General features: G+C 45.6%; 1 protein-coding gene across 1 annotated transcript; it reads left to right on the top strand.

The window, feature by feature from the left end:
• Positions 1–86954: 86954 nt before the first annotated feature.
• On the top strand, positions 86955–216114 carry LOC137529044 (interleukin-13 receptor subunit alpha-1-like). Its single transcript, XM_068250934.1, has 11 exons — positions 86955–87375; positions 178247–178398; positions 180096–180240; positions 183546–183666; positions 190124–190165; positions 193669–193850; positions 194413–194567; positions 195138–195285; positions 195396–195492; positions 201182–201245; positions 211533–216114. Exons 1-11 carry the CDS (start codon positions 87294–87296, stop codon positions 211635–211637), a joined length of 1293 nt encoding a protein of 430 aa, XP_068107035.1. The 5' UTR covers positions 86955–87293; the 3' UTR covers positions 211638–216114.
• The last annotated feature ends 72244 nt before the right edge of the window (positions 216115–288358 follow it).

Genomic DNA, 288358 nt, shown 5'->3' with positions numbered 1-288358 from the left:
TGATGCGCCTCCTTGCAAGGCCCACAAGCGCATCCTCCTCCTCCTCAGAGCTGCTGATGACGACATCCCCTGGAGCTGGTGGCACCCAGTCTTTGTCTGTCACCGTGTCATCATCATCCTCCCCCTCCTGAAACATGTCCTGCTGGGATGATGACCCCCCAAACTCCTCTCCTGATGCATGGATGGGCTGCTTGACTGTCGCCACAGTCTTGCTGTCCAATCCCTCCTCCCCCAAAGTGCCCATCAGCATCTCCTCCTCAAGATCGCCAACAACAGCAGACAATTTACTCATGATGCCTGGGGTCAAAAGACTGCTGAATGACAGGTCGGCGAGCGACGGTGAACTGGCCTCCTCCCCAGGCCCTGCTGGGCGGCTGCTGCGAACAGGGGTGTTGGTGGTGGTGGTGGTGAGGGTGGAGGCCTCGGATGCAGAGCTGATGGCGGGCTGCTCATCCTCCGTCATCAGTTGCACCACAGTGTCTGCATCCTTTTCCTCAATGGGACGTTTCTGACCCGGCTGGAGGAAAATCGGAGCAGGTGCTACACGCTGCTGCTGCTGTGTCTCTGCAGCGTGAGTTGCAGATGCTCCTGCTGGGCGGCGCCCAAGGCATCCACGGCCAGTGGCTATAGGAGGAATGTTAGCCACTGACGCTGCTGCTGCTGCGGAACTGTGCATGGTGGCGCGGCCGCGGCTTGCCACAATGCTGCTCCCTCTCCTCCTGATTCCCTTGCTGCCCTTCCCCTTGCCCAAACCGCGCTGGCTGCCACTTCCAGACATCTTAGATGTTTTGGGCGTAAACACAAAAGTTTTTTAAAAGGGCGGGTGAAAAGTGGGGTACTTTAATGGAGTGGGTTGGTGGGTGAGGTGACACTAATCCCTAAGTGATTAGATCGCTAACTGATTAGTACAGTACAAATACAAAATACAATAATCGGTAATCAGTAAGTGTGAACAGTGAACAGTGAGTGTGTCCCCTAGTACACTAACTAGAAATTACAATAATCAGTAGTAATCACAAGGAAATAGAGTGTGTGTACACTACAGACAGTGAGTGCACGCACGCGCACACACGCGGAGGAGCTAGCCTATGAACAGTGACTGAGTGAGTGTCCCTAGTACAGTAAGTAAGTAGTAACAGTCAGGAAGTAGAACTAGAAATTACAACTTAATCAGATTCAGTAATCAGTAGTAATCACAAGGAAATAGAGTGTGTGTACACTACAGACAGTGCACGCGCACACACACGCAGGAGCTAGCCTATGAACAGTGACTGAGTGAGTGTCCCTAGTACAGTAAGTAAGTAGTAACAGTCAGGAAGTACAACTAGAAATTACAATAATCAGTAGTAATCACAAGGAAATAGAGTGTGTGTACACTACAGACAGTGAGTGCACGCACACGCACACACGCGCAGGAGCTAGCCTATGAACAGTGACTGAGTGAGTGTCCCTAGTACAGTAAGTAAGTAGTAACAGTCAGGAAGTACAACTAGAAATTACAATAATTAATCAGTAATCAGAAGGAAATAGAGTGTGCGTACACTACAGACAGTGCACGCACACACACACGGTCACACGCAGGAGCTATGAACAAACAGTGACAGTGAGTGTCCTAGTTAGTCCTAGTACAGTTATATAACTACAATACAAAATACAATCACTCAGTAGTACTAGTAAAGGACAGCAGAAATACTGGTATAGATGAAAAATAAACTAACAGAGGACAGGAGAGAACAGCTGAGCTGCTCACACAGGCAGGCCCTGAGGCCTAAAGTTGTGTAAGCTTGCCTGCAGCAGCTGGCTCTCTAGTAACACACAAGCTACTAACTAAAATACAATGTCTATCTAACTAACAACAATATAGGTGTATATAGGAGGTGTATGTGAGCAAAAACGCTTAGTGAATGACCACAATAAAGCTCTTGCTAAGCCAAAGCACAAAGGAGCAGATCTCTCTCTGTACAAAGTCAGGCAAGGACGGAAAAACCGAACATGGCGGCCGCTATTTATAGGGTAGGGGCTGGCCAGGGTCCCCCTCAGTGATTGGCTGCCGTCAGAGGGCCTGGGAGCCCTCTGATTGGCTCTGAGGACATCAATCTGGGCTATGACGCTATTCGAGCTCGGTATTCGAGCTCGAATAGCGCTGTTAGCTCGAATAGCGCGAATAGTGAATGTGCTATTCGAGCTCACTCGAATAGCCCATTCGAATATCTCCAGCTATTCGGAGCTCGAATACCGAGCTCGAATAGCTGAAAAAGAGCTCGAATATTCGAGCTCTGTTGAGCACCACTGGCGATTACTAGACCAGAACCTGATTCATATTTACAAGTCTTGTGATCAACCATAGACTGGACAGCACGCATGCATGCAAATATATATGAATCACCTTTTTCTAGATAGAACTCAAGAAATCGATCCCAGTCACTCTTAAGGTAACCAAACATCTGATCAATCTGTTCAGGATGGAATACTGGATCAAAGCTGACAAACTTATTGCTGGAACTGACAGGGTTAACATTGGCTGCTGAATGCTGCACAAACGGACTACCAGAAAACTCAGAAGGATCTTTTTTATGCAAAATCTTTTTCCATTCATCAATCAAGGGAAGTACACAGTCAGACTTGCAAACATTCAGGTTCATCAGAGAAGTTGCAGATTGTATACATGCATCCAAAAATGTCTTATCTTTAGTGGAATAGAATTCATTAAATGACTCCCAATCATACTTTAATTCATCATTCAGTGCATTAATTTCCCATCTACTGAATGGGGGATCCCAATCACTCTTAATGGGAGCTTGCAGATTACCCTGAGCATAATTGCAGGACTGAGACTCCTAGAGAGCGGAATAGGAGGGAAAACATATGATGTCATAAAGAGCTCATACACTGGGAACAAGTGCAGTGTGAAAGTAAATGGGAAAAGAACACCTTTTTTCCTCCAGGGTCGGGGGGTAAGACAGGGTTGCAGCCTGAGTCCAACACTTTTCAACATATACATCAACAAATTAGCCTCAGCCCTAGAGGCTTCATCAGCACCAGGACTCACCCTGCATGACACAACAGTGAAATTCTTACTGTATGCAGATGACCTCTTACTGCTATCACCAACTAAAGAAGGCCTACAAGACAGCCTAGAAACCCTGGAGAAATTTAGCACAACATGGGCACTCCCCATTAATCTAAAGAAAACCAAAACCATTGTGTTCCAGAGGAAAAACAGGTCAGCCCAGAGCCCATCCTTTATACTCAATGACTGTGAAATCAGCAGAACCGATAAATATACCTACCTTGGTCTGGAAATCAACCAATCAGGAAGCCTTAAGTCAGCCATGGAGGCCCTAAAAGCCAAAGCATGCCGAACGTTCTATGCCATCAGGAAAGAACTGTACCACCTCAAACCACCAGTAAAGGTCTGGCTGAAGGTTTTTGACAGTGTCATCACCCCAATCCTACTGTATGGAAGTGAAGTATGGGGCCCCACCACCTACCCAGACCAATCAAAATGGGAATCCAGCCCAACAGAAATATTCCACCTCGAGTTCTGCAAACACCTTCTCCATGTCCATCGGAGTACCTCAAACAATGCCTGCCGAGCTGAGCTGGGGAGATTCCCATTACTGCTTGAGGTACAGAAAAGAGTGTTGTCCTTCTGGGCCCACCTACAGAGCAGCAGCCCCGACTCACCCCACTACAAAGCCATGCTGCACAATGAAGACAAAGAAAAGCTGTGTGCACTGAAAGTCGTGGTCAGCTCTATACTCCCTCCAACCCCCGACCCACAGGTCATAACAAAAGTCCAGATAAAACACACCACAGCTAAGAGCAAAGAAAACTACCGTATTTTTCGGACTATAAGACGCTCCGGACTATAAGACGCACCCAGGTTTAGAGGACAAAAATCGGGGGAAAAAAAAAATCTACTAAACCTGTTGCCTCCATGGTCCAGGGGTGTCTTATGTTAGTCCTGGGAAACGTGCATAGTGTGTGGAAGCAGGGGGAGAGGGGAGCTCAGTGACAGGGGAGCCAGTTATTACTCCACGGTTTGAGCTGACTGGGATGGAAATGGGAAAGTAGGAAAGAGAGATCCACAGCACACATGGATTAGTTGAAAAGCTAGTGCACACACAGAGTCAGTGCAGCATATAGTGTGTCTGAGTACCGTAATCAAATACTTACATATTGCAAAGCCCTACAAATCATGTTCAAAGTTGCTGCAGTATAAAAAATGAAAATACAGTGCACATTTTAATAGAGCCATGTACAGAAAGTGAAAGTATGCAGTAGAAGTGGTAGGGTGTAATGTGCAGTGTGAGAGCCACTCTGCCAGTCCTAATTACATGTATCAGTAAGTGTAGCAAGGGTGAAGTTGGGAAAGAGGACAGGATCCTTTTTTACTTACAGCTTTTTTGATTATTGTGGCGGTGGAGTGCGCTGCGGATCACGTGGGTCCATGAAATAACGAGCGTGATCATCAGCTTACGATACTTCATCCCCCTGTGTCCTCCCGGTGTCTCTGGGTCCCCCTTCCTCTGCCGCGCTGCTCTCTGTCCCCATGTCCGCGTGTATGCGGCTTACGGTACTTCTTTCCTCCCCGTGTCCTCCTCCCGGTGTCTCTGGGTCCCCCTTCCTCTGCCGCGCTGCTCTCGGTCCCCATGTCCGCGTGTATACAGTATACGAGTTGCAGCCACGCCGCCATCAATAGCAATAAGCCACGCAGATTTGGGTGCCATCTTCCAATCAGGCGAGGGGGCGCTGCCCCAGATGGCCAATCACACCGCTCATTGCTGCCTTCTTCCGGGCCCGCTGGTCTTGAAGGCGGGACCACAGGTCTCATTGGGGCCAATCACTATGCAGTGAAGGCAGCAATGAGCGGTGTGATTGGCCGTCTGGGGCAGCGCCCCCTCGCCTGATTGGAAGATGGCACCCAAACCTGCGTGGCTTATTGCTATTGATGGCGGCGTGGCTGCAACTCGTATACTGTATACACGCGGACATGGGGACCGAGAGCAGCGCGGCAGAGGAAGGGGGACCCAGAGACACCGGGAGGAGGACACGGGGATGAAGGAAGTACCGTAAGCCGCATACACGCGGACATGGGGACAGAGAGCAGCGCGGCAGAGGAAGGGGGACCCAGAGACACCAGGAGGAGGACACGGCGATTAAGGAAGTACCGTAAGCTGCATACACGCGGACATGGGGATGACATCAGCGCGGCAGAGAAAGGGGGACCCAGAGACACTGGAAGGAATGGAGGGGAGACGGGGACAACATTTTTAAAATACATGGCGCAGGTCCAAATATTGCATTCGGACTATAAGACGCACTGACTTTTTCTCCCCACTTTTGGGGGAGAAAAAGTGCGTCTTATAGTCCGAAAAATACGGTATGTGGAAAAATGGAGGAGTGAAATAAAACAGTCACAAAAGCTAGCCATATACCAGTCTCTACAAAGAGAATATAAAATGGCCCCATACCTGGAAAAGCTGCAAAACTCTCAAGAGAGGAAAATCCTGAGTGTATACAGATTGAGTGCTCACAACCTCGAAATAGAGTCTGGGAGACACAGGCAGACGTACAAACCCAGGGAAGAGAGACTATGCAAACACTGTGAGCAGAAGACCCTTGAGGATGAAAGCCACTTCCTGCTGCACTGCCCCAAATATACTGCAACCAGGGACACTTACTTTAAGAAATTGTCGGAACTATTCCCAGACTTTCTCACACTAGAAGATGAGAGAAAAACATATATCCTACTAGGAGAAGAGGAATCCACAGTGACAATCGCTGCACACTATGTCACAGCATGCCACAGACTGAGAGGAGCATAACAGAACTGTAAACCTAAAAATGTCCACTGACTGCTTAGCCATTGTCCCCCTACCCCACCCCCTCCCATGTCCCCTATTTCCCCTTGCTTTGGCAATACCTGTAATGAATCTTGGTCATGCCAATAAAGCTATCTTTGATTTGATTTGATTTGATTTGACTGACCTGTCTGGAAGTGGCAGGAATATGATTAGTTTTAATTGGCTTGGTTTGGTTTATTACTGAGGAGGAGTTATTGCAATAAACAAGCAGGGATCTAACTTGAGTCCAGGAGGTAGAAGGATCTCTTACTGCAATTAGGGTTTGTAGAATCTGCAATAATGCTTGCATCTCGGATTCTGCAGAGTTGCCCTGCTGCATAAAAGATCTAACATGCACAACAATTTGCATTAACTCTTCACGGGAATATGCTGACAATTCCTTATAACACTCATATGGGTCTTCCTCTGCTAGCAAGGAGTAGAAGTTATTGTGCTGAATAGTCCAATCAACTTCCATAGCTGAAACAAATGAGATTCCAGTGTTAATGGAAGTAGCAGGATCATGAGTGGACTTAATTGATTGAACCTGGTTAATTACTGGCCAGGATTTGGCTTGATTCAAAGGGGCAGCAGGACTTTTAACAGGGCCTGATAAATTACCCAGAACATGTATTGTGGAATAAGCAACTGAATTTTGTTGGGCTTCAGAACAACATTCATGCAAAACTGACAAAAAGTCTTTTAAATCATAAGGAAAGGTTCTTTCATTACTCACGGACTGAACCCATGAAATCAGCTGCTGCAGATCCTCATAGGAATCGTCTGCAAACACATGGTAGCAAAGTTTCCTTTTGTTTTTTTGCTAGAATAGCATATTCAGACAGGTGCATTAAATCCATGTCAATCATGGCTGGAGAAACAGGATCTCAGACCTTTTCCTAGTGACAAGTTTTTCTGGCTAGCTCTTCTGCTAGGATTTGCATGGAGTTTGTGCGCTGCACCTGGAGCAAACAGAAGCCAACGCACAAACCCACAACCAGGCAGAGATGTCACTGTTTAGGAAAAGACTGACAAGCCAGGAGTAAATGAATAATAAGGATTTATTATTAAATGAAAATAAAGTAATACTGTGCATTAACCTCATGCACGGGAACAATCAGTATCAACTTGCAGGCAACGTATTCTACACACATACAATACACTGCATCAAATAATACAGGCAGATATATTCATTAAGAATACAAGGTATGAAAATCAGGGTTTATACAAGGACCGCTCTGCATAAAGGGAGTTATGCAGAGTAGATCCAGTGTATAGAATTGTGTGCACACAGACCCTGGATCCAGAATAGTAACACAACATAAACCAAGAAATACAGGATCTTCTCAAAAAATTAGCATATTGTGATGAAGTTCATTATTTTCTGTAATGTACTGATAAACATTAGACTTTCATATATTTTAGATTCATTACACACAACTGAAGTAGTTCAAGCCTTTTATTGTTTTTCTTATTAATGATTTTGGCATACAGCTCATGAAAAACCAAATTTCCTATCTCAAAAAATTAGCATATTTCATCCGACCAATAAAAGAGAAGTGTTTTTAAAACAAAAAAAGTCAACCTTCAAATAATTATGTTCAGTTATGCACTCAATACTTGGTCGGGAATCCTTTTGCAGAAATTACTGCTTCAATGCGGCGTGGCATGGAGGCAATCAGCCTGTGGCACTGCTCAGGTGTTATGGAGGCCCAGGATGCTTCGATAGTGGCCTTAAGCTCATCCAGAGTGTTGGGTCTTGCGTCTCTCAACTTTCTCTTCACAATATCCCACAGATTCTCTATGGGGTTCAGGTCAGGTGAGTTGGCAGGTCATGTGAGCACAGTAATACCATGGTCAGTAAACCATTTACCAGTGGTTTTGGCACTGTGAGCAGGTGCCAGGTCGTGCTGAAAAATGAAATCTTCATCTCCATAAAGCTTTTCAGCAGATGGAAGCATGAACCCACTTTTGAACCAGAAACAGCGGCAGAAGCGCCTGACCTGGGCTACAGAGAAGCAGCACTGGACTGTTGCTCAGTGGTCCAAAGTACTTTTTTTGGATGAAAGAAACTTTTACATGTCATTCGGAAATCAAGGTGCCAGAGTCTGGAGGAAGACTGGGGAGAGGGAAATGCCAAAATGCCTGAAGTCCAGTGTCAAGTACCCACAGTCAGTGATGGTCTGGGGTGCCATGTCAGCTGCTGGTGTTGGTCCACTGTGTTTTATCAAGGGCAGGGTCAATGCAGCTAACTATCAGGAGATTTTGGAGCACTTCATGCTTCCATCTGCTGAAAAGCTTTATGGAGATGAAGATTTCATTTTTCAGCACAACCTAGCACCTGCTCACAGTGCCAAAACCACTGGTAAATGGTTTACTGACCATGGTATTACTGTGCTCATTTGGCCTGCACACTCTCCTGACCTGAACCCCATAGAGAATCTGTGGTATATTGCGAAGAGAAAGTTGAGAGACGCAAGACCCAACACTCTGGATGAGCTTAAGGCCGCTATCGAAGCATCCTGGGCCTCCATAACACCTGAGCAGTGCCACAGGCTGATTGCCTCCATGCCACGCCGCATTGAAGCAGTCATTTCTGCAAAAGAATTCCCGACCAAGTATTCAGTGCATAACTGAACATAATTATTTGAAGGTTGACTTTTTTTGTTTTAAAAACACTTTTCTTTTATTGGTCGGATGAAATATGCAAATTTTTTGAGATAGGAAATTTGTTTTTTCATGAGCTGTATGCCAAAATCATCAATAAGAAAAACAATAAAAGGCTTGAACTACTTCAGTTGTGTGTAATGAATCTAAAATATATGAAAGTCTAATGTTTATCAGTACATTACAGAAAATAATGAACTTTATCACAATATGCTAATTTTTTGAGAAGATCCTGTATATATGTTACGGCCAGAACCCGAAGTTTCGCCACTTCTAGTTCTGGCCGGCCACTTCGGGTTCTGGCCGGCCAATGCGCGAAGTGGCCGCTGCGCTGCGGCCAATGTTAGAAATGGATTGATTCCTCTGAGGTTAATGTATCTTCTGGCCGCAGCGCAGCGGCCAAACGTATAACAACTTCGTTAATTTATTGCAATTCAGCCGGCGGCAATGTAACAATTCAAGCCGCCGGCTTTTTCTCTGCCTCTCTCTCCTTCTCCCCCCCGCCTCTCTCTCCTCCTTCCCCCCGCCTCTCTCGCTCTTCTATGGGCAGCCGGCGGGGACACGCGTGTCCCCCCTCCGGAGTCGTTCGTCGCGGCAGGGTTATCCTGCCGTTCTTGCAGAGCGGGTGCTGGCAGAAGCGATGTCTGCAGCCTCCCCACTCTGCTGCCCTGGCGCCATGAACGACTCTCGGGGACACGCATGTCCCCGCCGGCTGCCCATAAGGGGAGAGAGAGAGGCAGAAAAAAAAAGCCGGCGGCTTGAATTGTTACATTGCCGCAGCGGCCACTTCGCGCATTGGCCGGCCAGAACCCGAAGTGGCCGGCCAGAACTAGAAGTGGCCAAACTTCGGGTTCTGGCCGTAACATATATACAAAATACAGATTCACAATCGAGGGGGAGACACACGGATAGTCAGCAAGCATAGGTCATACACAGGAGATCAAACAGTACAGTAATCGCTAAGCAAAGAGTAGTCGGTATACAAAGCACAAGGTCAAAACACGGGAGATCAATACAGCAGGGAATTAAGGAACTAACACCAGGAACAGGGCACTCAGGGCAGGATGGCTAGAATCAGGAACAAAGAGCTAGCAACTAGTTAGTTTACAGGTGTGGCTTAAATGGCATGCTGAGAGACCATGTGACAGTCCAGGCCTCCTCCCTGTCTGTGGAGAGATCTCTAGACAGTCTGCCCTCTGCTGGTGGGCAGAGGAAAGTTCAGGTTGTAAATTCATGGAGGAGGCTGGTGACATCTGCTGGTGAAGCAAAGTTAGTTCATGCAGGAATTTACCAGCAGATGCAGATCGTAACAGATACTCTGTTATTATTGAACAAGTGGACATTCAATCTGAAAACACTAAAACCCAGAGGACTAAGCATAGATTTCAACTCAACTTAAATTGCTTTATAGATAATTCCTGAAATCATATGTTTTATGATGGCTGGATAGTGTAATGGTTTTAGTGGCTGGATAGTGTAATGGTTAAGGGCTCTGCCTCTGACATGGGAGACCAGGGTTTGAATCTTGACTCTGCCTGTTCAGTAAGCCAGCACCTATTCAGTAGGAGACCTTAGGCAAGTCTCCCTAACACTGCTACTGCCTATAGAGCGTGCCCTAGTGGCTGGAGCTCTGGCGCTTTGAGTCCGCCAGGAGCAAAGTGCGATATAAATGTTATTTGTCTTGTCTTTTATTGTGTACTCTTTCTATGTGTTTTGTGGTAAGAGTGCAATATATATTTGCACCGCTAGATGGTGTTTTAGTACATCCATAATTGTGACTATGCAGAGCAGGGGTCCCCAAACGTTTTGGGTCGAGGGCCGGGTCAACATACTTCAGACTGCTGGGGGGGCGAAGTATACATAAAATTATGTCTTTGCTGGCCAGACAGTGAAGCATACTTAGATGACAACCAGAAGTCCAATAGGACAGCCGTGTCGCCTGATGTGGAATTTGATTGTAAACCAGCAAATTACTGCTTTCTGGCATCCATGTGGATGGGTAGTGCCAGCACTACGATTCTATATGCAGAAAACCAATATTTAAAGATGTAGCTGACTGCATCTATAAGAGATACAATTTGTATGTGGGGGGCTGGTAAAAAAGCCTCAGGGGGTCACATTCAGCCCACGGGCTTTAGTTTGAGGACCACTGATGCAGAGTGTTTTAGAGTACAAATTTACCCACCTGGTACATTATAGCCTATCACTGCTGCTTATATCACTGTGACATCTGGCGGATTCCCTGCCTTTGTATAAGTCCTTGTGCCTCAATCTCCTCCGCAGTCTTCACCTTGTGTAGCGTGTCAACCAAGGAATTACAAAGTACATCGTCCCAGCACCTGGTTAAACCCAGGCCTTGATATGCGCAAGGTATAAGGACTGATAAGGTCCTTTTAGGAGCACCTACTTTGAATCTGGCTAAAATCTTTCTGTTATTACTTCTGTTATTACTACTATTAGTCAAATTTATTTTACTGATATGATTTCTATGTAAAATGAAAAGTGCAGAATTGTCATAGTTTATTTCTACTATTATACTTCTGTGTTTGTACATGTTATTTATTTTATACCGCAAAGCACATAGGACCCATTTTTAGAATCAACATCAAATATGTAGGCTGCTCAGTAGAGCCTCATGTCCCCAGAGGTGGGCCCTAGATTTTACCGCTGCCACGCAAACCATAACTGGAATGAAGGGGTTCATGTACAGAGTTCAGCCTACAGCCATTTGTCTTCTAACTAACCCCGCTAATGGGGAAATGTGTGTCCTATTCGCTTTTGAAGATGTGTTGTCATTTTTCTTAATCAGATTGTGTTTGTACAGTTTCCAACTATTTCTGAAGAAGAAATTCTTTAGATATTACTCACACATTAACTGGTTCAATTTTTAATACAGTTTCCAATGGGTTTGTTGATTTGGATTAATTTATCTATCATGTGATTTCTATGTAGTTTGTTATTTTTATTCATGTCCAACTTGCAATGTGGTTGATAATTTTTTTTAAACTGTAGTATAATAAATAGATCAATATGTTTTAATCACTATAAAGTAGGTAGGGAACCTATGGCTCGGGAGCCAGATGTGGCTCTTCTGGCTCACATACAATTCAGTAGCATTTGATTCACTAAGCTACACTGATCAAACAGCGCAGCTTAGTGTGGCAGCACACATGCAATTTTCAAAGTAGGCACACTCCTGCTGTAGCATGCACTACTAACTTACTCGCGCTACCCCAAAATGAACGGCTACTCAAATTGCTCCACTCTGGGCCCTGTCAGTTCCAGTGACTTTGTAGGTTGAAATCCCTGCACTTTGATTGGCCCAAGAGGCTGCCTGTCACTTGACCGGCAGCCTATTGGGCCAAAGTGCAAAGATCTCTCCTACGAACTGAATCAACCCCCAAGTCAGCTAGCTAATTGTACAAGCTGTTAGTCTGTATTTCTTCTGTCTGGCTCTTGGGGAAATTGCTGATGTTGCTGAAACCTAAGAGAAGCTGAAGACGTGTCTGACACTTCCGCTGCCCAGAATATCAACTGTATACACATCACCATGGCAACGGGGCAACTTGGCCCTCTGCTGTTCATGCACTGTCCCAGTTTGAAACATATTGCATGGCTCTCACAGAATTACATTTTAAATATATGTGGCGTTTATGGCTCTCTCAGCCAAAAAAGGTTTCTAATCCCTGCTCTACAGAAAGGTTAGCCCATCTCTTTTTTTTGCCCCTTCTTTATTCATTAGTTGGGCAATACTTTTAAACAAATGACTGTTATTTAAGGGCCTGCTCACATGGGCTTTGGGGGGTGGCACATTGAGGCCCTTTCACACTACGCCACCATCTTTGCATTGCGTTACTCTTTTTGCACGCAGGGTAATGCAACAGCAATGAAATTCTATGAGGCCTAGAACACTAACAGCGTTGCGTCGCATTGCGCTGGAAGTTTCCTAATTGCCACCAACCCGCAGCAAAGTCCACAGCACAGTACCATCGGACTTAGACAGTGACAGAATTTATGGAAGTCTATGGGTGATGCAGAAATTTGAAATACATTGGCAGCGACAGTGTGGCATGCATGCGCAGAACAATGAAAGGCGACGGGGAACCCGTGAATCCCAGTCATGTACTTCCTGTCCAGCAGGGAGTATGTCACTGGGTTGGGGGCATCTACGGCTGTGCAGGGGAGGCACTATGCATATGACACTTTCGGCACACTCTCCCGCAGGGTCATTTTAACCTATTTTTTGCTTTGGGCCTTAGCCGATGCTAAATGCCTTTCTGCAACCAAGTAGAAAAGCATTTGGTATCATTCCCCATCAGTTCCCATTGTCAAAACACACTGAGTCCCATGGTGGCACGGAACCGACATATGCAACCACCACAGAACATTAAATGCAGCATCCCAGGAATTTCAATTGACTGTGATGTTTGCACAATCGCCATCAAACAATGGTAAACACCCTCACATATCCTGGATTACCTGGATTAACAGGGACATGTGAGGGAGCGGGCTGTTGTGGTACCATATTTTCTGGTTGAACTTGATGGGCATATGTCTTTTTCAAATCAAAATAACAATGTAACCATGAATCTTCCCATTTATATCAATGAGGGAGCCCAAGTGAACAAAGCCTTAGGTGTGACCACTGTAAATGACATTTAAAAGCCCTGTTATTAAAGTGATGTGTTTTACTGATCACCACTAAAAATATACACACTCTGTTTCACTACAGTTCATTATGCACTGAAAAAATATTGAGAGTCTGAGGCCAGTATTCTCCCAATGTAAAGACCTGATCAATTTGTTGGCATCCCTCCATAAAATATAAAAATACCTTGAAAATGGCAAAAGTAATTGCCATCCATCATTGTATATTCTGCATTTCACAAACAACAAACTTTGCTTTACAGTTTTAAAGCAGATTTTTTATATAATCATTAGAATAAGTCACTTAGGTGACTTCTCTTCTCAGTGACAATGCCTCCAGCTGCGCTGAAGGTCCTTTCTGATAGGACGCTTGAGGCAGGGCAAGACAGAAGTTGGATGGCAAATTGGGACAGCTCTGGCCACAGGTCAAGCCTGTGCATCCATTAGTGCAAGGGTTCATCGCTGCTCACAGTGTCTACATACACACTTAAGGCCAGGTAGTCGGCTTCCTGTCGATCCAGGGGTTGGTGGAGTGTGAATCCGGAAGCGCTAAAGTGAGGCGTTGGACTAAAGAATGTCCGCATGTCCGACATCACCATGAGATCGCTGGAGCGTCCTGTCCTTGCCAGCGTGGACATGAGAGAAGGATTACTGGCAGTGGTACCTTTATTGCGTTGTGCTGTGACATCACCCTTTAACGCATTGTAAAGCATAGTTGCCAGCTTGTTCTGCAAGTGCTGCATCCTTTCTGCCTTCTGGTGAGTTGGTAACATGTCCCCCACTTTGTGCCTATACCGAGGGTATAGTAGCGTGGCCACCCAGTACAGCTCATTCCCCTTGAGTTTTTTTATACGGGGGTCCCTCAACAGGCTGGACAGCATGAAAGACGCCATCTGCACAAAGTTGGATGCAGACGTACTATCCATTTCCTCTTTCTATTCCTCAGTGATGTCAGGTTAGTCCTCCTCCTCCCCCAGCCACGAACAATACCATGGGAACCTTGAACAGCACAAGCCCCCTGCGACGCCTGCTGCGGTTTTTCTTCTGCCGCCGCCTCCTCCTCCTCCAAAGAAACACATTCCTCATCATCCGAGTCTGACTCCTCTTCCCCCTCTGTGCTGCCGCAGGTGATGGGGAAACACCTGGTTCTGCTGAAAATTGCTCCCACAACTGTTCCTCCCATAACTGTTCCTCTTCATGCTCCTCCACAGCTTGATCCACCTCTCTACGCACGGCACGCTCCAGGAAGTAAGTGTACGGGATTAAGTCGCTGATGGTGCCTTCACTGCAACTCACCAGGTTGGTCACCTCCTCAAACGGCCGCATGAGCCTGCATGCATTTCGCATGAGTGTCCAGTTGTTGGGCCAGAACATCCCCATCTCCCCAGAGTGTGTCCTTCTACTGAAATTGTAGAGGTACTGGGTGACAGCTTTCTCCTGTTCTAGCAGGCGAGAGAACATAAGGAGGGTTGAATTCCAGCGAGTTGGGCTATCGCAAATGAGGCGTCTCACCGGCAACTTGTTTCTCTGCTTAATCTCGGCAAAGTGTGTCATGGCCGTGTAAGACCGCCTGAAATGCCCACACAACTTCCTGGCCTGCTTCAGGACGTCCTCTAAGCCTAGGTACTTTAACACAAATCTTTGAATGACTAGATTCAGCACATGTGCAATGCAGGGTACATGTGTCAGCTTTCCCAAATTCAAAGCGGAAATTATATTGCTGCCATTGTCACACACCACGTTGCCAATCTCCAGCTGGTGCGGGGTCAGCCACTGATCCACCTGTTTGTTAAGAGCAGCCAGGAGAGCTGGTCCAGTGTGACTCTCCACTTTGAGGCAAGACACGTCTAAGATGGCGTGACACCGTCGTACCTGGCATGCAGCATAGGCCCTGGGGAGCTGAGGCTGTGTAGCTGGAGAGAAGATCGCAGCACCAGTAGAGGTGAACTGGCACTCAGCCAAGGAGGAGGAGGAGGATGACAGCGAAGAAGATGTAGCAGGAGGAGAGGAGGTGGCAGCAGGCTTGCCTGCAAGCCGTGGAGGTGTCACAAGTTGGTCCGCTGCACAGCCACGTACGCCCTGCTTGCCATCAGGCACCAGGTTGACCCAATGGGCTGTGTAAGTAATGTACCTGCCCTGACCGTGCTTGGCAGACCAGGCATCCGTGGTCAGGTGGACCCTTGACCCAACGCTGTGTGTCAGAGATGACACCACTTGCCTCTCAACTTCACGGTACAGTTTGGGTATCACCTTTTTAGAGAGATAATTGTGGCCTGGCATCTTCCACTGTGGTGTCCCAATGGCCACAAATTTACGGAAGGCCTCAGAGTCCACCAGCTGGTATGGTAACGAGCTAACAGTTCCGCCAAGCCAGCTGTCAGATGCCGTGCAAGTGGGTGACTGGCCGAAATTGGCTTCTTCCGCTCAAAGATTTCCTTTACAGACACCTGGCTGCTGTGGACAGAGGAGCAGGAACCTCTCAAGGTCAGAGGTGGAGTGGAGGAGGGTGGCTGTGAAGGTGCAAGGGGAAAAGCGGCTGAAGATGATGCACCTGAAGGAGGAATAGTAAAAGGAGGGTGGATTTTCTTTTGTTTGCTGCTTTTGCTCAGGTGCTCTTGGTGGCGATACATGGCGCCGGACACTGCCACCAGCTGTTTATGATGACGAGCTCCCCCTGCTTCTTTCAGGAACTCGTCTCCTCCTACTACTCTCTGACTCCCTCTCTGAACTGTGCCCTTGTTCATCCCCTCTATTGGGAACATATGTGGGATCCGTATCATCGTCATCATCATAATCATCCTGCCCAGCTTCGCTTGCCTCAGACACCTCCAAAACTGCACCAACAGCAGGTACTTCATCATCCCCCTCCGCACACGTTACGTCCATAGTGTCGCCTAACTCAGACATATGAGGTGGTGTAACTTGCTTAGCGCTTTCATCTGGTTGTAACAATAATGGCTGTGCATCAGTGATTCCTCCACCAAATAACTCCTGCGAACTGTCAAATGTAGCAGATGTGGTAGTTGGAGTAGCGCTGGTGGCTGCAGAAGATGAGGTGTTCTGTGTTAAATAGTCAACCACGTCCTGACAATCCTGGGAGTTGATGGGACCTGCCTTCTTCTGAGCACTGTACTTTGGTCCAGGGCCGCACGAAATCACATAACCACGACCTCGCACAGACCTGCCGAGTGGCCTTCCTCTGGGTCTGCCTCTACCTCTGCCTCTACCTGTTTTGTCCATATCGGGGGGGATGAAGTGAAAGGTATGCACTGACTTGAGTAATACAATGTGCAGCCACACAGGTGCAGTTAACAGGTATGCACGGAGTGGTATATCACACTGCGCGCACTCACATAGGTGGGTGGTGTCAGGGAAGAGCCATGAGAAAAGAGAACGCAATCGGTTTACTGCACCGATTGTCATTGCATTGCCAGATCTGGATTGTCTGTCTGTGGATACCAGGCAGACAAACCTGGGGTCACTCCTTCTCTCAGCAGAGAAATAGCATTAACTTCAGTGCAGGATGACTGTTGATTTGCTAATGAACTAGGAACAAACTCTTATGTCCAAGAGGCTAGTGTTTATTTTTAATTAACTGAGAACAAAGGTTCTGCACTCTGGCAGAACCTCAGATAGGTGTCAATTGCTTCCACCATTTGGTGAGCCCAGCAAAGGGAGCTTCCCTCACACCATGAGGCCTGACGGCCTGACTCCGTCAGCAGCAGAGAGAAGATGAATGCTGTATATGATTTTTTGCCTATTTACGGAATACCGTAAATAGGATAGTTATGAGAGTGGTATCATTGGGTTTGTAGTGTCTTGCTGAACTTTTTTGATACCAGTCTTGAAGGGCAGGGGGTATGCTACAACCAAGTTATTAAACTTCTCAGGAACTGGACCCTCTACCCTAATCAAGTCTAATGTCATAGGAATTATCATAATCTGAGGAATATTAATCTGTTATCAGCGCAACTGTGGCATTTATCGGTTTTGAATTACAGCGTTTTGTAAGTTTAAACCTAAATCTCTCTCCGAGGGACTTGAATTTTGATTGGTTTGTAATTTCTGGGGGCAGGCATTGCCACACCCCCGAACCAGCTTCATCAAAAGCACATTGCCAGCAGGCGGACCTCATTCCTCCAAATTCCATCTTCTTGGGAGCATGCTGCTGCTTTGAGGAACAGTGGCGGCCATCTTGTCTGAACTTTGGTCCTGAACTGAAACAAAGGAATTTTACGAGTTTTCCCAGAAAGGACATATTTCCACGAACTTTAACCTGCTGGGCGGTCTGGACGAGCTCAGCTCGTCCAGTACCGCCGGAGCCTGCCGCTCAGGCCCTGCTGGGCCGATTTGGCTCAAATAAAGTGCAGCACACGCAGCCGGCACTTTGCCAGCCGCGTGTGCTGCCTGATCGCCGCCGCTCTGCGGCGATCCGCCGCGAGCAGCGGCGAAAGAGGGTCCCCCCAGCCGCCTGAGCCCAGCGTAGCCGGAACAAAAAGTTCCGGCCAGCGCTAAGGGCTGGATCGGAGGCGGCTGACGTCAGGACGTCGGCTGACGTCGATGACGTCACTCCGCTCGTCGCTATGGCGACGATATAAGCAAAACAAGGAAGGCCGCTCATTGCGGCCTTCCTTGTTTATTCTGGGCGCCGGAGGCGATCGGAAGAACGCCTCCGGAGCGCCCTCTAGTGGGCTTTCATGCAGCCAACTTTCAGTTGGCTGCATGAAATAGTTTTTTTTTTATTCAAAAAAAACCCTCCCGCAGCCTGCCTGGCGATCTTAATAGAACGCCAGGCAGGTTAAGTATCCATATTTTTTTCCCTTTTATTTTTTTATACTGTGCTATTATTTGTCTCTATAATTGTTGATTTTAATGATTTTCTGTATATATTAATTATTTATATTGCATATTTAATAAACAACGCTAATGTCCTTTATTTGTTCAGCTACCCTATTATTCAGCCGCACAAACTGAACCCTGGTTTCTGAAGAGTCGCTACTATTGTTGATAGCTAGATAAAATAGAGTGTGTTTAACCGTTTTCTATTTGCAGGTCTAGAGTCAGTCAGTCAGTGGGTTCCTCTGTCCCATGGTAACAGAGGTGGTGGCAGTTATACCCTGAAATAGTGTGTAATTTGTATTACAGTAACTTACAGGCTCCCTTAGTCGGTCTGCTGCCAAAATCCCAGCAGTTTCTGCGCACCGATTGCGACCACAGATTGCATTGTCTGTGTGCTGAAATCGATTAGGAGGCATTGTGCGGTCCGGCTACTAGGGGCCCTGTGACAGGTGGGTGCACTGAAGTGAACAACAGGTAGTAGTAGGTATATGCAGTGATGGGTATTACAATGTGCACCTGTCACACACAGACAGGTACCGGACAGGCACAGTGACACTGCGTGCACTCACGTAGGTGGGTGGGTGCACAGTGAACAACAGGTAGGTATATGCAGTGGGTATTACAATGCGCACCTGTCACACACAGACAGGTAGCGGACAAGCACAGTGACACTGCGTGCGCTCAACTCACATAGGTAGGTGGGTGCACTGTGAACAAAAGGTAGATATATGCAGTAATGGGTATTACAATGTGCACCTGTCACACACAGACAGGTGGCGGACAAGCACAGTGACACTGCATGCGCTCAGCTCACGTAGGTAGGTGGGTGCACTGTGAACAACTGGTAGGTATATGCAGTAATGGGTATTACAATGTGCACCTGTCACACACAGACAGGTAGTGGACAGGCACAGTGACACTGCGTGCGCTCAACTCACATAGGTAGGTGGGTGCACTGGGAACAACTGGTAGGTATATGCAGTAATGGGTATTACAATGTGCACCTGTCACACACAGACAGGTAGTGGACAGGCACAGTGACACTGCGTGCGCTCAACTCACATAGGTAGGTGGGTGCACTGGGAACAACTGGTAGGTATATGCAGTAATGGGTATTACAATGTGCACCTGTCACACACAGACAGGTAGTGGGCAGGCACAGTGACACTGCGTGCTCTTAGCTCATGTAGGTAGGTGGGTGCACTGTGAACAGCAGGTAGGTATATGCAGTGATGGGTATTACAATGTGCCCCTGTCACACACACAGGTAGTCACTGAATGTGCTAAGCCTGGCAGTGGCACAGACAGTATGAATTATCAAGCCTGTCTATGCAACACAAGTGTCAGTGGGACACACAGAAAAAAAATAGATCACAAGACCAAGATTAGCTCTCAAAAGAGCTGTTCTGGGGTGCTATTTTAGCAATAAGAATCAGCAAGGAGCAAGCTAAGAAGCCTACAAAAGCCTAACTAATCTTTCCCTATGAGTGTCTGCAGCAGCTGTCCCTTCTCTATTTACTGCAGGCACACGAGTGAGTAAAATGGCCGGCGCTGCCTGCCTTTTATAAGGGGGGGGGGAGTGGCTCCAGGAGGGAGTGTAGCCTGATTGGCTACAATGTGCCTGCTGACTGTGATGTAAAGGGTCAAAGTTGACCCTAATGATGCACTATGCGAATCGAACTTCCGGTAAAGTTTGCGGTTCTCCGCGATCGCGAACCCCCGGAAGTTCGCCTGGATCCGTTCGCCAGCGAACCGTTCGGGCCATCTCTACTCCTAGGTGATATTTTAACAACTTGTCGTAAAATGCATTCTAAGCCACCAGCAAGCAAGAAAATAATCAAAATAAATTTGCTAGTACATTTTCACCAACTCATTTTCACCAACTTGTGAGTATTTTTCAATTGTAAAATGCAGAAGAGCAAAGCATTTAAAGAGAAGAGGAAAATTATCACCTAAGAGATAACTCAGGTTAAAAAGTAAATTGCATATGGCTCTGTGTGAGAGAATGTTAGAAATATCAATTTGTCTCAATCTCCAATAGGTGTAGAAGTAATTAAACTCACAGGTCCTGCCCACTTTTCCTCTGTGAGTGGATCATCCTCAGCGCTGGAAATCTGGGCACTGCAAAGGCCGTAATCTATATTACAGCTATAGCGGCACTCAGACATTAATTTGGGGCGCCGTCAAAAGACTGAGCCCAACTTACTTTAAAAATTGTGCAATTTAAGGCAGTAGAAAATAATTTGTGCATCTTGAAAAGACAGTTGTCTGGATGCACATGACAAATATAAGAACCAATTTTTAGATCTTTTTATTAGTATCTCCTCCTAGATAGTTTTTTCCTCCTTTTCTTGCGTATATATATATATATATATATATATATATATATATATATATATATGCTTGATTCACAAACAGTTAGCACCCTGGTGAAAAGCCCCTTATCACACCTAAACTCAGTTTAGGCGTGATAAGTTTAGGCATGATGAGATTAGGCGTGATAAGTTTAAGCACCAACTGGGTTAGCACAGCTGGGTTAGCACAGCTGATCAAAAGTTTTGCGCTAGCAAAGTCTGGTGCACTTCGCATAGAGTGTAATGGTGCTGCGTTGCACGCGGGACTTTGCGCGCGATCTAAACTTATCTAAACTTATCACGCCTAAACTTATCACGCCTAAACTTATCACGCCTAAACTGGCTTTTCAGCAGCGTGATGCAATGGTTATCACACCTAAAGTCTTCTACTGGGTTAGCACCGCTTTGTGAATCGAGCCCTATATGTTTTATCTATGTTTTATCTATCTATATTATAATTTAGGGCTACTTATCTTTAATTTGAGCTGTTTAATAGTACTGATCTTGCCCTGTTCCTTGAATATTTCAGTTTTGCTTTGTTACTTTTTATTACACATTGTTTTTCATACATGAAAATATGTAATGTGAGTTCAATTACAAAGAGACAGGTTTGGTAACATTTCCCACTAAAGTTTAAGTTGATGCTTAAAGGGACACTGTAGGGGGGTCAGGGGAAAATGAGTTGAAGTTACCCAGGGCTTCTAATGGTCCCCCACAGACATTCTGTGCCCACGCAGCCACTCCCCAATGCTCCGGGCCCGCCTCCGGTTCACTTCTGGAATTTCAGACTCTAAAGTCTGAAAACCACTGCGCCTGCGTTGCCGTGTCCTTACTCCCGCTGATGGCACCAGGAGTGTACTGTGCAGGCCCAGTATGGTCTGTGCCTGCGCAGTGCGTTCCTGGTGACATCAGGGGAAGCGAGAACACGGCAACGCAGTCAGAAGTGAAACGGAGGCCGGGCCGGAGCATCGGTGAGTGGCTGCGCGGGCACAGGATGTCAGTGGGGGGCCATTAGAAGCCCCGGGTAACTTCAATTCATTTTCCCCCGACCCCGCTACAGTATCCCCTTAAGACGCGTTATCTCTCTGTATATTTTTATGTAAGAGACACAAATAAATCAAAAATTATCCTTCTGCAGTCTTTGTGATGCTTCTAAATTCAAAATGTATTTATAAAGGGCTTACTGTTAATGATGAAATACTCTGGAAGTTCTTCTTCTATCTGTGTAAGTGTAATCACTTCTTGGGTAATAATTAAATGTGGCTTTTGTCTCTAAGAGCATTAAACCTCATTTTAAAGGGAACTCTTGGTCCTGCTGACCTCTCTTTGGCTGCAGTAGTTTTTGGATCATAAACCCAGGGCCGGCCTTTGCCCTGACTCTGAGCGACCAGAACAATCACTCAGGGTGCAGCAATATTCTCCAGGGAACCGTCACTAAGCCTCGCTTCAAAATTAGCAAAAAACTCCAGCCCCAAATTGCCATGAAGCTCTCTGTCCAGCATGGGAAGTGATTATTTCCCAGCTGTGGCTTCTGGAGGAGGTGAGTTAAATCACCCCTCCACTGCCCTCACTCTCACCAGGTAAACTGGAGGGCTCTCTGGCTACCTACAAAGGGGAGGGCTCCTTGTCTACTTATATTAGGGGACTCTTTGGCTACCTATACTGGGCTGGGGGACTCGCTGGCTACCTATGCTGGAGGGCTCTCTGGCTACCTATAGGGTGGACTTTCTGGCTACTTATATGGGGGGGGGGTCTCTCTGACTACCTATACTAGAGGGCTTCAGGGCTACCTATGCTGGGAAGGATGGGGCTCTGGTACCTATACTGGGGGGGGGGGTGTTCTCTGACTACCTATACAGGGGCTCATTAGCTACCTATAATGGAGGAGGCTCTCTGGTTACCAAAACTGGTAAGCTCTCAGCATCCCTCTTTGTTCTCGCTCATTCAACAGCACCCTCAAACCAGCCCTCACTCTTTCCCCTCAGATCCTCAATAAAGTGCCCACACATGCATAGTAACTGTTGCCCTTAAAGATCATGCATCAATTGTTAGGACAACAGTTTGTGACACGAGTGCTTTACAGAAATTCTACCAGAGAAGCTTGTGCTGAGGGGAGGAGGGACAACATAGTATTAGCGCAGCTCTCATTATCAATGTAATGTGCCTGTTGCTATTGAAACACATGCTACTAGAATAAGTACCTGCAAAACTGCCTTTCCTTTGCAGGGGTGTATCTGGGTCATATAGCTCATATGGCAAACACTGAAATTGCGCTCCCTAAGACCCCCCAGATCACCCTTCCCCTCTAAAAATAGCATCCTTTATAGCATACTTGTGTTATGGTTGCTTGTGTGTTTTGACTCAGAATATTGCTGAGGTTACTTTTTTGGAGATGTCCTGTTTTCTAACACTAAGCAAAGTGTGCCATACATGCATATGTTAAGTAGCCATGTTCCCCAGATAACAGCATTAATCTGATCTGAGGTCTGAGTGACAGGGAGGCTTGGGGGCAGGCATGGCTGCACAGCACAGGGGCAAGCATAGCGCCCATGGGGCTGTGGCGCCTGTGGCACAAGCCATGCCTGCACCCCTCTAGATACGCCTCTGTTCCTTTGCAATGTTGATCCACGGGGGATTTAATAGCTTCCTTCCAGTTCTCTACAGTATGCTGAAGCAACAGCTGGGCAGTTGTTGGGTGGGGTAAGTACCAGTTGTTTTCACAAGGAAATTATTTGTTTTGTTAAGCTCGATACACACGCTCAACCAGCGTTGTAGAAGAACGAGTGATCAAAGACGGTATGTTGATTGGATTATTAGCAGAATCGAAAATAAGGACCCGAAAGTGCATAACTAGCCACATGTATGTAGTTTCAATTGAGCAATCATTTGTTATAGTTCAATATGAACAACTAACAGCACTTATCATCTACATGGATGAAGGACCATTGTCTTTTTTGTCTTTTACCATCTTTGGGACACCTTTCTTAGTGGACTTGTCGTTTCTTGTTTGTTTTGAGCAATGGCTGTTGAGTGTGCAGTCTTGTTTGACAAGGATTATCTCAGTGGGGAAAGCTATGTCTATAGCCTATTGGGAGATCTGATCACTTCTGCAATTTTCCTTTGGAGCACTGTTGTTGCAGCAGAAATATCTGTGAAAAATGATCAGTGGGTTTATCATGCACAGATGATAGTTGTTTGTGGAGTATGCTGAAGGAGGACACTCACTGTAATGAGTTTCTAATGTTGCTAATGTTCTACTTCTGCTGACCGAGGTCAGCTTTTTTCTCCCCCTTTTCTCCCCTTAGTGTTTGAAGAGAGAGGAGTTTGCAGAGATTAGTATGCTTCTTTTAGTTGCTTCATCATGCAGTGACTCACTGGCTGCCAGCTGTTTTTACTCTGCTTTATGCTGCAGTAGAAGTGGCGCTACTGACTGGCTGACTTGTTGGTGCTGGAAGTGCTGGAGGCGGGGGAGACTGCTGTTTTGGCTCAGTTGACGCCTTGGCTGTTCTTTCCCAATCTCTAGCTGGGGAAGAAGTCCATCACTTTCTATGGGCCTTCCTGGAGAAGTTTTCTCGCTACCAGCTCTTTTCCCGAAGTTGCACACAACTGGCTGCAATGCAAATTTGCAGTGTATTCAGGGAACAAGACACTACATGTTACGGATAAACTCCTTCATCAGGTGTCAAACAGCGACTGAATGCAATTACACAGATATATATACCTCCCCAGGTGCTCCACCCGAGTAACCACAAACTCCACCCACATACCAATTTAACCCTACACGTTCATAGTGTGCATACTATACAGTCCATAAAACCCCAACGGTCCTTTGGCACTCGTAATAGGCTACCACAAATATTATCAAACTGACCATTATTATTGGCACTTCCATCACAGACTACCGCAGAGTCACCTGTAGAACAAACATGTTGTTAAAATACAGTACAGATAAAATTCATTACAAAAAATATTTGGGAGGTAACCTCTCATTGACTCATTCATTCCTCTAGGAGATACCACATCTAATAGATGTATCCACTTTGCTTCTTTTTGTTTTAACAACTTCTCAAAATCACCTCCACCTTTTGGAAGACTGACAGCTTCCAGCACGCACCATCTTAACCCTCCTGGCGGTATGAAACATTCCGCCAGGAGGCAGCACAGCAGTTTTTTGTTTTTTTTTAAAATCATGTAGCGAGCCCAGGGCTCGCTACATGATAGCCGCTGCTCAGCGGCATCCCCCCGCCCGCTTCGATCAGGAAATCCCGTTCAAAGAATGGGATTTCCTGGAGGGCTTCCCCCGTCGCCATGGCGACGGGGCGGGATGACGTCACCGACGTCACCGACGTCAGCGACGTCGTGACGTCATTGGGAGTCCCGATCCACCCCTCGGCGCTGCCTGGCACTGATTGGCCAGGCAGCGCACGGGGTCTGGGGGGGGGGGGGCGCGCGCCGCAACGGATAGCGGCGATCGGGCGCGGGGCGGCGGCGATCAGTGTGCTGCCGCAGCTAGCAAACTGCTAGCTGCGTCCAGCAAAAAAAATTATGTAAATCGGCCCAGCAGGGCCTGAGCGGCACCCTCCGGCGGCTTACCCCGTGTCACACACGGGGTTACCGCTAAGGAGGTTAATTGAGCAGCATTGTGCCCTGCATCCTTGAAATGCCTAGCCACTGGCGTATCATGGTTCTTTTCCCTCTCTGCATGTTTAGAAATCGCCCTTTTGTGTTCTTGTATCCGGGTACGAACCTGTCTCATAGTTTCCCCTACATACATTGAGCCACATGGGCATTTTAACCCATACACCCATACAATAATGTCTTCCCTTTAGTTTATTCTAATCCTTTGTCCTGTATGTAGATGGCATATGGTGTCACCTTTAATTATACCATTGCACACATTGCAGTTGAGGCATGTTGCAGTTCCTGCTTTGCCCGTACTGGTCACGCTTTCTCCAGGAGTTGTATCTATATGTCTCACCTTATCCTGTATTGTTCTGCCTCTTCTGACAGAGAAAATGGGCTCATCCTGAAACAATGGCCCAAGTTCCCTGTCAGCACTCAGCAAGAGCCAAAACTTCCGCACCATCCTCTTGATCATGTGGGTGTTTTTACCTAAACCGATTACTAGAGGTGTGCCCTTGGACTTGACAACATTCTCCCTCCTAGCTAGCAAAGTGGACCTGTCTATGGAGCCCTGCCCACTTCCTCTTTGATCGTCTCAATTCTACGGGCACTATACCCCTTTTGTACAAGCTTGGTTTTAAGCTGTCTGCTGGCGTTTTCATATGTGTGAGAAAACGCGGAAAAGCCGCCGCGAGTACTCAGAGCAAGGCGGCTGATTCCACGTCCAACGCGGCAGGTTGCGCACATGGGTCTGCATCCACTGGCATGACGGAGCGCGATGAAACCGCCGCATGCCTTATGAACAAGGCGGCGGATTCCGCATCAGACGCGGATGTTTGCACGCATAGGCATAATTCTGACAGTACTGCTGAACGCGGAGGAACCGCCGCATGCTTGGACAGCGGTGCGGCTGGTTCCGCATCCAACACAGCAGAAACATTACACCACATGTCTGGTGTGGCTGGGACTGATAGTCCACACAGGTTCAGGAGGACGCACGCGCGGAGAGGCAGAGCCTTTATGACAGTCAGAAGGGCGTCAGCTGACCAAGCCGGTCAGCTGACAATTCCAGCAGTTTTCATTGGTCCAGCACTTAGGGGTGGCGCTGGAGAGCGCTGGGGTATATATACTGGGTGCTGGTCATTTCTCTGGTGTCTGGCGTTGCGATCACTACGTGGTAGCACTCAGACCTTCTGTCAGTATCTGTGGTATTATCTAGACCAGTTTCCAAGGTGTTGATGACCAAGGAGCTCACACCTTAGTCTAGGAATCCTGTTATTATCGGTGTTATTATCTAGATCAGTTTCCAAGGTGTTGATGACCAAGGAGCTCACACCTTAGTCTAGGAATCCTGTTACCATCTGTATTATTATCTAGACCAGTTCAGGGGTGTTGATGATCTAGGAGCTCACACCCAAGTCTAGGCATTGTTGATTATTTGTTATGACCTTCTGCTTTCCTGACCACTCTTCTGATCTCTGATTAGGTACTTCTCTATATCTGATACTCTGTTGCCAAACTCTGCTGGTCTTAGGATTCTGCATCTGTCTCCTGTCTCTGTACTTTATCTGTGTGTGTGAACGACCTGGCCTGTCCGACCTCGAGAACTATCTTCCCTGTTGGGAGATAGTTCACAGACCTGTCAGTGACACTTCACCATTGGTGTCACTCACTCTCTGGTCCTTCCTACTCTCAGCCTGGCTCCACCCCTTGGGGAACATCAGACCAGTGGAAGGAACCTGATCTCTAAGCAGTATCTCGTACTGCCTAGCGGTGCTCTCCTCAAAGTATTACGGTTGCACCAAACACTCATATTACTCAGGTGTCCAGAGGTTAGAGATATATCTGATTATCGGTGATACTGCAGATCATCAATAATCGGGTATATATCTGCATTCTCGGTGATACTGCAGATCACCGGTAATCAGATCCTCTCTGTGTTACACCGATCGTTACAATATGCCTGATCCTCAGTACAAATTCGTCTGGCCCTGAGGAACTGCCCCCTTGGAATGGCTTTAACTACATGGCTGGTGTGATAACTGTCAGAACGCAATAAAGATCAGTGAGTTTACGAAACAACTGGGTAACAAACCGATGCTCACTGCGCTTGATAGTGACATCGAGAAAATTCACTTTTTCTTTGGACAGCTCACATCAAAATTTGATGGTAGAATGGGCCTTATTTGCCTGTTCAACCATTTTCAAGAGCAATTCCTCAGGGCCATCCCACAACAACAGCACATCATCAACAAATCGGAGATAGTGAAATTAATGTCCTCTGTATCTCGGGTTGTTCAAAAACAGAGTCCTCTCTAGCGACTCAACAAACATATTAGCAATAGATGGAGCAGCAGGTGACCGCATACTGGCTCCTTGCCGCTGGATATAAATATCCTTGTGGAACCTAAAATAGTTTGATTTAAGTATCAGTTCTAGGCTGTCCAGCAGAAAATACACCAGGCCGTTCGATAAACTTGTTTCCAATAATTGGTCCTCAATGACCGTAATGGCCTCATCTTGCGATATTGCTGTGAACAGGCTCTGTATATCCAGACTACAGAAAATGATGTCCTCAGGTATATCCTGCACTGCCTCAAGTCTATTCAATAGATCTGTTGCATCTTTGAGACAGTGCTGAAAAGTTGCCACAATGTCCTGAAGATACCTGTCCAAGAAACCGTCCAGTGAATACAAGGCTAAACCCCTTGTATCCTGCCATTATCCTGCCAGGAACTGCCATTATTACGCTATTCAGGCAGCCTTTGTTATGTTAATCAGTAGTACCCATTTAGGTGTTAAAATTACTATTCACCCAGGGGTCGAGTGGGGCGTAGTCGCGGGTGGAGGACGTCCACTTACTATTTCCAGAGAGTGGACGCCGTCCACCCTGCCATGTTCGGAGGGGAGCAGCGCAGTGGAAGGAGAGCTGTGAGCAGCGGTGGAGAAGGGGGGCCTTCCCCCCCCCCCCTTCCCTCACCTTGGGGCTCTCCATCCCTCGCTCTCCCCTCCAGAAAGTAACGTGCGGGCAGCCGGCAGCGGGCGGGACTTACCTCTCCTCGTTCCGGCGCCGGATCTGCGTGCCGCTGCTCTGGTCTGGACCAGACCAGACTTGTGGCAGTGGAATGCTCGCGCCGGAACGAGGAGAGGTAAGTCCCGCCCGCTGCCGGCTGCCTGCACATTACTTCTGGAGGGGAGAGCGAGGGATGGAGAGCCTTAAGGTGAGGGAAGGGGGGGAGATGGCCCCCTTCTCCACCGCTGCTTACAGCTGTCTTTCCACTGCGCTGCTCCTCTCATGCTGGGGGGGACACCTGACTACCTATTCTGGGCACATATACCTCTGGCTACATATATACTGGCCACATATACCCCCTGACTACATATACTGGGCACATAAACCCCCTGACTACATATACTGGGCACATTTACCCCCTGACTACATATACTGGGCACATATACCCCTGGCTAGATATACTGGCACATATACCCCTGGCTACATATACTGGGCATATATACCCCTGGCTAAATATACTGGGCACATATACTCCTGGATACATATACTGGGCACATATACCCCTGGCTACATATACTGGGCACGTATACCCCTGGCTACATATACTGGGCACGTATACCCCTGGCTACATATACTGGGGACATATACCCCTGGCTACATATACTAGGCACATATACCTCTGGCTACATATACTGGGGACTACTATACTCATGGCTACTTATACTGGGGACACCTATAGACCTGGCTACCTATGCTGGGGGTACCTATTTTGAGGGAACTGCTGTCAGATTATCTGCATTTTTGTGGAACCGCTGTTATGTATTTTGGGGAACAGCTGCCAGATTATGTGTATGTTAGGGGAACGTCTGCTGCCAGATTACGCATATTTTGGGGAACTGCTGCCAGATTGTGTATGTTTGGGGGACCACTGCTGCCAGATTATATGTATTTTGGGTTTTACGTGTATTTTGATCCGCTGCCAGGTTTCGCGTATTTTGGGGAACTGCTTCCAAATTATGTGTATGTTGGGGGAACAATCCACAGTAGAGTCGGCACCACCAATATGTATTAAAGCTCTTTTATTTCTACTTTATGAAGAAATAAAAGAGCTTTAATACATATTGGTGGTGCCGACTCTACTGTGGATTGCTAATTGGAGTACTGGAGTGCGGAGTACTGAGAGTCTGGGCACACCAAGTTTTCAATTCCTGAGTGCTTGCTTCACACTGGAAACATATGTTGGGGGAACTGCTGCTGCCACATTATCTATTTTAGGGGAACCACTGCCATATTATCTATATTTTGGAGGAACTTCTATCAGATTATGTGTCTTTTTGGTGAAATGCTGTCAGATTACATCTATTTTGGGGGGATACACTACGGCAGAGCTCAAACTTCCCCGGCAGACCTTTTACATCACTGCTAAGGTCATGTACATTTGGCCCCACCCATGACCACGCCCACATTATGCTTGACCACGCCCATTTTGGGGGTTTTCCAGGTGAGTCCACTCACCTCTTTTCCCAGGACTAGACCCCTGCATTCACCCATGTCTTAATGGAGATAACAGTTGTGTATAAGAATTGCAGTCTGCTAAGAATAGCTCCTTTGTATCCCCTCCAGCAGCTGACACCCCAAGCCTCTGCCTGGGCTGTCTATGTCTAAAAACTGCACTGGATACATATATACGTATAGTGCACTTTGAAAATATGACTAGATGGTGGATTCACTGTATCCTGCATAAGTGGGAGACACAATTAATTTACCTGACTGTCATTGCCCCCAGGACGGATCAGATAGTAGTTGATCCAAGGGATCAAACAAACTCGATTATAAGCTAGGATTCATACATACCAGATCAGATCGCAGATCGACCAAGGGCAGAGGCATAGCTATCGGTGGGCAAGGAGGGACACATGTCCCCGGGCGCAGCTCTGTAAGGGGGCACAGAGCATGGCCACCGCACCTTTAAGTGAGTGAGAGGTGGCTCGCTGCAGCCTGAAGTGCCCTTGCCTCTCTCCCTCCCTCTGCAAAAGAGTGCAGAAAAGTTAACAGCAGCAGAACCAGGGGGCACACCTGGCTAACCATAGGGGGTACATCTGGCTATCTAAACATGGGAAGGAAGGCACGTCTGGCTATACAAAAGGGGGCATATTTGGCTATCTAAATGAGGGAAGGAGGGAACACCTGGCTATCTAAACAGCATTTGTACATTTGGCTCCACCCATGACCACACCCATATTCTGTTCATGCCATGCCCAATTTGTCCAGAGGAGGGTGCAAAAACTGTTTTTGTCTCTGGGCGCCGAAAACAACAAATTTGGTGTTTATAGCATGTAAGAGGGCTTTGCTATTAACCGATAAATTCGGCGGGTCTTCAGGTAATAATCACAGCCGTGATCACGGCTAAATCTGTGATCATGAGCCGGATTTGGATCACGATCACAAGTGCATTTGGAACTGAATCCGTGATCGAGAAGTGATCACGAATTCGGAATTTCGACCTCATGATCAGGAAAAACAGCTCGTGATCAGGGGTTACCCATAATCACAAGGCCATGGAGAGCAACACTGTTTTACAGTTGGAATTTCCTATCAGTGAGGGTCACACTGTAGTCACTTCCTGTCTAAGTCAGGACTGAGTCAGCCACTTACATACCTGATATTTAACTCTTTCAAGCAGAGAAAGAAAAAAAGGAATAACATCGTTATGTGCTAGGCACTGTACATACCCATGTCTATCTCATCATGTCACATGTCACCTCGGGTATCCTTTAACATATGTAGCAATAGCATGTATGGGGGCTTTACTATTCACAGCCAAAGTTGGCACAAAAATATGCGTAAATTATGTGGAAATTCATGAATAATTAGGAATGTTTACAATAGCATACAAAATTAATTACACTTTTCCCTGAAATTTTTCATTACGATGTGTAATTGTGAATTACGATGCGTAATTACGCATAGGCATAATATCTGCTCATTCACTGATAGGTATCTCAGACTGGAGTACTGTGAAGTCACAACTAGATTGGGACAACTTGCCTCCTGCCTCGGTACCCAACACAGAACCTCAATGGCAAGTAGCCAGCATATGGGCATACGTAGACCAGGGCAACAGGGGTGGCTGTCTGTAGTCCAGGAAACCACAACCTCTGTGGGGGTAAGCAATGGTGCAGGGTTGTGGTAAGTACCAATTACTGACACTACAGTTTTCAAGCCCTGCATGTTGGGGCACTGCATGTTGATCGATACCCTGCTACATTATTATTATTATTATTATTATTTTGCTAAACAAATTATATAAAAAAACATCCAAAAAGACCATGGCCTTGTTTTGTCCCCTAGTAATACTATTCCCATGCATATGTAGATAGGTCCTGAGGATGGAAAATATGGGGGAATCTCGAAGTTCACTTTATCAATATAGGCCAACAGGAATGTTTGGAGAATTATTCATTTATTTGAACTTTTCCAATATATTCTCATATGAGTAAAATATGAAACTGGCAGGAAATTCAAATGAGCCCCCAAAGGGGGAAAAATATATGGTACACAGCAGGCTGCAATCTTAAAGAAAATACAAAAACAGAAGAAGAAATAAGACTAGATATACAGAAGTAGGCAGAAAAAAATCTTAACATGTACAAGAGATTTAGAGAAAAAAAATTGGTGTACAGAAGAAAATAACAAGAAGAAATAGACAAAAGAGAAAAGGACACAGTTCAGAAGTATAAAGTAAAGTACAGAGGAAAGGCTATTTATTTAAAGGACCACTAATGTTAACATTTAAAATACAGGTAAACACATACAAATGAGAAGTACGTTTCTTCCTGAGTAAAATAAACCATAAATTACTTTCTTCCTATGCTGCCTTCACTTACAGTAGGTAGTAGAAATCTGACAGTACTGACAGGCTTTGGACTAGTCCATCTCCTAATGGGGTATTCTCAGCATGGCCTTTATTATTTATAAAGACACTCTCTGCAATAGATTTATACAAATATGCTGCCCAGCCTCCCTGATCACTGTACACTTTTTTTGGCTGTTGGACGGAGCAACTGCCATTTACTAAGTGCTTTTGAAAATAAAGAAAACCCTGAGAAACCCCCATGAGGGCATGGGCTAGTCCAAAACCCGTAGGTTCTGTCAGATTTCTAGTACCTGCTGTAAGCAACAGCAGCATAGGAAAAAGTAATTTATGGCTCATTTTACTATGGACGAAACGTACTTCTCATTTGTATGTGTTTACATGTAGTTTAAATTTTAGCATTTTTGCGATAGTGGTCTTTTAATTTCTTTTAATAACTGAAACAAAATGTAAGGAAACGCGGAAAGGCCGCTGTCTCTCGAGGTGAGGCGGCCGTTTCCGCGTCCAGCATGGCGTCACAACGCGGAAAAAACGCCGCATGCCGCATAGGCAGTGCGGCGGAATCCGCATCAGAGGCGGCCCCCGCACTAGATACATTGCATGACAGTACTGGTGTGGCTGGGACTGATAGTCCACCAAGATTCAGACTTACACGCGCGCGAGCACAGAGGCAGAGTTTAAATAGCAGTTAGAAGGGAGTCGGCTGACCAGCTGGGTCAGCTGACAAATTCCACTGCTCTCATTGGACCAGCAATTAGGGAGGTCCTGGAAAGGTCCTAGAGTATATATACTGCTGGTTGTTCACTTGCTCTTTGTCTGGCGTGCGATCACATATGTGGGAGCACCCAGATCCGTAGTTAGATCCGTTAGTGTGCCGGGACCAGCTGGAGCTGTAATCCTACACTAAGCTAGATTCTGTTGATAACTAAAGTACTAGTTTGATTGTGATTATCTGTTATGACTTTTGCCTGCCTTGACTATCCTCCTGAACTCTGATCTTGTACTTCGATATTTCTGATACTCTGTTGCCGAACCCCGGCTCGGTCCTTGACTCTGCTTCTGCCTCCTGACTTTGTATCCCCGATATATCTGATACCCCGTTGCTGAACCCTGCCTGTACTTTGACTCCGTCTTTGCCTCCTGATCTTGTACTTTATCTGTCCGTGTGTGTACGACCTGGCTTGTCCGACCTCGAGAACCGACCTTACCGTTAGAGGCGGTTCCTCGCTCTGTTAGCGACCCTTCCTCCTGAGGGTTACTTTCAGACTATCCTTCCTACTGTCAGTCTGACTCCTCCCGTCTTGGAGAGCTCAGGTCTGCGGAAGGAATCTGTGCAGTACTCCTTGCTGCACTGAGGCCTAGTCCTCAAAGTGTTACTGTTACACCAAACACTACACTCTACTCAGGTGAACAGAGGTTAGCTAGTATATCGGATTATCAGTGATACTGCAGATCACGTATAATCTGGTATACATCTGTATTCCCAGTGATTCTGCAGATCACTGGTAATCAGATCCTCTCTGTGCTTCACCGATCGTTACAGAACGCCAGACCAAAAAATGCAAATGGACGCACACACTGACCGTCTGGGCGCACTTGCCACTTCGGTGGAAAACATCAACCAAGTGCTGGGTAGCCACAAGACTATGATTGATGTCTTATCAGGCTCTGTGCGAACTCTCCAGACGTCAGTTGATTCAGTGCGATCCCCTCCTAGTGCTGACATACGTATGCCCGTACCAGATAAATTTTCCGGCCACAAGTCTGACTTCCGGAATTTTAAGAGTAGAGTGTTATCGTACTTCGAGTTGAGACCCCGATCCTCGGGGACTGAGACCCAACGGGTCACCTTTATTAAAACTTTGCTGACTGGTGACTCCCAGTCATGGGCATACAACCTGCCTCCTACCGATACTGCTCTGACCTCGGTAGAGGAATTCTTTAAGTCCATGGCCGTAATTTACGACAACCCTGACCTTGTGGCAACCTCTGAGCGGAAGCTCAAACTTTTGCGGCAAGACGGGGGTTCAGTCGAGGATTACGCGGCAGAATTTCGCAGATGGTCAGTCACGGCTAGATTTGATAATTTTGCCCTCATGGATTACTTCTTGTCTGGGTTATCGGAGGAGGTCTCCGATTTAATGCTAACCTTGCCCGAGCCCAGGACAGTCGATAAGGCCATCACATCGGCCATTCGAGTCGACCGTCGATTACGCCATCAGAGGCAGATTCGGGGCAGTCACCGTGCCAGGGTAACATCATATGCGGCACCCTCCGCTGCACCCTTAGTAACACCATCTCCATCTGTCTCATCTCCTCCGGCCTTGCCTCCACCCGAACCAATGCAGATTGGTTGTTCGAAATTGACCCAGGTGGAGCGAAGGCGGAGAATGGCGGATCAACTGCCCGAACAAGTCGGGAAACGAATTTGCCTAGGAGTAGTGGGGGGTGACACCCTAGGCACGCCACTTGCACCCCTTAAAGAAAAGAAATTGCTTCTCCCTTGTACAGTTACATGGGAGAAGAAATCTGTGGCTACTGAGGCTTTCATTGACTCAGGCTCAGTGGCCAATTTTATGAACTTTGAGTTTGCTCAGGAGTTGGGTATTCCGCTCACTCCTGTGACACCCCCCATTCAGGTCACGGCAGTAGACGATTCCCCTCTGCAACGGGATCGTCCCCTGTCACAGACTCCACAGTTGAAGGTCACGATAGGGGTACTGCATGGGGAACAATTACAGTTTTTCGTTTTACATATGTCAACCTCCACTATTATCCTAGGCATGCCTTGGTTACAAGCCCACTCTCCACAAATCGACTGGGCTACGGGCCAGGTAACCAGATGGTCCGATCATTGTCATCAGCAGTGTCTGGGGAAGGTGACATTGGGTCAGACCAAGGTTTACGTGGAGGTTGTTCCCGAGGTATATTCCGATTTTTCTGATGTTTTCTGTCCCAAGTCTGCTGATCAATTACCTCCTCATCGCCCGTTCGATTGCCCCATTGATCTCCGTGCTGGTTGTATGCCCCCTAGGGGTCACCTGTATAACTTGTCCGGTCCCGAGAAGTTGGCTATGCAGGAATACATTCGTGACAACTTGGCCAAGGGGTTTATTCGGCCCTCTCGGTCACCTGCTGGGGCCGGCTTCTTTTTCGTTAAGAAGAAAGACGGGGGTCTTCGACCTTGTATCGATTACCGAGGTCTCAATAAAATCACGGTGAAGAATCGCTATCCGTTACCATTGATAGACGACTTATTCACGCAGGTCACTACTGCTAAGATCTTTTCTAAGTTAGATCTGAGGGGGGCATACAACCTAATCCGCATTAGAAGGGGCGATGAATGGAAGACGGCCTTTAACACACCCGACGGGCATTACGAGTACTTAGTGATGCCCTTCGGGTTGTGCAATGCGCCAGCCGTCTTCCAGGAACTAATCAATGAGGTATTCCGGGAGGTATTGGGTAAATTCGTACTGGTATACCTCGATGATATACTAATTTACTCCAATAACCTCTCCGAACACAGGGTCCACGTGAAATTTGTCCTACACAAATTAAGACAGAATAGGCTCTACGCTAAGGTGGAAAAGTGTATATTTGAAGTGACCACGGTCACGTTTCTGGGATACGTAATTTCCACCTCGGGCCTCTCAATGGATCCTGCCAAGGTCACAGCCGTGTTGGAGTGGCCACAGCCAGTGGGGTTGAAGGCCCTGCAGAGATTTTTAGGGTTCGCAAACTATTACAGGAGGTTCATTAAGGGATACTCCACGTTAGTCGCCCCCCTTACCAGTCTCACGAAAAAAGGGGCGGATACCAACCACTGGTCTCCTGAAGCCGTGGCGGCATTTGCTCTATTGAAAAAATTATTTTGCTCAGCACCAATTTTGAGGCATGTTGACACGTCCTTTCCCTTCATTGTGGAGGTTGATGCCTCAGAAGTTGGGGTGGGGGCGGTGCTGTCTCAACGGTCTGGGTTTGCAGGGCAGATTACACCCATGTGCTTATTTTTCCCGCAGGTTTTCACCTGCAGAAAAAAATTATGATATAGGCAACCGGGAACTTCTGGCTATTAAGTTGGCATTTGAGGAGTGGCACCACTGGTTTGGGGTCGGGCAGAGCACACGATCACTGTTTACACTGACCACAAGAACTTGGAATACATCGAGGGGGCTAAGAGGCTGAGTCCCCGTCAGGCCCGGTGGTCCTTATTTTTTACGAGATTCAGGTTCATAATCACGTACACTCCAGGCAGCAAAAACGTCAAGGCAGATGCCCTCTCCAGGTGTTTTGAACCAGAGACAGCACAGCCCTCCGCTCCTGAGTCCATCATCCCGCAGAAACTAGTGTTAGCCGCCACGGAGACTTGGGAGGATTGGACAGAGATTTTAGGTCCCTTTCAGCGGGATGTTCCTGAGGGGAAACCCAAAGGGGTCTTGTTTATCCCACTGCCATTCCGGTTACAAGTTCTGCAACTCTTTCACACCCACAAGAATGCTGGTCATCCTGGAGTGGCCAGAACGCAGGATCTGATTGCCAGGTGTGCTTGGTGGCCTTCCTTGGCAACAGATTGCAAGGAGTTTGTTAAGGAGTGTGCGGTATGTGCCAGGAGTAAACCCTCCCGGCTGGCACCTGTAGGAAGGTTGCAGCCTTTGCCCACCCCGAGTGAGCCATGGACCCACCTGTCCATGGACTTTGTGGGGGAATTGCCCAGGTCTGAAGGCATGTCTGTTATTTGGGTGGTAGTCGACCGGTTTAGCAAGATGGCCCATTTTGTGCCCCTGAAAGGACTCCCCTCGGCTCAAGAATTAGCCGAATTGTTTATCATTCACGTCTTCCGGCTGCATGGCATTCCGGAAGACATTGTGTCTGATAGGGGAGTCCAGTTTGTGTCTGGATTCTGGAGAGCATTTTGTCACCAAATGGGCATGAAATTGTCGTTCTCGTCAGGCTACCACCCACAGACGAATGGGCAGACAGAACGCATTAACCAATCTCTGGAGCAATTCCTGAGATGTTATGTTGCAGAGGCACAAAGTGACTGGGTGAAATTTTTGCCCTTCGCGGAATTCGCCCAAAATAATTTAAAGAATTCCTCGTCTGGGTTTTCCCCATTCCAGATTGTAACAGGGAGGTCACCCAAATTCTCCCCTTTTCCAGTTGTCTCGTCCCCATTTCCTGCACTGGAGGATTGGCAGAGGTCACTCAGGGACAATTGGGGAATTGTTAAGGGGAATTTGCAGAAGGCGTTCCAGAGTCAGAAGGGTCAAGCAGATAAGAGACGGTCCGTGGAATGGAAGTTTCAGCCAGGAGATCTAGTCTGGGTGTCCACACGTCACTTGACCCTGAAGCAGCCATCTGCCAAACTGGGTCCCAGGTTTGTGGGCCCATTTTCCGTGACTAAAAAGATTAACAATGTTACGTATACCATTGACCTTCCCACCAGCATGCGGGGGGTGAAGTCCTTCCACGTGTCCCTTCTTAAACCTGCAGTCCAGGTGGGTCCTATTCCTCCTCCTCCCGTGTTGGTAGATACCCAACCCGAATATGAAGTGGAAAAAATATTAGATGCTCGCAAGGTACAAAACTCGGTACAGTACCTCGTACATTGGAAAGGGTATGGCATCGAGGAGAGGCAATGGGTACCTGGGAACCGTATGCATGCAGATGAGTTGGTGAGGGAGTTTCATGCCTTACACCCCGAGAAACCTGGTGGGAGTTGTCCGGAGTCCACTCCTCGGGGGGGGGTTACTGTAAGGAAACACGGAAAGGCCGCTGTCTCTCGAGGTGAGGCGGCCGTTTCCGCGTCCAGCATGGCGTCACAACGCGGAAAAAACGCCGCATGCCGCATAGGCAGTGCGGCGGAATCCGCATCAGAGGCGGCCCCCGCACTAGATACATTGCATGACAGTACTGGTGTGGCTGGGACTGATAGTCCACCAAGATTCAGACTTACACGCGCGCGAGCACAGAGGCAGAGTTTAAATAGCAGTTAGAAGGGAGTCGGCTGACCAGCTGGGTCAGCTGACAAATTCCACTGCTCTCATTGGACCAGCAATTAGGGAGGTCCTGGAAAGGTCCTAGAGTATATATACTGCTGGTTGTTCACTTGCTCTTTGTCTGGCGTGCGATCACATATGTGGGAGCACCCAGATCCGTAGTCAGATCCGCAAGTGTGCCGGGACCAGCTGGAGCTGTAATCCTACACTTAGCTAGATTCTGTTGATAACTAAAGTACTAGTTTGATTGTGATTATCTGTTATGACTTTTGCCTGCCTTGACTATCCTCCTGAACTCTGATCTTGTACTTCGATATTTCTGATACTCTGTTGCCGAACCCCGGCTCGGTCCTTGACTCTGCTTCTGCCTCCTGACTTTGTACCCCGATATATCTGATACCCCGTTGCTGAACCCTGCCTGTACTTTGACTCCGTCTTTGCCTCCTGATCTTGTACTTTATCTGTCCGTGTGTGTACGACCTGGCTTGTCCGACCTCGAGAACCGACCTTACCGTTAGAGGCGGTTCTTCGCTCTGTTAGCGACCCTTCCTCCTGAGGGTCACTTTCAGACTATCCTTCCTACTGTCAGTCTGACTCCTCCCGTCTTGGAGAGCTCAGGTCTGCGGAAGGAATCTGTGCAGTACTCCTTGCTGCACTGAGGCCTAGTCCTCAAAGTGTTACTGTTACACCAAACACTACACTCTACTCAGGTGAACAGAGGTTAGCTAGTATATCGGATTATCAGTGATACTGCAGATCACGTATAATCTGGTATACATCTGTATTCCCAGTGATTCTGCAGATCACTGGTAATCAGATCCTCTCTGTGCTTCACCGATCGTTACACAAAAATATTTTTTTACTTTAATGAATATCTGGAAATATGCCTGCAGTAGGGGACTAGTTCCCTGAAAGCTTGCATACTTTAACAGTGTCTGTTAGCCATTAAAAGGTATTACTTTTACAAAATGTGTTTTTTTCTATCAAATAAATGAAACAATAATCTGCTATTACCGGGGGGAAGGGGGGAATGGTACTTTTCAGAGGGCACTGTTATACAGAATCCAACCAAGAAAAAGTAAATACATTCAACGCACTTTTTAACCAATATATACAGATATATATATCTATATATATTGTCAATAGGAGACCGCAGGTACATATTTGGCAGGTTACATGCACTGTACACTGTTAATGACAAGGAAAGTGAACGTCTTAATCTATGCATGAAGATTTTACTGGCAATGTGTACATAAAACCAATTTCTGACACAAGGACCTATCTACTGGTGGTTGGTTTCTCACAATAACCAGACAACAGAATCCCATTAGGTGAACCACAGAAGGACTAGACGTGTTTGCACACAGAGTTCATATTAACAGTCACCAGAAAATAATTTATCAGTTTCAGTCACATAAACATAGCCACATGTTCATAGTGTAGTACTAAAATGCACAAGAAAGAGAGACCATCTTGTATGTAAAGGGGATAAACAATGGCTCCTTGTGATAATGCCAGCATCCTGCCCAATGAGAATAAGCTTGGGATGTGGGGTTTTGATTTATGAGATGACTGACAGCTGGATAGTGTACTGGTAAGGCTGTTGCCTTTGAAGTTGGATTTGAGCCTTTGACCAGGGTTTGAATCCTGACTCAAGCAAGTACATAAACAAGCAAGGAGTCTTTGTACTCTGCAGATGGTGGAGTAGCGAGCAGCACCCTGACCATTACTATAGTTACACCACTTACTTTCAGACTGTGACATATATGTTAAATCCTAATAAAACATTTGGCCCGCGACTAAAACCATATTTTAGATTTTGGCCCCTTACGTGGTTGACACCCCTGATCTTGAGGACAGTGGATGGGGACATCAGGGGAGGAAACATAAGATGTCAGAACCTGTTTTTTTTCCATTATTTTGTCACAGCCGGATATGTATAGCTACTCTTGTTTGTGTTCACTGGTGGGTTAGCTCCTGTGTACAGGCCCTTGTCTGGAAGTCATCATAGCATGGTGGGTTCTACACGGAGGTGTGGTCATCAAGCATAGACGCTTCAGGACTGAGGACATCTGCTCTCTAGAGATGGCTCGAACCTCAGATTTTGGGTTCGCGACCTCGGCGAACCGCAATAGACTTCAATGGGCAGGCGAACTTGAATAACTACGAACACTGTTCCTGGCCACAAAGTGATGGAAAATATGCTTCAAGGGGTCTAACACCTGGAGGGGGGCATGGCGGAGTGGAATACACGCCAAATGTTCCGGGTAAAATTACGGATTTGACGCAGAGCAGGATTATAATCCCTAAAGGGCAGAAATCACATTGTGTTGCTAAATTGGAGGCATAAAGTGCTTGAAAACATCTTGCGTGTGTAGACATGGATCAGCAGGTAGTGCAAGTAGTGTACTGTTTCACACTGACAGACAGACCAAACTCACTGTGTAACACACCGCAAACAGCTGTTTGTGTAGTGATGGCCATGCTGGACTGGTGCACACGCTGGATAGAGTGCAGGCGATGGCGGTTTTCAAGCCCATCTGGTCGGGCTGAGGTAGCTCAATGACAGAACAGCAGTGACTGTCCAGCTGATTGAATTTGGTCTGTCCACAATGAGGCAGCTTATTATCTTGGGTGTGCCCCCCAAAACACTCATATAGCCGGTCATTGCTTCATTGTGATACGCAAGCCCCTTCACCACGGCAAGGTAATGATCACAAAGCGGAATTGACACTTGTACATGCCTTTTGTTTTGTTCTTGCAGCCTCAGTCCAGCCAGAAAAATTAGGCAGGCATGTACACGCACCAGAAAAATTATTATTCTTTTTGTTAGCAAAATTCAGGAATCCACCTGGAGTCCTGGACCCTGTTGGTGGTGGCGGAGAAGGCAGTCAAGCGGCCTGCAGGCAGAGATGCTGTGTGGGGACTGACTTAGGCCTCAATTCACGGAGCATTATCAAACGTTTATCAAACACTTTGTCAAACGTTTGATAATTTACCTCATGGGTAAAATCTCATTTTAAATTCACTAAGGTGTTATATATTTATCGAATGTTTTACCGATAAAACGTTCAACAAATATATAACACCTTAGTGAGATTTTTACCCATGAGGTAAATTATCAAACGTTTGATAAAGTGTTTGATAAACGTTTGATAATGCTCCATGAATTGAGGCCTTAGTCTTCGGGCAGGCAGTCACACAGCGTGCAGGCAGAGATGCTGTGTGTGGGGACTGACTTAGTCTTGGGGCAGGCAGCAGCGGCCAGCAGGCAGGCAGGCAGAGATGCTGTGTGGGGACTGACTTAGTCTTGGGGCAGGCAGCAGCGGCCGGCAGGCAGGCAGAGATGCTGTGTGGGGACTGACTTAGTCTTCGGGCAGGCAGTCACACAGCGTGCAGGCAGAGATTCTGTGTGTGGAGACTGACTTAGTCTTCGGGCAGGCAGTAGCCCTCCGGGATTCATGCCTCATTCATTTTAATAAAGGTGAGGTACTGAACACTTTTTTTGACCTAGGTGACTTCTCTTCTCACTGACAATGCCTCCTGCTGTGCTAAAGGTCCTTTCTAGGATACGTGAGGCAGGGCAAGCCAGAAGTTGGATGGCAAATTGTGACAGCTCTGGCCACAGGTCAAGCCTGCGCACCCAGTAGTCCAGTGGTTCATTGCTGCTCAGACTTTCGATGGTTCTTTCTCTACCATTGTTAAAACGTACATACATTTTTTAAAATTACTTTTATGCTGTCTGTGCAGTTCCTTCAACGAGAATCTGTTATGTAGGCAGTTTCGTTGCTAGCCCCAAAGATCAGTGGCACGTGCCCCGGATCTATTCTGGGGTGCCCTGGATGTTCCCCATGCAGTCAGCTGTGGTGTTCCAATGGTGGGCATGCTGGGAGCTGTGGTGCATCAATCAGGGTTATGCTGGGTGCTGTGGTGCCTCTATGTGGGAATACTAGGTGCTGTGGCGCCATTCTGGGTGCCGTGATACCTTTACGAGGACATGCAGGGAGCTGTGGTTCCTCAATGGGAGCCCCGTGGGAGCATGAGAGGAGGTCCACTAGTAGTGTTGGGCGAACATCTGGATGTTCGGGTTCGGTGTGGTTCGGCCGAACATGCCCCTGATGTTCGGCATGTTCGAGGCGAACCCCAAACCCAACCCGAACATGTCCCTTTGAGGCCCCTATAGGGTCCCAGCATAAAGGGAGAGCATGCCCCGAGCGCGGGGGGTTGGAAATGCCCCCCACCCCTCCCCGCTAAGCTCTTCCTTTTGCCGGTTCCCTATAATGTTAAATTTAAGCCCCCCAAAAGTACCTGAGGAGGAGGGCAGGAAGCGGGCAGCCAGAGATGCTAGGCGCTAGTACCATCTGGTACTTCCGCCCTCTCTTGACGCACTTCCTGTTTACATTTGAAGTCGCGTCAAGAGAGCGCAGAAGTACCGCGATGACGCGAACGAGGGTACGCGTCATCTACATGATGACACGTACCCTCGTACGCGTCATCGCGGTACTGTCCTTGCTGAAGAGATGCACCCCCGAACGTTTTGCATTTTGGCCAAAAAGTTCCATTTTGGTCTCATCTGACCAGAGCACCTTCTTCCACATGATTGCTGTGTCCCCCACATGGCTTGTGTCAAACTGCAAACGGGATTTCTTATGCTTTCTGTTAACAATGTCTTTCTTCTTGCCACTCTTCCATAAAGGTCAACTTTGTACAGTGCATGACTAATAGTTGTCCTATGGACAGAGTCTCCCACCTGAGCTGTAGATCTCTGCAGCTCGTCCTAAGTCACCATGGGCCTCTTGACTGCATTTCTGATCAGCGCTCTCCTTGTTCAGCCTGTGAGTTTAGGTGGATGGCCTTGTCTTGGTAGGTTTACAGTTGTGCCATACTCCTTTCATTTCTGAATGATCACTTGAACAGTGCTCCTTGTTATGTTCAAGGCTTTGGAAATCTTTTTGTAGCCTAAGCCTGCTTTAAATTTCTCAATAACTTGATCCCTGACCTGTCTTGTGTGTTCTTTGGACTTCACAGTGTTGTTGCTCCCAATATTCTCTTAGACAACCTCTGAGGCCCTCACAGAGCAGCTGTATTTGTACTGACATTAGATTACACACAGGTGCACTCTATTTAGTCATTAGCACTCATCAGGCAATGTCTATAGGCAACTGACTGCACTCAGATCAAAGGGGGCCGAATAATTATGCACACACCACTTTGCAGTTATTTATTTGTAAAAAAATGTTTGGAATCATATATGATTTTCGTTCCACTTCTCATGTGTACACCACTTTGGCCTCGATTCATAAAGCATTCCCGCATTCGGAAATGCAAAAAAACGCTCACTTTACCGACCACACACCAAAATATGCATTCATAAAGGCTTTTTCCGCATGAAAAGCCGACATTTGCGAGCAGAGTGATCAATCACCGCCTTGCGCGGTGATTATCACAGCAACAGTAACAAATGTCAATTCATAAAGATTAGAGGTAGCGGTATGCGGACGGGTATTACCGCTACCTCTGATGTGGCGAGAAGCGTGCGGAATCCGTTGCAGTGAATGGGACAGACCTCCCAAGCAGCTGCAGAGAGAACACCGCACGGAGGGATTCCGCCTGCTTCCCCTGTTTCCGCACGTCTCCCGACAGCCTAACGCCTGCCTACAGCGGAGTATCTCCGCACGTATATCACAAGTAGCTAAATTTTTATGAATTACCACCCTGAAGGCGGAAATACCGACAGCGGTGTTTCCCCGCTCGACTTTCCCCGCTCGCAGGCAGTTTTATGAATCGAGGCCTTTGTGTTGGTCTTTCATGTGGAATTCCAATACAATTGATTCATGTTTGTGGCAGTAATATGACAAAATGTGGAAAACTTCAAGGGGGCCGAATACTTTTGCAACCCACTGTAAATACTTAATAATAATTGGAAATGAAAGATAAACTTTGGAATAGTTATCTATCAACACATGTTTATCTTAATAATCATTGTCATCATTATCTTTAATTATGAGTTTTATTTAAATTATAATCATGAGCTTGTGAACTAGATGGGACTTGTTCAGTAACCAGGTGCTAAACTTAAAGCTTGAAATAAGATTAATATCTCCTTGAATTCATTTGGTATGCCTGGTTTATTTGAGAGTTGTCGGAGCATTGGGATAGAGTGATGAGTGCAACATATTGAAGAAGTCAATTTTAAACAATGAAAATGATTTACACACTATGGGTCTCAATATATATGACAAAGGTGCTTCCTTAGAGTCTGAGACTTATTAAACTATAAACTACTCACTTGTGAAAAAGGAAGAGAACAGATTACCATGTACTAAATTGTAAATATCAATAAAATCCCATTATTTATCACATTCTTAAAACATATCAACTTTCATTTAAAAGTCCAGAGCAATGGTTCTACACCCCATGAGGGCTCAGTAAATAAGTGGGGATCACAAGCAGTTTGTATTCCTAAAAGGAGTTCCTGGATTGCAGCAAGAGAGGAATCACAAATCCTGTATAAAGGAGCAACTAGATGCAGATGCAATACAGTAGAAATAGAGTTCCACATTGTATTCAAGGTTCCAAACGGATAGGATATCCATCAGCTTAGTGGCTTACAGTCATTGTGACAGATAGACCGTTAATGTGCACTGTCTTCTACTCTGCTGTCTTTCACTCCGTGCTGATTGTCATTAACCACTTAATGACATGATGACTTATAAAAATGTCCTGCTAGAGCCTCTTAATGGCTCCAGGACGTTTTTATAAGTCAGACAGTGCTGCTGCCGCTGTGCGCGTGCGCGCTCCGGCGGGTGCACGTGCATCCCCGTGCACGTACATGTGAAAATTGTGGGGAAAAAAAACACCAAAAAAAAAATACACCTTTATTTCCAAACAATATATTGTCACCATACTTTGTACTAGGGACATAATTCAAATGTTGTGACAGCCAGGACAAATGGGCAGATAAAATGTGTGGGTTTTATGTACAGTAAGGCCTGGGGCACACCAAAACCCACTAGCAGATCCGCAAAATGCTAGCAGATTTTGAAACGCTTTTTTTAATTTTTATGAGGCGTTTTGCTAGCGTTTTGCGGATTGCTGCTGCGGATTTCACTGTAGCATATTTAATATATTGTTACAGTAAAGCTGTTACTGAACAGCTTCTGTAACAAAACCGCCTGGCAAACCGCTCTAATCTGCCGTTTTTAAGAGCGGTTTGCGTTTTTCCTATACTTAACATTGGAGGCAGAAACGCCTCCATAATCCAAAAAATGCCTCACCCCGGGAGGATTCGTTACTGCAAGATGCCTGCCGCTCTGGTGTGCACACCCCCATTGAAATACATTACCCTAGTGTATCCGCAGTCGCAAGCGGCTGCAAAAAACGGCCAAAAAGCTGCTCGGTGTGCACCAGCCCTAACAGTGTTATATTAAAACCATAGGGGATGAAATTGGAGAAATAGTGCACATATACCCCTGACTACATATACTGGGCACATATACCCCTGGCTACATATACTGGGCACATATACCCCTTGCTACATATACTGGAACCAAATACCCCTGGTTACTGCGAGAAAACGCGGAAAAGCTGCCGCGTGTGCTGACAGCAAGGTGGCTAATTCCGCGTCCAGCGTGGCGGTTTGCACGCAGCAGCATGTGGCTGGTGTGGCTGGGTCTGTTAGTTCACACAGATTCAGGAATACGCGCGCGCGCGCGCTGAGAGGCAGAACTTTTATGCTGGCCAAGGGGGGGTCAGCTGACCAGGCTGGTCAGCTGACCTCAGAGCTAGTGGCTATTGGTCTATCACTTAGGGGTGGCGCCAGAGAGCGCTACTCTATATATAGTTATGGCTGGACACTCACAAGTTGTCTGCCGTTGCGAACACTACGTGGAAGCACTCAGACCTTAGTCAGATCCAACAGTGTGTTTGAACCAAGAGGACCTGGGAATTCACACTGAGCCAGATTACTACTGTATTAATTATTGTGTAGAGACCACAGACCTCACACCCAAGATTAAGGAACTTGTGTTATTATTCTGTTATACATCAGACTAGTTCCAGGGTGTAGAGACCACGGACCTCACACCCAAGATTAGGGAACCTGTGTTATCATTCTGTTTTACATCAGACTAGTTCCAGGGTGTAGAGACCACGGACCTCACACCTAAGACTAGGCATTGTTTGATATCTGTTATGACCTATTGCTTTCCTGACTATCCCTCCGCTCGCTGATTCGGTACCACGCATATCTGAATATCTGTTGCCAACCCTGCCTGTCTTGGATACCGAATCAGCCTTCTGTCTTTGTACTTTATTTGTCCGTGTGTTGCCGACCCGGCTTGCCCGACCTCGAGAGCTATCTCTCCTCTTTAGGAAATAGTCTTCAGATCAGTTAGTGACATCCACCTTCAGGTGTCACTCACTCTCTGGCCCTTCCTACGTCAGCTTGAGACTCCACCCCTTGGAAGATCTCAGGCTGCTGGAGGGTTCTCGTGCTTCTCTAAAGAGCAGTATTGTCCATACTGTCAAGGACCACCTGCTCATCAGGTGGATTACTCAAAGTAAATACAGTTGCACCAAACACTCACGTTATATACAGGTGTCCAGAGGTTAGTACTATATCTGTATTATTGGTGATTCTGCAGATCATCAATAATCGGGTATATATCTGTATTCTTGGTGATACTGCAGATCACCAATAATCAGATTCTCTCTGTGTGCTGACACCGATCGTTACAGAACGGCAGACCAAAATCAAATGGACGCACTCAGCAGTCGTCTTGATGCACTCACCACTTCGGTGGAGAATTACAACCGAGTGCTGGACAGTCATCAGACCCAGATCAACGCTTTGTCTGGGACTGTACATGTCATTTAGACGGCTATGAATACAGTGCGATCTCCTCCTAGCACAGACATACGTATGCCTGTACCCGAAAGGTTTTCTGGTCACAGATCTGACTTTCAGAATTTTAGAAATAGAGTGTTGTCATACTTTGAGTTAAGACCTAATTAATCAGGAACCGTGGTGCAGAGAATCACATTCATTAAAACTCTGTTGCCAGGGGATTCCCAGACCTGGGCATATAGTCTTCAGACAGGGCATAAGGCCCTAACCTCGGTGGAGGAATTTTTTAAAACTATGGCTATAATCTATGATGATCCGGACATTGCCTCTACCGCTGAGCGGAAGCTCAAGACACTACGGCAGGGCAAGGGTCAGGTGGAGAATTATGCTGCAGAGTTCAGGAAATGGTGTTGTTATACTTTGAGTTAAGGCCTAATTCATCAGGAACCATGGCACAAAGAGTAACTTTCATTAAGACTTTGTTATCAGGCGATTCCCAGACTTGGGCATATAGCCTTCCAACTGAGCATAAGGCCCTAACCTCGGTGGAAGAGTTTTTTAAGCAATGGCTATAATTTATGATGACCCGGACATTGCCTCTACCGCTGAGCGGAAGCTCAAGATGCTACGGCAAGGCAAAGGTCCAGTAGAAAATTAAGCTGCAGAGTTCAGGAAATGGGCAGTTTCAGCTAGATGGGACTCATTCGCACTTCTAGACTGTTTTTTGTCAGGGTTGTCAGACGCGGTCTCTGACCTAATGTTGGGTCATCCTAAGCCGAAGTCTATTGATGAGGCCATTTCGTTAGCCGTCAGAGTTGATCGTCGCCTATGTTATCAAAGACAGACTCGGAGTGGGAACAATGTGAGATATGTTTATTACGCCGCACCTTCATCTGTTGCATCCCCACCCGTTTCGCCTCCACCAGAACCAATGCAGATTGGTCGGTCGAGATTGTCCCGGGTGGAGCGCAGGCGCAGAGAGACAGAGCAACTCTGTCTATACTGTGCAGAGGAGGGTCATAGAGTACAGAATTGTCCCAAGAAGTCGGGAAACGCTGCCGCCTAGGTGTAGTCGGAGGTAATACCCTAGGCGCGCAGTTGTTACCTCTAGATGATAAATGTTTGCTTCTCCCTTGTACTATATCTTGGAAGGATAAGACAGAGACTACTGAGGCCTTCATTGACTCTGGCTCAGCAGCCAATTTTATGGATTACGAATTTGCTAAGAAACTGGGAATTCCCATTTCCCCGTTGAAACAACGGATTCTGGTCACTGCAGTGGATGACTCTCCTCTGCAGAGTAAACACCCTCTATCTCAGACCCCAGAGTTAAGGGTTACGGTGGGGGTGTTACATAGAGAGAATCTACAGTTTCTGGTGTTGCGGATGACAACCTCCACGATCATTCTTGGTATGCCATGGTTACAACTTCACTCTCCTCAGATCAATTGGGCTTCAGGTCAGCTAACGAGCTGGTCTACCCATTCTTATCATCATTGTCTAGCGAGGGTAACATTGGGTAAAACCAAGATTCACATGGAGGGGTTGCCAGACCAGTATTCAAAATTTGAGGACGTGTTTTGTCCCAAGTCAGCAGATAAACTTCCTCCGCATCGTCCTTTTGATTGTCCCATTGATCTCAGGTCTGGTTGTATGCCCCCTAGAGGTCATCTCTATAATTTATCTGGGCCAGAGAAATTAGCCATGCAAGAATACATCCGAGAAAATTTAGCGAAAGGCTTTATTCGTCCCTCTTGGTCACCAGCAGGGGCAGGATTCTTTTTTGTGAAAAAGAAGGATAGAGGCCTCCGTCCATGCAATGATTATCGGGGCTTAAATAAAATTACAGTAAAAAATCGTTATCCTCTGCCCTTAATAGACGATTTGTTTACCCAAGAAGCTGGATTTAAGGGGTGCATACAACCTTGTGCGTATCAGGGACGGTGATGAATGGAAGACGGCCTTTAACACACCCGACAGGCATTACGAGTACCTGGTGATGCCCTTCGGGTTGTGTAATGCTCCGGCCGTCTTCCAAGAGCTGATCAACGAGGTCTTCAGAGAGGTTTTGGGCAAATTCGTCTTAGTGTACTTAGACGACATACTAATTTTCTCATCCAACCTCTCAGAACACAGGAAACATGTGGGGTTTGTGTTACGGAAGTTAAGACAGAATATGCTGTATGCTTAGTTGGAAAAATCGAGAAGAAGTGACCTCTGCCGCCTTTCTGGGGTACATAATCTCGACCTCTGGCCTCGCAATGGACCCTGGAAAGGTTTCAGCTGTCTTGGAGTGGCCTCAACCTGTGGGACTGAAAGCTCTCCAGAGATTCCTGTGGTTTGCCAACTACTACAAGATGTTCATAAAGGGGTACTCTACGGTGATTACACCTCTCACCAGTCTCACCAAGAAAGGGGCAGATACTCATCACTGGTCCCCAGAGGCCCATGCTGCGTTCTCCACTCTGAAGAAATTGTTCTGTTCTGCACCCATACTGAGACATGTTGACGTCACCTTGCCCTTTATTGTGGAGATAGATGCCTCAGAGGTAGGGGTAGGGGCTGTGCTGTCTCAGAGTTCCGGTTTGCAGGGAAAACTGCATCCTTGTGCCTATTTCTCCCATAGGTTTTCACCCGCAGAGAAAAACTACGATATAGGCAATAGGGAACTTCTAGCCATCAAATTGGCCTTTGAGGAATGGCGACATTGGCTAGAAGGGGCAGAACATACCATTACTGTTTACACTGACCACCAGAATTTAGAGTACATTGAGGGCGCTAAGAGACTTAGCCCCTGACAGGCCCGGAGGTCGTTATTTTTCTCAAGATTCAGATTCGTAATCACGTACACCCCTGGTAGTAAGAACATCAAGGCTGATACCTTATCCAGGTGTTTTAAGCCCGAGACAGCACAGCCCTCAGACCCAGAGACCATTATCCCTCAGAAAGTGGTCCTGGCAGCAGGGCCGGTTTAAGCAATAATGGGGCCCCAGGGCAAAATAAACCTGGGGGGCCCCCCAACAGATACCCCGGAGCAAAAATTGGCATTAAGGGACCTTTTTTTTGCAGCTGGTATAGTCAGGGTGTGGAGCCCCAATCGGTCGGAGCTCCACATTCTGGCTACACCAGCCTGCATGGTGGACAAGGGGTTAAAAAGTTTCAGGAGGGGGGACCCCACATGATTTAAAAAAAAAAAAATTCCACACTCTGCGGCTGCGTATAGACCCCCTGAAAACCCTGTCAGGAAATGTATTGCTCTTTCTTTTGATACATGTAAAATTACACTACCGTTAGGTACTAAAAGTGACATTTACCGCATTTAAAAGTATACTTTTTTCCTTCGAAATTTTAAAATCGATTTTCTCAAAAACTATAAAGTCTTTTTGAAAAATTTGTTTTTTCCACTTATTCCCAATTATCTCCTTAACATATCCTGCAAATTTAGGGTTTCTAGAATTTAAGGTGAATTTGCTATTAACCATTAAAGTCGGCTGGTTTTTAAATTTGTATTTTTTTTCCTTTGAAACTTTAAAATCGATTTTCTCAGGAACTATAAGGTCGATTTGAAAATGTTTTTTTCCTCTTGTAGCCACTGGGGGCCCCTACAAGCTCTTTGCCTCTATGGTAGCGCCGGCCCTGCCTGGCAGCCACTAAGACCTGGAAAGACTGGGCTGTCACTTTAAGTCCATTCCAACAAGATGTTCCAGAAGGGAAGCCTGAGGGGGTCATGTCTGTACCATTGCCTTTTCACCTACAACTGTTGCAGCTGTTCCATTCCCACAAGAATGCTGGGCATCCTGGGGCCACCAGAACTCAGGATCTCATTGCTAGATGTGCTTGGTGGCCGTCATTGGCAACAGATTGTAAGGAGTATGTAAGAGAGTGTGCAGTGTGTGCTAGGAGCAAACCCTCCCGTCAGGCACCTGTGGGAACATTGCAGCCTTTACCAGTTCCGAGTGAACCATGGACCCATTTGTCCATGGATTTTGTGGGCGAACTCCCCAGGTCTGAGGGCATGTCAGTAATTTGGGTGGTAGTCGATCAATTCAGTAAGATGGCCCATTTTGTCCCCCTGAAGGGACTCCCCTCGGCTCAGGAATTGGCTGATCTCTTCATCCAACATATTTTTCGGCTACATGGCATTCCAGAAAATATAGTGTCAGATCAGGGGGGGCCAATTTGTATCCAAGTTTGGGAGAGCATTCTGCCATAAGTTAGACATGGAGCTTTCTTTTTCATCAGGCTACCACCCACAGACCAATGGTCAGACCGAAAGAGTCAATCAGTCCTTGGAACAGTTTCTGAGATGTTATGTTGCAGATGCACAAACCGACTGGGTCAAATTTTTGCCGTTTGCAGAATTTGCACACAACAACCTGAAAAGTTCCTCTTCAGGATTTTCCCCATTTCAGGCGGTGACGGGAAAATCACCTAAGTTCACCCCATTGCCAGTGGCTTCTACTCCGTTTCCAGCCCTGGAGAGTTGGCAGAGATCTTTGAAACAGATTTGGGGAATGGTTAAAAGAAATCTGGGGAAGGCTTTTCAGAACCAGAAGAAACAGGCTGACAAGAGACGTTCCATAGAATAGGAATTTCTTCCTGGAGACTTGGTCTGGGTGTCCACACGACATTTGGCTCTAATGCAACTGTCACCCAAGTTGGGTCCCAGATTTGTGGGTCCCTTTCCAGTAACCAGAAAAATCAATAATGTCACTTATGCCATTGATCTCCCCACCAGCATGAGAGGTGTGAGATCATTTCATGTGTCCTTGCTCAAGCCGGCAGTCCACGTGGATTCCGCTCCCACCCCCCTACCCCCCTGTGTTGATTGATGACCATTGATTGAGTATGAAATTGAAAAGATTCTGGACTCACGGCTTGTGCAGAACTCCGTACAGTATTTGGTTCACTGGAAGGGGTATGGCATAGAGGAAAGAACTTGGGTGCCAGACTGTCATATGCACGCAGAGGAATTAAAGAATGAATTCCATAACTTGCATAAAAGGAAAGCCTGGTGAGAAGTGTCCAGAGTCCACTCCTCGGGGGGGGGGGTTACTGTGAGGAAAAGCGGAAAAGGCGGTTTGCACGCAGCAGCATGCGGCTGGTGTGGCTGGGTCTGTTAGTTCACACAGATTCAGGAATACGCGCGCAACTCAGAGCTAGTGGCTATTAGAGCGCTACTCTATATATAGTTACGGCTGGACACTCACAAGTTGTCTGCCGTTGCGAACACTACGTGGAAGCACTCAGACCTTAGTCAGATCCAACAGTGTGTTTGAACCAGGAGGACCTGGGAATTCACACTGGGCCAGATTACTACTGTATTAATTATTGTGTTATACTTCAGACTAGTTCCATGGTGTAGAGTAGTGTTGGGCGAACACCTAGATGTTCGGGTTCGTGAACGTTCGCCGAACATCGCCGCGATGTTCGGGTGTTCGCGCCGAACTCCGAACATAATGGAAGTCAATGGGGACCCGAACTTTCGTGCTTTGTAAAGCTTCCTTACATGCTACATACCCCAAATTTGCAGGGTATGTGCACCTTGGGAGTGGGTACAAGAGGAAAAAAAATATTTGAAAAAGAGCTTATAGTTTTTGAGAAAATTGGTTGTAAAGTTTCAAAGGAAAAACTGTCTTTTAAAAGTGGAAAATGCCATGTTTCTTTGCACAGGTAACATGCTTTTTGTCGCCATGCAGTCATAAATGTAATACAGAGAAGAGGTTCCAGGAAAAGGGACCGGAAACGCTAACCCAGCAGCAGCAGCAGCACACGTGAGGGAACAGGAGGAGCCGCAGGAGGAGAAGGCCACGCTTTTTGAGACACAACATCCCAGGCCTTGCATGAGGACAAATAGCGTGCGGATATAGCAATGCTTTTTGCCGCCATGCAGTCATAAATGTAATAAAGATGAGAGGTTCAATAAACAGGGACCGGAAACGCTAACCCAGCAGCAGCAGCAGCAGCAGCACACGTGAGGGAACAGGAGGAGCCGCAGGAGGAGAAGGCCACGCTTTTTGAGACACAACATCCCAGGCCTTGCATGAGGACAAATAGCGTGCGGATATAGCAATGCTTTTTGCCGCCATGCAGTCATAAATGTAATAAAGATGAGAGGTTCAATAAACAGGGACCGGAAACGCTAACCCATCACAGATGGTCATTGTTCATGTTACTTGGTTGGGGTCCAGGAGTGTTGCGTAGTCGTTTCCAATCCAGGATTGATTCATTTTAATTTGAGTCAGACGGTCTGCATTTTCTGTGGAGAGGCGGATACGCCGATCTGTGACGATGCCTCCGGCAGCACTGAAACAGCGTTCCGACATAACGCTGGCTGCCGGGCAAGCCAGCACCTCTATTGCGTACATTGCCAGTTCGTGCCAGGTGTCTAGCTTCGATACCCAATAATTGAAGGGTGCAGATGGATTGTTCAACACAGCTATGCCATCTGACATGTAGTCCTTGACCATCTTCTCCAGGCGATCGGTGTTGGAGGTGGATCTGCACGCTTGCTGTTCTGTGGGCTGCTGCTGCATGGGTGTCATAAAATTTTCCCACTCCAAGGACACTGCCGATACCATTCCCTTTTGGGCACTAGCTGCGGCTTGTGTTGTTTGCTGCCCTCCTGGTCGTCCTGGGTTTGCGGAAGTCAGTCTGTCGGAGTACAACTGGCTAGAGGAGGGGGAGGATGTCAATCTCCTCTCTAAAGTCTCCACAAGGGCCTGCTGGTATTCTTCCATTTTGACCTGTCTGACTCTTTCTTCAAGCAGTTTTGGAACATTGTGTTTGTACCGTGGATCCAGAAGGGTATAAACCCAGTAATTGGTGTTGTCCAGAATGCGCACAATGCGTGGGTCACGTTCAATGCAGTCTAGCATGAATTGAGCCATGTGTGCCAGAGTCCTGCCAGAATCCTCATCATCCTCTTGTGAGTAGCAGAAAGAGGGGGTCCGCTCGTGTCCTTAAATGAATCCTTTATTGTAACATATCCAAGATCAACACCAAATCACGCATCAGCAGCTGACATGTTTCAGACCTACTGGTCCTTAATCATAGCTAAAGTGAAGGTGACACAAAGTACCCATATATACCCACCCCCTGTGAGGGGGGCGGCCCTGAATATCAGGGATACGCCCTCAAACTCCACAGATAGGAGGGGATATTTACAAAAACCCATGGGTATGGGGTTGCAAGAGTAAAAATATAATCGGAGGGTCAAAACAATTTGTTTGTATCGCAAGACCCCTCAAATAACAGCCCCAATCAAATATTATATAAAAAATATTGAATAAAATCAACTATGCATACAGGTACAGATTTTAAGAGAAAGAAAAAGGAGCGGGCTCATGAGCAATGTTATGTAATCAGAGCTAAATCCCATCGGGAATTCAGACCTTGAGGGAGCCTCGTACCCAACCTAAAAATCCACAAGGCCTCACGGCTTTTCAACCGTTTGGATGCATCACCACCCCTCACATTCCACGAAATCCTTTCCAGGCCATGAAAAGAGAAAGAGGACATGTCGCCCTGGTGTACTTGGCGAAAATGCTTCGCCACATGCGACACATTTGAACTCAACCACCCAGGGCCGCAGTAATGTTCTCCAATCCTGGCACGCAGAGGTCTGGTGGTGCACCCCACATATTGCAGGGCACAAGCGCTGCAAGTCACCAGATATATAACGTAACGGGTGCCACAGTTGATAAACTGTTTTATGGGAAATCTGCGACCATTAGAGGCAGAGATAGCCTCCTGGGTCCGGGTATGGACATTGCAGTAATGACAGGTCCTAACACCACAGCGGTAAGAACCTATGGTGTTAAGCCAGGTGGGGACCCTCGACCTAGAGTTGTAGAGACTTGGAGATAAGGATTGGGCCAGGGTGGGGGCACGCCTACTAGCAAATCTTACCCCCTGCTGCAGGACACCACGTAGATCCTCATCACCCTCTAGAATAGGGAGATATTTTTTCAGAATCGAAACAATATTGTTGTACTCAACACTATATGTTGTCACGAATGTGGGTTTAGGATTGTTTCTGGTGTCACTCCGACCAACACCCTCCAAAAGTAGGTCTCTATCCCTAGAGCTGGCCCGCATTTTGCCCCTCCTAATCATCCATTCTGGGTACCCCCTTTCCCGCAGTCTCCCCTCCACCTTCTCAAACTCATCCCCGAGCCAAGCTGCCTCCGAGCAGTTGCGGCGGGCTCTAATAAATTCCCCGACGGGGACCCCGCGAATAGTATGCATTGGATGACAGCTAGTGGCTCGGAGGGTGGTATTCCCGCTACAGGATTTCCGGTATGTTTTAGTCTGTACTGTCCCTCTAATAGGGTCACCCACCAAGGTAATGTCTAAATAGTCAATGGAAGTAGCATGCCAACTGGAGGTAAACTGTAGATTGAGAGCATTGGAGTTGAGATAACTCAAGAAAGCGGGGATGTCACTAGGTGCCCCCCTCCACACCAGGAGAAGGTCATCGATGTACCTCCCGTACCACGCAACACCCCCCAGAAGGCGGCTCCCACCCCCAAAGATGTAGCGCTCCTCCCACCACCCCATATAGAGGTTGGCCAGGGACGGGGAAAACTTGGCCCCCATGGAAGCGCCACACCTCTGGAGGTAGAAGCCGCCATCGAACATGAAGTAATTGCGGGCCAGGAGGTACTCGACAGCCAAACAAATGAAGGTCCGAAGATCTTCGGAGTAGGCAGAGTATCTATTTAGATGGTATCTAATAGCTTCTATGGCGGGACCATGAGGTATACATGAGTAAAGGGCCCTGACATCAATAGTGATCCAAGTATAATACTCATTCCAGGTGAAACCCCCCAAACTAGAAAGGAGATGTTTGGTATCCCTGATAAAACCCGGGAGACGTCTCACCAGTGGTTGGAGCAAAGAATCAACCCACTCGCTCAGGCGCTCCCCCAGGGACCCAATGCCGGCCACAATGGGCCTGCCCTCTGGGGGAACGCCCGGTTTGTGGATCTTCGGAAGATGGTGGAAAATCGGGGTGACCGGATGAGCCACACCCAAATAGTCCACCACCCTCTGATCCAAAACACCCAGACTACGACCAAAAGATAGTAAGTCCATAAGCTCCTTCTGAAAGGGCACCCTGGGATCCCCTCCCAGTCTCTGGTAAACAGTGGGGTCACCTAATTGTCTCAGTGCCTCGGTCCTATAACTATCACTATCGAGTACGACAACAGCCCCCCCCTTATCAGCATTCTGAATAACAATATTCGAGTTATTTTTAAGTTCAAAGAGGGCCTGCCGCTCCCGATGTGACAGATTGGACCTACCAGGTGAACGACTACTCTCTAGTTCCACTAGGTCCCTTTCCACCAACTCCTGGAAGGTCTCCACATGGTGGGTTCTGCTGGTTAAAGGATAGAAATCTGGATTGCGGGTCTGGATTGGCTTAACATCATCAAGGGAGATTATTCCAGTGCTTTCAGATGCCAGATGATCCAAAGCCCATCTAGCACTAGTCTCATCAAAATCCCCAATATCAGTAATGCCACTCACAGTCCCCTGTTCACCAGCTCTATCCATGTTCCGATCTGAAAAGTGTTTCCGTAATAAAAGGCTCCGTACGAACCTATTCACATCTATGATAGTGTCAAATACATCCATGTGATTAGTCGGTGCAAACGAAAGACCCTTACCCAAAACTCGCTCCTCCACCTCAGAAAGCACATGGCGGGAGAGATTAACCACACTGCACACCTCATCTCCCCCCAATATAGACCTATGGGTTCTGTGTTTCAAACCTGCTCGTCTGGTCTTCCTTCTCCTCCCCTCCTGCCCTTCCTGCGGCCCTTCCTCTGTCTCCTGTAATAAGTGGCCCGGCCTAAAGCGTTTTTTGAGGGCCCAGATGTAATGGCAGCTTGTGTGGAGGTACTGTCTCCAACTGACTCAGGAGTGTCCGAAAACTCCGAGGCCTCAGGTGAGCTAAAGCTTACTCGTCTGTTCTGCTGTCTATAGGGTCTACGTAAGATGGGTCTTGGTGATTTAGGGGATCTAGCCATAGACTCCCACCTTCCCCACTCATAAACAACATTCGATTTGTAATCTCCCACATCTCTTAAATATTTAGATCTTTTTGTTTCAGTAATGATGGATTCTAACTTGGTGATGTTATCCTGCAACCTCTTATTCAAGATATCAAACTGTTCAAGATTTCTAAATTTCACAATATTACTTTTCAGATCTGTGATTTTGACATTTAAATCAACAAGTTTTTCTTCCTCATAGGCAATAATTAGTCTCATCAGGGCCAAGGAACAGTCCGTTAAGATGACATTCCACTCCATAGTAAATTGATCAGAATAGACTGTGGTCGGCACTTTCCTAATGCGAAGTCCCCTAGGTATGATTTTCTCGGCCACATACTGCTTCAGTGTGGTTAGATCCCACCACACCTTCGTTTCCTTCTCAACAAGAGATTCCAGCTGTGAGAAAGAGGTCCTCAGGCCAATCTCTGGCTCAACCTCCCCCACATAAGGCTTCCTTGAGAAGACCGCAGCAAATTTCTGACATCTGTTGGAATCATATGCTAGATCCCCCAAACCTATAAGGTGTCCATCAACAGGCCCCTCCACCGGCCGCTGGGAAGTGTCAATACTCGGTTGTGACATGTGAGTGGAGTCAGTGGCCATTTGTATACGTTCCATAATTTCTTCATTGGTGGGCCACTGCCAAGCGGGGTCTGGCTCAGAGGACCCCTCCTGCAGATAGGATGCCCGATTATTGGCAGCCTGGGAACCGGGCAACTGAACCTGCGTGTTTAAGCCCTGTAGTGCATGGTTAGTGGCATGTATAGGTGGATTGATAGCAGATACACTAGGAGCGACCGTTTTGGCAGGAGAAGAGGAGCAATTAACAGCGGTATTAGTAGATGTGTTCGTTACCTGCTGGCCGCCGGCTTTCTCGTGGTCCCAGTCTCTCAATAAACCTTCCATCAGGCGTTTGCAGTGTGGACGGGACTGCAAGCAGACCTCCTCTGTAGCGAAGCTCCCACTCGGCTTTCCCGTCGATTGCTTCGGTCTGGCTGCCAGTGATGACATCACCAGGGTTGCGTCCAGTGGTAACACTCCAGGTCCGAGTGAGTGACGTCTGCCCCGCTCAGTGAGACCCTGGATACGGATCCCCGCCCGCTCCAAAGCAACAACATGCGGAGCGACAACGGAATCCCCAAGGAGCTGCAGGCGCACGCCATCTCCGGCCAGACCAGCCCCAGGATACCGAGGGTGACCCGGACCAGCAGTGTCAGCACTCCCCAAGGTAGGAGCCGACTCGGAAAGGCAATCCGTGTCAGGTAGTGGAGCATTACAGAGCGGGGGGTTGGATGCAGATGATGCAGCACCAGGCTGAATATTCATGGCAGCCGTTGGTTTACTTCTAGATGACTGTGGGGGTTTAGAGGCTCTAAAGTAAAGGTCCAATTTCGACTTGGGAACATTGCTGGCGCTGTCCTGCGCACCTGTGTTGCTCCTCAGAGCCCGCTGTTCCCTCTGTGCCATAAAAACACGAAGATGCGTGAGGTGTGAGGCAAATAAAACTTGACTCGTAGGTGGAGACTCACGTCTGGGAGCTGGTGTAAAAAGCCAAAGCAATACAACAGAAAGAGCACCAAACACCGCTCACTCAGACTAGGACAGTGCTGGAACCAGGAAGGCCAAATCCAGAGATCAGTAGCAGAAAGAGGGGGTCCGCTCGTGTCCTTAAATGAATCCTTTATTGTAACATATCCAAGATCAACACCAAATCACGCATCAGCAGCTGACATGTTTCAGACCTACTGGTCCTTAATCATAGCTAAAGTGAAGGTGACACAAAGTACCCATATATACCCACCCCCTGTGAGGGGGGCGGCCCTGAATATCAGGGATACGCCCTCAAACTCCACAGATAGGAGGGGATATTTACAAAAACCCATGGGTATGGGCTTGCAAGAGTAAAAATATAATCGGAGGGTCAAAACAATTTGTTTGTATCGCAAGACCCCTCAAATAACAGCCCCAATCAAATATTATATAAAAAATATTGAATAAAATCAACTATGCATACAGGTACAGATTTTAAGAGAAAGAAAAAGGAGCGGGCTCATGAGCAATGTTATGTAATCAGAGCTAAATCCCATCGGGAATTCAGACCTTGAGGGAGCCTCGTACCCAACCTAAAAATCCACAAGGCCTCACGGCTTTTCAACCGTTTGGATGCATCACCACCCCTCACATTCCACGAAATCCTTTCCAGGCCATGAAAAGAGAAAGAGGACATATCGCCCTGGTGTACTTGGCGAAAATGCTTCGCCACATGCGACACATTTGAACTCAACCACCCAGGGCCGCAGTAATGTTCTCCAATCCTGGCACGCAGAGGTCTGGTGGTGCACCCCACATATTGCAGGGCACAAGCGCTGCAAGTCACCAGATATATAACGTAACGGGTGCCACAGTTGATAAACTGTTTTATGGGAAATCTGCGACCATTAGAGGCAGAGATAGCCTCCTGGGTCCGGGTATGGACATTGCAGTAATGACAGGTCCTAACACCACAGCGGTAAGAACCTATGGTGTTAAGCCAGGTGGGGACCCTCGACCTAGAGTTGTAGAGACTTGGAGATAAGGATTGGGCCAGGGTGGGGGCACGCCTACTAGCAAATCTTACCCCCTGCTGCAGGACACCACGTAGATCCTCATCACCCTCTAGAATAGGGAGATATTTTTTCAGAATCGAAACAATATTGTTGTACTCAACACTATATGTTGTCACGAATGTGGGTTTAGGATTGTTTCTGGTGTCACTCCGACCAACACCCTCCAAAAGTAGGTCTCTATCCCTAGAGCTGGCCCGCATTTTGCCCCTCCTAATCATCCATTCTGGGTACCCCCTTTCCCGCAGTCTCCCCTCCACCTTCTCAAACTCATCCCCGAGCCAAGCTGCCTCCGAGCAGTTGCGGCGGGCTCTCATAAATTCCCCGACGGGGGTCTCACTGAGCGGGGCAGACGTCACTCACTCGGACCTGGAGTGTTACCACTGGACGCAACCCTGGTGATGTCATCACTGGCAGCCAGACCGAAGCAATCGACGGGAAAGCCGAGTGGGAGCTTCGCTACAGAGGAGGTCTGCTTGCAGTCCCGTCCACACTGCAAACGCCTGATGGAAGGTTTATTGAGAGACTGGGACCACGAGAAAGCCGGCGGCCAGCAGGTAACGAACACATCTACTAATACCGCTGTTAATTGCTCCTCTTCTCCTGCCAAAACGGTCGCTCCTAGTGTATCTGCTATCAATCCACCTATACATGCCACTAACCATGCACTACAGGGCTTAAACACGCAGGTTCAGTTGCCCGGTTCCCAGGCTGCCAATAATCGGGCATCCTATCTGCAGGAGGGGTCCTCTGAGCCAGACCCCGCTTGGCAGTGGCCCACCAATGAAGAAATTATGGAACGTATACAAATGGCCACTGACTCCACTCACATGTCACAACCGAGTATTGACACTTCCCAGCGGCCGGTGGAGGGGCCTGTTGATGGACACCTTATAGGTTTGGGGGATCTAGCATATGATTCCAACAGATGTCAGAAATTTGCTGCGGTCTTCTCAAGGAAGCCTTATGTGGGGGAGGTTGAGCCAGAGATTGGCCTGAGGACCTCTTTCTCACAGCTGGAATCTCTTGTTGAGAAGGAAACGAAGGTGTGGTGGGATCTAACCACACTGAAGCAGTATGTGGCCGAGAAAATCATACCTAGGGGACTTCGCATTAGGAAAGTGCCGACCACAGTCTATTCTGATCAATTTACTATGGAGTGGAATGTCATCTTAACGGACTGTTCCTTGGCCCTGATGAGACTAATTATTGCCTATGAGGAAGAAAAACTTGTTGATTTAAATGTCAAAATCACAGATCTGAAAAGTAATATTGTGAAATTTAGAAATCTTGAACAGTTTGATATCTTGAATAAGAGGTTGCAGGATAACATCACCAAGTTAGAATCCATCATTACTGAAACAAAAAGATCTAAATATTTAAGAGATGTGGGAGATTACAAATCGAATGTTGTTTATGAGTGGGGAAGGTGGGAGTCTATGGCTAGATCCCCTAAATCACCAAGACCCATCTTACGTAGACCCTATAGACAGCAGAACAGACGAGTAAGCTTTAGCTCACCTGAGGCCTCGGAGTTTTCGGACACTCCTGAATCAGTTGGAGACAGTACCTCCACACAAGCTGCCATTACATCTGGGCCCTCAAAAAACGCTTTAGGCCGGGCCACTTATTACAGGAGACAGAGGAAGGGCCGCAGGAAGGGCAGGAGGGGAGGAGAAGGAAGACCAGACGAGCAGGTTTGAAACACAGAACCCATAGGTCTATATTGGGGGGAGATGAGGTGTGCAGTGTGGTTAATCTCTCCCGCCATGTGCTTTCTGAGGTGGAGGAGCGAGTTTTGGGTAAGGGTCTTTCGTTTGCACCGACTAATCACATGGATGTATTTGACACTATCATAGATGTGAATAGGTTCGTACGGAGCCTTTTATTACGGAAACACTTTTCAGATCGGAACATGGATAGAGCTGGTGAACAGGGGACTGTGAGTGGCATTACTGATATTGGGGATTTTGATGAGACTAGTGCTAGATGGGCTTTGGATCATCTGGCATCTGAAAGCACTGGAATAATCTCCCTTGATGATGTTAAGCCAATCCAGACCCGCAATCCAGATTTCTATCCTTTAACCAGCAGAACCCACCATGTGGAGACCTTCCAGGAGTTGGTGGAAAGGGACCTAGTGGAACTAGAGAGTAGTCGTTCACCTGGTAGGTCCAATCTGTCACATCGGGAGCGGCAGGCCCTCTTTGAACTTAAAAATAACTCGAATATTGTTATTCGGAATGCTGATAAGGGGGGGGCTGTTGTCGTACTCGATAGTGATAGTTATAGGACCGAGGCACTGAGACAATTAGGTGACCCCACTGTTTACCAGAGACTGGGAGGGGATCCCAGGGTGCCCTTTCAGAAGGAGCTTATGGACTTACTATCTTTTGGTCGTAGTCTGGGTGTTTTGGATCAGAGGGTGGTGGACTATTTGGGTGTGGCTCATCCGGTCACCCCGATTTTCCACCATCTTCCGAAGATCCACAAACCGGGCGTTCCCCCAGAGGGCAGGCCCATTGTGGCCGGCATTGGGTCCCTGGGGGAGCGCCTGAGCGAGTGGGTTGATTCTTTGCTCCAACCACTGGTGAGACGTCTCCCGGGTTTTATCAGGGATACCAAACATCTCCTTTCTAGTTTGGGGGGTTTCACCTGGAATGAGTATTATACTTGGATCACTATTGATGTCAGGGCCCTTTACTCATGTATACCTCATGGTCCCGCCATAGAAGCTATTAGATACCATCTAAATAGATACTCTGCCTACTCCGAAGATCTTCGGACCTTCATTTGTTTGGCTGTCGAGTACCTCCTGGCCCGCAATTACTTCATGTTCGATGGCGGCTTCTACCTCCAGAGGTGTGGCGCTTCCATGGGGGCCAAGTTTTCCCCGTCCCTGGCCAACCTCTATATGGGGTGGTGGGAGGAGCGCTACATCTTTGGGGGTGGGAGCCGCCTTCTGGGGGGTGTTGCGTGGTACGGGAGGTACATCGATGACCTTCTCCTGGTGTGGAGGGGGGCACCTAGTGACATCCCCGCTTTCTTGAGTTATCTCAACTCCAATGCTCTCAATCTACAGTTTACCTCCAGTTGGCATGCTACTTCCATTGACTATTTAGACATTACCTTGGTGGGTGACCCTATTAGAGGGACAGTACAGACTAAAACATACCGGAAATCCTGTAGCGGGAATACCACCCTCCGAGCCACTAGCTGTCATCCAATGCATACTATTCGCGGGGTCCCCGTCGGGGAATTTATTAGAGCCCGCCGCAACTGCTCGGAGGCAGCTTGGCTCGGGGATGAGTTTGAGAAGGTGGAGGGGAGACTGCGGGAAAGGGGGTACCCAGAATGGATGATTAGGAGGGGCAAAATGCGGACCAGCTCTAGGGATAGAGACCTACTTTTGGAGGGTGTTGGTCGGAGTGACACCAGAAACAATCCTAAACCCACATTCGTGACAACATATAGTGTTGAGTACAACAATATTGTTTCGATTCTGAAAAAATATCTCCCTATTCTAGAGGGTGATGAGGATCTACGTGGTGTCCTGCAGCAGGGGGTAAGATTTGCTAGTAGGCGTGCCCCCACCCTGGCCCAATCCTTATCTCCAAGTCTCTACAACTCTAGGTCGAGGGTCCCCACCTGGCTTAACACCATAGGTTCTTACCGCTGTGGTGTTAGGACCTGTCATTACTGCAATGTCCATACCCGGACCCAGGAGGCTATCTCTGCCTCTAATGGTCGCAGATTTCCCATAAAACAGTTTATCAACTGTGGCACCCGTTACGTTATATATCTGGTGACTTGCAGCGCTTGTGCCCTATATGTGGGGTGCACCACCAGACCTCTGCGTGCCAGGATTGGAGAACATTACTGCGGCCCTGGGTGGTTGAGTTCAAATGTGTCGCATGTGGCGAAGCATTTTCGCCAAGTACACCAGGGCGACATGTCCTCTTTCTCTTTTCATGGCCTGGAAAGGATTTCGTGGAATGTGAGGGGTGGTGATGCATCCAAACGGTTGAAAAGCCGTGAGGCCTTGTGGATTTTTAGGTTGGGTACGAGGCTCCCTCAAGGTCTGAATTCCCGATGGGATTTAGCTCTGATTACATAACATTGCTCATGAGCCCGCTCCTTTTTCTTTCTCTTAAAATCTGTACCTGTATGCATAGTTGATTTTATTCAATATTTTTTATATAATATTTGATTGGGGCTGTTATTTGAGGGGTCTTGCGATACAAACAAATTGTTTTGACCCTCCGATTATATTTTTACTCTTGCAACCCCATACCCATGGGTTTTTGTAAATATCCCCTCCTATCTGTGGAGTTTGAGGGCGTATCCCTGATATTCAGGGCCGCCCCCCTCACAGGGGGTGGGTATATATGGGTACTTTGTGTCACCTTCACTTTAGCTATGATTAAGGACCAGTAGGTCTGAAACATGTCAGCTGCTGATGCGTGATTTGGTGTTGATCTTGGATATGTTACAATAAAGGATTCATTTAAGGACACGAGCGGACCCCCTCTTTCTGCTACTGATCTCTGGATTTGGCCTTCCTGGTTCCAGCACTGTCCTAGTCTGAGTGAGCGGTGTTTGGTGCTCTTTCTGTTGTATCCTCTTGTGAGCGTTGTGATAGTTGTTGTGATGCATCATAGTCGTCACCTTCCTCCTGGTCTGCTTCTGCTGACCATTCGCGCTGAATTGTGGAAGTCCAATGTGCACCGCTCTGGCCCTCGTCAGTGGTGGCAGGAAATTCCTGCTCCAACTCCAGCTGTTCCTCCTCCTCTTCTTCGTCATAGCTGCTGGGGCCAGCGTTTCCTGAGGCGGATGGCCTGATGTTGGTACCATCACGCTGATCGTTTTCTCCCTCAGATTCCCCCAGTTGCATCATGACAGCTGTTTCCTTGATTTTCAACATCGACCTCTTCAGTAAACACAGCAGTGGTATGGTAATGCTGACTGAAGAGTTGTCACTGCTCACAAGCAACGTGGATTGCTCAAAATTTTGGAGGACTTGGCAGAGGTCCAACATGTTGGCCCAATCGGATCCACAGAAGCTTGGCAGCTGTCCGGATGCGCCTCGGTACTGCACCGTCATGTACTGGACCACTGCACTCTTCTGCTCGCAAAAGCGGGCTAGCATGTGCAGCGTAGAATTCCAGCGCGTAGGGACATCACACAGCAAGCGATGGTGGGGGAGATTGAAGCGCTCCTGCATCTTGGCGAGTGCCCCCGAAGCAGTACTGGAATTTCTGCAATGTTTGGCCACTCGTCGCACCTTCAACAGAAGATCGGCCACGCCTGGGTATGTCCTCAGGAACCGCTGAACTACTAGGTTCATCACGTGCGCCAGGCAAGGGATGTGTGTCAGCTTAGCCAACCTTAAAGCGCGAATGAGATTACTCCCATTATCACACACAACCATGCCCGGTTTCAGGTCCAGCGGTGCCAGCCACAAATCCGTCTGTTCCTTTATTCCCCTCCAAATTTCCTCCCCTGTGTGCTGCTTATCCCCAAGGCAGATCAGCTTCAGCAACGCTTGCTGACGCATGCCAACAGCTGTGCTGCACTGCTTCCACGATCCTACTGCTGTTGGGTTAGCGTTTCCGGATGAGGTACAGCTTTGAGATGCGTTGGAGGAGAAGGAGTCAGAGAGGTAGGTGCTGCTGTTGTTATCCAGTGGGAGGGACGGCGGTGCAGCTGTTTGCGGCGTGGGCAACACCCGCGCCGTAGCAGGTGAGGAATCGCTGCCAGGCTCCACAAGGTTCACCCAGTGCGCGGTAAGGGAGATGTATCGACCCTGGCCGAACGCACTCGTCCAGGTGTCAGTGGTGAGGTGAACCTTGCAGGCAACGGCATTCTTCAAGCTTCGGGTTATTTTGCTGACCACGTGCTCATGCAACTCAGGCACTGCAGAGCGCGCAAAGTGGTAGCGGCTGGGAACCACGTAACGTGGGATTGCCACTGACATCATGCCCTTGAAGCTGTTTGTCTCCACCACTCGATATGGCAGCATTTCGCAGGCCAGAAGCTTGGCTATGCTGGCTGTTACTGCCACGGCCCGGGGGTCATTTGCTGGCAATTTCCTCTTGCGCTCAAACATCTCCGACACAGACAACTGAACCGTAGCGCTGCACACGGAAGGGCTGTTGGTTGTTGTGTTTGATGAACACTGGGAGACCTCAAGAGCACTACTCCGGAAAGTGACAGTGTCAGCGTCGTCTGATGTTTGTGAATGTTGTGAACCACGCAATGGCTGGGCTACTGCTGCTGCTGAGGCGGGTCTGGTGGTGAGTCTGGTGAACCCAAGGGAGGCAGTGTTGCTGGTACCCTGTCCTGCCGCATTTGCCCACAGAGTGGGATGTTTGGATAGCATGTGGCGGCTCATGCTGGTGGTGGAGAGGTTGTTAATACTTTTTCCCCTGCTCAGGCGGGTCTTGCACACCTTGCAAATCGCCATGGTAACATCCTCAGTGCAGTCTTCAAAGAAAGCCCAGACTTTGGAGCACCTGCCTTGCTGGCGATTTCTGTTTGCTCCTCTTTTGCCTCTCACTTGAACTTCCACGCTTGTGGTGCCTGAAATTGCGCGCCGCCTACCTTGTGGCACAAGGCGAACTCGTGCAGCAGTGGGTTCTTCAACAGACTCATCTGTGCTGCTGCTACGACGGCGATGTTCTCGTTCACAAACAAAATCTGGGTCTCTGTCCACATTGTCCATACCCTCCTCTTCCATCTCCTGAAACTCGTCCTATGTCATTGTGGGGGGCCGCCGCCGTGGAGTAGAGCTCCCCAGAACAACCTCTGCGCAGCTCACTCCAACGTCGTCTTCCAGATCTTGTCGGCCGACCTCCTGCAATTGCAACCCCTCCTGCCCAACTTGCTCTGGGATTTGGGTTTCCGAGTCCTCCTCGGACTCGCCTTGTATTTCAGTGCGCGGTGCATTTCCCACAGTTAATGGTTGTGAATCCGGGCACAACATTTCTGGCTGTTCCTCCATTGACCTTTGAAAGGTGGAAGTTTGTTGGGCTGGGAATAGCTCCTGCGAATACCCCATTGTGTCCTGAGGTAATTCATCGGACTGGTTATCTGGCAGTTGTGTGCGTGGTGTCGCTGCCGGTTGTGTCAGCTTTGTGCCCACTGGCTCCTTGTAACTGGCTGAGGACTCGGTATTTATTTACCCGAACCACGTGACAGTTCGGCCAATCAGAGCGCGTTCGGGTCCGAACCACGTGACCCGTTCGGCCAATCACAGCCATGCGCTCTTAGTTCAGCCATGTGGCCGAACGGTTTGGCCGAACACCATCAGGTGTTCGGCCGAACTCGAACATCACCCGAACAGGGTGATGTTCTGCAGAACCCGAACAGTGGCGAACACTGTTCGCCCAACACTAGTGTAGAGACCACGGACCTCACACAAGATTAGGGAACTTGTGTTATCATTCTGTTATACATCAGACTAGTTCCAGGGTGTAGAAACCACGGACCTCACACCCAAGACTAGGGAACTTGTGTTATCATTCTGTCATACTTCAGACTAGTTCCAGGGTGTAGAGACGACGGACCTCACACCTAAGACTAGGCATTGTTTGATATCTGTTATGACTAGGGATGTTCGGAAAATTCCGCGGAATTGTAAATTCCGTGATTCCGGCCGGAATTAAGTTAATTCCGATTCCGGTAGTCAAATCAGAATTCCTATAACTCTCAAACGGAATTCCGCGGAAATGTTATAATTCCGACGGAATTTTCCGCAATAGCATAAAAAAATCTCTCTCCCTCTCTCCCTCCCATCCATCCAATGCAGTAGGGAATTGCAGATTTTCAAAACAGCTTATATACCATAGCTGGGATTTGAACCCAGAACCTAGTGTGTAGTAGGTATCTGTCTTACCCTCTAGACCATGACCCACACTGCATGCTAAAGCTGCCGGTAGCATAAACCATACTTCCATTATGATCAATTCGATAGAAAAAGTAGCATGATTAAGGATTTGTACTTTTTGAAAAGCATGCTTATTTATATACCATAGCTGGGATTTGAACCCAGAACCTAGTGTGTAGTAGGTATCTGTCCTACCCTCTAGACCATGACCCACACTGCATGCTAAAGCTGCCGGTAGCATAAACCATACTTCCATTATGATCAATTCGATAGAAAAAGTAGCATGATTAAGGATTTGTACTTTTTGAAAAGCATGCTTATTTATATACCATAGCTGGGATTTGAACCCAGAACCTAGTGTGTAGTAGGTATCTGTCTTACCCTCTAGACCATGACCCACACTGCATGCTAAAGCTGCCGGTAGCATAAACCATACTTCCATTATGATCAATTCGATAGAAAAAGTAGCATGATTAAGGATTTGTACTTTTTGAAAAGCATGCTTATTTATATACCATAGCTGGGATTTGAACCCAGAACCTAGTGTGTAGTAGGTATCTGTCTTACCCTCTAGACCATGACCCACACTGCATGCTAAAGCTGCCGGTAGCATAAACCATACTTCCATTATGATCAATTCGATAGAAAAAGTAGCATGATTAAGGATTTGTACTTTTTGAAAAGCATGCTTATTTATATACCATAGCTGGGATTTGAACCCAGAACCTAGTGTGTAGTAGGTATCTGTCTTACCCTCTAGACCATGACCCACACTGCATGCTAAAGCTGCCGGTAGCATAAACCATACTTCCATTATGATCAATTCGATAGAAAAAGTAGCATGATTAAGGATTTGTACTTTTTGAAAAGCATGCTTATTTATATACCATAGCTGGGATTTGAACCCAGAACCTAGTGTGTAGTAGGTATCTGTCTTACCCTCTAGACCATGACCCACACTGCATGCTAAAGCTGCCGGTAGCATAAACCATACTTCCATTATGATCAATTCGATAGAAAAAGTAGCATGATTAAGGATTTGTACTTTTTGAAAAGCATGCTTATTTATATACCATAGCTGGGATTTGAACCCAGAACCTAGTGTGTAGTAGGTATCTGTCTTACCCTCTAGACCATGACCCACACTGCATGCTAAAGCTGCCGGTAGCATAAACCATACTTCCATTATGATCAATTCGATAGAAAAAGTAGCATGATTAAGGATTTGTACTTTTTGAAAAGCATGCTTATTTATATACCATAGCTGGGATTTGAACCCAGAACCTAGTGTGTAGTAGGTATCTGTCTTACCCTCTAGACCATGACCCACACTGCATGCTAAAGCTGCCGGTAGCATAAACCATACTTCCATTATGATCAATTCGATAGAAAAAGTAGCATGATTAAGGATTTGTACTTTTTGAAAAGCATGCTTATTTATATACCATAGCTGGGATTTGAACCCAGAACCTAGTGTGTAGTAGGTATCTGTCTTACCCTCTAGACCATGACCCACACTGCATGCTAAAGCTGCCGGTAGCATAAACCATACTTCCATTATGATCAATTCGATAGAAAAAGTAGCATGATTAAGGATTTGTACTTTTTGAAAAGCATGCTTATTTATATACCATAGCTGGGATTTGAACCCAGAACCTAGTGTGTAGTAGGTATCTGTCTTACCCTCTAGACCATGACCCACACTGCATGCTAAAGCTGCCGGTAGCATAAACCATACTTCCATTATGATCAATTCGATAGAAAAAGTAGCATGATTAAGGATTTGTACTTTTTGAAAAGCATGCTTATTTATATACCATAGCTGGGATTTGAACCCAGAACCTAGTGTGTAGTAGGTATCTGTCTTACCCTCTAGACCATGACCCACACTGTATGCTAAAGCTGCCGGTAGCATAAACCATACTTCCATTATGATCAATTCGATAGAAAAAGTAGCATGATTAAGGATTTGTACTTTTTGAAAAGCATGCTTATTTATATACCATAGCTGGGATTTGAACCCAGGACCTAGGGTGTAGTAGGTATCTGTCTTACCCTCTAGACCATGACCCACACTGCATGCTAAAGCTGCCGGTAGCATAAACCATACTTCCATTATGATCAATTCGATAGAAAAAGTAGCATGATTAAGGATTTGTACTTTTTGAAAAGCATGCTTATTTATATACCATAGCTGGGATTTGAACCCAGGACCTAGTGTGTAGTAGGTATCTGTCTTACCCTCTAGACCAGGGGTCCCCAAATATTTTGGCTTGAGGGCCGGGTCAACATACTTCAGACCGCTGGTGGGCCGGAGTAAACATAAAATGATGTAGAAGTCTTTGCGGACCAGACAGTGAAGCATACCCAGGTGACAATCTGCAAGCCAATTGGACAGCAGTGTCACCTGATGTGGAATTTGATTGGAAACCAGCAAAATTTCTGCTTTCTGGCTTCCATGTGGATGGGGGGTGCTGCACTGCTATTCCATATGTGGACCACCAATATTTAAAGATGTAGCTGACTGCATTTATAAGCAATACATTTTCTGTGTGGGGGGCCGGTAAGAAAGCCTTAGGGGGCCACATTCGGCCCGCGGGCCTTAGTTTGAGGACCACTGCTCTAGACCATCAACCACACTCAGGGCCAGGCTTTAGCATGTAGTGTGGTCAGAGGTGGGACAAGGTCCTTCAGCACCCAAGGCTGAGACAGCAAAGTGCGCCCCCCCATCCCTCCCACCCCAGCTGTCACACACTGATTGCTATTACACTAAGAGGTGCCCCAGGGCCCCCCCCCACCCCCAACACCTTAATCTCTACTTATCTGGCTTGCTGTCGCTGCCATGTATCACCTTTTCTTATTTCTTTCTGCTTCAAACACAATTGGGAATGACAGCTGAATGAATTGTGCACCCCCTCCTACACTGCGCCCTGAGGCTGCAGCCTCTCCAGCCTCAGCCTTACTAGTGGGTAAGACAGATACCTACCTCCATGCAGTGTGGTTCATGGTCTAGAGGGTAAGACAGATACCTACTACACACTAAGTCCTGGGTTCAAATCCCAGCTATGGTATATAAATAAGCATGCTTTTCAAAAAGTACAAATCCTTAATCATGCTACTTTTTCTATCGAATTGATCATAATGGAAGTATGGTTTATGCTACCGGCAGCTTTAGCATGCAGTGTGGGTCATGGTCTAGAGGGTAAGACACATACCTACTACACACTAGGTTCTGGGTTCAAATCCCAGCTATGGTATATAAGCTGTTTTGAAAATCTGCAATTCCCTACTGCATGGGATGGATGGATGGAGGAGGAGGAGGAGGAGGAGGAGAGAGAGAAATTTTTCCGACGGAATTCCGTGTAAATCGGAATTCCGCGGAATTGACCCGGTATACCGTCGGAATGGAACGGCAACGGAATTTCTATATGTCGGAATGCGGAATTGTGCCGGAAACGGAAATCGGCTATTCCGACCATGCCTGGTTATGACCTATTGCTTTCCTGACTATCCCTCTGCTCGCTGATTCGGTACCACGCATATCTGAATATCTGTTGCCAACTCTGCCTGTCTTGGATACCGAATCAGCCTTCTGTTTTTGTACTTTATTTGTCCGTGTGTTGCCGACCCGGCTTGCCTGACCTCGAGAGCTATCTCTCCTCTTTAGGAAATAGTCTCCAGATCAGTTAGTGACATCCACCTTCAGGTGTCACTCACTCTCTGGCCCTTCCTACTTTAGCCTGAGACTCCACCCTTTGGAAGATCTCAGGCTGCTGGAAGGTTCTCGTGCTTCTCTAAAGAGCAGTATTGTCCATACTGTCAAGGACCACCTACTCATCAGGTGGATTGCTCAAAGTAAATACAGTTGCAGCAATGCTGCTCCCTCTCCTCTTGGCCTTGCTGCTCCTCCTATTCACTAAATATGATGCTTCATGCATCATTTATTATAAAAAGTATATCTATATATAAAATCGTATGTATGTATGTATGTGTGTGTGTATGTCTGTGTTACCCACCGCCAGGGTCCACACAGAACTATATCTTCAGCTGCCACTACTAGCTATTACGCCACTACAATAGCGGCATCTACCTACTCCTCCTGCTGCTCCTATCTGTGTTACCCACCACCGCCAGGGTCCACACAGAACTATATCTTCTGCTGCTAGTCTTCCACTGCCACCAGCTATTACGCCACTGCAATAGCCTGCCACTGCCACCAGCTATTACGCCACTACAATAGCTGTATTTTATTGAAAACATTTTTTTGCATTTTTTTGAGATGTCTGAGCTGAAAACTGTGATGTCCCAGTTGTGCGTTGCACTTTGTACACAATGTGGGCTGCACAACCGCTGTCTGGAGCCAGTCCTGATGTTAATTTACAGCCCCCCTTTTTTTTGTAGTATACCTCCCCACATAAACAATTACTGTTTTTATTAAAAAAAAAATATGATGCTTCATGCATTATATTATTCTATATCACATTTACTATAAAAAGTATATCTATATATAAAATCGGATGTATGTATGTATGTATGTGTGTGTGTGTGTGTGTGTGCATGTGTGTATGCGCCACGATCATTCGAAAACGGCTTGACCGATTTGAACAAAACTTGTTATACAGATCCCTTACTACCTGGGATGATATATTCTGGGGGTCTCGCGTCCCCCCTGCACATCTGGTCGGAGCTACAAACATCAAATCAGATTTCACCCATTCATGTCAATGGAAAAAATGTGAAAGGCTGCCATTCTCACAGTAATTAAGCCAGAGTCCCCAAACTTGAAACAGTTAGTCACTTGGTGACCGCGGTTGCAAATCCAGGAAAAGTGGGCGGAGCATAAAACAGCCAATCAAATTTCAGCCATTCATTTTAAATTGGAAAATGTAAACTGTAGCCATTCTTACACTGTTAATGGCAGGGTTCTCAAACTTTCCACAGTTGGTCACTGGGTGACTGGAATTAATATTCAGGAAAATGGGTGGAGCCTACAACAGCCAATACAAAATTCACCTGTTGATTTTCAAGGGGAATATTTACAATGCTACCATTCTTACACTACTAATGGCAGAGGTGTCAAAACCAGGGCTGTGGAGTCAAACTGAAGAGTCAGAGTCGGGAGTCGGATGATTTTTGTACAAAATCCACAGATTAGACTAAGGAATCGGAGTCGAGGAGTCGGATGCCATTTTAGGTACCAGAGTTGGAGTCGGAATCGGTGGTTTCATAAACTGAGGAGTCGGAGTTGGAGTTTTTGTACTGACTCCACAGCCCTGCTCAAAACTGATACAGTCAGACATTGGGTGACTGGGGGTCAAATTCACTAAAGGGGGTATAGCCACAAACAACAATTAAGATTTGTTAGATTAATTTAGGCCATTCTGTTATTGGCAGGGTTCTCAAACTTGACACAGTTGGTCACTGGATGACTGGGATTAATATTCAGGAAAGTGGGTGGAGGCTACAACAGCCAATCAAAATTCCCTTATTGATTTTCAAAGGGAATATTTACATTGTTGCCCTTTTTACATTCGTAATGGCAGAGGCCTCAAATCTGGTACAGTCTGTCACTGGGAGACTGGGGTTTAAATTCTAAAAAGGGGGCAGGCCACAAACAGCCAATCAGATTAGTTTAATTTCAGTGGGAAAATGCAACGTATTGATGCCAAGGACCCCAAAGCTCTTACACTTGGTCATTGAGTGACTGTATGTCACGGTTAGGAATAGTGGTCGGAGCCAAAAGCAACAAACTTTTTACATGGGAAAATATAAACTGCAGCCATTCTTACTGTTAATGGCAGGGTTCTCAAACTTGACACAGTTAGTCACTGGGTGACTGGGATTAGAATTCAGAAAAGTGGGTGAAGCCTACAACAGCCAATCAAAATTCACCTATTGATTTTCAAGGAGAATATGGAAACAGCTGCCTTTCTTACACTGTTAATGGTAGAGGCCTCAAACCTGGTACAGTCGGTCACTAAGTGACTGGGCTTCAAATTCACTAAACATCCAATCAGATTTCTTTGCTGGATAAACTGCTTCCATTCACACAATTTTGATGCCAGGAACCCAAAAGCTCAAAATCCGGTCATTGAGTGACTGTGTGTCAAGATTACAAAGAGTGGTTGGAGTCAAAAACAGATTTCCCTGGAAAATGGAAACTGCAGCCCTTCTTCACTGTTAATGGAAGGGTTCTCAAACTTTGCACAGTTGGTTACTGGGTGACTGGGATTAATATTCAGAAAAGTGGAGCCTAAAACAGCCAATTCAAATGTACCTGTTTTCAAGGGGAATATTAAAATTGCTGCCATTTTTGCATTGTTAATGGCACAAGCCTCAAACCTGGTACAGTTGGTCATTGGGTCACTGGGATTCAAAGTCAGAGAAAAAGGGGGCGGAACCACAAACAGCCAATCAGATTTGTTTCATTTCACTGGGAAAATACAAATTATTGATGCCAAGGACCCCAAAGCTCACAAACTTGGTCATTGAATTGCTGTGTGTCAAGGTTACAAAAAGTGGGCAGAGCCAAAAACAAATTTCACTGGGAAAATATAAACTGCAGCCATTCTTACACTGTTAATGGCAGGGTTCTCAAATTTTGCCCAGATGGTCACTGGGCGACTGAGATTAATATTCAAGGAAGTGGGTAGAGGCTATAATAGCCATACAAAACTTACCTGTTGATTTTCAAGGGGAATATTTAAATTGCTGCCATTTTTACACTGTTAATAGCAGATACCTCAAACCTGCTACAGTTGGTCATTGGTTGACTGGGGTTCAAATTCTGGAGAGGGGCGAAGCCACAAACAGCCAATCTGATTTAATTTCTATGGTAATATACAAATGATTGATGCCAAAGACCCCAAAGCTCACCATCTTGGTCATTGAGTTTTTGTGTGTAGGGTTAGAAAAAGTGGGTGGAGCCAGCCAAATACATACCCTGGCAATGCAGGGTCATCAGCTAGTAACATTCCATAAATTGTGTTTCCATGCTCTTTAATTGCCCATACAGTCATCATAATTGATGAAAAGAATGCCACCCGTGTAAAAATCACAAGTTTCCCTGGCATAGAATATAGCAGGGCTGGGATCTGCCATTGCAATGAATAGATTACATCAAATGTATTCAGAAAGTGACTTTCTCCTCCCTGATTGTAAGTTGGTAAAAACAGGCCTAACTACATTTCTCCCTGTAGCATAAACATTTCTCCCTGCCAAGAGGATTTTCATGCATTTTTGGCAGCGGCATCGCTAGCCCTATTTTAGGGGGGCCTGTGCCCCCAACATGTCCGCGGGTGCCCCCAATCTATTTACAGGGGTGCCCGCTGCTCCCCCGCTGGCCGCCGCTGCGACCCCCCCCCCCCCCCCGCTGGCCGCCGCTGCCAGCATCAGACCTCGATCAGCCGGGGCGACCACTAGTGTGGGTGCTAGGACCTAGCGAACACCACACTGATTTGCGGAAGTGACATCACTTCCGCATATACAGCGTGGTGTGTCCGTGCGCACCCGCACTAACTGGTCGGGTTGCCGGCTGCTACTGAGGTCTGCTGCTGGGCTGCTGCTGCTGGGGGGTGAGGGGCACCTGTCACTACCTAACTTGGGCTCCCTGTCACTACCTAACCTTGGGGGCGCCAGTCACTCACTACCTAAACTGGGGGTCCCTTTCACTCACTACCTAACCTGGGAGGTGCCTGTCACTCACTACCCAACCTGGGGGTCCCCTGTCACTCACTACCTAACCTGGGGGGTCCCTGTCACTCACTACCTAACCTGGGGGGCGCCTGTCACTCACTACCTAACCTGGGGGGCGCCTGTCACTCACTACCTAACCTGGGGGTCCCTGTCACTCACTACCTAACCTGGGGGTCCCTGTCACTCACTACCTAAACTGGGGGACTCCTGGCACTACCTTAACCAGGGGGCACCTGTCACTACCTAAACTATCCAGGCCAGCCAGCCCAGCATCACCACCAGCCAAACAGCCCAGAATCACTGTCAAAAAGGCCACAGCATTACCACCAATCAGGCCAGCATTTACTTCAACCAGCCAAGCACAGCCCAGCATTACCGCCAGCCAGGATACAGCATCACCGCCAGCCAACCCAGCCACAGCATTGGCCACAGCATCACCGCCAGCCAACCCGGCCACAGCATCACCGCCAGCCAGGCCACAGCATCACTGCCAGGCCTTTCAGCTCACACATCATCCTCAATCCAGCCAATTACAGTATTGCCAGGCACAGCAGCCAGTAGAGGAGAATTCAGAAGCCAGGTGAGAGGTGTCTACCATATTAAGTGGCATTCTGCCTAGTTATGTGAAATGCTGTCTATTTATGTGCCTCATGACTGCTGAATTTGTCTTGTTGGGGGCCTCATGATTGCTGAATTTGTCTTGTTGGGGGCCTCATGATTTGTCGGGAGCCTCAAGATTGCTGAGTCAAAATATAAGGGAAGATGCCGAGAGCCCAGTATAGTGTAGTATCATGTACTGTAAATTGGGTATGGAAGGTAAGCATAGGTAGGTTATACTCACAAACAAGGGTTACCGTCCAGGTAACCACTTTGAAGGCAGGTGAGGAGATTAGACCTGTCCCCACTCAGGATTAAGAAGGCGCTCTCTGTAGATCGTGAAAATTGAAGAATTCCTCTCCACCAGGGGTGGAAACAACTGCAATAGTAGTACAGAGGCGCCAACAGGGTAAAAACAATATTTCTTTAAAATGGATAAAATGAAGTAGGTAGCGGTGGACTTACCCCTCCAAAACAGACACAAAAAATTGCTGTTTTAAGCAAAAATCTGTTTATTTACATACGCCGAACAAGGTGCAACACGTTTCGGGGGTATATCAGCGATGCATAATATGTTGGCGCTTTATAAATACAAAAAATAAATAAATAAATATCCCACTTCCTCGGGCAATAAATAGAAGCATATCACCAATGCAGTCTGGTACGTAGCCTGGTACGTAGTTTAGACACAGAGGTGCCAGGCTACGTACCACACCGCATTGGTGATATACTCCTATTTATTGCCTGAGGAAGTGGGATGTACTCGCGAATGTGTTGCACCTTGTTGAGAGTATGTAAATAAACTGATTTTTGATTAAAACAGCAATTTTTTGTGTCTGTTTTGGAGTAGTAAGTCCACCGCTACCTACTTCATTTTATCCATTTTAGCTCACTGTTTATCCATCTCTAAGTTAGCCAATAAATGGTATCATCCTGATTCAAAACTCCATCCATTTTAAAGAAATATTGATTTTACCCTGTTGGCGCCTCTGTACTACTATTTCAAGATTGCTGAATTTGTCTTGTTGGGGGCCTCATGATTTGTTGGGGGCCTCATGATTTATTGGGGGTCTTATGATTTCTGAATTTGTCTTGTTGGGGGCCTTACGATTGCTGAATTTGTCTTGTTGGGGGCCTCATGATTTGTTGGGGGCCTCATGATTGCTGAATTTGTCATGTTGGGGGCCTCACGATTGCTGAATTTGTCTTGTTGGGGGCCTCATGATTGCTGAATTTTTTTTGGTGGGGGGCTTTATGATTACTGAATTTGTCTTGATAGGGGCCTCACGATTGCTGAATTTGTCTTGATGGGGGACCTCATGATTGCTGAATTTGTCTTGTTGGGAGTCACATGATTGCTAACTGCGAGACTATGGGAAAAGCTGAATCATCATCATATGAGACAATAGCATTAAACCTACTTTTTTAGCTTTTTAAAACAGAAAATAAAACTGGTAGGTTCTAAAAAAAAATGAATACATGTTTCAGGAGTAGGATGGATGAAATTGTTTATCTTCACAGTTTATTTTCAACTTAGATTTTCCATAATGTTCATGTATGAGTTAAAACGTTTGTACAGTATTTAGTTTAAATTGCTGTTGCCCCGATAGATAAGTGACTATTGGGTTGCAGTTTGAGCACTCTGCCTCCAAAAGGTTCGCCACTACTGTCCTAACTTAATGTCCCACCATTGCTTAGTTCATGTAAATTTGTCTCCACCCATGCCCACACCCACATTCTGGTCCATGGCCGCACAACGTAACCCTCATATTTTTCGGCGCACTAGCTGCAGTGTGCTGATCTCTGCTGCCTACAGTATGTACAGTATACGCTGTTCTCTAGTGTCTGCACTGTGTGCTGATCTACCTTCAGTGTGTACTGTGCCTTTACTGATTGTAAACCAGCTGTATTGTATGTTAATCCCTGCTACTTTCAGTATGTACAGTATTAGCTGTAAAGCCTGGTACACACATACAATTTTGATTAGCCAATTTTAGCTTTGTTCATCAAATTCCTTGTCTGTTGGCCCACTTACTGCATGGGGGTGGTAAAATTGGTCAGTAATTGACCAATCAAAATTGTATGTGCGTATACATCTTTGATCTATGCCTATACTGATTGTATCTAAATAAAGGACAGGGGGCTCCATCCAATATTTCTATGGGCAGGCCCGTTATCTGTAGCTTACAATGCTGCTAAGTTCATGTACATTTGACCCCACCCAAGGCCACGCCCACTCACTGCATGGCCACGCTGTGCGTGACGCATATACCCCCCACCTAGTGCCCACAAGTGCCCCCGATCTCCAAGGACCCTAGGAATGCAACTGACTTTTGGAGATAGTCAAATATTTCTAGCTTGCATCCAAGTGTGTGCAGCTTTGAATTGGGCCAGTCAAAACCACTTCCTGGTAATTCTGACTGGCTCATATCCAAGAAGCATACAATGTCCACTAAGTATTCATGCAAGCCAGAATTATTTGCATCTATTCTCAGTGACTCATTTTCAGGTTCAACACCTGATAAGAGGGTACAAGTCTCAGCGCAATTATATAGACACAGTGGGCATTGATGAAAGGTTACTGAATAAACAGTTTCCTGGTTTCTGTTTCATGCAAGCACCTACAGCGAGCACTTTAACATTCAGGCTGTCCTGGATTCATTAAAACAGCAATTACCAAACACAGTTTAAGATCAGTGGCTTTACCCAGAGTATGTTAATGGCAATTTGCAGCAATGCCCTGGATTACTTCATCTTCATTTTCCTGCAGTTTCTCCTGGTATTAAATACCTGTAGGATCTGCCATGTTAGTGGAGGCAGGGGGATGTTTATTAGAACCTAAGACAAATTAAAGCCAAATATTTATACTTACTTTGGGCTTCCTCCAGCCCACTTTAGGCCATGGGCTCCCTCACCATCTCCCAGAGCCACTCTGATCTTCCACTGGCAGTCCGAGTCGCTGGCTCCCTATCACGCTCCCGTGGCTGGGAGCATTCTGTGCCTGGACAAATGTGCTTTATCATTATGGTTGCTTGAGACTCATTTTTAAAAATAGGCCTACCTAATACAGTACTATACCCCACTCTATATTCATATCATGAACTCTGTATTTACTAGTTAACTCAAACTGGATGTTTATATGCGTCCAGTTTGAGTCTCACTAACACAATCAGGATATATTTTAAATGTTAAAATACAGTAACTGAAAGCAGAGCCAGGACAAGGTCCTCCAGCCCCCAGGGCTGAGACACGAAAGTGCGTCCCTCCATCCCTCCCACCCCAGTCGTCACACACTGATTGCTATTAGACTAAGAGGCGCCCCAATGCCCCTAACACCTTAAAGCGGATCCGAGATGAAAAACTAAATATAACAAGTGACTTGTCTATACATCTTATCTAAAGTTTAGATAGTTTACACAGCAAATCTATCTTCAAACAGCTTCAACAGTATATTAATATTTTTTACTGTGATACAATGGGAGCAGACATGTTTTCTGCTTGTCACTATTACACAATCACACACACAGGCAAGCTTATCTGTATCTAGGCATGCTAATCTGTATATTCTGTGAAAACTCCACTCTTCTCTCCTCCATTACACAGGCAACTGATCTGTATCTGCACTGCAGCTCTCAGATTGTGAAAACTCTGCCTCTGAAATCTATAGCTAGTAACACCTTTTTCACCTGCCCAGACTGAAATCCCACAATCCCTTGCAAGCGCCAAGGCACTCTGGAGAAGTTGTGGGTGTGGTTTGTTTAGTTTATAGGAAATTAGGGTATTAAAACAAAACAAAAAAAGTATTTGGCTTGAGGAATGCCCTATAAACTATATGTAAGGAACACAATTATGCAATGAGTAAAAGTTCATCTCGGATCCACTTTAATCTCTAGTTATTTGGCTTGCAGTTACTGCCATGTATCCCCTTTTTTATTTCTTTCTGCTTCAAACACAATAGGGGAATGGTAGCTGAGTGAGTTGTGCGCCCCTCCTACACTGCGCCCTGAGGCTGGAGCATCTCTCTCTGCCTCGGTCCGGCCCTGACTGAAAGTATATTAACTTTGGGGGAGCTGTAAAACCCAGTCTTCAAGCACAGGAGAGGAGAGCCCACAAACAGTCTAATAAGTTGTCCTTCATCACTGTGAGTACTCACTCATCACTGCGGTAATTTGTGCTGGTTGGTTAAGACTGCTGTCCTGGATAACCAGCACTCTACTGTACATAACTGAGCTGCGCTCCCCAACAGTTCCTATAAAACAAAAATCGTATTGCACATAGCGTAATTCTGTGATAACAATCTACAAAACACCCTGGTGATAGTGAATTAGTGCACCACTCGTGAATCCTCTCCCCGATTTAGATTGCGCTCACCAGATTATTACCACCTCAGACATCAGGTGGATCTAGCACATGTGTTTAAACAACCACTGTCACTTGTAGACTATTCACTCCTTCTTTAATATTCACACGTAAACACTTCATAGCATAAAACACATAAAACATAAAGGAATCATAGCGTAATATTGTTTAAGCAGAGAAACTCGCCTGCGCACAGATTGCGCACTCACGTATGTTGTCTTGTTACAGTGCACATCAATTGCATCCTAGCAGCGGGGTCTGTCCTGGCTCCGGATCGAGGAATGACGGTGTCCCGTGTCCCCCTAATTGCCTCTGGCCGCCTGGGTCTCTCTCCCACGCTCCCTTTGCTTGCAAACAGTAACCGATTGCTCTCTCAGCAGACGCGCCAGCCGTAGCTCCGCCCTACGCGTTTCGTCCAATAAGAGTCTATCACCAGGGTGTTTTGTGAATTGTTATCACAGAATGACGCTATGTGCAATACGATTTTTGTTTTATAGGAACTGTTGGGGAGTGCAGCTGAGTGCTATATATTGTTGTTCATTTCTGGAAAAGTGAAGCAGCAATCCCACATGTAATGGTGTTGAAGCTTGGACTTTGGATACATTGCTTTGAGAGGACTTGACTGTAGTAAGATCTGAAAAGGGATAAAGTACTACTTTGCTGCTGGCTGCAGTAAGGTCTGATAAGGCTGTTTTTAATATAAAAAAGTGTGCATAAGTGGCTATTATTATCCCCGGACATAGGGGTGCAAAGGCAGGGCAGCCCTGACAGTAAAATGTATACTGTACATAACTGGGGCTTCCTTCAGCCCCCTGTAGTCTGTGGGCTCCATTGGTGTCCATCTGATCCTGTCCCTTCTCCGGCAGTCAGGGACCACTGCACACGCTCTGTGCCTGTGCAGTTTCAAGCCTTAACTAACTGTGCAGGTAAAAAATACTCCCAGCCATGGGAGCATGACCAAGGTGGCGCTTGCGTATTATTCCTGGACTACCAGAGCTGACTACGGGAGAATGAATGGAACCGGATGGCAAAATAATATTCAGCATTGCATTTTAGGAAGAGGGCTTTTGGGTCTCTTTTAGCCCTTATACTTTCCTAGTGGTTCTGGGTCCCCATGAGCTATCTGGAGTTTCTGTCAATTTTACTGGTAAAGCTAGGTTCACAGTGAGCAGTTGCATAATGCACATACCGTAAGTGTGAACTGAATGGAGACTGGACACAGAGTTTAACACAAAGCCTGCATGCAGCGAGTTAGAATAACACGACCATTTACAACACAGTACTGTGAACAGGCCCACAGAACTGTATGGGCAGTGGGTTGACCTGCAGGATTATTCTGCAACACATCTGAGCACTGTGAACTAGCACTTACAATAGATCATTCATCCATGACATAATAAAAGTAGATGACAGTTGCCAGCAGAGACCAGTTGAGTCTTTCCATCTGTCTGATCCTTCTTTCTCCCTCCTCCACAGGCTGTGAGTAAGCTGCTTCTCAGACCAGACAACATCCTCAGCAAGACAACAGACAGTGATGACATGTTGTACACTCGGCCAATACAAGACAGAACATTTATATTGCGCTTTTATCCTGGCAGACTCAACGCGCCAGCGCTGTAGCCACTAGAGCAGTAGGCCACCCTGCAGTGTTAGGAAGTCTTGCCCAAGTTATCCTTACTGAATTGATTCTGTTTACTGAACAGGAAGAGCCGTGATTCAAACCGTGATCTCCTGTGTCATAGGCAGAGGCCTAGTACACTATGCAGTAGGCAATGACTCTGCTGTAGCTGCAGTCAATGCAGTGCTGGCTCCCCCGAAGTCTCCTGCGCCTGCATAGTAGAACGGACCCAACAGAGATTGGCTGTTTCAGCCTATCTCCATGCTGAGAGCCGGAACAGCGCATTGCTGGAGCCAGGGAAGGTAAATGTAGCAAGCCTTGTCAGGCTTGTCGAGCGTGGATTGCAGGAGACTTCGGGGGAGCCAGCGATGCATTGACTGCAGCTACAGCAGAGGGGGAAGCCTCATTGGGACCCTGAGGCTTCCCCCTACCTAGGTGAGTACCCCCCCAGGGGACTTATTTTTGTTACAGGTTCTCTTTAAGGAGCTAGTGATACCCCAAAATGTAGGGCACCACAGAATCTCTTTAGCTTCTACATCCAATTACAGCAGCCTAAAGCTGGCCACTAACGGTCCAATTTCTAGCAAAAAATCGTTCGAGCGATCAGAAATTCTGATCGGACGAAAAATCGTTCACTACACCATCAACTAACCAATCATTGCTTCCTATCTATCACGACCACCAAGAAAATCCAAATTTTCGTTCGACGAAAATTCATTTAGGCGACATTTTTTTCACTCGTTCATAATCGATTGTGTCCACCAATGGAGATTATTTACAACCAATCCGATCAGAATTTCTGATCGCTCGAACGATTTTTCGCTAGAAATTGGACCGTTAGTGGCCAGCTTAAGCCTTTTACACTTATTCAGTTGCCCTCAGTTATAACTAAAAGAAAACTGATTTTCAAAGTAATGCCCATGTTTTCCTATGGCACCTTTCACCCTTAACGCGTTTTAACTGAAATCTTCTTCCCAATGCACTGCTATGGAAAAAACGCGTACCATTGCGTACTAACGCACACTAACGCACACTAACGCATGCCAACTGATTAAGTGTAAACGGGGCCTAAGGGAAAATTATGGTGAGCACATGTTGGGGAGTATATACCATATTTTTTGCTCCAAAGGCTGCACCTGACGCAAGTAGGTTTAGAGGAGGAAAAACAAAAATAATTCAAACCAGGTGGGGCGTCTTCTGGAGCATCTCCCCCAAAGCTGTCTCCTCCCCCTAAGCTAAGAGTGGTCTCCCTAGGGCCCCTGCAAAGTAACAGCAACCGGCACCAGGTCTCCCGCCAAACAGTCTCTGCCCCTTCTCCCAAGCTTATAGTGATCCCCACAGCCCCTGCAGAGGAGCTGCAGCTGGCACCAAGTCTCCTCCCTAAACTCCCTGCACAATAGCAGCATCGGAACACACTCACCTGTCCAAACAGTGCGCTCCTCCATCAGTCTGTGTTCTTCTATCTTAATCCTCACTAGCGCCCTCTCTCTGTGACTGAGCAGCATGTTGTCAGATGAGGGGGAGGGGCGTCAATGAGGATGTAGACAAATGGACAAAGACAGGAAGGAGTATGTGTCAGCTGGACAGGTGAGTGTGCTCCGCAGCCACTACTCTTCAGGGGTCACGAGGGAGATCACTATTAGCTGAAGGAGGGGGAGACAGCTTGGGGGAGACCTGGTGCTGGCCCTACTGTAACTGTAAGGTATTATACGGTCCATAATATGCACAAACTTCTTCCCCCCACAGACGCACACTTTTGGGCAAGAAAGAGTGCATCTAATGGAACTAAAAATACGATAACCCTGTCTATTACCAATTTTCCTTCTAGGTAGTTGCTGAGCAGTTTATCCTGTTGCAGCATTTAATGATATATCTATGCAGCCTGATTTACTCAGGTACAGCTTTGAGGGTCTGAGAAATTATATAAGGCTCGGCTGTTGCTCAAAGCTTTGCCAGTTTAGTAAGACAGTCAGCAAGTCTCTCAACCATCCCTATACTTGTCAAGGTACTGAAATGATGTGGTTTGCCACTTCTTTGAGCCAGGTTTTTTTGGGGGTATTTCATTTACAGGAGTACTCAGGGCCGGATTTAGGCCAAGACCACTTAGGCCATGGCCTAGGGCACCACTGGAGGAAGGGCACCAAATCAGCAGGCTAAACTGGTGCAGCATTTGCAAGCTTGCGAATACTGCAATGCAGGGAGATTGGGCGAGCCCCTGACTGCAGTACTCTCCTGCCAGCGGCCACCTTGCTCTCTGTGTATGATTTTTTTTTCAAAACCTGCTTTTTGCACTTTAGGGCGGGGGGGGGGGGGGTTTGGTCCCCGGTCCGCACTGCCCGGCCCACTGTCTGTAGTACCTCTACCTGGTGCCTGGCCCCGCTGTGCACGGATTGGCCAGAAGCAGGGAATATGTATAAGTGTTAATGAGCGGGGGGCGGATCCACTTGAGCGAGCGGCTGGGCACATACAGCTTTACCAATCGCTGGATAGCGATGGAATGACGGCAGCGGTAGGCGGAGCTGTATGCTCTGTACAGCTCCGCCTAACGCTGCCGTCATTCCATCGCTATCCAGCGATTGGTAAAGCTGCATGTGCCCGGCCGCTCGCTCGAGTGGATCCGCCCCCGGCTCATTAACACTCATACATATTCACTGCTTCTGGCCAATCCGCGCACAGTGGGGCCAGACACAAGGTACAGACAGCGGACCGAAAAACCAAAGATACTGACGACCAGCAGATCGTCTTGCCACAAACCGCAGTTTCGGTTTTAAACCGAAAAACCGTGCAGCCCTACCAGGCATGTATTTGGCTGGTGTTGGCCCTGCCCACTTTTTCTAACGCTAACACACAAACACTCAATGACCAAGTTTGTGAGCTTTGGCCTCAATAAAATGTATATTCCCACAGAAATTAAACAAATCAGATTGGCTGTTTTTGACTCTGCCTCTCTCCAGCATTTGAACGCCAGGCACCCAATGACTAACTGTGGCAGTTTTAAGGCATCTTCTATTTTAAGGCATCTTCTATTAACAGTGTAAAAATGGCAACATTTTAAATATTTCCCTTGAAAATCAACAGGTGAATTTTGATTGGCCATTATAGGCTCCACCCACTTCCCTGAATATTAATCCCAGTCACCCAATGACCATCTGGGCAAAATTTAAGAACCCTGCCATTAACAGTGTAAGAAGGTGTGGAGTTTATATTTTCCCAGTGAAATGTGTATTTGGCTCTGCCCTCTTTTTGTAACCTGGACAATGACCAAGTTTGTGAGCTTTCTGGTCCTTGGCATCAATAAAAACAAATTTGATTGGCTGTTTGTGGCTCCACCCCTTTTATAAATTTGAACCTGAGTGACCCAATGGCCAACTGTACCAGGTTTGATGCTTGTGCCATTAACAGTGCAAGAATGGCAGCAATTTTGATATTTCCCTTGAAAATCAACAGGTGAATATTGATTGGCTTTTCTAGGCTCAACTTACTTTCCTGAATATTAATCCCAGTCACCCAGTAACAAACTATGCAAAGTTTGAGAACCCTGCCATTAACAGTGAAGAAGGGCTGCATTTTACATTTTCCCAGGGAAATCTGTTTTTGACTCCACCCAGTGTTTGTAACCTTGACACACAGTCACTCACTGACCAAGTTTGTGAGCTTTCGGGTTCCTGGCATAAAAATTGTGTGGAAGGAAACAGTTTATGCAGCAAAGAAATCTGATTGACTGTTTGTGGCTCCACCCCTTAAGTGAATTTGAACCCCATTCACTTAATGATGACTGACTGTAGCAGGTTTGAGGCCTCTGCCATTAACAGTGTGAGAATGGCAGCAGTTTCAATATTCCCCTTGAAAATCAATAGGTGCATTTTGATTGTCTGTTGTAGGCTCCACCTATTTTTCTGAATATTATTCCCATTCACCCAGTGACCAACTGTGTCAAGTTTGAGAACCCTACCATTAACAGTGTAAGAATGACTGCAGTTTATATTTTACCATGTAAAATGTTAGTTGTTTTTGACTCCACCCACTGTTTGTAACCTTGACATACAGTCACTCAATGACCAAGTTTATGAGCTTTGGGGTCCTTGGCATTAATATGCTGCATTTTTCCGTTGCAATTAAACAAATCTGTTTGGCTGTTTGTAGTCCCCTTTTCAGAATTTAAACCCCAGTCTCCCAGTGACTGACTGTACCAGATTTGAGGCATTTGCCATTAAGAGTGTAAGAATGGTAGCAATGCAAATATGCCCCATAAAAATCAATAGGTAAATTTTGATTGGCTGTTGTAGGCTCCACCCACTTTCCTGAATCTTAATCTCATTTACTCAGTGGCCAAGTGTGCCAAGTTTGAGAACCCTGCGATTAACAGTCTAAGAATGGCTGTAGTTTACATTTTCATATTAAAAATGAATGGCTGAAATTTGACTGGCTGTTTTATGCTCCACCCACTTTTCCTGGATTTGTAACCTTGGTCACTAAGTGACCAACTGTACCAAGTGTGGGGACTCTGGCTTGATTACTGTGAATGGCAGCCTTTTACATTTTTTCCATTGACATGGGTGGGTGAAATCTGATTAGCTGTTTGTAGCTCCGCCCAAGTGTGCAGGGGGCCGCGAGACCCCCAGAATATATCATCCCAAGTAGTAAGGGATCTGTATACCAAGTTTCGTTTAAATCGATCAAGATGTTTTCGAGTGATCGCGGCACTTACACACACACACACATACAAATATATATATATATATATATATATATCTATATATATATCTATATATATATCTATATCTATATCTATATATATCTATATATATCTATATCTATATATATCTATATCTATATATATCTATATATATCTATATCTATATATATCTATATCTCTATATCTATATCTCTATATCTATATATATATATATATCTATCTATATATATATATATATATATATATATATATATATATATATATATATATATATATATATATATATAATGTGGTCTCCTGGCAGTTTATTGGTTTGTTTGATTAGTCTGTGGTCAAATAAACTCAAAGTTTGGTTTATGTCTGCGGTTTGAATTTTTCTGATTGGTTTATACTTACAAATAAAGTATTAATTGAAAGATATCTTAAAAAAAAAAGTACCATGGACATTTCTTTCCACGTTTAACTGTTGTGTTTTTATGTATCAGTTGTTATTGTTATTATGCATGACTGTTCAGGGGTTTTCCCTCTCATGCTCAGTATTCATATTAATCTCATAAACTTTTTGGGTGTTTTTTGCCTCTCTAGGATAAAAGATACTGTAGTTCAAGAGGCCAAGAAGTGGAAAACATTTATAATTCAGTGCAGAAGAGATCTCTGCACTGAGGGTGGAACACAGGAAGTGATTCTGTGTGGGTATTTCCACAATTAGAGCTGTGGTTTTCACAACTCTGTACAGGCTGTGTGTTTAGCACTCGGTCTTCACACTGTTTGCACCATCACTTTTGATCAGAAGAGAACTGAAGGAGAGCAGATTTTTCTTTACTAGCTTTGCGGTTTTCACAGATCACTCTGCTTTAGCTGAGTTCTTTCTGTACCAGATTATCTTCCACACATGTGGGAGGGAGAGGGGTGGATACAGTGAAGAAGGAAGTGTCCTTTTCCTGGAAAATGAAAGTTTGCTCAGTTTTTCTGAGCAGAAAATCTCAGTTACGGTAAAGGCAGGCAGATGGAGTGTTAGATGGGATTATGCCTCTAGCTATCTGAATTTAACCAAGAAATGGAAACATGTCACCTTGTCAGCCTTCTAGGACTGATTCTATCAGCGCATTATCTTACGGCATCTAATACTACTGAGAACTGTAAGTACTACTGACTTTCATACAACATTAAATTAGAATCTTTTGGTGATATGTCATACAGCCTTCCTGATATGAGCTAAATTAGGAAAGAAATAATTTTTGATGGCATGGACAGAGATGTACAATAGAATTCCTTTAAAGTGTACCTGATATGAGCTCACTAAAAGATTTTATACTTGCCCGGGGTTTCCTCTAGCCCCATGAGCACTGATGTGTCCCTCGCCGTCCTCCCGAGTGCCTCTGTTTGCCTGGTATCAGTCCCAGTAATCTGGCTCAGTTGCTCCTGTTGACACGTGTGGGGCCGATATCAGGTGAACGGAGGCACCCGGGAGGACGGCGAGGGAAGCATCAGTGCTCATGGGGCTGGAGGAATCCCGGGTAAGTATAGAATCTTTCAGTGTGCCTGTATCAGGTTTACTTTACACTTTAAGGGACCTGGTCAAGTAGATTACTATACTGTATCGGGTACGTAATGTAGAACAGAGGCGCCAAAATGATAAAAACAGTTGTTAAAAAGTTTAAAAGTGCTTAGGAGGCAGTGGTGGACTTACCTCCTGCAAGCAGACACAAAAGCTGTGTATTCAAGACAAGTAACATTTATTGGTACACTCCAGCGAAACCCCTGGAGTGTACCAATAAATTTTACTTGTCTTGAATACCCAGTTTTTGTGTTGAATACACTGTTTTTATCCTTTTGGCGCCTCTGTTCTACATTACGTTATCATTAATATCCACCCCTGGTGGAGGGGGATACCCCTTTTTTCCTATCTACAGAGAGCGACTTCTTATTCCTAAGTGGGGACAGGTTAATCTCCTCACCTGCTTATACAGTGGTTGCCTGGAGGTAACCGTGGTTTGTGAGTATAAATCTATACTTGTTCCATATACCCTATTGCCATTCCTTACTACACTATATCGGGCTCTTGGTTCTCCTTTCTTACATATACTGTATTGGGAGTTTACTATATCGTAATTTGTTGTACAGGCGCATGGTCGGGATATGGGGACTGACTTTACTTTACTGACCTAAAGGGAATGTCCGAGCTGCATAAAAAAAAAGACGTCTACTTACCCGGGGCTTCCTCCAGCCCCTAGCAACCACTATGTTCCTCTCCGCAGCTCCACTCTCAGTCGATTGCTCCGGGTCCCCGACGGTGCAGAAGCCGTCCTCGCCAGGCCATCCTCTACTGCGCCAGTGCTAGTGCTGCTGTCAATCATTCGAACGTGGCATGGAGAGTACTGCGCAGGCGCAGGACTACTGCGCAGTACGCTCCACACCACGTGCGACTGATTGACAGCACGCTCACGCAGGCGCAGTAGAGGACAACCTGGCGAGGTCAGCCTCTGCACCGTCAGAGACCGGGAGCCAGAAACTGAGAGCGGAGCTGTGGCGAGGGACATAGTGGTTGCTAGGGGCTGGAGGAAGCCCCGGGTAAGTAGATGTCCTTTTTTTATGCAGCTCGGAAATTCCCTGTAAAGTGAACCTGAACTCAAAACTTCCTCTCTGCTCTAAAAGATAAGCAGCAGCATAATAACCTTTAATGCAAAAACATTTCTTTGTTACAGCTGATGCAAATCCAGCAATAAATATGCAGTGTGTCTACTTCCTGATTTCATAGAAGTAGACATATTGTTAACATCCTGTGTTTACAAATTAGCTGCTCTGCTATAGCAGAGGAAATTCCTGAGCCGATGCAGCTGAGAGATCAAATTACAGTTATGATTAGTCATAGATGAAGGGGAAATGGACGAGTTAAATTCTCTAAATACATACAGGGTGCATTTCTCTGTTTTCCTTCTGTCCTGTGCAAGAGTTTAGGTCCACTTTAACACTTGTCAGCCTCTACTATCATTTATTACTAAAGGGGTCTGTTATTGGAGGTCTATCAGAGTGGTATGTCACTGTGGCATCTGTGGCGTGTGGCCTGTCACAGAGGTCTGTTCCTGAGGATTTGTCAAAAAGATTCTGTCGTGGTGGGTCTATCACAAAGATGTTTGTGATTGGGCATCTGTTACTGAGTTGTTTTTTTAACTAGGGATCTGTGTCTAGGGCCTGTCCGTCACTCTGAAATCTGTTATTGGAAATAGGAAACCAGTCACTGAGAGATGTGTTATCTTGCCAGGAAGCATGCACACATTTATTGCTTTTTATTGTGATAATATTACGGTTGTTACTTGAAACATATGCTGCTATGCTGTTGTGGTGTGTCAAAAAGTGTTGAAATGTCATAGTGGTGTTTTATGACTTGAAAATGGTTGGGAGATAGGTACACACCATACAATTTTCTGTTCGATTTTCTGATATGCTGGGTACACACTATGAGATTTTCTGGCCGATTTACTGTCAGATCGGTTATTTCCAACATGTCCGATTTGCTTTCCGATCCATTTCCGTGCACTTTAATAGGAAATTGATCGGAAAATGCTCGGAAATCGATCGTAAAGCAAATCGGATATGTTGGAAATAATCGATTTGACAGGAAATCTGCCAGAAAATCTCATAGTGTGTACCCAGCATTAGATTTAAGGCCCATACACAAGTCGGATGGACTGTACACACGCCCAATTTGGCGTGCGGACGACTGAACGACGGGACGTTCAAACGACCCATCGTTCGGAAAAATCCAACGTGTGTATGGGCCTTTACCTGCCAGATAGATCTAACCATCTATCTGCCTAGCAATTAAGCATTGTTCTACTTAGCAGGAGATAACCAGAAGACAATGCACCAGAGATAATGACCAGTCTTTACAGAAAATAATCTAACAGAAAAATCTAACAGGAAATTGTATGGTGTGTACTAGGCATTAGTAATAATGTTTTTCACCATGTGTATATACAGTCAAATTTTGTTATAGTTAAAGGGAACCTTAACTGAATGGGGGGTAAAGAGTTTCACTTAACCTGGGCTATTACCAGCCCCCTGCAGCAGTCCTGTGCCCTCGGAGCCGCTCTGGAATCCTCCGGTCCCCCGCTGTCACTTAGTTTCGTTTTTGACGACTCACCAGTCGGCCGGCCGCCATGCGTATTATTGGACACATTCCCTACTGCAATTAGCGCTGTTGCGGACCGCAACGCATACAAAAATACGCGTTGCCTCATTCCACACGCGTAGATATGCGGCAACGCGTATTTTTGTATGCGTTGCGGTCCGCAACAGCGCTAATTGCACTAGGGAATGTGTCCAATAATACGCATGGCGGCCGGCCGACTGGTGAGTCGTCAAAATCGAAACTAAGTGACAGCGGGGTACCGGAGGATTCCAGAGCGGCTCCGAGGGCACAGGACTGCTGCAGGGGGCTGGTAATAGCCCCAGGTAATTGAAACTCTTTACCCCCCGTTCAGTTAAGGTTCCCTTTAAACAGTACAAGTTGCCTGACCCCCTGCTAATCTCTTTGGCTGCAGTGGTGTCTGACTCTGAATCAGACAGTAACAATAAGTGCTCAGCCACACTATAAGCGCTTTGCTGAGCGATTGTGATTGATTAGCGCTTTCTGAGCGCTCTTTAAAAATCGCTCCCATTCACTTTTATTCAAATCGTGGTAAAAATTGTGATTTTTCGCATACGCGATTGCGCTGATTTTACCACAATTTTAATAAAAGTGAATGGGAGTGCCTACATACTGTATCCCTTTCATTTCAGGTGTGCTTTAAGGGCACCGCCTCTGACATTGAATCCTGGCTGTAGTCAGTACCTGTTCAGTAAGGAGTATTTGGCCAAGACTGGTCAACATTGCAGAGTGGGCTACTGAGCACATCCTTAGTGGCTGCAGCTCTCAAGCGCTTTGAGTCCAACAGGAATAAAGCACTATACAAATGTTAACATTATTATCATACCCAATGACCTCTGGGACAAACCCCCAGTAACAGACCCCGGAGCCAGATGACAAACACCTACCGACAGATCGAAATGAGACCACTAGTTACAGCCCTCAGAAACAGATGCTCAGTGACAGACCCCAGAGACAGAACACTGGTGACAGAACCCCAGCAAGGGACCCCGAGACAACAACCCAGATATCTTTATCCGGGCTAGCAAAAAAGGGCGCACAGGGATAGTGGACAAAAAGGGCGCCGCCATAGACTGCAATGCCATATATCGGCTATTCGGCGCCCGACAGGAAAAAAGGGCGCCCGAGAAATAGCGTTTTACAGGGATCGTGTTAACAAAAGGCTCCGTTTACAGGATAAAGTTTATAACAAATATCGTTTACAAGTTCGTTTTGACTTTGTATTATACTTATTTTTTCGTTTGTAAATTTCGCTTATATGAGTTTTAACTAGTTTTTTCGTTTTAAAATTACGCTTACAAACCTATTACAACTAAAATTTTGTTTACACTTCTTTTAGCATTTAAAATTCGTTTTCATATGTATAATGCTTAAATAACGTTTCTCAACCTGATTGTATTAGAAATACATCGCTTTTGGTATTAACTTTGTTTTTACACTTATAATGCGTTGATTATAGTTACTAAAATATCGCTTTAAATATTACTGTTATTTTAAGATTTCTAATGCATAAGTGATTGTAAGGTTATCTATTGTATTGTATGTGTATATATATATTATATATACCTTTTTCTACTTCTAATATTATTAATGTATCCGTGATTTTAAGGCTACCTATTCCATGACAAATATATAAATTATTTTATTCATGTTATTTGGAGTGAAGTATTTAAGGATTAAATATATTATTGTTTATATGTGTTTAGCGTGTTTGTGCAGTGGGGATGGTTAGGTTTAGGGATTACTAGGGGGTCTAGGGGTTAGGGATAGATACAGGGAGGGTTAGGTATAGTTACAGTGCAATATACACCACCAGGGAGGTGGTTAGTTTTAGGCACCACCAGAGGGGTCTTAGGTTTAGGCACCACCAGGGGGGTCTTAGGTTTAGGCACCACCAGGGGGGTCTTAGGGTTAGGCACCAACAGGGGGGTCTTAGGTTTAGGCACCAACAGGGGGGTCTTAGGTTTAGGCACCACCAGGGGGGTCTTAGGTTTAGGCACCACCAGGGGGGTCTTAGGTTTAGGCACCAGCAGGGGGGTCTTAGGTTTAGGCACCAACAGGGAGGTCTTAGGTTTGGGCACCACCAGGGGGGGTCTTCGGTTTAGGCACCACCAGGGGGGTCTTAGGTTTAGGCACCAACAGGGGGGTCTAGGGGTTAGGGATAGGTACAGGGAGGGTTAGGTATACTTACAGTGCAATATACACCACCAGGGAGGTGGTTAGGTTTAGGCACCACCAGGGGGGTGGTTAGTTTTAGGCACCAACAGGGGGGTCTTAGGTTTAGGCACCACCAGGGGAGTCTTAGGTTTAGGCACCACCAGGGGGGTCTAGGGGTTAGGGATAGGTACAGGGAGGGCTCTGTGTGAGAGTAAGGTTAGGTATAGTTATAGTACAATATATGTCATATATACAATTTATTAAATTATGTGTATTTACAGGGATAAGGAGATATATCTGTGACCCTAAAGTTAGGTATAATTGTAGTACAATACCTGTAAAACCTACCATTCTAATACTATGCTTAATACAAGTGTAAATAGCGTTTTTTTTCTATAGACGCTATTTGACGTTTTATTTCAGAATTCGTTTACTGTTATAGACGGTATTTTGCCATTTCATTTCCGTTTATTTAACCTATTTAGCACTAAATTATCGTTTATAACATGTTAAACGAAAATATGGTTTTGCATTCAAACGTACAATTTCGGCTACACCCCGCGCCATTTTTTCCAGGCGCCCTTTTTTGATAGACGCATCTTTATCTACTGTCTTGTTCAAGCCTTAAGCCTCATCTGCACGGGTAGATGAGGCTGCGATCCGGCGGCTCGATTAGCGATTCCACGTGCCCACCTCGCCCTCGCTCGCCGCGCATGCGCCGCATTCGATTCCCCGCTTGTGCCCGCTCGTCCCCGCCGGCGCCGCTTATTTTCCGCTCGATTCCCTGCCATTGTCCCCTCGTGGGAGCGAGCAGGGAATCGGCGGTGCGGAGATCTGTCCTGTCGGATCTTATCAATCGAGCTGCATCAGCGGCTCGATTGATAAGGAGCATCGCGGCCGCATCTACTCGTGTAGATGCGGCTTTAGGCTGGTTTCACAGTGGGACGTTAAAGTCCCACATTACAGCAGCCAGTAACGCAGCCTAACTCACAGCAATGATAAATCAATGGGCTGTTCACAGTGCCCACGTTGCGTTACATCGTAACGCCACACGTTCTGGGAAAGTGCTGCATGCTGTACATTATAGTAGGCTAAGCCACGTTAGACTGTTTGCACATGCTCAGTAATGTTGGAGGAGGAGGTCTCCCCTCCTCCTCTGCAGCCAGCCACATGGCTAATTAATATTCACTGCACAGTGAGACTGTGGTGGGATTGTAGTGTTGTCCGGTTCATTTGATCCGGATCTTTTTTGTGAGTCGAATCATCCGGATCATCACAATGAAAGATTCGGTTCACAGTGGATGTCTGTCTGGAAGAAACAGGAACATACAGAATGTACAGTGCAGGGAAAGTCCTGCCCTGTTAATCATTTCATCCAGTCTGCTTCCCTAGTAAAATGATTCAAATGATTCGGTTCAAAGATCCGAATCTTTTCAATGATCTGCTTCAAATGATCCCAATCCTTAAAAAGACCCAGACTTTCTATCACTAACCTGGAGCGGCTGCTTTGAGAGCTGCATAACGCAGCTCAATCTGACGTCCAACTTCAACACCACCATGCGTTGCGTTAGGGGCACGTTATGCGACCTTAACGTCCCCTAAAATGCAACGTCTTGGTGGGAAAGTAGCCTTACAGCTGCTGCCTCCTGTGCTTCTACTCTTCTGAGCCATGTACAATTAGTTTGTACATGGGCTCTTTGCACCCTCAGCTATTGACTGCCTGGTGGTGAAGAACATCATGAGACAGAAAAGCAGCGGGATGTAGCCATAATCTATGGACACCACATGGGGATGAGAGATCCAGGAAAGGAACAAAGGAGATGAAAGTGTCAGGAAGTGGACACATAACCAGTGCTGCTGCAACACACCAAAGTGTCACAACACACTGGCTGGGATCCAGTGTCCTATACATTCAGGGAACAATAAAATGATACAGCAGTTTAAACATAATTTAACCACTTGCCGACCGCGCACTCATAACGCGCGTCGGCAAAGTGGCAGCTGCAGGACCAGCGACGCAGTTCTGCGTCGCCAGCTGCAGGCTGATTAATCAGGAAGCAGCCGCTCGTGCGAGCGGCTGCTTCCTGTCAATTCACGGCGGGGGGCTCCGTGAATAGCCTGCGGGCCGCCGATGGCGGCTCGCAGGCTAAATGTAAACACAAGCGGAAATAATCCGCTTTGTTTACATTTGTACGGCGTCATAGCGTCCTGTGCAGCCCGGATCTCCAGGGGGGGCCAGGTAGGAGAGGGAGTGGGAGGATTTCGCCGCGGAGGGGGGCTTTGAGGTGCCCCCCCCCCCCGCAACACCCGCAGGCAGGAGCGATCAGACCCCCCCAGCACATCATCCCCCTAGTGGGGAAAAAAGGGGGGCGATCTGGTCGCTCTGCCTGCACGCTGATCTGTGCTGGGGGCTGCAGAGCCCACCAAGCACAGATCAGCTACAACAGCGCTGGTCGTTAAGGGGGGGTAAAGGGTGGGTCCTCAAGTGGTTAAAGCTGCAGAGAGTAGGCACATATAACTATCAATAGGGGATAAGAGGCACCCAGAGATGAATAAAACTAAGTTAAAAACACAGGGGGAGGTGGCTTACATCAATAACGATAGTCTTATAAGACAATAAAGTTTTATTAGCGCAGGCAACGCATTTCGTGGGCCTGAGCCCACTTCCTCAGGCCAATCCCAGTGCCTAGAATCATCAGATACAGTGAGCTAGTATTCGGTTGCAAATACCATATAATTATAATTAATGGTACTAAAAATAGTAATAGCAACAAAGATAATAGTCATAATAATACAGTAAAATTATATAAAAAATATACATATAGTATGGGTATATATGCGTATGCACATAAATGTATAGGTGCCCATGTGTATAAGTGCATGCTGGGATAAGAGACAGCAGCAGTGGTGTACCAATATTTTCTTGTGGTGTAGCGAAATATGTATATAAATATGTATATGTTACAGCCAGAAGCCAAAGTCTGGCCACTTTGGGTTCTGGCCAGTCAAAACTAGAAGTGGCCGTCTTCGGGTTCTGGCCGTCACTTATATAAAAAGCATGAAGAAGATGAATATAAGAGAAAGAATCTCACCACAAAAAAACAAAAACAAAACACATGCATGTACAATAGTCTTCTGAAGTGAAACTATGTACACCTGTGCTGCATGCTGCACAATCTATAATTATGACCATATGTTTTCTGGTGTGCATAATGTAACTGTATAAAGCAAAACACATGCAACAAATATTTATAGGAGTATATACAGTATATATGTATACAGTACGCACACACACACGCATACATATAGAACACAGTTACATTGGCTGAAAGAATAGGCATGCTGAATGGCACACACAGTTGCACGGCACACTGGAGTAACTCTACAGTGTAACCCCGCTATTAAAATCAGGCATGTCTAATGATAAGGTTAAATACTCCTTGTTTTTACCTTATTTTATCTTATCTTTAGACATGCCTGATTTTAATAGCTGGTTTACACTGTTGAGGTATTCCGAAATACTGAGCTCCCTGTATCTGATGATCCTAGGCACTGTAATTGACCTGATGAAGTGGGGCCAGACCCATGAAACGTGTTGCCTTTGCTAATTAAACTTGATTGTCTTATGAGATTGTTGTTATTAATGTAAGCTACCTCCCTTTTTTCTTTTTAAGTTTTTTTTTTTAACTTGGTTTTATTAATCTTTGGTTGCCTCTTATCCCCCTATTGTGCCTCATATCCCCCCCCCCCCCACACACACACACACACATTTTGTGTTGAAGGGGTACACCTGGCCCCATATAGTTCACACCATTGTAAAGACCATTGTCTTTTTCATCAAGAGAGCGATGGCATTCTGTCCAGATTGGACCCCCCCGAGTGGAGTTGGGTTATATATCTCCACCTGCTTCAAGTAATAAGTTGCCTCTCATGCAAACCACCTGTGTAAGTAATAATTTGTCTTTTAATCCATTATTCCTTATCTTCAGAACATATTGCTCTATTTGGGCTCCCATTGTCTCTGTGCTTCCTTTTTAAGTTGTCAAGCCACCCGATACCTTTTATGTGACTTCCTCTATGCAAATACATGCATGATAATTCTTACTCAGCCTCACTGATCTCACACACATAGTAGAGGGAGTAGAAGAGCACTTGCTGCAAGGCTTAAAGGGAACCTAAACTGAGAGGGATATGGATGTTTCCTTTTAAACAATACCAGTTGCTTGGCAGTCCTGCTGATCTCTTTGACTGTAATAGTGGCTGAATCACAGACCTGAAACAAGCATGCAGCTAATCCAGTCTGATTTCAGTCAGAGCACCTGATCTGCATGCTTGTTCAGGGGCTGTGGCTGTAAGCATTAGAGACCCAGGATCAGCAGGAGAGCCAGGCAACTGGTATTATTTTAAAAGGAAAAATGCATTTCATCTCAGTTTAGGTTCCCTTTAATCACAGTAGTGATCACTGTCTGCATAAAAAGGTCAGCTGAGGGATACATAACTCAAGTCTGAACTCATTTCCAGACATCAGTTTTGTCTCCTGTTTCTTATTATGCCTGTCAGTAAAGGGCTTGTGTAGCTTTTAGTTACAGACTACCCAGCAAGCTCATGGTGAAACAGAACTCACTGGAGTGTGTAAGGGGCTACAAAGGACCAAACAGCCCTCTTACTAAAAGTTTGCCATTCCAGCTGTTCTGGAGGTGTGGCTAGCTTCCAGGAACAACAAGGTGTAATTTGCATATTTGCATATTCAGCAGTGATGCATCATGTGGCTATTCAAAAAACAAAACAAAAAAGAAAAAACAACACAGAATATATGTATATATGTATTTTTATTGCCAGTTAAGTATGAAATCTGTGATTGCTCACTAGGGGAAATATATGATAATACACATCTCTTCTGCATAAAATAACATCATGTTATAGTGAAAAGTACTGCATTATATGCATTATAACTAAATACAGTTGTTCCCCTACTTACAACAGGTTCTGATCTGAGAGTTTGTTGTAAGTTCAATGGGGAAAAGAGGCACCCAGGGGAGTATAAAATTAGGTTAAAAACACTAAAATCAAAAAGGGGGAGGTGGCTTACCTCAATAACGACAGTCACATATGACAGTAAGACTTATTATCATGTGTGACTGTCGCTACTGAGGTAAGCCATCTCCCCCTTTTTCGATTTTAGTGTTTTTAACCTAATTTTGTACTTCCCTGGGCGCCTCTTTTCCCCATTGTGCTGTATTTATCCCAAACCTTCCAGCTTGGAGGGGTACTTCCTAGCCCCACATTAAGACTACCAGTGTGTAGACAAGCATTTTTTTCTTCAAGAGGGCGACTACTTCCTGTCCAGTAGGACACCCCGGGTGGAGTCGGGTTTAAAATCTCCACCTGCTATAAGTGGTTGGTTGCCCCTCATGCAACCCAGCTGTGTGAGTAATTTCAATTACCATTATCTTATATGAATTGATCATTACATATTGTGCTATTTGGGCTCCCGTTGTCTCTGTTCTTTTTTTAAGGTACCAGGACACCCCATACTTTTACATTGTTTGTAAGTTGAATTTTTGTTTTTAAGCTGAAACTTAGACAAATGATTTACTTTCGGAGAACTCTGGATTTGGACATATTGTATAAACTATGTTTTTTGGATGTTTTAAATGTGCTTTTAATTAAAGCATACCTGAAGTGAAAATAAACGTATGACATAAAGAATTGTATGTGTAGTACAGCTAAGAAATTGAACATTAGTAGCAAAGAAAAAAGTCTCATATTTTCCAGTACAGGAAGAGTTAAGAAACTTGTTATCTCTGCAAAAGAGCTTCTCTGAGCTATTTGACCCAATGGGTGGAATACAGTCCTGTTTTCTGAAGCACTTAAACAGCCAAGAAACAGTGAGAGACAGCTTGAGATAAGGTTTTACTGTGGGAAAGTTCAAAGGGTCATTGTTTCTGCTTTGTTTTTATAGCTTAACTACTTCAGGATCTTTAATATGCATAACTAGGCCCCTGTATAATTAATGTGCAGATCAGGGGCATAGATATGTGTACTGTTTACTTACTGCCGCATTCGCGATCACCACGCCATTTCCATTTGCGTTTGCCCCACCATTGCAGTCCCCTCCTTCTGTGATCGGGGTATGAGATTCAGCTGTTCCCCACCTCGATCACTGTGCCGGTGACTTCCGAGAGCTTGCAGCAACAAGATGCAAGCTCACAGTCAAAAAGAACCCTATGTTTCTGTGTTTCTATTAATAGAACACTGTTTCAGTAGCACCATCGTAAGGCCAAAAAGTAAAAATACATTTAATTACACCATATCTCACGTGCTTATATTCAGTTTAAGTGTTGCGATGTTATGTGTGAAGTGTAAACAGTAACCATGTGACGTTAGTGTGACATAAAAATCTGGTTCATTGAGCTCAAACTGGAGAGAAATAATTACATTTTAAGTACTTTCAGTACTTTTCAGCACTATCCTGTTATCAATAGTGTTTGGACAGCCAGATACAAGTGTTTTAGCTTTTGCCAAAGCTATCCAACTATCTCATCTACAAATTAAGCACTGGTTTATTAACCCCTATCTCATCATGGGACACATTCACAATATAGTGGTAATATTGCCATCGCAGGTAGCGCACACCAATTTTAATTAACCTATGTTGAGCAAATAATGCAACTCATATTACCAAAATAACAAGGGATGTCCTTTATGCGCACATTATGCAAATATACGTAGGTGTTACCTAGGTAACGTGAGGTGAGCTAACGTCAGACGGGGCTTGTATGGGGGATAGGGGGAGTGTACCTTGTGTAATAGTGGTAGAATATGTGAGTGTAGAAATCACTTCCCACAATTATCACTGCCCACAAGTCTGTCAGCTTCAGGTTTCACCGCTGTACAGAAATTGTTTATACTGTGGGAGGCTGACTGTCATTTAATTTATGGGATACTTCAAAGGTCCTTGCCAGTATTATAAGATGCAGTGGCCAGGACTTTTACAGGTAAAACATGGAGTATGGTTACTTCTGAAAGCAGAGGAGGCAGTTGGGCTGTACCACTGCCCCTTCACAGGTACAACTTTTATGCCTATATGAAAAAAGCAGCAGTGAGAATCCCCCTGTGAGGATATGTTTTAGCTCAAAGTCCAAAGAATTGTAGCCCATTGATTTGATGGTAAGATTAAAAATCACAGAAAGATTTCTAACATATAGTTAACATTGAGTAGAGCACTGTGCCACATATACTTTTATTTTATTACATCTGTTTTATTGAAAACAGCAGGTAGAAAATACAAAGTATGGGCAGTGATAATTGTGGGAAGTTACCATGACCCTAGTCAGAGATGCAGTAACACCCCAGCAGTGAACCCAGTCGCCATTGCTAAGCCCCATGCAGTCACCGCATTGCTCTGCAATGCCCGCTCTATAAACAATAAGACAGCCATTATTGCGGACCTTATTCAGACATGCGATTTTTCATGCATCACTGAAACCTGGATTGATGCCAATGCGGGCCCCACATTGGAAGCAACCATCCCATACAATTACTCAGTCCTAAGTGAAGGAAGACGAGACCGCAGAGGAGGGGGTGTAGCAATTAGTGGCAAAACAACTCTGCAGCACAGAGCCCTGAATGTTGGCTCAACAAAGTCTTTTGAATGTATAGGAGCCCAGATCTCAGCTGGTAAAGGCTTCAAAATTTTAGTGGTTTATCGTCCCCCCCCCCCCCCCCCGGAGATGCTGACCCATTCCTACAGGAATTCTCAGAACTTCTGGCAATGCTAACTCTGTCTTATCCGAGATAGATCATCCTTGGTGACTTTAACGTCTGGGCTGATAACACTCAATCACAAAATGCAAATGAACTAATAAATCTCATGGGTGGACTAGGCTTCACACAAGTTTTAAAATCTGCTACCCACAGAGGAGGGCATATGCTAGACTTACTGTTCCACCTTGGAATGGACATTAGTAACATAACAGTAACCCCAGTGGTGTGGTCAGACCATCACATAATACAGTTTACTATTGAACATCACCCTATCAAGCAGCTCCCTAAAGAAACAATCAAAATCCGTCCCCTGAATAAATTAACACCGGAGAGAATAACTGCCAACCTGGATTTTACAAATCTGCTCCACAGTCAAATGGACCCAAACACTCTAGTAACCCAGTACAACAACACGATATATGAAACACTTGACAGTATTGCCCCATGGCGCACCAAATCAGCAACCAAAAAGCAGAAAGCTAATTGGTTTGACAAAACCATCATGGATCTAAAAAAGAAAGGGCGCAGACTTGAAAGACAGTGGCGTAAATCAGGGTCTGAGGAGCACAAATCTAGCCTAATTCAACACCTCAGACAATACCAACAAGCAATAACCAAGAAAAAATCAGACTTTATCTCGCACAAAATATCTACAGCCAACAACAGAGCTGGTCAACTCTTTCACACAGTGGAATCACTCTGCAATCCTTCCTGCCTAAAAGCCCCAACCACATTCTCCAGGGAAAGGTGTGAAGAATTCTCTGCCTTCTTCACAAACAAGGTGTCTACCATCCGTGTCAGCATTACACCAACATCAATTGACCACTGGACTTTGCATCTGCCTACTACCGTACCACCATGGCAAGTCTTTGACACTCTGAGTGAAGAAGATTTTGGAATTCTCATTCAAAGTCTCCGCCCCACTACCTGCGACCTGGATCCTGGCCCAACTGGATCCTTAATGCAGTGCCCAGAGCTGATCAGGCCAGCACTTCACAAAATCACTCTGTGCTCCTTGCAAAGTGGACTTTTCCCAGAAGAACTAAAGAAAGCGATCATAAAACCCCTCTTGAAGAAACCATCAGTAGATCCTGATTCTGTAACCAACTACAGTCCTGTGGCGAACTTACCATTCCTATCAAAGGTTATCGAGAAAGTAGTCGCCAACCAGCTGGAAGCCAGGCTTACAGATAACAACATCTTTGATACTTTTCAGTCAGGATTCAGGAAAAGGCACAGCACTGAAACGGCATTAGTCCGAGTAATGAATGATCTACTTACTGCAAGGCACAAGGGTGATTGCTCAATTTTGATTCTTCTTGACTTGTCTGCAGCATTTGATACTGTGGATCATGAAATACTAATCCAGCGACTGCAGAATTACTGTGGCCTAAAGGGTACTGTTCTTAGCTGGTTTCAGACCTTCCTATCTGGCAGGACACAGCAAGTATGTCTGGGCACACACTACTCTAATCCAGTGTCACTTCCCTATGGAGTTCCACAGGGCTCTGTACTATCACCATTACTCTTTGCAGTCTACATGCTCCTACTGGGCAAAATAATCCAGAACTATGGCCTAGGATACCATTGTTATGCAGATGACACACAACTGTATCTGTCCTTCAAGCCTGGCACCCAAGACCCATCAGCATCCATAAATGCGTGTCTAGTGGATTTACAAAATTGGATGAACACCAGCTGGCTGAGGCTGAACTCTGACAAAACAGAGGTGTTGGTGGTGGTGGTCCACACATGATGGATAAAGTTCAAAACGCGCACCACCTCAAACTAGCAATTGGGGGAGATACTGTACAGTATAAAGACTCTGTGCGAAACCTTGGGGTGATCCTGGATGGAAATCTAAAACTCAGACAGCAGATATCAGCTGTCGTCAAGTCTTCCTTCTTCCATCTAAGAAATATAGCGAAAATCAAACACCTTATCCAAGCTGAAGACCTACCTGCCCTGGTTCATGCATTTGTATCCTCCCGCCTAGACTACTGCGACGCCATGTTCATTGGATCTACAGAAAAGGTTCTGCGCCCCTTACAGCTAGTCCAGAATGCTGCAGCCAGACTCCTAGCCAATGCCCCCCGCAGCTCACACATCACCCCAGTACTGCAAACGCTTCACTGGTTGCCAGTAAAATGGAGAATCAATTTTAAGATCTGCCTGCTGACATTCAAGGCTCTACACCACATGGGACCCAAATACATAGCAAATCTATTGGAACTTTATGCCCCTCCACGCACCCTCCGCTCTGCCAACAAGATGAAGCTGATTATTCCCAGGATACACTTAACATTTGGTGCTCGGGCCTTTTCCTACGCAGCCTATACTCTATGGAACTCACTTCCACAATCAGTACGAGAGGCTCCCTCTCTGGACAGCTTTATAAAAAGGCTAAAAACTCACCTCTTTTCCCTAGCCTTTGAGACTGCATAACGCAGGGTCACAGCGCTTTGAGTCCCCAGGGAGAAAAGCGCTATATAAATATTATTGTTATTGTTATCAACAATTGTGCAAATATACATACACTGCAAAACCGGAGCATTTGTTTTATAATTCTAAGTACCCGTTGGCATAGGCATAGGATGAAGTAAGAAGTAAGTATGAAGTAAGAATTAAAGAAAGCTCTTATATCTTGCCAGAGCATCATTGATATGTGAAATAGTCATACAGTTATTCATAAGTGAAGATGAAACCTAAGGAGACACAACCACTGAGCAACAGGCTCAGGTAACAGAAAATAATAGGAATTGGTACCCTTGTATCATCTGTCTGAATTCCCTACGGCATCTCTGGAAAATCCAGCCAGCTTTGCCAGACCTTGTTGAACTTTAGGGGACATTTACGGTGAGAATATAGAATTTTTTCAAATGACCTCAAAAACCAGCCACCTCCAGTCGGACAATTTGGGCCTGTCAGGGGAGGACCATTTTAAAATAACCTTCCTGGCCACTGACCAGAAATAAAGTTTCACGTGGGAATAGTCGGTAATGGTGACGGTCATCTATCTCTTCCGTTAAAGTGAACCCGAGGTAAAAATAAACAATTGTATTTACCCTTTAAGATATTCTATGGTTTGATTTTATATTTAAACATTTACAAAGTAGATTGAATGTTTTGTTGTCTCTGCTCAGTGACAGCCAATTAAGTGTCCTAGTCCCTAAATGAAAACACATGAACCTTGTTTTTATCTCTCCCAGAAGCTGTATTCTTCCAGCAAACTTTTTATGGCTCTAATTTTCCTATCAGTGATGTTTACTATACTCCCGATAAGATAAAGCTGCCACTTCCATGCCTCAAAATTAACTCTTTCAGGCAGCAAAGTATAACAAATAAAACAGCCTGGTTATAATTATGTTTTGCACTGTACATGCACATGTTTCTCTCATTATGTCACTGGGAAAATAAACATAGCTTCGGGTCCACATATACATTTATATAATATAGGTAAATGTGTATGTTAATTTTTTTATTTTTTTTCACCTTAGCACCTATTTAAATTGCTGCAGAAAATGTTTCACTGTTAAATAGTTCCATAACAATGATACATTATTGTGTTGTATTACAGTACTCCCCATAAAATATATGAACAATACTATATACCAAAATTATGATCACATACAGGCAGATTTCGTAACTATACCAGATGACTGATCATTTCTTGGTGAAGGAAAAGATGAGTGTTTCTATGGGCCATGTTGCATAAGAAGCTATAGAAGAGACATGTGGCTGGTCACGATACTGAGCTATGCAAAGTAGTTATAAGGAACAGCAAATATATATTAGGAACAGTTGCTGCTACAAATATCTTCTTCTTGTTGCTCATCGGGTTTCATGACCCTTAAGATGAGCAAGTTCATTTTTCTTTGTGCTGACAAGGGTTTGTTGTTTTACAGATCTGGGGCAAGTGACTCAACCGTTCATTTAACTACGCCTCTGAAAAAATGACTTTGCTGAACTTGAGTGGCTGCGGTCATTGCAAGGGGCTGTTCATATTTATTTTGGGGGTTTTTACTTACTTTATGCAAGTTTTAAGATGGAGCCTTTAAGTGTCTAGTATCCATTAGCAGCTGAAAGATCCTAACACAGTTCTCACAAGATCTGTAACATTGATTGTAGGGATATAAACATTAATGCAAAGCCATATTGCCTTCTGTCCTGTATTTACAGAAAATGTGTTCCTGCCAAAAGTCATCACAGGCTTCAGTGATAATAGGTGGAAACACAAGAAGTGAGGGGATTCGGTAGGCCCTAGATGATAGCTTAGGTGGGTTGTAGGTGTAGGTGAGTATTGACCATATATTTTAAGGGAATTCCATAGGAAGGGCAGGGCTCATGAGAAATGTTTGTTTGTCAGAGTTGAAAGTATTGATTAGGGTAGTGAGAGAATACCTTAAAGACTAACTGTTAGGCATAAAATCCAAAATCAATTCTCTTTTTCTATCTGATAAATAAGTAAAAAGGTCAAAAGTTCAAAATCAACCTTACTTTTCTTTTTCATAAGAATATCATTCACCATACCCCTTGTCACTTAATTTGTACATCTGACGCAGAAAGGAAGTTGCAATGCACGCCAGATTTTTTTTTTCTTTACTTTCTTCCCCTTCATTACTTATTCACCCCCCATACAGCTAATTCAGCCTGATTGGCTGAAGCCTCTGCCCTTCACGTTTTCCCTTCCCACGCTACTGTCCCTCTCTGATTGGCCGCCCCACTATGCCGGTGTTATGTCAGAAGTGTTGACACAACACTAGTTGGATCCTTTTGTGCAAGTTGCTAGGGCACAGGGAGGGGGGCCGGCACCTCTCCATTGTCCCTGTTCTCGGACCCCCTCCAGTAGTGTGCCACCGTACACATCCACCCTGCACTCCCATCGCATCCCCCCTGGCATTTTCCCTCCTCCCCGCAGTATTACAGAGTGCAGCGGGGAGGAATAAAGGCAGCGCACACCAACTCACCTCATCATGGTTCCAGGCGCTGGAGTTCCCGTCTAACACGGTACAATACCCTACTGCTACTAAAAAGTATTAGAGGTAGAGGATCAGCAGTAGAGTTGGGCCGAACGGTTCGCCTGCGAACGGTTCCATGCGAACTTCAGTGGTTCGCGTTCGCGTCCCGCAGGCGAACCTTTGCGGAAGTTCGGTTCGCCCCATAATGCACATGGAGGGTCAACTTTGACCCTCTACATCACAGTCAGCAGGCCCAGTGTAGCCAATTAGGCTACACTAGCCGCTGGAGCCCCACCCCCCCTTATATAAGGCAGGCAGCGGCGGCCATTACGGCCACTCGTGTGCCTGCATTAGTCAGAGTAGGGCGAGCTGCTGCAGACTGTCTCTCAGGGAAAGATTAGTTAGGCTTAGCTTGTTCCTGTCTGGCTGCATTCCTGTTCTGTGAACCCACCACTGCATACCTGTGCTGTGAACCCACCACTGCATACCTGTGCTGTGAACCCACCACTGCATACCTGTTCTGTTCAGTGGACCCGCCACTGTATACCTGTTCATTGAACCCACCACTGCATACCTGTGCTGTGAACCCACCACTGCATACCTGTGCTGTGAACCCACCACTGCATACCTGTGCTGTGAACCCACCACTGCATACCTGTTCTGTTCAGTGGACCCGCCACTGCATACCTGTTCTGTTTAGTGAACCGCCACTGTATACCTGTTCTGTTTAGTGAACCCGCCACTGCATACCTGTTCTGTTCAGTGAACCCACCGCATCAGTGCGCATACCTGTGCAGTTAAGTGAACCCGCCACTGCATACCTGTTCTGTTCAGTGGACCCGCCACTGCATACCTGTTCTGTTTAGTGAGCCGCCACTGTATACCTGTTCTGTTTAGTGAACCCGCCACTGCATACCTGTTCTGTTCAGTGGACCCGCCACTGCATACCTGTTCTGTTTAGTGAACCCGCCACTGCATACCTGTTCTGTTCAGTGGACCCGCCACTGCATACCTGTTCTGTTTAGTGAACCCACCACTGCATACCTGTTCTGTTCAGTGGACCCGCCACTGTATACCTGTTCATTGAACCCACCACTGCATACCTGTGCTGTGAACTAACCACTGCATACCTGTGCTGTGAACCCACCACTGCATACCTGTTCTGTTCAGTGGACCCGCCACTGCATACCTGTTCTGTTTAGTGAACCGCCACTGTATACCTGTTCTGTTTAGTGAACCCGCCACTGCATACCTGTTCTGTTCAGTGGACCCACCGCATCAGTGCGCATACCTGTGCAGTTAAGTGAACCCGCCACTGCATACCTGTTCTGTTCAGTGGACCCGCCACTGCATACCTGTTCTGTTTAGTGAACCCGCCACTGCATACCTGTTCTGTTCAGTGAACCCACCGCATCAGTGCGCATACCTGTGCAGTTAAGTGAACCCGCGCCTGGAACGGCAGGTAGCCGACTACCTGGCCTTAAGTGTGGATGTAGACACTGCTGTGAACAGCGATGAGGAACCCTTGAACTACTGGGTGCGCAGGCTTGACCTGTGGCCAGAGCTGTCCCAATTTGCCATCCAACTTCTCTCCTGCCCTGCCGCAAGCGTCCTCTCAGAAAGGACCTTCAGCGCAGCTGGAGGCATTGTCACAGAGAAGAGAAGTCGCCTAAGTCACAAAAGTGTTAAGTACCTCACCTTTATCAAAATGAATGAGGCATGGATCCCGGAGGGCTGCTGCCCGCCCCAAGACTAAGTCAGTCCCCGCACATACAGCATCTCTGCCTGCACGCCGTGTGACTGGCTGCCTGGCCTGCCCCAAGAAGACTAAGTCGCTCCCAGTCCCTCCACACAGCATGTCTGCCTGCAGGCCGCTTGACTACCTTCTCCGCCACCACCAACAGGGTCCGGGACTCCAGGCGGATTGCTGAATTTTGTAGGCCGCTGCTAGCAGCGGCCGCTGTAATAATTTTTCGGGTGCGTGTACATGACTGCCTAATTTTTCTGGCTGCACTGCGGGCAGCTGCAACAACAAAAGAAAAGGCATGTATATGCGCCCATTCCCCTTCGTGATCATTACCTTGCCGTGGTGAAGGGGCTTGCGTATCACAATGGAGCAATGACCGGCGCCTAGATGAGTGTCTCGGGGGGCACACCCACGATAATAAGGTCGTTGCCTCATTGTGGTCAGACCAAATTTGATCAGCTGGACAGTCACTGTTCTGTCATTCAGCTACATCAGCCAGGTGACCATATGGGCTGTAAAGCCACCAAAACCTGCACTCTCGCCATGGTGCGCACCAGTAAAGCACGGCCGTCACTACACAAACAGCTGTTTGCGGTGCGTTACATGATGAGTTTGGTGTGTCAGTGTTAAGCAGTACCTTAATTACACTACCTGATTGATGTATACACATGCAAGATGTTTGAAAGCACTTTAGGCCTGTCATTTAGCATTCAATGTGATTTCTGCCCTTAAAACGCTGCTTTGCGTCAAACCCAGATTTTTCCCGGGGACTTTTGGCATGTATCCCACTCCGCCATGCCCCCCTCCAGGTGTTAGACCCCTTGAAACATCTTTTCCATCACTTTTGTGGCCAGCATAATTATTTTTTTTTTCAAAGTTCGCATCCCCATTGAAGTCTATTGCGGTTCGCGAACTTTAACGCGAACCAAACCTTTCGCGAAAGTTCGCGAACCCGGTTCGCGAACCGAAAATCGGAGGTTCGGCCCAACACTAATCAGCAGGACTGCCAGGCAACCAGTATTGTTTTAAAGGAAATAAATATAGCAGCCTCCATATCCCTCATGCTTGCCGTTGTCCTCTAAAGGTCCAACATGCTGCCTCTTTAATGGGACATCTGTACGATGCTAGGTTCGTGTCCAAATTATCCCCAATTGGCTGCCTCAACCAAACACACATCTACCAGGTGACTTTGACGAGTTTGATTTCAAGCCTGTATTTTATCTACTTGTATAAAGCTCCTAAATGACAAGTGGAGGACATGGGCAAACATGGATCTTGCTCTTTTACTTACCCTGCCACACTACACCAAAAAGCTCCAAAATCGCTAGGCATGATTAGAAAACTGCTAGTCACATGCCTAGAATCACTCTGAAAAATCACTTCAAAAAGCATTGAGCATTTGCGATTACGCTAGCACTTTTAGATGTGTACTGGCCCTAAGAAAGAGTGCGCCTCCATCCTTTTTTCAAGATTAAAAAATATTATCATTCAACTGTTTGTTTCATTGAATTAGGAGTCTGAACCAAACAGGAAGTAAAATGCAGTGTATCTCTTTAACCTATTAGGAGCTTCAAAGGAAATTTTTCATTTGAAAGATGGTGTGCAATGTAAATCTCTGTCGGGCATATCTCATTTGGCTGCCTAGTTGAGCCAAATGAGCATGTGGCAGGAAGCAGCTATAGTTAGTTACCTGTTCTGGATGGCTTCTTCATTTCCTCCACTGGTGGCTCTGAACTTCCTGCAGGTCTTCTGGGTCCCGATCACATGATATGACATGTGATTGGGACCCGGGAGACAGTGTGTCAGCGTTACAGCACCACCTGATGCTGGAAGAGGGGGGATTATTATTATTATTATTATTTATTGTATTTATAAAGCGCCAACATATTACGCAGCACTGATGGAAGAGACTCTTGCCCTACCCCTCTTCCACCACTTCTGTAATGCTGACATGGTCTCCTGCATCCCGATCACATTTCATATCGTGTGATTGAAACTCGGAAGATATATCGGGATTACATCGCCGCTGCAATGGAGGAAGAACAAGCTGATCCAGCCGTGCAGACAGGTAACTATACATTAAAAGCTCCCTGCATACCCTGCAAAGCCTGCCAGACTGGGGAAGGCAGACTTCCCCAGGGGCAGGAAAACTTTATTTGAAGCCAAACAAAGTTTTACTTTATTTGGCTACTAAAGGGTTAACACCTACAGCTTTCTTGCATTTACAGCCATGACACAGTTATTTTACAGAAAGGAGTTATCCTCACCTCCATAGATATGCAGGCTTTGTGTACACACAAAAGCCTGGCTGCCATATCAGTAACAACTGGCAGTGAATCAAGAAGCATATACAGCTTCCGAGCTGTGATAAGAAAGCACTAGAGTAAACACAGGTAGATGTGTATTATACAGCTTGTTAACTGTAAAGGTAGCCATACACTGGTCGATTTGCCATTAGATCGACCAGCTGACAGATCCCTATCTGATTGAATCTGATCAGAGAGGGATCGTATGGCTGCCTTTACTGCAAACAGATTGTGAATCGATTTCAGCCTGAAACCGATCACAATCTGTTGAGCTACTCCTGCCGCCTGTTCCCCCCCCCCCCCCCCCCCGTATACATTACCTGATGCTGGCTCCCGGGCATCTTCTCCGCGCTGCACGGCTCTGTTCCGGCTCCATCCCGGCGCTTCCTGTGTCACTCCATGACCAGGAAGTTCAAATAGAGCTCCCTCTTTTTGAACTTCCTGGTCACTGCAGTGACACAGGAAGCGCCGGGATGGAGCCGGAACAGAGCCGTGCAGCGCGGAGAAGATGACCGGGAGCCAGCATCAGGTAATGTATACCTGATCGGATCGGCCGCCGCTAGCGATGCGCTCCCTACCCGCGGGCGATCGAGGGTAATTTCCCGCATGGCACGATCAACGAACCGATCCGATTTTGGGAGGAAATCGGATCGGCGGGTGCGTTTACCGCGAACGATTGGCAGCAGATTCGATCCCAGGATCGAATCTGCTGTCGAAACGGCTGCGAATCGGGCCAGTGTATGGCCACCTTAAGGGATTGCAGAGATTCCCCCGCATCAAAGTGTGGCATGGCAGCTATCTCCGCGTCTCAGCCGGCGGTTTCCGCCGCGCGGATACATGATGGAAATATGCCTGAGATTGTGGGGAATGAGGAGGAAGCCGCCGCAGCGCCGAGTGGCATGGCGGCTGTCTCCGCGTCTCAGCCAGCGGCTTTCGCCGCATGGTCGCATGGTGGAACTTTGCCTGCTCCTTCGGTCGCACATAGACTGAGGTCTACGCGCGCGCGCACAGACAGGAACTTTATGCAAGCAAAAGGTGAGTCAGCTGATCAGCCGGTCAGCTGACTCCAGCACTGATCCTGATTGGCTGAGCGACTGGGGTGGTGTTTAGGAGCGCTCCCAGTATATATAGAACAGGCCTGTCAGTTGTTCCTCGTCTGCTGTTGCATATGCTACGTGTTAGCACTCAGACCCATAGTCAGATCCGAAAGTGTGCCTAGAACCAGCAGGAGCTGGGGATCCACACTTAGACAGATTCTGTTGATAGCTTAAAGTACTAATTGAATTGTATTATTTGTTATGACCCTCTGCTAGCCTTGACTACTCTTCTGTCTTGTGATTCTGTGCCTTTGCCTATCTGATCCAGTTGCCAACTTGGCTATCCCTCACTCTGATTCTGTCTTCCGCCTTGGTACCGTATCTGTCCGTGTGTTGCCGAACCTGCTTGTCTGACTCTTCTGCCGTCACCAGGGAGCTAGTCCTGGTGAGGGGTTCTCAGTTTAGTAATCAGCTGCTCCTCAGGTTGATAGCTGCAGTATAGTCAGAATCACCTGCCCCGCAGGTTGATAGCTGCAGTATACTCTGAATCACCTGCTCCTCAGGTGGATAGCTGCAGTATAGTCTGAATCACCTGCTCCTCAGGTGGATAGCTGCAGTATAGTCTGAGTCACCTGCTCCTTAGGTTGATAGCTGCAGTATAGTCTTAATCACCTGCTCCTCAGGTGGCTAGCTATCATTATATGCTGTCTGCGTCTCCTGCCCCTCAGGGGATCACCTGTTGCAGTACAGTCTGAATCACTCGCTCCTCGAGTGATCTCGCTACATTGTCTTACTGTGCATCACCTGCTCCTCGGGTGAACCTATCATTACTCCTCTGAGTCTCCAGCTTGCTGGAATACTGATTACTGTGTTGATTAGAGATACCCCCTTCATCAGCTCCTCTGGACAGTGGGTATCTCCATCTATATTTACTGTTGCACCAAACACCATCTTACATCTTTGTATCCTGTGTGTCTTGCTATACTTGTATTATTGGTGATTCTGCAGATCACCACATAATCAGGTATAACATCTGTATTATTGGTGATACTGCAGATCACCAATAATCAGAAAATCTGTTCTGGCTGACACCGATCGTTACAGAACAGCAGACCAAACAATATGGACGCACTGCGTAGTCAAGTTGAATCCCTGATCACTACGGTAAACGATCTTACCGGAGTTATTGGTACCCAACAGACTCAGATCACCCAACTGTCTGGGACAGTTCAGGTACTTCAAACGACTATCGATGCAGTGCGATCCCCTCCAGTAACAGACCTTCGCATGCCCATACCAGAGAAGTTTTCTGGACAGAGAGCTGATTTTCAGAATTTTAGGAATTGTGTGTTAACTTACTTTGGGTTAAGGCCTAATCTGTCAGGGTCTGAGGTCCAAAGGGTAACATTTATAAAGACACTTTTGACAGGAGATTCACAAACATGGGCATATGGTCTGCATGCAGAGCATGCGGCTTTATCCTCAGTTCAGGAGTTCTTTAAAGCCATGACCGTTATTTACGATGATCCCGGACGTGGCTATTACGGCTGAGAGGAAGCTAAACACTCTCAGGCAAGGTCGTAATCCGGTGGAGAGTTATGCCGCTGATTTTAGGAGGTAGGCTGTGTCAGCTAGAGGGGGAACGTATGCTTTATTAGATTGTTTTCTGTCAGGGTTGTCTGATGCAGTCTCTGATTTGATGCTAGGGCATCCTGAGCCTAAATCCCTGAATGAGGTAATTTCGTTGGCCGTGCGGATTGATCGCCGCATTCGCTATCAAAAACTAACCAGTGGAAAAAATGCTTTAAGATCTATTTCCTTTGCCTCTTCTCCACCTCCTTCATCACAAGATGAGCCGATGCAAATCTGTCATTCTAAGTTAACTCAAGTGGAAAAGAATCGCAGAAGGTCAGAGAGACTCTGTCTCTATTGTGCTGAGGAGGGTCACATTGTCCAGAATTGTCCTAAAAAGTCAGGAAACGCTGCCACCTAGGTGTAGTCAGAGGTAATGCCCTAGGCGAGCCGTCAGTACCTCTAAACAATAATCGCTTGCTCCTTCCCTGCTCCATTACTTGGGAGGGTCGGATCATGCCCACAGAGGCATTTGTGGATTCAGGTTCTGCAGCCAATTTCATAGATTATGACTTCGTGAAAAAATTGGGGATTCCCTTGCTCCCATTAGACCGTCAGATTATGATCACGGCAGTAGATGACTCTCCGCTGCAATGTAGACTGCCTCTTTCTCAGACACCCGTGTTATTGTGTGGAATAGGGGCTCTACATAAGGAGAAACTACAGTTCTTTGTCCTGCAAATGGCAACTTCCACCATAATCCTTGGAATGCCTTGGTTGCAACTTCACTCTCCTCAGATTGACTGGGTCTCAGGTCAACTACAGAGCTGGTCAGCCCACTGTCATCATCACTGTTTGGAGAAAGTTGCTGTTTGCGCCACCAAGGTTCAGGTGAAAGGAGTGCCAGTGCAGTACGCAGAGTTTTCTGATGTGTTTTGACCCAAATCAGCAGATAAACTCCTGCCACACTGGAGTTTTGACTGTCCCATAGAGCTGAGATCAGGTTGTATGCCCCCTAGAGGTCATCTCTATAACCTGTCAAGGCCAGAGAAGCTAGCAATGCAGGAATACATTAAGGAAAACTTGGCCAAGGGCTTTATCCGTCCTTCCCGGTCACCTGCTGGGGGTTAGGTTCTTTTTTGTACAGAATAAGGACGGTGGGCTTCGATCCTGTATTGATTATCGGGGGTTGAATAAGATCACAGTGAAGCATCGTTATCCACTACCGTTGATTGACGATTTGTTTGCCCAAGTTACCAATGCCAGTATTTTTTCTAAGTTAGACTTACGAGGAGCATACAACCTTGTACGCATTAGGGATGGTGATGAATGGAAGACGGCGTTCAACACGCCCGACGGGCACTACGAGTACCTGGTCATGCCCTTCGGGTTGTGTAATGCCCCTGCCGTCTTCCAAGAGTTGATCAACGAGGTTTTCAGAGAAGTTCTGGGAAAGTTTGTTAGTATATCTGGACGATATACTGATTTTCTCACCCAATCTGACTGAATATCGGAAGCACGTGAAGTTTGTGTTAAGAAGATTGAGACAGAACTCCTCGTATGCCAAATTAGAGAAGTGCCGCTTCAAAGTCACTAAGGTCCCTTTTTTGGGATATATCATTTCCACTTCGGGTCTCTCCATGGACCCTGAAAAAGTCTCTGCTGTATTGAAATGGTCTCAACCCGTGGGATTGAAGGCACTCCAAAGGTTTCTTGGTTTCGCCAACTACTACAGGAAGTTTATCAAAGGGTTTTCTTTGGTGGTGTCACCCCTCACCAGCCTCACCAAAAAAGGGGCTGACACTTACCATCGGTCAGCAGAGGCACACTCTGCTTTTACTACATTAAAAAAGTTGTTTTGTTCTGCTCCTATTTTGAGACGTAGTCATCTTCCCCTTCATCATTGAGGTAGATGCATCTGAGATTGGGGTTGGGGCTGTGCTGTCGCAGCGATCTGGCCTTCAAGGAAAAACTGCATCCCTGTGCCTTCTTTTCTCGTAGGTTCTCTCAAGCCGAGAGAAACTACGATATCGGCAATCGGGAGCTCCTGCCATTAAGTTAGCCTTTGAGTAATGGCGTCACTGGCTTGAAGGGGCAGAACATACGATTACTGTTTATACTGATCATAAAAATCTGGAGTACATCAAGGGGGCCAAAAGGCTTAGCCCTCGACAGGCTCGCTGGTCTTTGTTCTTTTCAAGATTCAGATTTATTATAACGTATACTCCAGGCAGTAAGAATGGCAAAGCAGACGCACTGTCTAAGGGCTTTGAGCCTGAGACAGTTCAGCCAGCAACCCCTGAGACCATTCTACCTCAAAGATTGGTGGTAGCCGCCACGGAAACCTGGCAGGATTGGGCACTGACCTTAGCGCTCTATCAGCAGGATATTCCGGAAGGGAAGCCCGAGCGGGTATTGTTTGTGCCACTTCCTTTTCGCTTACAACTTCTACAGTTGTTTTACGCCAATAAGAATGCCGGGCATCCCGGGGCTGCTTGAACTCAGGATTTACTGACTAGATGTGTATGGTGGCCTTCTTTGGCACTTGATTGCAAGGAGTTTGTGAGAGAGTGCTCTGTTTGTGCCAGAAATAAGCCCTCTCGGCAAGCACCAGTGGGTACGCTACAATCCTTGCCAGTGCCAAGTGAACCATGGACTCATTTGTCTATGGACTTTGTAGGAGAACTCCCCAGGTCTGAGGGCAAGACGGTCATCTGGGTGGTAGTTGACAGGTTCAGTAAAATGGCTAATTTCGTCCCATTGAAAGGACTCCCCTCAGCTCAGGAATTGGCCGATCTCTTCATCCAGCACATTTTCCGGCTGCATGGCATTCCTGAGAATGTGGTGTCAGATAGGGGAGTCCAGTTTGTGTCTAGATTCTGGAGAGCCTTTTGCAAACAGCTTGATATGGACCTGTCATTTTCATCAGGCTACCACCCACAGACCAACGGACAGACTGAGAATCCAGTCCCTGGAGCAATTTCTCAGGTGTTATGTGGCAGATGCCCAGTCAGACTGGGTGAAGTTTTTGCCTTTTGCGGAATTTGCGCATAATAACCTGAAGAGTTCTTGTTCAGGTTTTTCTCCTTTTCAGGTAGTCTCAGGGAAATCTCCCAAATTCTCTCCTTTACCTGTGGCATCATCCCCTGTCCCTGCTCTAGAGGATTGGCAAAGGGCAATCCCCCCCCCCCCCCCGTGATGGTTGACGATCAACCTGAGTATGAGATTGAGAAAACTTTGGATTCTCGATTAGTGCAGAATTCTCTACAGTACTTGGTCCATTGGAAAGGGTATGGTCTAGAGGAGAGAACGTGGGTTCCGGAGTACCGCATGCATGCTGAGGATCTGAAAAGAGAGTTTCATGAGCGATATCCTGAAAAGCCGTGTAAGAAGCATCCGGAGTCCACTCCTCGGGGGTGGGGGGGGGGTACTGTAAGGGATTGTGGAGATCAGAGAGTGGCATGGCGGCTATCTCCGCGTCTCAGCCAGCGGTTTCCGCCGCGCGGATACAAGATGGAAATATGCCTGAGATTGTGGGGAATGAGGAGGAAGCCGCCGCAGCGCCGAGTGGCATGGCGGCTGTCTCCACGTCTCAGCCAGCGGCTTTCGCCGCATGGTCGCATGGTGGAACTTTGCCTGCTCCTTCAGTCGCACATAGACTGAGGTCTACGCGCGCGCGCACAGACAGGATCTTTATGCAAGCAGAAGGGGAGTCAGCTGATCAGACGGTCAGCTGACTCCAGCACTGATCCTGATTGGCTGAGCGACTGGGGTGGTGTTTAGGAGCGCTCCCAGTATGTATAGAACAGGCCTGTCAGTTGTTCCTCGTCTGCTGTTGCATATGCTATGTGTTAGCACTCAGACCCATAGTCAGATCCGAAAGTGTGCCTAGAACCAGCAGGAGCTGGGGATCCACACTTAGACAGATTCTGTTGATAGCTTAAAGTACTAATTGAATTGTATTATTTGTTATGACCCTCTGCTAGCCTTGACTACTCTTCTGTCTTGTGATTCTGTGCCTTTGCCTATCTGATCCAGTTGCCAACTTGGCTATCCCTCACTCTGATTCTGTCTTCCGCCTTGGTACCGTATCTGTCCGTGTGTTGCCGAACCTGCTTGTCTGACTCTTCTGCCCTCACCAGGGAGCTATGGTGATGGTAGCAGCAGAACGGAAACGGAGTGGCAATGGAGTGAAAACAGATCCAATCGACCGCTGATCAGATCCATTTTCACGGATTGTTTGGGACTGTAATGCAAGTGTGAACCTAAGTCACTCAATAAAACCCACTAACCACTATTAGGCTTTCTGTGGTGAACCATATGACTCAGAGCAGACAAAAACACAGGGTTCCTTTAAGACAATTCAAAATATGTTTACTGATGAACACCAACATTGGTACTTGTGGCACCAGAGCAGATTCATTCACTAGACAACCTAGGCAGGTGCCTGGGGCCTAGTGGGTGTCAAGGGGCCCACCAGTCACTTTCCCTGACCTCTCTCCACTTCAGCTTACCAAAAAGACCACAAGGAGGCCACAAATCTACTGCCTTGGCTAAGGCCCCGTTACATCTTTGTCCATCTCTTTTTGGCAAATTGGCACTAATCCCAATGAGACACTGTCATACGAATAGCAAGCTAGTAAATCATGGAAGTATACCTCTCGTGTGCATTTCTCTGGTTAGTTTACATGCCACAGACTATTTCATGCAATGCCACATAGATGTTAAAACATTCAACAAGGCAGCTGTCACTTGGATAACAAAACATAAATGATTCAAAGCTATTGTTCATCATGGCCGGCTCTAGCATGGGGCAAGAGGTGGCATCGCCCCCATAAATAATCACTCTGCCCCCTTAATAGCCCGGCCGCCTCCTCCGCCTATTTCCTGGTTCTAGAACGCAGAGCCAGCGAGGCGAGGAGACGGCACGAACGTCAATCGGTGGGAGGTGTGCAGCGGTCATGACCGCTTGGCTGTGCGCAATTGGTTCTTGCTCCTCTGAATCCTCCTCTTAGCGTATGACATCATATGCTACTCGCAGAGAGCTAAATGCCAGCTCGCCCACCCGCGCCATTTGTGTTTGAGAGAGACACAGACACAGATGCTGCTGTGCTGTGTGTGCTCTTGAGATCTTTGTGTGCTCAGTGCTGGCTGCCTGGCTACTGCCTCCTCTCTATTAGAGCCACCCAGTGTTGTTTCAAGGCTGACTGACTCCCTGTGTGCTGCGTGCACATCTCAGACAGTCACACCGTATCTCTCCTAATCTGCTCCTCTCCTCCATTTTGTTGTTGTTGCTTGCCACCGCTGCCTGAGCTGCCTCTAGTCCGCCACTCTGCCAGTGCCTGCCAGGCAGGCAGTCAGTTAGGTCAGACGGGTCACTGGGCCAGTGCCACTGCCAGTCCCAGACAGAGTCTCAGTCAGCGTGCTCTTTGCTGTGAAAAATGCGCAACAGCACAGCATATCAACACCTTTATAGAGAAATATTTCTGTATTTCAGCAGATAAATCCTGCAATTATCTGAAGTGTGCATAACATGCTCTTTGCTGTGAAAAATACGTAACAGCACAGCATATCAACACCTTTATAGAAAAATATTTTAAAACTATGTGCAGCAGCAGGTCCTCTCCTCACTGAGCTCCTTTGTCTAATGCTGGACATACACGGCTTGTTTTATTTTATCAATCGAGCCGCTGATGGCTCGATTGATAATATCCGACATGTCCGATCACCGTGCCGGATCGATATCGCACTCAATCCCCGCGGGCGGACAATGGAAGAAACGAAGCGGAGATAAGGAAGTGCCCACGGGGACGAGCGGGAATGGATCCACGCGCCCGCACAGACGAGCGGGGACGCGGCGGCATCGAGCCAGCTGGAATGGATCCACGCGCCCGCACGGACGAGCGGGGACGCGCCGGCATCGAGCCAGCGGCTTGATTCCGCCGCACAATTGCACCGTGTATGCCCAGCATTAGCCATGACTGTCCACAAACCTACTGCAGAGAGCTGCTGTTTTTCACCTGTTGAGTTTATTAAAACAGCTGTTCCCAACTAATCAGGGTAATTAGGATACTTTAGAATAGCTTGGAAATTACTTGCTGGTTGAATAAAAGTAACTTTAGGTCAAAATTTGCCCGAGGTATGAATAATTATGGGCAGCACTATACGTTCCCTGCGTCAACAAGATTGATGTTTACCATTAAAAAATATTTATTTATTCTTTTGTAACTACACTAGCTGGTATAACTACATTACAGTTAGCCCCACCCACATGAAGTCATGACCACACCCATTTTTTCCCCTTATCCATGATGCCCCCTTCCCATTTTTTACTGCCCCCTCATATGTGCCAGTCTAGAACCGTTCATACAGCGACTAATAACATGTGTTGTTCAAAAAACGAGCAATACAATACTGAAAAAGCACAAAGGAAAGACGTTAGAGGCGAGCATTTAATAGGTTTCATGGGAATCACATGATATAAGCAGTTAGCATGCAGTCCTTAGGGATTTGCTTAATCTCTTTCCCATGCATTTCAGATATGCTTTCTGCAGATGCAGACTGAGTGTTGCATATATCAAAATTCGAGAGAAGCATACAAGTAATGTAGTGCTGAGACAACATACACTTGCTGGCTATTATAACGTTTGCACAGTTGAGGAGCTTGTAGAAGGGTAGCTAATTAGAAATGCCCCGTGTAAAAGCACATATGGGACATGAAATGTGTAGGTGGGAAGGACTTACTATGACAATATGACATTGACCTGAGTGGTTGGAATGTTGGGCGATGATAAAAATCTTTGATGAGCGGATAGTGTTTCCCCTCAACTCCTCTTACCTAGAGAATAACAGCTAGTGTTTCTTATCATAGGTGAAGCAAGTAGTAAAAAAAATAAAGATCAGCGCCACAGAATATGTTGGCGCTTAAATAAATCAATAATAATAATAATTTGCTGTACACACAGACATCAGATCTTTGCAAAAGGCTTATACTTTTCCTTGGTTCATGGTTTTAGTTTGTATGTCATTATTTTGTTTATTGACATCTTCAGGTGCTGCACACTGGAGTGCCAGAGTTGTTATTACAGTGAAGAGTGATGCTTGAAACTGGGGTAACAGGCTTGTGATAGCGCTGGAAATGTTGCTACTTCACTTCCATAATTGGGGATATTTTAGCTGCTCTGAGCTTTGTGTGTATCTGAAATGGTCACATAGCAAAGAAAACTATCCAGTTATAGGAAAAACAAAAATCCAGACTGTGAAAGTTAAATGCTTTTTGAGACTTGCCAACTATGTGTGCACAAATGCTGGAGTGGTTAAAACCACAAACCAGTAGGATCAAAGGATTGCTGTACTTAACAAACCTGACCTTGTTGTGCCACTCTACCTACGAAAATGCAAATTGCACTACCTGCCTAGGAGGTGCTGTTCTATTTCATGAGGTCTGATGTTCCTTTCTGAGTAAATATGGTGGACACCCTATCCCTAAACACACACTGCATAGTACTTGTTGGGGTGGGTGATGAAAATGTCTTCTGTACCGGTGATGTTACATGATCTGCCCATATGTCTTTCAAAGAGAACCTTTATATCCACAACCAACTCAGTTCTTTACAAGCAATAAGCCTTATAATTTGACTTTTAGGTTTTGGAGGTATTGCTGATGTGGTGTAAAAATGTTGACATACAGAGTAAAATTCTGCACTGCTAAATGAAAGTGCTACTGCTGGGAGTTGTAAAGATAATCCTTAGTAACCCCAAATTCAAACCAGGCCTTGAACAGGACTTCATGGCAAGATGGTATTCGAGGGGATACTTTAGGCTACAGGACTGGTTGCAACCTAACTTCACAAACTTGATAACTTATGATCAATTATGTGAAAAGTACCCCCCCTCACTTAAACTCCTATACGAGTATAATAAAATTACACATTTCTTGAGGTCTTTAATCCCTAATCCTACCTCCATTAAATCTATAACGATCTTCGAGGACCTTCGTACTCAAAAAGGGCATCAAAAGGGCCTTATTACTCAAATTTATTACCTCCTGTGTACTAATTCTTACTCTCTTTTTCCAAATTACGACTATATGGCCAAATGGGAATCTTCCCTCTCCCGGCCTCTCTCAAACAAAGATTGGGAATCCATTTGGCAGAATGCCAAGGATTCATCAATGTGTGTACAAATTAAAGAAAACATTTACAAGATACTGTTTAGATGGTACTTAACTCCCACTATCCTGTCGCGTATATATCCAGGCTCTTCGGATCTCTGCTGGAGGGGATGTGGGCTTAAAGGGTCAATAGAACATATTTTTTGGTATTGTCCTCTTTTAGCTCCCTTCTGGAGTGAAATCCAAAACCTTATTTTTAAAGTCTTGGATTTAACGATTCCCCTGGACCCCACCTTTATGTTACTAGGTAAATTCATCCCTCAAGCCCGTAAATTTGAGAGAAGTTTAATAATACGTATTCTTACTGCAGCTCGGCTAACTATAGCCTCTAATTGGAAATAAATAGCTCCACCCGAACTATCTGAAGTCTTAGCAAAAATTAAATGGACTAAACTTATGGAACAGTTAACTGCTACCCTCCGGGATACTGAGGCTAGATATGATAAGATATGGGGCCCATGGGAACTCTACCTGGACAATGGCTGATAAAATCAAAACCCCTTTTTCTGCCCCTCTAGACTACAAGGACTGCTTCAATAAGCTACCTTGGCCCTCACCACTCCACCACCATTCGTTTAGACTTAGGAACCGACCTGATATTGGTATTCATCTCAAATAATGTTTTTGTTCTTGTTCTTGTTCTTTCGGTTATCATCAGTCATTTGGACTTAAACAAATTCACTGACGAATTAATGTTCTAGGTACGATCGGTGTTTCTATCCAATTTTTTCACAATCTAGGTTTCCTCTTTACTGACCCACAATCTCATCTAGGTAAATCTTCTTGAAACAGATACAAGAGACTTGAAATTTTATCATATAAGGTCAATGACTCTATAATCCATATGGGTAAAATAATATCATAATCAGTTTCTATAGCTGTAAACAAGTTCTTCACCTACGCATAGACTACAGTACTCTGTTGAAAGAGGAAAAAAAATTGTACTATTCTATGTGAATACATTCATTTTACCTGTCTATATATGCTTTTGAATCCAATAAAAAATAGTGTTACAAAAAAAAAGATAATCCTTAGTGATTTTGTGACAGTATTTAGAGCATGAAGGTTCCCACAAAGCTGAACTGAATAATTTGGGTGTTTCCCATTTTGCCCTGGAGGCTGCATAAAAGAGCCCCTCCCCACCTCTGTACAGGCTAGGCTACTTTTGTTTTTATAAATAATTAACATGTTCACCATACATGTGGTTTCCTTTGCTAATTTGTTGTGTTTGGATGCCAAGCTTGCCTTCCAGAGGCCGATACATATTTTTCCTATTGACTTCAGTGCTGTTTAGATTTGAGCTTAATAAAACTCAGACATTTTTATTTATTCAGTCAAATGATCTCTAAACCACAAAATCAATGCTACTTAGAAAGAAGCAGGGGCTCTGGCCTTGTCTCCCACGACCACCACCACATACACTTTAACACTACTATACAGAAAGATATGCCACAGAATTGCCCTCAGCTCTACAGGGAGCAATCAGAGAATGAGCAAAGTCTAAATGTAACTGTCATGAAGGGAAGGAAGGAAGAGTGGCAACTCTTCAGTTGAGTGTTTGACCCATGCTTGATAGCTGCCACCATGGTTCACCTGTATCATTTTCTGCCATACTCCTGCAAAAAAGTGTCAGGGTCACACACACCTGCAAGTGAATTCTTGTGCCAGCAGTCACAAAATAACATTTTATAGTCTCAGGGCCAGTTCAGACTGCTGGCTGCCAGTGTCTTTGCACGTTTTTTTGTTGGGATCCACCACCTCCTGCATTAAGATGAATGGGAGCAATTATCTCAATGTGTTTGCTGTTGATGGTGCTCATCTTGCAGTGAATTTCCAGTGATGCTGTATGTAGCAACAGCTGAGTTTGAAGTTATATCCCCTAAGGGGTTTAAAACACGACACAGCAAGGAATTGATGGAAAACAACGCCAACCACGTTTCTGCCCCAGCAGAAAAGTTTTTGGCATCGGCTAAATGAACTGCTGCTAGCTGTCTGTGTGAACTGGCCCCAAAGTTGGTGTCCTTCTGGTCTATAGCATTCAACACTCAATTACTCTATAATTAGTAATTAGAAAGTAGTGGTCCTTTTACAATCCTGCATGACTTTAACTGAAACAGATTTCAGCATAAATCTGATCAAGAATTGATCAAATTGCCCCACCCACTAGATTTTTTACTGAGTAATTGATTAGAAAGCTATGTAGCCATTGATATCTGGCTACTTCTCTTTCTGCCCCATTTATTAAAATTTCTGCAATGCCCCATCAGTCTCAATAAACTATATAAAAATCAAGCAACATTTTAAACATCTATCAAACCACTTGTGTAGGTAAAAACATAACCAGCAGATCTGTCTCAACCATCATTAGCATTGTCCTTATAAAGTTAGAGTTAAAGAGACACTGAAGCGAAAAAAAAAAATTATGATATAATGATTTGTATGAGTAGTACAGCTAAGAAATAAAACATTAGAAGCAGAGACAGAAGTCTAACATATGTTTCCAGTACAGGAAGAGTTAAGAAACTCCAGTTGTTATCTATGCAAATAGCCATTGAGTTCTACCATTTTGAAAGTCGCAGAGAGCTCTGACTTCTGATTAGGTTATCTCAGCTGTATTGTGTTTTTCTTTTGCAGAGAGACAGGACAGGTCAAAAGTTCACTGCCTGTTCTATAAAAACATTTAGAATGCTGAGTAATGTGTAAATTGCACATATTAGATAATGATGCAATGTTGTAAAGAAAAAAGCTGCATGTAATAGATTGCGGAAAAGCCGCCGTGTGTACTGGCAGCAAGGCGGCTGATTCCGCGTCCAGCGCGGCGGTTTGCACCCAGCAGCGTGCGTCTGGTGTGGCTGGGTCTGTTAGTTCACACAGGTTGAGGAATACGCGCGCACGCGCTGAAAGGCAGAATCTTTATGACAAACGAGGAGGGATCAGCTGACCAGGTTGGTCAGCTGACCTCAGAGCAAGTGCCTATTGGTTGATCGGTGATGGGTGGCGCCGGGGAGCGCCGCTCTATATATAGTTACTGCTGGTCAGTCTCAGGTTGTCTGCCGTTGCGAACACTTACGTGAAAGCACTCAGACCATAGTCAGATCCCACAGTGTGTTAGAACCAGGAGGACCTGGGAATTCACACTGAGCCAGATTACTTCTGTGTTATCATTGTGTTATACTTCAGACTAGTTCCAGGGTGTCGAGACCACGTACCTCACACCCAAGACTAGGGATTCTGTGTTATCATTGTGTTATACTTCAGACTAGTTCCAGGGTGTCGAGACCATGGACCTCACACCCAAGACTAGGGATTCTGTGTTATCATTGTGTTATACTTCAGACTAGTTCCAGGGTGTCGAGACCACGGACCTCACACCCAAGACTAGGGATACTGTGTACCATCATATTATACTTGAGACTAGTTCCAGGGTGTTGAGACCACGGACCCCACACCCAAGACTAGGCATTGTTTGATATCTGTTATGACCTATTGCATTCCTGACTATCCCTCTGCTTTCTGATTCGGTACCTACGCATATCTGATTACCTGTTGCCAACCCTGCCTGCCCTTGGTTACCGAATCAGCCTTCTGTCTCTGTACCTTATCTGCCCGTGTGTTGCCGACCTGGCTTGCCCGACCTTGAGAGCTATCCCTCTCCATTGAGAGATTCGTCTCCAGACTTGCTGGTGACACCCACCTTCCAGGTGTCACTCAGCCACAGGTCCTTCCTGCTATCCAGCCTGGGGCTCCACCCCTTTGGATGTCTCAGGCTGCTGGAAGGCTTTTGCACTTCCCAGAGGGAGGTAGTTCCCATACTGCCAAGGACCACCTGCTCCTCGGGTGGTCCCACTCAAAGTCATTACTGTTGCACCAAACACTCACTATATAGGTGTCCAGAGGTTAGTTATACTTGGATTATTGGTGATTCTGCAGATCATCAATAATCAGGTATATATCTGTATTCTTGGTGATACTGCAGATCACCAATAATCAGATTCTCTCTGTGTGCTGACACCGATCATTACACTGTATAACTGAAAATAAAAATATGAGAATATTTTTTTGGTACCAATGTTCTAGTAATTACCCCTACTACACAACCAATTCATGATATCATCATTTTTTTTTTGCTTCAGTGTCTCTTTAAGTAACTTTTTTTGTAACGACGGTGAAGACTTCAAAATACAATTTCTTGCATTTTAATAGAGAAAATCAGTGCAAAAATATTTACAGAAAAAGTTATTATAAAGTGAAAACCAGATATAAGCACAGTAAAAAAAAAAATAAAAAAAAAGGAAAGAAAAGAAAAAAAGACTAGCATCCCATACAAACACTAATTTCACTAGCTAAAATTTTGTTTTAAAAAAAACTTAAATTTACATTTTTTAAATAATTTTTTACATTTTAAATAATTTGGGAAAATTTCAGCCAGTACTCCGCTAGGTCACAATGGAAGGCTAATACAGGTGCTCCTTTAAATGTGTGTATATTAAAGTGTTGATGCTGCTGCAGAGCCCAATCATCTACAAGGCAAATCTAGGCAGTTGCATAGGGCCTGGTGAGAGTCTGGGGGCCCCGTGGATGCTAGCCCCCACCAAATCTTGCTAAAAAAGCCAGGTAACCATCAGCAGTGGGCAGAAACTGATAACTTGCCTAGGGCCCAATTTCATCTTAATCCTTTTCTATGCTGCTACCAGAGGCTCCCACTCCACAGATGGGTGCACAAGAACTCCCACCATTCAACCTCAGCACTGCCAATAATAGGATAGGAAACCTACAATCTGACAGTTCCTGCAACCATCAAGGTAACCATCACCACATGAAGCAGGGAACGTGGTCAGTACTCCATAACTCCATAAAACATTTTATTCAACAAATCTGAGAACTCAAAAGCAATAGATACTCACATTGTGGGTCCTGTGCAACAAGAACCCAACAAATAAAATCACACATAAAATGCATCAGGGGTCTCTCCTGATGGCGCAAGGCTGAAACTAGTCGGACGGAGACTGGAGAGTGGGCACAGCTATAGCTGACTACCATTGCAATCAGCACTTAATGCGCATTTTATGCGTCATTTTATTTGTTGGGTACCTGTTTCTTTTAATGGAGTTCTCCAATTTGTTGAATTGTTGGGCCACTCTGCTAGGAGCCAATGATAGTACATGTATATTCAGCATGTGCAAGCAGTATGTAGTTTCCTGAAGAGTGCAGAGGAAGGTAAGCAGGATGCTCCCTGCAGCACCCCCGATAAAACAAACAGCTAAAAATTATCAGCAGTGGTCTGCTGTTTTTTGTGTTCTTTGGTAGGGATATCTGTTCAGACTTCAAACCAACAGCCAAAACGGTCATGATCCATCATTTTGGAAATCAGCTTTAGTCTCTGTACTAGACCAATGATGTCTGTGCATGCATGTAAGCTATGAAGCATATTTTTAGAATCACAAGTGAATACATGATAAAACCAGATATGCTATCCCCTCGTGTGTGTGTGTGTGTGGGGGGGGGGGGGGGGTGCAAAGTAGAAACAGCATAGTATCAAAAACGAACATAATCCAGTACAATCTGGCTTTTCAGTTAAAGAGAGCATAAACGGAGACAAAAGGGTAGAGTAGGAGAGTATATCATATATGAGAGGCCCTGCCCCTGAATATCTGCATAGTCTATTCAAGGGGTCCAGGTCTTTGCAATTTGATCCACAGTAGCAAAACGTTTCTGCACCGTGTTAGCCAAACATATTAAAGAGAACCAGAGATGAAGCACCCTCTTGTATTTTACCCTATAAATCAGTGGGAACATGACAGTAAACACCTAATCTGCCCTTTGTTTCATTGTTCTCTGTGTAATCTTAATGTTAACACCTCTGATAAGAATCCCCGACTGAGAAGTCAGGCTGCTCCGTCTAGCTTTGCTACAGAAAGATTATAGCTAAGTCTGTCTTCTGTGGTGTTATTTCAAGCCCAAGCCTGCCCCCTTGTGGCTTTGCTATAATGACTCAGCAATAATCATTCCCAGCAAAGCCAGATTTAATTGCTCAGTCTGGGATTCTTGTGACTGCTGATAACAGACACTTTTAGCAGTGAGGGTGAAACAGAGAGCATGGTAAGTGTTTTCTCTAATGTTCTTACTGATATACATGGTGAAATACACAAGGGTGCTTCGTCTCTGGTTCCCTTTAAGTAGGTAAAAAACCCAAAGTTTTGTAAATGTAATACCTTTTAATGGCTAACTGATAAAGATAAATTATGCAAGCTTTCTGGTTTAGTTGAGTTCACTGGCTCCAGCCTGCAAATCACCTGTCATCTAACTGCTAAAAGCTAAACAGTAACCAGCACAATTGCCATCTATGTGCTTACTATTTACCTGCATCACTGTTTTACTTCTGCTAACATCTGGATATATGCCTGAAGAATGGGACTATATTGTCCACATATGTTAAGCATTAACACCATAGATGATTCGCCGCATCAGCACGGCTGAACGAGGTTTAATCGCCCTGAAATGACTGGGACAAATTTCTCCTCACGCTTCCTGGAGGAGGCAGAGCTTTGCGCTGTAGTTCTGCCTCCAGTCTAGTCAATCTCCGCTGATCACTGCCTCTCTCCGCCCCTTTCAGTGAAAGAAGACTGAGAGAGGCGGAAAGAGGTGTCGATCAGCAGATATTGACTGTACTGGAGGCAGAGCTACAGCGCAAAGCTCTGACTTTCGTGGGCAGCAAAATCCATGACCTGGAAAGTCGTGGAATTTCCCCCCCGGGATTTTAGGGGAATAAAATCTCGTTCTGCTATGGAGTTAATTCTTAACATATGTGGGCAATAAAAAAAGGAAATTAATTTGGCTTCAGACTCTCTTTAAAAGGTATAACTTTTACAAAACTTAGTTTTTTCCTACATACTCAATATGGTCCATGCGATCTTCAGTGGTTGCTATCATTTATTCACATACAATATGGTGAGTTTTAGATATCACTTGAGCAAGACCCAAGCAGCCATCCTTCCACCTAGAGGCCAGATATGACTTGGCTGAATTAGCTATATGCTGTGCCAATCGGTGGGAGGGGTATTAAGCATATTTTTGACCCAGTTTGCTGTAAAATGTATGGGTGGTGAACTTCAGATATGAAAGCACATACTTACCTAAGAAGAGGGAAGCCTCTGGATCCTATAGAGGAGTCCCTTGCCATCCTCCAGTCCCCCATTGCCAAGCATGGGCCCCCTGAAGATTGCCAAAAAGGGCTTGTTGGTAGGAACATTGGGGCAGTGCTCCTCTTCAGGCACCTATGCACTTGCATGAGTATGGCTGCACCTGCGCAGTGCGCCAGAACCACTTGTGCACGAGCAGCTCCGTGCTACTGCACAAGCATGGCTGACAAGCGGCAGCAGGCACAAGGAGGACCTGGGAAGCCTCGATAGGATCCAGAGGCTTCTCCCTTCTTAGGTACATATTTCCATTTTGATGTTGGCTTCGGCTTGGGTCACTTTAAACATCAGGACACTGCTAGCTTTGTGGGAAACTTATCTGGTTCTGGATTTTGGTGGTTACTTGTTTTCACAGTAAAAGAAAATAAGATACAATCTTTATTTAGGAAGAGCCGTCTGGACGGTTTTTCATGTTTGTTGAAATTGTTTCATGCTGTGCAGCTAAGACTGTTAAGTTTAGTCAAAGTCTATGTCCAGCATAAAGTATGCAATCTCTCAGGAAACATGGAGATAATTCCTTTATTATGACCTGCTACATCTGGCAGGCCTCCCAGAGCGAGGTTCCCAAGAGGCTTGAGCCAAGTCCAGCTTCAAGAAGCTTCTTGACATTGACTGCAATAAAAATATTTTTACTCTTGTAAATTCTTATTATGAAAATGTACAGTAAGTGGAAGATAAGGTTGAAATTACTGGTAAAGTGAAAGGCTTCATAAAAAGAAAACATTCAGTGTGCACTTAAGTGAAAAAAAATATTTGAAATGAGGTAACCTACCGCTCTACGACACACTTGTGGTGTTGGAGTACCTGGCTGTCACTATAAGGCTGGCCATACACCATGAAATCTTGGTTGTTCAATCTTTCATGTAGTACAAGAGCTTATCAAAACAATCTTATCAAAGTAATTTCAATCTGTTGACCCTTATACTACATAGTCTACAGAGTACTCCCTGACACTTCTAGCAATAATATAAGCTTCATTCAATCAATCACCAGCTGTGGGTTGCCAAGTAATGCGATGGCCCAATGTCCACTCTGTGTCAGTGGCAGCATTTGTTCCCGGGGGCTAAATGTCACCACTTTTGTGTCACCTAGGGTCCCAAGTGTCCCATATCATGCCATCCTCTTCCTCCATTGTCTTGGTAACTCTGCATGAAAGAGATACATCCCATGGACCCAGCAAAACAGTCTCTCCATTACCATCTTGTGGATGAAAATCCTAACACACAGAATTCGCTTTATTAAGCTGACCTATGTGAATATGACATGCTGTAGGCTGGAGCATGATGGGATATTTGCCCATCAGCATCCTGGTACAGGAACCCTTAAAATGGGGGACAAAAAATAGAGAGAAGAAAAGAAAGAAGGGGAGTGACAAGGGCATGAATAAGGGTGGGGGGAAGGGGGATAGAAATATGGGTTCTATTACAGGGGCCATGATGGTGTGGTGGAAGACACAAAACACACAAGGAGATTTACATCTTGAAAAGGGGGAAATGAAGGGGGAATGGAAAGCTCTAAATGGATTACTCTCGCCACTAAAAATGTATGCCTTAATGACACTAAAAAGATGTCCTGTGCTAAGTGTGATGAACAAATATAGAAGGTCTAGGGGCATTGGCTCCATTGCTGGAGGCGGTCAAGCAGAGGCCGAAAATGGGAGGATAAGTGTACAAAAGATGAGGGAGTGGTAGAATAATAGTTCAGTCTAATAACAAATTCAGGTCGATCAGGATTCCAAAAAATAGGCGAGGTACAGGCAACCATTCCGCCCTATGGGACCCAGAGCATCAGTCGCTATGTTAAGGGAAACCTCCTTCTGTAATAGAAGCTTCTCCCTCTTGTCTCCTCTTTTGGGCAGGGATGATCGTAGTCAGCCAACTTCACTACGCTGGAAATACACGTAGTTTTACGCAATTACGCTTCACCAAACTACGGCTTCAAAAACAAATATTCGCTTCGTATGCATTTCGTAGAATACGCGTTAAAATACGCAATTACGCGTAGTGAGGAGCGTAGTGTATGCGGATACTTATGCCCGTATGCAGAAAATTGTACGCATTAATTTCTTTATAAATGCATATACTGGGAACCCTTCTATGCGTACATTCCCCCTTCCAATGCGTAAATTTGTATGCATACAATCGCATGCGGAAAATTAGACGCGAGTAACGCATTCGTAGTTCACTACGCATTACACATGTTAACTACGCATAGTGGGCGTAAGCTACGCGTAGCGGTACTTCGCTACGCTTAAATTCGTAAGGGTAGTTTTGAAACTTCGCCTATGAACTACGATGCGTAGATGCGAACTACGATGCGTAAATTCGCACTGGCGTAGTTTCTGCTCATCCCTGCTTTTGGGTACCAAAACCATTCCCAGGCCCACAATAGTAAGAAGTTGGGGTTCCCTTTGAGGAAATGGAACCTGAAATGGCCTATGAGCCACGGCAATCGTATCCTGACTGTATAGACCTCAAGTGTTCCTGTATTCTTTGAGTAGGCACTTTTGTTTTGCTGGTGTAGAATTGGGAATATGGACACCATAGACAACATGTTTGGTCTGGCATGTTGACCGCATGACCTGTCTGACTGCATGTTGTTTTGGGCCTACCTGAAGGTTCACGCCGCACTGCTTCTGCCAGCATTGCTGGCAGTGGTGGCATCTGTAATTACCCATGAGATCCGACCTGTGCAATCATGAACTGATCACGGATGTACTCAATTTACTGCTCACTAGAGATGGCCCGAATGGTTTGCCGGAGAACTTGTTCATGCGAACTTAGCTGGTTCGACCCGCCCCCTATACTACATCATTGGGCTAAACTTTGACCCTCTACATCACAGTCAGCAGACACCTGGCAGCCAATCAGGCTGCACTCCCTCCTGGAGCCCCCTTCCTATAAAAAGCAGCAGCGTCGGCCATGTTCTCACTCTGTGTGCTGCTGTATTAGTGAGAGAAGGGAGAGACATTGGAGAGATAGGGAAAGCGATAGTTAGGAGGTCTGTTAGCTTGTTACTTGCTGATATTTGTTGATGAAAAGCACCCCAAAACAGCTCTGTTGAGAGCTAATGTTCTTTTTTTTTTGTGTGTGTGTGCCACTGACACTGCATATACAGCCCTGCCTGTCGCAGCTGGCCCTTGCTAATTGCTGTACTGTGCCAGGCCCAGCACATTCAGTGCATACCTTTCGCTGCCTCTGTGCGACTGCACTTTGTAGTATTCAATACCACCACCAGTCAGTGCATACCTTTTCCCTGCACCTGTGTGACTGCACAATTGTATTATGGCAGCAATCACTGCATACCTTTTCCCTGCACCTGTGTGACTGCACAATTGTATTATAGCAGCAGTCACTGCATACCTTTTCTCTGCAACTGTGTGACTGCACGATTGTATTATAGCAGCAGTCACTGCATACCTTTTCCCTGCACCTGTGTGACTGCACAATTGTATTATAGCAGCAGTCACTGCATACCTTTTCCCTGCACCTGTGTGACTGCACAATTGTATTATAGCAGCAGTCACTGCATACCTTTTCACTGCACCCGTGTAACTGCACATTGTATTATACCACCAGCAGTCAGGTCAAAAAAGTGTTCAGTACCTCACCTTTATCAAAATGAATGAGGCATGGATCCCGGAGGGCTACTGCCTGCCTGAAGACTAAATCAGTCCCCACACACAGCATCTCTGTCTGCACGCCGTGTGAGTGCCCGCCCCAAGACTAAGTCAGTCCCCACACAGCATCCCTGCCTGCAGGCCGCTTGACTGGCTTCTCCGCCGCCACCAGCGGCCGCTATAATAGTTTTTCTGGTGCGTGTACATGCCTGCCTAATTTTTCTGGCTGCACTGCGGCTGCAGCAACAAAACACAAGGCATGTACATGTGTCAATTCCCATTTGTGATCTATACCTTGCTGCGGTGAAGGGGCTTGCGTATCACAATGAAGCAATGACCTATATGAGTGTCTCGGGGTGGGGGGGCACACCCAAGATAATAAGGTTGTTACTTCATTGTGGACAGACTAAATTCGATCAGCTGGACAGTCACTGTTGCTCTGTCATTGAGCTACCTCAGCCCGACCATATGGGCTTGAAAACCGCCATCGCCTGCACTCTTGCCACCGTGCGCACCAGTCCAGCACGGCCATCACTACACAAACAGCTGTTTGCGGTGCGTTACACAGTGAGTTTGGTCTGTCAGTGTGAAGCAGTACACTACTTACACTAACTGCTGATCCATGTATACACATGCAAGATGTTTTCAAGCACTTTAGGCCTCCAATTTAGCAATGCAATGTGATTTCTGCCATTTAGGGATTATATCCCTGCTGTGCGTCAAATCCGTAATTTTCCCTGGGACTTTTGGCATGTATTCCACTCTACCATGCCCCCTCCAAGTGTTAGACCCCTTGAAATATCTTTTCCATCACATTTGTGGCCAGAAACAGTGTTTGTAGTTGTTCAAGTTCCCCTGCCCATTAAAGTCTATTGTGGTTCGAAAAGTTCGCAAACTTTTTTGGAAGTTTGGGTTCGAGGTTCGTGAACCGAAAATCGGAGGTTCGAGCCATCTCTACTGCTCACTAATTTGCTACCTATTGTTGGTGCCCTCTTGAAGAACACCAAAGGTTTTTAATTCACGATAGATTTCAGAAGAGAGCCCCTGCTCAAAATATACCAGTTCTCATTGATAATTATTATTTAATTTTTTGGCCATAGGTGTATAGTCAAATGTAAAGACTGCTGCTGTTTTACTGGCAAATTTTACATTTTAATTTTTGCAGCTAATGTTTTGGGACATGTTAACATAACTGGCCCTTACCAGCTTGACAGATTTGGCAAAAATAGCGTGTTTGGTGGCTTTGAAAATAAGCCAAGAAAGGAACCAATATAGACACCCACAGACTTATTTAAAATTTGCAAAAGACACTTTTTTAAGGCAAAATTCAACTTTCATCAGTTAAACTCAAAGAATAAAATTTGACAAAGTTTTGTGGTTGAATTTTTAAGCTCCTTGCTTTTATAATGTAAGTATACTTGAATTCTAGCCTCAGGTACTGAAGTCTAGTAAAAGACTTGAGATACAGGTTCTCTTTAAGCAGAGTTTCTCAGAGAAGAAATGATGCGGCCAGTTACTGGGAACATGTTCCTTGTGGAAGGCCACTGGTCTAACTGCCCCCGACAGTTAGACTACGTGAACGGTAAACAAAGGCGATATTTACTAGTGCTGGGCCGAAATTACGCATTACCGTAATTACGCATCGTAATTCACTACAAATGCACCGTAAGCGTTACGTGTAAGGTTACGGTATTACACGTAATTAATTACGCGTAGACCGTAAGTTACGTTATTACGCGTAACAAATTACGCGTAAGACCGTAAACTCCTATTGAAATTACACAGTCTGCCGTAATCGCGTAATATTACGCTCCCGTATAATATAAAAAAGCCGCCGACTTTAAGGGTTAATAGCAAAGCCCCCTTAAATGCTAAGAGCCTTAAATTTGGAGAATATATTAAGGAGATCAGAAGGAATAAGAGGAAAAAATGTTTTTCAAAAAGACCTTATAGTTTTTCAGAAAATCAATTTTAAAGTTTTAAAAGAAAAATGTATACATTTAAAAACCCAGCTGTACAATAAAAGATACACTTACTAGATGTGTATGAACAGTAGGCATTTAAAATTGGCATATAGCCCAGAATAAAAAGGACATCCCCTCTTGGAAGCGAAACCTGAAGCTGCAGTGGCCAGCGGCAGCAAGGATCCAGCATACTGGATCTTCAGACTGAACACCTTGTGTCCAGCAGGGTTGAACGAGGAGGTAGAAACAGCCAACTTTATATGATTCCCTCCAGGTGCAGCACGACTTGCCATGCACCACCACTTGGGTCCACTTCCAACCGGGTTCCCATTGATCTAGTTCCCAATTCTCATGCCATCCCAAATCTTGCCTCTCCCCCCCCCCCCCCTCCGCACTTTGCAGCTGGTGGGAAATATGGCCTTATGTAGATGGACACAGGCACAGATATTGCAGACACTGGTGTATACATACACAGATGCCTGCATGTCCGATGTAAAACACTGTATACGCTGTCATGTGTCTTCAGATCAACGAACCACAGAACGTTAATTGTAATGTTGTGTTTATTAGTTCTCAAATGCCTTTCTTGTGTGCTCATACACTTTTTTGTTTATTGTTTTTGTTTATACTTTCATTTATATTGGTCCTTCGCTCTTATATATATATATATATATCTTGTATATATGTTTTTCATGTACTGTTTATTGCATTGTACATAAGACTCATTGTTGTTGCGGTGGCCAGCGTTTTCTATACAGTCTTGCTGCTGGGTTTCATGTGCAGCACTCTCAGTGCAGCCCAAAATTGCATTTATGACATCCAGCGCCACAGCCCCCCGGGCAGGGCTCTGCATCTCTCCCCTTTCAGCCCATACAGAATATACCTATGCCAACAGAGATGCCGAGGCATGTACTTGTATATACAGGCGCCGCTGGCCACGCCCCCCGCTGTCATTTGGGTTGTCGGCCACACCCCCCTCCCTTGTCTCTATTGGAAGGCCAAGGCTACCATATGTGTGCACCGCTGGCCACGCCCTCTGTTGCCACTTGCGCTACTGACCACGCCCTTGCCCGTGAGGTAAATATTCCTGCACTTGGGGGCCACCAGTCATGTCCCTCGCCTTCCTCCCCTCCAGCACACCTGGAGAGTCAACATGCCACCAGGAAGCCGAGGTTTCCAGCTCCAGCTTTTCCCATCTACAGGGATGCTGGGGCCAGGTTTTTTTTTTTTTTTTTTTTTTTCCCCATCTACAGGGATGCAGGGGACGCTTTTTTTTTTTTTTTTTTTTCTTGCAACACTTCATACTGTTGCAGTTGAATCAATCAGTTATTTGCCGTCAGGGCTTCATGCCCTGGTGATTTAGAGTTGAGCTTCCGTCAGGAGGCTGGAAAATATAGGGTTTTTGTTTGCTGCACTTTGCAACCCACTGCCATCAGCGCTGTTGACCCGCCCCCGTTGCCTCTACAGGGATGCTGGGGCCACCGGTTTTTTTTTTTTTTTTTTTGCAACACAGGAGGCTGGAAAATATAGGGTTTCCCTGGCAACTCCATGGCGGCATTACATATGGGCAGTTTCCCGCCTCCAACTGCCAGATAGGACCCACCCTCTATATAAATTGAACCACACCCAACCACCAGCATTCCTTTTTCCGTCCTCGCCGCCAGTTCATATGGACCAGGTTTTTCCTCTCTGTTTTTCTTTTTCAAATGTTATGTGAGAGATTCTCATGTTAATTTTTTTCCATATATGTGAATATATGCTACATAATAAAATCCCTTACCTCCGCGCTGTTTGCGGTTCCAGGCAGTGTGGGCCCCTTCTGCCTGTTGTCCTGATACCTAGGTCTCTAAAGGAGCCGATAGGGTCAGATGTCATGCTGGTTTGGTCTCCAGTGTTTTGCCTTCGCAATACCTAAATGGTGTTTGTGGCTGCTATGCGTCCCCCTAAGGATTATTTCCGCATTTGGTTGTTGGGGTCGGCTCAGTACCTAAATGGTATTCCGGCTGCTCTGCGTCCCCCAGTCTATCTTCTCTCTCGCTGCGCTGCCGCTATGCAGCACTGGGTAGAGGATTTTGCCTGGTTTGTGTCACTTCCTGTTGGTGGCCATCTTGGGAATGGATCAATGCAGAGACAGGAAGTGCGAGAACGGCCATCTTGGTTGTGGGCAGACGGCGCTTGCCATAAAGGAAACAGTAGTTTTTCTTCCGGCGTCCACATAATAGTGGATTCGGCCGGAGCTGGAGGCTGTGTCCTTGGTGAGCTGGGGGAACGCTATCTTGTTACCCAAGAAGGTGGGTGTTTTTTGCACAGATTCATGAGCTGTCGTCTGTGCATATATGTATATATATATATGTGTGGCATGCATGCACTATAATTGCTGAGGCTAGTATTTACTTTCCTTGCAGCTCTAGCGTGTTGTGCAGTATGGGGAAATCCTCTAAAAAAGACCGCTCTAGGAGCAAAAGGTAAGGAGGGTGAGTAATGTTAAAGGGGCCCTGTCTCGCTCGGCATAGATAACTCTGATGTCAATCTTTCTTTTCCATATTTCAGGCATACAAAGGAAAGGGATCTCCGCTCGCATTCAAAACCGGCGGCCTCTACGTCTGGCCATTTGCAATCAAGGAGGCCGGGGTCAGGAGATAAATCATCTAAACAGCGCAGCAATTCACCTGCAATCACAGAGAAAAAAAAACCTATTCCAAAAGAATTGCCTCAACTTCTTCAAGTTCAGATCGCAACGAGTCACCGCCGAGAAAGTGTACCAAAAAGACTGACAGGCCTACAGAGGATCAGTGTTGGCTGTGCGGGAGCACTCGTTTACCGGATAAATTGGTCTGTAGGCTATGCTTTGGCGGAATAGCAGGAGAAAATCGCGATTTGACTGAAGTAATAAAGCAAACTGTGAAGGACACGCTGCAAGACCTCCATAAAGACACTAGTGCAACGCCAATTCCTCCTTCATCGACTAGGAGTCATAATACAAATGATAAATCAGATTCAGACTCAAATTCCTCTGAAGATTGGGATTCAGTAATAGACTTCGCATCAATTCCTGCGTTTATTGCCCAAGTGAAAGAGTCTATTGCTTGGGAGGACTCGGATTCTGAGAAGAGGGACAAAAAGAAATATTTCAGACAATTGGATAAGTCTCATGAGACGTTTCCTTTAATGGATGAAGTTAAAAGCATGTTCTCGGATGAATGGAGCAAAACTATTAAAAAAACCATCAGCAAAGAACAGACTGAGGAAACTGTATCCTCTTCCGTCTGTAGGTGAGGACTTAGTGGATACCTTTCCAGTAGTGGACGCTTCTGTAGCTAGATTAGCTAAGAACTCTATGCTTCCCATGGAAGATGCCACTTCATTTAAAGATCCTTTGGAGAGACAAATGGATCAAGACATAAGGAGATCGTACCTATCAGCAGGAGAAGCAGCTAGACCAGCAATAGCACTAACGTCGGTATCCAAAGCCATGAAATCATGGGTCGGTTGCCTGATGGACGCTATTGAGAGAGGAGAAGATAAGGAAACCTTGAGAGCATGGGTCAATGACCTGAAGTTCGCTTCAGATTTCGTAGGAGAGGTAGCTCTAGATGTCATTAAAGGCTCGACCAAATCGATGCTGTTTTCAATCATGGCAAAACGTGCTCTTTGGCTTAGGCCTTGGGTTGCGGACCCCTCTTCCAAATCAACTTGGACGAAGATTCCTTATGACGGGAAAAATTTATTCGGTCCGAAGATGGACTCTGCAATAGCCCGTGTTACAGGAGGTAGATCAGGGCTACTACCTCAAGATAGAAAATTCAGGACAAAAAGATGGAATCAACAGAGACAATCTTTCCAGCAACGTTCCAGGGACAATAGATCCTTCAGACCTAATAGAAAGTTTGATAACTCTTGGAAGTCGACTCAGCCTTATTATTTCAGAGCTGCCAAAAGCAAGACATCTACTTCTACTTCCCTCAATGCCGGGAAATCGTTTTGATATGAAACCCGCCCAGGTAGAAACAGTGGGGGCAAGGCTCGCTCGCTACATGCCTATCTGGGCGGAAAAGGTGTCAGACCCTTGGGTCATTCAGGTAGTATCGGTAGGACACAAATGGACATTTCTCAAAAATCCAGGCCTACCTCGTATAGTAGAAACGACTGTTCCACGCAATCCAGACAAAAGGAAGATTCTCTTCGATTATGTCGACTCTTTCACAGCACAAGGAGCGGCAATTGCATTCCCAGAAAAGGAGAAATTTTCAGGTTTCTATTCCCCCATTTTCCTAGTGAAGAAAAAGTCAGGGGAGTGAAGACCAGTACTGGATCTAAAGGCCTTGAACAGATTCATCAAGATCCCAAGATTCAAGATGGAGTCGTTACAGACGGTCATAAGGGCGGTCAGGACTGGAGATTGGATGGTCTCCCTCGACTTGAAGGACGCCTACTTCCATGTTCCCATCAATCCTTCTTATCAAAAGTATTTACGCTTTCTCGTGGGAGGCGTCCATCTCCAGTTCTGCTGTCTGCCCTTCGGACTATCTACTTCCCCAAGGACCTTCACAAAAGTGCTCCTTTCAGTAGTGGCCATTCTCAGGCAACAAAACATAAGGCTTCTCCACTATTTGGACGACATCTTGATCCTGGCAAACTCAAGGGAACAGCTAATAATCCATCGCGAGATTGTAATACAGACCTTGAAGGACTTCGGGTGGTTACTAAACCTCAAAAAAAGCAAACTAAGGCCTTCTCAAAATATAGTCTTTTTGGGCGCCATGTTTTCCACAGAAAAAGACGCGATCTCTCTTCCATTGGAGAAAGTGGAATTGATCATACAAAAGGTGACCTCCATCAAACCCAATTCAACAATATCAGCAAGGCAATGCATGAGAGTCTTGGGATCCATGTCATCAACAATTCCAGTAGTCAGATGGGCACATTGGAATCTACGCGCATTTCAAATGAATTTTCTCAGCCAGTGGAATCACCACGATCTCAGTTCCCAAATCCATATTCCGATGAAAGTATGGCTCAGTTTAAAGTGGTGGAAGTCCCGCGACAATCTAAACAACGGCTTTACCATCTCTCCTCCTCACTGGGAGGTGATAACCTCAGACGCCAGCCTACTAGGGTGGGGTGCAACATACAAAGACCTTGCAGTTCAGGGCACGTGGTCGAATCTCAACATACCAACAGTGTCCAACATCATAGAGCTAAGAGCTGCCCACCAAGCATTACTGGCGTTTCTACCACAAATAAAAGGGTCTCCGGTGATGTTACGTATGGACAATACAGCGGCAGTGTCCTACGTAAAAAGGCAAGGAGGGACACACAGCAAGAAATTGTTGAAGGAAGTGGCGCCAATCTTGTCCCTTGCCCAGGTACACCTCAAAGACATCACAGCGGTATATCTACCGGGAACCGAGAATGTCCAGGCGGACATGTTATCGAGAACCTACCTGTCCAACAACGAGTGGTCCTTGAACCCAAAAGTGTTTCATATGATAGTACAGAAGTGGGGTCTTCCAGAAATAGACTTGTTCGCATCAGATTACAACAGGAAACTTCAGACCTATTATTCTCGCTTTCCGACGAAGGGAGCTCTGGCGACAGATGCGTTGGTCCAGGATTGGAAGTTCCAAAAGGGATATGCGTTCCCTCCTACCCCCCTGATCTTCCGATTTCTACAGAAAACTCTAGTATCAGGAGTAGAAGTCCTGGCAGTTATTCCAGACTGGCCGAGAAGGCCTTGGTACACGTTGTTGCTGAGTCTCTTGGTGGATCAACCTCTCCTTCTCCCGGGTATCCCGGACCTTCTTTCACAGAGGGGATTTCTTCATCCCAACCTACGCAAGCTGAAGTTAACGGCTTGGAGGTTGAGAAGCAAAGATTGCTGACTCAGGGATGTCCGAAAGCAGTAGTGGACACTTTACTTACAGCAAGAAAGCCGTCTACAATGAATGTATATAATAGAACCTGGAGAAAATTTGCTACTGTGGCACATGAGGCGGGATTCAATCCTGTATCTCCAGAAGTCACACATATCCTACTTTTCCTGCAAAGAGGGCTTGATTTAGGGCTAGCATATAACACCTTAAAATCACAGTTGTCAGCGATCTCGGCAGTATTGGGGTTCCCTTGGTCCTCGAATCCGCTTATCAAGCAATTCTTCAAAGCAGCAATGAGGATCCGTCCTCCTAGGAAACCGAGGTTTCCTCAATGGGATCTCCCGCTGGTATTAGATTACCTTTCAACTTCAACGTTTGTTCCATCTTCCAGTTGTTCTCTGTACAACTTATCTCTCAAAACTGCTTTCATCATCGCAATCACCTCTGGTAGAAGGGTGTCGGAGATTCAGGCGCTAAGTTGGAAAGAGCCCTTTATATCTTTCTTTGAAGATAGGGTAGTGCTCAACCCAGTGGAGTCCTTCATTCCTAAGGTTCCTACTTATTATCATTATAATCAGGAGTGGACGCTGCCAGCGTTTAAAGATCCTCTGGATCCTGAGAAAGTGCATCCCTTAGATCCAGTATCAACCATAAAGGCCTATTTACAAGCCACTGAGAGCTTCAGATCTGGAGAGAGACTCTTAGTGATTCCATGGGGAATCAATAAGGGTAAAGATGCCACAGTGAGAACGATCGCAAGATGGATCGTCACTGCTATCCAAAGAGCGTATAAGTCAAAGAACTTATCGCCTCCTCAAATGGTGTCAGCTCACTCGACCAGGGGCATGTCGGCCTCATGGGCATCTCTGGGGAAAGTGTCAATTGAGACTATATGCAAAGCGGCCAATTGGTCGTCAAGCCACACCTTCATCAGGCACTATAGGATAGAGCCAGCTACCCTGTCTACATCAGCCTTTGGTAGAAAAGTTATCTCCTTGGCTACGGACCAATCACTGTAATTTGTTTTGTATTATTTTCTTCATTAAATCTATGTTTCAGCATACCCTCCCTTGTTGATTGTTTGGCTAGTTATTGCCCATATGTAATGCCGCCATGGAGTTGCCAGGGAAATCGGAAAATTGTATACTCACCTTTTCTGCAATTTTCCTTTCCTGGCATTACTCCATGGCGGCATACATTCCCACCCATTTCTAGGCGGCTCGTCCGTTACTAGGAATGCTGGTGGTTGGGTGTGGTTCAATTTATATAGAGGGTGGGTCCTATCTGGCAGTTGGAGGCGGGAAACTGCCCATATGTAATGCCGCCATGGAGTAATGCCAGGAAAGGAAAATTGCAGAAAAGGTGAGTATACAATTTTCCGATTTTTGTTTGCAGTACTTTGCAACCCCGCCCCCTACCCTCTCACCCTCGTTAACCTCAATTTGCTCTGGGAAGCCATTCCCTTGACTCCTGTTATAAATAGGAGCATAGTGTGCATGCAGGTACGTTAACTGACGAAGGCGTGGACACGCCGAAACGCGTCTTGACGTAACCTGCACACAGTCACCCCGAAGGGACACCTGTCATCCATTTACCATCTGGATCCTTGCTGCCGCTGGCCACTGCAGCTTCAGGTTTCGCTTCCAAGAGGGGATGTCCTTTTTATTCTGGGCTATATGCCAATTTTAAATGCCTACTGTTCATACACATCTAGTAAGTGTATCTTTTATTGCGCAGTTTTCATTTTATTAAACGGTATCACACTACGGAGCGCTCCTCCTGTCTTTTGCTTCCTTTTCCAGTAGTCCGCTCACAGCCGAGTGTTTGAGGAGCTGCCAGTGTGTGATCAGTCTGCGGTCCACTTTGACCTCTCACCTGCGTTAGCGCAAGATTGCACATCTTTTGTTTTTCCTCATTGACATTTAAAAACCCGCCGACTTTAACGGTTAATAGCAAAGCCTGCTTAAAATTTAGGAACACCAAATTCCCAGGGTATATTAAGGGGATCAGTGGGAATAAGATGAAATTTTTTTTTTTCAAAAAGACCTTATAGTTTTTGAGAAAATCGATTTTTAAGTTTCAAGGGGAAAAATGTCTTTCAAATGCGGAAAATGTCATATTTTTTTGCACAGGTAACAATAGTGTATTATTTTCATAGATTCCCCCAAGTGGGAAGAGTTTTACTTACTTCATTTTGAGTGTGGGAAATATAAAAAAAATAACTTTGTTACATTGTAACTGATAGAACATTTCCGAGGCTATTGCGAGGGATCATTTATTTAAAGGGACAGGTAAGTATTAATGGTTAATTAAGAATATTAACCTCCTGAGCGGTATGGACGAGCTCAGCTCGTCCATCACCGCCGGAGGCTGCCGATTTTCCTCAAATAAAAAGCAGCACACGCAGCCGGCACTTTGCCAGCCGCGTGTGCTGCCTGAGGGTCCCCCCAGCCGCCTGAGCCCTGCGCAGCCGGACCAATCAGTTCCGGCCAGCGCTAAGGGCTGGATCGGAGGCGGCTGACGTCAGGACGTCGGCTGACGTCCATGACGTCACTCCGCTCGTCGCCATGGCGACGAGGAAAGCCAAACAAGGAAGGCTGCTCATTGCGGCCTTCCTTGTTTATTCTGGGCGCCGGAGGCGATCGGAAGAACGCCTCCGGAGCGCCCTCTAGTGGGCTTTCATGCAGCCAACTTTCAGTTGGCTGCATGAAATAGTTTTTTTTTAATTAAAAAAAAAACCCTCCCGCAGCCTCAATGGCGATCTCAATAGAACGCCGGGGAGGTTAAAGGACTTTTTTCGTGGTTATGTTTTTTGTTCAATTAAAATACTTTTTCTAAGTGTTTGTGTGTTTATTTACTTTTAACTCTTAAAGGAAATGGGTAAGGGGTACAAGTACCCCTATACTCATTTCTCCTGGGAGGGGGGGTGGGCATCTGGGGGACCCCATTTTAAAGGGGACTCCCAGATGCCACCATGAACCCCCCCCCCCCCCAGGAAATCGCGGCCCCCACCTCCACCGCCCATCGGAGGTGGAGAAGAGCCCCTTGTCCGTGGATTGGACAAGTGCTCGGAGGGGGAGAGGAAAGCTTGGCTGCCCCTCCCCTTCCGAGACCCCCCAATCCATGGACCATGCGGGCTGGTATAGTCAGGGTGCGGAGCCCCACGCGGCCGGTGCTCCGCATTCTGGCTATCCCAGCCTGCATGGGGGACAAGGGGTTATAGAGGTCTGGGAGGTCGGACCCCACGTCGTTTTTTTTTTATATTTCCCACACTCAGAACGAAGTAAGTAAAACTCTTCCCACTTGGGGGAATCTATGAAAATAATACACTATTGTTACCTGTGCAAAAAAAACTGACATTTTCCGCATTTGAAAGACATTTTTCCCCTTGAAACTTAAAAATTGATTTTCTCAAAAACTATAAGGTCTTTTTAATAAAAAAAATGTTCCTCTTATTCCCACTGATCCCCTTAATATACCCTGGGAATTTGGTGTTCCTATATTTTAAGCAGGCTTTGCTATTAACCGTTAAAGTCGGCGGGTTTTTAAATGTATACATTTTTCCTTTGAAACTTTAAAATCGATTTTCTGAAAAACTATAAGGTCTTTTTGAAAAAAAAATTTTTTCTTCTTATTCCTTCTGATCTCCTTAGTATATTCTCCAAATCTGAGGCTCTTAGCAATTAAGGGGGCTTTGCTATTAACCCTTAAAGTCGGCGGCTACCTAACATTGATCCATGCGTCAACTTTTCCGCTTGGGAGCATGGCCTTACGCATTAATTGTATTCTTACGCGTAATTGCGTAAGGACCAAGCGTAATTACAGACATGAAACGTAGATAAATGTCTACGCCGTAACCGTAATTCCGTAATGCGTAATAGCGTAAAATTACGCGTAATGATCCGTAAGCGTAGTTTTTTCCATTATGCCCAGCACCAGTGGTGCTCAGCAGAGCTCGAATATTCGAGTAGCTCGAATATTCGAGCTCTTTTCCAGCTATTCGAGCTCGGTATTCGAGCTCCGAATAGCTGCGGCTATTCGAATGGGCTATTCGAGTAAACGCGAATAGCCCATTCACTATTCGAGCTATTCGAGCAAACGGCGCTATTCGAGCTCGAATACCGAGCTCGAATAGCGTCATAGCCCAGATTGATGTCCTTAGAGCCAATCAGAGGGCTCCCAGGCCCTCTGACGGCAGCCAATCACAGAGGGGGACCCTGGCCAGCCCCTACCCTATAAATAGCGGCCGCCATGTTCCGTTTCTCCGTCCTTGCCTGAGACTTGCATAGAGAGAGAGTTGCTCCTTTGTGCTTTGGCTTAGCAAGAGCTTTATTGTGGTCATTTACCTAGCGTTTTTGCTCACATACACGTCCTATACACACCTATATTGTTGTTAGTTAGATAGACATTGTATTTTAGTTAGTAGCTTTTGTGTTACATAGAGACAGGCCAGCTGCTGCAGGCTTACAGCTTTAGGCCTCAGGGCCTGCCTGTGTGGGCAGCTGTCCTCCTGTCCTCTGTTAGTTTATTTCTCATTAGTATTAGACAGTATTAGACAGTATTAGTATTAGATAGTATTAGACAGTATTTCTGCTGTCCCTTTACTACTTAGTGATTGTTATATACTACTGTAACTGTACTAGGACACTCACTGTCACTGTTCATACTAGGCTACTACAATTCGGACTCCTGCGTGTGTGTGTGCACTCACTGTCTGTGTACTGTACACACACTCTATTTCCTTCTGATTACTGATTGATTATTGTAAATTCTACTTCCTGACAGTTACTACTTACTTACTGTAGTAGGGACACTCACTCAGTCACTGTTCATAGGCCAGCTCCTGCGCGTGTTTGCGCGTGCGTGCACTCACTGTCTGTAGTGTACACACACTCTATTTCCTTGTGATTACTACTGATAGTGATTATTGTAACTGCTGCTAGTTGTACTTCCTGACAGTTACTACTTACTTACTGTAGTAGGGACACTCACTCAGTCACTGTTCATAGGCCAGCTCCTGCGCGTGTTTGCGCATGCGTGCACTCACTGTCTGTAGTGTACACACACTCTATTTCCTTGTGATTACTACTGATAGTGATTATTGTAACTGCTGCTAGTTGTACTTCCTGACTGTTACTACTTACTTACTGTACTAGGGACACTCACTCACTCTCTGTTCATAGGCCAGCTCCTGCGCGTGTTTGCGCGTGCGTGCACTCACTGTCTGTAGTGTACACACACTCTATTTCCTTGTGATTACTACTGATAGTGATTATTGTAACTGCTGCTAGTTGTACTTCCTGACTGTTACTACTTACTTACTGTACTAGCGAGTCGGGACACTCACTCAGTCACCTCACCCACCAACCCACTCCATTAAAGTACCCCACTTTTCTCCAGCCCTTTTCAAAAGCTTTTGTCTTTACGCCCAAAACATCGAAGATGTCTGGAAGTGGCAGCCAGCGCGGTTTGGGCAAGGGGAAGGGCAGCAAGGGAATCAGGAGGAGAGGGAGCAGCATTGTGGCAGGCCGCGGCCGCGCCACCATGCACAGTTCCGCAGCAGCAGCGTCAGTGGCTAACATTCCTCCCATAGCCACTGGCCGTGGACGCCTTGGGCGCCGCCCAGCAGGAGCATCTGCAACTCACGCTGCAGAGACACAGCAGCAGCAGTGTGTAGCACCTGCTCCTATTTTCCTCCAGCCGGGTCGGAAACGTCCCATTGAGGAAAAGGATGCATCCACTGTGGTGCAACTGATGACGGAGGATGAGCAGCCCGCCATCAGCTCTGCATCCGAGGCCTCCACCCTCACCACCACCACCACCCCTGTTCGCAGCAGCCGCCCAGCAGGGTCTGGGGAGGAGGCCAGTTCACCGTCACAAGTTGGGGACCTGTCACTCAGCAGTATTTTTACCCCAGGCACCATCAGGGTATTGTCTGCTGTTGTTGGCGATTTGGAGGAGGAGATGCTGATGGGCACTTTGGGGGATAAGGGATTGGACAGCAAGACTGTGGCGACAGTCAAGCAGCCCATCCATGCATCAGGAGAGGAGTTTGGGGGGTCATCATCCCAGCAGGACATGTTTCAGGAGGGGGAGGATGATGATGACCCGGTGACAGACAGAGACTGGGTGCCACCACCTCCAGGGGATGTCGTCCTCAGCAGCTCTGAGGAGGAGGAGGAGGATGCGCTTGTGGGCCTTGCAAGGAGGCGCATCATTGCAAGCATCGGCAGCAGTAGGCAGGTCCCACAGCCTGCTGGTGTCTCAGGCTCAGCAGCAGCAGCAGCAGTATCTGCCAGTACCACCACCAGCCGCACCCAAGCCCCCCCCCCAACCACCACAGGGAGACAGGCAGCAGCGCTTCCGTGCCGTAGGGGGATGTTTCTGTCACCAATCTGGCGATATTTCACCATGCCCACTGTGTACAGCAAGTACGCCACTTGCAACCACTGTCAGCGGAAGTTGAGCAGAGGTGCAGACCCCTTAAAGTTCAGCACCAGCTCGCTCATCAACCACCTTGCTGCGAAACATTTCCACCAGCATGAGGAGTTCCAGAGGCTGAAGGCATCTGGTGCTGGCAGTGGCACCACACCCATCACTGCACACCCTTCAGCAGCAGCAGCAACAGCAGCCACCCGCCCTCCTGCTCCTCCAGCAGCACCACCAGCAGGAGTGCGGAAACGCACTGCTCCTCCCCCCTCTGCAACTCCTGCCGCCGACACTGAGGCCTGTTCTGGCAGCCAGTCCTCAGTGGCCTCCTCCGCTGTGTCTGCTGATTCCCGTGCCAGCAAAAGGCCACGCCAGAGCCTTTTGAGCGAGTCCTTCCAGGGGGTGGTTAGGGCTCTGCCTCCCAGCAGCCGTCGCGTGCGGCAGCTGAACGGCTTGCTGGCACGGGCCATGTGCTCCCAACTCCTGCCGTACACGCTCGTGCAGGAGGGGAGCGACATTCGTGCGCTGCTTGCTTGCGCAGCCCCAGACTGGCAGCTCCCCAGCAGACACTTCTTTGCCCGCAAGGCCATTCCTGCACTGCACCGCTTTGTGATGGCCAATGTGGAGCGAGGGCTGGAGCACGCGGTTGGTGAAAGGGTCCACGTCACCATGGACTCCTGGAGCAGCCGCTTCGGGACAGGCCGCTACCTGTTCTTCACTGTCCACTGGGTCAGCTTGGTGGAAGGGGGTGAGGATGGGAGAGCAGCAGCGGGCACAGCAGCAGCAGCAACACAGTGGGTGGTGCCACCCCGCAGGGTCAGGGGAACTGCAGCAGGTTCCTCCGATCCCCTGCCATCCTCCGGCACACCTGGCCAAACCCCCCGCCTCAGCAGCAGCGTGAAGGCCCGCCACTGCCAAGCACTGCTGCACTTGGTCAGCCTTGGGAAGACCAAGCTGACGGCAACCCATGTGTTGGCCAAACTCCAGGAGCAGGAGAGGATTTGGCTGACCCCCAGAGGCCTCAGAGTCGGAGAGGTGGTGGCCGACAATGGGGCCAATCTGGTTGCCGCAATAGACAGGGGAAACCTGACCCACATCCCCTGTCTTGCCCACGTGCTGAACCTGGTGGTGCAGAAGTTCTTGCGCACCTACCAGGGGATGGGCGAACTGCTGGAAATGGCAAGGAACGTTGTGCGTCACTTCCGGCGCTCGGCTGCAGCCTGTGCGAGCCTGGAAGACGTGCAAAAGGAGCTGGATCTGCCACGCCATCGGCTGATCCTTGACGTTCCGACTCGCTGGAACTCCACCCTGGCGATGTTGGAGCGTCTGGTTGAACAGAAGCGCGCTGTCAAACAGTACCTTGCCCTGGCCACTGTTTCCGCCGCTCAGAGAAGGGACAAGACCAGCAACATCCCGTCCATCGTCCCCGATGATGACTGGAGGCACATGCAGCAGGTGTGCTTAGTGCTGGCTCCCTTTCTGCAGGCCACTAACATGGTGAGCAGGGACCATGCTATGGTCTGCGAGTGGGTGCCCCTGGTTTGTCTGCTGAACAGGGCCCTCGATGCTTTGCTGGAACAGGGAGCGGCAGCCTTGGACCAGCAGGAGCGGCAAGCAGCTGCACAGTCCACCTCTGAGGGGGGGGAGGAGGAGGACTTGGTGGAGGTCCCTGACCTTGCTGCTGATGAGGGGGAGCAGCACAGTGCAGCTGAGTTGGTGCGGGGGTGGAGAGAGGATGAGGCTGATGAGGCAGAGGAGGAGGATGAGGACAGCAGCACTGCCGTCGATGTGCCAGCAGACGTGGCCCGCCTCTTCCCAATGGCAGCGCACATGCTGACGTGCCTGCGCAGAGACCCCAGGGTGATCCAGATGAAGCAGAGGGAGGACATCTGGATCAGCATGATGTTGGACCCACGCCTCAAGGGGAAGTTGAGCCAGTTCCTGCCGCCTGCAGGAGGAGACCCAGCGCAACAAATAAGGAGCTTGCAGCAGGCCCTTGTTGAGCGCTTGGAGGAAGCCTTCCCCCAGCCTTCCACCCCCACTGTCCAGCAGTCAGCACAGAGGCAGCAGCAGGTGCCTGCATCCAGCAGCAAGCGCCCCACAGACCTGCTGTCTCTCAGCCACGAGCTCTACAGGACTGTAGAGGCTCCGGCAGCAGTGACTAGAGAGGAGGTGCATGCAGCAGCATCCTCCACCGGTCACAGCCAGCGGCTGACCCGCATGGTGGCTGACTACATGGGGTCCTACAGCGGGCTTGACAGCGATGCCCCTGTTGATCCCATGGAGTATTGGGTCAAGCGCCTGGAGATCTGGAGCGAGCTGGCGCAGTACGCCCTGGAAGTGATGTCCAAGCGCTGCTTCAGTGCAGCTGGTGGTGTGGTCACCGAGAAACGCTCACGTCTGTCTCACAAGTCTGTGGACAGACTGACGTTTCTCAAGATGAACCAGGCGTGGGTGGAAGGCGAGTTCCTGGCCCCTGTTGTCGGCGAGAGGGGGACATGAACTGGCTAAGAACCATCGTTAATGTGCCTTACCACCCTTTACCACCTCCTGGCTCCTGCTCACTAAGCCAGCCTGGTTCACTTTGACTATTACGTCGCCTGCAGCCACACATTTTACACCTACAGTGGGCTGCTGTGTACTGCCCTTCTGCTGTCTGTCTGTGTTTCCCACTGCCAGGGTACACAGATTTACCTTCTGCTGCCACTCTGCCACCAGCTATTACGTCAAACAATAGGTATATATCTGTGTAATTTGTTTTACAAACAAAACCAAAAAACCATTAAAAAAAAAAAAAAGGTTTAATTTTTCTGAGGTGCCCGGGTTGAAAACTGTGTTGTCCCAGTTGTGTATTGGACACGATGTGGGCTGCACGACCGCTGTCTGGGACCTCCTGTTGTGTTCATTTACGGCCTGGTATCACCGCTAGGTACCAGGGCTATTATGTCACGCTGCCTGCCTGCTGCCACACTCACACTACTCCTCCATTCCTCCTGCTGCTGCTGTCTGTCTGTGTTTCCCACTGCCAGGGTACACAGAATTACCTTCTGCTGCCAGTCTGCCACCAGCTATTACGTCAAACAATAGCTGCACACATAATTACTCCTCCATTCCTCCTGCTGCTGCTGCTGTCTGTCTGTGTTTCCCAACGCCAGGGTACACAGATTTACCTTCTGCTGCCACTCTGCCACCAGCTATTACGTCAAAAAACAGCTATATCTGTGTCATTGGTTGTAAAACCAAAACTACAAAACCATTACAAAAAAAAAGGTTTAATTTTTCTGAGGTGCCCGGGTTGAAAACTGTGTTGTCCCAGTTGTGTATTGGACACGATGTGGGCTGCACGACCGCTGTCTGGGACCTCCTGTTGTGTTCATTTACGGCCTGGTATCACCGCTAGGTACCAGGGCTATTATGTCACGCTGCCTACCTGCTGCCACACTCACACTACTCCTCCATTCCTCCTGCTGATGCTGCTGTCTGTCTGTGTTTCCCACTGCCAGGGTACACAGAATTAGCTTCTGCTGCCACTCTGCCACCAGCTATTACGTCAAACAATAGCTGCTCACATTACTCCTCCATTCCTCCTGCTGCTGCTGCTGTCTGTCTGTGTTTCCCACTGCCAGGGTACACAGATTTACCTTCTGCTGCCACTCTGCCACCAGCTATTACGTCAAACAATAGCTGCACACATAATTACTCCTCCATTCCTCCTGCTGCTGCTGCTGTCTGTCTGTGTTTCCCACTGCCAGGGTACACAGATTTACCTTCTGCTGCCACTCTGCCACCAGCTATTACGTCAAAAAATAGCTATATCTGTGTAATTTGTTGTAAAAACAAAACAAAAAAAACCAAAAAAAAAAAAAAAGGTTTAATTTTTCTGAGGTGCCCGGGTTGAAAACTGTGTTGTCCCAATTGTGTATTGGACACAATGTGGGCTGCACGACCGCTGTCTGGGACCTCCTGCCTGCTGTGTTTATTTACAGCCCTGGTATCACCGCTAGGTACCAGGGCTATTATGTCACGCTGCCTGCCTCATTGACTGCCTGCTGCCACACACTCATCCTCCTCCTCCTGCTGCTGAATTTACCTCCTGCAGTCTGTGTGTTTCCACTGCCAGGGAGCACATACAATGGCGCTTCCAACATGCGTGCGCCACCAGCTATTTGTTACGCTCAAAAATAGCTGCATTTCTTTAAAAAAAAAATTTGAAAAGAGAAATAAGTGAAGAAGAAGACGATATAGAAGAAGATGAAGAAGATGAAGAAGAAGATGAAGATTAAGATGAAGATGAAGAAGAAGAAGAAGAAGAAGATGAAGAAGATGAAGAAGATGAAGAAGAAGAAGAAGAAGATGAAGAAGATGAAGAAGATGAAGAAGATGAAGATGAAGAAGAAGATGAAGAAGATGAAGAAGATGAAGATGAAGAAGATGAAGAAGATGAAGAAGATGAAGAAGAAGATGAAGAAGATGAAGAAGATGAAGAAGAAGAAGATGAAGAAGATGAAGATGAAGAAGATGAAGAAGATGAAGAAGAAGAAGATGAAGAAGATGAAGATGAAGAAGATGAAGAAGATGAAGAAGAAGAAGAAGAAGATGAAGAAGAAGAAGATGAAGAAGAAGATGAAGAAGATGAAGAAGAAGAAGATGAAGAAGAAGAAGAAGATGAAGAAGAAGAAGAAGATGAAGAAGATGAAGAAGATGAAGAAGAAGAAGATGAAGAAGATGAAGAAGATGAAGAAGATGAAGATGAAAAAGATGAAGAAGATGAAGAAGAAGAAGAAGATGAAGAAGAAGAAGATGAAGAAGAAGATGAAGAAGATGAAGATGAAGAAGATGATGAAGAAGATGAAGAAGATGAAGAAGATGAAGAAGAAGAAGATGAAGAAGATGAAGAAGAAGAAGAAGAAGAAGATGAAGAAGAAGATGAAGAAGATGAAGAAGAAGAAGATGAAGAAGATGAAGATGAAGAAGATGAAGAAGAAGAAGATGAAGAAGATGAAGATGAAGAAGATGAAGAAGATGAAGATGAAGAAGAAGAAGATGAAGAAGAAGATGAAGAAGATGAAGAAGAAGAAGATGAAGAAGAAGAAGAAGATGAAGAAGAAGAAGAAGATGAAGAAGATGAAGAAGAAGAAGATGAAGAAGATGAAGAAGATGAAGAAGATGAAGATGAAGAAGATGAAGAAGAAGAAGAAGATGAAGAAGAAGATGAAGAAGATGAAGATGAAGAAGATGATGAAGAAGATGAAGAAGATGAAGAAGATGAAGAAGAAGAAGATGAAGAAGATGAAGAAGAAGAAGAAGAAGATGAAGAAGAAGATGAAGAAGATGAAGAAGATGAAGAAGATGAAGAAGAAGAAGATGAAGAAGAAGATGAAGAAGATGAAGAAGAAGAAGATGATGAAGAAGAAGAAGATGAAGAAGAAGAAGAAGATAAAGAAGATGAAGAAGATGAAGAAGATGAAGAAGAAGAAGATGAAGAAGAAGATGAAGAAGAAGAAGATGAAGAAGATGAAGAAGAAGATGAAGAAGATGAAGAAGAAGATGAAGAAGATGAAGAAGAAGAAGATGAAGAAGATGAAGAAGAAGATGAAGAAGATGAAGAAAAAGAAGATGAAGAAGAAGAAGAAGATGATGATGAAGAAGATGAAGAAGATGAAGAAGAAGACAATGTAAAAGAAGAAGAAGATATAGAAGAAGATATAGAAGAAGAAGATATAGAAGAAGAAGATATAGAAGAAGAAGAAGATATAGAAGATAAAGAAGAAGAAGAAGAAGTATATACAGTACTGAACAAATTTCTGGACACAACTTCTCTTCTCAACTTTTTTTTTTTAAAGGAACACCCCCACATAATCACTTGCTGTTGTTACTTGGAAAAAAAGAGGTTTCTTGCATCATTCACCCTCAAAACAAGTGTTGGAAGCTATTTAAGGCCATTTCGAATAGTCAGCTCGAATAATAAGCTCGAATACCGACTCGAATAGTGAGCTCGAATTCCGAGGTCGAATCGAATAGTAAAAATTATTCGACTCGAATATTCGACTGACCTCGAATAATTTACTATTCGAATTCGACCTAACTCGAATTTTGAAAAGGGGTATTTGAGCACCACTACCCAGCACTAAATTATTTACAAAACATTGCATTCTTTGTAACTAGGTTATAAGCAATGGAATATTAAATTATATTAAATAATGAGGTCAGTCACATGCCCATGCCTGCCAATTGTAGGCTTGGGGGGTATGGCTCAGATGATGTCAGAATTTAACTCTTTGATGTTCATATAAAATCAGGGAGACCGGAGGGAAAATATTACTGTACTATACTTTCCAGCTATCCGGCTCTCGCTATGCTTCCTAGTTAGAATATTAGTTTCATGTATGTATGCTGTAAATATATGTGATGTACATCACGACTACACATGAGAATAAACCTTGCTCCATGTTTCCACATCGGTACAGATGATGGGAAATTTATAAAACATTTTTTGTTACTCAACAGTTCTTTTTTTTTTTTTTTTTTGCATTTGAAACCAAATGCTGTGAACATATCTGCCTAAAAGAGGAAGTTAAACCTACCTAAACATAATCTTGCACTGTGCAACCCTTATCTTGTTTCAGATTATCTCTCTGCGCTATTACAAAAGCTCTGTACTGAGCGACATTCTAATTACACTGTAACTGTGGGAGCCAGGCATAGCACTGTAAAAAAAAAAACACCTCTTTTCAGTTTAAAGGGGACCTGAACTCAGACTTCCTCTCTGCTCTAAAATATACACAACAGCATAATAACCTTAACAGAAAAACATGTCTTTGTTACAGCTGATACAAATCCTGCAATAAATCTGCAGTGTGTTTACTTCCTGCTTTCATGGAAGCAGACATACTGTTAACATCCTGTGTTTACCAATTAAGCTATCTGCTGTGGCAGTCATCTGACACAGCTGGAGGATCATATTACAACATGTGCTTAGTCACAGATGAGGAGGAATTAGACAGGCTAAACTCTATAAGTACATGCAGGGTGCATTTATTTATGTTTTCCTTCTGTCATGTGTAAGAGTTCAGGTCCACTTTAAAGAGGGACCTAAATCATGAAAAGATGTTACTGCTTCTTCTTACTTCTAAATTCCATATTATTTCTGTGCAAAATGCTAATAGTGCTTCATTGTTTGCAATATCAAGGTTTCATTGTCGAGGGTCAATTTTCTGAGCATTACTGTGTAGTTAGATTATAAAGCCAAATTTGTTTAAAAAAAATTAAATTAAATTGATCAATGTTGCTCAAGTCATGTTGTAGTTTAAAGTGTAACTGTCGGGCATAAAAACAAAAATCAATGCTTTATTTTTATCTGGTAAACAAGTAATAAGGATGCTAACCAGGCAATCCAAAACTTAAAAAATCACTATTACTTTTCTTGTTGATAAATGATCATTCTCCCCTGTTTACCTGACACTTATTTGGTACACACACAATTTGGTTCACAAACAGGAAGTTGCAGGGAATGCCGGGTTGTCCTTTTTTGTTTCTCTACTTCCTCAGACTTAAAGAGACACTGAAGCAAAAAAAAAATGATGATATTATGATGTGTATGTGTAGTACAGCTAAGAAAAAAAACATTAAGATCAGATACATCAGTCTAATTGTTTCCAGTACAGGAAGAGTTGAGAAACTCGAGTTGTTATCTCTATGCAAAAAAGCTATTAAGCTCTCCGACTAACTTAGTCGTGGAGAGGGCTGTTATCTGACTTTTATTATCTCAACTGTAATTGAACTGTTTACTTTTCCTCTGCTAGAGGAGAGTTCATTACTTCACAGACTGCTCTGAAAGACTCATTTTGAATGCTGAGTGTTGTGTAATCTGCACATATTATAGAGTGATGCAATGTTAGAAAAAACACTATATACCTGAAAATAAAAATATGAGAATATTTTCTTTGCTGCTAATCTTCTAGTAATTATTCATAGTACACAACCAATTCATTATATCATATATTTTTTTTCGCTTCAGTGTCTCTTTATCTATTGCAGCCTGATTGGCTGAAGCCTCTTTCCCTCCTGTTTTCCCTCCCACACCTCTGTTCCTCTCTGATTGGCCAATATTTCTCATGCTGAGACAATGCACTTTCTATAGTGAATGGGGGGCAAATCAGGCAGAGGAGAGTAAGGGAGTAAATTACATCAGGCTTGGCTTAAAAATAGCCACAGTTAAAATGGGAAATGCTAATAAGAAGGATTTTACATTTTTTTACTGTAGAAAAATCGCTAAAATCAAAACGTGGGTGTGATGATCCGCTCAGCTGGCTGCACAGGCAGACAGCTGTTTGTCCATTCCTCTAGTCTGTGGGCTGCAGGTCTCTGGAACAGAGACCTGTCTTTCCATTGCAAGTTTCTGGTCTGTTCTCTTGCTGGGGAATTTGCATACATTCGTTATGCAAATCCCCTACCTGCCTTCTTTGATGACTGGCACTATAAGAGCTTTATGTTTCCCAGAAGGCTTTGCTGGTCATTTCCCTTCCATGGTCTGTTTCTGATGGACACTGCTGGAGTGTCGGCCATTGCTATCTAGTATAGTTAATTCCTGGGGGTTGCTTTAGGCTCCCCTTCTAGCCCAGTCAGGTTGTATTATCTGTATTGCCTGTTCTGTCTTCTGGGATCGCGCTAGCTACTTTTCGCTAGCGCTGGGGATCCTTCTGTTCTGCTACTCTGTACCTGGATCGCGCTAGCCACTTTTCGCTAGCGCTGGGGATCCTTCTGTTCTGTCTTCTGGGATCGCGCTAGCTACTTTTCGCTAGCGCTGGGGATCCTTCTGTTCTGTCTTCTGGGATCGCGCTAGCTACTTTTCGCTAGCGCTGGGGATCCTTCTGTTCTGCTACTCTGTACCTGGATCGCGCTAGCCACTTTTCGCTAGTGCTGTGGATCCTATCTCCCGCTTGTCCCTGTTTTCGTGTGTCTGTCTTGTCTGCTACGCTTGCTGGAGGCTCGGTGAGGTAACCGTTAAGCAAGCGCTCGCGTCCTCTGTTTCATGTTTGTCTGTCGATGGTTAGTTAGGCGTGCTTGTCTCTATTGTGCTTATCACGTGGAGACCGCGCATAACCGCGTGCACTGTTGCGAATGAGTGCGGTGTGCGCGGTTAGCTAGCATTTGTTATTTTCCGTATCTCCTTATTGTATTATTTGCTGTGCCTTTGCTACCCTTGTATTCTATTCTGATCTGCCTTGTGTCACGTCTGGCGATCGCACCTCTCGCGATCGCGTTCCTATTTCATATCTGCTGTTGTGTGTGTGCGGTCGCGGGGTGGCGACTGGATTGGCGCACACACATACAACCTGTCCCTTTGCTCAATCTCATTCGCAATCGCCTCTCTTGCGATTGCGTTCTGCGCTTCGTACAATTCCTGTCTGGCACTTGTGGAGGTACAGAGGATTGGTTCCTCTGCACTCCCCAGCGCCATCTGCCGACAGGAATTTCCCTCTACAGGTGCGTAGCACCTTTTGCTGGGTGCCTGCAAATATACGCTTGTGGAGGATTTCCGCCGTGTCAGCGCACGCGTTGTGCGCTGATCACGGAGAAAGTTCCACAATCGTTACAGTGGGCAGTGCAATACATATGTTATGTAAGCAAGTATCTATCTAGTTATATGTGTGTTTTTTTTCTGAGATACTGTAGTATGGCTGACAGCTCCTCTTTAATGCAATCAAAATATTTATTTCCTTTGAGATAGGCAGCCAGTATTGCCGTCACTGTTATGTTACATCAATTAGATAGGTGATCTATATGCCTCCCCACACCCTCCGCCCTGCAAATCAGACAAATTTGTTAACTCCCAGAATCCACATTTGGTGCAACTCTGTGCTCCATGACCACCTCTGGTCTCCATGACCATATCTGTGCTCCATGACCATCTCTATTCTCCCTGACCATATCTGTGCTCCTTGGCCATCTCTGTTCTCCATGACCATCTCTTTTCTCCATGATTATCGCTGTGCACCATGACTATATCTATTCTCCATGACCACCTCTATTTTCCAAGACCATCTCTGTTCTCCATGACCATATCTGTGCTCTATAACCATAGCTATGCTCCATGACCATTTCTATTGACTTTCTCTGTGCTCCATGACCATCTCTATTCTCCATGACCATATCTGTGCTCCATGACCATCTCTATTCTCCATGACGATCTCTATGCTCCATGACCATTTCTAGTCTCCATGACTTTCTCTGTGCTCCACGATTATCTCTATTCTCCATGACCATATCTGTGCTCCTTGATCATCTCTATACTCTATGACCATCTCTGTGCTCCATGACCATTTCTATTCTCCATGACTATCTTTATTTATGCTCTATAATAATCTCTCATATTCGTCACTATCTTTGTGCTCCATGAACTTTATTTGTGGCTCAAAGCACACTTAGGCACTTTATTTAGCCTGAGGAAGCGGACACAAACTCACAAAACGCATTGCCAGTGCATATTGAAAAATATTGATCATATGCATTTGTTTTCAATGAGGTAAGCCACATCATTTTTCCTTTTTAACTGTTTTGAACATATTTTGTCTATTGATTGTGCCAATTCTCCCCCCCCTTGTGCTTTACACCATCCTCTGAAGGGGTGCACAGTTTGGCCTTTATATGGTTTGACATCTTTTAGGACCATCTGGTTATTTTGTACCAAAAGAGCGACAATTACAGGATCGCCTGGGTGCCCTGAGACGGGTTGCGTTTGTGCATCTCCACCTGATTTCAGTGGTTATATACTAGGATGTATAATAGAGCCCCCAACGTAATACAAAAACATTTAAAAACAGTTTAAAAAGAGAAGGTAGTGGTGTACTTACCTCCTCCAAGAAGACATCAAAGATTGTTGGTCTATAGTAAACAACAATTTATTCACAATACTCCAAAAGTGCAACGCATTTTGCAGGTTTAATTCAACTTCATCAGGCAATAACGATGGCGTAATAGCATATAGGGTCAGTAGAAGGACCAAGCGCCTCTGTGATAGAGGGATGAAGAGTTGTTGCCCCATCTTTATGATTTACAGAGAGTAACTTCTTAACCCTAGTAGGGTCAGGTCTAATCTCCCCACCTGCCACTGCAGTGGTTGCCTTTGTGGTAACCCTTGTTTGTGAGTATTACTTCTTCGTGTTTACCTATAATCTGGTGTCAAGACTAGAGATGTCGCGAACCTCTGATTTTCGGTTCGCAAACCGGGTTCGCGAACTTCCGCGGAAGGTTCGGTTCGCGGAAAAGTTCACGAACCGCAATAGACTTCAATGGGGAGGCGAACTTTGAAAAATAGAAAAAATTATGCTGGCCATAAAAGTGATGGAAAAGATGTTTCAAGGGGTCTAACACCTGGATGGGGGCATGGCGGAGTGTGATACATGCCAAAAGTCCCGGGGAAAAATCTGGATGTGACGCAAAGCAGCGTTTTAAGGGCAGAAATCACATTGAATGCTAAATTGCAGGCCTAACGTGCTTTAAAACATCTTGCATGTGTATACATCAATCAGGGAGTGTAATTAGAGTACTGCTTCACACTGACACACCAAACTCACTGTGTAACGCACCGCAAACAGCTGTTTGTGTAGTGACGGCCATGCTGGACTACTGCGCAACATGGCGAGATTGCTCTTCCTCACTCAGTGATGTCAGGTAATGTGTGACTTCCTTCTCAACTTTCCATGGCATTGTTAAAAAACTTACGTTTTGTTTTTAAATTACATTTTCTACTTGCTGTGTACTTGTTCAGTACCGCTACAATGAGAATCCTGTGGAGGCGGGCAAGTCTGCCATTGTGACCCCGGGTAATGGCTGGGGAATGAGGGGTTTGAATCCGGTGTGGAGCCTGAGCAACGGCTACCACTACACATCCAAGGAGGGCAGCGGGCAGGCATGCACGGCCACCCGCCCCCGAGGTAGTGACCAAAAATAACAATACAGGAGGCGGACTTTCGAGGCCCTGCTGTGTATTTGAAATGAATGTACTTTAAATCCTTTAACGAGAACCAGTTATGGCGGGCAAAGATGACACCACATTCCTTTCACGAGAATCATATGGAGGCGGGCAAGTCTGCCATTTGTGACCCCGGGTAATGGCCGGGGAATGAGGGATGGAATCCGGTGTGGATTACTACACATCCAAGGAGGGCATGCACACCCGCCCCGAGGTAGTGACCAAAAATAACAATACAGGAGGCGGACTTTCAAGGCCCTGCTGTGTATTTGAAATGAATTAACTTTAACTCCTTTAACGGGAATCCGTTATGGAGGGCAAGTCTGCCATTGTCACCGCGGGGAATGAAGGTTGGATTCCGGCCCGAAGTGGGAGCCTGCTGAGACCCATGCTGTAGCTGCCCTGACCGTGCTTTGCAGACCAGGCATCTGTGGTCAGATGGACCCTTGAGCCAGCGGAAGACAAACCAAGTCGAAAGCATTTGCCAAGAATGTTTTACGGAGGGCAAGTTTTTTTGCCCTTTTTTTACATTGTTTGAAAAATGATAGATGGTTGTATTTTTAAATAGTTTGAAAGTTTAGATGGTTGTATTTTTTAATTGTTTGAAAGTTTAGATGGTTGTATTTTTAAATTGTTTGAAAGTTTAGATGGTTGTATTTTTAAATTGTTTAAGTGTAGCCATTCTTCCTCCCCCCAGCCACGAACAATACCATGGGAACGTGGAGCAGCAGAAGCCCCCTGTGACGGCTGCCGCGGTTGTTCTCCGCGGCTTGTCTTTTGAGGGGTGCTGCTTTTCCTCAGGTGTTCTTGCCATAGCTGTTTGTGCCTTCTCTCCAGGTGCCTTCGTAAAGCACTTGTCCCTACGTGACAGTTGGCCTTTCCACGGCTCAATTTTTTCTGGCAGAGACAACAGATGGCTTTGCTCCGATCTGAGACACACACGTTAAAAAATTTTCAAACCGCTGAGCCCCCCTGGGGTGATGCCGCTACGGTGGCATCAGCAGCTGACGTTGAAGGGCATGTTGGCTGTCTGGCCATAGCTGGCGATACATGGCGCCAGACACTGCCCTCAGCTGTTTCTGAGGACGAGCTCCCTCTGCTTCTATCATGGAGTCGTCTCCTCCTAGTCCTCTCTGACTCCTCCTCTGAACTGTCCCCCTGGTCATCTCCTCTACCGGGAACATATGTGGTATCCGTATAATCGTCATCATAATCCTCCTGGCCAGCTGCACTTTCCTCAGACACCTCCTCAACTGCACCAACTTCAGGTGTTTCATCAGCCCCCTCCACACACGTTACATCCATACTATCGCCACCTAACTCAGACGTAGGAGGTGGTGTACCTGCGCCTTCTTCTTGTTGTTGCAGTAGTGGCTGTGAATCGGTGATTTCACCACCACCACCACCACCAAATAACTCCTGCGAAGTGTCAAATGCAGCGGATGTGGTGCTTGTTGTAGCGCTGGTGGCTGCGGGAGATGAGGTGTTCTGTGTTAAATACTCAATCACATCCTCACGATTTTGGGAAGTGATGGCACGTGCCTTCTTCTGAGCACTGTATTTTGGGGCAGGTCCGCACGAAATCACAGCAACACCACCTCGCACAGACCTGCCGGTGCCTGGTGGCCTTCCTCTGGGTCTGCCTCTACCTCTACCTGGTTTGTCCATTTTGTCCATCTCGGGGGGATGCTAGGTATATGCAGTGAGCTGGGTTCACTGAACAGTAAAGGTACTAGGATGCAGTGAGGTGGGTTCACTCAACACAACAGGTAGTAGGATGCGGTGAGCTGGGTTCACTGAACAGTAAAGGTACTAGGATGCGGTGAGGTGGGTTCACTCAACACAACAGGTAGTAGGTATATGCAGTGAGCTGGGTTCACTCAACACTACAGGTAGTTATGTGCAGTGATGAGGTGGGTTAAGTAAACACAACAGGTAGTAGTAGGATGCAGTGAGCTGGGTTCACTCAACACAACAGGTAGTAGGTATATGCAGTGAGCTGGGTTCACTCAACACAACAGGTAGTAGGTATATGCAGTGAGCTGGGTTCACTCAACACTACAGGTAGTTATGTGCAGTGATGAGGTGGGTTAAGTAAACACAACAGGTAGTAGTAGGATGCAGTGAGCTGGGTTCACTCAACACTACAGGTAGTAGTAGGTATATGCAGTGAGCTGGGTTCACTCAACACAACAGGTAGTAGGATGCAGTGAGCTGGGTTCACTGAACAGTAAAGGTACTAGGATGCGGTGAGGTGGGTTCACTCAACACAACAGGTAGTAGGTATATGCAGTGAGCTGGGTTCACTCAACACTACAGGTAGTAGGTATATGCAGTGAGCTGGGTTTACTTAACACTACAGGTAGTTATGTGCAGTGATGAGGTGGGTTAAGTAAACACAACAGGTAGTAGTAGGATTCAGTGAGCTGGGTTCACTCAACACAACAGGCAGTAGGTATATGCAGTGAGCTGGGTTCACTCAACACAACAGGTAGTAGGTATATGCAGTGAGCTGGGTTCACTCAACACTACAGGTAGTTATGTGCAGTGATGAGGTGGGTTAAGTAAACACAACAGGTAGTAGGTATATGCAGTGAGCTGGGTTCACTCAACACTACAGGTAGTTATGTGCAGTGATGAGGTGGGTTAAGTAAACACAACAGGTAGTAGTAGGATGCAGTGAGCTGGGTTCGCTTAACACAACAGGTAGTAGTAGGTATATGCAGTGAGCTGGGTTCACGCAACACTACAGGTAGTTATGTGCAGTGATGAGGTGGGTTAAGTAAACACAACAGGTAGTAGTAGGATGCAGTGAGCTGGGTTCACTCAACACAACAGGTAGTACTAGTAGGTATATGCAGTGAGCTGGGTTCACTCAACACTACAGGTAGTTATGTGCAGTGATGAGGTGGGTTAAGTAAACACAACAGGTAGTAGTAGGATGCAGTGAGCTGAGTTCACTCAACACTACAGGTAGTTATGTGCAGTGATGAGGTGGGTTAAGTAAACACAACAGGTAGTAGTAGGTATATGCAGTGAGCTGGGTTCACTCAACACTACAGGTAGTTATGTGCAGTGATGAGGTGGGTTAAGTAAACACAACAGGAAGTAGTAGGATGCAGTGAGCTGAGTTCACTCAACACTACAGGTAGTTATGTGCAGTGATGAGGTGGGTTAAGTAAACACAACAGGTACTGGGGGTATATGCAGTACTGGGTAGTACAATGTGCAGCTCCCTGTCACACACACAGGCAGTCAGTCACTGAATGTGCTGGGCTGCTGGCAGTGGCACACACACACTATCAATTAGCAAGGCTGTGCATGCAACAAAAGTGTCAGTTTGACACACAGTAAAAAAAAAAAAAAGTACAGGATGAGCTCTGACGAAAGCTAGGGTGGTATAAAGCAATAACAATCAGCCAAGGAGCAAACTAAGCAGCCAAGAACCTAAGTAATCTGTCCCTAGAAGAACAAGTCTGCAGCAGCTTTCCCTTTCCTCTCACTAGCAGGCACACGAGTGAGTGTAATGGCCGCTGGAGCCTGCCTTATATAAGGGGGGGGGGGGCTCCAGGGCTTACTGTAGCCTGAATGGCTACAATGTGCCTGCTGACTGTGATGCAGAGGGTCAAAGTTGACCCTCATAGTGCATTATGGGGCGAATCGAACTCCCGTAAAAGTTCGCCTGGCGCAGGCGAACGCGAACCACCAATGTTCGCCGGCGAACCGTTCGCTACACCTCTAGTCAAGACTACTACACTATATTGGGCTCTCGGTGTCCTTTTCTTTGTTTTTTCGTTTACATGCATTCGGTGGTTGGTTGCTCTTCTGCAACCTTCCTTTGTGAGTATAAAACTTCCCAACTATTCTTTACTCCCAACTTGTGACATACTGCACCATCACTGCTCCTGTTGACTCTCTGTTTTTTCATTGTTTTAGGGTGTGTGTGTTCTATGATAACCCTTCACAACTGTATATCATACACCACTTTCTTTCACCTATTGCACTACTCCTTAACACTTTAAGGCACGTACAGACAGCGGATTCCTGCAAACGACGGGTCGTCAGACATGCCTGCAGGGCGGCCATTCTAGCGACAGTTTGCCAGTGTGTACAGTCTGTCGGCTGGCTGATAAGGCTGACCAAGCATGACCGAATGTACCCAAATTCCATTTGAATACATTCGAATTCGGGTCCGCGTCAAATTCGGATTCGGACGTGATCACGACCATAGAATTCAATTCGAATTTGAATCGTGATCGGTAATTGAATTCAGGTAATAGTCGTGATCACGAATTTGGATGGCCTTAAAGCAAATTTTTTTTTTTTAAGGGAAATCACAATTAAATATGTGTAATGAAAAAAAAATGATGAAAAACTTTTTTTCTGCATTTCTTGTTTACTCTTCTTCACGGTCTTCACTTTCTTTTTTCTTCTCTCCATCTTTTTCTTAAGCGTCTTTTTTTTCTGTTTTACCATCTTCTTTCTCATCACCATCATCTTCATCATCTTCTTCTTCTTCTTCACTGGCACCTGGTTCTTCTTCTTCACCTGGTTCTTCTTCTTCTTCTTCTTTTTTTGTGTGTTCATATTCTTCCTCTTGCACCCAACTTAATGTATTTCCCTTACAGAACTCAACTGTAGTAAAAAATTTTCTTCAACAGCATAGCTAAATTTGTAGTGTAATAACTAGTGGCGCATAGCAGTAGCGCCTAATTCTGCGGACCCTGGCGGCGGGAACACAGACTGCAGGAGGTTAAATGCAGCAGCAGCAGGAGCAGGAGGAGTGACGTGTGGCAGTAGGCAATGTAAAGGGCCATGGTACCTAGCATTGGTACCACGGCTGTAATAATAAACACCATACAGCAGGAGATTCCGGACAGCAGCCGTGAAGCCCACATTGTGTCCAATACACAACTGGGACAGCACAGTTTTCAACCCAGACACCTCAGAAAAATATATATTTTTTTAACAACAAAATGTAGCTATTGTAGTGGCGTAATAGCTAGTGGCGCATGGCAGCAGCGCATAATTCTGTGGACCCTGGCAGTGGGAACACAGACAGCAGGAGGTTAAATACAGCAGCAGGAGGAGGAGGAGTGACGTGTGGCAGCAGGCAATGTGAAGGGCCATGGTACCTAGCGGTGGTACCACGGCTGTAAATAAACACCATCAGCAGGAGGTTCCGGACAGTAGTCGTGAAGCCCACATTGTGTCCAATACACAACTGGGACAGCATAGTTTTCAACCCAGACACCTCAGAATTTTTTTTTTAACAACAAAATGTAGCTATTGTAGTGGCGTAATAGCTAGTGGCGCATGGCAGCAGCGTATAATTCTGTGGACCCTGGCGGTGAGAACACAGACAGGAGGAGGTTAAATACGGCAGCAGCAGGAGGAGGAGGAGGAGGAGTGAATGTAACGGGCCATGGTACCTAGCGTTGGTACCACGGCTGTAAATAAACACCATCAGCAGGAGGTACCAGACAGCAGTCGTGAAGCCCACATTGTGTCCAATACACAACTGGGACAGCACAGTTTTCAACCCAGACACCTCAGAATATATATTTTTTTTTACACAAAAAAATGTAGCTATTGTAGTGGCGTAATAGCTAGTGGCACATGGCAGCAGCGCATAATTCTGTGGACCCTGGCGGTGAGAACACAGACAGGAGGAGGTAAAATACAGCAGCAGCAGGAGGAGGAGGAGTGAATGTAACGGGCCATGGTACCTAGCGTTGGTACCACGGCTGTAAAAAAACACCTTCAGCAGGAAGTACCAGACAGCAGTCGTGACGCCCACATTGTGTCCAATACACAACTGGGACAGCACAGTTTTCAACCCAGACACCTCAGAATATATATATATTTTTTACACAAAAAAATGTAGCTATTGTAGTGGCGTAATAGCTAGTGGCACATGGCAGCAGCACATAATTCTGTAGACCCTGGCGGTGAGAACACAGACAGGAGGAGGTTAAATACAGCAGCAGCAGGAGGAGGTGTGACGTTTGGCAGCAGGCAATGTAACGGGCCATGGTACCTAGCGGTGGTACCACAGCATCTAGAGAAAAACCAGGTCAAATTAGCAGGGGACTGAAGGTTCTCCTGTCGCCAACAACAGGTGCGTGGAACGTGCCTTCAATCCAGGCCTGGTTGATCTTCAAAAATGTGAGTCTGTCTACGGACTCTAGGGACAGACGAGAGCGCTTCTCCGTGACCAAGCCACCGGCCGCACTGAAGCACCTCTCGGACAGCACGCTGGAAGGGGGGCAAGACAGGACCTCCAGAGCGTTGCGCCAGCTCACTCCAGATCTGCAGGCGCTCAACCCAGTACTCCAAGGGGTCCACAGGCTCCTCGCTCCCCACTGAAGGACCCCATGTAGTTGGCCACCATCCGGGTCAGGCGCTGGCTGTGACTTTGAGAGGATGGCGCTGTTGCACGCACCTCCTCTCAGGGCTGCTCTACTATTATGTAGAGTGCCTTTGTCAAGAACAGCAGGTCTCCTGGGCACCTGATGCTGCTGCTGCTGCTGGCTGCAGGCACCGGCTGCTGTGCTGGCTGGACAGGGACAGAGGGGGTGGAAGGCTGTGGGAAGGCTTCCTCCAATCGCCGAACAAGGATCTCCTGCAACTCCCTTGTTCGCTGCTCAGGGTCTCCAGCAGGCAGGAACTGACCCACCTTCCCCTTCAGCCATGGGCCTAGGATCATGATGATGCAGGCATCCTCCCGAGCTTGCATCTGCTTCACCCTGGGGTCTGTGCGCAGGCACCGCAGCATGTGCGCTGCCATGGGGAACAGGGTGGTCCGTCCCGCAGAGACATCAGGGTCAGTGGCCTCAAGTTCCCTGTCCTCCTCCTCTGGCCCCTGAGCCTCTTCCTCCTCTCTCCACCCTTGCACTACTGCAGCAGCGCTCCGCTGTTCCCCCTCAACAGCAACGTTCAGGACCTCCAACTCCTCCTCCTCCAACAACTCACAATCCTACGCAAAAGTGGACTGCGCAGGTGGCTGCTGTTTCAGCTGGATCAGGGCATCCTCTCCCACATCCAGAAGATCACCAAGGACCATTTCCAGCAGACAAACAATGGGCACCCACTGGCAGAGGGATGCCCGTTCCTCGCTGACCAGGTTGGTTGCCTGCAGGAAGGGAACCAACACCAAGAAGACCTGCTGCATCTGCCCCCACTGTGCGTTGGAGAAGAGCTGGCGTTTGGTGGTGCCAGCAAGAGTGCCCTCAACAATGTGGTGGTGGACAGCCCTCCTCTGCTCAACCAGCCGCTCCAACATCGCCAAGGTGGAATTACAGCGAGTTGGCACATCGATGACAAGGTGGTGTCGTGGCAGGTCCTCGCGCTGCTGCATGTTGGCTAGGTTTGCTGTGGCAGCAGCTGAGCAGCGGAAACTGCGCACAATTTTCTGAGCTGCTTCCAACAGATTGTCCATCCCCTGGTAGGTGCGCAGGAACTTCTGCTCCACCAAGTTCAGGACGTGGGCCAAGCAGGGTATGTGGGTCAAGTGCCTGTTGATGGCAGCCAGTAGGTTGGCCGCATTGTCGGACACCACCAATCTGACTCTGAGTCCTCTGGGGGTCAGCCACGTCTTCTCCTGCTCCCTCAGGTAGCGGAGCACATTGGCTGCCGTCAGACTGTTCTTCCACAGGCTTCTTATCTCCAGCAGTGCTTGGCAATGGCGGGCCTTCACGCTGCTGTTAAGGCGGGATCTGCTGCTTCTCCCCTGACCCTGTGTGGTGGCACCACACAGTGGACAACTGGTACCGCTGATGCGCCCGAGGATGGGCGCTGGCGCATTCCACCAGGCTGACCCAGTGGGCCGTCAAGGACAGGTAGCGGTCTGTCCCAAAACAGCTGCTCCATGAGTCCATGGTGACATGGCTCCACTCACTCACAGCGTGATCGAGCGAGCGGCCCACGTTCGCCATAGCAAAGCGTTGCAGTGCTGGGATCGCCATGCGGGAGAAGTAGTGGCGGCTTGGGATTTGCCACTCCGGGATCCCGTACTGTAGGAGCGTTCTCATGTCACTCCCCTCCTGCACAAAGGAGTAAGGCAGGAACTGGGAGTACATGACCTGGGCAAGCAACCCGTTCAGCACCCGGATGCGCCTGTTGGTGGGAGGCAGAACCTTGGTCATACCGGGAAAGGACTCGCTGAGCAGGGTCTGGCGGCGTTTGTCTGCACAGGAGGATGAAGAGGCAACTGTGGAGGGAGCAGATGAGGCCACTGAGGACTGGCTGCCCGGGAGGGGGGGAGGGGGAGCAGTGAGTTTTTGTGCTCCTGCTGCTGATGCTTGATGGGCAGGAGGGTGAGATGCTGCTGCTGCTGATGCTGCTGAAGTCTGTGCAGTGGCTGTCTGGCTCTGACCACTTCCTGCGCCATTGTCCTTCAGCTTCAGAAACTCACTTTAGTCCTGAAAATGTTTGGTCTCCAAGTGGGTCTGCAGGCACGAGGTACCCAACTTATTCAGATTGCGACCTCTGCTCAGGCTGGCACCGCAACTGTGGAAAATGGCATGGGTCTTGTCGTCAATGCACACAGTGAAGTACCACCAGACTGGGGATTTGACCTTCCCCTTTAAGCTTGAGGGCTGAGGAGCTTTTTTGCCTTTGGAGGGCTATTTTTTTTTGGAGCTTTGGTGCGAGTGGTGGTGGTAGCAGCTGAAGCATCAGGCTGTGGATCCTGCTTTCCACGCCTTGTGCTGGGCGCCATGCTGCTGCCGCGCCTCTGTGCCAGAGACGCCTCCTCATCCGATGACGAGCTGCCTTCAACCAACTGTGCAGGTGGTGGCACATAGGGACGGTCCCCCACCTCATCATCATCATCATCCCCAAACATCTCCTCTGAGCCCTCAACCAACTCCTTTGCCCCAACATCCCCTACATCAGGCCCCTCCTCATGAAATTTTGGTTGTTGTGCGCCAACAACAAACTCCTCCACCTCATACTCCTCCTCCTCCTCCTCCTCCTCCTTGCATGCCCCATCATCTCCCCCTCAAAATGTTCCACAACATCCCTCAAAATGCTTGCAGTCCCTAAGGTAAAGAGCAAGCTCAGTGAGGGCAGGCTGGTCGCCGGGGTCGACGTGACCTCAAGTGATGGTGGAGGCCTGCTGCGGACCGGAGTGCTGGTGGTGGTGACTGGTCTCGCTGGTGCTGGAGGTCTGTGTGCTGGAGGTCTGGCTGGAAACGGTGGCTTGCTGCTCCGCCATCATTTCCACGACAGCCTATGCCTGACTCTCCGCAAATGGGCCGGGGGCAACTACCCATGGCAAAGATGGACGCAACACTCTGCTGCTGCGCCTCTGCTTCCTCCTCCACAACTCTGAGGTCAGTGGCTGGCGGTGGACCAGTCACAGACCTGCTGGTGCTGCCAGTGGCTGCAACAATGCTGCTGCCTCTCCTGGTGGTGCCTCGCCCTCTACCTCTGAAGCCTGTGGCACTAAATAAACTCACAGACTATAGCAGTACAAATTAAGTAAATTAAGTAAACTAGTACGTAGGCAACAACTTACTATAATCCCTAGTAGTAGTGTAGTAGTCGATAACTAACGCGTGTGACAGACAGCGACAATAAAAGTCTGTCACACACGGATGCAATCAATAGGGTCGGGCAGATGACTGTCACAGATCACAACAGATGCTGGCCTGGCCTAGTGGCCTGTGAAGTAACTAGTACACAGTAGTAGTGAAGCCTGCGGCACTAAATAAACTCACAGACTATAGCAGTACAAATTAAGTAAACAAGTATGTAGGTAACAACTAACTATAATCCCTAGTAGTAGTGTAGTAGACGATAACTAACTCGTGTGACAGTCAGACAGTGACAATAAAAGTCTGTCACACACGGACGCAATCATAGGGTCGGGCAGATGACAGTGACAGATCACAACAGATGCTGGTCTGGCCTAGTGGCCTCTGAAGTAACTATTACACAGTAGTAGTGAAGTCTGCGGCACTAAATAAACTCACAGACTAGCAGTACAAATTAAGTAAACTAGTACGTAGGTAACAAATAACTATAATCCCTAGTAGTAGTTTAGTAGTCGTTAACTAACTTGTGTGACAGACAGTGAGTGACAATAAAAGTCTGTCACACACGGACGCAATCACTAGGGTGACACGCAGCCAGTCACAGATCACAACAGGTGCTGGCCTGTACAGTAACTAACACAGTACTGACGCTAATAAACTCACAGACTAACAGTACAAATTAAAGTGAACCTCCAGACTAAAAATCGACTCAGCCGCACTGAAAAGGCTTGGTGTTTCTTTAACAGTTTCACAGCATCAGAACTTTGTTTCTCTTATACAAGCCTCATTTTTAGCTGCACAGAAGAAAACTGCCCGGGCTTTTTTCCCCTGATGCTGTGCAAAGCATGATGGGATTTCTGATGTTGTTGTTCTTGTTCTGCTGTTTTGGTGCAATTTTTTATTTTTTACATTTTGAATTTGACATTTAAAACCTAGTGCATGCAGCTGGGAGGGGTGATCAGCACACAGGACAGCTGGAACTGTGTCTTATGCTCCCTGTCACCTCCTTTCAACCAAAAAGATGGCTGCCCTCATGACAAAGATGGCTGCCCCCATGAATCACAAACATTTGCCTGTTCTTTTAAAACAGGGTGGGTAAAAAAATTATATTACCTATCTATTCTAATTAACATAACTAATGTAACTTAATTACAGTATGTTTGTTTAGGCTGAAGTTCCCCTTTAAGTAACTAGTACTAGTACACAACTAACTATAATCCCTAACCTACCTAAGGTAGTAGTAGGCTACGGCTACCTAGGCTAGCAGGCCTAGCCTGCACACAGACCTAACACTAGCCTAGCACAGTATACAGTATATACACTACACTAGCTGAATGAACTATAACAATCAAATCACTATCTATAAATGAGTAAAATAAATGTGTTCAGAATGTGTTTAGGAGGTAAAACGCTGTGTTTACAAGGTGAAAAGCACTTGCTAAGACACGCAGCAGCTCTGGAGATGCACTCAGTACCGCAGAGTCACAAGCAAGGACGCGCTCCCTAAGATGGCCGCCGCCTTATATAGAGGAGGGGAGGGCCAGGCTCCCCTTCTCTGATTGGTTGCTAGGGCCTCGGCTGGGGGCCTTCTGATTGGCGTCATCCCCTGGATACCAAAGCCGAATTCGTGATCGCGCGTTAACCCACCCTTGATCAATTTGAGAGTGACTATTGGGGTACATTCGACTTCGAATTCAGGAGCAGTATCGCTCTTCGAATTCGAGTCCTGCAATCATGAAAATCTACCCGCGATCACGGGCAAATTCAAATTCGCGATCTCTGGCGAGCAACCCTGGTTTTGACTGATCTGCTCAGCTAAAAAACAGTGTTCCTTGAGAATATTAAAGGCTGAGTGCAGACTTAACCTCCTTAGCGGTAAGCCCGACACTGTGTGGGGCTTACCGCCGTCTGTCCTCAGGAGTGCCCCAAGCTGAATAAATATGCAGAAATAGCTGAAAAACCTTCTGCTAGCACTAGGCTAGCTAGTAAATGTGTCCGCCACCCATGGGTCCCCTGCGATCCCCCGCGATCCCCCCGTTTATACATTACCCCTCCCTGGATCCAGCGATCACGCAGCCTCCCTGCACAGCTCCGGTCTCTCTATGGGGAGGATCGGGTTTGCGCATGACGTCATGTGCGATCCTCCCCATAATGAAGACCGGAGTTGTCCAGGGAGGCTGCGCCGATCGCTGGAGCCAGGCTGGGTAAAGTACAAGCTGGCTGGATCGGGGATTTGGGGGGTGCCGGACACTTTTACTAGCTAGCCTAGTGCTAGCAGAAAGTTTTTCAGCTATTTCTGCACTTTTATTCAGCATGGTGCACAAAGTTACATAACCTCCTGAGCGGCGTAACGTTCAGGAGGTTAAAATATTTTTGACCAAAAAAAAAAGTCAAAATGGGATCTTGCTGACTAATAAATAATTATTATTTTTTTTTTTTATATCTGCTTTCACTATTTTGATCCCCTCTGTAGATGCCACGGTAACATCAGCCTGTGTTTACATAACTAATGTTTATTTTCTGCCTCTATTGTTTCTGACTTATACTCCCCCCACCCATTTAAGCAGTCTAGTAAATGTTGAAGTGGAGCAATGCATTGCCTGACCTCTGGAGTCTTAGAGAGCCGATATCATGTTTCCTTACAGAACCTTGGTAGGAACTTCTCCATTTCCGGTGGTATAAGGCATATGTAGAGGACAATGAGTACTGCAATCCTTCTATCAGGAAAGAAGTGATTGGCTGTTTGCGCTTTTGGCGCCCTATAAATACACTGAGTTATTGCAATTAAGAAACAGAATAACGGTAGCAGAAGAATTATCATCAACAGATATACACATACAGCAGCTACTGGCAGAAAAACAATAGAATGGCTTGCCAAATGCTCAGCTTGTCACGTACACACACGCTGCTATCCTACTGTGTACTTACAATGAAGTTATACTACACAACTCATCAGAAGCATATTCAAAACAATCTGCAGGGGAAAAACATTCAGAATAGCACAAATGTTTTCATGTCATCAAAGGAGCTCACACAGATGTTTTACTGACTACCAGTAAATCATGGTGACTTTACCAGCCCAAACAGCATTCCTTTATACGGGAAATGTTCTGAACTCTCCTTTGATAGAACTGTTTATTTCATGTGACGTTTACTGTCCTAATGCTCTCCACATGCCTAATTATTTTAAATTGTTCTCTGGGATTATACCAATCTGCCCTGTTTGCTTATTATACAAATTAACTGGTTTGAGAGGACTCAAGTGAAAGATGACATTCTTTTACTCCTGAAGTACCTAGTCATTTCGGGATAGTGACAATACTTATAGATATTGAGTAAATACAATAAGCTTCAGTGTTTTAGAAATACAAATACAAGTACCAGCTAGACTTAACAGCTGTAATATAATTATATTAAATATATATTCGCTCCTGGGATAGTACCAGGGCCGGTTCTAGCTACTATGGAGCCCCAGTGGAAAGAGTAACTTGGGGCCCTACTTACACTCCCCACAGCTAATCCACCCCCATGGCCCATCCTACCTCACACAATATACAGTACATATCACACAATATCATCATCAGGTGTCCCTCTTATGTCACCTCAAAAGCATTGTCGGAGCACAGCAAGCAGCAGACTATGCTTTGGACTTTGGCTGAGTATTAACCCTGGCAACAGGTAGTGCAAATTATCCCCGTACCCATGGGTCACCAAAGCTGATGGGTGGGGAGAAGACACCTTGGGGAGCCATAGAAGCTCTGGGGCCCCAGGGCAATTGCCCCCTTGCCTCTATGGTGGCACTAGCCCTAGATAATACATGGGAGTCAAACATAAATAAAGACACCACACACTTAAAGGAAACCTGCTGATCTATTTGGCTGCAGTAGCATCTGAATAACACCAGAAACAAGCACGTAGCTAATCTTGTCAGATCTGACAATAATGCCAGAAACACCTGATCTGCTGCATGCTTGTTCAGGGTCTATGGCTAAAGGTGCGTACATACGCACTACATCCGGCAACGACGGGTCTTTCAGACCCTACCGCTCAGCCGACAGTAGTGCGTGTGTATGCACTGTTGGTGGACTGATAAGGCTGTTTCTGAATGATCCACGCACCATTAAAGTATTAGAGGCAGAGGATCAGGAGAATAGCCAGGTGACTGGCATCGCTTTAATGGAAATAAATATGGGAGCCTCCATATCCCTCTCGCTACAGTTGTCCTTAAAACAGAGCCGTTCCACAGGCCAATTTTTCCATGGATCAGATTTTCATCCATGCAGTGAGAACTGGACTAAATGGTTTTAGTTTTCCTACTTTTGTTTTTGCTACTTTTTAAATTGCCTTTTCTTTTCTTTTTTTATTTAAAAAAACAAACATTTATTTATTTCTGTTTTTCCAATGCATTTGAATGTGGTATGATAAAATTAATTATTGATACTATCCTTTTCAGCTTGCGAATCAAATTATAAAAAGGGAAAGATGCAGGGGCACAAGACTGGCTCACACAGTCTTCTCACATGCTCAGCTTGGTTTTGGCATCCAATCAGAAAGTTCCATTCCTGAAGCTGCTCTGATTGGCTGTTGTAAACGCTGAAGTACTTGGGCTGCAATACCCCCTATTCCAAGTGCAAAAATAACAGTGGAAATAGCATCAGCAGTAGCAATGATACATAAATATACAGTATGTTCATGCTTTAGGAGAGCTGGGGCTAATCTTAGCTCAAGTTCAAGTCTTCACCTCCACTATCTCCAGTTGTCTGACACTCCTTTTCCTGGAAACGTTGAACGGCATTAACACATAAGTGTAAATAACTTAGTGTGCATTCCAGGGAAGTTTTAAAGAGACTCCGTAACAAAAATTACAACGTTTTTTCTACCATCCTACAAGTTCCTAAACCTGTTCTAATGTGCTCTGGCTTTCTGCAGCACTTTCTACTTTCACTGTCTCTGTAATAAATCAATGTATCTTTCCCCTGTCAGACTTGTCGCCATGTGTCTGGAAGGCTGCCAACTCTTCCGTGCTGCTCTGTTTATGCACACCCCTCCAGGCCCCTCTCTGCACACTCCAGTGTGTGTGTTATTTACATAAGCCAGCAGGTCTCTGCTATCTTATCAGTGATAGAAGAGAGCTGGATAAAAATCCTCCTCTGTTAGGCTGTGAAAGGAGCTGGGCTGACACATACTGAGGAATTAGACAGGAAGAAAGGATCAGCCTCACAGCCTGTCACTAGTATTCAGTGCAGGAGAGCTGAAGGGGACAGAAGGTAAAAACACACAAGTGATCTCTTGAGATACAAAAGGAAGGGTGTATACAGCCTGCTTGTGTATGGATGTATTTTCTATGTGTGGACATGCTGTACATCAACCTACTTCCTGTTTTGGTGGCCATTTTGTTTGTTTATAAACAAACTTTTAAAACTGTTTTTAACCACTTTTAATGCGGCGGGGAGCGGCGAAATTGTGACAGAGGGGAATAGGAGATGTCCCCCAACACACTGGTATGTTTACTTTTGTGCGATTTTAACAATACAGATTCTCTTTAAAGCCTCCTTTAATTCTTTTTAATCCATTTTTTTTTTCTTTTAAAGCATTATTCTGGACGAGTATCCTGCTTCCATTGCGGTATAATAGCGCGTGGCATTGTAACGCACTGCATGCGCGCACAACACGCGTGCTGCTGCCAAACACGCATGTTAACAGTGAAGCATACTTTACAATGACTGTATGCTTCACTGTACTTCACTGCAGGCGATGCAACATGCCAATAACGTACAGGGAACATTGTTACAGGTAAAGTAACAGCCACTGTGAACGTAACCAAAGGGCCCCTGCCACTTACTCTGTTTCAATTCCACATTTAGATCACACATGCTTCATTGATTATCATGGAAATCACAGTGTCCCTTTTCACTGTTGCAACTTGTTATTTTTTTTGTTGTTGTTTTTTTTTCTACCACAAATGCCAATCGCATACCAAATGTGGTGCTATGCAATTTTCTTGCCATTTCCTTGTTTTAGGCTAGGTTGTCAGTGGGACGTTACAGGCGCACGTTAGAGCAGCCTGTAACGCAGCCCAACTCACAGTAATGAAAAAATCAATGGGCTGTTCACAGTACCCACGTTGCGTTACATTGTAACGCTGCACGTTACATGAAAGTGCAGCATGCTGTGCGTTATATGCGGTTTTAGCCGCGTTAGACTGTTTGCACATGCTCAGTGCAGGAGAGGAGGAGGGGAGAGTCCGCTATTGTCTCTAGCCACAAGGCTAATTAATATTCACTGCACTGTGTGACGTGCAGCGCTTACTCCCTGGAGCGGCTACTTTGTGCGGCGATTGGCTGGCGGGACCACGTGATGCAGAGTGTTCCGATCACGTGGTCTCCACAGTCTTTGGACGCATGCGCCGTTTTCGTTCTACCAGTATCGAACGAAAACGGCGCACCAAGAGACGCATGACGCGTCTCTATGTAGCGTCCGAGTTTAGCACCACCATGTTTTGCGTTAGGGGAACGTTATGCGACCTTAACATCCCCTCTAACGCAACGTCTCTTTGTGCAGAGCACATAGGCTAGGTTGTCAGTGGGACGTTGCATTCACTGCATAACAGGAACACAACCCAATGGAATGAAAACTTTTTTTTAATTAACAAATCACGGAAAAAAAAAATCAAATACAATTGCACTGCAAAAACGAATAATTATCCAAAATTGTGGCAAAAAATGCATTAACAAGACAAGAGACAAGACAAATAACATGTATATTGCGCTTTTCTCCCGACTGACTCATAGTGCTTCAGCTGCAGCCACTGGGGTGCACTCAGTAGGCAGTAGCAATGTTAGGGAGTCTAGCCCAAGGACTCCTTGCTGAATAGGTGCTGGCTTACTGAACAGGAAGAGCTGAAATACATGAACAAAATGCTTGGTGTAAAATATTGCATTGCAGTGATACGATCCTCAGTGGAAAAGGGGGCTCGGGCTGACTACCACAATCTAATTTTAGGTGGCATAGAGTTTAGCACTCTCATGTTACAGATAAGTTAATTGGCCTCCCCCTAAATTGGCCCTAGACTGCGATACATACACTACACGATACATACTGTACATAGACATGTGACTATGGTTGGAATTAGATAGTGAGCCCCCTGAGGGACAGTGAAGTGACAGGACAATATACTGTACAGCACTGCGGAAGATGTCAGCGCTATGTAAATACTAAAGATAATAATTATAGTTGAGGAGAATGTCTTGCTACTTGGCAACTTAAGGTGCCCATACACTTACTCAATTTCCCACCGATACACAGCAGATTTGATCACTGTGATCGAATCTGTTGTGAAATCGATGCGCAAGCACTGACCAATCAACCGAATTTCGCTTGATGGGCGGCGGGTCGGGAGTTTGTTGGTTTGTTGATAGCGGCGTTCGAATGTCCGATGACCGACTCTAGCGGCAATACATTACTTGTACCGCCGGCGCGGGTCCCCGCTGTCCCCTCAGTCCCTTCTCCGCGCTGGGCTCCGGCTGGCTTCACTTACTCCCTGTCGGGGGAAGTTTAAACAGTAGAGCGCCCTCTACTGTTTAAACTTCCCCGACAGGAAGTAAAGTGAAGCTGAAGCCCAGAGCCGAGAAGAGACAGCGGAGACCGGGCGACTCGCGCCGGCTGGATCAGGTAATGTATGCTGGGGCGGCGGTAGCTCCACAGATTGTGAATCGATTTCATAGTGAAATCGATTAAAAATCTGTTTGCAGTGTAGGCAGCCAATAGATCCCTCTTTGATCAGATTAGATCACAGAGGGATCTATCTGCTGGTCGATCTGGTGGCAATCGACCAGTGTATGGCTGCCTTTAGACCCGATTTGATGTATTGTTATCCAGTATTTTTGTTTACTCAAGCTGACAAAAATACATCAATTTTCATAATCGATTTATATCAGATTTATTTACTCTGATAAAATCTGCATCATATCTGATTGAATCTATTGCACAACACATCACATTGATCATAAATAATTTCAATAGATTTTTACAGAACATTTGACCGGATGATCGGGGAAGGGGAGAAGCTGGCTGTGGATCATACTGAAATTTGTTAAATATAAATGTTCTGTGTGTGGTAGAAATACATCTCACTGATCAGTCTCAGATCAGAGAGGGATCGATCATTTTGCCACATTGGGTGGCAATCTATGGGCTAGATTCACTAAACTCATATCACGACTGCGCAATTTCACGTTTTGTGCGCAATCGCACATTTTCATCCCAATCAGTAGCTGATACCCCCTTTTACATGAGAAATATAATGCTTTTCACAAACAGACCATCAGGGGGCGCTGTATGACTGATTTTGTGCTGAAACCCCTCCCACACACTCTGTCTGACAGGGGTGCCAAGCTTCATCCAGACTAGACGCTGTGTTGTTGCTCCTGTCCCTTATTGCCTGAAGAAGCGGGTTGCTACCCGTGAAACGCGTTGCCACTGATCACTGGGAGCTTTTGAATAAATTGTGTATATATAATTTGTAAATCAACAGCCTTGTTGTCCGTTTATGGTTAGCTGGTCCACCACCGCGACCAAAACATTTTTAACGTTTTAGCCACTTTTATACTTTCGGCGCCTCTGTACATTTTCACGCATCCAGAAGTCCACCCTTGGTAGAAGGGTGATCTACCCTATTATTTCCTCTATCCACAGAGAGCGACGTTTTATTCCTGAGTGGGGACAGGCTTGTTCTCCCCACCTGCTTCTACAGTGGTTGCTTTTGAGGCAACCCGTGTTTGTGAGTATATTACTTACTTTCATCAAAATTCTCATCCCCTACTACACTATATTGGGCTCTCGGTCTTCTTTCTTTTCATGTGTACAAGTTGTTTGAGTGCAGCCATGTCATGTCAGGTTTTTTCCTGCTTCAGGACTCTTCTGGTCTTCCTGACAGCCACATGCTCTATGCTGCATACTTCTGGCTCTGAATGCATGTCACATGATTGGAAGCTGGAGGTATGGAAGCACGGGCGTAGGGCCCGAGGTCGCAGCGGTCACACCCGCGACTGGGCCCCGCTCCTGCAGCCTGAGGGGAGGGGCCCGGGGCCTCCCGCATGTGTGTGTATATACTTGCAGCGGCCGGAACTTAATTAACCTGGCCGGCTCGGGAGGGCTCCATTTGCGGCTCCCAGATACAGTGCGTGCAGACACATACACGCACTGTCTGCCTGCCTGGTCTCCCTCACTCTCTTCAGACAGCAGCGGCCACTTCAGTGTGTGTGTGACTACTATACGTCACTATACGTCACACACACACACAACAAAGTCACGCTGTCTGGGCTGGCTCTGTGAGGAGATTACTTGTCATCTCCTCTCTGCAGATGCTGTCACTCACTCCATCCTGACCTTCCGGACCGCCCCCTCCACGCTCCAGTTGGCCCTTCACTGATCTCTGGCTGTCCTGGCTCCTCCCATATTCCTCGAGTGAGCTGCAGTCAGTGTGGGGAAGTCGTGTTTGTCGCCTGCAATTCTGCTGAACTGCTGCCAGTCAGTGGGAAGGTCGAGGAGTCTGGAGCTTTGTAAGTCCAGGCTGCATTGCCTCTCCTACTGTGTCCCTGTCTCTCTCCCTAGTTCCTATGGTTGTCAAACCCCCCCCCCCCCCCTGATCCTGTCTCTCCCTATGGCTGTCACCCCCCTGTGGCCCTGTCTCTCCATATGGCTGTCACCCCCCCCCCCCCCCCCCTGTGTTCCTGTCTTTCTCCCTATGGCTGTCTCCCCCCCCCCCCGTGTCCCTGTCTCTCCCTGTGGCTGTCTCCCCCCCCCCCCTGTGTCCCTATCTCTCCCTGTGGCTGTCTCCCCCCCCCATGTCCCTGTCTCTCCCTATGGCTGTCTCCCCCCCCCCTCATGTGTCCCTGTCTCTCTCTATGGCTGTCTCCCCCCCCCCCCGTGTCCCTGTCTCTCCTTATGGCAATCTCTCTCCCTATGGCTGCCTCCCCCCCCCCCCGTGTCCCTGTCTCTCCCTATGGCTGTCTCCCCCCCCCCCCCCGTGTCCCTGTCTCTCCCTGTGGCTGTCTCCCCCGCTATGTCCCTGTTTTCCCCTGTGGCTGTCTCCCCCCCCCCCCCCTGTGTCCCTGTCTCTCCCTATGGCTGTCTCCCTCCCTGTGTCCCTGCCTCTCCCTGTGGCTGTCTCCCCCCCCGTGTCCCTGTCTCTCCCTGTGGCTGTCTTCCCCCCCCCCCCCCCCGTGTCCCTATCTCTCCCTATGGCTGTCTCCCCCTCTGTGTCCCTTTCTCTCTCTCTGTGGCTGTCTCTCTCCTTGTGTCCTCGTCTCTCTCCCTGAGTCCCGGTCTCTCTCCCGGTTTCTCTGTGTCTCTCCCTGTGGCTGTCTCTCTCCCTTTGTCCCTGTCTCTCTCCCGGCTGTCTCTCTCCCAGTGTCCCTATGTCTCTCCCTGTGGCTGTCTCTCTCCTTGTGTCCCTGTTTCTCTCCCTGTGTCCCGGTCTCTCTCACGATTTCCCTGTGTCTCTCTCTGTGGCTGTCTCTCTTTCTGAGTCCCTGTCTCTCTCTCTGTGGCTGTCTCTCTCCCTGTGTCCCTGTCTCTCTCCCTCTGTCCCTGTCGCTCCTTGTCCTCGTCTCTTTCCTGTGTCCCTGTCTCTCTCCGTGTCCCTGTCTCTCTCCCTGGCTATCTATACTGCGGCACCTACTCTTGGCTACCTATACTAAGGCACCTATTCCTGACTACCTATACTGGGGCACCTATTCCTGGCTATCTGTACTTGGAGCACCTATTATTATTATTAAGTATTTATATAACGCCAACATCTTCCTCAGCGCTGTACAGAGTATATTGTCTTGTCACTAACAGTCCCTCAGGGGAGCTCACAAGCTAATCCCTACTTGGCTACCTATACTGGGAGCACCTATTCCTGGGTTACCTATACTGGAACACCTATACCTGGCTACCTATACCCTAGGTACCTGTACCTGGCTATTTAATGTAGGGGGGCCCAGGTCCAAATTCCGCATCGGGGCCCTGAGGTTTGTAGCTACGCCACTGGATGGAAGCTTAGAGTGTGCAGTTGCTCGGAAGAAGTGAGCTGATGGGGGGATGCCGCTGCACAGCGGCTATCATGTAGCTAGCGCTAGGCTAGCTACATGATTAATTAAAAAAAAAATTTAAGTGCTGCGCTGCCCCCTGGCGGTTTTAATAGACCGCCAGGGAGGTTAACAGCTAAATGGGCATTAATGAGCATAACAAAGGAAGTCTAAACAGCACAAAGCTGACCATTCACTATTGAATTATCATTTGATTTTGTTTTTTTGATGATATTAAAACCTATACCTATACGCACAGTTTGCCAGGATGAAAAACAAAAGGCCCTGGGTTGTCTTCTGTATGTATTTCCACCAGAAAAACCCAAGTCTGCATGAACTATACATTTATTTACACATTAAAGGCAAATCATAGTAAATTGTCTTAGAATAGCATCACTCTCAGAATTCTGAATGAATAACACACATAATATTATTAAAAAAAGACTGTTATATTTTGTTTTACCTCTCTTGCAGATAATAGTTTATTGCCAGATGACATCACTTTCGGGATAACAGAGTGCTGGTCTTTATTTTGGAAATGGCCGCCTTCCAGTGCTAATTGCTCATCGACGGAACTAAAGTACTCCGTGACCATGGATGTTCTAAGTGATGGAGAGCCGCTAGCGGTAAACGAACAGTACTTACCTTGTATATTTCAGCTTTTTACATGATTTCCATTGGCTGAAAATTTAGTCTTGCACAGAGAAGGATTAAGACCAAATGGGTCCCAAGGCAATATTAACTTTGGCTTCCCAATATAGTCATCTTTCTAGAAAGCTGAGGTTGGAAAGGGGTCAACATAAGTTGCAGGTGGGGCCTGTGACACCCGCTAGGCCCCAGGCACCTGTGTAAGTTGCCCGGTGGATGATCCTTCTCTGGACCTGCAGTAAACCTGCGCAATAGAAGTGTTTAGTGTCACTCTCCAAGCAGTGTGTCTGTCCATGGCATGTGACACCAACCAGATGCTCTTGGGAAAAATATCCTATGGCACTGCTAAGCTGAGCCGATTCATGATTGATTTCAGAATAAAATATTGTGGGAATCGGCAATGTCATGCAACCAGACTGCCTTGCCCCTGTCCCCCTAATGTATTATGACCCCCCTCCCACCCATGACTGTGGAGTTATCCTTTACCTGCTACCATCTGCGCTGCCACCATACTTCTTTGTGCCCCTGCATGCTTGGCAACATTATATGTCACACACACGCCCCACCTGCTAGATATCAGTAGTCACATGGGGCCTAAATGCGGAAGTACGAGGACCCCGGCAGCTCGGGTGGGTTCATAGGTAAAGTATAACTGCAAGGGCACTGGGAGAGACATGAAACGGCCTTTCATATCATTTAATTATAATTATCGAATTGGAGTACTCTATCGGCACCTTAAATTTCTATAGTAGTCCAACATCTTCAAAAGATTGCACTGTATTTCAGAATGAGGTAGATCTCTAAATCTTCTTCACTCTCTTTGGGCTGGTACACACCTTAAAGCGCTAATGTAATCGTAAATGCAGGATGTTTTTAGAAGTGATTTTTCTAAGCAATTCTAGGCACGTGCCTAGTAAATTTTTGAGTGTTTTGGTGTAGCAATTTATTTTTTGTACAGTAGAGCTGGAAGTGTTAAAAAAAAGTAAAAAAAACGCTTGGAAAATCGCTGTGTTCTTGAGCTTTTTCGAGCGATTTTCCACTTTCCTATACGTAACATTGAGGCTAAAACACCTCAGAAATGCTGCAGGACCCCACGTTTTCGCATGGGGAAAAATCACATCGCTCTGGTGTGATGCATCCCATTCAAATACATTAGCCAAGCGCTTTTCAAAGCACTAGCATTTTGAAAAGCGCTCAGAAGGGCTCTAGGTGTGCACCAGCCCTTTACTGCATTTTCCACTTCAGAATCAGGGAGAGCAGCACCACAATAATATATGTATTTGGTAATTTAAAGTGACCCTGAGCCCGCACTCCCACTGGTGGGTCTGGTAATGCGCCGACTTCGGGTGAAGTCGCATTTACTCACCCCTGCGTACCTGTGGTGTCATCAGGACGGCCACCGTAAGAGTCCTGCGCATGTGTGGTTCTGCCTTTAGAGAAACGCACATGTGCAGGACTCTTACGCCAGCTGGTGTGATGATGTGATGGGTATTACTGAAGCTGCCATTACTGGAGCCGCCAGTGGGAACGCGGAGGGGTCCAGGAGGATGCCGGGGACCTTGCGGGCTACGGTGGGCTGGAGGAAGCCCCAGGTAAGTCCCAATTTCTATTTTGTTACACAGCTGTGGGTCCCTTTAACAGGCTGTGTGTTTCTTATACTATTTTATTCTTACAGGAAGAGGGAAAAAATGCAAACTTGACTGTGGCACTTATTCCACCTCATTACTATGATCTAAATCATGGACTAAACTTCAGCGTCCAAGTTGTGTGTAATGACACAGAAATTGACTCCGCATTCAAAACTGTACAAGTGGCACCAGGTAATAAGAGCTTCAAATACAGGCTTGTAATAAGGAGTTTATTGTATACCTTTCTGTCTTATGTTTTAAAGTGAATCTAAAGTGTTTTTAAAATAAATAAATAACATGTACTGTATATATATATATATATATATATATATATATATATATATATATATATATACTGTATATCAGTGAATTATAAGTTCATCAAAAAGTTAATTTATTTCAGTATTCCAAATCAAAAAGTGCAACACATGTAAAATATAGATTTGTTACACGCAAAATGATATATTGCTAGCATGTATTTCTATTCATTTTGCTGATTATGGCCTATAGGCAATGAAAACAGCAAATTCAGCATCTCGGAAAATGATTGGCTCATTGGAATGTTGGCTCACTGAAAGTATGTCATGTTGACATTCAATATTTAGTCCTTTATCAGGATTTACTGCTTCAATGTGGCATGGCTGGCGACTATCACCATATGGCATTGCTGAGGTGTTATGGAAGCCCAGGATGCTTTGCTAGCAGCCTCCAGCTCATCAGCATTATTGGGTCTGGTGTCTCACATCTTCCTCTTGACAATACTCCAAAGGCCCATATGCAATTCACTTTTTCTTCTAGGAGATCATTTTTAACCTTCTCTTAAATTTCCAGCACTCTGCTATTGAAAAAATACCAAAAATTTGGTAAAATTAATTTGAGTATTTTCTTGATTGTTGGGTGTTTAAAGGGCATTTTAAATACCCAGGAGAAAATTCAGCAGAAAAAATGAATTGCATATGGACCATAGTGGCCCATATGCAATTCATTTTTTCTCCATAGTTTTCTCCTAGGTGATATTTTTTAACTTGTCAATAAAATGTCTTTTAAGCCACCAGAAAGCAAGAAAATGCTCAAAATAATTTTGATAGTACTTTTTGATACTTTTTTAGTTGATAAGTGCTGGAAAGTAATTTAAAATTGAAGATGAAAAATTATCTCCTAGGAGAAAACTCAGGTGAAAAAGAGAATTGCATATGGCCCAGTATCTCTATGGGATTTAGGTCAAGTGAGTTTGTTGGCAAATCAAGCACAGTGATACTGTGGTCATTAAACCAGGTATTGGTGCTTGTGGCAGTGTGGGTAGGTACCAAGTCCTGCTGGAAAAGCAAAACAACATCTCCATAAAGCTTGTCAACAGAGGCAAACATAAAGTGCTCTAAAATTTCCTGTTTGATGGCTCTACTGAATTTGGACTTGATAAAACATAGTGGACCACCACCAGCTGATGACATTGCTTCCCAAATCCTCACTGACTGTGGAAACTTTACACTAGATGGAAATAGGAAATTTGGGGCGCCATGGAAGTTTGAGTGCCACCATAGGTGACCATGCAAATATGTTTTATGGTTGGAAAACCCGCCCATAAATGATATTTGCAAGGATGCTTATGGCGTCGCCTAAACTTATGCAGAGCCAAAACTTCCACGGCACCTCCAGTATAGGTTTAGGCATTAGAGGGGGGAAGTTAACGTTAGGCATCAGGAAAGAGGTTTGTGACTGGGGATGTTTAAGGTTAGGCTTCGGGAAGTGGGTTTGCTTGGGGAGGGGATACTTATGGTTAGGCGTGAGGAATTGGGATTTTAAGATAAGGTGTTGGGGGGTGGGGTGGTTAGGGTTAGGCATTGGAGGGAGGAGGGTTCCATGTGAGAGTAGGGTTAAATTAAACTCTATTAAATATCAGTGATATTTACCAATATTTTACTAACAAAAAAATACCACTGTAAAATTATTTCATGTATTCCACTAGACCTCATGCAATTTACATTCTGTGCCTGTACACTATTTCTCCAGGCTCTGGGAACTTAATTTCCAAATGAAACGCTAGATTTACTTTAATCTGAAAAATAAATGTGGACCCCTAAGCAGTCCATGTTCTCCTTAGCCTAGGTAAGATGCTTCTGTTGTTGTCTCTGGTTCAGGAGTGGCTTAACACAAAGAAAAGTGGTGGCGGGATGGTGTAATGGTTAAGGGCTCTGCCTCTGACACAGGAGACCAGAGTTCAAATCTCAGCTCTGCCTGTTCAGTAGGAGACCTTAGGCAAGTCTCCCTAACCCTGCCTATAGAGCGCATCCTAGTGGCTGCAGCTCTGGTGCTTTGAGTCCGCCAGGAGAAAAACGTGATATAAATGTTATTTATTTGTAATATGACAGTTGTTGCCCATGTCCCGGATACATCTGTGTGTTTGGTGACTCTTGAAGAAGTGATCCCATCTACAGCCTACTGTATTGAAATTTATCACAATATTCTAATTTTCAGAATCTGGAGTTTTCATTTCCTGTAGACAAGAATTTTTGAACTCAATCCTCAAGTGCATGTTTTGTGTAAACAGAGGAAGTTAACCCTTTACTTACCAGCAGTCTCTGGCCCCCTAAGGACCAGAGACCGCTAGTACCATAAAACGGCGCCTCCCGACAAATCGCCACACATACCCTCCGCTTTCGCCAGTCACAATGCTTTCTCATCGCCGCAGGCCCCTCTTTCTGCCATCTCTACGACAGCAGAGCGCTGTCAGCTGGTCAGGAGCCGCTTTCATTGGCTCCTGGCGCTGTCTATCAATGTAAGCCAATATTTGGTTCATAGTGATCACGCGGTCAGGAGCAAATGAAAGCGGCTCCTGAATTGCTCACAGAGGTCTGCCATCTTATAGAAGGCAGGGCAAGGTGGCTGTAGCTGTGAGATTGGCCGGAGCGTGCTGTGGAGAAGGTGAAATCTATGTCCTGTCAGGTCTGCGCAGCCGCCTGCAGGAAGTAGATTCCTTTCGTTCTGGAAGTGGTTAATCAGCTCTGCTGAGACACTAATTACCTCATCTGTAAACGTTTGTGGTTTTCTGCAAAACATGCACTGTTGGGGTACATGAGGATTGAGTCGAGAAACCCTGCTGTAGGCCATAATCAGCAAAATGAAAAAGAAAAGGAAAATGCTTGGGGAACCTTAACTGAGAGGGATATGGATGTTTCCTTTTAAACAGTACCAGTTGTTTTTTAGTCCTGCTGATTTCTTTGGCTGCAGTAGTGGCTGAATCACACATCTGAAACAAGCATGCAGCTAATCCAGTCTGACTTCAGTCAGAGCACCTGATCTGCATGCTTGTTGATGGCTAAAAGTATTAGACACAGAATCAGTAGGAGAGTAAGGCAACTTATTTTAAAAGGATAAATCCATATTTTTCTCAGTTTAGGTTCCCTTTAAGTTAGTCAATAAATGGTATCATCCTGATTCCAAACTTCTTGCTCAAGCTTGACATTTTCCTCTTCATAATCTCCTTTTGTGTTTGTTAGGTGATGAAGGAACAGCAGTGAGAAATTTCCGGTGTATATGGCAATATAATGAATATGTAAACTGCACTTGGCAACATGGAACAAAAACGCCACTGAATGTGAAATACAAGCTTCATTACTGGTTTGTAAAAAGATAATACCTTGGTAGACTATACAAACACAAAGTCAGGGGGTCACGTTTTCGCCTAGGAGATACTTTTTCATTTTGTATTTAAAATAATAAACACTTTGCAATTGAAAAAGCACCAAAAAACTGTGAAAATTATTCTATTTTTTTGCTTGCGTGGCTTAAAGAGGAGCTGTCAGTAAATCGGGTGCATCACCTGTCTGGAAGCGCTGCCAATCTTTCCTGCTGTACAAAACAAATTCAAAGGGACTCCGAGCAGTGCAGAAACTATGGAAAGATGCATACCATTTTGAAGCTCTCTTTCTCCTCTTTCCAATGACACATAAACCGCCGCGATTTCTGCACTGCTCGGGGTCCCTTTAAGTATACTTATGGCTAGCGGCATCCATGTGCTTCAGTTTGAATTCAAATTTTTATATTAGGAATCAGTACATAATTTGCTTATGATTTGTATTCAAGGTGTGTACTTTAGCCCCTGGGGGGGGTCTGCCCGCCTCGGTTGGTTTTATTTCATTTGCAGCCTAGGAGAGTTGTCAATTGTCTGCTGTCTTTTGAAGGGAAATACTGTATGTTTGACTAACTGGAAAATGCTCTGCTTGATTTAGTCAATTCAGATAAACTAGATATTTAATCAATTGTGCCAGTTTAGGTACACCTGGGGAATTGCAATCACAATGTTGAAACATGAGACCTGACCTTCAACAAAGTTTCAGGCAGGGAACACACTTGACTTTCAGCTTTCCGCGTGCGTTTTTCTGCATACTTTTTCTGCACACCAAGTGTGTTTCCATGCAGAAAAATCGCGCACGTTTTTTCACAGCAGCTGATGTAAATGATAGAGGAAGCTGCCAAAATGTGCAGAGTCATCATGCAGAATGTCAGTTGTTTTTCTGCGTGCGAACAACACAGTAAGTGTGCACTAGCACATTGATTAACATGAGTTCTCAGTTTTTCTGTGCAGAAAACGCGCATGAAAACAGTCAAGTGTGTTCCCTACCTCAAGCATGATTAGGATTACTAAAACTACAGTTGTTTTCAAAATTATTCAACCCCTAATGCTGTAAAAGGGCTTTTTAGGGAATTTAGTGTACATTTGTAACTGTGTACAGAATGAAATCTTACAAGGAGTTTTTAAAAGAACCAAATGCAACTAAAATGACATCAGTTGTTTTTTTAATACAGTATTTGTGAAGGATAGCGGAATAGCCGCCGCGTGCTCTGACGGCTGTTTCCGCTTCTAGTCCGGCGGTTTACGCGCGGCGACATGTGTCTGATCTGGTTCAGCCTTCCTGTGCACATAGGCTGAGGAATACGCGTGCGCGGAGAGGCAGAAGCTTTATAGGAAGCAGAGAGGGATCAGCTGACTCCCTCGGTCAGCTGATCCTAGGATGTATGCGGATTGGCTGGAAGGGACTGGGCGGCGCTGATCAGCGCTGCACTATATAACCACTCGTCCCTCAGTCTCACGTTGTCTGCCGTTGCAAATGCTTTATGTGTTAGCACACAGACCTCAGTCAGATCCTACAGTGTGTTGGAACCAGGACGGACCTGGGAAATCACACTGAGCTAGATTTCTCTCGCTTGTCATGCTATGTTATGATATAGACTAGTTCCAGGGTGTTGTGACTACGGACCTCACACCCAAGCTTAGGAAACTGTCTCAATGCTATGTTATGCTATAGACTAGTTCCAGGGTGTTGTGACTACGGACCTCACACCCAAGCTTAGGAAACTGTTTCAATGCTATGTTATTCTATAGACTAGTTCCAGGGTGTCGTGACTACGGACCTCACACCCAAGCTTAGGAAACTGTCTCTATGCTATGTTATGTTATAGACTAGTTCCGGGGTGTTGTGACTACGGACCTCACACCCAAGACTAGGGAACTGTATCAGTGTGATGTATGCTAGTTCCAGGGTGTTGTAACTACAATCCTCACACCCAAGACTAGCACTGTGTATCTTCACTACTTTAGCCCGCCACTAGGGTGTAGAGAGCCAGGATCTCTCATCCAGTAGGGCAAGTTGATTCATTTAGCAGCAGGGCTTCCTGCAACCTAGCCCAGACCCCTCTCCTAGGGAGCCTTTGGGCTTATAGGGATTCACCCACACTCCGGGGTGAATTCCCTTCATCTTCCGACCTCCAGTTCCTCTGGTGGTTCTCGCTCAAAGTGTTACTGTTACACCAAACACTCACATATCTATAGGTGTCCAGAGGTTAGCAATATATCTGATTATCGGCGATACTGCAGATCATCAATAATCGGCTATATATCTGCATTCTTGGTGATACTGCAGATCACCAATAATCAGATTCTCTCTGGGTGCCGACACCGTTCATTAGAGTATTATTATTTTTTTTGTGATTTCTTCATTGACACAATAATTCAACTCCTTAAAGACTACCACTCTTAAGAACAGAGGTTCATTCAAGTGTTTTCGATGAGGTATTGAAGAAGATTTTGGAATTCTCATTCAAAGTCTCTGCCCCACTACCGGCGACCTGGATCCTGGCCCAACTGGATCCTTAATTCAGTGCCCAGAGCTGATCAGGCCAGCACTTCACAAAATCACTCAGTGCTCCTTGCAAAGTGGACTTTTCCCAGAAGAACTAAAGAAAGCGATCATAAAACCCCTCTTGAAGAAACAATCACTAGATCCGGATTCTGTAACCAACTACAGACCTGTGGCGAACTTACCATTCCTATCAAAAGTTATCGAGAAAGTAGTCGTCAACAAGCTGGAAGCCAGGCTTACAGATAACAACATCTTTGATACTTTTCAGTCAGGATTCAGGAAAAGGCACAGCACTGAAACGACATTAGTCCGAGTAATGAATGATCTACTTACTGCAAGGGACAAGGGTGATTGCTCAATTCTTATTCTTCTTGACTTGTTTGCAGCATTTGATACTGTGGATCATGAAATACTAACCCAGCGACTGAAGAATTACTGTGGCCTAAGGGGTACTGTTCTTAGCTGGTTTCAGACCTTCCTATCTGGCAGGTCACAGCAAGTATGTCTGGGCAGTGGGCACACACTACTCTAATCCAGTGCCACTTCCCTAAGGAGTTCCACAGGGTTCTGTACTATCACCATTACTCTTTGCAGTCTACATGCTCCCACTGGGCAAAATAATCCAGAACTATGGCCTAGGATACCATTGTTATGCAGATGACACACAACTGTATCTGTCCTTCAAGCCTGGCACCCAAGACCCATCAGCATCCATAAATGCGTGTCTAGTGGATTTACAAAATTGGATGAACACCAGCTGGCTGAGGCTGAACTCTGACAAAACAGAGGTGTTGGTGGTAGGTGGTCCACACATGATGGATAAAGTTCAAAACGCTCACCACCTCAAACTAGCAATTGGGGGAGATACTGTACAGTATAAAGACTCTGTGCGAAACCTTGGGGTGATCCTGGATGGAAATCTAAAACTCAAACAGCAGATATCAGCTGTCGTCAAGTCTTCCTTCTTCCATCTAAGAAATATAGCGGAAATCAAACAACTTATCTCAGCTGAAGACCTACCTGCCCTGGTTCATGCATTTGTATCCTCCCTCCTAGACTACTGCAACGCCCTGTTCATTGGATCTACAGAAAAGGTTCTGCGCCCCTTACAGCTAGTACAGAATGCTGCAGCCAGAATCCTAGCCAATGCCCCCCGCAGCTCACACATCACCCCAGTACTGCAAACTCTTCACTGGTTGCCAGTAAAATGGAGAATCAATTTTAAGATCTGCCTGCTGACATTCAAGGCTCTACACCACATGGGACCCAAATACATATCGGATCTATTGGAACTTTATGCCCCTCCACGCACCCTCCGCTCTGCCAACAAGATGAAGCTGATTATTCCCAGGATACACTTAACATTTGGTGCTCGGCCCTTTTCCTACGCAGCCCCTACTCTATGGAACTCACTTCCACAATCAGTACGAGAGGCTCCCTCTCTGGACAGCTTTAAAAAAAGGCTAAAAACTCACCTCTTTTCCCTAGCCTTTGAGACTGCATAATGCAGGGTCACAGCGCTTTGAGTCCCCAGGGAGAAAAGCGCTATATTAATATTATTGTTATTGTTATTGAAAACACCTATGGATATTAACGAGCAGCAATCAACCATAATAAGCACCAATTAGGCAGTTTTAAAATGACTGTGATACTCAGCTCCTTCTAGACTAGTACTGGTGTGTTTACAAACATGGCGAAGTCAAGAGAATGGTCCAGGAAGACAAGAGAAGAGGTGATTTCTCTTCACAGGAAGGACATCGGCTATAAGAAGATTGCAAAGATGTTAAACATACCAAGAGATACCATAGGAAGCATCATTCACAAATTCAAGGCAAAGGGCACTGTTGAAATGCTACCTGGTCGTGGCAGAATGAAGATGCTGACTTTGACTGCTGTGCGCTACCTGAAGCGCAAAGTGGAGAAAAGTCCCCGTGTGACTGCTAATGAACTGAAAAAAGATTTGTCAGATGCGGGTACTGAAGTTTCAGCTCAGACAATAAGGCGCACACTGCGTAATGAAGGCCTCTATGCCAGAACTCCCAGGCGCACCCCCTTGCTGTCTCCAAAGAATAAGAAGAGTCGACTTCAGTATGCCAAAAGTCATGTGGACAAAAAAACAAAAGTTTTGGGATAGTGTTCTGTGGACTGATAAAATAAAATTAGAATAGTTTAGGTCCATGGATCAACGCTATGTTTGGAGAAGGAAGAACAAGGCCTATGAAGAAAAGATCACCTTGCCTACTGTGAAGCATGGCGGGGGGTCAATCATGGTTTGGGGCTGTTTTGCTTCTGCAGGCACCAGGAAGCTTCAGCGTGTGCTAGGTACCATGAATTCTCTTCAGTACCAGGAGATATTGGATGAAAATGTGATGCAGTCCGTCACAAACCTTGGGAGACGTTGGACCTTTCAACAGGACAATGATCCCAAGCATACCTCCAAGTCCACTAGAGCATGGTTGCAGATTAAAGGCTGGAACATTTTGGAGTGGCCATCGCAGTCACCGGACTTAAATCCGATTGAGAACCTCTGGTGGGACTTAAAGAAAGCAGTTGCAGCGTGCAAGCCTAAGAATGTGACTGAACTGGAGGCTTTTGCCCATGAAGAATGGGCTAAGATACCCATAGATCGCTGCAAGACACTTGTGTCAAGCTATGCTTCACGTTTAAAAGCTGTTATAACTGGAAAAGGATGTTGTACTAAGTACTAAGAATGAATGTCACTTGGGGGTTGAATAAAACTGATAATGATGTGAGCACAGAAAAGACATTTGTGGTTATTTCATTATAAATGTTATGTTATAAATTATATGTGTCTGACTTACAAGTGCCTCTTTGATTTAATTGTAAACAAGATGACTGAAATGATCAAAATCAATGTCAAACTGGCCAAAACACTCAATTTCAGTGGGGGTTGAATAATTTTGAACACAGCTGTATGAATTTTAGAAAAGCCAAGTGTAAGCAGCTCAGAGACCTACTGCCTCTACTAGACTGGGATAGCAAACTACAGGGCAAGGACAATGACATAAATAGCAAACTTTTTAAACAGGGTCTTAAAGAAAAACTTTACTGCAGGATTAAACTTTATACTTATCAGTACTATACCACCTTTCCCATGAGAAACCTTTTTTCTAATAAAGTAATCGGGAACTTCTGTAAGGCTAATAATGAGTTTGAACCTCACCCACGGTGTGACCTCACCCACGTTTTAGCCATGGTGGCTATGACAGTTTCCTGTCTATGAAATGCAAGGCATTGTGGGAGTTGACATGCTGTTGCCAAGCAAGCAGTACCTCCCTCTTTGAATGAAAAAAAAAAAATCACTCTCGCCTACAGGAAATCACTCTTGACACTCTCGAAGCAATCTCGCCTTCCATGTGCCCCTTCCTACATGTACAGCGCCACCTGGCAGCAGCATCCCTAGTTCACAGGCTGCATTACCTTTACAGATATTTTGCTATATGTTTTCATCTAGAACAGCTGACGTGTTCATAAAAGAGAGAGAGCACCCACCAGAACTTGGTAACTTGTTCTGGACACGACAAACCCACTCCTCATTTGGTAAATGAAGATACTAGGATCTGAATGAAACATAAATAAAGAAAACAACATTGAAAGGGAAGTTCAGAGAGAAGGGAATAGAGGCACTGAGATTAACGCTTACAACAAGGAACTAACAAACAGAAAAGGATGTGTGAAGAATGAGGCAAAAAGTAATCAGATAGTTGGACAGGAGACTAACCAAGTAACATACGGTCGACCTGCATGCTTCAAGATCTCCCCTAGACTTTGTTGAGCTTTATCATATTTACCTTGTTTAGCCAACACACCTCGGCAACATTTACTAGCAATTTTAGCTGAAATAAGTATCATGTCTTAGGGTAACTAATGTTTGACTTCCTTATTCATTTTGCTTTTGTTGTCTTACAAAACAGGGAGAAGGAAAACGAAGAAAAAAAATGCTCTACTCTGCCAGAGTAAGTCAAACTATATTTATGGATTGAAAAAGTTAGCAAACATACTGTATCCTAAATGTGCACTGACCTCCTCCTCATTTGTTTAGTTGACTTTTTGTCAACCCTTAGTGACCATGCTGTATAATTGTTTTATCTCATCAGTTTATTTTCAACTCAGGTTCACTTTAAATGATTGGTCAACCAGCACAACAGATTGTTTAATACATATGAACATAATATATGTTTCTTTTCAGATATAGTTTGGATCCTTTAGTGCTGTGAATTCATTTAATCCGATCTTTTCCTTCCATACAATGAAAATAAGATAGTTCCCTACAAATTTCACCATAAAAGAGCTTCCCTGATGCAGGTTTAATCTTTTAAAATCAAGCTTTGCTCAGTTATACAATATACTTACTTTACTGATTTTACCTCTATTTTACAATACTGGCATATGAGTCACTGTTTACACTAAGAAATGACTCATTATTAGTGTGTGCTGTAATGCTGAAGATCTGCACAGGGATGATAAATCGTGCAGACAAACAGGAACACTGTAGAAAGGCAGTAGGAACAGTAAAGACATGAGAAACAGATTTTCTCAGTGTAGGTATAGGCAGAGAGTAACTAAACAGATTATACTGTACTCATACGTAGGGATGATCACAGGTATGCACATTTTTCTGAGTTGATGCAAATTCTTTTGCTAATATATGCAGCTTGAAAATGGACCAATCAATGTAAACTTGGGATTTAATTGATTGGTCCATTTTCAAACTGCACACATTTGCACAAACATTTGCATAATTTCAGAACAATTTGCATCTCATTGATCATCCTTACTTGCTACTCATAGGGCGTAATGTGTCAGTATTGCTGAATATATTTAAAATCGGTCATGTAGCTATATTTTCTTATTAATCAGGGCTTCATTTTAAGACTTGTTAATATGCAGTATCTATTTCCTTTTAAGCAATGTAGATGTCCTGGTTGTCATGCTGAGTGATTTCAATAGTGTATGAATCACACACATGAAACAAACATGTGGCTAATGTGGTCAGACTTAACACTTTTCAATCCTATGTCGGACTACATCCAACATTGGCCTTTTCCTCCATAGATCCAATGTCTGAAATAGAAACACTTGCTGCCACTAGATGGCACGGTTTCCAGATAAAATCAGGCAGATTATTCATCCTCTTCAGATTACGTGGATGCAGTTGGGCTTGCTGTAGGGGCATCTCTGCCAGATCTGGTCTGGTCCGGTATGTCCCCCTATATTGATCAAAGTGACGCGCACAGTCCAAAATTTTGATTTCCTCCTGCACAACACAGTGCACTGTAATAACGGTATTACGCTAGCACACATGCAAGGGGCAGAGCTACAGAGCACAAGCTGTGCCGGCCCTGCACCCTCCCCCAATTAAAGCAGCAGGGACAGCCATACTGTCCCAGAAAAAAAAACACATATACTGTATACGTAGATAACTATTTGTTCTACTTATATGACAGATGTATTGTACTGTCCACATTTTAATTTCAGTTAATTTTATATAGTAAATAAAGAGGATTCTATTCCTGGTATTTTCCATCTTGATTCCCTCTAACTAAAGCCTATCCTGATGTCATTTTCTCCCTTACCTTTTTTCTCCTAGAAACTGCATTGTCATAGCTAGCTTGCTTTGTAAACAAATGCGAGCACAGCATAGATCGCCCTTTTCGTTTATGCTTCTTGTCTGGCTGTCACGCTGATCCTAGGTTAGTAATGACTTCTAGAATATGTACTGTATGTGGATTAGATTTACTACGTGGATTAGATTCTCATTGGCTGCTGATTTAATGTGGGCGTGTGACTTAGAAGTGAAGGCAAAAGATAAGCATGTCAACCCAGTAGCTAGTCTCCATATTTCTCTAATATTAGGCCCCATTGTAGGACAACTTGCGGCACCACTGTTGAGATGCAAACATTTTTGCGTCTGGTGAATACTGCAGGGTAAAGCAGTAAACTTAGTTTAGACGCTGCATATTCTGGCAAGCGGATGCAATTTGCACATGCTGTGCCTATAGCAGTTGGCTGATGGTGTAATGGTTAAGGGCTCTGCCTCTGACACAGGAGACCAGGGTTCGAATCTCGGCTCTGCCTGTTCAGTAAGCCAGCACTAATTCAGTAGGAGACCTTTGGCAAGTCTCCCTTACACTGCTACTGCCAATAGAGCGCGCCCTAGTGGCTGCTGCTCTGCTCTGGCGCTTTGAGTCCGCAAGGAGAAAAGCGCAATATAAATGTTATTTGTCTTGTCTTGTCTTATCTTGTCTATTCAATTTGTCAGTAGAAATTTCTGCGGGCATTACAAGTCAGGTGCTGCTTGGATTGAGCACCCACCTCTTTTGTTTCTCTTTTGCAACACTTAAAGGGAACTTGACATTGGGGATTAGTAAGTAAATATACATCAAGTCCTCCGGTCTGGGGAGGATTGCATCGCAGAGAGCAGTGTGGTAAGAGGCTCCATAACTACCTGGAAGCAATATTACTGAATATGGCTATGATGATGGCGTATACAAAAACTACATGAAAGGTAAATGAACAAAAATCCCCATTCAGGGGCATAACTAGAAATCACCGGGCCCCCCTGCAAAAATTTGGATGGGCTCCCCCCCCCCCGGACCCACTCAGGGCCATTTTGGGGGGCCGAAGGGGTCGCAGCATGAGGGGAAAGCTTGGCCACACATCGGGCTCTCCACTCAGCGCTCCCCTCCAGCATCTATCAGCAGCAGTAGAGCGATCAGGAACACATACCTCCATCCACCATGGAGGTCCGCTCTCTAAGTGCCTCGCGCTACTTCCTGTTTAAACAGGAAGTAGCGTCAGACACTTAGAGAGAGGAACCTCCGGCAGTGGAACGCATGAATGTATGTGTTCCTGCCCGCCGCCTGCTGCCGCTGATAGATGCTGGAGGGGAGCGCTGAGGGGAGAGCCCGAAGTGAGGGAGGGGGTCTGTTCCCCCTCCCTGCCAATGCCCATGCTCTCTCCTCATGCTGGGCCCCCCACGGTTGCAGGGCTGCAGCCTCTATTGTTACGCCACTGTTCCCATTGATAGTGTTTCCATTAGCAGTTCATTTGAGAGATTTTGATTTTTCAAGCTCTGTTCCCACTAGAGACTCATTGCTAACTGGTCAGTAGTGAACATGTTAGACATAGGAGCCATTCACACTTGTCACCCTGCAATGGACCCATTGCCTCTGCTGGCCACCAGGCTGATTATAGAGGGACCGAGTGGCGGTGATCGCGGTGAGACAGGTGAGTGTTGATTGCTTCAAACAGCGGGTGGGCACGGAGCGGATGCAAAATGGATGGAGTCCATCTTGCATCTGCCCCAGTGGGAACACACTCTAACAGTTGCAAGTGAAAATAAACAATATAAAAAAACTCCTCAAACCTATGTTGAATATTATGGAAATGAATCTTAGCTTTGTACAGTACTTGCTCAGACTGAATGTATAACTGCATGTAATTATTTCTATTTTAGGTTTTGGGACATTCTAGACACTGGAAAAACTTGTGAGAAGTACTTTAATGATGGGAAGTATATAGGATGCCAGTTTCCACTGCAGAAACATATTGATCCTTTGCCAACTCTTGTAACTGTAGTCACTGATGAATCCAAGCGAATAAAGCCCCATATAAGCTATACAATGACTAATAATATCGGTGAGTTTGAACGATGTGTGATATAAAATGTCATAAAATACCACTGGACATTTAACAGGTCACCACCTTGCACCATGAGTTATAAATATAAATTTGTACACATTTTTTTCACGTCTGATTCTGTTTTTTGAGTTGTGCCCCTTGTGATTGTGCGATTTTTTTTCATGTATACCAATGAGGTTTTTTTTTTACATGAGGATGTATCTAATTTACCTCCAAATTGGCTACAATTTTTCTGCATTTCCATTGACTTGTAATAAACACAATTTGCACATCACACATGAAAAAAACTAACACCTCCCTGCAATTTAAAATGCAAAAAATAAAAAAAAAATCACAGAACACTCACACGCACGCACGCACGCACGCACGCACGCACGCACGCACGCACGCACACACACACACACACACACACACACACACCAAAAGATGTGTGATGCCATTGAAATACATTAGGTGTTCAAGGATTCGCAACTCAGATAAGTGTTGATGGGCCTTCCTCTTTCAGAACAAGTTTAGGAGGAATTCAGCTTAAAATATATTGTTATTTTTGTCCTTTCAGCACAATTCAGACCTCCAACGATAACAGAAACAAAGAGAACTCCAAATAACTCCATATATGTGAGCTGGAATGTCTCTGAAGGCAATAAAAATATTATTACATCACAAATAACAAGCAGATCATCATCTGATGATGAATGGACCAACCCTTTTGAGGTGAGTTATTACCTCTCTCAATACCACATTTATATGACATGAATGAAAAAACAACTAAAAAGTAGGGCAAGGAAAATAATCAAAGAAGTATAATTTTGTCTGTTTTTTGACTAAACTAAACTTGTCAAAACGTTGGTTTTCTTGCCTGGTTATTGCTCTGTACATCCAGGCTTTCCATTCTGTTGTTGATGAACCTCTTATACAGTTTTCGCAACATCAACCTGAAATGCACAGAGGGCTACCATCAGAATCCATCAAATCCTTGTGTGGGCCTCACATAAGGTACTCATTAACCTTTCCTGTAGGGCCAAGATAAATTTCTGGCCTTCTCACCCTGAGTCCAATGCTGGTGTCAGTTTCTAGGCATGTTGGAGCTATGCATTATGTGACTATGTATATGCAATATGTGACTTTCCGCTGGTTCTAAAAGCCTCTCAACTCTGGACTTCCATGGGAGTTCTTAACTGGACTCATGCCACTGTATGGCACTGAATGGATTTTTGCAGGAGCATGCCTGCGAATGCTATCATACAGTCCTAAAGCCTAACTAGACTTCGCCATTTCTTTCAGATTGCAAATGCTTTGCATAAAGAAATCCCCAATGTTCTGCCTGATGTCACATACATGGTTAAAGTACGGGTTAGGTTGTCAAATCATCAAACATCTAATGGTGACCAATGTCTGTGGAGCCCCTGGAGTGAGGAATTTACAGTTTCAGGTACTTTGTTTTCCAAAACCTTCTGCAAGGCTTCATAGCATGTCTAAGAAGCCGTATGACTCCATACTGTAGTATATAATATCTGCCTCCTGTGTTTCTTATGGTTTTAGGTCAAGACAATGGAAGATCAGTATCTATTCTTCTGCTTCTCTTAATTCCACTTTCAGTCATAATGTTGACCATTCTTCTACTTTTTCACCTGAAAAGGTAATTTTTCTTAAAAGGTTTCATAGAAACATGCAGTATTTAACTCATACTTTAAAGCAGGGGTGTCAACCTCAAATGCAAAGTGGGCCGAAATTGTACACTGGGACCTAGTCGCGGGCCAACCTTAATGTCTACTGCCACCTTCCTGCCTTATAAAGTTACCTGGTTTCTAATGGCCCTCCTACAACCCCTATACAGTTCATTGGTGCCTAGTGGTCCTCCCACCCCTATACAGTTCCCTAGTGTTTAGTGGCTTCCCCCTACCTCCCCGATATTGCTTCCCTGGTGTTCCAGTTTCACCTCCAATATAGCTTCCCTGATGGTCTAGAGAGGGCCAAACATAATGCAAAGTGGGGAAACTACTTGAGGGCCAAATTTAATGGTTCCGAGGGCCAGATTTGGCCCACGGGCCGGAGTTTGACATGTATGCTTTAAAGGATACCCGAACTGACATGTGACATGATGAGATAGACATGTGTATGTACAGTGCCTAGCGCACAAATAACTATGCTGTGTTCCTTTTTTTCTTTTTCTGCCTGAAAGAGTTAAATATCAGATATGTAAGTGGCTGACTCAGTCCTGACTCAGACAGGAAGTAACTACAGTGTGACCCTCACTGATAAGTAATTCCCCTTTTTACCTCCTTTCTTGCTCTCAGAAGTCATTTTCTGCTAGGAAAGTGTTTTATAGTTGGAATTTTTTATCAGTAAGGGTCACACTGTAGTCACTTCCTGTCTGAGTCAGGACTGAGTCAGCCACTTACATACCTGATATTTAACTCTTTCAGGCAGAGAAAGAAAAAAAGGAACACAGCATAGTAAATTGTGTGCTAGGCACTGTACATACACATGTCCATCTCATCATGTCACATGTCAGTTTGAGTATTCTTTAAGGATTAATTGATTCGTAATGAAACAAGAGCTCACATATACTGTCTTTCCCCAAATATAAGACACTGTTTTATATTCTTTTTTTTTTTTTGGGGGGGGGGGGGGGTACTGTATGTTCTAGGGCTTATTTTTTTTGGGGGGAGGGGCTTACTCTCAGGAGAGGGGTATACGCTTTAAGTGTATGGGGAGGTGTGTGGTTTCTTACCGTACCTCCCTTGTGGCTGCGTCCGCCACTGTTGCATGTAACTTCTCCGATGTAGTGGCGGCATAGTATTAAAGCTGTATGGGGCCCCTTTCACCCTCACACTGAGGCTGTACGCAAGGTCACTTCTGCGGCCGTGCTCCCCTCTCGCCATTATCAGTGTGCGCCTGAGACGCATCAGCCGGGCGCACATTGATAATGACGAGAGAGGAGCATGGGCGCAGAGGTGACCTTACGTACAGCGTCAGGGTGAAAGGGGACCCGTACAGCTTTAATTCTATGCCGGTCACGGGAGCAGTTACAAGTAACAGAGGGGGACGCAGCCCCAAGGGAGGTGTGGTAAGGGACCACACACCTCCTCATACACTAAAAGTGTCCCATTTAAGCTAGGTCTTATTTTCAGGGGTTGGCTTATATTTGAAACACGCTTGAAATATAAGCTAGTTCTTATTTTTGGGAGAGGTCTTATTTTAGGGAAACGCGGTATCGTTGTTAGGTTGGGACTGTACCAGATTTAATCACTTGTCCTGCATTCTTTCTAATTATGTTTTGGGGTTACATTCTGCCCAGTTATGATGTTTGGGTGGACACTCTGCTTAATTGTATTGTTTGTGGGGAACACATGCTCTAATTTGAGGAGTAGAGACACTCAGTTGTTGTTTATCATTGGAATTTGCTATCATTCAACTGCTGCCTGGCTGCAGTGGCGTAGCTAGGGTGTTTGACACCCGGTGCGGATAATTCACCGACACCCCCCCCCCCCCCCCCCTCCCCCAAAAAAGCAAGGCGCGCAGCGGCAAAAAAAATGGGTGTGGACATGACATGGGTGGGGGTAACTGTAATTAACTGTAAGGCAGTGGGCTAATATAGGTAGCCAGAATAGCTGCCCCCAGCATAGGTTAGATAGGTAGGTGCCCCCAGTATAGGTTAGTTAGGTTGGTGCCTCCAATATAGGTAGCCAGTATAGTTGCCACCAGTATAGGCTAGCTAGGTAGGTAGGTAGGTGCCCCTAATACAGGTTAGATAGGTAGGTGCCCCAGTATAGATTACATAGGTAGCTGCCCCCAGTATAGGTTAGATTGGTAGGTGCCTCCAGTGTAGGTTAGATAGGTAGCTGCCCCCCAGTATAGGTTAGATTAGGTAGGTGCCCCCCAGTATAGGTTAGATTAGGTAGGTGCCCCCCAGTATAGGTTAGATAGGTAGCTGCCCCTCAGTATAGGTTAGATAGGTAGCTGCTGCCCAGTATGGGTTAGATTAGGTAGGTGCCCACCATTATAAATTAGATAGGTAGCTGCCCCCAGTATAAGTTAGATAGATAGCTGCCCCCCAGTATAGGTTAGATAGGTAGCTGCCCCCCAGTATAGGTTAGATTAGGTAGGTACCCCCAGTATAGGTTAGATTAGGTAGGTGCCCCCCAGTATAGGTTAGATAGGTAGCTGCCCCCCAGTCTAGGTTAGATAGGTAGCTGCCCCCCGTATAGGTTAGATAGGTAGCTGCTGCCCAGTATAGGTTAGATTAGGTAGGTGCCCCCCATTATAGGTTAGATAGGTAGCTGCCCCCAGTATAGGTAAGATAGGTAGCTGCCCCCCAGTATAGGTTAGATTAGGTAGGTGCCCCCCAGTATAGGTTAGATTAGGTAGGTGCCCCCCAGTATAGGTTAGATTAGGTAGGTGCCCCCATTATAGGTTAGATAGGTAGCTGCCCCAGTATAGGTTAGATTAGGTAGGTGCCCCCCAGTATAGGTTAGATTAGGTAGGTGCCCCCAGTATAGGTTAGATAGGTAGCTGCCCCCCAGTATAGGTTAGATAGGTAGCTACCCCCAGTATAGGTTAGATTAGGTAGGTTCCCCCACTATAGGTTAGATAGGTAGCTGCTGCCCAGTATAGGTTAGATAGGTAGGTGCCCCCCATTATAGGTTAGATTAGGTAGGCTCTCCCAGTATAGGTTAGATAGGTAGCTGCCCCCCAGTATAGGTTAGATAGGTAGCTGCCCCCCAGTATAGGTTACATTAGGTAGGTTCCCCCAGTATACGTTAGATAGGTAGCTGCCCCCCAGTATAGGTTAGATTAGGTAAGTTCCCCTAGTATAGGTTAGATAGGTAGGTTCCCCCAGTATAGGTTAGATAGGTAGCTGCCCTCCAGTATAGGTTAGATAGGTAGCTGCCCCCCAGTATAGGTTAGATTAGGTAGCTGCTGCCCAGTATAGGTTAGATTAGGTAGCTGCTGCCCAGTATAGGTTAGATAGGTAGCGGCCCCCAGTATAGGTTAGATTAGGTAGGTTCCCCCAGTATAGGTTAGATAGGTAGGTGCCCCCCAGTATAGGTTAGATAGGTAGCTGCCCCCCAGTATTAGGTAGGTGCCCCCCCCCCCCAGTGGAGGGGAGAGCCGCAGCCGCGGGGAGGGCAGCCCAACCTCTCCCTCCCTCTCCCAGGGCTGGCCTCCGTGCTCCCCCCTCCAGACTTCATAGAGCAATGCGCAGGGGAGCCTGTACTAAATGACTCACCTCCCTGCGTTCCCATCGCTGCTCAGTCGCCGCTGGTCCTCTCCTCTGTGCATACGCTGATACACACACTGCTTCTTGTTTAGCCGGAAGCAGTGTTTGTATCAGCGTATGCAGACAGCAGAGGACCAGCAGCGATTAAGCGGCGATGGGAACGCTGGGAGGTGAGTCGTATAGTACAGGCTCCCCTGCGCATTGCTCTATGAAGTCTGGAGCGGGGAGCACAGAGGCCAGCCCTGGGAGAGGGAGGGAGAGGTCGGGCTGCCCTCCCCGAGGCTCTCCCCTCCATGCAGCACACCCCCTATAGGGCGGCTGGGGTCACCCCACCTGGTGCAGGTCGCAACCCCCGCACCCCCGTCACGACGCTAGTGCCTGGCAGTGCTATCTGACTGCTGGTATTATCTAGTTATCACATTGAACTGATTTTCTAGTCTAATTCTCAGTTTAGTGGAGCAGTTGGCACTGCCCCAATAGCTCCACCTTAGTTCTAAGCTGTATTGAGAAGAGAGACTGTAGTGTCATGGCTGAGGAAAAGTACCCATAGAGTAGAAAGCCCTCCTACTAAAAAGTCATGCCAAATACTGTCAACTGCAGGTTACCGGACTCGTTCCCACTTACAACAGTTCAGGGCCACCTTCTGTACAGACACATCACTAGACTAGAGGTGGCAGGCGAAGCATCTGTTACCATGGAGCAGAGAGGAGGGATGATGCATAATGCATGTCGGAGAGGCTTCTGGTGGGTGGAGTGGGCGGAGGGAGTGGGAGAACAAAGTGCTCAGGGGTTGTTCAGGTGTCAGGCGAATTGGGAAGCCAGATCTTTAGATTGTGTCGGGGGGCGTCTGTACACACGTTAGGGTTCTGGCCCAAGGTAGTGTTTATCGGCCGCCCCTGCCAGATTGCTTTCCTCAGGACAGTCCTATTTCAAGAAAATATGGATATGTGCTCCTGGGATTTTATTATGACAAAAATCTCTCTTCAGCATCTAAAACTAACCTAAAAAAAAACAGATTCTGGGGCAAATCTTAAATATATTTTAAAAACCAAATCGCATCATGTCATTGTGTCATTAATTGTAAATACATGGTGTATTTGGAAAATACTTTTTTTGCAATAGATTTTACTCCTGTAGCTCCTTGTTAACTGCAACCCCAATAGTTTTGTCAAAGTTTAACTGACAATACTACACTGACTTGAATAGTAAAGGGGCAGTAAAGTTTAACTGACAATACTACACTGTCTTGAATAGTAAAGGCAAGGGGCATTCATACACTGCAGTAAACTTGACTGAGGCAGCTGGTCAGATTGTCTCTGTTGAGATTCTAGTATGTGTACTGTCGCCCTGATGCATTACTGATATACAGAGTGCTGTTTCATCTTAGCCAGGGGCGTAACAATAGGCCCTGCAAGGGATGCAGCTGCAGGGGGGCATTAGGTGGAGATGCCTGAGAGGGGGCCCCTGGCTCTGGGGTCCTCCAGGGCCATTTTTAAGGGCAGGAGGGGGTGCAGTGCAAGAAGGGGGAGCAGCAGATACAAACAGCAGCAGGGAGGAGGGCCCGACTCCCCCTCTCCCTCACCCCAAGCTACCATCAGTGCTCCCCCCTCCAGCAATGACAGCAGGGGGGGGGGAGGCATCCAAAGTTTTGCAGGGGGGCCCTGTGATTTCTAGTTACGGCCCTGGTCTCAGCCATGTATATTGTTCCTCTTCTTACCCCGCCTGCAAGAAACCGCTAGGTTGTGCCTCAGTCCTCCCCATCCATAGCAACAGGATATGTTGCTACGCTGTAGCCTAGCAATATCCTGTACAGCATTCAACCTTGAACTGTCACCCAAAAGTTCAAGCCCTAAACCAGAAAGGTTCGACCAATATTGTGCCTTTGTAAACCTAACAATAAGCTCTTCTATCCTGCCTTGCCTTTCACAACTTTCAATACCAGTTTTACCTGTCATCAGAATGGGGAAACCTGATATTTTAGTCCCCCAACACAAAGTATGAATATATTGTGTTATCAGCTATTCAGAGTCTCATGACACCAGTGCAGATATTCTAATCTTATACCCAAATGTGTTACTAATTATTTTGCATTCTGTTTTCACAGATTAAAGGGCACGCTATTCCCTCAGATTCCAGATCCTGCCAAGATTTTTCCAAAAGATTTGCAGGTAAACCGTTTATGCTTATACATAGTTCATAGAAAATGAAACAGTATATGTGAATAGTTGTTTAAAACATTAACTTGTAAATATGTTACTGCCAGAACCCGAAGTCTGGCCACTTCAGGTTCTGTCTGGCCAATACACAAAATGGCTGGCTACTGTGGCCAATACAAGAAGACTGGACTTTGGCGAGCCAGAATGCAACCTGCCAAGTCCCGGACGACTAAGTCTGAAGCAGCAGCAGCTTACTGCTTCAGCTTCTCTTCCTCCTGTGCTCCACCTGATCTCCCTTAGCAGAGTCATGCAAGGGGCAGCACTACTCACTTCCTCCAGCCAATTAGAGACATCTTCAGTTCAAGGCCTCTTAGCTAGTGCTTGAGTAGCAGAAGTTGCAGGGGAGGAAACTGCAAGGCTGTGCCACTCTGCCGTGGGGGGTCCCGGGGGAGGGCTATACTATGGAAATACTTTGGGGAGGCCACTAGACTACCAGACAATATTATGTGGGGAACCACTAAATAACCAGGGAATTTCTAGGGAGCATCTACTGTGTATATCTCTCTCTCTCTCTCTCTCTCTCTCTCTCTCTCTCTCTCTCTCTCTCTCTCTCTCTCTCTCTCTCTCTCTCTCTCTCTCTCTCTCTATATATATATATATATATATATATGTAATTTGTAAGAAATTCTAGATTTGTAAGAAACGCGAAAATTTGTAAGAGACTCTAAAATTGCACATGAGGTCCCTTGGCCGCGGCCTTCCACTTTACTAAACCTGTTCAGTTGGTGGCATGGATAGTGTTTCCCACTGGGTCTCCTAACTGGGCATGAATGGTACCATTATCAAAGGACTTGCTTAAGGGGGCCATACATTAGCCAACCCACCAACCAATCGACCATCCGATTCGATTATTATAATCGAATTGGATGAAAATTTGTGCTGCCAAGTGCATGCCCCACCGACAAAGTGACCAATTTCAGGACAGAAATTGGCCGCACGGTCGATCGTGCATGCTGGAAAATTTCGAGCCGAAGTTGGTTGGTCAAGTGCGCGGCGGTACGGCGGCCGAATTGCGAACGAGCAACGAGACGACGAAACCCCCGCCGCTGCCGCCGCAATGTATGTAGTGTAGTGCATTTATACATTACCTGTCTGGTGTCAGCCTCCACGCGGTCTCCGTCCATCTCGCCGGGTTCCGCATACACGCCGGCGGCAAATAGCATCTGACGTCAGAGCGTGTATGCGGCTGTTACTTGGCGAGATGGACGGACACTGTTTGGAAGCTGCTACAGGACAGGTAATGTATAAATGCACTACCAGGGGCGTAACTAGAAATCACTGGGCCCCCCTGCGAAACTTTCAATGGGCCCCCCCTTCTCCGCCAACCCGGGCTCTGTCCTCATACACACCCCGCATGGTTGCCAGCAAAACGTCGGCGTGTGGGTGTGATGTCACAGAGCGTGTTGCGGCGAAGCGGCAGATGTGGTGTTACAAGGCTGATTCCCAAGAGATTTCATGCTGAAATGGATCAGGAATCCACCTGTGGTGTATTGGCAGTTGACAGATCTCTCTCTGATCAGAGAGAGATCTGTCTCTAGGTCAATTTTCCCATACAGTATGGTGGCGTGGAGGTTAGCACTCTCGCCTTGCGGCGCTGGGTCCCTGGTTGGAATCCCAGCCTGGTCAACATCTGCACGGAGTTTGTATGTTCTCCCCGTGTCTGCTTAGGTTTCCTCCGTGCACTCAATTTTCCTCCCACATCCCAAAAACATACAGATAATGGTGGCCACTAATGATCCAATCTTTTTCATCCAATCTTACCATTTCTATGTAATATAAGGTAACTGCCTGAAGTATCCATTCAGTATATTCACTCAATTTACCCTTGTACTACATAGATCTGGTAAGATTGGATGAAAAAGGTTGGATCATTAGTGGCCACCATAAGTTTATTGGCTTTCCCCTAAACTACAATACATACATAGACATATGACTATGGTAGGAACTAGATTGTGAGCCCCTCTGAGGCACAGTTAATTACAAGACAATATAATCTGTACAGCGCTGCGTAATGTCAGTGCAATATAAATACTAAAATACCTAAAAAAAATAAAATACATCTGATATATGGGCAACGGGGGAGGGGGGGGGGGGTATTTAGCTCTTTCAGCAACTCAGCTGTGCTGCTTGCAAAGGTTTTGGCATTCGTTTTCCACAAGTGTATTATGCACTTGTGGAAAGTGTGTGTGTATCAGAACAGGAGAAAATGTATAGCTGGTCGCTGTTACAAGAATAGTGCAGAAACTGACTCTTTTACATGCATCATACACTTTGAGGAAAAGCAAGAGCCAGCCCAGTGCCAATGCATTTGGAAGCAACACAGGCAGCTGTGTTGCTGAAAGGGTTAAGTACCCCCTCCCCCCTTTACCAGGATAGCGGCAAGAGGTGGTAATGCCTGAGATAAGCTCACCAGTGTGTGAGCAGAGACCAGGCTCAGCGAAGCGTCCATCCATCTGTGTGAGGAGGGGAGTGAGGGAGCCCTGGCCTGCCAGCAAGTTCAAATCTGCCGCGGGGAGAGGAAAAGGGCATGAGAGATCACACTGCGAGTCTCTCTCCTTCCTGGAACATCTCCATCTCTCACAGCCCCGCCTACTTCCCTGCATCCAATCCTCCGTCACATTACCAGCCTGCCAAGGTCCTATTGGCTGGCGGCTGAAGTAGCTGAGCACAGGCTCCTTTGCCTGTGCGTGCGTGCCCAGGGCTTTCCCGGAGCTCTCGTAAGTGGCCGATGCTGTGCATCATGGGGCCCCTGAGAGCCTCCGGGCCCGCCTGCGGCTGCAGGTGTTGCAGTCCTGGTAGTTCCGCCACTGTGCACTACACTACATACATTTATACATTTTGGGGGCAGCGGCGGGGCGGACGTGGTGGCTCAGCCGATTTCCTGATGATTTCATGCTGAAATCGGACAGGAATCTGCCTGTAGTGTATGGGCAGATTTGACTAGAGACAAATTTATCTCTAATCAGATTCGATTAGAGATAAATTTGTCTCTTGGTCGAATCTGCCCATAATCGTTCTAATGACACTACCCTGGCACCAGAGCTTCAGCAGTGACCTGTCAGTCTGGCAGTTAGGAAACCCAGCAGGATATTATCCCTGCCACCCACTGAATAGATCTAGTGAAGTTCCAGAGGCAGTAGCCAAGGTGAGCACACCATGCCAAAATAAAGCAGAGGGACACCAAGAGCCCCAATAGTGTAATTCGTCTTGGGGACAACAAAATAAATGAGAAGTTAAAATTATACTTACAAACCAGGGTTACCAATAGGCAACCACTGTATAGGCAGGTGGGGAGAACAATCCTGACCCCACTCAGGAATAAAAAGTCGCTCTCTGTAGACAAGAAAATAGGGTAACAACCCTCCACCCAGGGTGGACTCAATGTAGTGTACAAGATACAGAGGCGCCAAAAGAATAAAAGGTAATTAAGTGAACTTAAAAAACCAACTGGTTAAACAGAGGAGGCAGCGGTGGTCTTACCCCCTCCAAACAGACACAGGCAAGGACTGCGATTCAGACAGGCAACAATTTATTCGGAACTCCAAAAAACAATGCAACGCGTTTCACGGGCCATACATCCCGCTTCCTCAGGCAAAATACAGTAGGAGTCACAGCTGCAGAAAATACACAAACAGACAACCAGAGGCATAAAATCGTCAAAGTGCTGATATGAATACGTAAATTTACATTTTGCATTACATTTTAGTGACAAGTTGTGCGCGGGTTATAAATATTAGTTTCAAACTGATAGTTGTCTCAAAGGTATGCTTGACAGCTATAGAATGGGTAGGGGGAATGTTAAAGGTGCATTGTGCTGAACAGAGTAAGACCAATGATAAATACAAACAAATATGCAAATACTCAAAGTAAAAATTGGCTGGGTTTGCTGCCGGTTGTTGCGGACATCATGCAGAACAACAGTGAATAGTGGGTGAAATTGGGAGAAAGGGTTGACGTGGTCTAGAGGAGGAGGAGGGAGGGAGGGTGTTGGAATGGCTAAAAAACAGGTGGGGTGTTTTTGGCAGCAAGTAAACAAGGGTATAAGGAGAAGGCAGACTTACCATCTGTATTATATCAGCGAGCTCGGCGCCTCTGTAATGCCAGGGGACACCTGAGTTCATTAAGTAGCATGGATCAGTATGAGGAATGTGAGAGTACTTCCAGGCGGAAGTGTGCCATAGAGGGGCGGGGCCATCATGTATGTATACTTTGTAAATTTTGTAAATAAAGTTGGGGAAGAAAAAAAAAAAAAAAGGGAAAGGTTAGAAAAATTAGTTTCGAACTGATGGAAGTCTCAAAGGTATGCTTGACCGCTTTAGAATGGATAAGGGGGGATGTAAAAAGTTGCATTGTACTGAACAGAGTAAGACCAATGATAAATACAAACAAATATACAAGTATTCAACATAAAAATGGTAGAAAGACATGTAAAATGCATGAAATGTATAAAAATCTAAATAAAAGTTGTATATCATAAAATTAGAATAAACATATACATTATTAGAAGGATAAAAGAGAGGACTATTAAAGGACTTACGAGGCCTGATTTTTAAAAAATAAACAAAAAAAGTTAGATACCTGTGTGTTTTTGTAAGGCACGGAGGACGCCGTCCGCGCCCTCCGTGCCGTTCCGCCGGGTCCCCGCTGCTGAATATCCCCCCGAATGACCCCCGACCGCACGGCCCGGGTCGGGCTCTCCAGCCTTCACCAAGATGGCCGCCGGAGCTGGCCGCGGCTGCGCAGTCCGCATAGCCGCGAGTGCGGCTGCGCAGCTCTAAGGCCAACCCCCCGATCCACGTAACAGTAGCGACACATTAGACACATTAATCCGGATTCCGGAAGGGAGAGCCAGGAAAGGGAGCACCAAGGTGAGGGAAGGGGGGGGACTTCCCCCCTTCTCCGCCGCTTTGCCACCAGCTCCCTTTCACTGGCTGCCTCCCTTCCTGCGCAAACAGTCCGCCCCTGCGTCTGACCCCCCAGCCAGCCGGGACACTGGGGGGTCATAGCGGGATAGCGGGAGAGCCCTCCCAAATCGTGCCAGTCCCGACAAAAACGGGACGGTTGGGGACTATGCATTACAGAGGCGCCGAGCTCGCTGATATAATACAGATGGTAAGTTTGCCTTCTCCTTATACTCTTGTTTACTTGCTGCCAAAAACACCCCACCTGTTTTTTAGCCATTCCAACACCCTCCCTCCCTCCTCCTCCTCTAGACCACGTCAACCCTTTCTCCCAATTTCACCCACTATTCACTGTTGTTCTGCATGATGTCCGCAACAACCGGCAGCAAACCCAGCCAATTTTTACTTTGAGTATTTGCATATTTGTTTGTATTTATCATTGGTCTTACTCTGTTCAGCACAATGCACCTTTAACATTCCCCCTACCCATTCTATAGCTGTCAAGCATACCTTTGAGACAACTATCAGTTTGAAACTAATATTTATAACCCGCGCACAACTTGTCACTAAAATGTAATGCAAAATGTAAATTTACGTATTCATATCAGCACTTTGACGATTTTATGCCTCTGGTTGTCTGTTTGTGTATTTTCTGCAGCTGTGACTCCTACTGTATTTTGCCTGAGGAAGCGGGATGTATGGCCCGTGAAACGCGTTGCATTGTTTTTTGGAGTTCCGAATAAATTGTTGCCTGTCTGAATCGCAGTCCTTGCCTGTGTCTGTTTGGAGGGGGTAAGACCACCGCTGCCTCCTCTGTTTAAAGGAGTTCTGTTACGGGGTTTCTAAGGAGGAAAACAGACACTTACCTTGGGCGTCTATCAGCCCCCTGCAGCGGTAATGTCCCACGGTGGCGTCCTCCCATCTGCCGTTCTCCGCCGCCGGCCCCGGTCTAGCGCGGCATGGAATCCAACTGCGGCTGCGCTACAGTGGCCGCGCACCCGCTCGCTTCCACCTGTGTCATCGGAAGCTTACTGCGCAAGCGCAGTACAAGGCTCTGTTGTACTGCGCCTGCGCAGTAAGCCTCAGATGACGCGAGCTGAGGCGTGGCAACGCGCATTATTCGTCTGTGTGACAGCCGAATAATAGCCCGGTGCCGGCTGCGGGGAACGGTGGATGGGAGGAGGACGGCGTGGGACATTACCACTGCAGGGGGCTGATAGAAGCCCATAGGAAAGTGGCAGTTTTTCTCCTCAGGAACCCCCACAGAACCCCTTTAACCAGTTGGTTTTTTAAGTTCACTTAATTACCTTTTATTCTTTTGGCGCCTCTGTATCTTGTACACTACACCATGCCAAAAGTTCAGCATCCAAAGGCCGTGGGTGAGGGTCCTGGTGTGCAATTTTAGAGTTTATTTCTTACAAATAACATACAGGCAGCATTACTTAAGGAAGAAGCATTTTCTGAATCAAAGGAGGGGATGCGGAGAGTGGAGAAGGGAGGGATTTTGGTTTTTGGCTGTTTGACTTCAGCCAGTTTGCAAACTGGCTGACAGGGATGTAACTAGACTTATTAGGGCCCCCCTGCAAAAATGATAGCATGGGGCCCCCTTGGTTCCAGAACCCCATGAGGGTCACATGATTGAGAGCTGGAGAATGGCAGCAGGAAGTGTCCTGCTGTGAAGCAGCATCTGGAAAAAAAATTAGAGACGATCCCACTATTCGCTACTCTGCAGTGGCGTAGCTAAGGAGCTGTGGGCCCCGATGCAAGTTTTATAATGGGGCCCCCCAAGCACTCTATACATAACAATTGATACGGCGCACCAAAACCTGCCAATGGCAACTAGTGTCAGAGATGCAAGAAGGGGGTGGGGAACAGCTGGTTAACAGCTGGTTATGTATATTTGTTCCCCATTATTTGTTTGTACTATGTACAGCACTACGGAAGATGCTGGCGCTATATAAATAAAAAATAATAATAATAATTACCACTATTCAAAGCATCTATAGAAGTGATTATTATGAGCACAGGACCGATAGAGAGTTAATACTGTAGTTGAGGGAGGGCCCTTTGGGGCCCCTCCTGCCCAAGGGCCCGATGCGGTCGCAACCTCTGCAACCCCTATTGCTATGCCCCTGCTACTTTGCATTGCAGGAGGAGGTGGCAGGGATGCTTATTTTGAGCATACAGGGAGGATTTTTTGCTAATTGGCTGCACTTGCAGTTGGGGAGAAGGAGGAGAAGGGCCCCCGAAAGCCTTTGGGCCCCCCTGCGATGGAGGGGGTCGCAGGGGTGATTGGTTGCCCAATCTAAGAATTTCCAAGCATTTTGGACTTTGACCGACATCAAATCGGCAAGCTACTTTGTAGGATTTCTGGTTTTAGACATAACATACTGTATGAACAATAATATCAGTCACAGCAGTATTCATCAAGCAGGGTGTTATATAACAGAGTGAAAGAGTTAGTTTGTGTGCACATACTGGTAGTGATCACCTCCCATCAGGGCCGGATTACCAACCAGGCAACCGAAGCAGTCGCTTGGGGCCCCATTCAGAGTCAAAAGGGCCCCATCAGCACATAATCCAGCCCTCGCCATCCTGTTAAAGGGACTCCGAGCAGTGCAGAAACTATGGAAAGATGCATACCATTTTGAAGCTCTCTTTCTCCTCTTTCCAACGATATATAAACACCCACCCTATGCCTTTTAGTTGTCTCTTTTTTGTGATTGAAGTCGCGGCAAACACAGTTTCGATTGCGAAAATAACGAGAACTAAAAGGCGTAGGGCAGCAGTTTAGGTGTCGTTGGAAGGAGGAGAAAGTTACTTGTATTACACAGGACGACACTTTCCCCAGTGTCAGCTGCTCCATTCAGATGCCAACTTTGGGGAAAAGTCGTCCTGTGTAATACAAGTTGAAGTAACTATGGAAAGATGCATACCGTTTTGCCTGCTCTATCACTGCGTATTCATGACTAGAGTAGCTGCACTTTTTCCTCATCCTGTTTTTTACTTGTAAAACATTTAGCTGCAAAGTACCACAGAAGATGCGGGCACTTTATAAATCAGTATTAATAATAATAATAGCCGATATAGTATTTCACTCTGCTTTTTTAAGTAGTGGGCTCTGTACATACTGAATATGACATATATTTAAAAGAATAGCTTTGGGGTTTTTCAATTGCTCCTAGGAGACAACATGAATATAAAAGTGTATATATAAAAAAAAAAAGATAAAACAGGTGTTAAAGTGGATCTGAACACAAAACTTCCTCTCTGCTCTAAAATATAAGCAACAGCATAATAACATTTAAAAGAAAACATTTAATTGTTACAGATTATAGAGGTCCTTCAGACATGCTGCAGTGTTCCAGTGGTTTGATTGGAGCAGAGAAAGGGTTAACCTCCTGTGTTTACATATTAGCTCAGAACTCAGCAGACAGTTGACAGATCAACTTACAACAGCTCATTACTAGCTGAGAAGGGGGAATTAGACAAGTTGTTTTCTATAAACACACACATGGTGGATTTCTCTGTGTTTTCCATGTCTCCTGTGCAAGAGTTCAGCTGTAAAGGACCCCCGAGGCGAAAATAAAATAATTAAATAAATATTTGTATCTATCTTCCAACTCCTAAAAATGACTTTTTAAGATATTCCAGTTTCATTTTAGGTTTAAATGTACTGTACTTTTTAAGTTTTAACTGTTTTATTGTTTTTGCTCAATGCCACATTCATTGAAGTATGCTAGAGCTAAAATCTATCAACTATTGACCCTTTTTATCTCTTAACTGCTCTCAGAAGCCATTTTCTGCTAGGAAAGTGTTTTATAGTTTGAATTTCTTATCAGTGAGGGTCACACTGTAGTAACTTCCTGTCTGAGTCAGGACTGAGTCAGCCAATTTCATACCTGATATTTAACTCTTTCAGGCAAAGAAAGAAAAAAAGGGAACACAGCATAGTTATTTGTGTACTAGGCACTGTACATACACATGTCTATCTTATCCTGTCACGTCACCTCGGGTATGCTTTAAAGAGCACTAAAGCAATTAAGTGTCTAGGTCCAATATAGCTTATAAAGTAGCTGTATATACAGTCTACAAGCATAAATAAATGGTCTTCAAAACTCCATTTATGCTCGTGCTTTTTGACACATTCTGGATGTAATAACTCACAATTGCCTATTCGTTTAAAAAGGTAGTATGGCACTTTGTAACATAAGTAAGACTTATGAGTTAAAAGGATCAGTTATAAATCTTTAGACTGCAAATATATTTCCTTTGTGAAATGAAGGGACCAGGGGCGTAGCAATAGCCAAAGCAGCTGCCATGGGCCCTGGAGCAGAGGGCGCCCAATGGTAATTGATGTATTCATTATTAACTTTCTTGTTTTTCTTTATTCTCTGACTTTGTCTCAGTGCCCATTTACTGTATATGCAGTGTAGATTACATGAGACTGTAAACTGCCCACTCAACTCATATCCATAGGGTAGGGGCAGGTGGCATTGCTCAAGAGTGGCTAATTCTGAGGGCACCATAAAAGTTTAGCTATAGAACCCCCTAATATCTAGCTACGCCACTGGATATTGTTTGATAATTCCTACATAGGGATGCTTATTTGGATTCTGCGGAAATGCAATTTCCGAAATTCCGATCGAAAATTGCATTTCCGCATCGGAATGCGGAAATCGGTAATGCAAGCGCCGTAGGCAGATTTCCTCTGGAAATCGCGGAAATTTACGCCGGAAATCGCGGAAATTCCACCCGACTTTAACATTGATTTTCTCAAAAACTATAAGGTCTTTTTGAAAACTTTTTTTGCATCTTGTTCACAAGATTCGGTTTAATAAACCTTGAAAATTTGTTTCTAGGACTTACGGGGGCTTTGCTATTAACCGCTAAAGTCGGCGGATTTTTACTATATTGTAAAATGCAGAAAATCTGCATCTGCCTATTTCCTGCATTTTACATTACAGTAAAAATCTGCCGACTTTAGCGGTTAATAGTAAAGCCCCCTTAAGTCCTAGAATCTTGTGAACAAGATGCAAAAAAAAGTTTTCAAAAAGACCTTATAGTTTTTGAGAAAATCGATGTTAAAGTCGGGCGGAATTTCCGCAATTTCCGGCGGAAATTCCGCATTGGAATGCGGAAATTGGTAGCGGAAAGCGGAATCGGTAATCGGTACATGACAGAATGCGGATTTACGGCGGAATCGGAAATTGGCATTCCGACCATCCCTATTCCTACACAACAAAACATTATTTTTTATTTTCTCGTTTGGAATGTATATTTTATTTCATTATTAGAAATAGCATATTTACATTTTTTTTCTTTCCTTTCTCCTCAGCAATGGAAAAAAAGTGAACTACAAAATGTCTACAGTAAGCCAGAGCAAGAAGAGGTCTGCCTTGTCTATCTGATAGAAAATCTTTCAGCCACCAAAAACAGTTAGATATTGTCACAATGACATGACTGTGAACTTTCTGCACTTTAGTCCTTCATAATGAAGTGAAATGCTTTTATGGGAACTCACCATACAAAGTTACCTCAGAAAGCATCTAAGAATGTTCCTCAGTTCTCAGTGTGCACAATCTAAGGATATGTGAACTTACCATTACCTCAGAAAGCATCTAGAAAATGTTCCTCAGTTCTCAGTGTGCACCAATCTAAGGATATGAGAACTCACCATTACCTCAGAAAGCATCTAGGAATGTTCCTCAGCTCTCAGTGTGCACCAGAAATGGAACCAGGCCTTTACTACAGAGGAGAGCAGGGGCAAACGCAGGATTTTTAAGGAGGGGGGGTTCCTGAAAGGTCCAGAAGCACGTATGTCCCCGAGTGCTTCCGAATACAGGTGGCTCCATACTGCCCATGCACAAAAGTGCGCTGGCGTATTACGGAGCTGCCTATCTTTGGAAGTACTCAAGGACACAAGTGTTTCTGAGGGCTTCTGGTAGCAGCAAATGTGAACGGGGTACAGCGCTGGAACAACTCCCCAAGAGAGGAACAGGAGATAGACTTAGTTTGGACAATTCAGTGGAATATGCTACATAGTGTCACATTAGCGCAAGCGATACCCATATGATGCAGGGATATATGCATCTGCGGAAGATGGCGGCGCTATATAAATACTAAATAATAATATTTTGCCTCACCAGGATTGCACTTTTATTTAGCTGTCCTGTATGACAAGAACACACAGCCAGCTCTAGGGGAAAGGGGAAACAAAGGTGAATGAAGGAGGCTGGTGCACACCAAGAGTGCTTCTGAGCGTTTTTCAAATCAACAGTGATTTGAAAAGCGCTTGGCTAATGTTACCCTATGTGGGTGTTCCCACAGCAGCGTTGTGACTTTTTCAAAATCGCAGGTATACTGCATGTAGCATGTTTTTGAGCAATTCATTCAAAAATCGCTCTGAAAATCACTTCACAAAATCACACTCACACATTGCTAGCGATTGCTATTTTCATTTTGGCGTTGCACTAGCCCAAAGAGAGGAGTGGATAAATTGAGAATAGCCTGAGATGGAGCAGAGAACTTATCTGTATTGCAGTCCCACATCACACAGGCTACTTGCCTGTAATCGGACTCCTGTCCCTGTCAGTCTCTCACACAAGTCAGAAAAAAGCCCTCCTGGAGTCTAGGGACTGTCAAAAACTTTTCAGCTTGTTAAACACCTTACCCACACATGCAGTCATTATAACAATGGGGAGAGACCAGACAGATGTTTGCCCACAGACCCTGAGTCCAGGCAAGCTCTGCATCATGCTGTGCATATTTACCAGCTTGCCTGCACTCTAATTTCATCATGTCTGACACTTCTGTGCTGTGGAGAGTCCGGGACTCCATAATCAACATTCTCTCACTGCAGGCTGCATCTTCTTGTGAGGGAGCTGGGCTGCCTCTCTCATTCTATTAGCTGGAGGGAGGCACCAGAAGTAAGAAGGGAGGGAGAATGAGGCTGTTTATATTATGCGGGCTTCCCTGGCTGAATACACAGCTCAGTGCAGGGGGAGGTTCCAGACACCCGGAATAGCCCCCTCAGTTCGCCAGTGGAGAGTGTGCCAGATTTGCTTTGTTTGGGAAATGTATTATAGTAGGACTGCACCACGGGTTTATCATATGAACTCCACCAGGACATATCCCTTATTTATAAAATCCAACAATTCACTGGACACCTCTCAAGCAAACATGGAGGGAAACCATGAAATCATGCCATTTGTAAGCCGGTTAAAGTATCTGATAAAGTACATAGTCTTGTTGACACTCTTGTGGGCAGCTTAGTCGCTTCAAACTTCAAACCAATCACAGCTTATATTTTTTTACTTAACCTCTCCTCATTATTATGCCCTTTGAAGGTTTACAGCTTACTTTTGTTAACATTTTTCATGTACATAACTGCGGGATACCATGCGTTATTTCAGGGTTGCCTTCAATTCCAACACTTCTCATCTCTTTGCATTCATGGAATACTAGTGTACTACTAGTGTTGGCCACAGATAACTTTTAAAGTGTAACTGAACCTGTAGGGGAAAAAAGTGCCCCTATGGGGTACTCACCCTAGGAGGGGAAAGCCTCTTTATCCTCCTGAGGCTTACCCGTGCTACTCCACAGGCCTGTTCCAGTGCTGGGACCCATGAAAAGCAGCATGTCGACAGCTTGCGCATGTGCACTAGAACAGACCTAATCAGGCTCCATCGGGAATAAACAAACTGGATTGGGTCTGTGCTACTGCACATGCCCGAGCAATCTGCACCCAGGGCCGGATTTCTGGAAAGGCCAGAAAGGCCACGGCCTAGGGCGATAAAATTAGATAAGATAAGAAGGGCGGCATGACTTGGAGAGAGAAGAGGTCATATGTCAAAGTAAATCATCTCCTCTGTTCCCGCAGCGCAGCCATCCAGCGCCCTGCTCTGCACTAATAGCTGAATTCCAGAGTTTCCCAATCCCTGCATCTCTCTCTCACTTCCTGATGTGTTAAAACAATCAGGATCAATCATAACGGTCATCTGATAATCCATTCCTTTCTTTGTATGATAGACTTACAGATCAATGTGAGAAATACCAGAGATTTACATTACAAAGCAGATAGAACTAAGTTCCGCTGAGTTTTAATGCAGGCATTCCCAAACATCAGTGAGCTCTGCAGTTTCTTCTCCTCTTTTTACAACTTTGACACTTACCTCAGCAGATGTTAATTTATCTAATCCTAATTTATGACTGTTGTTAAGACTTTTTTTTCCTAGCTAGCAGTGGTCTCTTCTGTTCCTTAGTTAACTCTTTCCTGACTCATTTTCTGTGCTCCAGCTCCTAAAATCTATGAGACTGCAGGATACAAAATGCTGTTTTCTTCCCTTTCATTGCTAAATTGTCATTTTAAATGACACCTGAGCAGTGGTGCTCATCCAATATTTGGGTATCCGAACTACCCAGATAATCTGAACTTTTTCCACTATCCGAACTTTGAATAGCAATTCGGATATTTATAAAATCTGAATAGCACTATCCGAGCAAACTCGGATTTCCCATCTGAGAGAGAGAGGGATTTTAAGTCCCCACATCATTAAAAAAACATGATGTTACATGCCTCATTTACCCTAAAAAACGTTTTAAAGGCAATTTAAATAAGCCTTCTTCAGACTTTGTTCCCGTATACTGTCAGTATGTTAGAGCACACCACCATATGTATATTCAGCATTCAAAAGAGATGCATAGATTTTTCAGCAAATATAAATATATGTCATTCAGATGCTTTAAAGTGGAGCTGAACTCTTGCACAGAACAGAAGGAAAACAGAGAAATGTACCATGTATGTATTTAGAGAGCCTGTCTAATTCCCCCTCCTCTGTGTCACAAGTTGTAATTTAATCTCTACACTGTGTCACCTGACTGTCAAAACAGCTAAGCTCATTTGAAAGCACAGGATGTTAAAAATATGTCTGCTTCCATAAAAGCAGGAAGTAGACACACTGCAGATTTATTGCAGGATTTGTATCAGGTGTAACAAAGAAATGTTTTTATTTAAAGGTTATGTTGTTGCGTATCTTTTAGAGCAGAGAGGAAGTTCTGAGTTCAGGTCCACTCTAATTACAACAGAACAGCCAAAGTGGGTCCTGACAGGATGTTTGCTACTTACCTGTTCTCTGTTTTGGATGGGCTTCTCTCCATCGCACTGCCCTGCCACCTGTCTGTGGCTCTGACTGCAGCCAGTCGCACAGAGGACAAAGAAGCAGCGCATGCTCTGGCTACTCGCGCTCCCTGTCACCTGTTTGTGGCTATGACTGCAGCCAGTCGCACAGAGGACAAAGAAGCAGCGCATGCTCTGGTCACTCGCGCTCCCTGTCACCTGTCTGTGGCTCCAACTGCAGCCAGTCGCACAGAGGACAAAGAAGCAGCGCATGCTCTGGCCACTCGTGCTCCCTGTCACCTGTGTGTGGCTCTGACTGCAGCCAGTTGCACAGAGGACAAAGAAGCAGCGCATGCTCTGGTCACTCGCACTGCCCTGCCACCTGTTTGTAACTCTGACGGCAGCCAGTCGCACAGAGGACAAAGAAGCAGCGCATGCTCTGTCCACTCGCACTCCCTGTCACCTGTCTGTGGCTCTGACTGCAGCCAGTCGCACAGAGGACAAAGAAGCAGCGCATGCTCTGGCCACTCGCACTCCCTGTAATTTCTCGCTCCTGCCCAGATGTGCACAGCAACCGAGGCCGGTACAGTGTTATGTATTCTTGACAAGTACCAGTCATACATCAGCGTCATTTCTCAAGTATGCATGTCCTAAACACTATCGGCTGCTGTGCACATTCGGGCAGGAGCGCAAATTACAGGAATTATTTGTTGAATGGGGGGCAGAGCAGCACAACTGAAATGAGCCCATTGAAACCAATGATCGCTAGTCAGTGTTGGACAATTTTTTTGTAATTTTTTTTTGGGGGGGGGGGGGGCGGGTAGGGGGGGAAGGGGCGCTTGGTGACTGCAGGCCTAGGGCACTGGAAAGTACAAATCCGGCCCTGTTTGCACCTGCCCAGTAGCACAGACCCAATCAGGTTCAGCTTTTTTCACTGGAGCCGAGCGTGTCCATGCTATTGTGCAAGCACAGTGTGGCCATGCTTTGGCGATCCCAGTAATGGATCAAGCCAGTGGAGGAGGACAAGAGAAGCCTATCCAGGATCCAGAGGCTTCCTCCTCCTGAGGTCACTTTCCGCACCTTATTTGAACACAAGAACTTCCTTGTGCTAGTATTGAAACGTCTTACAGAACATAAATAATGCCCTATAAAAATAACGTAATTTTTCTTTGGATATTCCATTACCTGGTCACATAAAAATTTTCTTTGTCACTGGGTTCACTAGGCTGGTTCTAGCATTTACTGTAGGTTATCCAGCCAACTCTTAAGGTGAGATTACTTCACAACTGGCCAGTCTGGTCTCACTTCCTTGACATGGAGTGCGCTCTCTCCCTATCTTGCAGCCATGCTTGAACAGATCCCAGTGCAGCACCACACCCTCAGGACAAAGATCTGACCTCCCCAAGGGAGCCATTCCTACTGACAAGTCTAAACAGAACAGCTCTGGATGCTTGTTGACTGTTGATCAACTGTGGTCTTAGGTGTTTTCAAGGTGTACCAAAGCTAATTTGTATAGGTTATACTTCCTGCACGTTTGTGATATGACCAGAAGACAATTCTGTGGTGCTTTCATGATGATACTTTTCCAGAGGAGCCAAGAGAGCATCCTTTCTTTCACAATATATTCCACATTTGTCTTGGGAGCTGCTGACACTATCTTGAGGTGTTCCAAAGATGATCATGGAGGAATTTTTAGAGTTCTGGCCATTGTTCCACTGAATCAAACACCGGGCGCAAATACAACATACAGAAAAAGTAGCATACATTATCTATGAACAAATGTAAAACGTATTACTTTCAATGGTGAAAAGAAAGCTTTGTGAGGGTAGCTTTTAGGGCTTCAATTTCCTTTTCGTATTTTTACAGATGCACGATTGACAGACTAAAGGCAATATATACAGATAAGTGCATATAATGGTATTTTAGGCCTGGAACCCACTACAAATATCAGAATCACTAGCGTTTCAGGCTGCTTCCACACAGGGATGTTACAAGTGCACGTTAGTGCAGCCTGTAACACTCCCCCAACGCACAGCAATGTAACACAAGTGGGCTGTTCACACAGCCCACGTTGCGTTACATGTAACGCTGCACGTTCTTAAGACATTGCAGCATGCTACGGCGTTAGAGCGGCTTAAGCCGCGTTAGACTGTCATGTTGGGGAGGAGCGGAGAGCGGCCAGGCACATGGCTAATTAATATTCAATGCACGTTGTGACGTGCAGTGTTTACTTCCTGGAGCGGCCACTCTGTGCAGTGATTGGCCGGCGGGACCACGTGATGCAGCATGCGTCCAAGAGTGCGCATCACGGACGCCAGAGTGAGCTGCACAATGCGGCTCACTCTGACGTCCACATCGAAGAGCACCAGGCCTTGCGTTAGGTGCACGTTATGCGACCTTAACGTAGCACCTAACGCAACGTCTTGGTGTGCAAGTAGCCTCAATGAGCGTTTTGTAAGCAATTTCATGGCGATTTTGGTAGCGATTTTAACAGCGATTGTGTAGTGATTTGCGATTAGAGTTTTTAATTCTGATTTGTCCTTTCAATTAATTTAATTTTTTTTACAGCGTACAGTAAATTAGAAACGCTAGCAAATCTCTCTGAATAGTGATTCCTGAGTGATTACGCCAGCGTTTATATACTTTAAATTGCAGAAACGCTAACGCTCAAAAATGCTGCATGTCCTGCGTTTGCATTTTTGGTAATCACAATCGCTCCAGTGGAATTTGGCCCATCCATTAACATTAGCTGAGCTTTTAGGGAAATCACTAGCGTTTTGAAAACCTCCCTAAACGCTTAAAAATCGCTTTAGTGGGTTCCAGCCCTCCAATGTACTGGATATACATAAGGTCAATGACCTTAGCAACAAGGAGTGAGGAGTATGGAAGACTGACCAGAGTTCTATACAGCTGCAGTACTCAAAAAAACTGGACATTACAGAATGCTAAAAGCAAATTTCTCTCAAATGAACACTTGGGAAATCTGCACTATCTGTAAAATATTGTACACATTTTTATTTTGTTAATAAAAGAGCACATTTGAATAAATGTAAATAGAAACCATGATGATAACTGAATTCAAATCGTGTATAGAAGCAAAGTGTTGGACAAGACACCTGTTTCCAAATGTACTTTCCACTGTGGCACAGCTTGACTCCTCTGGTGAGTGGATCAATCAGGCATGACACCCAAAACAGATCAAAAATAGGTGCCAGACTACCTGCCCCAGATTCCTTCAACAACAATAAAAAAAACTGTGGGCCATATGCAATGTACTCAGGTGGTATAGAACCCCTGAGAGATTACACAAAATGTTTCTGTCTGTTTCTCCTCTTTGTTTTAGGGGTTGTCAAAATGATGGCACTATACTGCACATTTTTGGGAATGCCCATCAATGCAATCTATATGGGAAAAATTCAAGTCTGGTATGTCTATCCTAGCAGGTAAACAAATTATTTTATCCCCTCAGCATGCACTTCTGTGGGCTTCGAACCCCACAGTTCCTAAAAGATGGAAGAGGGTACATTATGCTTTTATAGCTTCAATACTGTGGGCTGTTTCTCGAAACTGGAAACAAAAAGGAATTCATTTTGACCATATCTTAAATAGAGTAGAAGAGATAAAGTTAATGGAGTATATATCTAGCACTATGAATAATACATTTGGCTTGATTCACAAAGCGACGCTTGTGAAAAGCCCCTCAGCACGTCTAAAGTTCCTGAATGCGCGCTAAGATGTCATCACACGGTTCCCCGAAAACGTTAGGTCACATCGTTAGCGCATGAACAATGTGACTTTTTGGCGCACCACGCGATGCTTTAGGCGCAGCGTGCGATAAGTAATTGCTTTCGGCATGCTAACCTAGTTAGCACCCTACTTTGCATGCCCAAAGTCTTTAGGCGTGCCGCGTGCTAACTAGGTTAGCAATGCTTTGTGAATCAGGCCCATTGCCTTTATATCACGCTATGTGGAAACACTGGTTCCGTTGGAAGGATGTTTCTGGCATTTTGAACTACCTTTGTGCTCAGAGGCCCGTTTTTTGTTTATTTTTTTGTTTTTTTAGAGGGTCCTTGGGGCACTTTGTTTATTCAAGTTTTTTGGATGGAGGTGGAATTGCATCTGATTTTGGGTTATGAATCATTCTGTTCAATGCCTATTGGTTTTGTAAATTTGCAGTTTGATATCTAGGTAATACGCAAACCATATCTGATGTTTTATCATGTTACTGATGTTTGAATTGTCTATGCATCATTGACATTCCTCTGATATTACTTATTTGTGGATAACTGGTTTTGAACTGTTTGTATTTTACAATGATCATTTTGCAATAAATCTTTAGTAAAAGAAAACATTTAGTAAATGGTATAGCTTCCTCCTTAAAGAGGAGCTGTCAGTCATACTATCTCGGAAAAAAACACATATACAAGTAGATAAATACTTGCTGTACTTACATAACATATATATTGCACTGTCCACATTTTGATTTTAGTGATTTTCTACAGTTAAAAAAAGAGAAAATCCTTCTTACCATTTCCCATATTAAATGTAGCTATTTTGAAGCCAATATGCTGTAATTTCCTGCCCTACTCTCCTCTGCCTGATTTGCCCGCCCTTCACTATAGATAGTGCATTGTCTTAGCATGAGAATTATTGGCCAATCAGCGAAGAACAGAGGTGTGTGTGTGTGTGCGTGTAGGGTGGGGTGGCGGGGCAGGTGGGAAAGAGGCTACAGCCAATCAGGCTGCATTAGTTTGAGGGAAAATAGAGAAGCAAAAAAGGTCAACCCAGCATGCCCTGCAACTTCTTTTTTAAATACCAAATTTTGTGTGTACCAAATAAGAGTCAGGTAAACCGGGGAATGATCATTTATCAACAAGAAAAGTAATAGTGATTTTAACTTTTGGATTGCCTGGTTAGCATCCTTATTACGGTACTTGTTTACCAGATAAAAATAAAGAATTGATTTTTTATTTTATGCCCGACAGTTACACTTTAAGTCAAGTTGTTATCAGAATCAGATATTGCATGCAGTTTTCCATGTAAGCTTATCATAGGCTTACAGAAACACAGTAACTGTGGTTGACACAGATAAGGCTGTCTTTCAGCTAATACCCATGAAATCTGAATGTGTTATTACTGTGCTATGTGAGCTCAGTGCTGGATTACTGATTAATTAACCTTGGTAGGTCAATAGGAGTATGATACATGTCAGGGTGGCCATGCCCTTCATCTTAAAAGGAAGGAACCTGAGGTGTGAGACCTGTGGAAGCTGCCATATTTATTTCCTTTTAAATAATACCAGTTGCCTGGCAGTCCTGCTGATCTTTATGATCAGTAGGGACTACCTATCGCTGTCTCTCTGAGCTATATGTACTGTGCCAAACCCAATTCCGGGCATGACCCTGTCATGCTTGGTGAAATAAAGAATTCCTGATTCCTGATAAATCACACCCCTTAAACAAGCATGCAGGTAATCTTGTGTAATTTGTCATAGACATCTGATTCAAATGCTTGTTCAGGGTCTATGGCTTAAAGTATTAGAGGCAGAGGATCAGAAGGACAACCAGGCAATGTTTATTATTTAAAGGAAATAAACATAGCCTACATTTCCCTCATCTCGTGTTCCCTTTAACATTTCACTGCTATCTTAAAGTGAAAACCAGTTTGAAGAAAGAAAAGAAAAAAAATAATCCAGGCCAAAACTGTTGCTTCAGTGCTTCCTTCTATACACACTAAATCCTGTCACTATAACAGGGACTTACTGGCAGAAGCTTCTCAGTGGCATCATTTCTGAAGGTGGCTACACTCACTTACCTTGCTTGGCCCACGTCTTCAACCTTGTAGTCCAGAAATTCTTACGCACTTTTGATGGGTTAAAGGACGCTGTGTCCTCAGCAAGAAAAGTGTCAGCCCACATCCGTTGCTCCGCAACCGCCACCGCTGTCTTGAAACTGCTGCAGCGCCGCCATAGCCTGCCGCAGCACAGGCTTAATTTTGATTGTCCAACGCGGTGGAACTCCACCCTCCACATGCTGAAGAGGTTGTGGGAGCAGCAAATGGCGGTCAGGCTATACCTGTCTCAGACATCTTCCTCCAGAACAGGGCCACTGGACTACATTACTGGGGACCAGTGGCAGCTGATTGGACAGGTGTGTATAGTCTTGAGCAGGAGCCGTTTGAGCAGGCAACAAAATTGGTCAGTGTGGAGCACTGCAGCATATCAGAAGTGCTCCCTCTTGTCTTCATGCTGGACAAGGCTCTTGAAAAAATGCTCGGACAGGGGGACGAAGCCCTACTGAACAGTGGTCAGTCAAGTGAGGGAGTGAGCATGGTCAAGTCATGGATGAGGAGGCAGAGCTCATGGAAGCGGAAGAGCCCATTGTCCTGGGGTGGGAAGAAGATTTTGATGTGGGGCTGGAACATGACGACAGTTCTGACAGCCAGGAAGAGGTGATTCATGGCAGACATCTCTTCCCTATGGCTGCGCATATGCTCCAGTGCCTCCGTAAGGACCCCCGGATTAAAACTTTAAAATCAAGGCTCAACATGATTGCAAGCAGACGCCAGGATGAGCCACAAGCAGACGCCAAGCAGACGCCAGGATGAGCCACATCCAGGATGCCCTTCTTCGTTGGGTAGAAGATGCTTTTCCTGCACCTGTATCCCGGGCCCAAGCTACCAAGCCTCATCACACTCAGCAAAGGTCTGGTGGTCCCACTCCCAGCAGCAGCACCAATAGCCAATCTGTGAACCTGCTGAGTATGTTGAAGGAATTTTACCAGCCAATGTCAGATTCTTCCAATACTCCTTGTAGCAGCAGCACCACCAGCGGGCAAAGTAGTCACCGACAGCGGCTGGCCCTTATGGTGAATCATTACTTGGGGTCGGCCAGTGCTCCAGACAATATGGAGAGTAATGATGAGATGACCCCATGGAGTATTGGACAAAACAACTGTATACCTGGCCTGAACTCGCTCAGTATGCACTGGAGGTTCTTGCATGCCCCACCGCCAGTGTTCTTTCTGAGCGAGTATTTAGTGCTGCAGGTGGGGTGGTCACCGACCAATGGACCCGTCTGTCCACAGACAATGTGGACATACTAACGTTCATAAAAATGAACGAGTCATGGATCAGTGATAATTGCAAGGCCCCTCTCACTGATTCATGATGATGATTAGACGGACTAAATTAAAATTTTGCTGTTTTTCAAGCCTCAAATGGTCTCCCTCTCAAACTCTGTTGCCTATCACTATCATCACATATTTTTGCATTTTAAGATCATAAAAGTGCAGCTTTTACAGCTGTCCGACGTTATATTCTATCCTAACTCTATGCCTTTGGCCAACGACTACTCCTGCTGCTCCAAACAAAAATTGTAATGACTGCAGTGGAACCACCTCTAGTTCCCATGGCCTACAACTTCTCCTGCTGCTCCAAAAAAAATTTAATGACTGCTCTGAAACCACCTTTAGGTCCCATGGCCTACAACTTCTCCTGCTGCTCCAAAAAAAATTTAATGACTGCTGTTAAACCACCTATAGGCCCCATGGCCCACGACAACTCCTGTTGCTCCAAATAAAAATTGTAATGACTGCCATGGTACCACCTCTAGGTCCCATGGCCTACAACTTTTCCTGCTGCTCCAAAAAAAAAATTATGACTGCTGTGAAACCACCTCTAGGTTCCATGGCCTACAACTTCTGCTGCTGCTCCAAAAAAAATTGTAATGACTGCTGTGAAACCACCTCTAGGTCCCATGGCCTACAACCTCTCCTGCTGCTCCAAAAAAAAAATGTAATGACTGCTGTGAAACCACCTCTAGGTCCCATGGCCTACAACTTCTCCTGCTGCTCCAAAAAAATGATAATGACTGCTGTGAAATCACGAATTAGATATATGCAGAGGCGCCCCACAAGGATACACGAAATCCTCTTCCTTTAAACTCGATGTGCAACACCCCTGCTGCCGTGGTAAGGGCAGGCTGACTGTGACATTGCTGTGAAATCACCTCTAGGTCCCATGGCCTACGACAACTCCTGCTGCTCCCAAAAAAATTGTAATCAGGATTGTTATTCAGCCACCACTAAAGCCAAAGTTATCAGCAGGACTGCCAGGGAACTGGTATTTGTTTAAAAGGAAACATCCATTAGGTTCCCTTTACCATTGCGGAAAATTTACCACCGGAATGCGGAATACCGCAGAATACTGCAGGAAATGTAGCGGTAGCGGAATTTCATTATTGCGGTAGGCGGAATTACCGCAATATGGGAAATCACCTTTTTCGATCATCCCTACTAATCAGCATACACCAGCAGAGTATAGCGCATTGCCCAGTTAGCACAACCTGGGAGTGCATAGGTAATGTGAGCATTGCCATGATAACACGCTTTACTGTATGTTACTTGCTCAATGCAAGTTACCATAACAACACTCACATTACCCATGTACTGCAGGTTATGCTAATTTCACATTATGTGGCACACTGCTGCCATTAGTACCAGCAATATTCTCGTGAGATGCCTGCGCACAGCATATTTACCAGCGATTTGTGTATTAGGCCCATTGGGCTTAATGCATGTAACAGTAATAATATTGACAGACAGTGAACGGCAATATTACCCTTATTGCACCAGTAAGTACTGTGAGTTACACTATTAGCATGAAACCACAGTACTCTATTAGTGCGACTGTTGGTGGTAACGCTTGTTAGTAATGCACGTTACTATAACAACAGTCGTGCTGCTCCAGTGTCATGGGTCACACTACACTAATAGTTTAACTCGCGGTACTTACTGACGGGAGTAAAGGTAATATTGTCATGCACTCTCTGTGCACATCAATATTACTGCTGTTATGTGCATCAAGCCCAGAGAGAAATAAATCATGAGATAAACAGGGTTAAGGCCGATTATGGGAGATAAATCATGAGTTAAGATAGATAAGAAAAAATATATTGGGGTTGATGCATCAATAAGATTAACGAGCGCTGCTCAATCAGTGGCTGCTATGTACACTAGTATCGGCCGCGTTAGTGAAGTATCATGGTCGCAATACTTTACAGCAGTGGCCGCTATTTAAAGGAGTGTGTGTTGCTACGGAAGCAACGCTTGTAACAAAGCAGCTCGCATAGCATGTATAGTAGCCGCTGATTTTTTTTAATTAATAATCTTATTGATGAATCAATCCCATAGTATATAAAGGCAGATAATGTGAGAAAAAATGATAACCAGAATTTTTTTTTTAAGATAATTTTTATAGAAAATTTTGCTAAATATACGTAGAAACAACTATTCCCCACCCCACACCCACCAACAACCCTTACGGACCTTAAAACCCATTTATTCATGAGTTAAGACAGATATGGAGGGATAAGATTATGGTGGTGTACTATATCCCTAGTCATTATATAATGCCACTTTCATTTATTATAATAATCAGTGTTAAAATTGCACATACTCTTGCATACCGTGAATGCAGATACAACAAACTTGATAATGGCTTGCAGGGCACAGCAGTGAGGATAAGGAGGAGGTGGCAGTGGAGGATGTGGTGGCGGGGTGGGGGCTGTCGATGTTCCACACAGTTTTCTGGGCTTTTTGGGTGCTGGTGCATGTAGTGCTCGACAATTTGAAGGGGAGTTGCAAGTGTTGCGCAATTAGAGCAACCCATGTTATCTGGGTATCATGCCCATTTCTATGGTAATACACTTTTCGCTGCTCATGCAAGTAGCATGCAACGCATTACCATAGCAACTCACGTGTTATCCAGGTAACATAAAGTACAGTAATTGTTTACCGCACGCCGTTCCCCTGGTATAAGTCCCACTAAACCTGTGCATGGGGACTTAACCGAAAGTTTGAGCATCAGGCCCTTGAAGAGTAGTTGGGGCATAAAGCACCAGCCAGGAGTTCATATATACTTTTTAAATTGCTCAATAGGTACTGCTGAGGTGTGCCGATCAATGTTTTATTCTACTTGGATACCATAAATCATGACATAAACCTTTAAAGGGAATGTCCAAGGTACTTAAAAAAAATCTACTTACCCCAGGCTTCCTCCAGCCCTTGGCAGCTGTCCTGTGCCCTCACCACAGCTCCACTTCCAGACAGTGGCCTGGGGTCCCCTCCGGCGCAAATGCTGACCTCGCCAGGTCAGCATCTACTGCGTCTGCGTGAAATACGCTCTTGATCGTGCTCACATGGTCTGGAGCGTTCTGCACAGGCACAGTACTTTTGCGGCTGTGTAGAACGCCCCAGACCACAAGAGTGTGGTCACCAGCAGCGTTCATGCAGGCGCAGTAGATGCCGACCTGGCGAGGTTGGCATCTGCACCGGAGGGCACCCCGGGCCACCGGTTGGAAGCGGAGCTGCGGAGAGGGCACAGTACGGCTGCCAGGGGCTAGAGCAGGGGTCTCAAACTTGCGGCCCGCGGGCCATTTGCGGCCCTCGATACAATATTTTGTGGCCCTCGCCGGCAAAAGCTTCCTCATAGTTCGCTTCAGTGCTCTCAAGTAATACGCCGCATCCCCGCCGCTAAATGAGGACTGCAGAGCCCCCAAATCGCCCGGGGGGCAATCTCTCTCGCAAAGCAGACATAGCTCAGGCACACTCTCTGGGAGTTTAGATAGCCCATAACCACATTATATACCTAGGCCTCAAAATAAATAAAAACCCCTTCCAACTATACTCAGATAATATAACTCCTACTATAGACAAGGTAATAAGCCAATTGGAGGGCTGGGATAATATCCCCTTGGGACTGGCGGGAAGAGCTGCATTGATCAAAATGATAAGCTTCGGCAAACTGCTCTACCGAATGCAGGTCCTCCCGCTACTCCTCAAGCATAAAGATTTGAATAAATTAAACAAAGCATTTTCATTTTTCCTATGGGCAGGCAAAAAAGTTAGAATAAAACTTAATAGACTACAACTACCCAAGGAATCAGGTGCACTAAGCCTTCCAGACGTCAGAAAATATAATTTAGCATGCTTAACAAGACATGTTCGAGACTGGGTATCGGAGACCAGTTCCTTCTCAAACTATAATCTAGAGAGTGCCGTAGCTGGACCTTGGCACCTTAGAGGCCTACTCCACACCCCTTGGTCAACCCTGCCAATCAGAATCAAACATAGCTAGTTGCTATGTGACACAATTATTGCATGGAAAGAAATTTGTAAGCTTTTTGGTCTTCCTTGGGCAGTCTCGAAATATATGCCCCTTTGGGGACACCCAGATTTTTACACCAGGTATGATGCACGAAACTTATAACATCTGGGAAGATAAGGGCCTAGTAAAGTTGGGAACCTTCTTAAAGCTTGAAGAGCATAGATGGTTTACTTTTAAAGAACTACAACAGGAACATCAGCTCCCAAATCACCACTATCTCATGTATGCACAAAAAAGATCATACACTAAATCACACCTGCACAATATCTCCACTATTGCCAAACTTACCCCCTTCGAATCGTTTATCAAACCAGGGGGCACTAAATTATCTCTATCAGAGCTTCAAAAATCCTTAGCACTACTTAATGTGGAGTCCAAAATAAAACAGAACTTTAAAAGTTGGGTATCTAACATAGAGGATGAACAAATAGCGGCCAAAATTGTAGAGGGAAATAACATACTTAGAAGTATCATGACAAGTGAAAAATGGAGAGAATCGCATCTACTATTCATGTTTAGCGCAAAATATGCTTTTGATATCAAGTATATTGTACCCCCAGCCCACTATAAGAACCAATGCCCTAAGTGTTCTGAACAGAATGCAGGTTTATTTCATTGCATGTGGGCTTGCTCCAAAATCCCAAATCTCTGGTCGGAGGTGGACTCTCTATTGAAAATTATCTGCAAAAAAAATCAATCCCACAGCAACCATTACTTCTTTTGTTCAACTACGTAGATGCATCCCAACAAGGACTCCCTAACACTTCAGTACCGGATATTGCACACCTCATCATATTGGCTGCTAGAAAGTCCATATTTAACCGATGGATATATCCAACTCCCCCCTCCCTACAGGATGTCCACGATGAACTTTCTTATTTGATGAAACTGGAGAGACAAGATGCCACTTTAAACATTAGTAAAGGCACAAAACGCTTTTTCAAGATGTGGAAACCATATATCTTACATGTCATCCCTCCAAAGGACATCAGAGACTTCATGGAACCTTTCAAATACTCAGAGTGGTATGCCTACAACCAGTTATTGGGAACACTTGGAGCTCTGGAGATTGCCTCTGAACCCAACCATACTTGAACCCACAATCCTGTCAAACCTATGTGGTATTCCTGACCTAATAGGCCCTTAGCACACCATAGCTACAAATTTCACGAGCGAGGGGGACTGGGACCCTCACGGTCAATGGAAGACTCTAGCGTCAGTTTGGGTCTGGGAGAGAGCAAAGAGAAGAAAAGGGGAGTACTTTTAGGTAGTTTTTAAGGGGGGGAGGGGAGGTGGAAGTACAACGCAAGAAAAAAAACTGCAGCATAATATTTGTTCTTGAATGCAAGAGAAGGCTTATAAACCTTCGACTACTCAGGTTAGTAGATCTTGGACTTGTGAAGCCCTTGGGTTTCTTTTTCCTCCCTCTCACGGGAATGATTTGTACCTATATTTAAATCCAAGGCTCACATCCATCTGTGACATGATCCTCACTTTCAGCTAAAATGCTTTTGTAAGTCAGTTTTTGTATCTCCATGTACTGCACCTGTTATTGAAGTATCAGTTGTAATTTTGTATACTTACAAAAAATAATAAAACGTTTTTCAAAAAAAAAAAAAGAAAAAAAAAGAAATAGATTTTCCTGTGGATCTCATATCAAACAAGGAAACACCTTGTCCCTTATAATTACCCTTTTGTGTTATTATTTGCAATCAGAACCTTGGAACAGAAAAACAATAGTAGAACTGGTGGTTGTAAGTCTGTGTATACGTTTTCAATTGTTTCTGTGTTCAGAGGAAGTAACCTTTGAACACAAAAACAATTGAAAACTTATACACAGACTTACAAACACCAGTTCTACACCACTAGATACTCTGATAAAGAATGCACGCAGACTGAAAATATTATGGTCTCTGCTCTAATGCATCTCACAAGTGTTCTGTCACATTGAGGTCAGAGCTCCGTACAGATCAGTTATCTTCCTTGTATACACACAAATAAAGGAACACACCATACCTCGCTGTATGTGTAATCGTCGTACCACCTGCTAGGTAGATGCTGCTGCAACTAAAGAACAGGGAAAACAGACACAGGGCAGTGCTCACATGATGATTGGAAATCTAGCAGCAAGTGCAGTGATAGGCCCAATGACGGAGCCATGGTCTCACCTTGGAGACGATCAGCTCCAGTCGGAACAGCAGACGGCAGTGGCTTTGTTACAGCTCATCCGCCAGATTGGCCACACAGCTTCTGGAGGCTGATGAGTGTCCCATGATTGCACCTGGATGTAATCCTAGATCCTCTGCTCCTTGGTATAGGACCCGACTCCTGCCGCTCCTTCATGCCGATTGATACGATAAGTATGTCACATACTAGGGGTACACAGGCCAAAGGGGGACACAGAGGCATAGATGGAAGAAAGAAGGAAAGGGACAGGGCATAGGGGTACACGGAGGCATAGACAGAAGAAAGGAGGACACAGGACAGGGCAAAGGGGGGCATGGAGGCATAAATGGGATATAGGAGAACACGGAGACAGAAGGACACAAGGGGACAGAGAGAGGCAAGAGCAAAGGAGGAGTCAAGGAGCACACAAGGATAAAGAAGGACAAAGGAGGGACAGAGGAGGACACAGGATGGACAGAGAAGGACACAAGGTACAAGGGGGAAATAATTAGGGGGATGGAGGGGAGAAGAGCCACAAGTTGCTCCTGACCATGGACCACCAGGTTTAGTTTATTATTTATTTTTTTTTACCCTGATTCTTGTCTTTTTAACCTAGGTGCGTCTTATGGTCCAGAGCATTTTATGAAAAATACAGTCCATTCTGTTCATAGTGTTCTTATCTTATCCTCCTCTGAGGACAGCTAGTGACATGACAGCAGGTACAAGGGCTTTTTTCCAGTAGGAAATGCAATCGCACTCAGATCATGTTTCTTTTCAATTTCCACCCTCACAGTTGGACTGCGATCCGTCAAGTGTACGGAATAATTGTGATGCGTTCTACTGTAAGTATGTATCTCCTCTAGCCCCACAGCCTCTGAAACACAACCCTGATCCTGATAAATGACTCATTCTTGCACTTATACAATACCACCTTAAAAATACTATATATGTGGAGCATTAGAATAATCTTCCAGGCTTCCTTCCATTCATCTAAGAGTTCATTTTCACACAAATTTAGTTCCCACTGAATATCGGTGCCTGAAAGAGAAAGGGAAGTTGCTGAGCAGTGCATAGAATTTAAAATTTAGGCCTTTAGAAAAAGGGTCATTTGCACAAATCAACTCAAAACTGGTCATGCCCAAAGGGAAATCAGATTGATTCTGCAAAACACTGTAACTGTAAATAGCGAGACCTTTCATGATCAGGAATTTTTAAGTACTCCTTCAGATGCTCCCAAGTATTAAGCCCAGAGACCATAATTAAAGATCTGATTTGCTCCAGTTTATGATTTCTTCACCAATAGAAGGCAAAGGGGTCCTCCACTCCCAAAGGAAATAAGGGATTATCTATTATTGACTTCAACGATAGGGGTGAGGACATTAACATTTTCAAATATGTAGGGGTAGGAACACACTAGGCAGAATTGCATATGCGTTTTCCATTATGTGCTATGGAAAACACATATACAATTCTGCCTAGTGTGTTCTTACCCTAACAGAATCCCAGACTTTGAGGCAATTTTTAAATGCGACCCCTATGGATGTTGGACATTGCCTATTAGATAAGTGGGAAAACGGATTCCCTTAAAAAGGTTCCATTAGTTGCGAAAACAGAGCCACTTCTAGTAGTGTCGCTACCACAATAATTTACTAGCCTGGCCGCCGCTACTTTAATTAATGTAGTAGCGGACGCACTAGTAAAGTTTCACGGTGGTGCTACATACCATCACGTGACACTTCAAAGGAGCACGCATAACTTTAAGAGCGCATGCTACGCATCAGGACCGCGTATATCGTGTGCTCAGTGGTTTAACCCGCACTGCTAAGAGCATTACATTTTAATGAATCAACCCTATTGTTCCCACATAATTATCATTTTTTGAATGAGATCATTGACAAAGTGGTTATCTGACTGGTCTGCGTACAACCTCTCTTTGGTTAGGTTGTATGAATTATGATTAATGATTAATGAATCAACTCCATTGAGTGTTAAGCAGAGGATAGATGGACCCCTAGGTAATCAATATAATTGGTCGACCAAATAAAGGGAAAGGTACTTATCCGTTAGCCGGGCGCATCCTCTAGGTGGCGACAAAACTCCACCAGAGTTACATCTTTCCCTACTATCCATGGCGGCCTGGAGGGGGAATAGTACAGTGGGTTGTAAAAATATTCGGCCCTCTTGAAGTTTTCCACATTTTGTCACATTACTGCCACAAACATGAATCAATTTTATTGGAATTCCATGTGAAAGACCAATACAAAGTGGTGTACACGTGAGAAGTAGAACGAAAATCATACATGATTCCAAACATTTTTTACAAATAAATAACTGCAAAGTGGGGTGTGCGTAATTATTCTGCCCCCTGAGTCAATACTTTGTAGAACCACCTTTTGCTGCAATTACAGCTGCCAGTCTTTTAGGGCATGTCTCTACCAGCTTTGCACATCTAGGGACTGAAATCCTTGCCCATTCTTCTTTGCAAACCAGCTTGTGAGAAAACACGGAAAAGCCGCTGCAAGTACTCAGAGTAAGGTGGCTAATTCCGCGTCCCACATGGCAGCTTGCGCACATAGGCTTGCATCCACCAGCCTGACGGAGAGCGGAGTAGCCGCCGTATGCCCAGTGAACAGGGCGGCGGATTCCGCGTCCGACGCGGCGATTTGCACGCATGGGTCTACCACTAGCAGGGAGGCTGAACGCGGGGAAACCGCCGCATGCTCTGACAGCGGTGCGGCTGGCCCCGCGTTCAAGCCAGCAGATACATTACAACACATGTCTGGTGTGGCTGGGACTGATAGTCCACACAGGTTCACAAGGACGCGCGCACGCGCGTTGAGAGGCAGGGCCTTTATGGCAGTCAGAAGGGTGTCAGCTGATCCAGCCGGTAGCTGACAATTCCTCCAGGTTTCATTGGTCCAGCACTTAGGGGAGGCGCTGGAGAGTGCTGGTGTATATATACTGGGTGCTGGTCATTTCTCTGGTGTCTGGCATTGCGATCACTACGTGGTAGCACTCAGACCTTGTCAGTATCTGTGATATTATCTGTTATTACTTCAGACTAGTTCCAGGGTGTTGATGATCAAGGAACTCACACCCAAGACTAGGGAACTGTATCACCAATCTGTTATTACTTCAGGCTAGTTCCAGGGTGTTGATGATCAAGGAACTCACACCCAAGACTAGGGAACTGTATTACCATTCTGTTATATATCAGACTAGTTCCAGGGTGCTGAGGATCACGGAGCTCACACCTAAGATTAGGCATTGTTATTATCTGTTATTACTTTCTGCTTTCCTGACCACTCTTTTGATCTCTGATTTGGTACTTCGCTATATCTGATACTCTTTTGCTGAACCCTGCTTGTCTTAAGATTCCGTATCTGTCTCCTGTCTCTGTATCTGAAGCTGTCTGTCTGTTACCGACCTGGCCTGTCCGACCTCAAGAACTATCTTCCCTGTTGGGAGATAGTTCACAGACCTGTCAGTGACACTTCACCATTGGTGTCACTCACTCTCTGGTCCTTCCCACTCTCTACCTAGCTCCGCCCCTTGGGGAGCATCAGACCATTGGAAGGAACCTGTTCTCTGAGCAGTATCTCCTACTGTCTAGCACCCTCGATAGGGGTGCTCTCTTCAAAGTATTACTGTTGCACCAAACACTCATATTACTCAGGTGTCCAGAGGTTTGAAATATATCTGATTATCGGTGATACTGCAGATCATCAATAATCGGGTATATATCTGTATTTTTGGTGATACTGCAGATCACCGATAATCAGATCCTCTCTGTGTTATACCGATCGTTACACAGCTCCAGCTCAGTCAGATTAGATGGACAGCGTTTGTGAACAGCAGTTTTCAGATCTTGCCACAGATTCTCGATTGGATTTAGATCTGGACTTTGACTGGGCCATTCTAACACATAGATATGTTTTGTTTTAAACCATTCCATTGTTCCACTGGCTTTATGTTTAGGGTCATTGTCCTGCTGGAAGGTGAACCTCCGCCCCAGTCTCAAGTCTTTTGCATTCTCCAAGAGGTTTTCTTCCAAGTTTGCCCTGTATTTGGCTCCATCCATCTTCCCATTAACTCTGACCAGCTTCCGTGTCCCTGCTGAAGAGATGCACCCCCCGAGCATGATGCTGCCACCACCATATTTTATAGTGGGGATGGTGTGTTCAGAGTGATGTGCAGTGTTAGTTTTCCGCCACACATAGCGTTTTGCATTTTGGCCAAAAAGTTCCATTTTGGTCTCATCTGACCAGAGCACCTTCTTCCACATGGTTGCTGTGTCCCCCACATGGCTTGTGGCAAACTGCAAACGGAACTTCTTATGCTTTCTGTTAACAATGCCTTTCTTCTTGCCACTCTTCCATAAAGGCCAACTTTGTACAGTGCATGACTAATAGTTGTCCTATGGACAGAGTCTCCCACCTGAGCTGTAGATATCTGCAGCTCGTCCTAAGTCACCATGGGCCTCTTGACTGCATTTCTGATCAGCGCTCTCCTTGTTCGGCCTGTGAGTTTAGGTGGATGGCCTTGTCTTGGTAGGTTTACAGTTGTGCCATACTCCTTATATTTCTGAATGATCGCTTGAACAGTGCTCCTTGGGATGTTCAAGGCTTTGGAAATCTTTTTGTAGCCTAAGCCTGCTTTAAATTTCTCAATAACTTGATCCCTGACCTGTCTTGTGTGTTCTTTGGACTTCACAGTGTTGTTGCTCCCAATATTCTCTTAGACAACCTCTGAGGCCCTCACAGAGCAGCTGTATTTGTACTGACATTAGATTACACACAGGTGCACTCTATTAAGTCATTAGCACTCATCAGGCAATGTCTATAGGCAACTGCCTACACTCAGATCAAAGGGGGCCGAATAATTATGCACACCCCACTTTGCAGTTATTGATTTGTAAAAAAAATTTAGAATCATGTATGATTTTCGTTCCACTTCTCACGTGTACACCACTTTGTATTGGTCTTTCATGTGGAATTCCAATAAAATTGATTCATGTTTGTGGCAGTAATATGACAAAATGTGGAAAACTTCAAGGGGGCCGAATACTTTTGCAACCCACTGTAATTAGCGCCACCTGCCGGATGCGCCCGGCTAACGGATAAGTACCAAGGGAAATTTAGAAGTCATGGAGACTTCCTGTTCTAAATTAATATTGAGAAAACTGGATTTGGGCACATTTAGTTTTAAAAACGGAAACTTATCGAAAGTTGGTTGAAGAGTTGAAGACAATCATTAATTCTATCATTGAGGGGATCAGTGAGGAATAACAATAGATCATCTGCAAAAAGATTTAATTTGTAATGTACATCTACATCTGAAATTTTAGAATGACATCTAATGATTCTCGCCAAAGGCTGGCATATACTGTATTTCAGCTTTGTATAACTGTCTTTTTTGCATTTCTGCTTTGGAGATAAAGAGGAGGCTGGGGGTTATCTGACCAGGCACCTAAGTTGTGTGTTTTATGGTTTAAGTTCTACATTTATAATCAGATCTGTGGCTTCCTGTTTAGATTGAGAAACAGATTAGCCTATGTGACATAGAGATATTTTTAAATGTAACTGTTGTGAAAGACTTCCTGTCTCTAAGCATTGCTAGCCTTGAGTAATGCGTGAAATGGTCAAAAGATTTTTAACTTTTGTCTGCCTGCAAATATCATTATTCCAAATTTCATACAGAAAGAGAATGAAGTGAATCTACAAAGCAGAATCTGCAGTGCAGACAGTCTCCTAATAACACATGGGTTTCACCCCAGGAGTTTGTTTGCAAGTTGAATTTGTTTGTAAGCTAAGTCCTGTGTACATAGTGAAACGTGCATAACTGATTTACTTTTGGACAACCCTGGATTTGGACATATGGTATAAACAATGTTTTTTTTTGTTTTCAATGTGCTTTTAATTTGTTTTTAACTACTTACAACAGTTTATATAATACTGTTACATTTAAAGCAAACCTGAATTGAAAATAAACTTATGAGATAATGAACTGTATGTGTGGTACAGCTAAGAAATAGAGCATTAATAGCAAAGAAAACTGTCTCATATTGTTTTCCAGTAGAGGAAGAGTTAAGAAACTTTAGTTCAGGGGCGTAACTAGAAATCACCGCCCCCCCCCCCCCCCCCTGCAAAAAATGGAATGCCCCCCACCCACCCTTTCGGGGGGCTGGAGGGGTCTCAGCATGAGGAGAGAGCATGGGTACACATCAGCAGGGAGGGGGCAGCCCCCCTCACCTCGGGCTCTTACCTCAGTGCTCCCCTCCAGATTCTATCAGAGGCAGTAGGCGGCAGGTAAAACACATACCTCCATCCACCACGGAGGTCCGATCTCTAAGTGCTGCACACTACTTCCTGTTTAAACCGGATCAGTTTATTTTGGCGTGCAGCTTTGAGAGCCGAGCGCCGAAACTGGGCGCCATCATAGCAGCAATGCTATGATGCGCGCCCCGTGTAGAGGTAATTTGGGACTCTGGCGGCTGCCAGACCCCGAATTACATCTCCCTCCAAGTTGCGACAACTCATTTGCCAAGGCGTTAGGGGCCCCAGTATAAGTTTTACATTGGGACCCCAAGCACTCTAACGGTTAATATGGCGCACAAAAACCTGCCAAGGACGACCACAGTGTCAGAGGTGCAATAAGGGGATGGCAAACAGTTTGGTAATGATTACTACTATTCAAAGCATCGATAAAAGTGATTATTATCAGCCCATGACCAATAAAAAGCTAATACTGTGGTTGAGGTTGGGCCCCACTGGCCCAATGACCCCAGTCTGGTCACAACCTCTGCACCCCTTATTGTTACGCCACTGGTGCAGGCTACAGGTGAGGGAGTGTATGAAACACCTGGCCACCTGTGGAGTGGAGGATTGAGCCGTGTGGCACTTGTGCTCCAGCTGGCTGCAGACACTTTGTCATGTAGCCTGCCCCCAGTATTGTTAGTATTGTCCTAGCAAGGTCCGGATTGGTAGTGGAGGGATCTGTGAGCTATCCTCAGAGTATCATCTAATACCTGCTGTAATGTTGCTAGGAGTCCATAGAGGAGCTTCTAATCTAAGGGCCTTTTCCAGTACCAACATTTTGGGATTGCAAAACGCTAGGTACAAGAGAGTGGATGGAAACTGCGGCAAATGTTTCCATTAGTGTTATCAGTTTGTGGTGTGATTTTACCCCAAGGGCAATTGTCCCTTGGGGTGAAGTAAAGAAATTACTTGCTGGTTGATTAAAAGTAACTTTAAGTCAAAATTTGCCAGGGGTATGAATCATTATAGGCAGCACTGTAATTATAGCTCTCAGGTTATGAATATTGTAGTGTTTATGGCAATCATTATATTATATACTAACTATAAACTAACCATGGCAACGGGGCACCGTTGTTGCTGTTGCTAGCCCATGCGAGACGTGTGCGCAACAGCTCGGCGACAGCTCCGCCTGAGCGACAGCTGTCTACACGTCTCTGCCCAATAGGCAGAGACGCGGCGGAAGCTGTCGCCGAAAGTTTCGTCCTCCAGCCGGAAGCTCCTTCTGGCTGTGGGTAGCTGTCGCTAGTCGGCACATACACACGCAGTATGCGTGGTGGACTAGCGACAGTTGCGGAGACAGAAATTGCCTGTGATTTAACTTTTCAATCGCATTGCAACTGCTGTCTCCGGCGACAGTTCGGAGTGCGCGCCTCATACACACGGGGCAACTGTCGCCCAGACATGCTCGTGCCACGTGTTTGTGCCCCTTTGTATGAGACTTTAAATAGGAACTGGTTGATGGCAAGGGATCACCTGTTGATCAGAGACATATGTCCAAACTGAGATACTCTCATCTTGTGCTGAAACTGAAAACTGCAGATACATTGTAAAGATAGCAGAGCCACCTGCTGGTGGCTTGTGATAACATCCACAGGCGAAGTAGAGTGCATGACAGAAATGTCCTGGACTGGTGTGATTTCTTGTGTCGCTGGCACAAGGTACCTTTATTAATTTTCTCCAACTGCACCAAGCATTTTTGTAAACGGTGGCGGGTCCAGTCCTCAGTCCTCATCAAGACAGCTGCTGTGTAAGATAACTGTACTTTAGAACAGCAGCGTCTTGGTTATCCAGCACCGAGCTAAAAAACAGTACTATACCCCACACTATATAATTACCCTAAACCCTGTAGTAAATGTAAAAAATAAACAGTGACTAAAAGTATATATTAATTTTGAGGAAGCAGAGGAAGCTAGTCTTTAAGTACAGCAGAGCCCACCAACACCAACAGCAAGAAGCTGGCCTTCACCACTGTGAGTACTGCGGGCAATTTGTGCTGGTTGGTTGAGACCGCTGGTTAGTTGAGTTCCAGATTACCGGGACTTTACTGTAACTGTAAGTCCTCGTTTTTGTTTGAATAGCATTTTAGAAGGTGTGTGGGTATGGGAGCAGGTAAAGCGTTTAAAAGGCACAGGACTTGAGGTAGTAGATTCATTTTTACAACTCATATTCTGCTAACCCTTTCCACTCGGAGTCGTTTCTACTCTGAGTTTCTTTTTACAGAAATGCACTCTCCCTCTTAGGCTCCTTTTACACTTAATCAGTTAGTGTGCATTAGTACGCATTAGTGCGCGTTGGTATGCGTTTTGTCCATAGCAGTGCATTGGGAAGAAGATTTCAGTTAAAACGCGTTAAGTGTGAAAGGTGCCATAGGAAAACATGGGACTTACTTTTAAAATCAGTTTTCTTTCCGTTTTAACTGAGAGCAACTGATTAAGTGTAAAAGGACCCTTACTCTCCCATTCTTACATGGAACGTAACACAGTAACACGGTATATCTTATTTTAAAGAACACATTATAACGTTTAATTTCATACCTTATTTGGACAGTTTGCCAATATGTGACTGGTATAAAATCGATCTGTAAATAAATGGTATCCATGTCCAGGAGTGGCTTGTTTCAGATTTGTACAAAGATGAAGGAGAATGCGAGCAGAAAATGGCAAGTCTGGCCTTGGCAAGCTTTCCGTAGTTGCAGATCCATAATACGGTTCAAACGCAAAGCGGTATCCAGTCTCACAATCAGCCATAGAAAACACTCGTAGCCCCCACTTGCTTGGTTACTGAGGATTGTACATCTTGTACTTTGATCTTCCTTTGAAACTAATTGTACTTTCATCAATCACTACATTCCTATGGGGTATAAACAGACTTCTGCATCTTTCTTTCATATGCTCTGTCAAGTTCCTGACCTTTCAACCCCTAGTTTGAGGGCCTTCAGGACCACTGGTGGATGGAGAAACATGTAGCACCCAATGGATCTGACTAAATTGCTTGCGAGAAAAAATATTTGCTGGGCCTTGTAGTTCAAAAGTATCCTCTTTTATCTATTACAAGCCAGCGCACTGTGTATCATAGGCAATGCTTAGCTTGCAACTGTATTTGTGTTTGAACGTACTATAGGATATCTCTCTGTGTGGGTGACACACTGCATACAGGCCACAGTTGTTTGATGGGCCTTGTGTAATGCTTGGGGGGTATACTTTCTGAGTCAGTGTGTATGCTTAAGACTGGAGGGCTCACTCTTCACCTGCTGACCCTGCCTGGCATGCCACTAGCTGACCCGCCTCAACCTGTCCCTGCCTGGCACACCACTATCTGGCCCTAATAGGACTTAGGCGAGCAAGCATACAAGCTGATGCAGAAAGCAGACCTACCACGAAGAGCAACAAGACTATGTAGCTGGGTAATGGAAGAGGATACACAGGTTGCCACAGGAGTAATGAACAAGGGAGCAAGATTGCGCAGAGCAACTGCAGCTCTGGGCTTCTGATACCGCCACAAAAAACAACACACAATGGTTGCGCAGTGCGATGCCGCACTGCCTACAATCTGAGTAACAAGACAAACAACGGACAGACAGACTTACTGACTGTTGCCCAGGGCGGCTGCCTCCTGAGCCTCCAGCTAAGTAACAAGACAGACAACAGAAAGACAGACAGAATGCTTGCAAGACTAATCGCTGCCCCAGCAAGCATCCACACTGGCACGAACAAGACAAACAGGAAGGAGCGTAACTAATAGCAACCGCAGCCTATAGTTACATCCCCAGAAACAAGCCTAGCAGGAATACTACCAGTCACCAACGTGGTGATGGCAGAATCCAAGCTATCAGGATAGTGGACTTCACTGAAACCCGCGGCTGTAGCAAACGTCCAGTAGCAGAAAAATATAGAGCAAGGTAACATACAATTTTACAATAACAACTTTCACAGCATGGACCTAATGACAACTATAGTAGCTGTATGCAATGTCGGGCGGAGTCTGAAATGGGAGGCAGACTTTTATGTGGACATCAGCCAATGGATGCAAGCATGCAAATTCCCACACAGATGAATGATAATTACTCAATCCTGAGCTAGCTAGATTACAAGCTGCTAGCTGACTGTGAAAAAGGACTATCATAACAAATACATGCAATATTATGCAACAACATGCATGTAGGATATCCAGGGCTATCTGGCTGCAGTTCAACTGCAGCAAGCAATAGGAAGAATCATGATAGCATCCTGAGCTGCTCTGAACTGCAGAGTGATTGCAAATGGCAATTGGCAATGAGAATGCGCAACCGAATGCAAGCAGATAAGTCAGAACTGCCCTGGTGCAGTTCCACTGCAACCGACAGAACATGCTACAGGGGAGATCCTGACACCTTGTAGTTCTAATATCCTCTTCTATCTCTTAAAAGCCAGCACACTGTGTTTTATAAGCAGTGCTTAGCTTGCAACTGTATTTGTGATTGAACATACTATAGGATATCTGTCTGTGTGGGTGATACATTGCATACAGGCCACAGTCATTTGATGGGCCTTGTAGTTCAAAAATATCCTCTTCTATCTATTACAAGCCAGCACAGTGTGTATCATAAGCAGTGCTTAGCTTGCAACTGTATTTGTGATTGAACATACTATAGGATATCTCTCTCTGTGTGTGTTAAAGCAGAGCTCCCCAACCCTGTCCTCAAGGCCCACCAACAGTTCATGTTTTTTAGAAAACCACAAACATGCACAGGTGAGGTAATTAGTGTCTCAGCAGAGCTGGTTAATTACCTCTGTGGATGTCTACAAAACAGCACTGTTGTTGGGCCTTTGAAGACAGGGTTGGGGAACACTGTAAATTAAAGTACACAGCCCAATGATACACACCCACACAGCTGCTGTGTATTTGACACTGATTGTGTGCCTCTTTGTGATTACACACACTGTCTACCAGTATTGAATATTGTTAGTAGTATTGCATACCCCCAATATGGAAAAAATGATAGGCAGAGGCAGTGGCAAAGGCAGGATACCCTCAGGTTTTTTCGAGGTTGTGCTGGTGTGATGTCGTCCGGCCCTCGACATATGCAGTGTTCGGAGGGCACGTACCCTCAACCTACAAAATTCTGAGGACTTAGTTGACTGGTTAACACAGAACACCTCTTCTTCCTCAGCTTCTGCGCAGAACCGTGACATATCTTCCTCCTCCTGCTCTGATTCAGGCACCCCACAACTACTTACCACTCAGCAGCAGCCACCACCACTACTACTATCACCACAGCTGCTCCACTTCAGATGTTGCAGGAGTTATTCACTCATCTTTGTGGTGAATTTACAGATGCATGACCATTATTGGTACAAGATGAAGACACTAAGGATGTTACACCACCTCATATGTCTCAGGCATCACTACACACATGGACATAAGGTGTGAGGATGATGATAATGAACTACCTGTTGTTGGTGCAGTTTTGGAGGTGTCTGATACAAGTGAAGCTGTGGATGATGAGCATGGCATCGATGTCATGTGGGATCCCGCAAAACGAGATGAACAGGGGGACAGTTCAGAGGGGGAGACAGAGAGGAGGAGGAGGAGACGAGTTACTGTAAGCAGCAGGGGGAGCTCGTCGCAAACATTTTCTTGTGTGTCTCTGCCTCAGATTACAGCAATGTCATCTGTAATCTCTGCCAACGAAAACTGAGTCGTGGAAAGTGCAACACCTACCTAGGGACAATTGCCTTATGAAGGCACATGATCTCCCAGTACAAACACCAATGGGATAAGCACATGGGGAAAAGCAGCACACAAACGCAAAGCCACCCTCCGCCTCCTCTTCCTCCTCCTGGTCCAGCATCTTCATCCGCTTTATACTCTGCTGCCCTTGCACCTTCACAGCCACCCTCCTTCTCTCTGCCTCTCACCCTTGAGCAGTTCCTGCCCCTCTGTTTACAGCCAGGTGTCAATTAAGGAAATATTTGAGCAGAAGAAGCAAATGTCTGCCAATCACCCGCTTGCCTGGCGTCTGACAGCTGGCTTGTCAGAACTGCTAGCCCCGCCAGCTGTTACCATACAAGCTGGTGGACTCTGAGGCCTTCCGAAAAATTGTGGCGATTAGGACACCGCAGTGGAAGATAACAGGCCACAATTTTTTTTACAAAAAGGCGATACCCAAACTGCACCATGATGTTGAAAGGCAATTGGTGTCATCTCTGGCACACAGCGTTGCGTCAAGGGTCCATCTGATCATGAATGCCTGGTCTGCAAAGCACGGTCAGGGCAGGTATATTACTGATACGACACATTGGGTAAACCTGCTGACCGCTGGCAAGCATGGAGTACGTGGCTGTGCAGCGAACTTGGTGACACCGCCATGGCTTGCAGGCAGGTGATGGCACTTTGGTGGTGGCGGCCGACTGAGTGTTAAGTGGGGTGCCAGAATCAGAGCAGGAAGAGGAAGATATATCATGCTTCTGTGCAGAAGCTTAGGAAGATGAGGTGTTCTGTGTTAAATAGTCAACTACGTCCTGAAAATCTTGGGGGTTGATGGCACGCGCCTTCTGAACACTGTACTTTGGTCCAGGGCCACACGAAATCACAACAGCACGACCTCGAACAGACCTTCCAGGTGGCCTGCCTCTGCCTTTGCCTGTTTTGCCCATATTGGGGGGGGGGGGGGGGATCAAGTGAAAGGTATGTGCACTGACTTGACTAATACAATGTGCAGTCACAAAGGTGCAGTGAACAGGTATGCAGTGACTGGTATCAATACAATGTGCAGCTGTCACACACACAGGTACCGTGAACAGGTGCAGCGACTGACTGGTATATAACAGTGCGTGCGCTCTCGTAGGTAGGTAGGTGCACTGAACAGGTGGGAATGCAGTGATTGGTATTACAAATGTGCAGCTGTCTCACACACACAGGTACCATGAACAGGTGCAGTGACTGGTATATAACACTGCTTGCGGTCGCATAGGTAGGTACGTGCACTGAACAGGTGGGTATGCAGTGATTGGTATTACAAATGTGCAGCTGTCACACACAGGTACCGTGAACAGGTGCAGTGACTGGTATATAACACTGCGTGTGGTCACATAGGTAGGTAGGTGCACTGAACAGGTGGGTGTGCAGTGATTGGTATTACAAATGTGCAGTTGTCACACACACAGGTACGGTGAACAGGTGCAGTGACACTGCGTGCGCTCACGTAGGTAGGTAGGTGCACTGAACAGGTGGGTATGCAGTGATTGGTATTACAAATGTGCAGCTGTCAAACACACAGGTTGTCACTGAATGTGCTGGGCCTGGCAGTGGCACAGTAGGAATTACCAAGGGGCCAAGGTCCCACCAGCAGCTGCGACTGACTGACAGGGCTGTATATGCAACACAAGTGTCTGTGGGACACACACACACACAAAAAAAAATAGATCACAAGTGTCACAGGGCCCCTAGTGGCTGGACCGCACAATGCCTTCCAATCGGTTTCAGCACACAGACCATGCAATCTGTGGTCGCAATCGGTGCACAGAAACCGCTGGAATTTTGGCAGCAGACCAACTGTGAGTTATGGTAATACAATTTACACACTATTTCAGGGTATAACTGCCACCACCTCTGTTACCATGGGACAGAGGAGCCCACTGACTGGCTGATTCTAGACCTGCAAATAAAACGGTTAAACACACTCTATTCTGTCTAGCTAGCAACAATAGTAGCGACTCTTCAGAAGTCAGGGTTCAGTTTGTGTAGCTGAATAGCAGGGTAGCTGAATAAATAAATGACGGTAGCGTTGTTTATTAAATATGCAATATGAATAATTAATACATACAGAAAATCATTAAAATCAACAATTATAGAGACAAATAATAGCACAGTATGAAAGTAAAAGGGAGAAAATACTTAGGTTCGTGGAAAAATGTCCTTCTGGGAAAACTCAAAGTTTTTGGTTTCAGTTCAGTTCAGTTCAGTTCAGTAGCAAAGTTCAGACAAGATGGCCACCACTGTTCCTCAGAGTGGCAGCATGCTCCCATGAAGGTGGAATTTGGAGGAATGAGGCCCGCCTGCTAGCAATGTGCTTTTGATGAAGCTGGTTTGGGGGTGTGGCAACGCCTGCCCTCTCTGAATTACAAACCAATCACAGTTCATTCCCTCTGAGAGAGATTTAGGGTTAAACTTATGGAACACTGTAATTCAAAACCAATAAATGCCACATTTGCACTGATAAAAGATTAATATTCCTCAGATGATGACAATTCTTATGACATCAGACTTGATTAGGGTAGAGGGTCCAGTTCCTGAGAAGTTTAATAACTTGGTTGTAGAGAACCCCTTGTCCCTCTAGACTGGTATCAAAAGATTCAGCAAGACTCTACAAACCCAATGATAACTCTCTCCTAACTATTCTATTTACGGTATTCCGTAAATAGGAAAAAAAATCATATACAACATTCATTTCCCTCTGCTGCTGCTTGAGCCAGCCAGTCTGCCTTCATGCTGTGACTAGCTTCCTTTGGCTGAAAGGACTTTTGGTGTTTTACACCTCTGGCTAATTAACAAGTCACTGGCCAGGAAGGGAACTCTTTTGTACATGTTAATTAACCACACAGACCTTTTCAGTGAGCATACTTGCTCTCATGAAAAGAACTGTGCTGAAGACAACAGGGACCCCAGGCTTGACTGCAGATAGCCACAGACAGACAATCTATGGCGGGCAATGCAACGACAATCGGTGCAGTAAACCGATTGCGATTGCGTTCTAGTTTCTCATGGCTCATCCGTCACAACAAGAACAACATTAGCTCTCAAAAGAGCTGTTGAGGATGAGGAGTGCTTTTTAGCAATAAGATCAGCAAGAAGGAGCAACCTAACAAGCCTAACATAAGAGCCTAACTAATCTTTCCCTATGTCAGCAGGTTCTCTCCCTTCTCTAATTACTGCAGCCACACGAGTGAGTGAAAAGGCTGATGCTGCCTGCGTGCTATAAGGAGGGGGGGCTCCAGGAGGGAGTGTAGCCTGATTAGCTACCCTGTGTCTGCTGACTGTGATGTAAAGGGTCAAAGTTGACCCTAATTATGTAGTATAGGGAGCGGGTTGAACTCGCATATAGTTCGCGGTTCACCGCGATCGTGAACCACCAAAGTTTGCGCGAATAAGGTCGGCCCATCTCTAGTTTTAAAGCACTTTATGCCTCCAATTTAGGAATTTAATGTAAATTCTGCCCTTTAGGGATTATAACCCTACTCTGCATCAAATACGTAATTTTCTGAGGGACTTTTGGCATGTATCCCACTTCGTCATGCCCCTCCGCAGGTGTTAGACCCCTTGAAACAACTTTTACATCACGTTTGTGGCCAGAAATAGTCCCTGTATGTTTTACAATTCGCCTGCCCATTGAAGTCTGTGGCGGTTCGCCCGGTTCGTGCAAACTCAAACTTTTGCAGAAGTTCGCATTCGCAGTTTACGAACCCACAATCTGATGTTCGGGCTATCTCTAAAGCTGATGAGACATGAAATATCTGACTTATTGATATGCTGAGTGTAGGAAATGTTGTAAAGAGCAAATATCAGCTTGTTAGAGCTGAAATATCTGACACTGGTGAGAAGACATATAAATATGCTGAGTGTGGGAAATATTTTGACCTGTAATTATAAGCTGATCAGACATGAAACATCTGACATTGGTGAGAGGACATATTGATATGCTGAGCGTGGGAAATGTTTTGACCAGCAAATATCAGCTTGTGAGAGCTGAAATATCTGACACTGGTGAGAGGACATATTGATATGCTGAGCATGGGAAATGTTTTGACCAGCAAATATCAGCTTGTGAGAGCTGAAATATCTGACACTGGTGAGAGGACATATTGATATGCTGAGTGTGAGAAATGTTTGACCTGCAATAAAAAAATGATTAGACATAAAATATGAGACACTCGTGAGAGGACATATTTATATGCTGAGTGTGGGAAATTATTTGACCTGCAATAATAAGCATGACATTTCTGACAATGGTGAGAGGAAATAATATGCTGAGTGTGGGAAATGTTTGACCTCCAAATATCAGCTTGCCAAAGCTGAAATATTTGACAATGGTGAGAAGATATATTGATATGCCGAGTGTGGGAAATGTTTGACCTGCAATATTAAGCTGATCAGATATCTTATACCTGACACTGGTAAAGAGACACATTGATTTTCTGAATGCGGGAAATGTTTTGACCTGCAAATATAAGCTGATCAGACATAAAATATCTGACACTGATGAGTAGACATTGATTTACTGAGTGTGGGAAATGTTTTGACCTGTAATAATCAGCTTGTTAGCATGCCAAATTGCCAATATGTCCTCTCAACTAGTCTAACAAGTAGATTATTGCAGGTCAAAACATTTCCCACACTCTGCAAATTAATACCTTTTACCAGTGTCTGATATTTCATGTCTGAGTGTGGGAAATGTTTTGACCTGCAACAATTAGCTGATCAGACATGAAATATCTCGCACTGGTGAAAGGTCATATTGATATGCTGAGTGTGGGAAATGTTTAGACCTGCAAAATTAAGCTGATCAGACATAAAATATATGACACTGGTTAGAGAATATATTTATATGTTGAGTGTGGGAAATTATTTGACCTGCAATAATAAGCTGATCAGACATGACATTTCTGACAACGGTGGGAGGATATAATATGCTGAGTGTGGGAAATGTTTGACCTGCAAATATCAGCTTGTCAGAGCTGAAATATCTGATACTGGTAAGAAGACATATTGATTTGCTGAGATTGGGACATGTTTTGACCTGCAATAATCAGCTTGTTAGCATATCAATATGTCCTATCAGCAGTGTAAGATATTTTATGTATACCAAGCTGATTATTGCTGTCAAAACAGTTCCCACATTCAGCATGTCATCAATGTCTTTTCACTAGTGTCTGATATTTCATGTCTGAGTGTGGTAAATGTTTTGACCTGCAAAAATAAGCTGATCAGACATACAATATCTGACACTGGTGAGTGGACATATTGATATACTGAGTGTGGGAAATGTTTTGACCAGCAAATATCAGCTTATCAGAGTTGAAATTTCTGACTCTGGTGAGAGGACATATTGATATGCTGTGTAGGGGAAATGTTTTGACCTACAAAAATAAGCTGATCAGACATGAAATATCTGACACTGGTGAGAAGACATTGATTGACTGTCAGATATTTCATGGCTGATCAGCTTATTATTGCAGGTCAAAACATTTCCCACACTCAGCATATTATTATGTCTTCTCACCAGTGTCAGATATTTCAGCTGTAACCAGTTGATTATTTGCTCTGCAAAACATTTCCCACACTCAGCATATTAATATATTTTCTCACAAGTGTTGGATATTTCATGTCTGATCAGCTTTTTTTTTGTTTTGTTTTTTTGTTTTGGCAGGTCAAAACATTTCCCACACTTAGCAAATCAATATATCCTCTCAACAGTGTTAGATATTTCATGTCTGGCAAGGTGATTATTGCCAGTCAAAACATTTTTCACATTTAGCATATCAATATGTCTTCTCACCAGTGTCAGATATTTCATGTCTGATCAGCTGATTATTGCTGGTTAAACCTTTCCTACACTCAACATATCAATATGACTTCTTGCCAGTGTCAAATAATTTATATCTGATCAGTTTATTATTCCATGTCGAAACATTTCCCATGCACAGTATATTAATGTCTTCTCACCAGTGTCAGATAGGTACTGAGTGTGTTAGGTACACGCCATACAATGTTGGAAAAATCTATCTGGCAGGTACATTTAACAGAAAATGATATGGTGTATACCTAGCAGCCTTTGATGAAGCGATGCCATGCTAGGTACACACCAATTTTCTGTTAGATTTACCTGCCAGATAGATTGTTTCCAACATGTTTGAAAAAATCTGGCAGGTAAATCTAACAGAAAATCTAACAGAAAATTGTATGGTGTGTACCTAGCATTAGATATTGCATGTCTGACAAGCTACTTACTTATAGAGTTGGGCCAAACCTCCGATTTTAGGTTCGCGAACCGGGTTCGCGAACTTCCCGCGGAACGTTCGGTTCGCGGAAAAGTTCGCGAACCGCAATAGACTTCAATGGGGAGGCAAACTTTGGAAAAAAAAATTCTGCTGCCCACAAAAGTGATGGAAAAGATGTTTCAAGGGGTCTAACACCTGGAGGGGGGCATGGCGGAGTGGGATACACGCCAAAAGTCCCCGGGAAAAATCTGGATTTGACGCAAAGCAGCGTTTTAAGGGCAGAAATCACATTGAATGCTAAATGACAGGCCTAAAGTGCTTTAAAACATCTTGCATGTGTATACATCAATCAGGTAGTGTAATTAAGGTATGCAGTGGCAGGTTCACTGAACACAAAAGGTATGCAGTGGCGGGTCCACTGAACAGTTATACAGTGGCGGGTTCACTGAACAGAACAGGTATACAGTGGCGGGTTCACTGAACACAACAGGTATGCAGTGGCGGGTTCACTGAACAGGTATACAGTGACGGGTTCACTGAACAGAACAGGTATACAGTGGCGGGTTCACTGAACAGAACAGGTATACAGTGGCGGGTTCACTGAACACAACAGGTATGCAGTGGCGGGTTCACTGAACAGGTATACAGTGGCGGGTTCACTGAACAGAACAGGTATACAGTGGCGGGTCCACTGAACACAACAGGTATGCAGTGGCGGGTCCACTGAACAGGTATACAGTGGCGGGTTCACTGAACAGAACAGGTATACAGTGGCGGGTTCACTGAACACAACAGGTATGCAGTGGCGGGTTCACTGAACAGGTATACAGTGGTGGGTTCACTGAACAGAACAGGTATACAGTGGCGGGTTCACTGAACAGTACAGGTATACAGTGGCGGGTTCACTGAACACGACAGGTATGCAGTGGCGGGTTCACTGAACAGAACAGGTATACAGTGGTGGGTTCACTGAACACAACAGGTATGCAGTGGCGGGTTCACTGAACAGGTATACAGTGGCGGGTTCACTTAACAGAACAGGTATACAGTGGCGGGTCCACTGAACAGAACAGGTATGCAGTGGCGGGTTCACAGAACAGGTATGCAGTGGCGGGTTCACTGAACAGGTATACAGTGGCGGGTCCACTGAACAGAACAGGTATGCAGTGGCAGGTTCACTGAACACAACAGGTATGCAGTGGCGGGTTCACTGAACAGGTATACAGTGGCGGGTCCACTGAACAGAACAGGTATGCAGTGGCGGGTTCACTGAACACAACAGGTATGCAGTGGTGGGTTCACTGAACAGGTATGCAGTGGTGGGTTTACAGAACAGGTATGCAGTGGTGGGTTCACAGAACAGGTATGCAGTGGCAGGTTCACTGAACAGGTATGCAGTGGTGGGTTCACTGAACAGGTATGCAGTGGTGGGTTCACTGAACAGGTATGCAGTGGTGAGTTCACAGTACAGGTATGCAGTGGTGGGTTCACAGAACAGGCATGCAGTGGCGGGTTCACAGAACAGGTATGCAGTGGCAGGTTCACTGAACACAACAGGTATGCAGTGGCGGGTTCACTGAACAGGTATACGGTGGCGGGTCCACTGAACAGAACAGGTATGCAGTGGCGGGTTCACTGAACACAACAGGTATGCAGTGGTGGGTTCACTGAACAGGTATGCAGTGGTGGGTTCACAGAACAGGTATGCAGTGGTGGGTTCACAGAACAGGTATGCAGTGGCAGGTTCACTGAACAGGTATGCAGTGGTGGGTTCACTGAACAGGTATGCAGTGGTGGGTTCAATGAACAGGTATGCAGTGGTGGGTTCAATGAACAGGTATGCAGTGGTGGGTTCACAGAACAGGTATGCAGTGGTGGGTTCACAGAACAGGTATGCAGCCAGGAACAAGCTAAGTCTAACTAATCTTTCCCTATGAGAGACAGTCTGCAGCAGCTCGCCCTACTCTCACTAATGCAGGCACACGAGTGACCGTAATGGCCGCCGCTGCCTGCCTTATATAAGGGGGGTGGGGCTCCAGGGGCTAGTGTAGCCTAATTGGCTACACTGGGCCTGCTGACTGTGATGTAGAGGGTCAAAGTTGACCCTCCATGGTGCATTATGGGGCGAACCGAACTTCCGCAAACGTTCGCCTGCGGGACGCGAACGCGAACCACGGAAGTTCGCATGGAACCGTTCGCAGGCGAACCGTTCGGCCCAACTCTATTTACTTACTGGTCAAAATATTTCCCACACTCAGCATATCAATATGTCCTCTCATGAGTGTCACATATTTCAGCTCTAAAAGCTGAAATTTGCTGGTCAAAACATTTCCCATACTAGGCATATCACTATATCTTCTCACTAGTGTCAGATATTTCAGCTCTGACAAGCTATTTCTGCATTTCCCACACTTAGCATATAAACCAGTCTTCTGAGCAGTGTTAGATATTTTATGTATGATCAGCTTAATATTGCAGGTCAAGACATTCCCCACACTCAGCATATTAATATGTCTTCTCACTGGTGTAAGATATTTCAGCCTTGACAAGCTGTTTGTTGGTCAAACCATTACCAACACTCAGCATATCAATATGTTCTCTCACCAGTGTCAGATATTTTGGCCCATATGCAATTACGTTTTTCACCTGAGTTTTCTCCAAGGTGATATTTTTAAACTTGTCAATAAAATGCCTTTTAAACCACCAGAAAGCAAGAAAATACTCAAAATATTTTTTTAGTACTTTTTCACCTATTTTTTGGTACTTTTTTAGTTGAAAAGTCATGGAAAATTACTTTAAATCGAAGATGAAAAAGTATCTCCTGGTAGAAAACTCAGGTGGAAAAGTGAATTGCATATGGCCCCTTATGTCTTATCAGCTTAATATTGCAGGTCAAACATTTCCCACACTAAGCATATCAATATATCCTCTCACCAGTGTCAACTATTTCAGCTCTGACAAGCTGATATTTGCAGGTCAAACATTTTCCACAATCCACATACAGTATTATGTCCTCTAACCATTGTCAGAAATGTCATGTTTAATAAGCTTATTATTGCAAGTCAAATCATTTCCCACACTCAGCATATAAATAGGTCCTCTCACCAGTGTTATATATTTTATGTCTGGTCATCTTATTATTGCAGGTCAAACAATTCCCACACTCAGCACATCAATATGTCATTTTACCAATGTCAGATAATTCAGCACTGACAAGCTGATGCTTGCAGGTCAAAACATTTCCCACACTCAGCTTATCAAAATGCCTTCCCACCAGTGTCAGATATTTCATTTCTGATCAGCTTAATATTGCTAGTGAAAACGTTTCCCACACTTAGCATATTAATGTTTTCTCACCAGTGGTAGATACTGTATTTCAGCCCTAACAAGCTGATATTTGCTGGTCAAAGCATTTCCCACATTCAGCAAATCAATGTCGTCTCTCCAGTGTCAGATATTTTTAGACACAGAACATTTATATCACACTTTTCTCCTAGCGTACTCAAATCACCAGAGCTGCAGCCACTAGTTCACACTCTACAGGCAGTAGCAGCATTAAGGAGTCTTGCCCAAGGTCTCATACTAAATAGGTGCTGGCTTACTGAATAGGCAGAGCTGAGATTCGAGGCAGAGCCATTAACCATTACACTATCCAGCCACATGCATGTTTAACCACTTCACCCCCCCAGTGCTAAATTTCTCCGTCCCTCTGCGCACCGCTTCACCCCAAGGGACGGAGAAAGGCGCACTTGTTTATTTACTTGCTGGGAGTGGGCGGGGAACTCTCGCGCACACTCCAGCCAGCCCGCACAGCAGGTGACTAATTGGATGTTAGGAACAAGCGTTCCTAAATCCAATTAGCCTCGCCAATTGCGAGTAGAATGAAGACGGCTTTAAACAAAAGCCGTCTTCATTCAAAACAATGTAATGTAAACAAATGTGCAGCGCGCGATCGCGCGCCCCCGCGACCCGCGCGCGCACACACACCCCGGCTCTGCAGTACAATGATTGGTTATGGAGACTCTCCAGTCCCCAATAACCAATCATAGTACATAAATACTACAATGGAGGCAGCGCTGAAAGGTAAAAATAGCGCTGGTGTTTCAGGGGTAAAACCCCTCAGTTGTGAAATGGTTAATCATCTTTTTTTGCAGGTCAAAACCAACCCCACACTCAGCAAATCGATATGTCCTCTCACCAGTGTCAGATATTTCAGCTGTGGTGAGCTGATTATTGCAGGTCGAAACAATTCCCGCACTCAGCATATCATTATGCCTTTGTAACGATTGTGGAACTTTCTCCGTGATCAGCGCACAACGCGTGCGCTGACACAGCGGAAATCCTCCACAAGCGTATATTTGCAGGCACCCAGCAAAAGGTGCTACGCACCTGTAGAGGGAAATTCCTGTTGGCAGATGGTGCTGGGGAGTGCAGAGAAACCAATCCTCTGTACCTCCACAAGTGCCAGACAGGAATTGTACGAAGCGCAGAACGCAATCGCAAGAGAGGCGATTGCGAATGAGATTGAGCAAAGGGACAGGTTGTATGTGTGTGCGCCAATCCAGTCGCCACCCCGCGACCGCGCACACACAACAGCAGATATGAAATAGGAACGCGATCGCGAGAGGTGCGATCGCCAGACGTGACACAAGGCAGATCAGAATAGAATACGAGGGTAGCAAAGGCACAGCAAATACAATAAGGAGATACGGAAAATAACAAATGCTAGCTAACCGCGAACACCGCACTTATTCGCAACAGTGCACGCGGTTATGCGCGATCTCCACGTGATAAGCACAATAGAGACAAGCACGCCTAACTAACCATTAACAGACAAACATGAAACAGAGGACGCGAGCGCTTGCTTAACGGTTACCTCACCGAGCCTGCAGCAAGCGTAGCGGACAAGACAGACACACGAAAACAGGGACAAACGAGAGATAGGATCCACCGCACTAGCGAAAAGTGGCTAGCGTGATCCAGGTACAGAGTAGCAGAACAGAAGGATCCCCAGCGCTAGCGAAAAGTAGCTAGCGCGATCCCAGAAGACAGAACAGAAGGATCCCCAGCGCTAGCGAAAAGTAGCTAGCGCGATCCCAGGAGACAAAACAGAAGGATCCCCAGCGCTAGCGAAAAGTAGCTAGCGCGATCCCAGGAAACAGAACAGAAGAGATAGCTGGTAGCAACCGCTGCACCAGCTATACTCCAAGAACAGAGATCAGAACCATTTCCTGTCGACCACCATAGGGGCAGGACAATGGCAACAGGCAAGACAAGACAGAACAGGCAATACAGATAATACAACCTGACTGGGCTAGAAGGGGAGCCTAAAGCAACCCCCAGGAATTAACTATACTAAATAGCAATGGCTGACACTCCAGCAGTGTCCATCAGGAACAGACCATGGAAAGGAAATGACCAGCGAAGCATTGTGGGAAAGACATAGTACTTATAGTACACGCCTCCAATGAATGTGGCCAGGCAATTTGCATGACAACGTATGCAAATTCCTCTGCAAGCACAAGCTGCAAAACTGACAGAAGCTTCTTTCCAGAGTCCTGCAGCATGCAAACCTACACAATGGTCAAAGGGCTGCCTGCCTGCACAGGCAGCTGAGCAAATCATCACAGTACCCCCCCCCCCCCCGCCTCCAGGGTCGAATTCCAGACGACCCTCAAAACTGCTATTAGCAACAGACTCAAACTGAAGACTCATGAAGGTCGGGGCAGCCCGACGAGGTCCAATTCCAGAGTCAGTCCACCCGAAACCGACCTCATCGGAAACAGAAGCCACCGAAACATGCCCATCAGTACTACCAGTCTCAGTATAACACCCATCAGGACTGTGAACGCCAGAGAAGAAGCCATCGACACCCTCCAGACAATACCCACCACCTTCCAAGGAGCGTCCTAAAATACCAAACCTGCCACAATACCTGTTCGAAGTGTCCCTTGCAACACAAAAGCCACCGTTGATCTTATCCAGTGTACCAAGCAAAATTTCTCCCGGAATCTCCCAGAACCTTTTGAAGCTCCACAGAGATCCCAAGAGGGCAGAACAATCACCAGGCTCACATGGAGAATTACCAAGAACCCCCATGGAACCAATGACAATTCCGGATTCAGAATTACGAGGACACCCATCAAGATCAAGACTTTCAGGGACCACTTCTGGGCATGCAAGCAGGCAGGCCATATCAGAGCATGTCTCCACCGAGGAAGCATCTGAGTACGCTGGTAACCGAGGCACACTTGGGCTTTCTGGGTCACAGAGCACACTGGGGTACACCAGCACAGGAGAAACCTCAGGACATGTCGGGGAACTGCCAACCTCAGAGTCCAGCACGACAAGACCAAAACCAGTACCGGACAGAGAATCATCATGTGTGGAGGTCACAGGCACGAAGAAGACTCGAATACAAATTCAGAAATTTCTGTGACAATAATATCATTGACTACATATTAGTGAAGCTCCATCAGAGCTGAAAAGGTAGCCTAGCAAGGCAGCAATGCCTACGGAAGAGGGTAACACCTCAGAAGGACTTGGGGGGCAGGAGACATCTCCTACAAGTTCTGCACCCTTTGGGAGGAACTCGGAGACCTCCAGAACATCAAACAAGACCTCAGGAACATCATTTTTCAAGTTTTCTAAAAAGGATTCTGTACTATCCATGTTACAGGGCAAAACTGGAACTTTATTTTGAGAACAGGGCAGATGTCCCAGGGAAGGTTCCACCATAAACTGAGACTGAATTTCATCATCATGAGTGGAACATACAGGAATATTCACTGAACCACTCACTGACTCCCTAACTTTAATCTCGCTGCACCCAGAATTCTGCGTAGCAGTCAAACTAGCTTGCAACTCCAAAACTGCAGAAAGACAGGTAAAAATAGCAGCAATACCTAGACGAGCCTCTAGGGGCAGGGCAGGAGATATTGTACAAGACAATATTGACTCATCCAGAGTACAGGGTGGAGAGTCAGAACTTTCTTCAAAGCAAGAAAGGGACTCCCAAATGTCAGTGTGATTGGACATCATTTTGTTATTCATGGTACAGGGCAGGCTCAGAGAAACCCTCTCTGGACCCAGCAAAGACGCTTCAGAGTCAGATTCGCAAAACCAAAGTGCTGTCTCACTCTTAGACTCGGCTAACGATGTCGAATCCGAGGAGACAGAGCGCAAAATTTGCGAATCCAGGATCGCTTTAGGTTGTGAAACTGACGCTTCCCTAGCGCAAATCTCCGCGATCTGCGGAGCAGACTGCAAAGCGTTTAGGACAGAAACACTGGAGCAACTGTCATCAGGCCACAGGCCCTCACAGGTGTGAACAGGGTGAGACAGAGACTCATCTGCAGTAGAAATAGCGAGAACATCAGGAAAAACTTTATTAGACATAATAATTTTACTTTTGACGCTGCACAGTCGAGAAACTTTCCCCATAGCAGGGTCACAGATGGAAGATCTCAAAGATCTGTTTCTAAATGACAAAGGATCCCACACATCCTTGAGGAAACCGGCAGACTCATGCCAATCACAATCTGCAGGAACATCCGAGAAACAGGCATCCGATCGCACAGATTCAAACTGCACACTGTCAGGAGAGAATCCTTCAGGATTCGCACAGGAATCAACCACAGCGGCATACTCATTCATTTCAGATTGCACAAAGTCAAGACTCTCATGCTTTACCCCAGAAAGGCAGGAACAATCATCCGACAACGATGTCTCTTTATTGGAATCAATTGGTTGGTGTGTGTGCAACTCATCCAAAATCGTTTGCCATACATAGATCACCAGATCCACATCATCCTTGTCACATTCATCGGAATCAATCAGAAGGTACATAGATTCAAGACAAGCATTCAAGACATCTTCGCTTTTTGTGATGTAAAAATCGCAAAAGGCTTTCCAATCAAAATCGAATTCCTCCAGCAAGGCCCCAACATCCCAGGAAGCAAATGGGGGTTCAAACAGGCCAGTATCCAGATAATCTCCATAGGGGTGGAGTTCAGGAACAAGAACAGATTTTTTAACTGCTTTAATGTAGTGTGCGATCCTACCTATAGCAGGATCCACATAAGCTTTGGATTGGGGCAAAAAACCTGGAAACTGATCAGCAGATGCATTATAAACATCATTATTATACTGCATGGTTTTGCCCATTTCAGACTTGACAGAAATAACCTCTCTATCTGTGGTTGCCATGGGCAACGGATCTTTCCGCTGGGAAGCCTTCCTAGATCTTTTACGTTTAGACTTAGAGGCTTTGGATGGCTGCTTTATGGATGAAAGAGTAGATGGAACAGCTGATTGAGCTGCTGACAACAACTCATTAAGGGGGTATGGTAATTGAGGTAATCTCAGCCAATTGTGAATTAAAAAGGCCAAGAATTCCAGGGGTCTTTGACTCAGGGTGGTATGATTTAACACATCATAACCCCACATTGACATTTCGCCCCCCAACAGAATGTAGACCATTTGGGGGGCCCAGGTAGACACTGGGGTGCATTGGAATTCAGGGTTCGCTAACAGTTTCGTACACTCAGACAAAAATTCGTCTGCTGATTCAGGTTCAAGTTTTTTAAATCTCTTAAAGGTACAAGAGCCATATTCGCCAAAATCGTACAAATCGGAAATTCCGTCTACACTGGGGTTTTGGGTTGGGCTGGTCATTCTGTAACGATTGTGGAACTTTCTCCGTGATCAGCGCACAACGCATGCGCTGACACAGCGGAAATCCTCCACAAGCGTATATTTGCAGGCACCCAGCAAAAGGTGCTACGCACCTGTAGAGGGAAATTCCTGTCGGCAGATGGCGCTGGGGAGTGCAGAGGAACCAATCCTCTGTACCTCCACAAGTGCCAGACAGGAATTGTACGAAGCGCAGAACGCAATCGCAAGAGAGGCGATTGCGAACGAGATTGAGCAAAGGGACAGGTTGTATGTGTGTGCGCCAATCCAGTCGCCACCCCGCGACCGCGCACACACAACAGCAGATATGAAATAGGAACGCGATCGCGAGAGGTGCGATCGCCAGACGTGACACAAGGCAGATCAGAATAGAATACGAGGGTCGCAAAGGCACAGCAAATACAATAAGGAGATACGGAAAATAACAAATGCTAGCTAACCGCGAACACCGCACTCATTCGCAACAGTGCACGCGGTTATGCGCGATCTCCACGTGATAAGCACAATAGAGACAAGCACGCCTAACTAACCATTAACAGACAAACATGAAACAGAGGACGCGAGCGCTTGCTTAACGGTTACCTCACCGAGCCTGCAGCAAGCGTAGCGGACAAGACAGACACACGAAAACAGGGACAAACGAGAGATAGGATCCACCGCACTAGCGAAAAGTGGCTAGCGTGATCCAGGTACAGAGTAGCAGAACAGAAGGATCCCCAGCGCTAGCGAAAAGTAGCTAGCGCGATCCCAGAAGACAGAACAGAAGGATCCCCAGCGCTAGCGAAAAGTAGCTAGCGCGATCCCAGGAGACAAAACAGAAGGATCCCCAGCGCTAGCGAAAAGTAGCTAGCGCGATCCCAGGAAACAGAACAGAAGAGATAGCTGGTAGCAACCGCTGCACCAGCTATACTCCAAGAACAGAGATCAGAACCATTTCCTGTCGACCACCATAGGGGCAGGACAATGGCAACAGGCAAGACAAGACAGAACAGGCAATACAGATAATACAACCTGACTGGGCTAGAAGGGGAGCCTAAAGCAACCCCCAGGAATTAACTATACTAGATAGCAATGGCTGACACTCCAGCAGTGTCCATCAGGAACAGACCATGGAAAGGAAATGACCAGCGAAGCATTGTGGGAAAGACATAGTACTTATAGTTCACGCCTCCAATGAATGTGGCCAGGCAATTTGCATGACAACGTATGCAAATTCCTCTGCAAGCACAAGCTGCAAAACTGACAGAAGCTTCTTTCCAGAGTCCTGCAGCATGCAAACCTACACAATGGTCAAAGGGCTGCCTGCCTGCACAGGCAGCTGAGCAAATCATCACAGCCTTCCCCCCAGTGTCAGATTTTTCAGCGCTGACAAGCTGATTGATGCATTTCAAAACATTTCCCACACTCAGCATATCAATATGTCCTCTCACCAGCATCAGATATTTCATGTATGACTAGCTGATTATTGCTGTCAAAACATTTTCCACACTCAGCATATCAATATGTCCTCTCACCATTGTCAGATATTTCATGTATGACAAGCTGATTATTGCTGTCAAACATTTCCCACACTCAGCATATCAATATATCCTTCTCACCAGTGTCAGATATTTCAGCTCTGACAAGACACTTCCCACACTCAGCATATCAATATGTCCTCTCCTCAGTGTAAGATATGTCATATATGATCAGCTTATTATTGCATGTCAAAACATTTCCCACACTCAGCATATCAATATTTCCTCTCACCAGTGTCAGATATTTCAGCTCTGACAAGCTGATACTTGCAGGTCAAAACATTTCCCAAACTCTGCATATCAATATGTCCTCTTCTCATTGTCAGGTATGTCATATATGATCAGCTTATTATTGCATATCAAAACATTTCCCACACTCAGCATATCAACATGTCCTCTCACCAGTGTCAGATATTTCAGCACTGACAAGCTGATTATTGCAAATCAAAACATTTCTAACATTCAGAATATCAATATCTCCTCTCTTCATTGTCAGATATGTCATGTCTCATCAGCTACTCATTATCTACTCTTGTGTAACTGTTCATTTATTGTTATGGAGGCACCACTCTGTCCTTCATTTTGTGCCTGGGGCTCTTTAGGGGGTTAATGCCCGTGGATTGAATTTAGTCTGATCTCTCAGCAATGATCTGTACGTCTTGGGTAGCCCTACAAGCTATACCTCATTGTTTCATTGTTCACCACAACAAGGTAACAATCCTTTGAAGGGGTAAAAATGTCTAGCTTTCAAAAGCTCAGAAAGTCTGGCTGCATGGCTACAGTTCACTCACTCCGGTTGGCCTAATGTGCTTCCCACCTTACATTCAAGTGAATGAAGCTGTAAATTGGCACTTTAGGGTAATTATAATTGGCGATCCAAGTATTTATAGTCCTTTTTGTTAAGCCAGCTACTCAAAAGGAAAAACCTTTTGACCATTAGGATCTTAAAGTGGTCTGAAAGCCAGCATTTCTACTTTGCTCTAAAAGATTCCTCACAGCTTGAAAGCTACTACCCCAGAAAAAAATCTAGTAGAACATCACTGAAATGGTTAAACAAAGCACTTTGTCCTGCTATTCAGCTTCAAATTCGCATCCAAACTGGAGATAACAGTATCTTTTTTACTTGTTAAACACAAATGTATCAATACTGGAATGTAAACAAACACTCTCTGAGAACCTGTCTCTGCTTCAGGCACACACAGTGTTCAGAACAGCTCATTAGAAGTTTTTAATATATAATAAAAAGCAGTTATAATAGAAAAAGAATAAAATGCAATGCCAGCTTTTAGGGCAAGAAAAACTTCATTTTGGAAACTTGTAATTTGTAAACAGATAATATTATGTGTGCACAAAAGCAAATATTGTGCGTCTATTTGAAAAGGGCGCCTGGGAAAACGGGCGCCTGGTGTAGCCCATATATGCCAAATTCGGCTACAAAAAGGGTGCCTGGTATAGCCCATATATGCCAAATTTGGCTACAAAGGGAACCTGGTGTAGCCCATATATGTCAAATTTAGCTACAAAGGGTGCCTGCTGTAGCCCATATATGCCAAATTCGGTTACAAAGAGAGCCCGGTGTAGCCCATATGCCAAATTCAGCTACAAAGGGTGCCTGGTGTAGCCCGTATATGCCAAATTCAGTTACAAAAGGCAAATGCCCATTTGGCATATGGGCTTCACCGGGCTGTCTTTGTAATCGAATTTTTCCTATAACAGCATCCTTTTTATGAACTAAAACTAGCTTTTTCGGCTACACCAGGGTAGCCGAAAAAGCTAGTTTTAGTTTATAAAAAGGATGCTGTTATAGGAAAAATTTGTTGGGCTATAAAAGGGCTCTAGATATAGCTGAGAAAAGTTATTACTATGACCTAACTTATCCCTACTCTCACACAAAACCCTTCCCTGATTGTGCCTAACCCTGACCCCCCCTGATGGTGCCTAACCCTAACCCCTCTTGTGGTGCCTAACCCTAAGACCCCCAGGTGTTGCCTAACCCTAATACTCCCCTGGTGGTGCCTAACCTTAAGACCCCCAAGGTGATGCCTAACCCTAAGACTCCCCTGGTGGTGCCTAACCCTAAGACCCCCCCCCAGGTGGTGCCTAACCCTAAGATCCCCCCATGTGGTGCCTAACCCTAAGACTCCCCTGGTGGTTACTAACCCTAAGTCCCCCCTGGTGGTGCCTAACCCTAAACCCCCTAATGGTGCCTAACCCTAAGACCCCCCCCCCCCCACTTGTGATGCCTAATTCTTACCCCACCCCCCTGCACCCCCGAATCAAAAATCTCGGCTATAAAAGGGTGTCCTTTTGTAGCAGAATCAAAAACCCTGTAGCTGAAAACCTTGTAGCCGAATAAAAAATATGGGCTACAAAGGGGTGTCCTACTGTAGCCGAAAACCTTGTAGCCCAAAAAAAATATGGGCTACAAAGATGTGCCCTTCTATAGCCGAAAAACTTGTAGCCGAAAAATATATGGGCTACAAAGGGGTGCCCTACTGTAGCCGAAAACCTTGTAGACGAAAAAAAAATTGCTACAAAGGGGTGTCGTACTGTAGCTGAAAGTAGCCAAGTAAAATATGGGCTACCAAGGGGCACCCGCTTGTATCCTATATCAAAACCACCACCTTGTAGCTGATATTTGCAGAAATAACATTGATGTCTATGGAGGCGGCCTTTTCATACAGGCAGCTCAGGCGCCCTTTTCAACGGATCCCAATATGATAACTATATGAGTAATAAAAAGTAGGAAAACACATTTTTATTGAATGTTATGTCAGAGTTTCAGACCACTTTAAGCCAAGCCACCAAGTGACGGTAGACTCTTTTAGGCTGGGTACACTATGCGGACCTATGCTGACTGATGACAGTCACCCTAATAGCATCACTACTACATTTCCTGCGCCTGCCATACAGCACATGCTGCCACTATGCACTTCAAATGAAAACAGCACCCACACTACATTTAATATATACTGTACAATAAAAGTACAAATTCAACAAAAATGCACATAGTTAGGATTGCATTCATAATAACAAATTATTCTGTCTTAGAACCTAAAGTCCGTTTATGGCCATCCATCCTAATCCTGAAATAGTCATAAATAAGGTAGAAAGCAGCAGAATCTTCCACTTTTTTTATCTAGCATTTAGTCTTATGAAAAAAAAAATGATCCCCTGGAGATACTCTCACTAAATTCTGGTTGGGAGAGCTGCTGGAAGAGACAGGTATAAATGAACAATCTACAATGATCCTCGTGCATTTTGGACACCGTTGTGATGGAGTCATGTAGATATTGTGAAACATAGATTGTGGAACCCGATCTATATTTCAGTGAGAACATAGCTTCACCCAGAGGCTTCTTTACCGCTGTAAATAGCTAAGGCATATTTGAGGGGATGACACGTGGTTTCATGTACAATCACACCAGATGTGGCAGCCCAAAAAACTTGCTGCCAACTGTTTTATTTTATAACACAGTGCAATTTTATTTTAAGAGTTTTGAACAGTGTGCGATTCCCATATCCAATAGCTGCTGTCAGTGGAGTGTGGGTGACGCTTGCTTAAAGGAAACCTAAACTGAAAGGGATATGGATGTTTCCTTTTAAACAATACCAGTCACTTGGCTTGTCCTGCTGATCTCTTTGGCTTCAGTAGTGGCTGAATCACATTCCTGAACCAAGCATGCAGCTAATCCAGTCTGACTTCAGTCAGAGCACCTGATCTGGATGCCTGTTCAGGAGCTGTGGCTAAAGTATTAGAGACACAGCATCAGCATTAGAGTCAAGCAACTGGTATTATCTTAAAAGGAAAAATCCATATCCTTCTCAGTTTAGGTTCCCTTTAATAAACAGGATTGTTGCATGGTACTGCTGTCTACAACTGGCCACTAGATGGCGAGCTAGTAACATTTCAGATTATTATAATTACAGAGGATTAGCCTAAGCTCCTAATGCTGGGAATACAAGTTACGTTTTTCGCGTAGAATCGTTCCAATAGATGCCTTCGATGATAAAATTCCAACGTGTCCGATTCTCCGCTCGATTCTGTTCCACTCAATTTCTCATAGAAGTGAATGGAAAAAAGATAAGAAAAATGAAGATAAGAGAACTGAGCAGAGAATCGAATGGCTAATAGATCACGCGAAGAATCGAACGCAAAAAAAGTAACGTGTATTCCCAGCATATTTCCCACATGGTCATGGAGAATTGTTTACTTTTATTGCTGTGTTTCTGTATTAGGCTGATGGAGAGACTGGATATATGGACTTCTGGTGCTGCTTCCGCTGACATCTCCCCGGAGCTTCCAGCAGTCGCGGCTCCTGCTTCAAAAACATTTTTTTTGGGGGGGGGGGGGGGGGGCAAAGGGGCATGGTGGCTGGCTGGTTAGGCACATCTGGTGATCAAAATCGATGCTGTTTATATGGTGAGCTTTAGATATTTTTTGCTTAACTTAGGTGATTAAATTAAGGCTAACTAGTTCAGCAATCCTGCTTTAAAACTTCCTTTCTGTAAAATACAAGCTCTAGTTTATTGGCTAATTTAAAGGGCAACTAAAGAGAAAGGAATATGGAGGCTGCCATATTTATTTCCTTTTAAGCAATACCAGTTGCCTGGCTGTCCTGCTGATCCTCTGCCTCTAATACTTTTAGAACTAAACCCTAAACAAGCATGCAGCAGATAAGGTGTTTCTGACATTATTGTCAGATCTGACAAGATTATCTGCATGCTTGTTTCAGGAGTTATTCCGACACTGCTAAAGCCAAAAAGATCAGTAGGGCTGCTAGGCAACTGGTATTGTTTAAAAGGAAATAATTATGGCAGCCTACATACCCCTTCTCACCACTTTAACCACTTAAGGACCACAGGCTTTAACCTACCCCCCCCCCCCCCCCCTCACACTGTACTGTAAACATAAATACACCCTCCTACATCAAAACCCTACATGTTTCATTTCCTGTAAAGGGAATCTTCAATCTTCGGGGGATAGCCAAGTGAAAAGTGCTAGAGGTGTCCTGCGCTAAAGTGCAAACAAATTTACTTTCCAATACATTCACATAATATCACAATATGATGGCCTGTTGGCTATTAGTAGCAGCTGACCACCCACTGTATCTCTTCACCTAAATGTGTAGCAGCATCATTATGGCATTTTTATCTTTTTTCTCTTAATAGTTACGTTTTAGCTTCCTTAGTTTCCTCTAGTCAGGGTTATCTAGTTATATTTTGAATTGTCGATGAAATTCAGTTATTGATGCCAGATAGCATGGAGTGGAATGTACATTCTGATCAGAGCCGGGTTGATAGGACTTCTTACAAAGTACGCTAAAGGTGCCCTTACAGCTCTTGACTTGAGGGCCAGTCGACCATCCAATTTAATAATTATTATCCAATTGGATGAAAAACAGTGGTGCAAAGAGCATGCCCAATCGACGATGCAACCAATTTTGGGCCAACGTTGACCACATGTATCGATCAGACCTGCTGCAAGATGTCAAGCTGTTGTGGTCGATCGGGTGCGTGGCCGTAATGGCGAGTGATATCAATATGAGCAACAATCATGAATAAAAAACCCCCATGTGTGCACTTATACATTACCTGTCCTGTGTCGCACACCGCACGGTGCCTGTTCCATTAGCGGCGTACATGCCACTGGCGTGACGTCACTAAGCGTCCTATAAGCTACTAATGGAGGAGTGGAGTTCTGAAGACAAATGGACTGTCTGTGCCTCAGGATACCTCTGATGCTGCTGGAGACATGGACATTTGTATTCTGATTGAGTCCACTCTACTCCGCAGGTGCGGACGGTGCACCTTTGCAGTAGAACGTACCCAATTAGGCTCGGCTACTTCTGCCAGAGCCCGAGTGGAAAGCCACTAGTGCACAAGTACGCAGTGGCGGGAAAGAGACAACAAAGGTATGTTTGCTGGATCTCCTCTGCTGAGGAGGGCAGGGGAAGCGTCTTTAGGATCCAGAGGCTTTTCCCTCCCGAGGTAAGTCCCCGCCCAGGAGCACCTTTTTCCCTTTAGGTTTACTTTAAAAGCAAGGACAAGTGTGAGCCCTCCCTAAAGGTGGCCATACTCCATCCAACCAAATTGTTCTAAGGTCAGCTGTATAGCAAAATGTATACATACTTTTATTTTGCTCAATTTTGTGCAAAATACAATAACATTTCTGATTGAGCTTTGTGGAAAATGCTATTACATCAATCTATAAATTATTTTATTAAAAAAATAAAATTGATCCTTGTATGGCTTTTGAGGGTCATTACACTATGACGATGGTAGGGATTATATTATGAACTCCTCTTAAGGGAACCTAAACTGAGAAGGATGTGGATTTTTCCTTTTAAAATAATACCAGTTTCCCGACTCTCCTGCTGATCCTGCGTCTCTAATACTTCTAGCCACAGCCCCTCAACAAGCATGCAGATCAGGTGCTCTGACTGAAGTCAGACTGGATTAGCTGCATGCTTGTTTCAGGTGTGTGATTCAGCCACTACTGCAGCCAAAGAGATCATCAGGACTGTCAGGCAACTGGTATTGTTTAAAAGGAAACGTCCACATCCCTCTCAGTTTAGGTTCCCTTTAAAGAACACCTGAACTGGCATATAAAATAAAAAACACATATTGGACTTGATTCACTAAGACAAATAGCATGCCTTATCAGAGATAACATGTCTTATCAGAGTTGACACACCTTATCAGAGTTGTCATGCCTTATCAGATTTAATGTGCCATATCAGAGTTAGCGTGCCTTATCAGAGTAGCATAGTGAGCGCTACAAACTTATGCCTGATAATTGGCAATGATGAGAGCTCCACTCGTCCTGCCCTGAGCCCCTGCGGTCCAATCACTTTAAAGGACATTATCCCCGCACTCTGATTGGCCCAATAGGCTGCCTGTCACTTGACAGGAAACTTGAAAAGCATTCTATTGGGCCAAACAAAGTGCGGGGATAAGGTCCATTAAAGTGATTGGACCCGCAGGGGCTCAGGGCAGGAAGAGTGGAGCTCTCGTCATTGCCAATAAGCAGGCATAAGTTCGTAGTGCTCGCTATACTACTCTGATAAGGTGTGTTAACTCTGATAAGGCGCGTTCACTCTGATAAGGCATGCTATTTGTCTTAGTGAATTAAGCACATAGTGTGGTAAGTATACTTACCTAAGGACCACTTGCCTAACTTGCCTAATCTCCATGCTCCCCTCCAGCATTACCTTGTACTCATATTGTGGTCTTTCTTGTATTCAAGTATTGTCATTTTGCTGTATGTCACCCCTAAATATTGTCTGTAACCTAAACTAATGTCCAGTGCTGCGTAATATGTTGGCGCTTTATGAATACAATAAATAAATAAATAAGGACCACGGGATAACAACAGTCCATGAGGCCCCCATATTGATAGCTCTTGCCCTGACACGCATGTAGAAAATCGCAGGGACCAGTGTAATATTTACCTGCACCAGCGCTGTGTTTCCTCTATGCATCACAGCGCACTCTAGACTGCCATTTGCCAGCTCCCGATCATGTCACTCGCATCAGTCATGTAATCGGGAGCCAGCGAATGGCAGCAGGAAGTGTGCATCTGTGATGCATGGAGGACACACAGCTCTGGAGCAGGTAAACAAGACTTCACTATCTGTGCTACTCTGCATGGGGGTAAGAAGAGTGAGGAGGAGTGCCCCCCCCCCCCCCCCCCCACAGCCCCTGGGGCCCCCCAGCGGTTGCAGGGGTCGCAGGGGCTATTTATTATTATTATTATTATTATTATTATTATTATTATTATTATTATTATTATATCATCACTATTATTATTATTATTATTTATTATTATTTTTCACAGGGACTTACAGAGAGCACTGCATTGTTGTACAGCATGGTGCCTTATTGGCCTCTACTTCTGTGTCAAACACTAGAGTCCAAGTCCCAGCCTGGACACTGTTGAATGAAGTTTGTATGCTCTCCCCATGTATTAGTGTGGGTTTCCTTCCACATCCAAAAATAAACTGATAGATTAATTGGCTATACTCTAAAGGTGGCCATATATCTAGTGATTTTGTGGCCCAATCGAGAATCTGATTGGATGAAAATGGTGCCACAGCAAGCATGCCTGATAGGTCAAATATACTGGGAAATCTTGAGCTGACGTGTTCCATCAGGTGCACGGCGGTAGCGGCGTATGATATTGGGACGAGCATTGAACGTTATGGGACCACCGGCTGTTGCCCCTCCCCCCCCCCCACTACATAGGAAAGAGGAGGCTGAAAAAGGTGACCAACACATGGTGAAAGAGAGGGGACACAGTACATGGATGTTACACATGTAAGAGGGGGCTGCACATGGAATGGAGGGGTTCTGCTGCATATAAAAGGGCAGACCCGACATACTTGGCCTAGGGGCATATAAAGTATAAATCTGGTCTTGCCTGTTCTAGCTGCTAAGAGTGTCAAGCTGCTCCTGCTTCCTCATTCATGTAACATGTGACTGAAGGGTATAGCACTGGCACGTGTGACTTCACACATGCCCCATGTGGTATACATGGCAGCCATGTGGGACACAAATGAAAAAGCAGGAGCAGCTGGACACTAGTGACAGCTGAAACAGGTGGCATGCAGGAGTGGTTAGGCTGGAGAGAGGCAGGAGAGGCTAGGCTGGGGAGAAGCAGTCGAGGCTAGCTGGGGAGAGGCAGGCAAGGCTAGCTGGGGAGAGGCAGGTGTGAGGCTAGGCTGGGGAGAGGCAGGAGAGGCTAGCTGGGGATAGGCAGGTGAGGCTAGGCTGGGGAGAGGCTGTTGAGGCTAGCTAAGGAGAGGCAGGTGAGGCTAGCTGAGGAGAGGCCAGTGAGGCTAGGCTGGAGAGAGGCAGGAGAGGCTAGGCTGGGGAGAAGCAGGCAAGGCTAGCTGGGGAGAGGCAGGCGAGGCTAGGCTGGGGGAGAGGCAAGTGACTTAGGTTGGGGAGAGGCTGTTGAGGCTAGCTGAGGAGAAACAGGTGAGGCTATGATGAGGATAGGTAGGTGAGGCTAGCTGAGGATAGGCAGATGAGGCTAGGCTGTGGAAAGGCAAGTGAGGCTAGCTGGGGAGAGGCAGGTGAGGCTACGCTGGAGAGAGGCATGCTCAGGATGCTAGGTGGGCAGAGTCAGGTAAGGGTGGGATAAGGCTAGCAGAGGATACTGGATTGGGGGGGCTAATAATACTTGGGGGGGGGGGGGGGGAGGCAGGTGAGGGGACCAGGTGGCCGCAGAGACAGTAAAGGTGGGCTAGTGGAGCTTGCCAGCACCAGGTGAGAATAGTGCAGTATGTTCTGCAGCGGCATAGTGTGGCACAGTACTAGCTCAGTAAGTTCAAATAGTGCATTTTTTTTCTATATTTGATCAGTGCGCTCCTCAATAGATATTCTAAATATTAATAAATCTCTGTCTGGTCGGATCGCTATTTTTCAATTGTGTGTGTCACACTACGTACAAAATTTCTATTCTATGGAAACAGCGCTCAACAACCCACATATTAATACACAAGATTCCACATTTAAAAAAGTCCACAACACCCTCAATAGGTGTGATCCACAGGTATCCAGTTAATAGTCCAAGCAATAATTCTTCATATACAGTTCATAGCAGTAATGATATATTCTCACCGGAACAATAGGCCAACCACTAACGATTAGCAATCACGTTTTTGGACCATGCCAGCACACAAACTCCTCCACTGATATAGGACTCCTCAGATGTGTGTATACATGTCATATAAAAGAGAGACACAGCAATAGTGTGATACCGTTTACAGAGCATACACTATCCAGCACCACCAGTGCTCCCACTCCACTCACGGGTCACCCTAAAGTGCCTCCACCAGCTATGCACTCAAGCCTCTCACCAGATAATATGGCCGACCCTTCACAGACCAGCAGCTCTAGCTTGTTGTGATGACTTTCTCTTGTGTCAGCAAAGAAATGATCTAGGGCTCAAACAGGTGTACCATAGCGTAATTCCATTTAATAAAATATATTAAAAAGAGCAAGTGCACTTACAAACATCCAGTTAAAATGCGCATATAAAACAATCCTCGAGGTGATCCAGCGTCTGACCGGCTCCTACAGCGCCGCTGTATGCTCTGTAAACGGTATCACAATATTGCTGTGTCTCTCTTTCATATGACATGTATACACACATCTGAGGAGTCCTATATCAGTGGAGGAGTTCGTGTGCTGGCATGGTCCAAAAACGCGATTGCTAATCGTTAGTGGTTGGCCTATTGTTCCGGTGAGAATATATCATTACTGCTATGAACTGTATATGAAGAATTATTGGTTGGACTATTAACTGGATACCTGTGGATCACACCTATTGAGGGTGTTGTGGACTTTTTTAAATGTGGAATCTTGTGTATTAATATGTGGGTTGTTGAGCGCTGTTTCCATAGAATAGAAATCAAATAGTGCATTTACCTTCTATCACCATTTAGTATGGTTGGCCTCACCCTGCACTCCTCCTCCTCACCCTCGATCAGGACTTGACCATTTTCCATAGTGCTGCTTTGCATTTCCCTACACTCTCTGTAGTCTTTTTGTAGTTAAAAACTACAGAAAAATTACCTCCAGACTCTGCATTCACGAACATATGTCTGCGAATGCAGGGTCCAGCAGCCATTTTTGCAGTCCTAATTTAAGTATGATAGGACTACAGGAAGTGTAGGGGAAAGAAAAGCAGCATCACAGCAGTGGAGAGGGAGCCAGAGTGGGGACACATACCCAAGGCTGCCACAACATATAAATGTGTTGCAGTACACAGGTTGGGAACCCCTGCCTTAGTGGGTTGACCACAACATTTGCATAAAGAAAAACTGGTGAAGATATAAAGTAAGGATGGATAACTCTGGCTTACCGTACTTCGTTGGTAGGAACAGTTAGCACTTTGTAAGGTCATACGCTTGGAACCATTAGAGGGCCCCCTCACTTCCTACACAGACATAACAGTTTGTACCGTAAATACAGTCTTCTGCAGATGAACGTCATAGAGTAGTTATATTGTTTATAGTATTAGTATCCTTTGACTATCCCAGCTGAGGCATTTTGCAAAACTTATTTTTCAAACAGTATACAGATACTGACCACACACTCAACAAGTGTGTGCTTTTGTGTCACGGTAAAGAATTTGATTTGCATAATACTGTCCTGTCCCTCTGAAAGTAAACTGTTTAAGCTGCGTACACACGCACTACTGTAACGAACGATGGGTCCGTCAGACCCTACCGCTGGGCGGGCATTCTGCCGACAGTAGAGCGTGTGTACAGTCTGTCAGCAGACTGATAAGGCTGTTTCTGAACGATCCACTAAGTCTGTCTGCCGACAGACTGTACACACGCTCTACTGTCGGCAGAACGCCCGCCCAGCGGGAGGATCTGAAGGAACCGTTGTTCGTTATGGTAGTGCGTGTGTATGCACCTTTAAAGAGGAACTTCAGCCTAAACAAACATACTGTCATAATTTTACATTAGTTATGTTAATTAAAATAGATAGGCAATATAATCTCTTACCCACCCTGTTTTAAAAGAACAGTCAAATGTTTGTAATTTCATGAGGGCAGCCATCTTTTTGGTTGAAAGGAGGTGACAGGGAGCATGAGACAAAGTTCCAACTGTCCTGTGACCTGATCACCCCTCCCAGTTGCTAGGCAACGAGAACAACAACATCAGAAATCCCATCATGCTTTGCACAGCATCAGGGGGAAAATGCCTGGGTAGTTTTCTTCAATGGGGCGAAGCTTAGCTTCTGTACAGTTAAAAATGAGGCTTTAGTAAGAAAAACAAAGTTCTGATGCTGTGAAACTGTTAAAGAAACACCAAGCCTTTTCAGTGCTGCTGAGTAGATTTTTAGTCTGGAGGTTCACTTTAAGTTTTATTTCCAAAGTGAAATTAGAGAGCACTCTATAATAATAAAGGCTTAAAGGGAACTTAGCACCTCAACTATAAGAGTGTTTGAATTGAAACTTTTCCTAAGGCAGTGTTATATTAATTTACCTATGGGGGCCAGTAGAAGTAGCGTGCACGGCCACTGTGCATGCTGGGAGATGTAAAGGCATACAAAAATTGAACTGCGGCCATGACAGCTGCAAGATGGATGCCCTCTTGGAGAATGGGGCTACGGAGCAGCCCCCGTTAGTAAGTTAATTAAATTCTGCCCCTCTCCACAAAGTAGACATCATTTATGAATCTTCCTTAGAAATTACCCATTACTGGAGGGCACCTCTGGCTATCTATACTAGGGATGACATCAGTCTGGCTGGCTGCCTAATACTGGGTGTCTCTCTGGCTACCATCTACTGGAGGGCACCTCTAGCTACCCATTCTGGGAGGCTAACACTGTAGGGCACCTCTGGCTATCACATTGCAACAGTGTGAGCCAAGGGAAATTTTAGCCTAGAAAACCACCCTGCTCTCCTGCAACACTCACTTGAGACAAACCTAGCAACCTACCAGTCCCATTTTTCAAGTCTAAGTCCCCTTCCTCTAAACCGTCTGGCACAACCATCACTGCGGCGGGACCCGCTGCACCACAATAGGACTATCTTTGCTTCTGCAATGAGATACAGCCTTTTTGTTCTGCACTATGGACCGTACTACGGTGAGTGTTAAAGGGCCCCGAAATGTAGTTGCAGTTAAAAGCAGAGTGATTTGTCAACAGCCACAGATGAAAAAAAATAATCTTTTATTCTTCATAATAAATTTAGTGTAACAACCACAATTAATACAAAATATGTACATCTCACAGCTTTCCATAATTATACCAAAGTGACGTTTAGTACACACATCATCATTTTAAAACAAATGCAATAAAAAGTGTTTTTAAAAAGAAGATATATGCAAAACAATAAGAACTGAAATTTGTAGAAAAATAGGGAGTGATGGTTATAAGAGTCAATTAAGCCCCCAATTTAATCATGCACAGTTTGTATATGGATCTTTAAAAGGATATTACTTTAATTATACATAAAAATACTGGTGTAGCTTTTTGCACAATAAGAAAGGAGAATGCTAGTTTCATGAAGTCATAGCTTCTTATTTCCTTCTCAGCGACCTATAGGCCTCTGCTCACTGCCAGTCAGTCTAAAACACTCCCCCTTTAGTAGTCACACGGGCTTGCAGAAAGAAGAGTGTCACTTGAAGCCCTGCCTATCACAGCTTTTAATCTCTAGTGGGAAGGTATAACAGCATGTGAGAAACAAGAATGGGCACAGGATCAGGATAGTTACCGGCTTTAAACCCTTTCCCTGCCGAGTACGTACTAGGTACATTTTGGCAGGGAAGTAGTTTAACTGCCAACAACGTTATAGGTATGTTAATTGGCAATTTGACCCCCAGGAAGCATCAGGGAGGGGGGCCAACATCATCCCTCCCTCCCTCCATATGGGCCCCCCTCCTCAGCCTCCCTGTATAGCTGGATTAGCAGTGCAGTGTGTAATTACTCACCCGATTGCTCACTCCATGCCCATGTCCCCAGCCAGCAGACGCCTGCACTCTCTCTTCTCTACTTCCTGTATGATGCATAATTACTACGCCTCATACAGAGATCGGGAGAGGGGAGAGGAACCTGCTGCCGGAGGGGACACTGCATGGCGCCAGCAATTGGGTGAGTTTATTACACACCACCAACCGCAGCGCTCCAGCCATGCAGGGGGGCTCATGTGGAGGGAGGGAGGATGATGTCGGCCCTCCTCCCCGCAGTGGCACCCATACCTGCTACCTATACTGGGAGCTCATTTACCTACTAACTATACTGGGGCAACTATACCTGCTACCTATACTTGGAGTACCTATACCTACTACCTATATTGTGGCGCTTATACCTGCTCCATAGACTGGGGTACCTATACCTGCTACCTATATTGGGGCACCTATTCCTGGCTACCTATACTGGCTGCACGTATATCTGGCCACCTGTATTGGTGGCACCTATTCCAGGCTACCTATACTGGCTGCACCTATATCTGGCTACCTGTAATGCTGGCACCTATTCCAGGCTACCTATATTGGCTGCACCTATATCTGGTTACCTGTACTGGCGCACCTATTCCAGGACAGGAAAATTGGGATACCATTACGTATCTGGCATCATTGGATTCAGCAGAGTCAAGGCTTTTACAGTAACATTTTTGTCAGTAAATGTAATTCTTCTTTGAAATAAAAAAACACAATATAAAAATATTTTATTTTTTATTTTGTTATATCTCCAGAAAAAGTACAAAATGTTGTTTCAGTGTTCAAACCCAACTCATTACGGGAAAAAAAAAAATATTCAATATGTCCTATTTCATGCAGGTTTTCTTGTCAAAAATTCTAAGTAAACCTGATGAGTGCAAAATGTCTAAAAACTGCTTGGCAGTAGATCTTCACATTTAGGACAAATTGGCTAGCAGGGAACGGGTTAACCTCCTTAGCGGTAATCCTGAGTCAGAATCGAGATGAAAATGCACAGCTCAGAGCGGTAATCCAGTGCCTGAGTGAGGTATATGCAGGGGCTGCTGCAGATCTCTCTGTGGTATGGTTTTTTTTTCTTGTTTTTAGGATCAAAAAGTTTGTGAAAAAATTGCACGCATTTAGACCCTAAATCGGGAAATAATCTTAACGCCAGGGAGGTTCTAAATATGAGAATAAAAGCTGTCTTTGATACTACAGTAATCAAGTCTGATTTCCGGGAGGACTGTCAGGTCCTGAAACATAAGAGGTGGCACCATACAGCAGTGGTTTTGGGACAACCTAAATTGGACAGAGAGTTGGAAGAAGAGGCATAAAAGTGAAAGTGTCCATACAATTAAATTAAAGGGACTCCGAGCAGTGCAGAAACTATGGAAAGATGCATATCATTTTAAAGCCCTCTTTCTCCTCTTTCCAATGATATATAAACCGCTGCCCTACGCCTTTTAGTTTTCGCTATTTTCACGATTGAAATTGCCGCGGCCGCGATTTCAATAGCGAAAATAAAGAAAACTTAAAGGCGTAGAGCGACGATTTAGGTGTCGCCAGAAAGAGGAGAAAGAGAGCTTTAAAATGATATCCATCTTTCCATAGTTACTTGTATTACACAGGACGACACTTTCCCCAGTGTCAGCAGCTCCATTCAGCAGAAAAAGTCGCCCTGTGTAATACAATGTAACTATGGAAAAATGGACATCATTTTAAAGCTCTCTTTCTCCTCTTTCTGGCGACACCTAAATCGTCGCCCTACGCCTTATAGTTTTCTTTATTTTCGCGATTGAAATCGCAGCCGCGGCAATTTCAATCATGAAAATAACGAAAACTAAAAGGCGTAGGGTGGCGGTTTATATATCATTGGAAAGAGGAGAAAGAGAGCTTTAAAATGATATGCATCTTTCCATAGTTTCTGCACTGCTCGGAGTCCCTTTAAGGCAGGCAGATGCCACTTAAGGCAAGCAGATCTGCGACCAAGTCCCTGGTATTTTGACAGGACTTAGCATGTATAGAACAAAAGCACTGAAGTAACAGTGATGGCCTGACTTATTTTGTTTCTTTTCATTCATCAAACCGGTTTTCACTTTAAGGCCTCGTTCACATCATTCAGCTGAGATGGCCGTGCAACGTGTACGATCGCACGCCACTACACTACTATGCGCTGCTCTGCTGATCTCATTCACTACAATGAATGGGTCAGCGCTACGATTCCCAAAAAATGCATGCAACAGTGTGACAGCGCATCACACCGCTGTGCAGCGTATATGATGGGAACGTTAGAAGGGCTGACTATGCCCTGTTACCGTTCTTGCGTGTTACACACTATATGTACAGCTGAAATGCACACGGCAGCGTGTACAGTCTGAACAAGGCCTAAGACAGCAGTGAAATCTTAAAAGGGAACACGAGGTGAGAGGGAAATGGAGGCTGACCTGTTTATTTCCTTTTAAATAATGTACATTGCCTGGCTGTCCTTCTGATCATCTGCCTCTAATACTTTAAGCCATAGACCCTGAACAAGCATGCAGATCAGATGTCTATGACAAATTACACAAGATTACCTGCATGCTTGTTTCAGGGGTGCGATTTAGTCCCTACTGATCAGAAAGATCAGCAAGACTGCCAGGCAACTGGTATTGTTTAAAAGGAAATAAATATGGCAGCGTCCATAGTTCTCACACCTCTGGTTCCTTTTAACAGGCCCTGACATGTATCATACTCTAGTGACCTACCAAGGTTAATTTATCAGTAACCCAGCACTGAGCTTGCATAGCACAGTAATAACACATTCAGATTTCATGGTTATTAGCTGAAAGACAGCCTTATCTGTGTCAACCACAGTTAAGGCTTAGTGCACACCAGAGCGTTTCGGCTGCAGTTTGCGATCCGCTTGCGGGAGCGGATCCGCTTGGGTAATGTATTTCAATGGGCTGGTGCACACTAGAGCGGGAGGCGTTTTACAGAAACGCATACTCCCGGGCTGCTGCAGATTTTGGATTGCGGATGCGTTTCTGCCTCAATGTTAAGTATAGGAAAAACGCAAACCGCTCTGAAAAACGGCACTTCAGAGCGGTTTGCCAGGCGTTTTTTGTTACAGTAGCTGTTCAGTAACAGCTTTACTGTAACAATACATGAAATCTACTACACCAAAACCGCTACACAAAACCGCAAAACGCTAGCTGAAACGCTACAGAAAAAGAAGAAAAAGCGTTTCAAAATCTGCTAGCATTTTGCGTATCTGCTAGCGGTTTTTGGTGTGCACCAGGCCATCCTGTGTTTCTGTATGTCTATGATAAGCTTACATGGAAAACTGCATGCAATATCTGATTCTGATAACAACTTGACTAAAGAAGGAAGCAATGCTATTTACTATATTTTTTAAAAGAAGTTCAAACTGTAAGTAATATGGAAGGTACCTTTCTTAACCCCAGTTACCTTTCTTGACCCAATTTTCCAATCATCAGATTCCAATTATCAGATTCAGATACGGTAGGTTGTAGTAAACTATGCCCACACTATTAGGCCAATCACAACGCTCCATGCTGTAATTTAAGAACTTTCCCCTATGACGTTTCCTGCTGACTCTTCTAAACTACACTAGTGCCCAAAATTATTCTGAATATAGCTTAAAGAGGAACTCCAGTGAAAATAATGTAATACAAAAAGTGCTTCATTTTTACAATAATTATGTATAAATGATTTAGTCAGTGTTTGCTCATTGTAAAAGCTTTCCTCTCCCTGATTTACATTTTGACATTTATCACATGGTGACATTTTTACTGGCAGATGATGTCACTGGAAGTAGCTGCTGCTTTCTTTTTTGGCAGTTGGAAACAGCTATAAACAACTATTTCCCACAATGCAACAAGGTTCACAGACAGGAAACTGCCAGGGCCATGGTCCTCACAGTTTCCTGTGGGAGTTGTTTCACCACAATATCAGCCATACAGAGCACCCTGATGATCCATTTGTGAAAAGGAATAAGTTTCTCATGTAAAAGGGGGTATCAGCTACTGATTGGGATAAAGTTCAATTCTTGGTCACGGTTTCTATTTAAAGAGAATCTGTACTCTAAAATTCTTACAATAAAAAGCATACCATTCTATTTATTATGTTCTCCTGGGCTCCTCTTTGGTGTTTCAGCCACTTCCTGCGGCGATCCTGGCTTGTAATTGCCAGTTTTAGGCAGTGTTTACAAACAAAAAACATGGCTGCTAACCAGAATGTGACAGGCTCAGAGAAGCTCTGTCTGTGACTCCTACAGTAACAACACACAGCACACAGAGCCTGCAGGGAGCGTGGGGGGGGGGGGGGGGAAGGAGGTGCATAGCTTCTTCCTATCACAGCAGAGCAACACATTCCTGCCTGAGCCGACAAAGCTGACAAAGGTAAGAAGATTAGATTATATAACAGAGATATTAAAGTGTCTGTGCAACTAGAAAAGGCTGCAGTAAGACAGACCACATTAGAACAGGTATAGGAACTTATAGGATAGAAAAAATAAGGCTGAAAATTTTGTTTCAGAGTCTCTTTAAAGTGTACCCAATGTGACATGATGAGGTAAACATGTGTATGTACAGTGAAAAACATATAAATAACCAGGTTTTACTTGTTTTATTTTGCTCCCTGAAATAGTTAATTTTTAGGCATATAAGTGACAACTTCTGCCTTGTTGGTACGATGTCAGGAATATAGTAAGCATCACTGATAAGCAAATTACAGCCAAAAAAAGTTTTCCTGGCAGAATACAACTTCTAAGAGCAGAGGGAGATAAAAAAGGTCAATAGTTCATGTACTGTATTTTCATTTAGGGACACTTAATAGGCTTCCAATGAGCAGAGACAACAAAACATTCAATTTACTTTGTAAATGATTAAATATAAAATACAATCATGGGGTGATCTAAAAAAAAGTCATTTTTAGTAGTAGGAGGATAAGTACAAATGTTTACCTAATCAGTTTATTTTCACCCCAGGTTCACTTTAATTGCAGCTTTACTGTTTTGTTTTGATTTTTACTTTGCTGAAAATTAGTACAGGTCTACTTTAATCACTTTTCCACCCCCGGGGATGCGTAAATACATCCCTGCAAATTCCCTCTTCTTCTTGCAGGGGCGTAGCTACTACGTCCCTTGTCGGTGCGCACTCCCATGCTTGTGAATCACCACTGATCGTTAGACGGGAGATGAATGAATGGGCACACATTTCCCATCCATTAATCTCTGTCCCCGTATGAATGGCCGCAGGCATCAAAGAGATGCTGCAATCATTTGTTTACTTCCGACGGAACACATAGACGCATTACTTCCTATTTAGCATACTTTATGTATGCAATAAGAAGTAATGTGCATGAACAGTTTGTAAAATTACACCAACACACATTTAATTTAAAAAAAGATCCATAAATACATTTTAAATTAACACATTACCTCCCACACTATCCCATAATTACCCAATTTTTTGTGTGTGTTTAAAAAAATTACATTAAAAAAATTACATAACTTACAGTCCTTAGGGACTGAATTTTTTTTATATGTATGTCAAGAGGGTATATTACTGTTGATTTTGAAAATATGGGCTTGTAAATAGTGATGTACATAAAACAGAAAAAAATGCACCTTTATTTCCAAACAAAATATTGGCAACATACATTGTACTAGGGAAATATTTTAAATGTTGCAATAACCAGGACAAACAGGCAAATAAAATGTGTGAGTTTTAATTACAGTAGAATGTATTATTTTAAAAATATAATGGCTGAAACTGAGAAATTATGAATTTTTTCCATTTTTTTCTTATTTTTCCTGTTAAAATGCAGGTAGAGTAAAATAATTATTAGCAAAAAGTACACCCCAAAAAGCCTAATTTGTGGTGAAAAAAAACAAGATATAGATTGTTTAGTTGTGATAAGTAGTAATAAAGTTATAGACGAATGAATGGAAGCTGCGCTGACGTTTGAAAATTGCTCTGGTTTTTCAGGGGAAATACCCTTTGAGGTAAAGTGGTTAATAAAAGAGATTACATTTCAGGTTTGCTTTAAGGAAGCTGCTACATATAAACATGCCCTGGAGAGCTTATCACAATCCCTCCTAACAATCATACATTAAGGCCTCATTCACACCTAAAAACGAAAACGCAAACGTTTTGCGCTTTTGTGCACTTTTTCCCCTCCCGCTGCTTCACTGTGCGCTGTGTTTTTTGAAAAAGCGCTTTTCTAAGCGCTTTGCAAGAGCGGTTTTGTCATTCACTCCCTGACGCAAGTCAGGAAGTGAACTCTTTGACCCAGAAAAGAATAAATACAATGTATTTATTCTAAAAAACGTGAACGCAATCGCTGCATAAAGCGGTTTTGTGAGCATTTAGTGCTCTTCCTATACCTTCCATTATAGCAAAAATGCCCCAAACTGGTACAGGCACCGCTTTGCTGAACGCACAGCGTGCGAACTGCGCTGATATGAACAAGTGTTTTGTGTCTAGTGTGAACAAGCCCTTAATGCAATAACTATCACCATTACTCCAAGTCAACAGCCCTTCTTTAAAAATTCCCACCCAACTGACTGCTAGCAAAGGAGCTTGACTTTCCCTTGAGGCTGAACCATTTCCATGCCACTTAAGATAAAATGGGAAAGTGGCAGAGGGCTCTGTCACTAGCTGGGCATGGATGGGAGATGTAGGGTTCAGCTTTTGTGGCAAAGCCAAACTTCCTGCCCAACAGTTGGATTTTTACCCTGGACTCTAAGCAATGAAAGTCCAGAAGTTTAGGGCAGGGCTTCCGAACCTTGTACACAAGTTCCACCAACAGTGCATGTTTTGTGGTAGGTAATCAGCTCTGCTGAGACATTAATTACCCCACCTGTGAATGTTTGTGGTCTTCCACAAAACATACACTTTTGTTGGTACTTGAGGACAGGGTTGGGAAGCCCTGGTTAGGAGACCTTTCAATAAACTCTCTAGGACATGTTTAATTGAAGAAATTAAATCACACTTCAGATTTACTTTTTACGTATTTTTATTAAAAACATGAAATGTTACAGATAGATGATTCATTTTATGTTTCATTCTATTTTGAAACTGTCCCTGCTGGATCTTAGGAAGAATTGCTGTACTGCTGCAGTAAGCAGTAACATTACAAAAACAAAATACCAACATTGGCGACTGACAACATACCTTAGAGTTCTCTAATAAACTGTACTTGCCTCGGGTTAAAAAATAGATACTTACCTAAGAAGAGAGAAGCCTTTGGATCCTGTAGGCTTTTCACACCATCCTCCAGTTCTCCCTTGCCTCTCGGGAACCCCCTGAAGAAATCCAACAAGGGATTTTTTTTTAGATTGAAGATTGAGGCCGCGCACCTCTTCAGAAACGAGCGTGCCGTACTGCGCCTGCACGAGTACGGCCTCACCCAGTACGCCAGAGCCACTTGTGCATAAGTAGCTCTGTGCTACTGAGCAGGGGAAGCCATGCTTGCATTGGTGCAACACGGAAGTGGTTGTGCATGAAGAGAAGCGCAGCCCGGATCTTACAGATGGTCCCTGGGAGTGGCGGCAGTGACAAGGAGAACACGGGAAGCCTCTAAAGGATCCACAGGCTTCCACCTTCTTCGGTATATATCTTCTTCACCTCGGGGTATCTTTAAGTTATCAATCATATCTCTCTACTACACAGGAGTAAAACAAGATCTTTTTGTTGAAATAAATCCAGTAATACATAGGGTGAAATCTTCTGACTTTGGTAAGTAAGGAAAGACCTACCTCCCCAGTTGGGAAATAGATTAATGTGTCACAATCTATTTACCACCTTTTACCACTGTGTTACAAAGGTGATATAATAAAGAATTTGTAAATAATACTTACTAATACTTTAAGTACCAGCTTCTTTCCAGGTCAAATCTAAAGCTACTGGACAAGCACATACTGGGATGGGCTGTTGCTTGGCTCAGCATTATAATGCTACTAACTAAAGCTGGCTATACACTGGCCGATTTGCCGCCGTTTCGACAGCAGATTCGATCACTGGGATCGAATCTGCTGCCAATCGTTTGCGCTAAATGCACCCGCCGATCCGATTTCCTCCAGAAATTGGATCGGTCCGTCGATTGCGCCGTGCGGGAAATTACCGTTGATCGCCCGCGGGTAGGGAGCGCATCGCTAGCGGCGGCTGATCCGATAGAGGTATACATTACCTGACGCTGGCTCCCGGGCATCTTCTCCGCGCTGCACCGCTCTGTTCCTGCTCCATCCAAGCGCTTCCTGTGTCACTGCAGTGACCAGAAAGTTCAAATAGAGGCCGCTCTATTTGAACTTCCTGATCACGGAGTGACACAGTGTACGCTGGGATGCGGTGCGAGATGTGGTGCAGCGCGGAGAAGAGGACCCGGGGCCAGCTTCAGGTAATGTATACGGGGGGGGGGGGGGGGGGGGGGCAGGCGGCAGGAGCAGCTCAACAGATTGTGATCGGTTTCAGGCTGAAATCGATTCACAATCTGTTTGCAGTAAAGGCAGCCATACGATCCCTCTCTGATCAGATTCGATCAGATAGGGATCTGTCAGTTGGTCGATCTAATGGCAAATCGACCAGTGTATGGCTACCTTAACTCTGTCTCAGCCAATGTGAATAGGAGGCTGAGACAGAGCCTACTGAGAAAGGGGCTTTAATATATTCTCTGTTAAAAATAAAAAAACATTATTAAAAACAAAACATCTATTTTTACCACTAAGGCTAATAAATAAAGCAATAAATAAACGAAAGACTATACATTCCCTTTAACGATTATTATTGGTAAAGGCAGTGGCCTCAATCTACTGCTTGACCAGTGATAATGGCCCAAGAAGGTTTATTCAAGTCTGCCATGATGTGCAGATTGTGGTGGTCACCTAACAGAACAAATCAAAATTCATATTTTATTGGGTGTTTCTTTCTTAACTAAACTAGGTTATTTTCAAGAATTTAAAATGATCACTTTAAAAACCAACATTTTTTAGAAAATTGCATTGTAATCTATACTTGTGTGTCCAGCATAAATCGGCACACAGCACTGAAGTTTTACTCTGCTTACTAAAAGCATCTAGTCTCATGAGAAGACGTTTTCTCCACCTTATTAAATGCAATGAAAGCAGGGCCGGCCTGCTCATGATGCGGGGTGAAACATTTGCCTCAGGCGGCAGATCTGGAGGGGCGGCACCCGCCGCCTGATGCTGGGGGCCGCCCGCTGACTTGGAGGGGTAGCTGGACAGAAAGGGGGTATTGGGCCTAGCGGTGGGCTTGGGGGGTCGGACCCCCCCCTCCCTCGCCTGGGTCCCCCGATCTGCGCTCCTCCTCCAGCGTTAAGTACCAGCGTGCGTATGATTAAGAGGCAACGGGCAGGGGAATCACTCACCTCTTCCGCGTTCCATCGTGTGCTCCACTGACGTCACTTCCGGCAACGCCGCCCACTGTATTGTAAGTGGACGGCGTTGCAGGAAGTGACGTCAGTGGAGCGCACGTTGGAACGAAGAAGAGGTGAGTGATCCCCCCCCCGTTGCCTCTTAATCATACGCACGCTGGTACTTAACGCTGGAGGAGGAGCGCAGATCGGGGGACCCAGGCGAGGGAGGGGGGGTCCGACCCCCCTCCCCACCGCTAGGCCCAATACCCCCTTTCTACCCGCTACCCCTCCAGCTCGGCGCCCCCCCCCACCCACGGCTGGGGGGGGCGGCGATTTTTTCTAATTTTGCCTCAGGCAGCAAAAAGTCTAGGGCCGGCCCTGAGAAATGTCTCTGGTCTTCCAGACATGCATTATTTTGAAGTTAAAAAGTTACCGGTTTATGTTATTGCTTCACCCTGCTTAAGATCTTGCCTGACTTTAGGTTGCCTACCAAGCCTAACTCTAACCTCAAAACTGTATCAAGGAATCATTAGAGAGTTGTGGCACTCATCAGTCTTGAAGTGTCAGTAGTGGCACCGATATAATCCTCCTACGATGTTCTCAGGCTGCTATCTGTCCACTGAACGTGTTTCGCAAAGTGTAACAGGAAAGAAGTCAGCAATTGAACTTTGTAATGTTGTATGGAGTGTGCACCATCCAGTATTGGCTTAAGCTTCTTTATTTGTACGTCACAGAGGTAAGGTTGCTTAGGTCATCACCATAACCACAGGATGCATACAACTTACTGTATATACTCGCATATAAGCCTGATTTTTCAGCATAAAAAATGTGCTGAAAAGTAACCCGCTCGGCTAATATGCGAGTCAGTGAAGCAAAACAGATGGTGGAGAAGGTTTTGTTAATAGCAGAGAAGCGTAAGGATTGTGCACTAGTAATTCTGCTCTTACCAGCTTGCTCGCTGCTGTGCCCATGGCCCCCATCCCCTGCAACATGGTGTGCAGACTGTGCTGCTCAAGACTACCTGTGTCCCCTGGCTTGTGGAGCAGAGCGTGCAAGCAGTGTGTCAGCGGTGCAATGATCAGGTATTCTTCCTGTGTGGCAATTGCTGTGTCTCATATCTATGTTGCCATCTAGTGGCTTCTTGAGACACAGCTGTATGATTCTGGGGCACATCTGGCTATAGGGAGGGGGCTGACTTGTACTGTGGGGCTGAATTGTACTGTGGAGGAAGCTATATTGGGGAGGGGGCTTATACACAAGTCAATCACTTTTTCCTGATTTCTGAGGGAAAAGTGGGTAACTTGGCTTATACACGGGTCGGTTTATATGCTGCATCCCTGACAGTTTGTCAGGATCATCAACTGGGGGTTACAAGGAGTGGGTGCTGGGGCACAAAGAACCACGTGACAGAGTCTAGGCATACCCTCGCTTGAGGATCCCGACAAAATGTTGATTATGCAGCTTGCTAAAATTGTATGCTTCCCGCGGTTATGGTGATGATGTAAACAACCTTACCTCTGTGAATTACAAAAAAAGAAGCTTAAAGGAATTATCAGGCAAAAAAAAAAATTAGTTTCACTTACCTGGGGCTTCTCCCAGCCCCATGCAGCCATCCTGTGCCCTCACACTCACTGCTGCTCCAGTCCCCCGCCGCCAGCTAGTTTTATTTTTGCCAATCTCGTTGTCGGCGGGCCGCATTGCGTACATTTTTACACACTTCCGCTGGTGCAGGAACATTAACACATACATTTTTACGCGTCAGTGGTTTAATGCATAAAAATGTACGTATTTAACCCCTAACGCGTAAAAATGTTTGTATTAATGTTCCTGCGCCAGCGGGAATGCGTAAAAATGTACGCAATGCGGCCCACCGACCCTGAGGTCGGCAAAAACAAAACTAGCTGGACTGGAGCAGCAGTGAGTGACTGCGAGGGCACAAGATGGCTGCATGGGGCTAGGAGAAGCCCCAGGTAAGTGAAACTCATTTTTTTTTGCCTGATAACTCCTTTAAGGGCCTGTTTCCACTACACTCAGATTCTGGATGCAGAAAAACTGAATCCAATGAATGTCTATGGGACTGTTTCCAATAAATGCGATTTTTTTTTAATGCAGATTTCCCATAGGCATTCATTGGAGTCAGTTTTCTGCGTCTAGAATCCGTGTGTAGTGGAAATAGGCCCTAAGGCTAGGTTCACGGTGGTCAGTTTCATAATGCAAGCGTTATAATGCATTATAATGGCTGTGAACTGCAATGGAGACTTGCCATAGACTTTAATACAAAGCCTGCATGCAGTGTGTTAGAATAATGCGATCAGTTACAACGCATTACTGTGAACAGCCCCATAGAATTGTATGGGCCATGAGTTGACATGCAGAATTATTTTGCAATGTAACTGACCACTGTGAACTGGGCCTGAAGCCAATACTGAAAGTTGCATGCTCCTTACTTCTTTACTAACTCTGACTTCATCTCTGTCCTTTTACCTAAGACTACCCTTTCTAAAAACAAGGCCTAACATTAACCCTGACCTAACAGTTAATCTTAAACTTAAGAACATTCCTTTCATTTGTCTCAAGCACTGACCTATTTCCTAGGTTTAGGACTTAGTCCTAAACCCTAGTCTAGCTTAAAGTACTCCTGAATAGGGGAAGAAAATACTGAATGAAGACCAAGGTGGGCCACATTACTTCTTTAGACCCATGATGCTGCTAATTGTCTTCAGGGCCCCTCGCTTTCCTCTGCCCTCTTCTCTCCCCAGCCTCCTGGGAGTTCCTTCAAAAAGCTCCACACAATTCTGAACTGTGCAGGCACAAGTTTCGAACCGCACATGTGCAGTGAAACAAAGTGTTCTCAGACAAGCACTTACTTTTTCTGGGCATGCATAGTTTGGAACTCGCGTCTGCTCGTGGTAACTTCCAGAAAAGTATTTGATCGAGAGAACCAGGGATGGGCAACGTGAGGGACCCCCAATACAACGAGCAGCTTCAAGAGTCTACAGAGGAGGTCATCTAGCCCACCATGATCTTCATTCAATTTTTCCCCCCGATTCAGGCGTACTTTAATTAGAGCTAATTGAATATGGCGTTAGCCCTAGCCAAGCTCTAACACTAGCTTAAAGCCTAAAACTAACCTTTCCTGGCCTTCCTAACCCCTAAAACTATCCATACACCATGGGTGTCCAAATAATGTATCTGTTAGGCACTGTGAAAGCCCTGTTTGGCTTAGATTACATTAAATCAAACCTGAACTGAGAAGAATATGGAGATTGACATATTTATTTCCTTTTAAACAATGCAAATTGCCTGGCTCCTCTGCTGATCCTCTACCTCTAATTCTTTTAGCTATATACCCTGACTAAGCATGTCAATCAGGTGTTTCTAACTGAAGTTTAAATAGATTAGCCACAAGCTTGTTTGATTCAAACACTACTGCAGCAAAAAAGATCAGCAGAATGCCAGGCAACCAGTATTATTTAAATGAATGAAATATGCCAGCCTCTATATCAGTTCAGGTATACTTTAACTTCTCATACTACACAGATACTCCCCACTCTGGAGTTACCACATCTCCACCGATTCTCTATGAAGTCCTTTTTTATGTCTCTCTGGGAATGGACTCCATGGTGAGCTCTGAATTTTAATATCTGCAAAGTATTTGGCATCTTCAAACATGGATCTCTATAACATATATGTCCAGGGCCGGCCTGCTCATGATGCGGGGTGAAACATTTGCCTCAGGCGGCAGATCTGGAGGGGCGGCACCCGCCGCCTGATGCTGGGGGCCGCCCGCTGACTTGGAGGGGTAGGTGGACAGAAAGGGGGTATTGGGCCTAGCGGTGGGCTTGGGGGGTCGGACCCCCCCCTCCCTCGCCTGGGTCCCCCGATCTGCGCTCCTCCTCCAGCGTTAAGTACCAGCGTGCGTATGATTAAGAGGCAACGGGCAGGGGAATCACTCACCTCTTCCGCGTTCCATCGTGTGCTCCACTGACGTCACTTCTGGCAACGCCGCCCACTGTATTGTAAGTGGACGGCGTTGCAGGAAGTGACGTCAGTGGAGCGCACGTTGGAACGAAGAAGAGGTGAGTGATTCCCCCCCCCCCGTTGCCTCTTAATCATACGCACGCTGGTACTTAACGCTGGAGGAGGAGCGCAGATCGGGGGACCCACCGCTAGGCCCAATACCCCCTTTCTGCCCGCTACCCCTCCAGCTCGCCCCCCCCCCCCCCCCCCCCCACGGCTGGGGGGGGCGGCGATTTTTTCTAATTTTGCCTCAGGCAGCAAAAAGTCTAGGGCCGGCCCTGTATATGTCCTGTCATTTTTATGGGTATTTATGAATTTCTGTATAGAGTATACTTGCACACCCTAGTAAGTACTTAAATCTCAGCTGAGCTGTTTCATAAATCTTGCATCTGGTTAATAAATCATATACAGTGTACAAAGCCGCACAAGACACAAAGTCCTAAAGCAATTTTTGATTGCTGGCCTTTGCTCCAGTTACAGATAAAGATAGCAGCAAGATATTTATCAGCTGGAATTCACCGGGCTTGGCTAAACGCACCCACAATGATTACACTAGCCATTTTCCCTGCCTAGAATTGTGCTGCTAGAATTCTGCCTGCCATTAGATGTCGGGTAAACAAGAATCTACATGCTGTAGTCTGTCAGTAATACTGTATATTCCAGAACTGCCAGTAGTCTCTAGAGTGTGTTTTAAGTGCTGCATACTTTAAAGCAGGCCTCAAGCCAAAATAAATGGTAATTGCATCTGTGTTGCTTTTACTGTTGTCTGTGACTATAAGCTCACTGGGAAAAAATGTCCATCCCTACTTGCCTTAAAGAGCAAAATACATTGGGCTTGATTCACAAAAGGGTGATAACTGAGTTATCACGCCTAAAAGCTTTGCACGTGCAAACTAGGGTGCAAACTAGGGTGCAAACTACTTAGCACCCTAGTTTGCATGTGCAAAGCTTTTAGGCGTGATAACTGAGTTTTTAGGCGTATAACTGAGTTATCACGCTTTTGTGAATCAAGCTCATTGTCTGTGGAAATACTGTATACTAAACATTAGGGAGATCTCAGCTCTGAGCCGTATTGCGTCACTGCCACATACGTTGTGCTCCGAGTGGTGTCGCTACTAAAAAATATCGCTGAATCTGTCCACAAGCGTAACTAGAGGGGAGCAGCTCCTGCAATTGCGGGGGGTCGAGAGCTGTGGGGCGCCCCAACTACTAATCTCCCCTTCCTCCGATACAGGGGACTATACTTCAGATCAGGTGTTTTTGTGGCTACACTTGTTATGGATGTGAAGATCATGATGGTCACACTTCTTTTTTTTAACCCTTGTGAGATGGGTGCCAAGGGTGTAAGCATTGGGGAGGGGGAATCAAAGTTTTATTGGGGGGCCCATGAATTGTAGTTACGGCACTGCCTTCAATCTTTACCACAATTCATTTCTAAGAACAAAATGTAAGATCATTGTACACTACTAGTTATTTTCAATAGATCAGACATTAGATTCCATAAAATATTAAATTTAGCAACAACTTATTGAAAATGAAGGTCCTCCTCGCAAACATCCAATTATTTTCCTGAACACTGTTCGTTTTTAGCTAATGGAGTGGGCGGAAGTGTGGAGTATGTGATCTGCGGCTTCACAAGCAATACAGCAGTGCAAACAGGGCCGGTTCTCTCATGAAGAAAGGTGAAACATTTGCATCAGGTGCAGAGATCTCAGGGGCAGCATTTTTGTACTATGTGTAGCTTCCTGAGGAGGAATGGAGCGGCTGAGGGTGAGCAGCTTGTTTGTCACAGACTCACAGCCAGCCAGAGTGCTATTGTGTTGAGCTGCACCATGTCATGTGAGAACATTAACCTCTTGACGACCAGCTAACGCCGATTGGCGTAAACTGGTCGTCTGCGGGTTACCATGGAAACGGCCGCTCGATCGAGTGGCCTTTCCATGTCAGTTCACGGAGGGTGTCTCCGTGAACAGCCGGAGAGCTGCCGATCGCGGCTCGCCGGCAAAATGTAAACAGGCGGGGAAGAAATCCCCGCTGTTTACATCACACGGCGCTGCTGTAAGGCAGATCGGCGATCCCCGGCCTCTGATTGGCCGGGGATCGCCGCATTCTCATTCGCCGGCATCTGTTGTAGGCGGCGCAGGACGGATCTCCGTCCTGCGCTGCCCATTGGAGGAAGGGAATCGCCGGAGGGGGACGGAGGCGGAAAATGGCTGCGGAGGGGGGCTTTGAGGAGCCCCCCCCCCCGCCGAACGAACAGAGCCGGCGGCGATCAGACCCCCCCAGCAGGACTGATCGCCCTGGCTCACTCCTGATCGGTGCTGCGGGCTGGAGAGCCCACGCAGCACTGATCAGTGCAGAAAGCCCTGGTCGGCAAGTGGTTAAAGTGTACCAGGGCTGATTAAATGGAAACACGTTTTATACATACCTGGAGCTTCCTCCAGCCCGCTTAACTTCGGATCGCTCCCACGCTGCAGTCCTCCGCTGTCTGCAGTTCCCGTCACTTCTGCCAGTCGGGCCAGTCTATGCAGGAGAAGTGCGCCCTCTATGTATCTCTCCAGCAGCTGCTGGAGAGATACGCAAAGAGCGCACTTCTCTTACATCAGACTGGCCGCGACTGATGGAAGTGACGGAACCCAGTACCCAGAGCTGCAGACATCAGAGGACGGCGGTGTGGGAGCGATCCAGGCTTATGGGGCTGGAGGAAGCCCCAGGTATGTATACACGTTTTTCTTTTAATCAGCTCTGGTTTCCTTTAAATGAAGCAGAGTAAATTGTCGGGTGCTGTGCAATCATTACAAATCAGGGGGGGGGGGGGGGGGTGGCGTGTCCTCCCAAGTTTGCCTCAGGCAGCAAAAAGTCAAGAACTGGCCCTGGCTTGGGTGCAAATAATACTAGTTCAGATTTCTGCTGCAATCTGACCTAATATCTAGTGATGCAAGGTGGCATGCAGGTCATTGATCAATATGGTAGCTAGGCCTTTAGAGAATCCACACATAAATGGTGTAGTGTTTGGTTTATCTGATTCACACATTTGTGTTGTAATTCTACTCAGTGGTTACATATAGTGGTGTGCCAACACAAAAAAAACTGCAAAGCTTTATAAATATAACACCAGGAACATGTCCAAATGTGGTAAAAGGTTTACAAAACCATTAAAATGTTACAGTTACAGTTTTTGCACACACCACAAATTGGAAACTGAAACATTGTGGAATGCATTTTCTTTAGTGTGGGGTATTATTAGGAGACGATACACATAAAGATGTTGCCCTCTCATTCAGGGTGTGTGTGCATCTTTGTAACCACTGTTGTCATGTCCTTATGTTGAAAAATTAAGCCAAAACATTCTATGACAAGTATGTTGTTTGGTCTGTAAACACAGACTGTACATTCCACCACTGAAGACCTCATGTAGCCATATGCAATAATGGATAAGTCCTGCTACAGCTGCAGGGTGTAATGATTCGTCTCTATTGCACCAGTGTAACCCCCACCCCATCCCCCTTCAGTTCTGATGTTGAATTATCACACACGAGGACTACATAGCAAGGTGCTCAGTGTAATCATTACGACAAAGAGGTGCCACAATGTCAATATTAAAAGGAGACGTAAAGAGAAGAGGTACAAATGTGGTAAAATCTATTATAGGGCTAATAACACATTTTGTGACGTCACCACTTAATCAGGCATTGCGCCAGAGTAGATATGGGCAGGGGCAGATTCATACTTTGTGTGCCACTAGACCAAGTAGATTGTGACTCGCCTCATGTGCAGCAACGCTCCTCCCATTCTATACACACACCTCTCTTCCACGTGTATTATTCATGTACTATAGCCCCTCTCTTTCATGTACCTTGGGCATCCGTTTCCGCTTTTTCATGTGTTGCTCCCCATTTGCAGCCTTCTCTTTCATATGTTGCAACCCCTCTTTCATGCTCAGGTGCCCCATTCGGCTGCTTTCACCCAAGGTCTGGGTCTTTGTAGCCTTTCCAGAAATCTGGCTCTGGATATGGGCATGGGGGATATCACAGCAGTTATGTAGGTTATAATCCGGACATTTGTATAGCACTTTTCTCCTGTCGGACTCAAAGCGCTCAAGAGCTACAACCACTGGGACGCGCTCAAGAGGACACCCTGCAGTATTAGGGAGTCTTGCCATGAACTCCTTACTGAATAGGAACTGACCCTAGCCAGGATTTGAACCCTGGTCTCCCACGTCAAAGGCGGTGCCCTCAACCAGTACAGTATCCAGCCACTGCTAACCACATTTGAACATCTACTCTTATTGGACGTTATTAATTTGCTTACTCTTTAACGTTGACATTGGGACAGCCCTTCTTGCGAGTATCACTGGGCATCTTGATAGAG

This window comes from Hyperolius riggenbachi, chromosome 8 (assembly GCF_040937935.1).
Source record: "Hyperolius riggenbachi isolate aHypRig1 chromosome 8, aHypRig1.pri, whole genome shotgun sequence".
NCBI lineage: Eukaryota > Metazoa > Chordata > Amphibia > Anura > Hyperoliidae > Hyperolius > Hyperolius riggenbachi.
Note: the sequence above shows the minus strand (reverse complement) of the source record. Positions and strands in the feature narration are given on the sequence as shown.

Coding starts and splice junctions, on each gene's coding strand:
- LOC137529044 (XM_068250934.1), top strand. CDS start 87,294: ATGGAAACATGTCACCTTGTCAGCCTTCTAGGACTGATTCTATCAGCG. Junction 183,667..190,123: donor AAATACAAGCTTCATTACTG/GTTTGTAAAAAG, acceptor CTTACAAAACAG/GGAGAAGGAAAACGAAGAAA. Junction 194,568..195,137: donor AATGGACCAACCCTTTTGAG/GTGAGTTATTAC, acceptor CATTTCTTTCAG/ATTGCAAATGCTTTGCATAA.